Genomic DNA, 288358 nt, shown 5'->3' with positions numbered 1-288358 from the left:
TAAAGTTTTCTGTTCAATCACATTTGAACAGAAATGTATGTATATTTCTTTTAGGTTATAGTCCTCTCGGCTCCACGTCACGTATGGTGGTAATGTAGCTGTCTATTTTTATGAGGTACCCTGGAGGTGACTGATTAGCTAACGCTTTTTATGGCATTGTTTATTGTTATACAAAGATACTTGTTATTGTATCCCCTATACTAGACTTGTTTTCCCCCTACACTCCCAGTTTACATTATATTGGAATTCATAGGTTTCCTTTCTCCAGTGAGGAATACATTTCTATACTACACCGCCCTATAGCATGCAGTCATACATCAATATTGGACTATGGCGATCCCTCAATAGCTCCCCTATGATCCCCATACCATACTAACTCTCATACCCCCTCACAACTCTCCATTTCGCCTTCCTCAATAATAACTCTTTAAGACGCCAACTACAATATAACCACCGTAAATGTAGATCTTCACATACAGCTTTGTGACAATCAAAGTTACAATACTCTAACATAATTACATTGGCGCACATACTTAGATATGCTTTCCATGCACCTGATCCACTAAGATTTCCCCACACTGGGATTCACAATCCTATATTTTTCTTTTCTTTTTTTTAACAAATGATATTTTAGTATGTAAAATAAATACTCAAATAGTCACTCTTGTAAATCTCTACGCACCCAACACTAGACAAATACACTTCCTAAGGAAGGTTCTCCGACATTTGTCAGATGTCATGCAAGGAGAATTGATAGTAGCGGGAGATTTTAACCTCATTTGTAACCATGCCCTAGACAGAAGTGGCCCTAAGGTCTCCACACAGGATAGATCCATACACTCTCTTTCCAAAACCTTTCAAATGCTTATAAGCCAGTACGACTTATACAATGCATGGAGATCTTTCCATCCGCAAGAGAGAGACTATACCTTTTATTCTCCCCCACATAAGTCACATACCCGAATTGACTACTTCTTTATGACCTCTAAACTCCTAGATAAAATATTATACATTAAAATAACCCTGATTTCCTGGTCAGACCACAATGCTCTATCCCTGTTACTTAGCCCATACTTCACGCACACTACATCACCCTCATGGGGCCTTCGGGACTGGATGTTGACAGACCTCGCTATAAAGCTGGATATACAGGAAAAGATCTCCAGCTATCTAGATGTTGACGAAGATATGCAGACCACCACTGAGAACTTATGGGCCACACTTAAGGCTTTCCTACAGGGGGCACCTCATTGAGATAGACGTGACAAAGCGTAGAGAGACGGGCACCACCCTTTTCACACTTGTAATCCAATCCAGAAATATAAGGGAACAACTTAATAGCTCATATGCTAAACGATCAACTTTCGGTTTTAACTAAAAAGATACAGTATTTAGAGCTACTAAGAGCTCAGGCCACTTTTGAAAAATTTAAAAATATACATTATCATTTTGGTAATAAGGCCTCCTCATTATTAGCAAAGAATCTAAGACACTGCACAGCACAATCTAGGGTCCTATCTATTAAGAAGCACGGAGGCAACTCGTTTTATTCTCCCAGAGACATAGGTCGCGCATTTCAGGATTATTATCTTACACTTTACAACATAGAGACAGACTTAGACACCCTTCCTCCCCCCCAACGCCTGTCTCCAACTTCCTTAGCACACTACAGCTACCCACTCTGAGTTCTGAGATCACAGCTTCTCTAACAGCTCAACTATCGATAACAGAGGTACAAAGTGTAGTCAAATCTCTGAAACTTGGGAAAACTCAGATGGTTATACTGCCAGGTTCTATAAAACTTATCAAACTGTATTGATCCTTGTTCTTTGTAGAATGTTCCAAGAGGTGATGCAGAGCTCGGAGTATCTGGAAGCCACCGTGGTTACAATACTAAAACTCGGGAAAGAGCCGGAACAATGTAGTAGCTATCGACCCATCTCCCTTCTCAATGTAGACACTAAATTATACGCCAAACTACTTGCTAATAGACTCTCAAAGATCATCACTTCAATAGTACAAACTACTTGCTAATAGACTCTCAAAGATCATCACTTCAATAGTACATACTGATCAAGTAGGCTTTATCCCATGTAGGGAGAGCCCTGATGCTACTAGGCTACTAGATATACTAGTTTTGGCCTCTAGAGCGGGGGGTTCCTTCCTGGCCCTGTCTCTGGATGCAGAGAAGGCCTTTGATAGGGTCAGGTGGGACTACCTTTGGGAGACAATGAAAAACTTTAACTTCTCTATCCCTTTTATACGAGCAATACAGGCCTTATACTCCCTCCCCAAGGCTAAAATTAAGGGAGTTGGATTCCATTCTGAGCCTTTTACCATAACCAATGGCACGAGACAGGGTTGCCCTCTATCGCCTCTACTCTTTGCCTTAGCCATTGAGCCTCTGGCCCAAGCAATGAGAATTAATCCACTTGTAAGAGGCATTTCTTCAGAAAGCCACTCCCATAAAATATCCTTGTACGCAGACGACATCACCCTCTTTCTCACCTCCCCGATGATTTCCCTTCCAGAAGTGTTTAGGATTATTAAAACTTTTAACGAGATGAGCTTTTACAAACTCAACATAACTAAGACGGAGGCCCTCCCCATCAATATTCCAGCTCAGGAACTTAGTCTTTTACAGAGAACTTATAAATTCCAATGGAACATGAGTTCCATTAAAGTACTAGGAGTTCACCTAGCCCCAGATACTATAATCACTATTACTAAAAATTATACAGATAGACTTGAGAGATCTTTCGCTCAAGGGTGACTTGCATTACCCAACCTTATTACATATTACAATGCGGCTAGGCTCTCACACCTACTCAGTTGGAACAACAAAGACAAGCTGCCAGGTTGATACAATATAGAGGCCTCTCTACTACCTCCATGCCTTAGGCTCCCGGATCTTCTCTGGATCCCGTCCCATCACAGACAAGGTTTAGGTGACCTACATCCAATTATATTGGAAGTGTTTCATTTTTGACCAAGTATGCCATAACCCAACTATAGCTCCTCACCCAACTCCCAACCTCACCCTAGCTGCAGCTTTATTCTCTTTACCGGATGCGCACCCGGACCTTTGGCAGGACTTACAGATAATGTTAGTAACTGATTTCTATGACTCTAACATATGGATCCCCCACCTCCAGCTCTGTATTAAATTTCAAATACCTTCAAGACTCCGGTTCAAAGCTTTTTCGACTGAGTTCCTGGTTACGCTCATGGGGCTATCCTAAGCAAAATCTCAGAACTCCTTACTTATGGGAACACACATGGAACAAAGCCCACCTTATCAAACACCCCCTTTCCTTCCATTACAACCTACTTTCCAACACATGCACGCAACAAAAAATTTCCCAAAATTCCGCCTGGGAGAGGGAGATGGGTTTTATAACTGACACTAGTACCTGGCACAAGATAATCTTGATAACTAAAAAACACTTGCACTGTGCAACCCTCTTGGAACTGTTCTATAAACTCTTAGTAGGATGGCACCTAGTTCTGACAACCCTTCACAAAATATACAGTTCGCACTCTCCTATGTGCTGGAGACTTTGTGGTCACACGGGTACGCCTCTACACATCTGGTGGTCTTGCCCTAAAATACAGTCCCTCTGGAGGAAGCTCTTTATTACTCTTAACGCTCTCAATATTAAACCCCCTTATCTCCCGGAAGTCACTCCTCTTCATATGTAATGCCCCAATTTAGATGACCCTACAGAAGCACTGACAATATATATTTTCATGGCAACAAAGTTAGCTATAGCTAGAGCCTGGAAAAAGAAGAAACCACCGTCCTTTACACAAGTGCTAATCATCGTCAGACATATTAGGTTAATGGAACAATACTCACATAGGGTCTTAGATAAAACAGACTTCTATTTTAATGTATGGTCCCCATGGCTAGCAATTCACCCAGATTAGACCTTACAATGGGGACTATCCCAACTCAGAACCCCTCTCCCCCCTTAAAACCTCCCGTTCCCTTTCTCCCCCACCTCTGGGCCGATATCTGTGACTCTGAAATATATTTCCATCTCATAATTATCCCAGATAATACATGGAGGGCTGACCACTCTAGCCCACCATGTATCGCAGATATAACTACTATAAAAACACAATGTCAATACTCTTCCTTACAGAAAAATGAGACACCTTTCTCTGTTCTAGAACTTAATTTTATTTGAGAGTAAGTCTATATGCGATATTTAGAATGCTCTAGGTTTATTCCTTTATTCTTAATTGTATAATATTCTTTAGTTTAACCTCAAATTATAATGTATGCATACTCCCTCATGTGTTATGCTGTTATACTAGTTTTTGATTGTCTCAATAATAACATTTTTAATATAAAAAATGACCCCAAAATAAAGTGTGAGGTTCTTTTTTACAATTTTTTTTTTTTTTTTTTTTTTTTTTATTATTATAACTATGATGATGGATGTCGAGACTTCAGGAACTGTGAACAGATTGTATGGGGTTAGTGTTAGTTTTTTTTTTGTTTTGTTTTTTGGGTGGGCTTTTCTTTTAGATTAGGGATGGGCACCGTTAAAGAGCTGAATGCCCTTTTAAGGGCTCATACAAATGCCCCTTTAGGGGCAATAGGTAGCTTAGGTTTTTTTTAGACTTAGTTTTTTTATTTTGGGGAGTTGGTAGAGTGGGTTTTACCGTTGGGGGGACTTTGTATTTTTTACTAGGTAAAATAGCTGTTTAACTTAGGGCAATGCCCTACAAAAGGCCCTTTTAAGGACTATTGGTAGCTTATTGTAGGTTAGGGGGTGTTTTTATTTGGGGGGCTTTTTTTATTTTTATAGGGCTATTAGATTAGGTGTAATTGTTTTTATTTTTGATAATTGAGTTTTTTATTTTTCGTAATTTAGTGTTTATTATTTTTTGTAATGTTAGATTTTTTTTAAAAAAAATTGTAGTATTAGTTTTTTTTTTATTTTTAATTTAGGTTTTTAATTCATAGTTTATTTTATTTTATTGGAATAGTTATGTTAGGTTAATTTATATTTTAATGTTATTTTTTTTATTTCACAGGTAAGTTTGTATTTATTTTAAAATAGTTATATTGTAACTTTTAATTTAAAGCTAGGGGGTGTTAGGTTTAGGGGTTAATAGTCTAATTTAGTGTTTTGCGATGTGGGGGTCTGGCGGTTTAGGGGTTAATATGTTTATTTATTAGTTGCAATGTAGGGGGCCAGTGGTTTAGTGGTTAATCACTTTATTTAGTGTCAGTGATGTTGGGGCTGCGGATTAGCGGTTAAACACTTTATTTAGGTGTCGGCGATGTCGGGGTGGATGATTAGGGGTTAATAACTTTTATTAGTGTTGCAATGTCAGGGAACGGCAGAATTAGGGGTTAATAACTTTTATTTCTTTTTTGTGATGTTGGGGAGCTGTGAATTAGGGGTGTTTAGACTAGGGGTTTATGTTATGGTGTTAGGTTTAAAGATAACTTTCTTTTCCCCATAGACATCAATAAGTTTGTGTTATGGCGATCTCCATTCCGCGATCACAGATGTTAGATTTTTTCTAACACTTTCTCCCCATTGATGTCTATGGGGCAAAGCGTGCGTGAGCACTTAAGCTCCATACCGCACAAAAGCCAAGGGTTGAGTTTAACGCACCATAACGCACAGCACAAGGTTTTTCAGTAACTCGTAATGGTAGCGTTATGGGGAATGCAATAGCACAATTTATTGGCGTTATTTTTGTACCCTGTTTAGTGCAAAAATCGTAATCTAGGTAAATATTTATTAAAGAATAAGGTTATCTGTGAGTAAAAAGGGGTTTATCACGGGTGTTTGAGAGCATTGGGTTTGGCGCTTGTATTACAAGTTGAAAGTAAATGCGAACGTGTGAGCACAATCACAATTTACGCTAGAAAAAATTACATTTAAAAGTACAGTAACACTTATAATAACAATATCTAATAAAAAATATGTTTTTTAAAATATTGCACAAAGAAGTTATAAGGGCTCAAATATATGAAGTCCTAGGTGTTAAGGAAAAAAAGGCAGGCAAAGGATTCTAAATTAGAGATACATACATATGCATGCCTAAAAATGTGTGTGTGTATATATGTGTGTGTGTATATATATATATATATATATATATATATATCACAACATTTTTAAATAAGGGGAGGTGAAAAGTGAGTTTAAAATCCTCCACTAAATCCAAAATGTAGAGAAAATAACTCATTGTGTAAACCATTTACAAATCTAGACAAGTCAGAAGACTTGCTTTTGCCAGAAACTCTCTGATTACACTGTTTCCAATGCAGCAAAGGATTCTGGGTGAGATATGCAAATGAGGTTCACAATGACTCACTTTTTTACTTCTAGTCTGCTTTTTAAGGCAGACTTCCCTTTTCGCCATAGCATTGCCGCATTACACAGCTTCTAAGCTTAGCTATGGGTAGTACAGTGAATCACATTAATTAGTTATTTTCTCTACATTATATATATATATATATATATATATATATATATATATGTGTGTGTGTGTGTTTGTGTGTGTATGTGTTCATATATATTTATGTGTATATATGTATTTGCAGACATACTGTATATACACATTAATACATAAAGACATACATATAAATGCATTGGAGCCCTTTGCCGGTAAGTAGATGAAAACATGAAAAAGCATATTTATGCAATATTCATGTTTATAAATGTGTTAAACTGTTTACATTGGAATGTGAAATATTCATATTCATATTTTCATGTCGGGCTAGCACACTTGAGAACATGCCATGGGGTTTGCGTGCAAGTAGGGTGTTAGGGTTTGTTCCCACTTTTTTTGCTTCATTGACTTCTATGGGGGAATACATTAATGTGATTGCAATATTCGAAGTTCGGCTTTTTTGCAAAAACTTTTTACTTTTAACTTGAAATACGAGCGCTACTCAATGTGCTCAAAAACCCTAGCGATTAGTGATTGAGCCCCATCATGCCAGCATAAAATTGGTATTCAGATGGTTATTGCAATAGGTTCCTTTTGAACGCACAATTGCGTGATCCTATTTTAATGCCCGGTTATGAAGACTCCTGAACTGTTAGTGACAATCTTGACTGCGCGAGTGTGACTTAGAATCTATCATTTACAGAAAGAGATTGCTTCATGACATTTCTAGATGTGGAGTTCTGATGTGACTTTTCAGGATATCAGGTACACACATATACATCTGTATATTGCCCTATACACGTGTAAATGTGTGCCTAGACTACTGTATACAGTAGTGATGAATAGAGATTTAATGAATCAATACCATCTATGTTGATACACTTCTACAATTTCAGAGTGTTTTGCACTATATATCCTTTAGTGCAGTAAGATCCATTTATGTCTATCATAGACTTAAAAGATGCCTATTTGTTTATACATATTTACAGGAATCATAACAAATCCCTGTGATTTGCCTTTTTAATCAGGCATTACCAGTTTGTGGCGCTTCCCTTTGATCTGGCAACGGCACCCAGAATCTTACAAAGGTAGCTCCATTTCTAGATGACATTCTGGTACAGGCTACCTCAGTCCAAATGGCAAAGTAACAAGCAAAATTATTCAGTTCCTTTCTCAAAAAATCATTTTGATTGGTGGTAACTGTTTAGTCCCATAGTAAAAATAGGGCTTTTAATGAAGATCAGAAAACACAATTACAGGGGTGGGAAAGTGATTGCATTTAATTAAAAAGTGTCCTTTTCCAGTCAGAAAAAAAGCCAATATATTGTTAAAGCCATAGGGGCCTATCTATCAAGCTCCGAAAGGAGGTTGACGGCCCGTGTTTCTGGCGAGTCTTCAGGCTTGCCAGAAACAGCAGTTATGAAGCAGCGGTCACAAAGACTGCTGCTCCATAACTTGTCCGCCTGCTCTGAGCAGGCGGACAGACATCGCCGGAAATCAACCCGATCAAGTACGATCGGATTGATTGACACCCCCCTGCTGGCGGCCGATTGGCTGCAAGTCAGCAGGGGGCGGCGTTGCACCAGCAGCTCTTGTGAGCTGCTAGTGCAATGCTGAATACGGAGAGCGTATTGCTCTCCGTTTTCAGCGAGGTCTGGCGGACCTGATCCGCATTGTCAGATCAGGTCCGCCAGACCTTGTTAGATATAGGCCAAAGTATCTAAAAGCAGACCTAGTCCTTCTAGGGAAAGATTGTATTTGGACCTAGACTGGGTGCTCTTATTGCAGCACTGGAGGTAAGGGAGCTATACTGCTACAAGACAAAAAGGCTAAGGGCAGAGTCCGCTGGAAGTTATCGCTCCTTTTCACCAATCAGACAATAGTTTAATATCCGAACAAATGCAGCACAAAATTTAAATTAAACAAATGAATAATGACAAATTCATCAGAATTATTTTTTTTTTTTTAAATAGTTAAAAGAATAATCCAGTCCTCTTCTTCACAGAGCCCCAGCCACCCTAATGGGAGACTTAGCGCGGCAGCTCCCAGGGCCCAAACTAAAGGAGAAGATCCTCTAGTGCAGGCCCTGGGAGCCACGCCCTAATCGTGTCCCCAAGTGCTGTGAAAAAGGATTAGTGTGGCTCTCCAGCATGTTAAAGGTAAATATTTTACACTACTGGTGAAATGTTTCACCTGTAACAAAGGAAAATGTACATTGTTTAAAGAAAATGAATGTAAATGTTCCACAAATGGTCACTATTAATTTTGTTTAAAACAAGACAAACACCAAATAACACAGGCAATGAATATTATACAATATGAAGTGTTTTGAATATTCAGAACTAAAGATTCGGCCCAAATGAAAATGTTCTGCCGTGCACATGACTAGCTTTAATTATTAAGGTCTATTTAGTTGCTGGTATGACTCTGCCATAGCACATTACCACTCTTTCTACTAAAGCAGTTGCCACCTTGTGGGGTTTCAGGAACGAAATTTGTAGACTGCTACTTGGTCCTCCTCCTTGGTGGTCTTGTAGACTTCAAAGCTTTGGGTATAGGATCCCTCATTTTTGAGGCTCATGGACTCTCACAATTTTATGAAATTAAAAATAAATGCTTACCTGATAAATTCATTTCTTTCATGAACCACCCTTACTTTTTGTACAGTTGGAGGCAATACCGGTTTGCACTTCACTTACTCTGCATCATCGTTGCTGCTTTTCTGTTTTTCTCCGTTCTCTTGGCCATATGAATGACTGAGGGGTTACAGGAAAGTAGGAGGGAGAAAAAGCTCTGTTATGTTGGGTCTTTGTCTCCTCCTAGTGCACTGGAGTTTAATCCCTCATGGGCTCCACCCTTCATAAAAGAAAATAATTTATTAGGTAAGCATACATTTTGTTTTTATATCCATTCACTTTGCAACAACCAACTTTATTGTGACTTTTTATAAAGCTGTTGAAGAATTACTGGTTTGATCATTATTATCAATTATTAAAATAAGCTCTTTAGAGTAGCAGGGGTCATTTTAAATCTATAAGATTATCACTTAGTTATATATCACAGGTGGCGGTGGTAAAGGCGTTGTTTTCTATTACTTATTTTGTGTTATATATTTAAACCCCTCTTTTCCACTCTATTTCTCCTCTCCTCCTGGGTAAGGCAAAAGACAAATAGAAAATGCTCATCATGTTTGACACCTTTGTGTTAATTATGACTATGGTGTTAAGTATCCCCCTCAGCACTCCTTCCAGAACTGAATTGTCATTGTATCGATCAGCACTGTGAGATACAAATAAAATATAATAATTTGTTACATCAGTTGCAATAAATAATGAATATACAAAATAAGCAAGTAAATAAATATTCCATAATCTGTTACATATGAATACTGTGCCCTCTGGTGGTGGTGATGAAATGCAAGCTAATGTCCGAACTATTACAACATCATAATTAATGTGTACGGCAGAGTGTAGTCAATTCTGTAACTATTTCACATCCATGTGCTCATACAAAGCAAATAAAGGCACTCAGATATCAGATATGTTAAATATAAAAAGGTAAATAGTGAAAGCAACGGAGGATATGATGCTATAAGAGAAATGGACTAAACAGAAGGAAGATTATACAGATATGGGATAGCGAGACTGCTACAGAGAGAAGAAGTTAAAGGGTCAGTAAATGTAGAATTTTTAAACAGTGTTGTGCAGTATGTGAGCACCTAAATGTTGCATTTTTCTTTGCTGAATAAAGCCCTTGGCTGCCTTATCCAGTGCAGGAGCATGCTATGTGTGCGGTTGATCAGTACAGTAGGCAATTTATATTCTGTCCTTAACTGTCCGCAGCAGATGAAATGAGGTAAGACAAGGTGTCCGTGGGTTGCAAAATTTGTGTGGGCTTACAAGTGGTGTGCTAAAGTTAACTTGTATATTGTGTATTACAAGGTGAAAGTAAATGTGAAAAGTAAATTAGTTATAAGAATTAGTTTGTAATGGTTAGGATTGTCTATTTTTCTTTCTCAATGTCTATTTAATTAATATTATCCCCGTGCACCTGTTCCCTGATATACTCAGGGGATTGATCTAACCTAGAAATATTAATACTTATGCTGATAACAGTCATAATTATATATATATATATATATATATATATATATATATATATATATATATATGTGTGTGTTTAAATATATATTTTGAAAATATCATATATGTAGATTTTGTTTTTTTCTATGTGAAGAAATTGGAATGTGAAATATTTATAACTAACTTCGGATTTAGCACTGTAGGTCTAACACGGTGTTGGGTTAGCGTGTGAGCAATTTGTTTTTTTTTTTTGTTCAGCACATTCCATTGGAGTCTATGGGGAGAATAAGTTAACATGGTCTAAATATCTAAAGTCCTGAAGTTAGTGAGCATCGGGTTTCGCTCCCATGCAAACAGTTTATTTTCAACTTCTATTATGCTCGATAACCATCCTGCGTTTAAAGTTTGCAAAGGGCACCACTTTTGGCCCTTTGCTGATAAGAAAAAAACTTCCTACCCCTACATCAACCTTGGGGCCTATTTATCAAATGTCTGTTCGACATGATCCGATCAGTGGATCATGTCCGACAGACATCGCTGAATGTGGACAGCATTACACTCTCCGCATTCAGCATTGCACCAGCAATTCTTGTGAACTGCTGGTGCAATGCCGCCCCTGCAGATTTGCGGCCAATCGGCCACTAGCAGGGGGTGTCAATCAACCCGATCATATTCGATCGGGTTGATTTCTGGCAATCGCTGTCCGCCTCCTCAGAGCAGGTGGACACCACTGAAAATCCTGGGTGCACAGCACCTCCACAACTACCACTGTCCATAGGATAATAAAGGCATCATATAGTTTTCTGATCTATTACTACATCTAACCTGCTATGGTCAATGGATATGTGATTTATTAAAGGGGAAAAAAAAAGTACAGTAAAGACCGTAAATATAGTTTGCACTGCAGTCAACAATAGATTAGAATCCACATTAAACTTGTGCAAAGATATAGAGGCCCATTTATCAAGCTCTGAATGGCCCTTGAGGGCCCGTGTTTCTGGCGAGTCTTCAGACCCGCCAGAAACACAAGTTATGTAGCAGCGGTCTAAAGACCGCTGCTACATAACCCTGTCCTCCTGCTCTGATGAGGTGGACAGGAATCGCCACAATTCAACCTGATCGAGTACGATCGGGTTGATTGACACCTCCCTGCTGGTGGCCGATTGGCCGCGAGTCTGCAGGGGGCGGCGTTGCACCAGCAGCTCTTGTGAGCTGCTGGTGCAATGCTGAACACGGAGAGTGTATCACTCTCTGCATTCAGCGATGTGTTTTGGACCTGATCCGCACTGTCAGATCAGGTCCGACAGACATTTCATAAATAGGCCCCAAAGTATTACAGCTTTTTTCTCTTCCTTGAACACAGACTCACACCAAAAACTATTATTTGAAATAAAAACACTCTAGACAATGAGGGCACTTATGACTTTATGGCTATTGACTATTTCTTTTACTACTGACTATTAAATGCACATGTAGTAGTCTAATAAATATAGAGTCATGGGCCAAGTGGCAAACTCATTAAGGCATCAGAGTGAAAAATACATTAAAGTGCAAAAAGAAATGCTTTAATGAGTTAGAACATTTTGGACTAGATTACAAGTGGAGCGCTAATTTATTATTTCCAAAAGTGTCCCAACTGGCCTCATATTTAAGAGTCTTATAGTTTTTTATTTAAAAAAAAAGATGTAGCTTTTTTTTTTTTTATAAAAAACAACTGCACCAAGCAGTTTTAAGGGGTCAAAAGTGGCAGGTTTAGGGTGTTAGGAAATAAATGGCACTGAAAAGTGCCTTTACATTGCAGTCTATGGGGAAATATTTATTTATATATGCTTATATACATATATATGTATGTGTTAATATGTGTATATATACATATATAAACACATAAATATATATATATATATATATATGTATGTATATATGAATACACATATATATTTTACATTTGCTGCCAATCACTGCACAACTTACCCCCTTTGCTGTGCCATGTTCTCAGCCCATTGGAGCCTTTGGAAGCACGCTCTTGTGAGCACAATGCTTCCGTGCAATGAGAACGTGAGGTCACTGAGTGGAGTGCATATATCGCTTTCCTTCCACTTGTAATCTAGACCTTTATTATTGCACTGTTTCTTTTATATAACTTTGTGCTTAGCCCTTGCTAAGGGATCGAACATACAGTCAATGCTAACTCCAGAGCAGCAGTGCACTACTGGGACCCAGCTGAACACAACTGGCGAGCCAATGACAAGAGGCAAAGTTGTGTAGCCACCAATCACCAACTAGCTCCCTGTAGTGCATTGTTGCTGCTGATGATACATACATATTATTTTCAGCAAAGGATACAACAAGAACAATGTAAATTTGATTTTAGAAGGGAATTTAAAGGTGTTGTTAAAAAGACATGCTCTGTCGGAATGCAAGTTTAGTTTTGACATTCCAATCCCTTTCATAAGAGGGAGAAGAGCTATAGGTTGCAAGCAATGGAAGTCAAGAGAGAGAATTATGGAGTTACCAATAATGGCTTCACTAGCATTTCCAGTGACAGGCAGCTATGCTAGCTGAATGGTAATCAGCAGGGATTCGATTTATGGCCTCTGTACTGCCTTAATATTACAGATATAAAGAATGTGCTGAAATATTTATATTGCAGTGGAAACCTGCCTTATTCATAGATGATACTTTTATCCGTGCACTGCATTATACGCTTCATGCAAGAGCAGATAAAAATAGTTTCCCTGCACAAATAGTACTGTTAGTACATAACTCATATCTGTACCGGTCATGCACAATAATAGCTTTAGTACAAATACCAGATTAAAATAATAAGACAGAAAAGGGACGAACTCATCTACAATTGCAGACTATAAATTACTTTGTACTTTTGTCTTCTGTGTGACACCTTATAAACAGGATGAAGGCTCGCCAGAAACACGGGGCATCAAGCTCCATTCGGATCTTGATAAATATGCCCCTATGGCTGTATCTTTCCCCTGGTACTCTTGTCTTTTATTTTAAATATCTGCTCCCCTAACACTCTCATTCTTATTCTTAACCTCCATTTCCCTTGTGCTTTAGAGCTCTTAGTTTAACCTCTGCTCCCCATCTGTCTTGTTTTGTACCTTTTTCTCTGGCTTTCTTTCTCTCTTAGAATATCTATGATCTGCTGAGCATAAACAAACACTGCTATAACACCTATTTGTTCATTAATACAAATCAATTCATCATAGAGTGTATCCGATTAGAAACATAAAGTGCCTGAAAATAAGTGTTACAAAATCACACCAAGAAAAATAAACATAATTGTTAAATCATTTTTATATTGAAAATATTTACTAATATGTCATGTAGGGTCTATTCCAATCTATGTGCCACAAGGGTTATTTGGTGTTTTTAGTTTCTAGGTTGTTCCACTGTGCAGTATTTATACCAATCAGCGCATGACTATGTACAGTATTAGGTAATAGATGTAACTATAATAAAAAATACATGGTAACATTTTTAAAAGTAGAAAAACACTTTAAAAAGCAGGACATTGTATTCATTTGTGCAATCAGTTTATCCTTTACTATCACTTTAACATTTAGGAAACACGCTTGCTAAACAATTTATGTAAATGTTTGTAATTGTAAAATATATGCATGACAGTATCGCTGGATAGAATGAAAGGTGTCTCCAGGGGCTGGTTATAGACTTTCCAGGGGCCAGGGCACTCTAGAGGCATAGCTATTTTTCACCTAAAGGTTACACAATAAACACAGTTTAAAAATTACTCTAACAGTCCATGCTAACAAATGAAAAAAAAATGAAATAGAGAAATAAAGGGAAAAATAAAAATTAGACAATGTTATCAGCTTTTAAATGGACAGGACGATAAAAACAAAATCCTGGCTGCAACTCTAGAGCACTCCAGAATGCTTTCAACGACCCCCTTGGTTCACATCTGAGCGATTGCTGAGACACATTTAATTCTATCCAGCAAGATTATTTTACTATAATAAAACAGAGATGTGTGTTTGTACAATTACAAACCATTACTTAAACCATTTTGCAAGCTTGTTTCCAAAGTCGTACTCTTGTCATGAATTGCCTCACACAACTATAGATGTTCAATGAATTTAGAATATGATCTAAACTCTTCAGTAAGACCCCTCAGCAACCTCTTTAGCATCTATGAATCACTGTCCCTCAATTAAGAAAAGGAATTATCTTCTTTCAAATCAGGGGTTTTGTGTACTTCTAGGTAACAGGTGATTGCCAAAGGAAATAAAAGGACCATAAAATGTTTGAAAGAGAAGAGGACACTGTTTTGCATGGGGGGGGGGGGTTACACACCTATCAAAAATGTTGACAGGTAGAATAACATTGTGGGACAGGGATACCCCCTCTGCTGTCCCCTACAATATGTAGAGCTTCAGTACTACAGTACTGTGCTGCGCTGTGTTCCGCAACCCCCCCCCACACACACACACAATATATATATATTGGACACCTGTAAACCCTAAATAAGATAGAGACATCATTAAAGTAGCTTTCCACTAAACTCACATTAAACAAAAAGTAGCTTTATTGCACAAACACATACAACAAACAAAAAAATTATCCTAGTAATAACAATCACCTGTTGGCAAGCACTAACCTCATTTTATTCTGTTGTTTATATAAGGGTTCACCTATACTTGTTTCTTTGGGCTAATGAAAATAAAGGTATACAAGTAAATGGGAGAATGCGGCTATTATGAAAATAGGTTACATTTTGTAGAATTCTAAATAGAATGATTTGAGAAGCAATTGGTTTTTGTTTGGTTTTTATTTTAATTATTTTTTGCTGCCCAAAGCAAGTTTGAACAGGGGTTGGATACATTGTTAAAATGACTTAAAACCCCTCTCAGGATTTAAAAACATAATTTACTCTTACCTGATAAATCAATTTTTCTCTTGTTAAGTGTATCCAGTCCACGGATCATCCATTACTTGTGGGATATTCTCCTTCCCAACAGGAAGTTGCAAGAGGATCACCCACAGCAGAGCTGCTATATAGCTCCTCCCCTCACTGCCATATCCAGTCATTCTCTTGCAACTCTCAACAAAGATGGACGTAGTAAGAGGAGAGTGGTGTATTATAGTTTTTTAACTTCAATCAAAAGTTTGTTATTTTTAAATGGTACCGGAGTGTACTGTTTTCTCACAGGCAGCATTAGAAGAAGAATCTGCCTGTGATTTCTATGATCTTAGCAGAAGTAACTAAGATCCATTGCCGTTCTCACATATTCTGAGGAGTGAGGTAACTTCAGAGGGGGAATGGCGTTCAGGTTTTCCTGCAATAAGGTATGTGCAGTTAACATATTTCTAGGGATGGAATTTGCTAGAAAAATGCTGCTGATACCGGATTAATGTAAGTTAAGCCTAAATGCAGTGATTTAATAGCGACTGGTATCAGGCTTATTAACAGAGATACATACTCTTATAAAAGTGTAATATAAAACGTTTGCTGGCATGTTAATCGTTTTTATATATGTTTGGTGACAAAACTTATTGGGGCCTAGTTTTTCTCCGCCTGGCTGGCTTGATTTTTGCCTAGAAACAGTTTCCTGAGGCTTTCCACTGTTGTAATATGAGTGGGAGGGGCCTATTTTAGAGCTTTTCTGCGCAGCTGAAATTACAGACAGAGACACTCAGCTTCCTTCTGCATGATACAGGACATCTCTGAAGGGCTCAAAAGGCTTCAAAAGTCGTGTTTGAGGAGGGTAACAACCACAGTAGACCTGTGGCAGTTGTGACTGTGTTTAAAAACGTTTTTGTCATTTATTATTCCGTTTTTGGTATTAAGGGGTTAATCATCCATTTGCAAGTGGGTGCAATGCTCTGCTAACTTGTTACATACACTGTAAAAATTTTGTTAGTGTAACTGCCTTTTTTAACTGTTATTTCAAATTTTGTCAAAATTTGTTTCTCTTAAAGGCACAGTAACGTTTTTTATATTGCTTGTTAACTTGGTTTAAAGTGTTTCCCAAGCTTGCTAGTCTCATTGCTAGTCTGTACAAACATGTCTGACACAGAGGAAACTACTTCTTCATTATGTTTAAAAGCCATGGTGGAGCCCCATAGGAGAATGTGTACTAAATGTATTGATTTCACCTTAAACAGTAAAGATCAGTCTTTATCTATAAAAGAAATGTCACCAGAGGGGTCTGTCGAGGGGGAAGTTATGCCGACTAACTCTCCCCACGTGTCGGACCCTTCGCCTCCCGCTCAAGTGACGCACGCTAATATGGCGCCAAGTACATCAGGGACGCCCATAGCGATTACTTTGCAGGACATGGCTGCAATCATGAAAAATACCCTGTCACAGGTATTAGCCAGATTGCCTGAATTGAGAGGCAAGCGCAATAGCTCTGGGGTTAGACGAGATACAGATCACGTAGATGCTGTAAGAGCCATGTCTGATACTGAGTCACAATATGCAGAACCTGAGGACGGAGAGCTTCAGTCTGTGGGTGACGTCTCTAAATCGGGGAGACCTGATTCAGAGATTTCTAATTTTAAATTTAAGCTTGAGAACCTCCGTGTATTTCTTGGGGAGGTATTAGCTGCTCTGAATGACTGTGACACAATTGCAGTGCCAGAGAAATTGTGGAGACTGGATAAATACTATGCAGTACCGGTGAGTAATGATGTTTTTCCAATACCTAAAAGGCTTACAGAAATTATTAGTAAGGAGTGGGATAGACCCGGTGTGCCCTTTCCCCCTCCTCCTATATTTAGAAAAATGTTTCCAATAGATGCCACTACACGGGACTTATGGCAGACAGTCCCTAAGGTGGAGGGAGCAGTTTCTACTTTTGCAAAGCTTACCACTATCCCGGTTGAGGACAGTTGTGCTTTTTCAGATCCAATGGATAAAAAATTAGAGGGTTACCTTATGAAAATGTTTATTCAACAAGGTTTTATTTTACAGCCCCTTGCATGCATTGCGCCTGTCACTGCTGCGGCGGCGTTCTGGTTTGAGGCCCTGGAAGAGGCCATCCATACAGCTCCATTGACTGAAATTATTGACAAGCTTAGAACACTTAAGCTAGCTAACTCATTTGTTTCTGATGCCATTGTTCATTTGACTAAACTAACGGCTAAGAATTCCGGATTCGCCATCCAGGCGCGTAGGGCGCTATGGCTTAAATCCTGGTCAGCTGATGTGACTTCAAAGTCTAAATTACTCAACATTCCTTTCAAGGGGCAGACCTTATTCGGGCCTGGTTTGAAAGAAATTATTGCTGACATTACTGGAGGTAAGGGTCATACCCTTCCTCAGGACAGGGCCAAATCAAGGGCCACAAAGTCTAATTTTCGTGCCTTTCGAAATTTCAAGGCAGGTGCAGCATCAACTCCCTCTGCTTCAAAACAAGAGGGAACTTTTGCTCATTCCAAGCAGGCCTGGAAACCTAACCAGTCCTGGAACAAGGGCAAGCAGGCCAGAAAGCCTGCTGCTGCCTCCAAGACAGCATGAAGGAGCGGCCCCCTATCCGACAACGGATCTAGTAAGGGGCAGACTCTCTCTCTTCGCCCAGGCATGGGCAAGAGATGTTCAGGATCCCTGGGCGTTGGAGATCATATCTCAGGGATATCTTCTGGACTTCAAAGCTTCTCCTCCACAAGGGAGATTTCCCCTTTCAAGATTATCTGCAAATAGATAAAGAAAGAGGCATTCCTACGCTGCGTGCAAGACCTCCTTGTAATGGGAGTGATCCATCCAGTTCCGCGGACGGAACAAGGACAGGGGTTTTATTCAAATCTGTTTGTGGTTCCCAAAAAAGAGGGAACCTTCAGACCAATTTTGGATCTAAAGATCCTAAACAAATTCCTCAGAGTTCCATCATTCAAGATGGAAACTATTCGAACCATTTTACCCATGATCCAAGAGGGTCAGTACATGACCACAGTGGACTTAAAGGATGCCTACCTTCACATTCCGATTCACAAGAATCATCATCGGTTCCTGAGGTTTGCCTTTCTAGACAGGCATTACCAGTTTGTAGCTCTTCCATTCGGGTTGGCTACAGCCCCAAGGATTTTTACAAAGGTTCTGGGCTTACTTCTGGCGGTTCTAAGACCGCAAGGCATAGCGGTGGCTCCTTACCTAGACGACATCCTGATACAGGCGTCAAGCTTTCAAATTGCCAAGTCTCATACAGAGATAGTTCTGGCATTTCTGAGGTCGCATGGGTGGAAAGTGAACGAAGGAAAGAGTTCTCTATCTCCTCTCACAAGGGTTTCCTTCCTAGGGACTCTAATAGATTCTATAGAAATGAAAATTTACCTGACGGAGTCCAGGTTATCAAAACTTCTAAATGCTTGCCGTGTTCTTCACTCCATTCCGCGCCCCACGGTGGCTCAGTTTATGGAAGTAATCGGCTTAATGGTAGCGGCAATGGACATAGTACCATTTGCGCGCCTGCATCTCAGACCGCTGCAATTATGCATGCTCAGTCAGTGGAATGGGGATTACACAGATTTGTCCCCTCTACTAAATCTGGATCAGGAAACCAGAGATTCTCTTCTCTGGTGGTTATCTCGGGTCCATCTGTCCAAAGGTATGACCTTTCGCAGACCAGATTGGACCATTGTAACAACAGATGCCAGCCTTCTAGGTTGGGGTGCAGTCTGGAACTCCCTGAAGGCTCAGGGTTCATGGACTCAGGAGGAGAAACTCCTCCCAATAAATATTCTGGAGTTAAGAGCAATATTCAATGCTCTTCTAGCTTGGCCTCAGTTAGCAACACTGAGGTTCATCAGATTTCAGTCGGACAACATCACGACTGTGGCTTACATCAACCATCAAGGGGGAACCAGGAGTTCCCTAGCGATGTCAGAAGTCTCCAAGATAATTCGCTGGGCAGAGACTCACTCTTGCCACCTGTCAGCGATCCATATCCCAGGGGTAGAGAACTGGGAGGCGGATTTTCTAAGTCGTCAGACTTTTCATCCGGGGGAGTGGGAACTCCATCCGGAGGTGTTTGCTCAATTGGTTCTCCGTTGGGACAAACCAGAACTGGATCTCATGGCGTCTCGCCAGAACGCCAAGCTTCCTTGTTACGGATCCAGTTCCAGGGACCCAGAAGCGGCACTGATAGATGCTCTAACAGCGCCTTGGTTCTTCAACCTAGCTTATGTGTTTCCACCGTTTCCTCTGCTCCCTCGTCTGATTGCCAAAATCAAACAGGAGAGAGCATTGGTGATATTGATAGCGCCTGCGTGGCCACGCATGACCTGGTATGCAGACCTAGTGGACATGTCATCCTTTCCACCATGGACTCTGCCTCTGAGACAAGACCTTCTAATACAAGGTCCTTTCAATCATCCGAATCTACTTTCTTTGAGACTGACTGCATGGAGATTGAACGCTTGATCCTATCAAAGCGTGGCTTCTCCGAGTCGGTAATTGATACCTTAATACAGGCACGAAAGCCTGTCACCAGGAAAATTTACCACAAGATATGGCGTAAATATCTTCATTGGTGTGAATCCAAGAATTACTCATGGAGTAGGGTTAGGATTCCTAGGATATTGTCCTTCCTATAAGAGAGTTTGGACAAAGGATTATCAGCTAGTTCTTTAAAGGGACAGATCTCTGCTCTGTCTATTCTTTTACACAAGCGTCTGGCAGAAGTTCCAGACGTTCAGGCATTTTGTCAGGCTTTAGTTAGAATTAACACACAGAGAACGATGTAAAATCTAAAGCGCCAGTACAGGCAAAAATACCCAGAAAAAAGAGAGCATACAATTTTGATGTTTATATTAAAAAATAATTTATTCTTCAACAAATGTCACAATGAGAACCTAAAAATAAAAATATATATATAAAACATGGAATGGTAATCTCCTAGATAAAAATTACACCTTATACAAGAATTCAGACAGTAAAAAATGTGATTGGCCAATCTCTATTATAAAATGTGAGTCATCTACAAAAGCATTTTCACAGAGAAAAATCACACAAATATTGTAGGCTACTAATGTTAGCAACTAAAACAGTATGTATCACAATATCTAGCAATTTATATCTCAATATCTATCATAGAAATATCTACTAATAATCTAAGAAAATGTGCACTAAGTACATATATCAAAATAACTTCCGTTAAATAGAGCTATGTCAGCACGACAGTGAAATGTCCACAAAGGTACAAAGGTACAGATGAGTATGAATGATTTACTGGTATCCGTGATTCCTTTAGTGTAGCACAGTGTTTTTGGGTGTAAGTGCTCTGATGGATCCACTCGAAACTACAGGTACCTGTTTTAGTGATCCTTCTCAGTTCAGCTCTTAGAGTGGAATGAGCTGTCTTCTTTGTCCGATGTCACTTTGTAGAAGTAAATGCCTCCAGAATAAGACGAGCAATGAAACTGCTTCATCTGATCTTGAAGCCGTGCTGTAAACCCCAGCTACAAACACTGCTGTCTCTTTCTCAGTTCGCGCCTATACCGGTTAGGGCGCTGATTGGCTTAGTGGTATGGGAGTGTCTGGTTTGAGCTGTGGGGTGCCGGCTCTACAGCTGATCCTTTCCTTTCTTCCTCTTGATGCACAATAGGAGATCCGCAACGCGTTTCCGCTGAAATTACTTCAGCCTTTGTCAAGCTTGTATTATTTTTTAATATAAACATCAAAATCATATGCTCTATTTTTCCTGGGTATTTTTGCCTGTACTGGCGCTTTAGATTTTACATCATTCTCTGTGTGTCCTTTCCCCTGGGGATTTAGGAGAAATATCCCCTTAAATCCTAAAGCTTATATACCCTAACTTTTGCGCAGTCTGTATAACCTTTTTGTAGATTTAGTTAGAATTAAGCCTGTGTTTAAACCAGTTGCTCCTCCATGGAGCTTAAACTTGGTTCTTAAAGTTCTTCAAGAGTTTGAACCCCTTCATTCTATTGATATCAAACTTCTATCATGGAAAGTTCTTTTTCTGATGGCTATTTCCTCGGCTCGAAGAGTCTCGGAGTTATCTGCCTTACATTGTGATTCTCCTTATCTGATCTTCCATTCAGATAAGGTAGTCCTGCGTACAAAACCTGGGTTTTTACCTAAGGTGGTTTCTAACAAGAATATCAATCAGGAGATTGTTGTTCCATCATTATGTCCTAATCCTTCTTCAAAGAAGGAACGTCTTTTGCATAATCTAGACGTAGTCCGTGCCTTGAAGTTTTACTTACAGGCTACTAAAGATTTTCGTCAAACATCTAACCTGTTTGTTGTTTACTCTGGACAGAGGAGAGGTCAAAAGGCCTCGGCAACCTCTCTTTCTTTTTGGCTTTGGAGTATAATCCGTTTAGCCTATGAGACTGCTGGACAGCAGCCCCCTGAAAGGATTACAGCTCATTCTACTAGAGCTGTGGCTTCCACCTGGGCCTTTAAAAATGAGGCTTCTGTTGAACAGATTTGCAAGGCTGCGACTTGGTCTTCGCTTCATACCTTTTCCAAATTTTCCAAATTTGATACTTTTGCTTCTTTGGAGGCTGTTTTTGGGAGAAAGGTTCTACAGGCAGTGGTTCCTTCCGTTTAAGTTGCTGCCTTGTCCCTCCCATCATCCGTGTACTTTAGCTTTGGTATTGGTATCCCACAAGTAATGGATGATCCGTGGACTGGATACACTTAACAAGAGAAAACATAATTTATGCTTACCTGATAAATTTATTTCTCTTGTAGTGTATCCAGTCCATGGCCCACCATGTCCTTTTAAGGCAGGTCTAAATTTTAATTAAACTACAGTCACCACTGCACCCTATGGTTTCTCCTTTCTCGGCTTGTTTCGGTCAAATGACTGGATATGGCAGTGAGGGGAGGAGCTATATAGCAGCTCTGCTGTGGGTGATCCTCTTGCAACTTCCTGTTGGGAAGGAGAATATCCCACAAGTAATGGATGATCCGTGGACTGGATACACTACAAGAGAAATAAATTTATCAGGTAAGCATAAATTATGTTATTTCAGGGTGGTGAGAGTCCATGATCCATTACTTTGGGAATTACTCTTTCTTGCCACTAGGAGGAAGCAAAGATTCCTAAACCTCAAGAACTCTGTAAAATCCTTCCTACCTCACGGGCACCTCAGTCTAATGTATAGCCAAGCAAAAGTGGTAGGAAAAGAAATGAGAAAAAAAATTGGAGCAGGGGAAAAGATATGCGCAAGAAAAAAACAACACTAGAAAAAAGCAAGGGTGGGGTCTCTTGGACTTTCACCACCATGAAATAAATTAATTTATCAGGTAAGCATAAATTATGTTTTCTTTCATACAAGTGGTTTGATTCGATGATCCATTACTCCTGGGAACTAATACCCAAGCAGTTGATTCAACGAGTAATGAAACATAAAGGGTGGGATTTAAGAAACATCTTTTTTCATTGAAAAACTAAATCCACAACCCCAAAATAACCCAACAAAGGGCAAAACCATACAATGAAAAAATAACCAACAGGCAAAGAATCATCAAGAGACAACTGCCTGAATGACTTCCTACCAAAGGTCACCTCAGAAGAAGCAAAAAAAAACATTATGGTTGAATGTAGTAAACGTCTACAAAGAAGACCAAATGGCTGCCTTGCAAAGTTGGACAACCAAAGCCTCATTCCTAAAAGTCCAAGAAATGGCAACCAAACTAGCAGAATGAGCAATAATCAGTAAAGAGCACAAGTAAACTAGAAATTTGTCTGAAAACTATAGTAACATCAACATAATACTTCAACCCACTAAAAACATCCAAAATAAGCAAAATCTCTAGGAAGAATTTAGCGATTTGGACACAAAGAAGACCAAGCCAGAGCAGTTAAAATCACTGACCCTTCCTCTAATCTGATTTAGGCAACCACCCGGGAAAGAAGAACTAGAGGTGGAAAAAACATGTTAAAATAACCACAAAACTACAACTTAAGGATCCATAAACCATGCACAGTACATGCAAAGTTAGAGACTGAGCCGAGAGACCATCAGATCTAACTCTGGGAGACCCCAAGAACTGCTATCTGATTAAAGACATCCAGATGAAGAGACTGTTCCCCTGGATGCAAGGACTAAAGACTGAGAAAATCTTGTTCCCAGTTGTTCACTCCACGAATATGAACAGCAGAAAAAAACAGCTAGTGACTTCTGCCCAGGAAGGAATTAACAATACTTTCCTCATGACTAGGGAACTGAGAGTTCCCCCTAGAGGATTAAAATATGCTACTGCTGAAACATAGTCCATCTGAAATCGGAGATAAAACTCCCTTTCCAGCAGAGGCCAACTCTCAAGGACTCTGAAAATGCATGGAGTTTTAAAACATAAATAGGAAATCTTGCCCCTGAGGAAAACATAAAACCCCTTGCACTATCTGAGACCCCCAGATGACCACCCAACCTGAAAAAACTTGCATCTGTAGAAAATACAGATCAAGTAGAACAAACAAGCTGATGATTCAGTCATCAAGACAGACATTGGCTTGTTCTGAAATCTAGATGAATCCTTGAGATAGCAGAGAAACATCTTTACATCACTGCCAAAGCATACAACGCTAAAGAGGCCTCATGAGGAAGTAAACAAATGGAATAGCATTCAAAGTCGCAAACAAGAGACCTAACACCTCCCTGCAAAGAGCAACTGGGGGAAAAAGACAGAAGGTTTAAGTAAGCAGACAGAAGCTTCATTCTCTTACATCTGTCAAAGAAAAACTCATGGAAACTGAGTACATCTGAAACCTCAGAAACAACAACCTTAGTCTGAGGAACCAATGAACTATTTGGAAAAAAAATGTTTTATAACCATGTTGTTAAATACACAACAACAGCCTGCTGGTGAGAGAATCTGCTAAATAAAATGATGAAGTTTAAAGCAAAATATGGTCTATAAAAGGAAACATTACATAACCCTGAGTTCTGATTGCAGAAAAGGGTACCCAGGACCTTACAAAATATTCTTAGAGTATTACACAAACCAAACAGTAGAGCAACAAACTAGAAATGCTAGTCCAGAAAGGCAAACCTAGGAAATTGATAATGTTCATTGAGAATATAAATATGAAGATCAGCATCCAATAAATCTATTGTGGACATAAACTGACTTTGCAAAACAAGTCCAAATAGTCTCTATTAAGAAAGTAGGAACTCTGAGAAATCAATTCAGAGCATTTAGATCCAGAACTGGTCTGACAGCTCCCTCCTCTGGAAATTATGTCAGAGACAGCATCAGGGATAGGAAATACATCAGGGAATTTTACTATAGGTTTAATAAACAAGATTTAAACAGTTAATCTGCTTGCCTCCATTTCATTTAGGACCTAAACCTCTAAAGTAAACAAACTTTTTTTTTTTTTTAAAAGAGAACAAATATGCTCAATTTAAACAAATAAGTATATATTACAGATTCATGAACCAAACCTTTTCCTCTAAGGACATAGCAGCTTCATGACTAGAACCATTAACCTCATCAGGCTTAGAGCTAGTAGAAAGTAAATTCTTACCTGAACTTTTGCGTTTACTTGAAGGAAGCATGGCCACTGATATTTCAGACACAGAAGACTGCATAAAATCCTTAATTCTTGGAATCAGCAGGATTCTCCTGTAACAGATGGAGCAAGAGCAGCATTAGATAGGTCAGAATGCATTATAATATTAATACATTTGAGGGCGGAGACAGCACAAATGAGAGATGGCTGCACCCGAGTGAGCTCCGGAATACCAAGCAGGCTATATACCCTAAACCCAGCTTCTAAACCTCCATAGCAGCTGGCATGGGATGTTAGGCTATGGCTGAAGACACCGACCGCAATCAATTAAGTCCTTACTGGTCAAGGAGGAAAGAGGAGAAGATTGGAAAGAGCCATCTCTCATACACAGTGCGCGAATAAAGACATGGGGGCATATTTATCAAGCTCTGTATGGAGCCCCTTGTTTCAGGCTTGCCGGAAACAGAAGTTAGGAAGCAGCGGTCTAAAGACCGCTGCTCCATAACTTGTCCGTCTGCTCTGAGGCCGCGGACAGAAATCAACTCGATCGAACACGATTGGGTTGATTGACACTCCCTGCTAGCGGCCGCAAATCTGCAGGGGGTGGCATTGCACCAGCAGTTCACAAGAACTGCTGGTGCAATGATAAATACCGACAGCGTATGCTGTTGGCACTTATCGATGTGCGGCTGACATGATACACTACATCGTATCATGTCCACTCGCACATTAATAAATATGCCCCTAGGTGTACAGGTAGGCCGCATCTGTACACGGATCACTCACACTACTGGTTAGTAGTGACCCCATAGCAAAGCTGCAATGATCAGGGAATAAGCCCTATAACTATTAGCAGGGGCACTTAATAATAACCGGTTGAACATTTATACTGAAAAACAGATGTGGACCTGCACACACTGAAGCCTGGCATACTAAAAATATAAAGTGTGTCACACTCAATACTCAATACACAGCATTTCAATGTCGGCTCATATACTATCTTTATTATGCTTGTGGATCCAAACAGCATAAGATTCTATTATTTGAATCACATCTCAGGTACATATAAGGTCCACACAGAAAATTATAGGGGGCACTTTGCAAGATGAACATTTTCTAATAGTTCTAAAATATAACCGACTTTGCAAGCAGAACCACAGAATTCACAGATTGCATTATTATAACAGTATCTGTTGGGGATCTTGGGAGACAGTAATGAATTTTTCTAACATAAATTCATCCATTTGAAAGCTGCTTTAAATATTTTATTTTTCGATTTAAGAATATATTATAAACAATTATATATTCGCCATGTCTCCAAAGAAAGAAAACAAGGCGGACTGTTCAGCAAAAAAAAAAAGGCCTAGAACCTCCACAGACCCCTATTTTACCGGACACATAAATAAGATCAAGACATGAGTCACTATCATCAGAATCGGACTACCCCGCATCTGCCATATCTGTTTCTAAAGCTCCTTTGGACTTACTGCCTTCAAAAAAAGATTTCTCCACTTTAATCCAACAGGTAAAACAATGCACTAACAACACAACACTACTCAGCGCTAGGTATAGATGTTAAGCCTCAAATATTAAAAGACAAATAGATACTAAATCAGGTTATATATAATATAACTATTATATAAATGAGCATGCAGCTTTCATAAATTCTGCAAAATAGTCCTCCTTGAATAAATGTTTGTAATCAAAGTTCCATTAGCCAGACAGTACCTTTAGCTCACAAAATTGAGTAATTGGGCATTGCTCCTCTTGGTGAAATTGTTTTCAATTCTATTGTCAGCTTCCAAGCAGATCCTTGACCTTTTTCTTTTCCTCCTCTCTGCAGCTCCTTTTAAATCCCTTCTTTCTCAAGGGATTGTGGGATCCAGGATCCAGAATAGATTTTGACAGGAAAAACAAAAGCGCAAAAGAGAGAGAATTCAAGTGCAGTTATAACACAAAAATAGCGCAAAAAGTGATAAATCTACTCACCAGATGTATATTAAAAATTGCCTTTATTTATTTGCAAAGATAAAACACTTTGTTTCCGTGCACAGCACCCACAGACCACAGATGGCTGGTAACTGGAAGTTCTTAGAACAGCAAGTCTATGCTTGCGGCAGGGTTATCCAGACAGCCCGCCCTCAGTGTAACAGTTCTGTTTTCTGGTGCTCCTGACGGATATGAACCCCAACGCGTTTCCCCCGGTGTTCGCCGGGCTTTATCAAGGGGATATTCTCCAAAAAGTTGATATCGGGTTGTAGCAAACATTAGCTCCTTAAATACCCGTATGTGTTAAAACACTCCTCCCTAGAGAGGGGCTTGTTTAAAACACTCCTCCCTAGAGAGGGGCTTGTAAAACAATGCATTTGGGAGGAAATCTCAGAAATAAAGAAAGATCTTACAGAAGTGGGTCAGAGGGTGGAAAAATTGGAGGAAGACACAACTCATCAAAATGCAGCTATGGCAAGCTTTAACAATCAGTTATCTCAGCAAGAAAATACATCCAGCAGTTGGAAAATAAAATTGATGACCTGGAAAACAGGAGCCGACAACACAACATAAGGGGCATACCAGAAGCAGTCGCTCCACAAGAATTAGAAGTTCAAAGTCTATTTGCCTAGCTATCAGATGAAAATGAAGACACAACATTTGCATTGGATAAAATCCACTGGGCCTTGAGGGCTAAACCCCCCAAGGATCAACCAACCAGATTAACAGATTTACAACTTTTTGAAGCCCTGTCTCCAGGAACCCTTCAAAAACGAAGAGACCTGAGGCCTTTAACGAATAAATTATGTCAGCATAACATCCCTTATAGATGGGGATACCCATTCAACCTAGAAATACAATGGAGAGGTAAGAGAATTTTGTGTCATTCCCCAGAAGAAATTACCATCAACATGCAAGGACCTAAGAATAGACCCTCCTCCATCTTTGGATGGCAGCACCTCTGCCTCAACTAATAATCGACCTAAGACGAACCCACTCCCTCAAAGACCAGAATGGCAAAGAGTGTCTTCCAGACTAAATAATAAACCATCATCCAAGCAATCTCTCCACGACGATGAAGGACAAGAAGCCGCATAGAACATTCATAAGTATTTTGTTTTTTCTTGAGTTATATGAAGCATTGTGCTTTCTGTTACATCCAGTCTTAAGTTGGGACGGTTAAAAGACTAAAAAGTTACTTAGGGCAATTAAAGCCTACAAACATAACCTTGCCAGCATGGAATGTTTACAATTTTCTTGTTTAGTTACAGAAAATCTCAATATAATTCATCTGAATTGCCCCTTTAAAATTAACTCAAAAGCTCTGAAATATTTAGGAATCTATCTGACTTCCAACCTAGAAGAACTCTGCAGACTAAACTATGGAAAACTCTTAACTGAGTTTCAACACTTAACATCTAGGTGGCTGCCTAAAAATAATATTTCCTGGGTAGGAAGAATAGCAGCTACAAAAATGACTTCATTGTCTAAGGCTTTATATATTATGCAAGCCCTTCCTATAACCGGGGTCTCTAAAGATATACAAAAACTACAATTGGTAATAAATGCCTATATATGACAAAGGAAACACTCTAGACTATCTAAAAATACAATTTATGCCCCTAAAGAAAAACGAGGTTTAGGGGTCCCTAATTTGAGTTGCTATAAACTTGCAATTTATGCCCCTAAAGAAAAAGGAGGTTTAGGGATCCCTAATTTAAGTTGGTATAAACTTGCAATTTCAATGAGTAGGGTAGTGGACTGGTGCAGACATGGTAAGCATTAATACAAGAAGTGTATGTAAAAACAAAAGAAAGATAGTAAGGATAAGTAATCCTTACATAAAGATAGGGAATTCAGCACTCTCCAAAGCACACAGATAGTCCTAAACCCCTGTTTAGGGGTTTTAAAAAAAAATGGCTTTTTACTAAACAGTCTTTAAGACTCAGAGCTTTTCTGGCAGTCAATAGTGGACGATCCCCCACTTTCCCTGCAAGTTTTTTACCGGCAAGTAGAAAATGCCAGTTTTTTTCCAAAATGTAGCAAATTTTGTCCCAATGGCAGTTGTATTGTGTGATAAATCTAAGATTGGATTGTTCAACTACTTTATCACTTTTAGAGAACAAAATATCTTCTCTTTTGAGTTTTCAATGAACTTTTAACTACATTTTGAGAGTAACCTCTAGCCAGAAATCTCTCTTTCATTTTTGTGGCATGAAAATCAAAACTGGAATTAGTAGAACAGTTTCTGCGTAAACGCAGAAACTGTCCGTAGGGAATTCCCTTTTTCAAAGAGTAGGGATGGTTACTCTGTGCTTGAAGAAGACTATTGGTAGCAGTGGGCTTACGATAAATCTGTCTGTAAATATCTACCTTGTTTCTTAAACAAAATATCCAGGAACGGCAGCTTAAAAGAATCAGCTTCATAGGTTAACAAAATATTATAATCATTCCTATTCAGAGTTTTTACAAAAGTTTCCAAACTCAGAAGATCCCCCTTCCATAACATAAAGATATCGTCCACATAACAAAGCCACAACTGGACTGATTTTTCAACAATATCATTATGGGTACCAAAAACTTCAGATAGTTCCCAAATTCCTAGGTGAAGACAGGCATAAGTGGGGGCACAAGTAGCCCCCATTGCTGTACCTCGTATCTGTTTAAAAAACTTTCCATCAAAACAGAAAACATTGTTTCTCTTGTAAGGTGTATCCAGTCCACGGATCATCCATTACTTGTGGGATATTCTCATTCCCAACAGGAAGTTGCAAGAGGACACCCACAGCAGAGCTGTTATATAACTCCTCCCCTAACTGCCATATCCAGTCATTCTCTTGCAACTCTCAACACGCATGGAGGTAGTAAGAGAGAGTGGTAAAAAATAGTTAGTTTATTTTCTTCAATCAAAAGTTTGTTATTTTAAATGGTACCGGAGTTGTACTGTTTTATCTCAGGCAGAAGTAGAAGAAGAATTTGCCTGAGTTTTCTATGATCTTAGCAGGTTGTAACTAAGATCCATTGCTGTTCTCACATATGTCTGAGGAGTGAGGTAACTTCAGCGGGAGAATGGCGTGCAGTTTATTCTGCTAATGAGGTATGTGCAGTTATAATTTTTTCTAGGATTGGAAATGCTAGAAAATGCTGCTGATACCGAATTAATGTAAGTTAAGCCTGAATACAGTGATTTAATAACGACTGGTATCATGCTTACTCTCAGGGGTATTACCCTTATATAAATACAATATAAAACGTTTGCTGGCATGTTTAATCGTTTTTATATGTGTGTCTGGTGATAAAAATTATTGGTGCCTAATTTTTTCCACATGGCTGGCTTTATTTTTGCTTAGTAACAGTTTCCTGAGGCTTTCCACTGTTGTAGTATGAGTGGGAGGGGCCTATTTTAGCGCTTTTTTGCACATTTAAAATTACAGACTGAGACATCCAGTTTTCCTCAGAAGTCCCCTGAATGCTGCAGGACATCTCAAAAGGGCCTAAAGTCGTTAATTGGGGAAGGTAGGAGCCACAGTAGAGCTGTGGCAGTTGATTGTGACTGTTTAAAAACGGCTATGTCGTTTTTTTTATCCATTTTTTGAACTAAGGGGTTAATCATCCATTTGCAAGGGGGTGCAATGCTCTGTTAGCTTATTATACACACTGTAAAAATTTTGTTTGTGTAACTGCCTTTTTTCACAGTTTTTTCAAATTCTGACAAAATTTGTTTCTCTTAAAGGCACAGTACTGTTTTCTATATTTGCTTGTTAACTTGATTTAAAGTGTTTTCCAAGCTTGCTAGTCTCATTGCTAGTCTGTACAAACATGTCTGACATAGAGGAAACTCCTTGTTCATTATGTTTAAAAGCCATGGTGGAACCCCCCTCTTAGAATGTGTACCAAATGTACTGATTTCACTTTAAGCAATAAAGATCATATTATGTCTTTAAAAAATTTATTACCAGAGGATTCTGACGAGGGGGAAGTTATGCCGACTAACTCTCCCCACGTGTTAGATCCTTTGACTCCCGCTCAAGGGACATACGCTCAAATGGCGCCAAGTACATGTAGGGCGCCCATATCGATTACTTTACAAGACATGGCGGCAGTCATGGATAATACACTGTCAGCGGTATTAGCCAGACTACCTGAATTTAGAGGTAAGCGAGATAGCTCTGGGGTTAGACGAAATACAGAGCATACTGACGCTTTAAGAACCATGTCTGATACTGCCTCACAATATACAGAAGCTGAGGAAGGAGAGCTTCAGTCTGTGGGCGATATTTCTGACTCAGGAAAGATACCTGATTCTGATATTTCTACATTTAAATTTAAGCTTGAACACCTCCGCGTATTGCTAAAGGAGGTTTTAGCTGCTCTGAATGACTGTGACACAATTGCAGTGCCAGAGAAATTGTGTAGACTGGATAAATACTTTGCAGTGCCAGTGTGTACTGATGTTTTTCCAATACCTAAAAGGTTTACAGAAATTATTACTAAGGAATGGGATAGGCCAGGTGTGCCGTTCTCTCCACCTCCTATTTTTAGAAAAATGTTTCCTATAGATGCAACCACACGGGACTTATGGCAGACAGTCCCTAAGGTGGAGGAAGCAGTTTCTACTCTTGCAAAGCGTACTACTATCCCTGTCGAGGACAGTTGTGCTTTTTCAGATCCAATGGATAAAAAATTGGAAGGTTACCTTAAGAAAATGTTTATTCAACAAGGTTTTATCCTACAGCCCCTTGCACGCATTGCTCCTGTCACTGCTGCTGCGGCGTTCTGGTTTGAGTCTCTGGAAGAGGCTTTACAGGTAGCGACTCCATTGGATGACATACTTGGCAAACTTAGAGCACTTAAGATAGCCAATTCTTTTGTTTCTGATGCCATTGTTCATTTGACTAAACTAACGGCTAAGAATTCTGGTTTTGCTATACAGGCGCGTAGGGCGCTGTGGCTTAAATCATGGTCAGCTGACGTGACTTCAAAATATAAGCTGCTTAACATTCCCTTCAAGGGGCAGACCCTATTTGGGCCTGGTTTGAAGGAGATTATTGCTGATATCATTGGAGGAAAAGGTCATGCCCTTCCTCAGGACAGGTCCAAATCAAGGGCCAAACAGTCTAATTTTCGTACCTTTCGAAACTTCAAGGCAAATACGGCATCAACTTCCTCTAATGCAAATCAAGAGGGAACTTTTGCTCAGTCCAAGACGGTCTGGAGGCCAAACCAGACCTGGAACAAAGGTAAGCAGGCCAAAAAGCCTGCTGCTGCCTCTAAGACAGCATGAAGGAACGGCCCCCTATCCGGTAACGGATTTAGTAGGGGGCAGACTCTCACTCTTCGCTCAGGCGTGGGCAAGAGATGTTCAGGATCCCTGGGCGTTGGAGATTATATCCCAGGGATATCTTCTGGACTTCAAAGCTTCCCCCCCAAAAGGGAGATTTCACCTTTCACAATTATCTGCAAACCAGATAAAGAGAGAGGCATTCTTACACTGTGTACAAGACCTCCTAGTTATGGGAGTGATCCATCCAGTTCCAAAGGAGGAACAGAGACAGGGTTTTTACTCAAATCTGTTTGTGGTTGCCCAAAAAGAGGGAACCTTCAGACCAATTTTGGATCTAAAGATCTTAAACAAATTCCTCAGAGTTCCATCATTCAAGATGGAAACTATTCGTACCATCCTTTTGGATTAGCTACAGCCCCAAGAATCTTCACGATGGTTCTAGGGTCGCTTCTGGCGGTCCTAAGGCCACGGGGTATATCAGTGGCCCCTTATTTAGACGACATCCTGATACAGGCGTCAGTCTTCCAAATTGCCAAGTCTCATACGGACGTAGTACTGGCATTTCTGAGGTTGCATGGGTGGAAAGTGAACGAGGAAAAGAGTTCTCTATCCCCACTCACGAGAGTTTCCTTCCTAGGGACTCTGATAGATTCTATAGAAATGAAAGTTTACCTGACGGAGTTCAGGTTATCAAAGCTTCTAAATTCCTGCCGTGTTCTTCATTCCATTCTGCGCCCTTCGGTGGCTCAGTGCATGGAAGTAATCGGCTTAATGGTAGCGGCAATGGACATATAACTGTTTGCACGCTTACATCTCAGACCGCTGCAACTATGCATGCTCAGTCAGTGGAACGGGGATTACACAGATTTGTCCCCTCAACTAAATCTGGATCAAGAGACCAGGGATTCTCTTCTCTGGTGGCTATCTCAGGTCCATCTGTAACAACAGATGCCAGCCTTCTAGGTTGGGGTACAGTCTGGAACTCCCTGAAGGCTCAGGGATCGTGGACTCAGGAGGAGACATTTCTTCCAATAAATGTTCTGGAACTGAGAGCGATACTCAATGCTCTTCAGGCTTGGCCTCAGTTAGCAACTCTGAGGTACATCAGATTTCAGTCGGACAACATCAAGACTGTGGCTTACATCAATCATCAAGGGGGAACAAGAAGTTCCTTAGCGATGTTAGAAGTCTCAAGGATAATTCATTGGGCAGAGGTTCACTCTTGCCACCTATTAGCTATCCATATCCCAGGTGTAGAGAACTGGGAGGCGGATTTTCTAAGTCAACAGACTTTTCATCCGGGGGAGTGGGAACTCCATCCGGAGGTGTTTGCACAATTGATTAATCGTTGGGGCAAACCAGAACTGGATCTCATGGCGTCTCGACAGAACGCCATGCTTCCTTGTTACGGATCCAGGTCCAGGGATCCCAAGGCGAAGCTGATAGATGCTCTAGCAACGCCCTGGTCCTTCAACCTGGCTTAGGTGTTTCCACCGTTTCTTCTGCTCCCTCGACTGATTGCCAAGATCAAGCAGGAGTGAGCACCAGTGATTTTAATAGCGCCTGCGTGGCCACGCAGGACCTGATATGCAGATCTAGTGGACATGTCATCCTTTCCACCATGGACTCTGCCTCTGAGACAGGACCTTCTTCTTCAGGGTCCTTTCCACCATCCGAATCTAATTCCTCTGAGACTGACTGCATGGAGATTGAACGCTTGATTTTATCAAAGCGTGGCCTCTCCGAGTCAGTCATTGATACCTTAATACAGGCGCGAAAGCCTGTAACCAGGAAAATTTATCACAAGATATGGCTTAAATATCTTTATTGGTGTGAATCCAAGGGTTACTCATGGAGTAAAGTCAGGATTCCCTGGATATTATCCTTTCTCCAAGAAGGTTTGGAAAAAGGATTGTCAGCTAGTTCTTTAAAGGGACAGATTTCTGCCCTGTCTATTCTTTTGCACAAGCATCTGGCAGAGGTTCCAGACGTTCAGGCTTTTTGTCAGGCTTTAGTTAGAATCAAGCCTGTGTTTAAACCGGTTGCTCCGCCATGGAGCTTAAACTTGGTTTTTAAGGTTCTTCAAGGAATTCCTTTTGAACCTCTTCATTCCATAGATATCAAACTTTTATCTTGGAAGGTTCTTTTTTTTTTTTTGGTAGCTATTTCCTCGGTTCGTAGAGTCTCCGAGTTATCTGCCTTACAATGTGATTCTCCTTATCTGATTTACCATTTGCATAATGTAGTCCTGCGTACCAAACCTGGGTTTTTACCTAAGGTGGTATCTAACAGATTTGCAAGGCGGCGACTTGGTCTTCGCTTCATACTTTTTCAAAATTCTACAAATTTGATACTTTTGCTTCTTCGGAGGCTATTTTTGGGAGAAAGGTTTTACAGGCAGTGGTACCTTCCATTTAAGTACCTGCCTTGTCCCTCCCTTCATCCGTGTACTTTAGCTTTGGTATTGGTATCCCACAAGTAATGGATGATCCGTGGACTGGATACACCTTACAAGAGAAAACACAATTTATGCTTACCTGATAAATTTATTTCTCTTGTGGTGTATCCAGTCCACGGCCCGCCGTGTCATTTTAAGGCAGGTCATTTTTTCATTTAAACTAGAGTTACCACTGCACCCTATGGTTTCTCCTTTCTCTGCGTGTTTTCGGTCGAATGACTGGATATGGCAGTTAGGGGAGGAGCTATATAACAGCTCTGCTGTGGGTGTCCTCTTGCAATTTCCTGTTGGGAATGAGAATATCCCACAAGTAATGGATGATCCGTGGACTGGATACACCACAAGATAAATAAATTTATCGGGTAAGCATAAATTGTGTTTTTCAAGGACAAAATTCAAAAGTGAGATCACAAAATCAGTATGTTTATTGAAAGAAGGGCCACGAGTCTCAAGGACGGACCTACAAGCTGCAATTCCTACTTTATGAGGGATTGATGAATATAGCCATTCAACGTCTAAAGAGAACAAGATGACATCATCATCCACAATTAGATTATTAAGCTTCTGCAAGAGATCTGAAGTATCCCTGATATAGGTAGGAAAGTTGGAAGGAAAGGTTTCAGGAAAAAATCCACAAAATTACCTACATTTTCTGTCACCCCACCTATGCCAGAGACAATCGGGCGGCCTGGAGGTTTGTTTTTGTCCTTATGTAATTTAGGAAGACAATAAAAAGTAGGCAAATTCAGATTATGTGGAAACAGGTAATCAAATTCCTTTTTTGAAATCAAACCTTCATATTTTGCATCATTCAACAAAAACAATAATTTTGTCTGGGTTTCATCCAAAGATTTGCATCTCATCACTTCCTTTAAATAAAATTCCTCATCTAACAAGACTAGGTTACCCCCTTTGTCAGCTGCTTTAATGACAAATTCATACAAGAAGGTAGTGCAATTGGAATCCCAGCTATGAAATCTACCACATTTGGGGGGATTATGCTGGGCACCTTCGACATCCATATTGAATAGTAGCAGGCCATACCCCATTTTTAGTGAAACATGGTCCGATTGGATATCTATTAGAAACAAAATGCCAAAAATCTCCTCGTTTTATTCCCATTAACTACTCTGCTCCTGAACAGAGAATTTGAGACAGGTAGGGAATTGAACCTGCACGCACTACAAACTTCATGTATATTTCATCACTTAATCCCTATACATAATTTAACAGATAGAGACAAACTTTTCACTAGGGAAAAGGCACAGGAAATAGGTTACACACACTTTACCTCTTGGTTTAAAGGGACACTGAACCCAATTTTTTTTTCTTGATTCAGATAGAGCATGCAATTTTAAGCAACTTTCTAATTTACTCCTATTATCAATTTCTCTTCATTCTCTTGCTATTTTTATTTGAAAAAGAAGGTATCTAAGCATTTTGTTTGGTTCAGACCTCTGGACAACACTTTTTTATTGGTGGATAAATTTATCCACCAATCAGCAAGGACAACCCGGGCCATACTTCTATCTCTATGTCCATATCTATGTCTCTTTCCCATGCTCTGTATTGGCTATGCTTGGAAGGTTCCAGTGGGGATATCAGTAGGCTATAGTGATAGCTAATTTAATTTAATTTAGGTAATTGTATTTAATTTAGTTAATTTATTTAATTATATTGTAGTGTTAGGTGTTAGTGTAACTTAGGTAAGGTTTTATTTCACAGGTAAATTTGTCTTTATTTTAACTAGGTAGTTATTAAATAGTTAATAACTATTTAGTAACTATTCTACCTAGTTAAAATAAATACAAACTTGCCTGTAAAATAAAAATAAACCCTAAGCTAGCTACAATGTAACTATTAGTTATATTGTAGCTAGTTTAGAGTTTATTATATAAGTAAGTATTTAGTTTTAAATAGGAATAATTTAGTTAATGATAGGAATATTTATTTAGATTTATTTAAATTATATTTAAGTTAGTGTTTGTTAGGTGTAGGGTTAGACTTAGGTTTAGGGGTTAATAACTTTAATATAGTGGTGGCGACGTTGGGGGTGGCAGATTATTGGTTAATAAATGTAGGTAGGTGGCAGCGATGTTAGGGACGGCAGATTAGGGGTTAATAATATTTGCGAGGCGGGAGTGTGGCGGTTTAGGGGTTAATATGTTTATTATAGTGGCAGCGACGTTGGGGGCATCAGATTATGGGTTAAAAAGTATAGGTAGGTTGCAGCGACATTGGGGGTGGCAGATTAGGGGTTAATAAATATAATCTAGGTGTCGGCGATGTTGGGGGCAGCAGATTAGGGGTTTATAAGTATAATGTAGGTGGCGGCGGTGTCCGGAGCGGCAGATATGGGGTTAATAATATAATGTAGGTGGCGGTGATGTCGGGGGCGGCAGATTAGGGGTTAATAAGTGTAAGATTAGGGGTGTTTAGATTCGGGTTCATGTTAGGGTGTTAGGTGTAGACATAACTTTTAGTTCCCCATAGGAATCAATGGGGCTGCGTTAAGGAGTTTTACGCTGATTTTTTTGAAGGTGTTAGACTTTGTTTCAGCCGGCTCTCCACATTGATTCCTATGGGGAAATTGTGCACAAGCACGTACGACCAGCTCACCGCTGACTTAAGCAGCGTTGGTATTGGAGTGCGGTAATGAGCAAAATTTTACTCAACGCTCACTTCTTGTCTTTTAACGACGGGTTTGTGAAAACTTGTAATACCAGCGCTGTAGGTAAGTGAGCGGTGAGAAAAAACTGCTCATTAGCACCGCATAGCTCCTAACGCAAAACTCGTAATCTAGGTGTAAGTAATTAATCCTGTAAAAAATAGGAATACTATGTTAGAACAGAGTCTCTTCGTAAGGATACCTTATTGAATAAAAATGCATGTAGTCCCAGTTCAAAACTCATTGAATGTTCAGTGTTAGACTAAAAATCCCCTATACACGCCAATTATCGCCAAACAATGAGCTTCAGAGCACCAAGGTTTTGAGAGACATCCGTGCAATACAGCTAAATACACATAAAGTAAGTAGTCTCCAAAAGGAGCGATATCAGAAGTTGCAGTTGAAAAACGAATCAAAAGAATAATATCTCCGGTGCCACAACTCTTATTCAATAATGAGAAGTATAAATCTTTAATTGAGCAACATTTGTTGTTTTATATGTGTCCGCTAAAACATATATGCCTATATTACGAGTCTCGTGTTAGCCTTAAAAAGCAGCGTTAAGAGGCCCCAAGGCTGCTTTTTAACGCCCGCTGGTATCACGAGTCTGGCAGGTGAAGGTGTACTACTCAAATTTTTTTTTCGCAACTCGAGCATAACGCAAATCCATTTACGTAAATTGCGCATCCTATATTTTTAATGGGATTTGCCTAACGCCGGTATTACGAGATTTTGAAAAAGTGAGCGGTAGACCCTCTCTTGTCAAGACTCCTACCGCATTTAAAAGTCAGTACTTACGAGTTTTACAGGCTAACGCCGTAACATAAAACTCTTAACTAAAGTGCTAAAAAGTACACTAACACCCATAAGCTACATCGCCGCCACTTCAATAAATATATTAACCCCTAAACCGCCGCACTTCCGCCTCGCAAACATTAGTTACATTTTATTAACCCCTAATCTGCCGTCCCTAACCTCGCCACCACCTACCTACATTTATTGACCCCTAATCTGCCGTCCCAAAGTTGCCGCAACTATATTAAAGGGACAGTCAACACTTCCGTTAACATTATTTGATATTGAAAAATAAAAACCAAAGATCTGCCTGCACTATACCCCTTCTGCCTTGCCGCCTTGGATTGGATCCTGATTTGCTGATTTGCTGATCATTTGAAGAAGAAGGCAGCTACGTAACGGTGGGGGGAGTTCGGCTGACATATTTACCTGGTATTAGAGAAGTTAGCAACGGTGATTAGTACAGAAGCAAGGCAGCAAGGCAGAAGGGGTATAGTGCAGGCGGATCTTCGGTTTTTATTTTTCAATATCAAATAATGTTAACGGAAGTGTTGACTGTCCCTTTAAATGTATTAACCCCTAAATCTAAGTCTAACCCTAACCCTAAGACCCCCTAACTTAAATATAATTTAAAATAATCTAAATAAAATTAATACAATTAACTAAATTATTCATATTTAAAACTAAATACTTACCTATAAAATAAACCCTAAGCTAGCTACAATATAACTAATAGTTACATTGTAGCTAGCTTAGGTTTTATTTTTATTTTACAGGCAACTTTGTATTTATTTTAACTAGGTACAATAGTTATTAAATAATAATTAACTATTTAATAACTTCCTAGTTAAAATAAATACAAATATACCTGTAAAATAAATCCTAACCTAAGTTACAATTACACCTAACACTACACTGTTATTAAATAAATTACCTAAATTAACTACAATTAATTACAATTAAATTAAATAAACTAAATTACAAAAAAAACAGTAAATTTCAGAAAAAATAAAATAATTACAATTTTTTAAAACTAATTACACCTAATCTGATCCCCTAATAAAATAAAAAAGCCCCCCAAAATAATAAAAATCCCTACCCTATACTAAATTACAAATAGCTTTTTGCAGGGCATTGCCCCAAAGTAATCAGCTCTTTTACCTGTAAAAAAAAAGACAATACCCCCCCCAACATTACAACCCACAACCCACACACCCAACCCTACTCTAAAACCCACCCAAACCTAACACTACCCCTTTGAAGATCACCCTACCTTGAGACGTCTTCACCCAACCGGGCAGAAGTGGTCCTCCAGACGGTCCGAAGTCTTCATCCTATCCGGGCAGAAGAGGTCCTCCAGACAGCAAGAAGTCTTCATCCAGGCGGCATCTTCTATCTTCATCCATCCGGAGCGGAGCGGGTCCATCTTCAAGACATCTGACGTGGAGCATCCTCTTCTTCCGACGACTAACACTAAATGACGGTACCTTTAAGTAACGTCATCCAAGATGGCATCCCTTCAATTCCGATTGGCATCAGCCAATCGGAATTAAGGTAGAGAAAATCATATTGCTGATCCAATCAGCCAATAGGATTGAGCTTGCATTCTATTGGCTGATCCAATCAGCCAATAGAATTGAAGTTCAATCCTATTGGCTTTTATTTTTTCTGTAATTTACTGTTTGTTTGTTTTTCGTAATTTAGTTTATTTAATTTAATTGTAATTAATTGTAGTTAATTTAGGTAATTTATTTAAGGATTGTGTAGTGTTAGGTGTAATTGTAACTTAGGTTAGGATTAATTTTACAGGTATATTTGTATTTATTTTAACTAGAAAGTTATTAAATAGTTAATAACTATTTAATAACTATTCTACCTAGTTAAAATAAATACAAAGTTGCCTGTAAAATAAAAATAAACCCTAAGCTAGCTACAATGTAACTATTAGTTATATTGTAGCTAGCTTAGGGTTTATTTTATCGGTAAGTATTTAGTTTTAAATAGGAATAATTTATTTAATAATAGTATTTTTATTTAGATTTATTTAAATTATATTTAAGTTAGGGTTAGACTTAGGTTTAGGGGTTAATAACTTTATTATAGTGGCAGCGACGTTGGGGGCGGCAGATTAGGGGTTAATAATTGAAGGTAGGTTGCAACAACATTGGGGGCGGCAGAATAGGGGTTAATAACTATAATGTAGGTGTTGGCGATGTTGGGGGCGACAGATTAGGGGTTCATAAGTATAATGTAGGTGGCGGTGGTGTCCGGAGCGGCAGATTAGGGGTTAATAATATAATGTAGGTTGTGGCGATGTTGGGGGTGGCAGATTAGGGGTTAATAAGTGTAATATTAGGGGTGTTTAGACTCGGGGTTCAAGTTAGGGTGTTAGGTGTAGACATAAAATGTATTTTACGATAGGAATCAATGGGGCTGCGTTAGGAGCTGAACGCTGCTTTTTTGCAGGTGTTAGACTTTTTTTCAGCCGAATCAGCCCCATTGATTTCTATGAGGAAATCGTGCACAAGCACGTTTAGCCTGCTCACCGCTACCATAAGCAGCGCTGGTATTGAGGTGAGATGTGGATCTAAATTTTGCTAAATGTTGCCGGGTTTAAAAAAACCTGTAATACCAGCGCTGTCTGTAGGTTAGCGGTGAGCTGAAACCGCTCGTTAGCCCCGATAGCCTTACCGACATAAAGTCGTAATCTAGCCGATTGTTTTATATGCATATGTAAAAAGTCTTATATGTTGCGTAGTACATTAATTTGTATTGCATTATGCTTCACACTTAGGTTTATGCACTAGACTCAATTCCCAAAGGCTTGAGAAGGTATAATACAGAACTTAATAAGAGTTATATTACATCACAATCATTTCCTCTGTTTTTACCCTACCAGGGTTTTCCCTGGTGCTTTTAAAGGTGCACAGGTGCTTAGTCTATTAGCTATGATTACGGCCTGAAGGCTGAAACATGTTAGTTGACTTCTTTGATTGCGGATGTTCATTTTTGTGCTCCATGGATCTTTTAACATATTTTTTGAATAAAGACTTTATATTTTACGATTAATCCGTATCTGCATTTACTTCTACTGTGATTATATATATATATATATATATATATATATATATGAATATTTTGTCATCTTAAATACCTTTTTGAGATTACTAATACTATTTCTCTTGTTAAGTGTATCCAGTCCACGGATCATCCATTACTTGTGGGATATTCTCCTTCCCAACAGGAAGTTGCAAGAGGATGACCCACAGCAGAGCTGCTATATAGCTCCTCGCCTCACTGTCATATCCAGTCATTATCTTGCAACTCTCAACTAAGATGGAGGTCGTAAGAGGACTGTGGTGTTTTATACTTAGTTTATTTCTTCAATCAAAAGTTTGTTATTTTTAAATGGTACCGGAGTGTACTGTTTATCTCAGGCAGTATTTAGAAGAAGAATCTGCCTGCGTTTTCTATGATCTTAGCAGATGTAACTAAGATCCTTTGCTGTTCTCACATATTCTGAGGAGTGAGGTAACTTCAGAGGGGGAATAGCTGGCAGGTTTTCCTGCAATAAGGTATGTGCAGTTAAAATATTTTTCTAGGGATGGAATTTGCTAGAAAATGCTGCTGATACCGAAGTAATGTAAGTAAAGCCTTAAATGCAGTGATAGCGACTGGTATCAGGCTTATTAATAGAGATACATACTCTTATAAAAGTGTATTTTAAAACGTTTGCTGGCATGTTTAATCGTTTTTTACATATGTTTGGTGATAAAACTTATTGGGGCCTAGTTTTTTCCACATGGCTGGCTTGAATTTTGCCTAGAAACAGTTCCCTGAGGCTTTCCACTGTTGTAATATGAGTGGGAGGGGCCTATTTTAGCGCTTTTTTGCGCACGAAAAATTACAGACACAGACTTCCAGCGTCTTCCTGCATGATCCAGGACTTCTCTGAAGGGCTCAAAAGGCTTCAAAAGTCGTATTGAGGGAGGTAAAAAGCCACAGTAGAGCTGTGGCAGTTGTTGTGACTGTTTAAAAAAAAAAAAAAAAAAATGTTTTTGTCATTTGTTATTCCGTTTTTGGTATTAAGGGGTTAATCATCCATTTGCAAGTGGGTGCAATGCTCTGCTAACTTATTACATACACTGTAAACATTTCGTTAGTGTAACTGCATTTTTTTACTGTTATTTCACAATTCGGGAAAATTTGTGTTTCTTAAAGGCACAGTAACGTTTTTTTATATTGCTTGTAAACTTGTTTTAAAGTGTTTTCCAAGCTTGCTAGTCTCATTGCTAGTCTGTTTAAACATGTCTGACACAGAGGAACCTACTTGTTCATTATGTTTGAAAGCCATGGTGGAGCCCCATAGGAGAATGTGTACTAAATGTATTGATTTCACCTTAAACAGTAAAGTTCAGTCTTTATCTATAAAAGAATTATCACCAGAGGGTTATGTGGAGGGGGAAGTTATGCCGACTAACTCTCCCCACGTGTCAGACCCTTCGCCTCCCGCTCAGGGGACGCACGCTAATATGGCGCCAATTACATCAGGGACGCCCATAGCGATTACCTTGCAGGACATGGCTGCAATCATGAATAATACCCTGTCAGAGGTATTATCTAGATTGCCTGCATTAAGAGGCAAGCGCGATAGCTCTGGGGTTAGGAGAGATACAGAGCGTGCAAATGCTGTTAGAGCCATGTCTGATACTGCGTCACAATATGCAGAACATGAGGACGGAGAGCTTCAGTCTGTGGGTGACATCTCTGACTCGGGGAAACCTGATTCAGAGATTTCTAATTTTAAATTTAAGCTTGAGAACCTCAGTGTATTGCTTGGGGAGGTATTAGCTGCTCTGAATGACTGTAACACAGTTGCCATTCCAGAGAAATTGTGTAGGCTGGATAGATACTATGCGGTGCCGGTGTGTACTGACGTTTTTCCTATACCTAAAAGGCTTACAGAAATTATTAGCAAGGAGTGGGATAGACCCGGTGTGCCTTTTTCCCCACCTCCTATATTTAGAAAAATGTTTTCAATAGACGCCACTACACGGGACTTATGGCAGACGGTCCCTAAGGTGGAGGGAGCAGTTTCTACTTTAGCAAAGCGTACCACTATCCCAGTTGAGGACAGTTGTGCTTTTTCAGATCCAATGGATAAAAAATTGGAGGGTTACCTTAAGAAAATGTTTATTCAACAAGGTTTTATTTTGCAGCCCCTTGCATGCATTGCGCCTGTCACGGCTGCGGCGGCATTCTGGTTTGAGGCCCTGGAATAGGCCATCCAGACAGCTCCATTGAATGAAATTATTGACAAGCTTAGAACGCTTAAGCTAGCTAACTCATTTGTTTCTGATGCCATTGTTCATTTGACTAAACTAACGGCTAAGAATTCTGGAATAGCCATCCAGGGCGCTATGGCTTAAATCCTGGTCAGCTGACGTGACTTCAAAGTCTAAATTACTCAACATTCCTTTCAAGGGGCAGACCCTATTCGAGCCTGGCTTGAAGGAAATTATTGCTGACATTACTGGAGGCAAGGGTCATACCCTTCCGCAGGACAGGGCCAAATCAAAGGCCAAAAAGTCTAATTTTCGTGCCTTTCGAAATTTCAAGGCAGGAGCAGCATCAACTTCCTCCGCTTCAAAACAAGAGGGAACTGTTGCTCATTCCAGACAGGCCTGGAAACCTAACCAGTCCTGGAACAAGGGCAAGCAGGCCAGAAAGCCTGCTGCTGCCCCCAAGACAGCATGAAGGAACGGCCCCCTATCCGGAAACGGATCTAGTGGGGGGCAGACTTTCTCTCTTCGCCCAGGCGTGGGCAAGAGATGTTCAGGATCCCTGGGTGTTGGAGATCATATCTCAGGGATATCTTCTGGACTTCAAAGCTTCTCCTCCACAAGGGAGATTTCATCTTTCAAGGTTATCAGCAAACCAGATAAAGAAAGAGGCATTCCTAAGCTGTGTGCAAGACCTCCTAGTAATGGGAGTGATCCATCCAGTTCCGCGGACGGAACAAGGACAGGGATTTTATTCAAATCTGTTTGTGGTTCCCAAGAAAGAGGGAACCTTCAGACCAATATTGTATCTAAAGATCTTAAACAAATTCCTCAGAGTTCCATCATTCAAAATGGAAACTATTCGGACCATCCTACCCATGATCCAAGAGGGTCAGTACATGACCACAGTGGACTTAAAGGATGCCTACCTTCACATACAGATTCACATAGATCATCATTGGTTCCTATGGTTTGCCTTTCTAGACAGGCATTACCAATTTGTAGCTCTTCCCTTCGGGGTTAGCTACTGCCCCGAGAATTTTTACAAAGGTTCTGGGCTTACTTCTGGCGGTTCTAAGACCGCGAGGCATAGCGGTGGCTCCGTATCTAGACGACATCCTGATACAGGCGTCAAGCTTTCAAATTGCCAAGTCTCATACAGAGATAGTTCTGGCATTTCTGAGGTCGCATGGGTGGAAAGTGAACGTGGAAAAGAGTTCTCTATCACCACTCACAAGAGTCTCCTTCCTAGGGACTCTTATAGATTCTGTAGAGATGAAAATTTACCTGACGGAGCCCAGGTTATCAAAACTTCTAAATGCTTGCTGTGTCCTTCATTCCATTCCACGCCCGTCAGTGGCTCAGTGCATGGAAGTAATCGGCTTAATGGTAGCGGCAATGGACATAGTGCCATTTGCGCGCCTGCATCTCAGACCGCTGCAATTATGCATGCTAAGTCAGTGGAATGGGGATTACTCAGATTTGTCCCCTCTACTAAATCTGGATCAAGAGACCAGAGATTATCTTCTCTGGTGGCTTTCTCGGGTCCATCTGTCCAAGGGTATGACCTTTCGCAGGCCAGATTGGACGATTGTAACAACATATGCCAGCCTTCTAGGTTGGGGCGCAGTCTGGAACTCCCTGAAGGCTCAGGGATTGTGGACTCAGGAGGAGAAACTCCTCCCAATAAATATTCTGGAGTTAAGAGCAATATTCAATGCTCTTCTAGCTTGGCCTCAGTTAGCAACACTGAGGTTCATCAGATTTCAGTCGGACAACATCACGACTGTTGCTTACGTCAACCATCAAGGGGGAACCAGGAGTTCCCTAGCGATGTTAGAAGTCTCAAAGATAATTCGCTGGGCAGAGTCTCACTCTTGCCACCTGTCAGCGATCCACATCCCAGGCGTAGAGAACTGGGAGGCGGATTTTCTAAGTCGTCAGACTTTTCATCCGGGGGAGTGGGAACTCCATTGGGAGGTGTTTGCTCAACTGGTCCATTGTTGGGGCAAACTAGAACTGGATCTCATGGCGTCTCGCCAGAACGCCAAGCTTCCTTGTTACGGATCCAGGTCCAGGGTCTCGGGAGCAACGCTGATAGATGCTCTAGCAGCTCCTTGGTTCTTCAACCTGGCCTATGTGTTTCCACCGTTTCCTCTGCTCCCTCGACTGATTGCCAAAATCAAACAGGAGAGAGCATCAGTGATTCTGATAGCGCCTGCGTGGCCACGCAGGACCTGGTATGCAGACCTAGTGGACATGTCATCTCATGTTCTGCGTACCAAACCTGGGTTTTTACCTAAGGTGGTTTCTAACAGGAATATCAATCAAGAGATTGTTGTTCCATCATTGTGTCCTAATCCTTCTTCAAAGAAGGAACGTCTTTTACATAATCTGGACGTAGTCCGTGCCTTGAAGTTCTACTTACAGGCTACTAAAGATTTTCGTCAAACATCTGCCCTGCTTGTCATTTACTCTGGACAGAGGAGAGGTCAAAAAGCTTCGGCAACCTCTCTCTCCTTTTGGCTTCGGAGCATAATACGCTTAGCCTATGAGACTGCTAGACAGCAGCCCCCTGAAAGGATTACAGCTCATTCTACTAGAGCTGTGGCTTCCACCTGGGACATTAAAAATGAGGCCTCTGTTGAACAGATTTGCAAGGCTGCGACTTGGTCTTCGCTTCACACCTTTTCAAAATTTTACAAATTTGACACTTTTGCTTCTTCGGAGGCTGTTTTTGGGAGAAAGGTTCTACAGGCAGTGGTTCCTTCCGTTTAAGTTCCTGCCTTGTCCCTCCCATCATCCGTGTACTTTAGATTTGGTATTGGTATCCCACAAGTAATGGATGATCCGTGGACTGGATACACTTAACAAGAGAAAACATAATTTATGCTTACCTGATAAATTTATTTCTCTTGTAGTGTATCCAGTCCACGGCCCGCCCTGTCCTTTTAAGGCAGGTCTAAATTTTAATTAAACTACAGTCACCACTGCACCCTATGGTTTCTCCTTTCTCGTCTTGTTTCGGTCGAATGACTGGATATGACAGTGAGGGGAGGAGCTATATAGCAGCTCTGCTGTCAGATAGGTCTAAATAGCGCCAAGACACTCATAGCCCGCAAATGGAAGTCAGCCAGCGTCCCCACAGGGCAGGAGTGGGCTCACTACACCTCTGAACTTGTGTCAGCCGAGGAGTACTCTTATTACAGCAGGGGCAACGAGGCCTCCTTCCATGAAGTCCAGTTCTATTGGGAGTCTCTGTTAGGTAGTTTTATGGCAAATGCAAAGTCCCCCCCCACACAAACCGACTAGACCTTTCCCCCCCCCCTCCCCTCTTCCCTCCTCCCCCCCCTTCTCCTATTTCCCCCATTGTATACTTAAAATATATTGGCTGCAGGAATCAATGAGGCACTGTTTATATATGTTAATCACTATATACTGTTTACTAATGTCATGTATGTAGATTTGGATAGTCCACTGATAGAATAAACCTAGGCACGGGGGTAATGCCCAGGGGTGTCTCTCCTCTCACCTTGACTCGCCCGGCGGGAGTGGTTTTCATTTTAAGCCTGGTCCACATCAGAGAGTAAGTGATGGACAATAATTATGGACTTCACAATGGACACTCCTACTTGTTGGGGCCGTGGGTTTTTGAGTTTTGTTATCATTGGGCAGTGCGCCACCCTGTACAGTTTCCAAATCTCTAATAAAGGTTTTTCAAAAAAAAAAAAAAATAGCAGCTCTGCTGTGGGTGATCCTCTTGTAACTTCCTGTTGGGAAGGAGAATATCCCACAAGTAATGCATGATCCGTGGACTGGATACACTACAAGAGAAATACATTTATCAGGTAAGCATAAATTATGTTTTTCTTATGCCATTGATTGATGATATGCAGTAGTCCCCCTATCATCAATGGCCACTTCTTATATAGATCTTTTACTGAGTCTCTGCAATGTGATCCTTCCCATTATTGGGGGGGTCTCTTATACTTAACAGCTCAGCAATCCTTGTAGGTATATAGTAGTGTAGACTAGTTAGTAAATAGTTATTAACTATTTACTAACTACCTAGTTAAAATAAATACAAACTTACCTGTGAAATAAAACCTAACCTGCCTTACACTACAGCCTAACATTACAAAATTGAAAAAACTACCATTACAAAAATACTAAAATTACAAAAAATAACAAATGAAATTATCCAAAATAATAAAAATTATTCCTATTCTAATACCCTGATACCCTAATAAACTGTCAAGGGCCCTTAAAAGAGCCTTTTGTCGGGCATTGCCCTAAAGAAATCAGCTATTTTCCTAGAAAAGAAAAACAAACACCCTCTAACAGTAGACAAAACCTCCATTCCCCAAACCAACAAAATAAAAATAAAGTAAAACCTAATCTACCCTTTGCCCTGAAGGTCATTCAGCTCTTTTGCTGCCCATTTAAAACAAAATGGCTATTCTAAAAAAAAAACACCCCAAAACGAAAAAAAAAAACACTACACAAAATAGCAAACAAATTATCCAAAATAATAACAATTATTCCTATTCTAATACCCATTTAAAAATAAATAAATAAAAGCAACCTAATCTATAATAAACATTGCCCTAAAGAAATCAGCTCTTTTTAAAAAAAAAAAAAAATACAAAGTCCCATTAACATTACAAACCCCTACCCCCAAAACCCACAAAATAAAAAAAAACTATCTAAAAAACCTAATCTACCCATTGCCCTGAAAAGGGCATTTGCATGGGCATTGCCCTTAAAAGGGCATTCAGCTATTTTAAGAACTGCCCAACCCCTAATCTAAAAATAAAACCCACCCAAAAAAAAAATAAAAAAAACCTAACACTAACCCCTCTTTAGGTTCTCACAGTTGCTGAAGTCCCACTTGAACGATCTTCATCCCGGCGGCTCCATCTTCATCCAGGCAGCTCCATCTATCACGAGACCGGCATCTTCTTCATCCCTGCGGAGGTTTTTTTTTTAAGGTTTTTTTGGGTGGGTTGCTTTTTTTTAGATTAGGGGTTGGGCAGTTCTTAAAAGAGCTGAATGCCCTTTTAAAGGCAATGTCCATACAAATGCCCTTTTCAGGGCAATGGGTAGATTAGGTTTTACAAATAGCCCTTAAAAGGTCCTTTTAAAGGCTATTGGTAGTTTATTATAGATTAGGTTTCTTTTTTTTTTTTCTTTTTTTTTTTTAAATGAGTATTAAAATAGGAATAATTTTTATTATTTTGGATAATTCGTTTGTTATTTTGTGTAATGTATTTTTTTTATTTTGGGGTGGGTTTTTTTTTAGAATAGCCATTTTTTATTTTCAATGGGCAGCAAAAGAGCTGAATGCCTTTTTAAAGGGCAATGTCCATACAAATGTCCTTTTCAGGGCAATGGGTAGATTTGGTTTTACTTTATTTTTATTTTGTGGGTTTGGGAGGTGGGGGTTTGTATACTGTTAGGGGGTGTTTGTTTTTCTTTTGTAGGAAAAGAGCTGATTTCTTAAGGGCAATGCCCTACAAAAGGCCCTTTTCTAAACAGGGTATAAGAATAGGAATAATTTGTATTATTTTGGATAATTTTGTTTGTTATTTTTTTGTAATGGTAGTTTTTTTTAATTTTTGTAATTTTAATGTTTTTTATTTTTGTAATGCTAGGTTTTAGTGTAAGGCAGCTTAGGTTTTATTTCACAGGTAAGTTTGTATTTATTTTAACTAGGTAGTTAGTAAATAGTTAATAACTATTTACTAACTAGTCTACCTAGTTAAAATAAATACAAACTTACCTGTGAAATAAAAATAAAACCTAAGCTAGCTACAATGTAACTATTAGTTATATTGCAGCAAGCTTAGGGTTTATTTCACAGATAAGTTTGTATTTAGTTTATTATTTAGTTAATGATTGTAAGTTTAATTTAGCTCTATTTTAATTATGTTAAAGTTAGGGGGTGTTAGGTTTAGGGTTAGGGTTACGGTTAGGTTTAGGGCTAGGTTTAGAGTTAGCTTTAGTGGTTAATAGTTTAATTTAATTTGTTTTGATGTGGGGGTCTGGTGGTTTAGGGGTTAATGGGTTTATTTAGTGGTAGTGATGTGGGAGGCCAGAGGTTAAGGTTTTAATAACTTTATATAGTGGCGTCAATGTCAGGGAGCGGTGGAATAGTGGTTAATATCTTTATTATAGTCTGGGCGATGTTGGGGTGCGGGGGAATAGGGGTTAATAAATTTAGTATAGTGGCGGTGATATCGAGAGCCGAAGGTTAGGGGTTAATAGATTTATTTTGGTGGCGGCAATATCGGGAGCGGCAGATTACAGGTTAATAACATTATTTAGGTGTCGGCGATGTCGGGGGCAGCGGATTAGGGGTGTTTAGACGTGGAGTTTATGTTAGGGTGTTAGGTTTAAACATTTTTTTTCCCCATAGACATCAATGGGGCTGCATTACGGAGCTTTTCATTCCATGCTTCAGGTGTTAGTTTTTTGTTAAAAAAAAATAGGGGTTAATAGATTTATTTTGGTGGCGGCAATATCGGGAGCGGCAGATTAGGGGTTAATAACATTATTTAGGTGTCGGCAATGGCGGAGGCAGCGGATTAGGGGTGTTTAGACGTGGAGTTTATGTTAGGGTGTTAGGTTTAAACATAACTTTTTTCCCCATAGACATCAATGGGGCTGCATTACGGAGCTTTTCATTCCACGCTTCAAGTGTTAGTTTTTTTGTTAACACTCTCCCCCCATTGATGTCTATGGGGAAAGCATGCACGAGCACGTCAAATCAGCGCTTCTATATTGTATGGTATGGAGCTCAACGCAACCATATTGCACGCACAAGCCAGCTTTTCTAAAACTTGTAAAGGCAGTGCTATGGAGGGTGTTTGTTAAATACCCTCTATAATGCAAAACTTGTAATCTAGGTGACTGTTAGCTCATTGAAAATTTTACTTTTGAAGTGGATGGCGGAATTTGAATTTAATATCTATAGTAAAAAGTAAGTTATAGCACATCTTTATTACAACTGATGAATTACACTCCATCTAAATTATCACTAACACATTTTAAAAAGGGGAGAGTTTACCATCACTTTAAAGACAAAATGACCTATTAATAAAAAATGGAGATAAGGGAGCCATTTAGCAATATTTTAGCTCTGTGTAGTAATATCAAACAAGAGGTGCAGACCCTATATAAGTATTGCAAACTATTATAAATAGGGAGAAAATAAGAAGAAGTAGTCCTTATAAAAAGATAGGGAATTCAGCACTCTCATATACACATTTAAAGAGACAGATATATAAATATCTCAAGGTATCAAGCTAAGTATTAAGATAAATAGAGCTAAGTGTGGAGCCAGGTGGAAACCCAGAATAAAGACTTGACAACTAGCATGCTTGCAAGGCACTCATAATTTTATTATTTACAAAAAGCAACAAAGTTCTTAGTAATGGTCATGTGACCATAAAGGTAATTTGAAACAAAATGTAATAAAAGATATGAGCTAAAAAGCTAAGTGAGACGTCTCATAGGAAAATAAAGTGGCTAAATATGATAGTGACAATGCAACACCTCTATTAGAGGACAACCCCAAAAGAAAGAGTAATATGAGGGTAATGTTGTCATAATAATATAATGAGGATCTATGCAGTTCACTTAAACATTGAGCCAGAATAATACAATCACAAGAATATTTTAGAATGCATATTTTTCAATTTGGAGTGAAATATAAACACAGGAAAAAGCTTTGCACAATCATATGAAGCATACAACTATACCAAGTCTTAAAACACAACACCAACATCAGAGGACAGTCCCAAAGTTAAGGGTCAATACTGTCATGATATAAATATAGGATTTATGTGTTTTAAATATGGGTATTGTATAGTAAATTTTGCATAACTTATGACAAACAGGATATTAGTAAAGCAACATGAACACATCACAATTTAAAGAAAGTCCTTCCAAATCTGTTGAAAACAGGCATCCACTTGTACTGCGGGAGGAAAAAATGAAGTAAGTTTCCACTGCCTGTAAAGAACAACACAGTCATAACATGCACTCACAGTCTTTGCGATGTAAATCAAGAACAGAATCCTTGGTAAGAAGCTGCAAATCCGGTGAATGTTCCTGTGTTGCACAAGATGCAAAAACAAAGTAATAAATCACTCCAGCAAGCTGCAACTCTTTGAGGTGTAGTAGGAATTTCCAAAAGACAGGTGTCTCATCAAAGCAATCAGCTGTTACAACTGCCTACACGTGTTTCATCCCAATGAGTAGCAGGGACTCCTCAGGGCTAACTTCATCAACCTAAACTCTGCCTTTTATAGGCCATATTGGGAGTTTCAAAAACCAAAAAGTGTGTATATACAAAGTGACATTTCATATATAAAATCTATTTACAAAATAATAATATTAATTCAAAAATAAAAAACATGGTGCTCAGATGCGCATGCAATTCGTTAAAATATAACTAACAGCCGAACTGAGAAAAATGAGAGCTCCCCCAACGATGCATTGGACACAAAGGGGGGTAGTTATCAAGCTGTCAACCTCAAATACGCTGGAATTCCACAGCGTATTTGTGGCGAGGCTGATTCGCCTTAGTTATCAAAGGCTAGAGACCGGCAAAAGTAGAATTTTGTGACGTAAGCTTCGATCCGCCGGACTCAGTCCGACACAGATCGATTATTACGTCACTCCAGATGTTCCGCACACAATTGCGGCACAATCTGACTACTTTTGCTAGTTATCAAAAAACTAGCAGGTACGCTTGGCACTATTCCGGCCCAGCGATCTCAATCTGATTGGCTGATTCAATCAGCCAATCAGATTTTTCCTACCTTAACCCCTTAATGACCACAGCACTTTTCCATTTTCTGTCCGTTTGGGACCAAGGCTATTTTTACATTTTTGCGGTGTTTGTGTTTAGTTGTAATTTTCTTCTTACTCATTTACTGTACCCACACATATTATATACCGTTTTTCTCGCCACTAAATGGACTTTCTAAAGATACCATTATTTTCATCATATCTTATAATTTACTATAAAAAAATATATAAAATATGAGGAAAAATTGAAAAAAACACACTTTTTCTAACTTTGACCCCCAAAATCTGTTACATATTTACAACCACCAAAAAACACCCATGCTAAATAGTTTCTAAATTTTGTCCTGAGTTTAGAAATACCCAATGTTTAAATGTTCTTTGCTTTTTTTGCAAGTTATAGGGCCATAAATACAAGTAGCACTTTGCTATTTCCAAACCACTTTTTTCCAAAATTAGCGCTAGTTACATTAGAACACTAATATCTTTCAGGAATCCCTGAATATCCCTTGACATGTACATATTTTTTTTTAGTAGACATCCCAAAGTATTGATCTAGGCCAATTTTGGTATATTTCATACCACCATTTCACCGCCAAATGCGATCAAATACAAAAAATTGTTCACTTTTTTCACAAATTTTTTCACAAACTTTCGGTTTCTCACTGAAATTATTTACAAACAACTTGTGCAATTATGGCATAAATGGTTGTAAATTCTTCTCTGGGATCCCCTTTGTTCAGAAATAGCAGACATATATGGCTTTGGCGTTGCTTTTTGGTAATTAAAAGGCCGCTAAATGCCACTGCGCACCACAAGTGTATTATGCCCAGCAGTTAAGGGGTTAATTAGGGAGCTTTTAGGGAGCTTGTAGGGTTAATTTTAGCTTTAGTGTAGTGTAGTAGACAACCCCAAGTATTGATCTAGGCATATTTTGGTATATTTCATGCCACCATTTCACCGCCAAATGCGATCAAATTAAAAAAAACTTAAAATTTTTCACAATTTTAGGTTTCTCACTGAAATCATTTACAAACAGCTTGTGCAATTATGGCACAAATGGTTGTAAATCCTTCTCTGGGATCCCCTTTGTTCAGAAATAGCAGCCATATATGGCTTTGGCATTGCTTTCTGGTAATTAGAAGGCCGCTAAATCCTGCTGCGCCTCACACGTGTATTATGGCTAGCAATGAAGGGGTTAATTAGGGAGTTTGTAGGGAGCTTGCAGGGTTAATTTTAGCTTTAGTGTAGAGATCAGCCTCCCATCTGACACATCCCACCCCCTGATCCCTCCCAAACAGCTCCCTTCCCTCCCCCACCCCACAATTGTCCCGCCATCTTAAGTACTGGCAGAAAGTCTGCCAGTACTAACATAAAAGGGTTTTTTAAAAAAAAAAAAAAAATTTTTTTTTTAGCATATTTACATATGCTACTGTGTAGGATCCCCTCTTAGCCCCCAACCTCCCTGATCCCCCCAAAACCGCTCTCTAACCCTCCCCTCTGCCTTATTGGGGGCCATCTTGGGTACTGGCAGCTGTCTGCCAGTACCCAGTTTGCAAAAAAAAAGTGCTTTTTTTGGTTTGTTTGTTTTTTTTTCTGTAGTGTAGCTTCCCCCCCACACAGACAAACCCCCACCACCTTGCTGATCGTTTTTTTGTTTTACTTTTTAGGCATTTATTAACATTTTTTATTGTAGCATTTTCTGTAATGTAGCGGTTCCCACCCGCTCCCTCCCCGTGCACGCGCCCACCCCCGCCCTCCCGTGCGCGCCCTCCGGCCATCCCCGCCCACGATCCCGCCCCCCTCCACATCACCAGGGCCATCGACGGCCGCCACCTGCCTCCCGGTCCGTCTCCCACCCACCAACGCAGTGAGCCACCGATCTCCGGTGCAGAGAGGGCCACAGAGTGGCTCTCTCTGCACCGGATGGCTTAAAAAGGTTATTGCAGGATGCCTCCATATCGAGGCATCACTGCAATAACCGGAAAGCAGCTGGAAGCGAGCAGGATCGCTTCCAGCTGGTTTCCACACCGAGGACGTGCAGGGTACGTCCTCAGGCGTTAACTGCCTTTTTTTTTTGAGGACGTACCCTGCACGTCCTCGGTCGTTAAGGGGTTAATTCCGATTGGCTGATAGAATCTTATCAGCCAATCGGAATTGAAGGGACGCCATCTTGGATGACGTCCCTTAAAGGAGCCTTCATTCGTCGGTAGTCCGTTGGGAAAGAAGGATGTTCCGCGTCGGCGGGATGAAGATGGATCCTGAAGAGAGAAGATTGAAGACCCCGCTTGGAAGATGACATCGCCCGGATAGAAGACTTCTTCAGCGCCGCTTGGAAGATGACATCGCCCGGATGGAAGACTTCTTCAGCGCCGCCTGGAGGATCACTTCATCGGATGGAAGACTTCTTCAGCGCCGCTTGGAGGATCACTTCTGCCGCTCCGGATCTCCTCTTCAGTTCCATCGGTGGCTCGGCTGAGTGAAGACGACTCAAGGTAGGATGATCTTCAGGGGATTAGTGTTAGGTTATTTTAAGGGGGGTTTGGGTTAGATTAGGGGTATGTGGGTGGTGGGTTTTAATGTTGGGGGGGGTTGTATTTTTCTTTTACAGACAAAAGAGCAGTTTTCTTTGGGGCATGCCCCACAAAAGGCCCTTTTAAGGGCTGGTAAGGTAAAAGAGCTTTGAACTTTTTTAATGTAGAATAGGATAGGGAATTTTTTTTATTTTGGGGGGCTTTGTTATTTTATTAGGGGACTTAGATTAGGTGTAATTAGCTTAAAATTGTTGTAATATTTTTAAAATGTTTGTAACTTATTTTTTTTATTTTTTGTAACTTAGCTTTTTTATTTTTTGTACTTTATTTAGTTTATGTAATTGTATTTAATTGTAGTTATTTGTAGTTAATTTATTTAATTTATTTAATGATAGTGTAGTGTTAGGTTTAATTGTAACTTAGGTTAGGATTTATTTTACAGGTTATTTTGTATTTCTTTTAGCTAGGTAGTTATTAAATAGTTAATAACTATTTAATAACTATTCTAACTAGCTAAAATAAATACAAAGTTACCTGTAAAATAAATATAAATCCTAAAATAGCTACAATGTAATTATTAATTACATTGTAGCTATCTTAGGGTTTATTTTACAGGTAAGTATTTAGTTTTAAATAGGATTAATTTATTTAATGATAGTGTAGTGTTAGGTGTAATTGTAACTTAGGTTAGTTTTTATTTTACAGGTAAATTTCTCATTATTTTAGCTAGGTAGCTATTAAATAGTTATTAACTATTTAATAGCTATTGTACCTAGTTAAAATAAATTGAAAGTTACCTATAAAATAAAAATAAATCCTAAGATAGCTACAATATAATTATTATTTATGTTGTAGATATATTAGGGTTTATTTTAAAGGTAAGTATTTAGTTTTAAATAGGATTAATTTATTTAATAATAGAAATATTATTTAGATTTATTTAATTAATATTTAAGTTAGGGGGGGTGTTAGGGTTAGTGTTAGACTTAGGTTTAGGGGTTAATAAATTTATTACAGTGGCGGCGGTGTAGTGGGGGGCAGGATAGGGGTTAATAAATGTATTATAGGTGGCGACGGTGTAGGGGGGGCAGATTAGGGGTTAATAAGTTTAAGATAGGTTGCGGCAGGGTCCGGGAGCAGCGGTTTAGGGGTTAAACTATTTATTTAGTTGAGGCGAGGTGCGGGATCAGCAGGATAGGGGTTAATAACTTTATTATAGATGGCGGTGGTATCGGGGGGGCAGGATAGGGGTTACTAGGTATAATGTAGGTTGCGGCGGTGTATGGGAGCGGCGGTTTAGGGGTTAATACATTTATAAGAGTTGCGGCGGGGTCTAGGAGCGGCGGTTTAGGGGTTAGTAACTTTATTGAGTTCCGGGGGGCTCCGGGGGCGCCGGTATAGGGGGTAGAACAGTGTAGTTTAGTGTGGGTGCTTAGTGACAGGCTAGCAATAAAGCTGTAAAAAAGCCGAAGAGCAGCAAGATCGGATGAGTGATAACTATCACAGTCCGCTGCTCATCGCCCCGTACTTGGTGCGCGGCTTTTTGACAGATTTATTGATAAGTTTGGTGAATTTTTTCAGGTCCGCGGCGTCGAAGGTAGGCGAGCTTAGGCGGGCGTATTGAACCTGCGAAGGCAGGAAAGTTGACACGTTGATAACTACCCCCATAGGGAGGGTCAGAAAGTTACACCTAACAAGACAGTTTGTTATTTTTCTAATTCCTATAAAAGCTAAATTATAAGGAAAGGGATAAAGTATTCTAAGTCAGAAATTAAGTGTTAATTTGCAGCTTCTTACCAAGGATTCTGTTCTTGATTTACATCGCAAAGGCTGTGAGTGCATGCTATGACTGTGTTGTTCTTTACAGGCAGTGGAAACTTACTTCATTTTTTCCTCCCGCAATACAAGTGGATGCCTGTTTACAACAGATTTGGAAGGACTTTCTTTAAATTGTGATGTGTTCATGTTAAATGCTGCTGCTTTACTAATATCCTGTTTGTCATAACTTATGCAAAATTTACTATACAATACCCATATTTAAAACACATAGATCCTATATTTATATCATGACAGTATTGACCCTTAACTTTGGGACTGTCCTCTGATGTTGGTGTTGTGTTTTAAGACTTGGTATAGTTGCATGCTGCATATGATTGTGCAAAGCTTTTTCCTGTGTTTATATTTCACTCCAAATTGAAAAATATGCATTCTAAAGTATTCTTGTGATTGTATTATTCTGGCTCAATGTTTAAGTGAACTGCATAGATCCTCATTATATTATTATGACAACATTACCCTCATATTACTCTTTCTTTTGGGGTTGTCCTCTAATAGAGGTGTTGCATTGTCACTATTATATTTAGCCACTTTATTTTCCTATGAGACGTCTCACTTAGCTTTTTAGCTCATATCTTTTATTACATTTTGTTTCAAATTACCTTTATGGTCACATGACCTTTACTAAGAACTTTGTTGCTTTTTGTAAATAATAAAATTATGAGTGCCTTGCAAGCATGCTAGTTGTCAAGTCTTTATTCTGGGTTTCCACCTGGCTCCACACTTAGCTCTATTTATCTTAATACTTAGGTTGATACCTTGAGATATTTATATCTCTGTCTCTTTAAATGTGTATATGAGAGTGTTGAATTCCCTATCTTTTTATAAGGACTACTTCTCCTTATTTGCTCCTATTTATAATAGTTTGCAATAAATGACCTACTGTTGTGAGAATGCATCCACTGCATGTCACATGTTTTTCTTCTGTTAAGTGTGATCAGTCCACGGGTCATCATTACTTCTGGGATATTACTCCTCCCCAACAGGAAGTGCAAGAGGATTCACCCAGCAGAGCTGCATATAGCTCCTCCCCTCTACGTCACTCCCAGTCATTCTCTTGCACCCAACGACTAGATAGGATGTGTGAGAGGACTATGGTGATTATACTTAGTTTTATATCTTCAATCAAAAGTTTGTTATTTTAAAATAGCACCGGAGTGTGTTATTACCTCTCTGGCAGAGTTTGAAGAAGAATCTACCAGAGTTTTGCTATGATTTTAGCCGGAGTAGTTAAGATCATATTGCTGTTCTCGGCCATCTGAGGAGTGAGGTAAACTTCAGATCAGGGGACAGCGGGCAGATGAATCTGCATAGAGGTATGTAGCAGTTTTTATTTTCTGACAATGGAATTGATGAGAAAATCCTGCCATACCGATATAATGTCATGTATGTATACTTTACACTTCAGTATTCTGGGGAATGGTACTTCACTAGAATTACACTGTAAGAAATACATAAAGCTGTTTAATAACTAGAGATTATGTTTAACGTTTTTGCTGGAATGTAAAATCGTTTTCATTTGCTGAGGTACTGTGTGAATAAATGTTTGGGCACTATTTTTCCACTTGGCAGTTGCTTAATCTGTTTTTCTGACAGTTTCTGTTCTCCCTCACTGCTGTGTGTGAGGGGGAGGGGCCGTTTTTTTGGCGCTTTTACTATGCATCAAATATTTCAGTCAGCAACTCATTGTATTCCCTGCATGATCCGGTTCATCTCTACAGAGCTCAGGGGTCTTCAAAACTTATTTTGAGGGAGGTAATTTCTCTCAGCAGAGCTGTGAGAATTATAGTTTGACTTAGATAAAAAACGTTTATTCTGTAATTTGTTTCCTGCTTTCAGAATTTGTTATCTTTGCTAATGGGATTAAACCTTTGCTAAAGTTGTGTTGTTTACAAGGATTGAGGCTATAACTGTTTCAATTTATTAATTTTCAACTGTCATAGATCTTCTGTGCTTCTTAAAGGCACAGTACGTTTTAATATTATTCTAATTGAATTGTATTTCCAAGTTGCAAGTTTATTTGCTAGTGTGTTAAACATGTCTGATTCAGAGGATGATACCTGTGTCATTTGTTGCAATGCCAAAGTGGAGCCCAATAGAAATTTATGTACTAACTGTATTGATGCTACTTTAAATAAAAGTCAATCTGTACAAATTGAACAAATTTCACCAAACAACGAGGGGAGAGTTATGCCGACTAACTCGCCTCACGTGTCAGTACCTACATCTCCCGCTCAGAGGGAGGTGCGTGATATTGTAGCGCCGAGTACATCTGGGCGGCCATTACAAATCACATTACAGGATATGGCTACTGTTATGACTGAGGTTTTGGCTAAATTACCAGAACTAAGAGGTAAGCGTGATCACTCTGGGGTGAGAACAGAGTGCGCTGATAATATTAGGGCCATGTCAGACACTGCGTCACAGGTGGCAGAACATGAGGACGGAGAACTTCATTCTGTGGGTGACGGTTCTGATCCAAACAGACTGGATTCAGATATTTCAAATTTTAAATTTAAACTGGAAAACCTCCGTGTATTACTAGGGGAGGTGTTAGCGGCTCTGAATGATTGTAACACAGTTGCAATACCAGAGAAAATGTGTAGGTTGGATAAATATTTTGCGGTACCGACGAGTACTGAGGTTTTTCCTATACCTAAGAGACTTACTGAAATTGTTACTAAGGAGTGGGATAGACCCGGTGTGCCGTTCTCACCCCCTCCGATATTTAGAAAAATGTTTCCAATAGACGCCACCACAAGGGACTTATGGCAAACGGTCCCTAAGGTGGAGGGAGCAGTTTCTACCTTAGCTAAGCGTACCACTATCCCGGTGGAGGATAGCTGTGCTTTTTCAGATCCAATGGATAAAAAGTTAGAGGGTTACCTTAAGAAAATGTTTGTTCAACAAGGTTTTATATTGCAACCCCTTGCATGCATTGCGCCGATCACGGCTGCAGCGGCATTCTGGATTGAGTCTCTGGAAGAGAACATTGGTTCAGCTACTCTGGACGACATTACGGACAGGCTTAGAGTCCTTAAACTAGCTAATTCATTCATTTCGGAGGCCGTAGTACATCTTACTAAACTTACGGCGAAGAATTCAGGATTCGCCATTCAGGCACGCAGGGCGCTGTGGCTAAAATCCTGGTCAGCTGATGTTACTTCTAAGTCTAAATTGCTTAATATACCTTTCAAAGGGCAGACCTTATTCGGGCCCGGGTTGAAAGAGATTATCGCTGACATTACAGGAGGTAAAGGCCATGCCCTGCCTCAGGACAAAGCCAAAGCCAAGACTAGACAGTCTAATTTTCGTTCCTTTCGTAATTTCAAAGCAGGAGCAGCATCAACTTCCTCTGCACCAAAACAGGAAGGAGCTGTTGCTCGCTACAGACAAGGCTGGAAACCTAACCAGTCCTGGAACAAGGGCAAGCAGACCAGGAAACCTGCTGCTGCCCCTAAAACAGCATGAATTGAGGGCCCCCGATCCGGGATCGGATCTAGTGGGGGGCAGACTTTCTCTCTTCGCCCAGGCTTGGGCAAGAGATGTTCAGGATCCCTGGGCGCTAGAGATAATATCTCAGGGATACCTTCTGGACTTCAAATACTCTCCTCCAAGAGAGAGATTTCATCTGTCAAGATTGTCAACAATCCAGACAAAGAAAGAGGCGTTTCTACGCTGCGTACAAGAGCTCTTGTTAATGGGAGTAATCCATCCAGTTCCACTATCGGAACAGGGACAGGGGTTTTACTCAAATCTGTTTGTGGTTCCCAAAAAAGAGGGAACTTTCAGACCAATCCTGGACTTAAAGATCCTAAACAAATTCCTAAGAGTTCCATCGTTCAAGATGGAGACTATTCGGACAATTTTACCTATGATCCAAGAGGGTCAATACATGACCACTGTAGATTTAAAAGATGCTTACCTTCACATACCGATTCACAAAGATCATTATCGGTACCTAAGGTTTGCCTTCCTAGACAGGCATTACCAGTTTGTGGCTCTTCCATTCGGATTGGCTACAGCTCCAAGAATCTTCACAAAGGTTCTGGGTGCTCTTCTGGCGGTACTAAGACCGCGGGGAATCTCGGTAGCTCCATACCTAGACGACATTCTGATACAAGCTTCAAGCTTTCAAACTGCCAAGTCTCATACAGAGTTAGTGCTGGCATTTCTAAGGTCACATGGATGGAAGGTGAAGAAAAGAAAAGTTCACTCGTTCCACTCACAAGAGTTCCCTTCCTGGGGACTCTTATAGATTCTGTAGAAATGAAGATTTACCTGACAGAGGACAGGCTAACAAGACTTCAAAGTGCTTGCCGCACCCTTCATTCCATTCAACACCCGTCAGTGGCTCAATGCATGGAGGTAATCGGCTTAATGGTAACGGCAATGGACATAGTACCCTTTGCACGCTTACACCTCAGACCACTGCAACTGTGCATGCTAAGTCAGTGGAATGGGGATTACTCAGATTTATCCCCTTCTCTGAATCTGGATCAAGAGACCAGAAATTCTCTTCTATGGTGGCTTTCTCGGCCACATCTGTCCAGGGGGATGCCATTCAGCAGACCAGACTGGACAATTGTAACAACAGACGCCAGCCTTCTAGGTTGGGGTGCCGTCTGGAATTCTCTGAAGGCTCAGGGACAATGGAGTCAGGAGGAGAGTCTCCTGCCAATAAACATTCTGGAATTGAGAGCAGTTCTCAATGCCCTCCTGGCTTGGCCCCAGTTGACAACTCGGGGGTTCATCAGGTTTCAGTCGGACAACATCACGACTGTAGCTTACATCAACCATCAGGGAGGGACAAGAAGCTCCCTAGCTATGATGGAAGTATCAAAGATAATTTGCTGGGCAGAGTCTCACTCTTGCCACCTGTCAGCAATCCACATCCCGGGAGTGGAGAACTGGGAGGCGGATTTCTTAAGTCGTCAGACTTTTCATCCGGGGGAGTGGGAACTTCATCCGGAGGTCTTTGCCCAAATACTTCGACGTTGGGGCAAACCAGAGATAGATCTCATGGCGTCTCGACAGAACGCCAAGCTTCCTCGTTACGGGTCCAGATCCAGGGATCCAGGAGCAGTCCTGATAGATGCTCTGACAGCACCTTGGGACTTCAGGATGGCTTACGTGTTTCCACCCTTCCCGTTGCTTCCTCGATTGATTGCCAGAATCAAACAAGAGAGAGCATCAGTGATTCTAATAGCACCTGCGTGGCCACGCAGGACTTGGTATGCAGACCTGGTGGACATGTCATCCTGTCCACCTTGGTCTCTACCTCTGAAACAGGACCTTCTGATACAGGGTCCCTTCAAACATCAAAATCTAACTTCTCTGAAGCTGACTGCTTGGAAATTGAACGCTTGATTTTATCAAGACGTGGATTTTCTGAGTCAGTTATTGATACCTTAATACAGGCTAGGAAACCTGTTACCAGAAAGATTTACCATAAGATATGGCGTAAATACCTATATTGGTGTGAATCCAAAGGTTACTCTTGGAGTAAGGTTAGGATTCCTAGGATATTGTCTTTTCTACAAGAAGGTTTAGAAAAGGGTTTATCTGCTAGTTCATTAAAGGGACAGATCTCAGCTCTGTCCATTCTGTTACACAAACGTCTGTCAGAAGTTCCTGACGTCCAGGCTTTTTGTCAGGCTTTGGCCAGAATTAAGCCTGTGTTTAAAACTGTTGCTCCACCATGGAGTTTAAACCTTGTTCTTAATGTTTTACAGGGCGTTCCGTTTGAACCCCTTCATTCCATTGATATAAAGTTGTTATCTTGGAAAGTTCTATTTTTAATGGCTATTTCCTCGGCTCGAAGAGTCTCTGAATTATCAGCCTTACATTGTGATTCTCCTTATTTGATTTTTCATTCGGATAAGGTAGTCCTGCGTACTAAACCTGGGTTCTTACCTAAGGTAGTTACTAACAGGAATATCAATCAAGAGATTGTTGTTCCTTCTTTATGCCCAAATCCTTCTTCAAAGAAGGAACGTCTACTGCACAACCTGGATGTAGTCCGTGCTCTAAAATTTTACTTACAGGCAACTAAGGAATTTCGACAAACGTCTTCTCTGTTTGTCATTTACTCTGGGCAGAGGAGAGGTCAAAAAGCTTCCGCTACCTCTCTTTCTTTTTGGCTTCGTAGCATAATTCGTTTAGCTTATGAGACTGCTGGACAGCAGCCTCCTGAAAGAATTACAGCTCATTCTACTAGAGCTGTGGCTTCCACTTGGGCCTTCAAGAATGAGGCCTCTGTTGAACAGATTTGCAAGGCTGCAACTTGGTCTTCGCTTCATACTTTTTCCAAATTTTACAAATTTGACACTTTTGCTTCATCGGAGGCTATTTTTGGGAGAAAGGTTCTTCAGGCAGTGGTTCCTTCTGTATAAAGAGCCTGCCTATCCCTCCCGTCATCTGTGTACTTTTGCTTTGGTATTGGTATCCCAGAAGTAATGATGACCCGTGGACTGATCACACTTAACAGAAGAAAACATAATTTATGCTTACCTGATAAATTCTTTTCTTCTGTAGTGTGATCAGTCCACGGCCCGCCCTGTTTTTAAGGCAGGTAAATATTTTTTAATTTATACTCCAGTCACCACTTCACCCTTGGCTTTTCCTTTCTCGTTGGTCCTTGGTCGAATGACTGGGAGTGACGTAGAGGGGAGGAGCTATATGCAGCTCTGCTGGGTGAATCCTCTTGCACTTCCTGTTGGGGAGGAGTAATATCCCAGAAGTAATGATGACCCGTGGACTGATCACACTACAGAAGAAAAGAATTTTTCAGGTAAGCATAAATTATGTTTTTCTATGGGTACCCTTTTTATTGCTAAAGGAGATATTTTCACCAAGGTACAACACTGATATATCTGTTGATAAAATAATTTAAATCATTATTCATTTCTTTTTGACTTCCGGTACTTTGGGGAAGGTCCCACCATATATATTTCTAGTTCCTTACTAATCTGGAATATTTTTATATAGATTTGTTTTTGTATTCAATCAATTGATCAGTGTGAGTTTTACCCATTACAGGAGCAGAGTCAAACTCACACCAGGTCAGATTTGAATAAATAAAGGTTTTTAAAGCTTAGAACTTTTCAAGCAATCTCTTACTTTGCCAAATATTAATACCATTCCTAAATAATGTCTAATGTTGTCCAAGCTTTTCAAGCTGAAAGTGTTTCTTTATTGTAAATCTTGTCATTTTCATGACAGCGTGAGTTCTCTGAGGTTAATTAGTGTTGTTTGATTTGCAGCAGGAATACACTTTCGCTCTACCAACCTGCTGCGTAACCAAAATGCTCTGAAAAGCTTCCCTTAGGTGCCAAAAGAGCACAGCAGAAATTAGTTTACAAGGTGAAAAGTATTCACCTCACTTGTTTAAAGGGACAATATAATCAGTGTTGTTAGTAATTAGTTTGAATACCAGTTCCTTTCTCCAAACACTGATCAGTCCATTGTAAATAAGTTGTACAAGTGTAGATAAGAAAATATCTTCTGTTGTCTCATTAATGGCCTAGGGACTGCTATTGTTATTTCAAATCAATTGAACAGTAGTGCTTCTTACACATCTCAGCGCACTGCTGCCTCTGATCCATAGTAATGTGGTTCTGATGCCCTAGGCCCTTCTTTCTCAACCTGTGGTGCATAGCTTTAGTAAGGAGTACACAGTGATTTGCCCTTTCATTATTTTTTGTTCTGATGCAGTTAAGGTAATTATTCAATGTATCACAGAAATCAGTGATTCTCAGTGCTACCCTCAAGCAACCCTAACAGGATAGATTCAAATTCCTTCCATGGCTGGTCAGCACTCACTTACTGTGACTGACTTACCTGTGCTCAGTTAGGATAAGCCTTTCAGCATGGCCAGCTATATTTCGGGATTGAAGTTGAGAAATACTGTTCTCCACAGAAAATGTTGCCAGTGGAGTGGGGCAATGTAATACATTGCAACATTATACATTTGTCTGATATTAATATATGATACACAGATTTGTTACACAATAGCTGATTTTAGCTTAATATTAGCTTAAAGGGACATGAGGGGACAGGGGGTGCAGAGGTCGCAAACTGGGACCGGGCCCCCAAGGGTGGGGGCCCAACTTTATTTTTTTTTTTTTTTTTAAAAAACAGTTTCAATAAAAAATGTTGACCTGCCACTGCCTGCACTGATATCATGTGAGTGTGATGCTTCACTAGTGTCTCTGTCTCTGACAACAGGGGTTAGTGTTTCTGTTTTACCCATTGGTGTTTATGTGTGTGTATGTATGTGACTGTGTGTGTATTTATGCATGTATGTGTGTGCGTGTATTTATGCATGTATGTGTGTGTGTGTGTGTATGTATGTGACTGTGTGTGTATTTATACATGTATGTGTGTATGTATGTATGTATGTATGTGTGTGACTGTGTGTGTATTTATGCATGTATGTGTGTGTGTATGTATGTGACTGTGTGTGTATTTATGCATGCATGTGTGTGTGTGTGTGTATTTATGTGACTGTGTGTGTATTTATGCATGTGTGTGTGTGTGTATGTGTGTGACTGTGTGTGTATTTATGCATGTATGTGTGTGTGTATGTATGTGACTGTGTGTGTATTTATGCATGAATGTGTGTGTGTGTGTGTATTTATGTGACTGTGTGTGTATTTATGCATGTGTGTGTGTGTGTGTGTGTATGTATGTGACTGTGTGTGTATTTATGCATGTATGTGTGTGTTCTCTTCTTAGATTCTTGCACCTGGGCCCTGTGGTTCTAGTTATGCTTTGCATGAAACCCAACATTCATTCAGCGATGTCCGCCAGACATTGATAAATTGTTCCCTGTGTATTTACTGTAAATATTTCACATTCAAATGTTGTCCACATATGTATTCATAAATAGATATTCCTATATACATCTGCATATATCTATACCTATAATATATTTTATATATATATATATATATATATATATATATATATATATATATATATATATATAAGCCAATGTATGCTTACCTGATAAATGTATTTCTTTTTTGACACAATGAGTCCACGGATCATCTTAATTACTAATGGGATATGCACCCCCTGGTCAGCAGGAGGCGGCAAAGAGCACCACAGCAAAGCTGTTAAATAGCTCCTCCCTTCCCTCCCACTCCAGTCATTCGACCGAAGTTAAGGATAGAAAGGAAAAACCAAAGGTGTAGAGGTGTCTGAAGTTTACAATAACCGACAACCTGTCTTACAAGAACAGCACGGGCCGTGGACTCATTGTGTCAAAAAAAAAATACATTTATCAGGTAAGCATATATTTTTTTTTTTTATGACACGATGAGTCCACGGATCATCTTAATTACTAATGGGATTCAATACCCAAGCTAGAGATGATACTGGAGGGACAAGACAGGGAACCTAAATGGAAGGTACCACTGCTTGAAGAACCTTTCTCCCAAAAGCGGCCTCAGCCGAGGCAAAAGTGTAAAATTTGTAGAATTTTGAAAAATTGTGAAGAGAAGACCAAGTTGCAGCCTTGCAAATCTGTTCCACAGAAGCTTCATTTTTGAATGCCCATGAGGAAGCTACAGCGCTCATGGAATGAGCCGTAACTCTCTCAGGAGGCTGCTGTCCAGCAGTCTCATATGCAAAACGTATGATACTCTTCAGCCAGAAAGAAAGAGAAGTAGCCGTAGTTTTCTGTCCCTTAAGTTTTCCTGAGAAAATCACAAAGAAGAAGACTGACGAATGTCCTTAGTCGCCTGCAGGTAAAACTTTAAAGCACGGACCACGTCCAAATTGTGCAGAAGTCGTTCTTTCTGAGAAGACGGATTAGGACACATAAATAAATCCTAATTTAGTCCATAAAACTACCTTATCTGAATGGAAAATAAGATAAGGAGACTCATTCTGCAATGCCGAGAGCTCTGACACTCTCCGAGCAGAAGAAATAGCAACAAGAAATAAAACTTTCCAAAGATAACAACTTAATATCTAAGGAATGCATGGGCTCAAATGGAGCCCCTTGAAGAACTTTGAGAACTAAATTAAGACTTCATGGAGGAGTAACTGGTTTGAACACAGGCCTGATCCTGACCAAGGCCTGAAAAAATGATTGGACATCTGGGACATCCGCCAGATGTTTGTGTAACAAAATAGATAAGGCCGAGATTTGACCTTTAAGGGAACTTGTCGATAATCCCTTCTCCAAACCCTCTTGGAGAAAAGACAAAATTCTAGGAATCCTAACTCTACTCCAGGAGTAGCCCTTGGATTCGCACCAATAGAGAAATTTACGCCAAATCTTATGGTAAATCTTTCTAGGTACAGGCTTACGAGCCTGAATCATGGTCTCTATGACCGAGTCAGAAAACCCCCGCTTGGATAAAATTAAGCGTTCAATCTCCAAGCAGTCAGCTTCAGAAAAACTAGATTTTGGTGAAGAAAGGGCCCTGAATTAGAAGGTCCTTCCTCAACGGAAGTCTCCAAGGTGGCAGAGATACCATGTCCACCAGATCTGCATACTAAATCCTGCGAGGCCAAGCCGGTGCTATGAGGATCACCTATGCCCTCTCCTGTTTGATTTGAGCAATGACCCAAGGAAGAAGAGCAAACGGAGGAAATAGGTATGCTAGACTGAAGGTCCATGAGACCGCCAGAGCATGTATCAGCTCCGCCTGGGGGTCCCTAATCCTAGACCCGTATCTCGGGAGCTTGGCATTCTGTCTGGATGCCATGAGATCCAATTCCTGCTGACCCCACTTGAGAATCAGGGTTGAAAACACTTCTGGATGGATTTCCCACTCCCCCAGATGAAAAGTCTGCCTGCTTAGGAAATCTGCCTCCCAGTTGTCCACCCCTGGGATGTTGATCGCCGACAGACAGCAAGAGTGGACTTCCACCCACTGGATTATTTTGGCTACCTCGGTCATCGCTAAGGAACTCCTCGTTCCTCCCTGATGATTGATGTAAGCCACTGAAATTATATTGTCTGACTGGAACCTGCTAAACTGGACCGAGGCTAACTGGGGCCAGGCCAGAAGAGCATTGAAGATCGCTCTCAGTTCTAGAATGTTTATAGGAAGAACAGACTCTGACTGAGTCCAAACTCCCTGAGCTTTTAGGGAGCCCCAGACTGCTCCCCACCCTAGAAGGCTGTTGTCTGTTGTCATAATCACCCAAGATGGTCTGCGAAAGCAGGTTCCCTGGGAGAGGTGATCCAGAGACAACCACCATTGAAGAGAATCCCTTGTCTCCTGCTCCAGTAGTATTCGAGGAGACAAGTCCGCATAATCTCCGTTCCATCGCCTGAGCATGCTTAACTGCAGAGGTCTGAGGTGGAACCGAGCAAACGGGATGATGTCCATTGCCGCCACCATCAGCCCGATTACCTCCATGCACTGAGCCACTGACGGCCGAGGAGTGGACTGAAGGATTAGGCAAATATCGATAATCTTTGATTTCCTGACTTCTGTCAGAAAAATATTCATAGACAGGGAATCTATTATGGTTCCTAAGAAAGTTACCCTTGTATTTGGAACAAAGGAACTCTTTTCCAAATTAACCTTCCACCCGTTAGATCGCAGGAAGGATAGGTGCCTGGACTAGGATGTCGTCCAGATAGGGCGCCACTGCAATGCCCCGTGACTGAAGCACCGCCAACAGCGATCCCAGAACCTTTGTGAAAATTCTGGGAGCTGTGTCAAGACCGAAAAAAATAGCCACTAACTGGAAGTGTTTGTCCAGGAAGGCAAACCTTAGGAACTTCTGATGATCCCTGTGAATAGGAACATGTAGGTATGCATCCTTTAAATCCACTGTTGTCATAAATTGACCCTCCTGGATCTCATGCACGATTTCCCCATAGGAATCAACGATGAGAGCAGGCTGAAAAAAAGTCTAACACCTGCAAAAAAGCAGCGTAAAACTCACTAACGCAGCCCCATTGATTCCTATGGGGAAATCAAATTTATGTCTACACCTAACACCCTAACATGAACCCCAAGTCTAAACACCCCTAATCTTACACTTATTAACCCCTAATCTGTCGCCCCCCTGACGTCGCCGCCACCTACACTATACTTATTAACCCCTAATCTGCTGCCCCCGACATCGCCGACACCTACATTATACTTATCAACCCCTAATCTGCTGCCCCCAACATCGCCGACACTATTCTAAATGTATTAACCCCTAAACCTAAGTATAACCCTAACCCCCCCTAACTTAAATATAATTTAAATAAATCTAAATAAAATTCATATCATTAACTAAATTATCCCTATTTAAAACTAAATACTTACCTATAAAATAAACCCTAAGCTAGCTACAATATAACTAATAGTTACATTGTAGCTAGCTTAGGTTTCATTTTTATTTCACAGGCAAGTTTGTATTTATTTTAACTAGGTAGAATAGTTACTAAATAGTTATTAACTATTTAATAAACTACCTAGCTAAAATAAAGACAAATTGACCTGTAAAATAAAACCTAACATAAGTTACACTAACACCTAACACTACACTATAATTAAATTATTTCTCTAAATTAAATACAATTAAAATGAGAAGACTATACAAAAAGTATAGGAATAGAGTGCGCCAAAAAAAGGGAATAAAATAATTAGATGTGTAAATATGAATTAAAAACAATGAGAATTTGAGGATAAATAGTTAACACTATAAAAAAGTGAGAAAAGATTACAAGGTGATTTTGAATGTGGTACTGGGTGTGACCATCTGTGATATAAAAGTGTTTTTCTATGCTAGGAAGCAAATTAATTGAAACATAAACGTGTCAATCAAATGGATTGCAACCGACAAATAAAAAAAGAAGAATTTCCTAAAATAAGATGATAATACAAAAAGAGTGTAGTCACAATGTGTTGGTGACCAAAAAGAGTATGGAATCAATGTGTTAGTGACCAAAAGAAAAAATTGGTATCTATGTGTTGATGACACGAGTACAAAACATATGCAATAACAAACATACGATAAAAAAACAATATTGCAATCAAAAATTAATAAACATAAGTGAATATAACATTGATAAAAATACAAAAGTCCATAAAATAGTGGTCTAATGAAATCCGTGCAAGGAAAGATAATTTTGTCCAACAGTGAAGGTCCGTTTTAATAAAACGATAAAAAGCAGGCTGCTTTTCTTGGAACTGAATGGTGGATTAGTGAATCTACAGGATGGAAACAAAAAGAAAGCGCCTCATGGTGGGGGAAACTCTGAAACGTTGTATGGCACAGTGGCAGTAAACAAGTGAAAATATACTCACAAGTAAATTGGCACTCTTATTGAAAGTAGTGCGAATAAGCAGGCTGACGTTTTCAGCAGTCAGTACGCTGAGGTGGAAATGATACAGTGTATCGCAGGTACAGCCGTGGGCTCTCCACAATCAATAGCCAAGGATTCCTAAGTCTGCAGATAGTTGGGTGCAGATGGCTTCTGATTGGTACAGCAAGCTCCGTAAATTCTGCAAACAGTTAGTAATGTATCGGAAGCAATAAAGATTTCCTTCCCAAAGCTAGGACAAGAATCTGCAAGAGCATTCAAATAAGATCAAATAGTATTTATTTTGAGCTTAAAACGCGTTTCTCGGCCGTAAGCTCCTGGCCATTTCATCAGGTTAATATTAGTTATATTGTAGCTATTTTAAGGTTTATTTTACAGGTAAGTATTTAGTTTTAAATAGGAATGATTTAGTTAATGATAGTAATTTTTATTTAGATTTATTTTAATTATATTTAAGTTAGGGGGGTTAGGGTTAGGGTTAGACTTAGATTTAGGGGTTAATAACTTTAGTATAGTGGCGGCGACATTGGGGGCAGCAGATTAGGGGTTATTAAATGTAGGTAGGTGTCGGCGATGTTAGGGACGGCATATTAGGGGTTAATAATATTTAACTAATGTTTGTGAGGCGAGAGTGCGGCGGTTTAGGGGTTAATATATTTATTATAGTGGCGCTGAGGTCCGGTTTGGCAGATTAGGGGTTAAAAATTTTATTTTAGTGTTTGCGTTGCAGGAGGGCCTCAGTTTAGTGGTTAATAGGTAGTTTATGGGTGATAGTGTACTTTTTAGCACTTTAGTTAAGAGTTTTATGCTACGGCTGACTTTAAAATGCGGTACCAGTCTTACCAGGAGAGGGTCTACTGCTCACTTTTTGGCAGACTCATAATACCGGCGCTATGCAAGTCCCATTGAAAAAAGAGGATACACAATTTACGTAAGTGGATTTGCGGTATTGCCAAGTCCGGACAAAAAAGTGAGCGGTACACCTGTACCTGCAAGACTCGTAATACCAGCGGACGTTAAAAAGCAGCGTTAGGACCGGCCAATGCTGCTTTTTAAGCCTAACGCAAAACTCGTAATCTAGGTGTATGTCTTTTAAGGTAACTCCAGCGGGAGCAGGGCACTGCTTGTGAGGGCAGTAAAAAATTGGGACGCTTGGGGAAAAAGCTGCGGCATATATTGAACCTCGTCACTCTTGGACAGCATCCACTTTCGAAAAATTTTGCTCAGAATTTTTTTTTCCCTATAATTTAAAGTCCTCTCAATACATGAGGGACAGAAAGGGGATAGGTGGTTCCACATTTGCATCAAAACACAAGGAGCAAGTGACATCTTGCAAGGCTCCTTGGTCCATACTATTCACAAAGAGTAAATTAATAAATAAAAAACATCAAAAATTAATTAAAATTTTTGCAATGAAAAAATGTTACTGTGTCTTTAAATTTAAACAGGTAACTTTTTTACCCAACTATGTCAATTTTGAAAATAACACAATTTGAACACTACAGACACCTTTACACCTCAGCAAACCTGCTGAGGTGCCTATCTGACTGCTAAACAGGAGTCAACTAGGGATGGGCGAATGTTTCGCAACATTCGAAAAACGGCACGAATTTTAACACATTCGTTCGTTCGAATCGAATTTCGAATGTTTACATAACATTCTAACATTCGATTTTCGAATATTCGGTTTCGAATTTTACGATTACATTCGAAAATATTAGAATTCGAAAAATTCGAATTTAGATTGTAATAGTATTTCTAATGCTTTTTCTTTAAATGTAATATTCGAATTATGCAATATTCGAATTCGAAAAATTTGAATTTAGATTGTAATAGTATTTCTAATTCTTTTTCTTTAAATGTAATATTCGAATTATGCAATATTCGAATTCGAAAAATTCGAATTTAGATTGTAATAGTATTTCTAATGCTTTTTCTTTAAATGTAATATTCGAATTATGCAATACGTGTATTCGAATTCGAAAAATTCGAATTTAGATTGTAATAGTATTTCTAATGCTTTTTCTTTAAATGTAATATTCGAATTATGCAATATTCGAATTCGAAAAATTCGAATTTAGATTGTAATAGTATTTCTAATGCTTTTTCTTTAAATGTAATATTCGAATTATGCAATATTCGAATTCGAAAAATTCGAATTTAGATTGTAATAGTATTTCTAATGCTTTTTCTTTAAATGTAATATTCGAATTATGCAATACGTGTATTCGAATTCGAAAAATTCGAATTTAGATTGTAATAGTATTTCTAATGCTTTTAAATGTAATATTCGAATTATGCAATATTCAAATTCGAAAAATTCGAATTTATATTCAAATTCGAAAAATTCGAATTTATATTCGAATTAGAAAAATTCGAATTTCGAATGTAGACATTCGATATCATTATAAACATTCGAATTCGAAAGTGACATTCGAAAACTGTAAATAACATTCGATTTTCGAATTTTTAAGAATATTCGTTCTTATCGACATTCGAATTTAGAATTCGAATTTCGGTAATAACATTCGTTCTACATTCGAAATTCGAAAATTTGCACATTCGCCCATCCCTAGAGTCAACGTCCCTTTTCTTGTGGTGCAGGAACGATCCGGACCTCAGCAATAAGAATAGTGCCAACAGATAATGCTAGCAACGCCTGCTTTACAGGAAACCATGCGTTTCTAGTGATACGCTACTGAACTGAAGCTCTGCTGTCTCTGATACGGAAGAATTGTCCGAGACTAATGCGCAATAAAAGTGGCGCGCAAAACCAGTAAGGACCGCCCATTGTGGGCGTTACTATATGCACGTCATATATATATATATATATATATATATATAAAGAACAGAAAAATGGGGAGAGGGACCAACAAGTTATTTTTAATCAATTTTTTAGTATGTGCAGACCCTGAAAAACACATGTATAAACTCAAAAGAAAAAAGGAAGAAAAAAAGGTTACACTTATGTAGCCTCTTAATAAAGCCAGGGATTTCAGCACTCAAAAATTCTGATTATTTATATATAGTAAATAATACAGTCGTACAAATTTTTTTCAAGCAATCAAATAGTTTATTTCGGTTGCTTCCACTCAGGTGCAAAAACAGCTGGGTCCTCTAAACGAAACCACATCCATAGTGATTACAAAGTATATTTATTTTCCATATACAGTTTACAATAAACTCATGTATAGTGTATTAGATTCATACATCTTAAAAGTTAGAAGTAAAAAAGCTGGCCAGCTCACACTCAGTTTACAAAGGACAGACACCAAATGAACGCTAAATTGCAACACCCCTGCCAGAGGGTAGCCCTGTACTCTCACAGGAATCTGCAACCATGGTATAAAAATAGGATCCATGCAAAAGCGTTATAGCATTGAATCAATGGCAACACCTTTCTCAGAGGATAACCCAATATAAGTAATTGGAAATCTGTTATCGTGAGATAAATCGCCTGAGGATCTATGCCAGAGATCAAAATAGCAATATTGCAAAAACAGTATAACTTGACGATAATAAATCGACACAATTTACACACTATACTAAATGAACAACACCTCAACCAGAGGGTAGCACCACTCAAAAAGGAAGGTACTCACTACCAGGGCGATCATGTAGGATCTATGTTCAGATTGTAGTAGTTGCGTAATTACAGCCAGACATGTGCAGGATTAGTAGTAACAAAATTGCAGTTTACACACTAGAGCCAGAACTTTGTATCAATAGCAAGTTTCCCACAAGACTCCACACAGTGCTGGTAAATACATCAGTTCAGTTTTCAATTCAGCACTTATTTTTACTTTATAGTGCGTATTTCCAGAAAAGAAATCTTGTGGTAAAAAGTTGCGAACACGTTAGTCCGTTGATACGTTACTGTATACTTTAATCCTTGGGGGAATTCTCCACTTCAGGAACCATCAGCAAGAACTTATCTGGCAAAGAATGTTGCTCCGGTTGGCTGCACAAAACAAACGTCCATGTAAACTGGAGAGCTGGTTCTCAGCTTGAGATACTGACGTCACACGCCAATGGCCGTTTCACCCCCCACGTGACCAAACGTCATAGGGGCTTCCTCAGGGCGTACATTACGGGTCTCCATGTGTGGTCCTTTTAAACTCTGCTTCTGTCTGCCAAATATACTTACATAGCTTCTAATAAGATTGGGATAAACATCTCGCAATAATATGAGCTTATATTTGTGCTGCAAAAACAAATATACTTCTATCTGCTAAATATACTTACATAGTTCAAATAAAATTGGGATTAACATCTCACAATAATATTGACTTATATTTATGCTGCAAATTTTTTTTTATTTTTTTTTTGCTTTAAAAAATGCCTTTAAATGAAATGGGATCTTAGTCACACAATATGATCATATTCTGCTAAGCCAGTCACCACTTACAAGGTGTCCCATAAAGACTGGCCCTACACTAACCTGTTTCCACACTGCAGCAAGTCATGTCTACACAGTGTGAAGCTTTCTAGCTTATTCAGTATATTTATCTGGAACACACCTGGGCTGGGTGGCGTGCATTAACCAAAGGGGAGGGATTAGGTCAGCTCTCTATTTAAGAGATACAACAAAGGGGTTTTTTGGTTACGCACACCACAAAAGGACTGTTTAATCTTAACACACATATTGTGGGAGTGCTACCAAAGTGACCAAAACAATTACAAAACAACAAAAAATATTGGTGCACATCCAACCACTTAAGTCCACTCTTTCATGGCATATTTGTATATGCTTCTGTCTGCCAAATATACTTACATAGCTTCTAATAAGATTGGGATAAACGTCTCGCAATAATATGAGCTTATATTTGTGCTGCAAAAACAAATATACTTCTATCTGCTAAATATACTTACATAGTTCAAATAAAATTGGGATTAACATCTCGCAATAATATTGACTTATATTTATGCTGCAAAAAAATAATAATAATTTTTTGCAGCATAAATATAAGTCAATATTATTGCGAGATGTTAATCCCAATTTTATTTGAACTATGTAAGTTATTACATATTTCTGATTGGTGAAATACTTATTGTGTGATTACTTAAAAAGCAGTACCAAGAAAAACTGCTAACCAAAAGTAATACATTTATTTACACATTCAAATTAAAAAATGACAAATTTTATTGCCAATGTTTTAGATTACTATGTTATACATCGATAATAGCCCAGTGAGGATAAGATAAGCAGTGGGACTAATTCCTAGGTATCGAACCAAACTGGAAAAGATTAGTAAGGAAAAAATACAGATACTTTAGATTTTTACAGCGTCTTAAAGGAGTAATGCTACAAAAAACAGGGCAAAATCTAGTTTCTCATTTAATCCTCTTGGAGACAGCGTTTTTAATCTATATATCCACGCTACTTCCTTTCTAAGTAGCAGATTATCGATATCTCCACCTCTACCATATAGGGAGCATTTTTCAATCCCAATTACTTTTAAACCTTCAGTTGAACAATTATGGTACATTTTGAAATGTAGTGCTATATTGCTATTTATAGTTCCCTCTTTAGCGTTAACAATATCATTACAATGTTCTGTTATTCAATCTTTAAGAACTCTCTTTGTTTTACCTGTGTAAAAGAGTGGACATGGACAGTACAGAATATATATATATATATAGCTATAAGTATATATTTGTGCAAAATACCACCAGATATATATAGAAATATGTACTTTGGAAGTGAAATATTCATATTTTCATGTCTGGTTAGCGCATATGTGATCGGGGTTTGCGTGCGAGTAGGTTGTTCTTTTTTTAATTTTTTTTTTGCTCCATTGACTTGTGGGGGAATATGTTAATATGCACATGATATTTTAACTTTGGCTTTTTGCTGACTTCTAGCGAACGGAATCATTAAATACTGCTCCACTTGTAATCAGGCCCTAAATAGGTCCTGGGGAGAACACAGGGAAAGTCCCAGTTAAAGTTTATATCAGATGTGCCAGATATAGGGTCACAGTGTGCAAGAATCACCACAAAGATGCTCCAGGTAAAGTGCTCTGTGCCCAAGTATTCCACAATGAAATGAGCCTGATAAGCTGTGTATTAGACTTGGGCAGCCAAGAAAATGTCATTTCGGACAAAATGTTATTAACAAATATTTGTTGGCTGCACTATTCAGTATTTGTTTAGTTTAAAACTAAATAAATACTGAATTTTAGTAAAACACATTTGTTTTTGTTAACATAAATGTAAATGTTCAAAGATACAGATGAAAAGTTAACCTGTAGCAACGTTTTGCAAGCTGGAGAGTACGCTAATCCGATCCTCTTCTTGCTAGAACCCCGGCTGCACTAACAGCAGGGCTTAAAGCACCAGGGACCTGCACTCTACAGTGTATGTGATGAAGTTAGATTCAGAAATGTGGTAACATGAATATTACTTCCCTCATAATTATGTTTTTTTTTTTTGTTTGTTTTTCTAATGTGACATATTATTAATGAAATGTATATGTGAGATAAATTTGCTGCATTTTCATTTAATAAAATTGCACTAAAGCTTAGGAGCCAGCCTTTTTGGTTCACCGCCTAAGTAGCACTTGCTGATTGGTGTCTTAATGTACCACCAATAAGCAAGCACTATCTAGGGTGCTGAACCTAAAATGGGCCGGCTCCTAAGCTTTACATTCCTGCTTTTAAAATAAAGATTGCAAGAGAACAAAGAAAAATTGATAATAGGAGTAATTAGAAAGTTGCTTAAAATTGCCTGCTCTGTCTGAATCATTAAAAAAAAATGGGTTTAGTATACCTTTAAATGTAAATACAGTTGGGGTACTCATGGCAAAAATGAATAACTGTTTTATACCTATAAGGGTACTTGCTACAAAAAGATCAAGAAACACTGCCATAGTCAACATAAAATTCCATAAATACAGACTCTCTTTCAATACAAAGGCCTGGGGGGATACAGTCTCTAAATGGCTAAAGAACATGGAAGTCAACTTTTATTATTTAGATGGAGTGTCAAATGCAAATACAGATATTCACATATAAATACATAAATATGTATGTACACACACACACACACACACACACACACACACACACATATATATATATATATATATATATATATATAGAAGTGTAAGTAGAATGTAACCACTCAGGGAACCTGAGTAGAAGCAAGCGATACTCTTATGAATGCGCTAGTCAGATATTGGAAGGAAGTGTAAGACAGCTATTGGGAGTAAACACTTGACTAAGGAGAAATCCTAGTTAAGTGAGAGAGAACATAGAACACAGGGTTAACAGCGCTTACAAGTCCTAATATATCAGCAGTTAAGTATGCAAAGAATGAGTCTCTGGTGAGAGGTTAAGTCCTTAGGTGGTATGTAGTAATATAGATCCTAGTGTTGTAGAGATATACAAAATACCCTTACCAAAAGTTACCCCAATCTGATGAGGTAAGTTTGCCGCACTGGAGGGTATATTAGGTGATGAGTTGATTCTGGAGATTGGTTAGTGCTTCCTTTAATTTTGTCTGCCTCTTGGAGTATAAGGGGATGTAGTTCCTTCTGTAAAGGTCTCCCAAAACTTTCTATGCAGGTATGCTTGTTGCCTCTTGGAGTTTTTCTGATCTTGGTATGAACTTTCTTGTCCATAGGTGTACCCAGAAAAACAGAAAATCATAGATAGTGTAATACCATTTTTATTTATATTAAAACTTCAAAATAAGCATACATTAAACTCACATTTTCTGACCTCAAGCATTATGAGGTATATTAACAGCACATAAGGTTAAAGGTGGTCTCTTGTCAGATTCACCAGATGTTATATCTTGTGCAGTTCAGAAGTGTGTAGTGAGTCAAGTCCAATGTATTAGTCTCATCAGGCAAACAGTTTAAACAATTTGTTGCGATAAAAGCAATAAGTAAAAGACAAGGTTTAAAAAAGTTGATGAAATAAATAAAAGTAAGTCTATAGATACCCTGACGCGTTTCAAAGGTTCACTGTTATCCTTCCTCTTCAGAGGGGTTGATAATTATGTTCCGTTAGCGTCTCTATTTAACGTGTTGGGTGGCGGCACGCCCTCAGTTTTTGATTGGCTGTCGGAGGTCATGTGACCTGACGTAATGATGTCAGGCGTATTATCCGTAATGATAATTATAATGTAACGTGTAGCGCATGACATATATATATATATATATATATATATATATATATATATATATATATACATAGTAACATAGTAAGGTAAGGTTGAAAAAAGACTGAAGTCCATCGAGTTCAACCTATACAAATCTAAAATATTTACAAAAAGCTCCAGTTAAGCTTAAATAACCCCACTAAAAGGTGACTCATTTAATACTAGCAATCATATCCATGAATTTTGTTTATATACAGAAATGTATCCAGACTATTTTTAAATGTATCTAGGGTATTGATATTCACTACCTCCTTTGGTAATGAGTTCCACAATTTTATTGCTCTTACAGTGAAAAAACGTTTCCGTTGCAGGAGATTAAATATCCTTTCCTCCAACCTTAAATTGTGACCTCTTGTCAGAAACAATTTTTTAGGAATAAACAGAGCTTCTGCCATCTCTGAATATGGGCCTTGAATATATTTATATAAAGTAATCATGTCACCTCTCAAGCGCCTTTTTTCTAAAGAAAACAGACTCAGTTTGGCTAGCCTCTCCTCATAGGTTACTTTCTCCAGTCCCCTTATTAGCTTTGTGACCCTTCTCTGAACTTTTTCTAGTTCTGCAATATCTTTTTTTGCGATCGGTCCCCAGAACTGCACTCCATACTCAAGGTGAGGTCTTACCAGGGCTTTATATAGTGACAGAATTATGCTTTCCTCCCTTGAATCAATGCCTCTTTTAATACATGCTAGTATCTTATTAGCCTTTGAAGCCGCTGCCCTGCATTGTGCACCCATCTTTAGCTTGTTATCTATTACTACTCCCAAATCCCTTTCCTCCTCTGTTTGGCTAAGTCTTGTCCCATTTAAAAAATATGTTGGCTGCTTATTTTTACTTCCAAAATGTAGAACCTTGCATTTTTCCGTATTACAGTATATACATACATATAAATATTTAGACATGTATATGTATATATCTCTATGGCTTTGGCTGCCATTTTTTTATAACACCTGAGATCTCATTCCTTTGAGCCCTTATAACTTTTTAGTGCAAATTAGTTTTAACAATTTTTCTTAGCTGGTGTTATGAGTTAACTGTACTTTGTAATGTATTTTTGATGTTTTGTGACATTTTTTTGTTTTGCAAAACAGTTAACCAGAGCTCTGAGAACGCGATAATCATTCTAGTGTAAATTATAATTGCGCTCAAGCGATCGTGTTTACTTTCAACTCGTAATACCAGCAGTAAGACCGACGCGCAAACACCCGCGATAATCCACTTTTTGCTCTTGCATAACTATTAGCGATCCACTCGTAATCTGACCCTATATGCTGCCTTATACTGCTCATTTTTTATGTATTCACAGAAAGGAATTACGTTTTATCAAAGGATAACAAGATAAATAGGTCAAATTAATTAAAAATTGTAAACTGGAGAGTTTTGTTTTTATTAAATAAAAAGAGCTAGATTTTAGCATTTTAATTTTTGCGGAAAAAGTCAAAATGTGAAAATTATGATCGCGAACAAGCATTCTCCCATAGAAGGCAATGGAGAAAAAAGTTGAAATAATATTCCTAATAGCTCTAACTCAACATGAAAATATGAATTTTTAATTTTCCAATATTCTTTATGAAACGCGATCTGTTCTATTTATTCATTAATAAATATTTCTACATATTTCTAATGTTTTAAACAAAAAAAAAAAAAAAATATATATATATATATATATATATATATATATTTAAAACATGGAAGGGAACTGCACACCAAGACCGGACCAGGTACACATCATGTGACTCAGCAACATCCAGCCCTGGGTGCTAAATAGCACTCCAAAAAAGCTGTGATGTCACCAGAGCCACAGGCAGTTAACCCCAGTCCGGAATGGGTGCAAGAAACAAGGGGGATTACAAACAAAAAGTAATACAACACATAGAAACACCCAGCACTCACCAGCTAGCTCACAGCTAAGATAAAATCACAACTGGAAAGGTTAGTCACCGCATCTTGCCAAATGGGAAAGCTCAGGCACCACGTCAAGGTCCTTTCCATTGCCTGAGTCCCTAACACAGCCACACCATCATGCAAGCTCACAAAGCCAAACAGACTGAGAACAAAGAAGGGGTGCACAGGTGGATGTAATCACCCAGAGAAAATACAAAACATGGAAGGGAACTGCACTCCATATATATATATATATATATATATATATCAGGGGTGCCCAATAGGTAGATCGGGATCTACCAGTAGATCCCGAAGGCGCTGCTGGGAGATCACGGCCGAAGTGATCAAAATGATGTGGTCAAGTTATGCAATCTTAACACTGGGGCGTGAGTAGAGTATGGTTGCTAGGGATACCGCTTTATCTACCGCAGTGTGAAGGGGCAGGTCATTAAACAATCTTGAGGTACATCGATTTCAACCAATCAATGTAGATGATTTTTGAATGACAACACAATTGGTCTATCAAAAGCATTGTTGAGTGAGTACTCTCCCAGTGGATATGGTGGTATAGTATATTTAGGAAGGGTAAGCGTCAATAGAAAGAAAAAGTAAAGGCAGAGGCTGCTGTGCTATGCTAAAGGAACATGTCTGATTGACGTCTGGCAAATGAACATGTTGGCCCATTAAGAAATGGTCGGCATGGCTCGCTATTAACATTTATTTATGTAGTCCTTACTGGGTCATATTAGGCCAAAACCGCGGCACAAAGTAAAGGGGGTCAGTGGCAGTAATTTGAATGCAGTGTTTTGTAACATGGCACAAGGAGTTGCTCCTGTTAATCCGAATTAATGTCAGTGTTAATTTTGTCAGCAGGATTAATCTGTTGTATCTTTATGCTTTAGCTTTTTGAAGCCTGATTCCTCTCAGAGCACAACAAATGTCAGAGGGATGTAAATGGAGTATCACCTATTGAATGCAATGATTTCCCTAACAGAGGTCTATTTCATAGGTTCTCTGTTATCGGTCATAGAGATTCATCTCCTACCTCCCTTTTCAGATCGACGATATACTCTCATATACAATTACCTCTACTGATAACTGTTTCAGTACTGGTCTGGCTATCTGCTATATGTGGATGGGTGTCTTTTCGGTAAGTATGTTTTTTATTACTTAAGACACCCCAGCTATGGTCTGGCACTTTATGCATTTATATAAAGTTCTAAATATTTGTATTGTACTTATATCTGCCATGAGTCAGGTTCATGTATTTCCTTGTGCAGACTGTCAGTTTCATATTTGGGAAATTAAACATATTAAGAAATATTTTTTTCTTACCTGGGGTTTAGTCAATCATCAGGGTGGGACTCACAGTCCCCAAGCAATGAAAGAAGTATATCGGATACTTGCTTGGGCGGAATCCAGCTCGTGTCTAATCTCTGCGGTGCATATCCCAGGTGTAGACAATTGGGAGGCGGATTATCTCAGCCGTTAGACTTTATATCCAGGGGAGTGATCTCTCCATCCAGATGTGTTTTCTCAGATTGTTCAGATGTGGGGTCTTCTAGAGATAGATCTCATGGCCTCTCATCTAAACAAGAAACTTCCCAGATACCTGTCCAGGTCCAGGGATGTTCAGGCGGAAGCAGTGGATGCGCTGACACTTCCTTGGTGTTATCATCCTGCTTACATTTTTCCGCCTTTAGTTCTTCTTCCAAGAGTGATATCCAAAATCATCATGGAACAATTGTTTGTGTTGCTGGTGGCTCCAGCGTGGCCACACAGGTTTTGGTATGCGGATCTTGTTCGGATGTCCAGTTGCCAACCTTGGCCACTTCCGTTAAGGCCGGACCTTCTGTCTCAAGGTCCGTTTTTCCATCAGGATCTCAAATCATTAAATTTGAAGGTATGGAAATTGAACGCTTAGTACTAAGTCATAGAGGTTTCTCTGACTCAGTAATAATACTATGTTACAAGCTCATAAATCCGTCTCTAGGAAGATTTATTATCGAGTTTGGAAGACCTACATTTCCTGGTGTTCTTCTCATAAATTTTCTTGGCATTCTTTCAGAATTCCTAGAATTCTACAGTTTCTTCAGGATGGTTTGGATAAGGGTTTGTCTGTAAGTTCCTTGAAGGGACAAATCTCTGCCCTTTCTGTTTTATTTCATAGAAAGATTGCTAAACTTCCTGCTATTCACTGTTTTGTACAGGCTTTAGTTCGTATTAAGCCTGTCATTAAATCAATTTCTCCACCTTGGAGTCTTAATTTGGTTTTGAAGGCGTTACAGGCTCCTCCATTTGAGCCTATGCATTCTTTGGACATTAAACTGCTTTCTTGGAAAGTGTTGTTACTTTTGGCAATCTCTTCTGTTAGAAGAGTTTCTGAGCTATCTGCTCTTTCTTGTGAATCTCCTTTTCTGATTTTTCATCAGGATAAGGCAGTTTTGCAGACTTCCTTTAAATGTTTGCCTAAAGTTGTGAATTCTAACAACTTTAGTAGATAAATTGTTGTCCCTTCCTTGTGTCCTAATCCTAAGAATTTTTATGGAAAGATCCTTACATTCTTTGGATGTGGTAAGAGCTTTGAAATATTATGTTGAAGCTACTAAAGATTTCAAGAAGACTTCTAGTCTATTTGTTATATTTTCGGGTCCTAGGAAAGGTCAGAAGGCTTCTGCTATTTCCTTTGCTTCTTGGTTAAAGCTTTTGATTCATTCAGCTTATTTGGAGTCGGGTAAGACCCCGCCTCAGAGAATTACAGCTCATTCTACTAGATCAGTCTCCACTTTGTGGGCTTTTAAGAATGAAGCTTCAGTTGATCAGATTTGCAAAGCAGCAACTTGGTCTTCTTTGCATACATTTACTAAATTCTACCGTTTTGATGTATTTTGATGTATAGTTTTTGGTAGAAAAGTTCTTCAGGCAGCTGTTTCAGTTTGATTCTTCTGCTGATGTTTTAAGTTTTTCTTGTCATTAAAGAATAAACTTATTATTTGGGTTGTGGATTATTTTTTCAGTGGAAAATGGCTGTTTTTTATTTTATCCCTCCCTCTCTAGTGACTCTTGCGTGGAGTTCCACATCTTGGGTATTGATATCCCATATGTCACTAGCTCATGGACTCTTGCCAATTACATGAAAGAAAACATAATTTATGTAAGAACTTACCTGATAAATTCATTTCTTTCATATTGGCGAGAGTTCATGAGGCCCACCCTTTTTATGGTGGTTATAATTTTTTTGTGTAAAGCACAATTATTTCCAAATTCCTTTGTTGATGCTTTTTTCTCCTTTCTTTATCAACCCACTACTTGGCTATTCGTTAAACTGAATTGTGGGTGTGGTGAGGGGTATATTTATAGGCATTTTGAGGTTTGGGAAACTTTGCCCCTCCTGGTAGGATTGTATATCCCATACGTCACTAGCTCATGGACTCTTGCCAATATGAAAGAAATGAATTTATCAGGAAAGTTCTTACATAAATTATGTTTTTTTTTCATAATTCAGATATAGAACATGCAATTTTAAACAACTTTCTGATTTACTCCTATTATCAATTTTTCTTCATTCTCTTGGTATCTTTATTTGAAAAAGTAGGAATGTTAGCTTAGGAGCAGGCCCATGTTTAGTGGGTAGATCTTGTTGAGCTGGTCATTTGAAAAGTAGATCCCAACACAAAAAAGTGTGGGCACCCCTGATATAGATGATTATATATAAGTATAGACTTATACAGATATATATATAGGAATATCTATTTATAAATACATAGAACATTTTACATAGAATGTAAAAAATTTACAGTAAATACATAGTTAAACATATATAGCCCTTTTTGCCTGCCTTTTTTTTCAAACACCCGAGATCTCATATCTTTGAGATTTATAACTGTTGTGTACAATATTTTTTGAGAATGATATTTATTAGACAGTGTTAATATGAGTGCAACTATACTATGTAATGTATTTTGAAGTGTTTTGTGCAACTTTTTAATTTAGCAAAACAGTTAACCACAGCTCTGAAATCACGGTAAGAATTCTAGCTTAAATCACGATTGCACTTGCGCACTGGTTTTCAAACTTGCCCTCAGGCCTCCCTAACAGGTCACATTGTGAGGATATCTGAACTGGAGCACAGGTGAAATAATCAGCTGATTAGTAACCATGGTTATTTTACCTGCTCTCACCCAAGGTAATCCTGAAAACCTGGCCTGTTGGGGAGGCCTGAGGACAGGTTTGAAAACCAGTGCACCATTGCAATCGCGATTTTGCTCAACTTGTAATATCAGCGCAATTAAAAAGGAGAGCAAATGATCGTGAAAACCCTCAGGAAATCGTTGTAATCCAGCCCTAAAGGTTTACATTTGACTTGTATGTCCCTTTTATAACTGCAAAGGCAGAGAATGGAAAATATTCAAAGGGGTAGATTTATTATTGGTTGAGCGGACATGATTCATTGTAGCGAATCATGTCCGCTTGACCTCGCTAAATGCAGACAGCATATGCTGTCAGCATTTAACATTGCACAAGCATTTCTAGTGAAATGCTTGTGCAATGCCGCCCCCTGCTCATTCGCAGCCAATCGGCCACTAGCAGGGGGTGTCAATCATCCTGATCGTATTGTATCGGTATGATTTCAGTCCGCCAGCTAAAAGGTGGTGGAGAAGTTAATAAGCAGTGTGGTCTTACGACCTGAAACAATGGGCGTAGAAGGCAGCATCCGCTACTTAATAAATCTACCCCAAAATATGAATGGAAATGATGCATTAAAGTGTAGGCATCACAACATAGTACACAGATTTCTATGTCAGAATAATAAAATACTGAGAACACATTTCCCAACATAAATAAACTAACGCCTAGATTTAGAGTTCTGCGTTAGCCGTCCAAACCAGCGTTAGGGGGTCCTAATGCTGGTTTCTACCGCCCGCTGGTATTTAGAGTCAGTCAGGAAAGGGTCTAACGCTCACTTTCCAGCCATGACTTTTCCATACCGCAGATCCCCCTATGCCAATTGCGTATCCTATCTTTTCAATGGGATCTTTCTAACGCCGGTATTTAGAGTCTTGGCTGAAGTGAGCGTTAGAAATCTAACGACAAGACTCCAGCCGCAGAGAAAAGCCAGGAGTTAAGAGCTTTCTGGGCTAACGCCGGTTCATAAAGCTCTTAACTACTGTGCTCTAAAGTACACTAACACCCATAAACTACCTATGTACCCCTAAACCGAGGCTCCCCCCACATCGCTGCCACTCTATTAAATTTTTTTAACCCCTAATCTGCCGACCGCACACCGCCGCCACCTACGTTATCCCTATGTACCCCTAATCTGCTGCCCCTAACATCGCCGACCCCTACATAATATTTATTAACCCCTAATCTGCCCCCCCCCAACATCGCCCCTACCTACCTACAATTATTAACCCCTAATCTGCCGACCGGACCTCACCGCTACTATAATAAATGTATTAACCCCTAATCCGCCTCACTCCCGCCTCAAAAACCCTATAATAAATAGTATTAACCCCTAATCTGCCCTCCCTAACATTGCCGACACCTAACTTCAAGTATTAACCCCAAATTTGCCGACCGGACCTCGCCGCTACTCTAATAAATGTATTAACCCCTGAAGCTAAGTCTAACCCTAACACTAACAACCCCCTAAGTTAAATATAATTTTATTCTAACTAAATAAAATAATTCTTATTAAATAAATTATTCCTATTTAAAGCTAAATACTTACCTGTAAAATAAACCCTAATATAGCTACAATATAACTAATAATTACAGTGTAGCTATTTTAGGATTTATATTTATTTTACAGGCAACTTTTTATTTATTTTAACCAGGTACAATAGCTATTAAATAGTTATTAACTATTTAATAGCTACCTAGTTAAAATAATTACAAAATTACCTGTAAAATAAATCCTAACCTAAGTTACAATTAAACCTAACACTACCTATCAATAAATTAATTAAATAAACTATCTACAATTATCTACAATTAAATCAACTAAACTAAATTACAAAAAACAAACAAACACTAAATTACAAAAAAACAAACAAACACTAAATTACAAAAAATAAAAAAAGATTACAAGAATTTTAAACTAATTACACCTACTCTAAGCCCCCTAAAAAATAACAAAGCCCCCCAAAATAAAAAAATGCCCTACCCTATTCTAAAATAAAAATTAAACAGCTCTTTTACCTTACCAGCCCTTAAAAGGGCCTTTTTCGGGGCATGCCCCAAAGAAAACAGCTCTTTTGCATTTAAATAAACATACAATACCCCCCCAATATTACAACCCACCACCCACATACCCCTAATCTAACCCAAACCCCCCTTAAATAAACCTAACACTAAGCCCCTGAAGATCTCCCTACCTTGTCTTCACCACGCCGGGTATCACCGATCCATCCAGAAGAGGGTCCGAAGTCTTCATCCTATCCGGCAAGAAGAGCTCCTCCAGAGGGTCCAAAGTCTTCATCCTATCCGGGCAGAAGAGGACATGCGGACCGGCAGACATCTTCATCCAGGCGGCATCTTCTATCTTCTTCCATCCGGCGCGGAGCGGGACCATCTTCAAGCAGCCAACGCTAAATAGGAATAATTTATTTAATAAGAATTATTTTATTTTGTTAGAATAAAATTATATTTAACTTAGGGGGGTGTTAGTGTTAGGGTTAGACTTAGCTTTAGGGGTTAATACATTTATTAGAGTACTGGCGAGGTCCGGTCGGCAGATTAGGGGTTAATACTTGAAGTTAGGTGTCGGCGATGTTAGGGAGGGCAGATTAGGGGTTAATACTATTTATTATAGGGTTTTTGAGGCGGGAGTGAGGCGGATTAGGGGTTAATACATTTATTATAGTAGCGGTGAGGTCCGGTCGGCAGATTAGGGGTTAATAATTGTAGGTAGGTGACGGCGACGTTGGGGGCGGCAGATATGGGGTTAATAAATATAATATAGGGGTCGGCGGTGTTAGGGGCAGCAGATTAGGGGTACATAGGGATAACATAGGTGGCGGCAGTGTACGGAGCGGCAGATTAGGGGTTAAAAAAAATATGCAGGGGTCAGCGATAGCGGAGGCGGCAGATTAGGGGTTAATAAGTGTAAGGTTAGGGGTGTTTAGACTCGGGGTACATGTTAGGGTGTTAGGTGCAGACTTAGAGAGTGTTTCCCCATAGGAAACAATGGGGCTGCGTTAGGAGCTGAACGCTGCTTTTTTGCAAGTGTTAGGTTTTTTTTCAGCTCAAACTGCCCCATTGTTTCCTATGGGGGAATCGTGCACGAGCACGTTTTTGAAGCTGGCCGCGTCCGTAAGCACCGCTGGTATTTAGAGTTGAAGTGGCGGTAAATATGCTATACGCTCCTTTTTTGGAGCCTAACGCAGCCCTTCAGAGAACTCTAAATACCAGCAGTATTTAACCCCTTAATGACCACAGCACTTTTCCATTTTCTGTCCGTTTGGGACCGAGGCTATTTTTACATTTTTGCGGTGTTTGTGTTTAGCTGTAATTTTCCTGTTACTCATTTACTGTACCCACACATATTATATACCGTTTTTCTCGCCATTAAATGGACTTTCTAAAGATACCATTATTTTCATCATATCTTATAATTTACTATAAAAAAATTATAAAATATGAGGAAAAATTGAAAAAAAATACACTTTTTCTAACTTTGACCCCCAAAATCTGTTACATATCTACAACCACCAAAAAACACCCATGCTAAATAGTTTCTAAATTTTGTCCTGAGTTTAGAAATACCCAATATTTACATGTTCTTTGCTTTTTTTGCAAGTTATAGGGCCATAAATACAAGTAGCACTTTGCTATTTCCAAACCTTTTTTTTTTTTTTTAAATTAGCGCTAGTTACATTAGAACACTGATATCTTTCAGGAATCTCTGAATATCCATTGACATGTATATATTTTTTTTTTAGTAGACAACCCAAAGTATTGATATAGGCCCATTTTGGTATATTTCATGCCACCATTTCACCGCCAAATGCGATCAAATAAAAAAAATTGTTCACTTTTTCACAAATTTTTTCACAAACTTTAGGTTTCTCACTGAAATTATTTACAAACAGCTTGTGCAATTATGGCACAAATGGTTGTAAATTCTTCTCTGGGATCCCCTTTGTTCAGAAATAGCAGACTTATATGGCTTTGGTGTTGCTTTTTGGTAATTAGAATGCCACTAAATGCCACTGCGCACCACACGTGTATTATGCCCAGCAGTGAAGGGGTTAATTAGGGAGCATGTAGGGAGCTTTTCGGGGTAATTTTAGCTTTAGTGTAGTGTAGTAGACAACCCCAAGTATTGATCTAGGCCCATTTTGGTATATTTCATGCCACCATTTCACCGCCAAATGTGATCAAATAAAAAAAAAAACTTTAAATTGTTTCACAATTTTAGGTTTCTCACTGAAATAATTTACAAACAGCTTGTGCAGTTATGGCACACATGGTTGTAAATGCTTCTCTGGGATCCCCTTTGTTCAGAAATAGCAGACATATATGGCTTTGGCGTTGCTTTTTGGTATTTAGAAGGCCGCTGTGCATCACACGTGTATTATGGCTAGCAGTGAAGGGGTTAATTAGGTAGCTTGTAGGGAGCTTGCAGGGTTAATATCACATTTAGTGTAGAGCTCAGCCTCCCACCTGAAACATCAGACCCCCTGATCCCTCCCAAACAGCTCTCTTCCCTCCCCCACCCCACAATTGTCCCCGCCATCTTAAGTACTGGCAGAAATTCTGCCAGTACTAAAATAAAAGCTATATTTGTTTTTTGTGTGTGTTTTTTTTAAAGCATATTTACATATGCTGCTGTGTACTATCCCCCCTTAGCCCCCAACCTCACTGATCCCCCCCAAACAGCTCTATAACCCTCCCACTCTAACTTAATCTGCGCCATCTTGGGTACTGGCAACTGTCTGCCAGTACCCAGTTTAGAAGAAAACATGTTTTTTTTTTAATTTTTATTAAACTTTTCTGTAGTGTAGCTTCCCCCCACACAAAACCAACCCCCACCCCTCCACAATCTCTTTTTGTGCTTTTGATTTGATTTTGATCTTGCAAGATTTGGGCATTTTTTACTAAAAATATTTTCCGTAGTGTAGCGGTTCCCACCTGCTCCCGCCCCGTGCACGCACCCGCCCGCCACCCTCCGTGCACGTGCGCGCGCCCGTGCGCGCCCTCTAACGGTCCCGCCCCCGATCCCGCCCCCCTTGACGTCACAGGGCACACCGATGGCCGCCCACCCACCTCCCAAGTCGGCTCCCACCCACCAACGATACCGGCCATCGATGTCCGGTGCAGAGAGGGCCACAGAGTGGCTCTCTCTGCATTGGATGGCCATGTAAGGTTATTGCAGGATGCCTCCATATCGAGGCATCACTGCAATAACCGGAAAGCAGCTGGAAGCAAGCAGGATCGCTTCCAGCTGCTTTCCACACCGAGGACGTGCAGGGTACGTCCTCAGGCGTTAACTGCCTTTTTTTTGAGGACGTACCCTGCACGTCCTCAGTCATTAAGGGGTTAAAAGGTGCGGGGGGGAAAAAGCACGCATAGCTAACGCACCCCTTTGGCCGCAGAACTCTAAATCTAGCCGTAAGATAATTGTATTATTTTAAATGCACCTGCATTTACTTTTTCACTTTATTCTCAATATACGCAACACGTGATAGTTCCTTTAATGTTTCAGACATGTTTTGATCTTGCATCAATAATTCAGTTTAAAGCTGAAGCTGTTTTAAATAAAAAAAGATGGAATTGTTAGACACAGCATGCACACATGATATTTCATTTAAATGTTAAAAGAAAATGTATTCATAGATTTAAGTATACATTTTATTATTTTTCCATTGATACCAAAAATATTTAAACTGGCATATTAATAATATTATTACTAAAAACAATAATAAATATTGCACAATTGCATTAAAAAGTTTGTGAACTATTTTGAATTTCCTGGTTTTCTGAATTAATTACTTATAAAATGTAGTCTGATCCTTATCTAAGTCACAATTATTGACAAACACAATTTGACAAAACTAATAAAACAAAAACAGTTGTACTTTTAAAATGTGTATCAAAGACCCTGAATAATCAGTCGCAGTGCAGGTTTTGCTGATTTGAACAGCCAATAGAATTTCAGTAGCTCTCATCCTATTGGCTGATTTGAATTTCCAAAATCAAATGTGCCAATAGGAATACAAGGGACACCATTTTGAATTATAACATTGAAGAAAAAGAGATAGCTCTCGATAAGTATACGTATCACAGATGAGACTCGTAGCGGTATATGTAGTTATACTATTGATGTATAAGACATTACAAACTTTCTCAAAACTTCCACCCTATTATAGCATAGTCTTTATATTCACCTTGCCAATTCATGCAAGTTAGGCGTAACTGAAAAGGAACAGTCTTTATAACCGCTAAAACTGAGATATACTCAGCGTCTCACCTTTCCGGTTTGTCGAGTTGCTGCTCCTCCAGGCAGTCCCACCGTATATCTGATGCTGTGGATGTTCACCTGTGCCGTGTTGTATGCCCTATGGGAATCCTTATGAACAATCCAAAGACAAAAACAAACTTCACCCAGACCGGCTCCAACGTAGATAGGTAAAACAGCAAAACTTTATTTTGAAAAATCGTTAAAAGGATAGCTCACAGACCATTGGCAAAGATACGCCATTTAAAAGCAAAGAACACTATAACCTCGGCCCTGCTGACGTCACTGACGTGTTTCAGGTAAACCCCGTAATCATAGCTGACGTGCAGGTGCCGAGGTCTGCTATTTAAAGCAATACAATCAGGTGTGCTCATAATGGAATTAGTGCTTTCAAAAAATGGATCATAAAAAGATTTTCAAGTATAGGCACACTTGAAAATCTTTTTATGATCCATTTTTTGAAAGTACTAATTCCATTATGAGCACACCCGATTGTATTGCTTTAAATAGCAGACCTCGGCACCTGCACGTCAGCTATGATTACGGGGTTTACCTGAAACGCGTCAGTGACGTCAGCAGGGCCAAGGTTATAGTGTTCTTTGCTTTTAAATGGCGTATCCTTGCCAATGGTCTGTGAGCTATCCTTTTAACGATTTTTCAAAATAAAGTTTTGCTGTTTTACCTATCTACGTTGGAGCCGGTCTGGGTGAAGTTTGTTTTTGTCTTTACCATTTTGAATTGCATACTTTGCATTGAAGAGTCAGTATATGGTGGCGACCGTGTGAAGAGGGTGCTCTGCAACGGATGTCTTCAGGATGGACCCACTCCAAGCCGCCGGGATGAAGATAGAAGATGCCGCCTGGATGAAGATGGAGCCGCCAGGATGAAGATGGAGCCGCCGTGTCAGTATATGGCCGGGTTATAATACAATATATTTTAATAATTATTCTTTAAAATAAACCCCCAATAAAATGCATATACAAAACAATAAAATTAATGTAAATTACTTAATTCTTTATATTAGTTAAAATTTATAGACACATTGAATTATATTTATAGAAAACCAGATTATGAATCAGACTATACAAGTGTTTATGCTGTTACAATATTCTATACAAAGATCATAAAAATTACCTTATTCACAATAATCTCACAAATCAGAGTTGCATTTAAATATCACAATGAGATACCAGAATATTCTGTTATTAACCAATAACTCTAGCTCAATGCTCAATATGGATTACCCACTTACTATGCTTAATTAATAACTACCAGGGATATAATCACAATAACCAGTTTGTGTACAGTTCTGAAAGAGTTCACTATAATAACTGACTTATAAATCTGGAGTATAAAACCCTGACTAATAAATAAATTACGGCTAGATTACGAGTTTTGCGGTAAGAGCTGCTCGGTACTAACTTGCAATTTATTGTCACCGCTCACTTACCTACAGCGCTGCTATTACAGGTTTACAAAAACCTGGCGTTAGCAGGCAAGAAGTGAGCGTAGAGCAAAATTGAGCTCCATACCGCACTCCAATACCAGTGCTGCGGTGAGCTGTGGTAAGCTGGTTTTACGTGCTTGTGCACGATTTCCCCATAGACATCAATTGGGAGAGCCGGCTGAAAAAAAAGCCTAACACCTGCAATAAAGGAGCGTAAAGCTCCGTAACGCAGCCCCATTGATTCCTATGGGGAAACAAAAGTTATTTTTACACCTAACACCCTAACATAAACCCCAAGCCTAAACACCCCTAATCTGCCGCCCCCGAAATCGCCGACACCTACATTATACTTATTAACCCCTAATCTCCCGCCCCCAATGTCGCTGCAACTTACCTACACTTATTAACCCCTATTCTGCCGCCCCCAACGTCGCCGCCACTATACGAAATTTATTAACCCTAAGTCTAACCCTAACACCCACTAACTTTAATGTAATTAAAATAAATCTAAATAAAACCTACTATTAATAACTAAATAATTCCTATTTAAAACTAAATACTTAACTGTAAAATAAACCCTAAGCTAGCTACAATATAACTAATAGTTTCATTGTAGCTTGCTTAGGGTTTATTTTTATTTTACAGGCAAGTTTGTATTTATTTTAACTAGGTAGAATAGTTATTAAATAGTTATTAACTATTTACTAACTACCTAGCTAAAATAAATACAAATTTACCTGTAAAATAAAACCTAACCTGTCTTACACTAACACCTAACCTTACACTACAATTAAATCAATTACATAAATTAAATACAATTAACTAAATTACAAAAACCCACTAAATTACACAAAATAAAAAATGAAATTATCAGATATTTAAACTAATTACACCTAATCTAATAGCCCTTTTCGAAATAAAAAAGCCCCCCCCCCCCAAATAAAAAAACCCTAGCCTAAACTAAACTACAAATAGCCCTTAAAAGGGCCTTTTGTGGGACATTGCCCCAAAGAAATCAGCTCTTTTACCTGTAAAAAAATACAAACAACCCCCAACAGTAAAACCCACCACCCACACAACCAACCCCCCAAATAAAAGGGCATTTAGCTCTTTTTCCGCCCAAACCCTAATCTAAAAATAAAACCCACCCAATAAACCCTTAAAAAAAAGCCTAACTCTAACCCCTGAAGATCCACTTACAGTTTTTGAGGACCCGACATCCATCCTCAACGAAGCCGGCAGAAGTCCTCAACGATGTGGCAGAAGTCTTCATCCAACCGGGCAGAAGTCTTCATCCAGACGGCATCTACTGTACTATCTTCATCCTTCCGGCGCGGAGGGGGTCCATCTTTAAGACATTCGTTGAGGATGGATGTTGGGTCTTCAAAAACTGTAAGTGGATCTTCGGGGGTTAGTGTTAGGCTTTTTTAAGGGTTTATTGGGTGTGTTTTATTTTTAGATTAGGGTTTGGGCGGAAAAAGAGCTAAATGCCCTTTTAAGGGCAATGCCCGTCCAAATGCCCTTTTCAGGGGAATGGGGAGATTAGGTTTTGGTTGTGTGGGTGCTGGGTTTTACTATTGGGGAGTTGTTTGTATTTTTTTTTACAGGTAAAAGAGCTGATTTATTTGGGGCAATGCCCCGCAAAAGGCCCTTTTAAGGGCTATTGGTAGTTTAGTTTAGGCTAGGGTTTTTTTTATTTTTTTTGGGGGGGTGGGGGTTATTTTGGTAGGGCTATTAGGTTAGGTGTAATTAGTTTAAATATCTGATAATTTATTTTTTTTATTTTGTGTAATTTAGGGTTTGTTTTTGTACTTTAGTTAATTGTATTTAATTTATGTAATTGATTTAATTGTGGTGTAAGGTTAGGTGTTAGTGTAAGACAGGTTATAGACGAGAGAGTCTCTTCCGTGATGGCTGTCTAAGAACATCTGTCTCAGGGAACATGCTTTCTGAGACCCTAATGGGTGATTGCGACCACGGACGCCAGCCTAATGGGCTGGGGAGCAGTCTGGCAATCATTGAAGGGGGGGGGACTTTGGTCTCTGGAGGAATCTGCTCTCCCCATAAACATATTGGAGTTGAGAGGGATCTTCAATGCCTTGATGACTTGGCCTCAACTGGACGTAGCCCGGTTTATCAGGTTTCAGTCGGACAACATAACCTCAGTGGCTTACATCAACCACCAGGGAGGGACTCAGAGTCCCTTAGCCATGAAGGAGGTGGCTCTGATCATTCAGTGGGCGGAAGCTCGCAATTGCTGTCTATCTGCCATCCACATTCCAGGAGTGGACATTTCCTGAGAAGACAGACATTTTATCCCGGGGAGTGGGAACTCCATCTGGAGGTGTTCTCCAGCTTAACCCTCAAATGGGGGGTGTCAGAGTTAGATCTGATGGTGTCTCTGCAAAATGCCAAGCTTCCAAGGTACGGTTCAAGGTCAAGAGATCCACAGGCCGCTCTGATAGATGGTCTGGCGGTTCCGTGGGATTTCAAAATAGCATTCCTGTTTCCACTGTTTGCTCTCCTGCCGCGAGTCATTGCTCGTATCAAACAGGAAAGAGCATCAGTGATTCTAATAGCTCCTGCATGGCCTCGTAGGATTTGGTATGCTGATTTAGTGGAGATGTCTTCTCTTCCTCCATGGAGACTTCCTCTAAGGAAGGACTGTCTACTTCAGGGTCCCTTCCTTCACCCAAATCTAATTTCCCTGAAGCTGACTGTTTAGAGATTGAACACTTAGTTCTGTCTAAGCGTGAGTTTTCTGATTTGGTCATTGAGACCATGATTCAGGCTCGCAAGCTTGCTACTAGAAAGATTTACCATAAGATATAGCGTAAATATCTTTATTGGTGTGAATCCAAGGGCTACTCTTGGAGTAGGGTCAGGATTCCAAGGATTTTGTTTTTTCTCCAGGAAGGTCTGGAGAAGGGTTTGTCTGTCAGTACTCTAAAGGGTCAGATTTCTACTTTGTCTATTTTGCTGCACAAGCATCTGGCTGACGTGCCAGATGTGCAATCTTTTTGTCAGGCCTTGGTTACAATCAGGCCTGTGTTTAAGCCTATGATTAAGCGCCACTAGGGGGAGTGAAACGCGTCAGGCCATTTGTTACTCCTTGACTGTCTGTATGTCTGCATGTCTGTACTCTTTTTGGTGCTTTTTGCCTCCTGGATTTTTTCTGGATGCTAATAAAGTGTTTTTTTTTTTTTCATTTTAAACCCCGAGTAGCGCCTGCCTATCTTTTCTTTTTCTTTTTGGCGCCTGTGTTTAAGTCTGTTGCTCCACCTTGGAGCCTTAATCTGATTCTTAAAATTCTGCAGCAGGCTCCGTTTGAGCCACTGCATTCCATAGGTTTTGTTTCGAACTGCTATTTTTTCTGCTCGGAGAGTCTCTGAACTCCCAGCTTTAGTGCGATTCCCCTTATCTCATTTTTCATGCAGATAAGGCAGTTCTTTGTACTAAGCTGGGCTTCCTTTCTAAGGTTGTTTCGGATAGAAATATAAATTAGGAAATTGTTGTTCCTTCTTTCTGTCCTAATCCTTCTTCTCATAACGAGTGTTTGTTGCACAGCCTGGATGTTGTGCGTGCTCTTAAATTCTACTTGCAGGTGACAAAGGATTTTCGCCAGTCTTCTTCACTGTTTGTTTGTTTTTTCTGGGAAACATAAAGGTCAGAAAGCTTTTGCTACTTCTTTATCTCTTTGGTTGAGAAGTATAATTTGTCTGGTGTATGAGTCTGCTGGTCAGCAGCCTCCTGAGAGAATCACAGCTCATTCCACTAGGGCTGTCTCTTCTTCTTGGGCTTTCAAAAATGAAGCTTCTGTGGAACAGATTTGCAATGCTTCAAATTGGTCCTCTTTGCATACTTTAGCTTCGGCTGAGGCCTCTTTTAGGAGAAATGTTCTTCAAGCAGTGATGCCTTCTGTTTAGGTCCACCTGTCTTGTCCCTCCCTAGTCCTTCCTGTCCTTTAGCTTAGGTATTGGTTACCAACAGTAATTGAGGACGCCGTAGACTCACCATATCTTAGGAAAGAAAACAAAATTTATGCTTACCTGATCAATTTCTTTCTTTCCGGATATGGTGAGTCCACGGCCCTGCCATGCATTTTAAAGACTTTTTTTTTACTAAACTTCAGGCACCTCTACACCTTGTATTATTCCTTTTCTCCATTTTCCTTCGGTCGAATGACTGGGGATTGTGGGAAGGGGAGTGACACAGTTTTCCTGTGGTGCTCTTTGCCTCCTCCTGCTGGCCAAGAGTGATATTCCCAACAGTAATTGAGGACGCCGTGGACTCACCATATCCGGAAAGAAAGAAATGTATCAGATAAGCATAAATTTTGTTTTTTTTAAACTACAATTAAACATCCATGTAATTATGTATCTCTTAAATCTTTTAAGTAAAAATGAGTGCGAACTCCAGCATTACTAGATATCTGCAGCATACAATATATTTGTTTCCTTAGTGGTTAAAAAATAAAAATAAAATAACAGACGGTTATTAATATTAATGCACACTGCATTCTGGACTTACTGAAAACACAGATTGTTGAAAACAAATGTGAAAGTTTTTGATTAGATCTGTTAAATGTTAATTCTGCCAGAAGACTGAGATTAAGACAAAATATTGGACATATGTAGAGTAATAACTCATACAAATATAAGATGTCTTTACAATACCTCCTAAATTATTGGTGTCAACTTATTTAATTATTCTTTCCACAGTATGATGGGTTTATCATTTCAGGGGATATTAAAATGTATTGCACCCATAAAGAGTTAGATTACAAGTGGAGTGTTAATTTATTGCGCGCATGCAAACGGGAAATTTGCCCGTTTGTGGGCGTGCGATAAATAACCAGCCATTACAAATTAGCGATCAGAAAATTAACCAGAGATCAGATCTCTTCAAAATAAAGGGTCTTTTAGTTGTTAATGAAAAAAATGTAGTGTTTTTTTTTTTTTTTTTAATAAAAAACTACTGCACTAGTCAGTTTTTAGGGGTTAAAAGTGGCATGTGTGAGGTGTTTAAAAAAACGACCCTGAAAAGTGCCTTTACATAGCTGTCTATGGGAACTGTGTGTTCCCTGAATATATATGTATATATTTATATACATATTTATGTGTTAATATGTGTATATACACATACAGTATTAACACATAAATATATATTTATATATTCATATACATATATATTTAAAATTGCTGCCCATCGCTGCGTGACTTACCTCCTTCGCTGCGCTGTGAGACACGGCATGAGAACAAGGCTCTCATTGAAGCTTCCATGCAATGCGAACATGAAGACGCGTTCACATTGCGGACCACTTCAGAGACCAGCAAACAATTACGTGCACTGGTATTACGAGTGGAGTGCAAATATCGCACTCACAAAAGTGCAATTTTGTGCTCCACTCATCTGGCCCAAAATCGTTTATTAATAAAAATATAACAATATTGTCATATACTGTACATGTTTGTGTTTTTGGTTTTTTGTTTGCTGTAATATTTCTCAGAAGGATAGGCATCCCTTTTAAAATGGTTTCAAGGCATATATTTTTGCCGCCAAATGTCTTCTTATCATTCATTTTTATCCATCCTCTTTGGCTCTCCATTTTTTCTTTTTATAAACCCGTGCCATGGGATTGATGTCTAATCACAGTGTGCCTGATCACTTCATTCAACTTAATGTAGCTCGCTCATGCAGTGGGTAAACTGTCAGCTGTTACCCTCATGGAATGTAGCTACATTTTAACAAAGGATACTAAGGGAACATTTGATACTAAAAGCAAATTCAAATAAAACTGTGATCTTTTTAAGTCATGAAAGATCAACTTGTGCTTCAATATCACTGTAAGTTCTTTTAAAATATTTAGGACCAGTGAAGCACTATTGATTGCACAGGGTGTGCAAACTTTAGCACAACCTCACCCAAAACTAGTTCACAACCAGTGAATGTTAGCGCAGCTAACAATTTTTTATATGAATGCCCTACACTTTTAATGCAGGCTCTAAACATTGCTCAAGTTACAGTTGGGGAGTTATGTGTTGTTCGCAAATTTAGCGTGTCTGGAGACCTGGAGTAATAAGGGTCACAATAAAAGTATATAAAAAACACTTTAAACATATTAAAATAAAGTATGTCGTATGTCCCTCATATTTATACATATTAAGGCATTTTAAGGCATATGGTATATTACATGGTGTTGGACTGGGAATGGCTCAAAAGTGTGTGTGTGTGTATTTGTATGATTTTATGTATATATGTGTATATGTGTATGCATATGTAAGTATATGCACACATACAGTACATACATACACATAAATATTTACACACACATATATATATATATACATAAATTATAACTCTGAATTAAAAATGATTTACAATACTTATTTTTCTATATTTTAACTTAAAAAGTAATACATAACATACCTTAACAGAACTCCTGTCAGCTTTAGCCCACATGCAGAATTTATGTGCCTTAATAGAAATTCTTCATATGTGCTAAAGCTGACAGGTGTTGTGTTAATTTGTGCTATAAATTATTTTACTGTAAAGCATTCAAAATTATTCTTAAAATAATAATTAATTATTAACAAAAATTTGAATTATAAAAATACTATAATTATTTATTTCAAATTAACTCTATATTGATAATTATTTTTTCTGTATTTTAAAGTAAAAATAATAATAATGCAGCCTAATAAAACTCCTTTAGTGCTTTAGTGCACTTGAAGAATTTATAATAAGGTAAGAAAGGTAAATAAGAAGGTTCTGCATCTGCACTAAAGCTGACAGGAGTTCTATTAAGGTTCATTGTGTATTATTTGACTTTAAAAAAAATTGAAAAAAATATTCTTAAAAATACTTGATAATTAAAATGATTTATAAAATAAAATTATAATTATTTATTTCAAAATTATTAGAATTAGAGGGTGCGTTATTTTGCCACCTGCTTCCTTTTAACACACACGATAAAGGGAGTTGTGTTTTTTAGCGCTCCAGGAGTCATTTTCACTTACCACTTACATTTGTTTAGGTGTATATATATATATATATATATATATATATATCAATAAAATGTGTTGCACAGGAAATTAGCACATCTAGGCAAATATCCCTGCTTGCTTTTACCCAGTAAAACTCCATATACACTGTTACCAATGCACAAGAGGATTCTGGGTAAGATATGCAAATTAGATATGCAACATCTCAGATTTTTTGCTTCATACTGTGTTAACACACAGCGATTCCCTAATAGGGAGATTGCAGCAAATACAGAAATTGCTACTAGACAGCATGTTTCATTGTTGTTAGAACTCATCGGTAGTAGATACATTTCTGATTGCTGCTTAGGAAAGCTAATTTCAGGGTTAAATCAAAATTTATTAAATTTATGGTGGAGATAAGTCTGAGATTATCTCCATGAGGCCTAATTATCAACGTGTCTACTTACCTGCCTTCGCCGGCCCAATACGCCCGCCTAAGCTCGCCTACCATCGCCGCCGCGGACCTGAATAATCTCGCCAAAGTTATCAAAAAAGCTGTCAAAAAGCTGCGCACCAAGTACGGGGTGATGAGCAGTGGACTGTGATAGTTAGCACTCATCCGATCTCGCTGCTCTTCGGCTTTTCTACAGCTTTATTGATAAGCTGTCACTAAGCACCCACACTAAACTACACTGTTCTACCCCCTATACCGGCTCCCCCGGAGCCCCCCGCAAGTAAATAAATGTATTAACCCCTAAACCGCCGCTCCTAGACCCCGCCGCAACTATAATAAATGTATTAACCCCTAAACCGCCGCTCCCGGAGCCCACCGCCACTTACATTATACCTAGTAACCCCTATCCTGCCCCCCCTATACTGCCGCCACCTATAATAAATTTATTAACCCCTATCCTTCCCCCCCTACACCGCCGCCACTAAAATAAAATTATTAACCCCTAAACCTAAGTCTAACCCTAACCCTAACACCCCCCTAACTTAAATATTAATTAAATACATATAAATATTATAACTCTTATTAACTAAATTAATCCTATTTAAAACTAAATACTTACTACCCACACTAAACTACACTGTTCTACCCCCTATACTGGTGCCCCCGGAGCCCCCCGCAACTATAATAAATGTATTAACCCCTATCCTGCCGATCCTGGACCCCGCCGCAACTAAATAAATTGTTTAACCCCTAAACCGCCACTCCCGGACCCCGCCGCCACCTATATTAAACTTATTAACCCCTAATCGGCCCCCCCACACCGTCGCCACCTATAATAAATTTATTAACCCCTATCCTGCCCCTATTCCTAGTTTAAATAGGAATAATTTATTTAATGATAGTGTAGTGTTAGGTGTAATTGTAACTTAGGTTAGGATTTATTTTACAGGTAAATTTGTCTTTATTTTAACTAGGTAGCTATTAAATAGTTAATAACTATTTAATAGCTATTGTACCTAGTTAAAATAAATTGAAATTTGCCTGTAAAATAAAAATAAATCCTAAAATAGCTGAAGATGGCTCCGCTCCGCTCCGGATGGATGAAGATTGAAGACGCCGCCTGGATGATGACTTCAATCGGATGGAAGACTTCTTCAGTGCCCCTTGGATGATGACTTTGGCCGCTGCGGATGTCCTCTTCTGTTCCATCGGTGGTCGGCTGGCTGAAGACGGCTAAAGGTAGGATGATCTTCAGGGGGGTAGTGTTAGGTTTATTTAAGGGGGGTTTGGGTTAGAGTAGGGGTGTGTGGGTGGTGGGTTTTAATGTTGGGGGGGTTGTATTTTTTTTTTTTTACAGGCAAAAGAGCTGAATACTTTGGGGCATGCCCCGCAAAAGGCCCTTTTAAGGGCTGGTAAGGTAATAGAGATGTTAACTTTCATAATTTAGAATAGGGTAGGGCCTTTTTTTTATTTTGTGGGCCTTTGTTATTTTATTAGGGGGCTTAGATTACGTTTAATAGCTTAAAATTGTTGTAATATTTTAAAATGTTTGTAACTTTTTATTTTTTTATTTTTTGTAACTTAGTTTTTTTTATTTTTTGTACTTTAGTTAGTTTATTTAATTGTATTTAATTGTAGTTATTTGTAGATAATTTATTTAATTTATTTAATGATAGTGTAGTGTTAATTGTAACTTAGGTTAGGATTTATTTTACAGGTAATTTTGTATTTCTTTTAGCTAGGTAGTTATTAAATAGTTAATAACTATTTAATAACTATTCTAACTAGCTAAAATAAATACAAAGTTACCTGTAAAATAAATATAAATCCTAAAATAGCTACAATGTAATTATTATTTACATTGTAGCTATCTTAGGGTTTATTTTACAGGTAAATATTTAGTTTTAAATAGGAATAATTTAGTTAATGATAGTGTAGTGTTAGGTGTAATTGTAACTTAGGTTAGGATTTATTTTACAGGTAAATTTGTCTTTATTTTAACTAGGTAGCTATTAAATAGTTAATAACTATTTAATAGCTATTGTACCTAGTCTAATAAATTGAAATTTGCCTGTAAAATAAAAATAAATCCTAAAATAGCTACAATATAGCTTTTTATAGTTTTAAATAGGATTAATTTAGTTAATAAGAATAATATTTATTTAGATGTATTTAATTAATATTTAAGTTAGGGGGGTGTTAGGGTTAGGGTTAGACTTAGGTTTAGGGGTTAATAATTTTACTATAGTGGCGACGGTGCAGGGGGGGCAGGATAGGGGTTAATACATTTATTATAGGTGGCGACGGTGTAGGGGGGCAGGATAGGGGTTAATAAATTTATCATAGGTGGCGACGGTGTAGGGGGGGCAGGATAGGGGTTAATAAATTTATTATAGGTGGCGACGGTGTAGGAGGGGGCAGATTAAGGGTTAATAAGTTTAATATAGGTGGCGGCGGGGTCCGGGAGCGGCGGTTTAGGGGTTAAACAATTTAGTTGCGGCGGGGTCCAGGATCGGCAGGATAGGGGTTAATAAATTTATTATAGGTGGCGACGGTATAGGGGGGGCAGGATAGGGGTTACTAGGTATAATGCAGGTGGCGGTGGGCTCCGGGAGCGGCGGTTTAGGGGTAAATACATTTATTATAGTTGCGGCGGGGTCTAGGAGCGGCGGTTTAGGGGTTAATAAGTTTATTAGAGTGGCGGTGGGCTCCGGGAGCGGCGGTTTAGGGGGTAATAACTTTATTTAGTTGCAGCGGTGTAGGGGGGGACAGATTAGGGGTGTTTAGACTCGGGGTACATGTTAGGGTGTTAGGTGCAGACATCTCCCATAGGAATCAATGGGATATCGGGCGGCAGCGAACATGAACTTTCGCTATGGTCAGACTCCCATTGATTCCTATGGGATCCGCCGCCTCCAGGGCGGCGGATTGAAAACCAGGTACGCTGGGCCGGAAAGGTGCAGAGCGTACCTGCTAGTCATTTGATAACTAGCAAAAGTAGTCAGATTGTGCCGAACTTGTGTGCGGAACATCTGGAGTGACGTAAGAATCGATCTGTGTCGGACTGAGTCGGGCGGATCGAAGCTTACGTCACAAAATTCTACTTTTGCCGGGCAGCAGGGCTTGATAACTAAGGCAAATCAGCCTCGCCACAAATACGCTGTGGAATTCCAGCGTATTTGAGGTTGACAGCTTGATAACTAGGGGCCCATATCTCAAGTAAATCAATAAAATTAGCTTTACCTATGCAGCAAGCAGAAATGTATCTACTACCGATGAGTTCTAACAAGAATGAAACAGGCTGTCTAGTAGCAATTTCTAGAGATGTTGCATATCTAATTTGCATATCTTACCCAGAATCCTCTTGTGCATTGGTAGCAGTGTATATGGAGTTTTACTGGGTAAAAGCAAGCGGGGATACTTGCTAGATGTGCTAATTTCCTGTGCAACAATTTTTTTTTAGTTACTTTTGAGACATGGAGGGTTTTAATCTCAGACGTTTATCTCCACCATAAATTTTAGCAACAACATACTAAAATCTGGATTTGCACAGATTTTAGTGTGTTGCTGTTTCACAAGTATAAATTTGGCTCTGAAAATAACCGAATGGCACAAAGGTTTGCCTTCTTCCACATTTGCAATTATCCAAAACCTCAGAATGCACACGTCTTGTTCCTACCCCACCTTTCTTGACAAAATCTCAACTTGTGTTGTGTGGTGTTTTAATTTACCTAGTTATGTGTTGCCAAATTTACTACCTCACTTCAAGTAGTTCTATTGACTAGAAGACAGAATAAATAAACATAGAAACTTAAGCCATATTAAAAAAAAAAATCCTACCATTTCCAGGAGGCTTTCAAGTTTTGTGCAGCCAGGGCCACAATTGAAGTGGTGGAGCTGCTTGTGTTTCTTGGGCAGGCTGTATGGGTGATGGGTGGAGTTAGGGTATTTTATGGGTGGGGCTGGGGCAGTTTTCTCTCTGCAAACCAGGACATTTTCAATAAAGGATAAGCAGCGGGAGGAACAACAGGGCATATCCCCCAACCTGTGACAGTTCTGCAATATATGGGACGGTTGGGAGCTCTGCATTATGAGAAGAAGATACACCTTGAATTTGACATTTTTGTTCTAATCTATATTCAGATCAGATGGAGAGAGCTATTGACAATGCTATATATATATATATATATATATATATATATATATATATATATATATATATATATATTATTTTTTTTTTCTGTTAGTTTTAAAAGCAAAACAATCAGATTTAACTAAACTTATTTTCATGGAAAACATTTTCTTAAGTAGAGTTCTTTCATGTGCATAATAAGGATTTATTTAATAACATCACTTTAAATCTTTTGCGTGTCAATGTGAATGATTCTGAAAAAGCCTTTATGTTTTAATTAAAGTACACTGTCAGAAAAATGTGCAAAAATTGTACCTTTAGGGGTACAACAGCTTGTCACTGGGGCAGTCCCCTCAAAGGTACACAAGCTGTACCCTTTAACATGGGTACAAATTGGTACCCTTGTAGATTGTACCTTTTAAAGGCAAATATCTACCTTTGGTGACTAGATTGGACCTCAGTGCACATCTGGCTTTTTAAAGGTACTGCCCCAGTGACAAGCCCTTTGTTCCTCATAATGGCAAATTTGTACTCAACACAGCATATTACAAATGCTGTTCCATTAAATGTATTATATAACATTCATATGCATTCATTTAGTGTAGTGTGTACTTTGTCATTTACAGGCCCATTTATCAAGCTCCGTACGGAGCTTGAAGGGCCGTGTTTCTGGCGAGTCTTCAGACTCGCCAGAAACACAAGTTATGAAGCAGCGGTCTAAAGACCGCTGCTCCATAACCCTGTCCGCCTGCTCTGAACAGGCGGACAGGAATCGCCGGACATCAACCCGATCGAATACGATCGGGTTGATTGACAGCTCCCTGCTGGCGGCCGATTGGCCGCGAGTCAGCAGGGGGCGGCGTTGCACCAGCAGCTCTTGTGAGCTGCTGGTGCAATATTAAATGCGGAGAGCTTATTGATCTCCGCATTTAGCGAGGTCTTGCGGACCTGATCCGCAGTGTCGGATCAGGTCCGCAAGCCCTTTGATAAATGGGCCTGCTAGTGTGTACTTTGTCAGACAGTATTACAGTTTTAAAAATTTGGATACTGTAGCCATATAGCAAATCCAAAAAATTCTACATAACTACCTGAAAGAACCAGGCTAAACAACCAGTTCCAAAAAGAGCTACTCAACATGTTTTATATCACTCTGTACTAATTTAGGGTGACATGCCATATAAAACATAAATATACAGAAAACATATAGAAAACAACATAATAACAACATAATAATAAAATATAACTATAACAGGGAGGGATAAACGATAAAACTCACAACTATACATTGAATTGTCACTCTATGCAAATGCATCTATTTCCCCAGTACACATTTTGGTGATGAACCTTCTACCGATAGATGGAGTTGTGTTACACATGTCAAGTAACTTTCAACCAATAGATGGCGCTATGGCGTGTTACACAATGTCCATGTGTGTGACTGGGGAATGGTTACAATTTTTTTATTTTTTTTATTTTTTATTTTAGTTAATACATTTGCTTTATGTTTAAGAGTTAATATTTTGATGCTCTAAATATAAACATTAAAATGTTAAGGGCTTGTTTGCTATTTAGAACCAGCAGCACAGTATCATTGAATATATGGGTTATTAAGTATATTTGCTTTGCCCGCTTCTTGCATATTACCAACAACAATTGAACATAATTATTTTGCTGTACAACATGTATGTTGCATTCATTTTGGGTGACTGCCAGTTATGTGAATATGAATAATTGAGGTGTACAAATTTTATGGACTTGCAGGGTTTGGCAGCCTTGAACCACCCATCCCCCTCAACTTTTTAGTAACACAAGTGATACTTTTTTGGGGGATTAAATGGTACAGACATGGACCCTTTGACAGTTGGAAACATATTTGTACCTTATTTACCACTAAATGGTACATATTAGTTCCTTAAGGTGTAATTATGATCCTTTGATTGTACAACCATAGCAGTTGTACCCTAAGTGTTCAAAAACGGACCCCAACCGTACCCTTTTTTCTGAAAATGTATCTGTTTTCTCCGGGTGCTGGAGAAGCATAAATTAGGTCTCCCAATAGTACTGAAAATGGAAACTGGCACGTGAGAATGAAATATAATAATAACAGTGTTTATTATGAGCTTATTGCAATAACACAAATCAGTAATCAGCTTGTAAATGTATCACAACTAAGCAGTTGCAATATAGTAACACAAGACAGGGATTAAACCCTCCAAAGCTGCACATAGCTCCCAACTGTCCCGTTTCGTGCAGGACAGTCACAAATCTTGCAGTCTACCCTGCAGTCCCGCAGACATAGCTCACAGTCCCGACTTGCCCCTCCTTTCCTTGCTGGGACACTAGAGGGACATAAAACTCTGAGACTAAAATAACTACATATTTACACTAAGGGGCCGATTTACCATTGTGCGGACGGACATGTCAGCCGCACATCAGTCGGCATTTATCATTGCACAAGCATTTCTAGTGAAATGCTTGTGCAATGACGCCCCCTGCAGATTCACAGCCAATCAGCCGCTAGCAGGGAGTGTCAATCAACCCGATTATATTTGATCTGGCTGATTACTGTCCGCCGCCTCAGAGGTGGTGGATGACGAGTTAAGGAGCAGCGGTCTTAAGACCGCTGCTTCTTAACTCCTGTTTCTGGCGAGCTTAAAGGCTTGCATGGAAACTGCTGCATTAAGATGCATATGGGGCATCCAGCCCATAAAAATAACAATTATGTCTGAATTTCAGAATCTCATTGCATGAACTGTACTCAATCTGAGGAATGAAAACGAACACCTCAGTGTTAATGTAAATAAGAGTAAATTTAAAAAAAAAAAAGTTAACTTAGCCACTATATTTTTGTAATTTATTTATACATAAAACTTTAAGTACATACAATTTTCTTAGCTTATTTCTATTGAGGCTGCAAAATTAGAACAGCAGATACATTCATCAGTCTTTTCAAACAGCAGAAGCAGATCAAATTACAAAAAAACAGAATGAAACAAAGGGGCGAATTATCAAGCTCCGAATGGAGCTTGATGCTCCTGTTTCCGCGCAAGCCTTCAGGCTTGCCGGAAACAGTAGTTATGAAGCAGCGGTCTAAAGACCGCTGCTCCATAACTTGTCCTCTGCCTCTGAGGCTGCTGTCTTCAATCCGCCCGATCCTATACGATCGGCTGATTGACACCCCCTGCTAGCTGCCAAAGACTCCATCCTGCTGGGTACAAGATTTGATCTATTTCTGAAAGACAATTACTTCTGAGCATAAGCTCCCTTCAATTTTATCTGCTAACTTAGTCTGATGCTAGAAAGAGTTTAATTTAAACAGAAAATATATAACATAGCAGACTTGCTGAACAACAAAACCTCTTGTATTGCTATATAGAGAAAAAGAAAATATTTAACAACTATATAAAATGTTTTGGGTACTCACATCAAACATGAAAATGAAGGTAATAACCCAAATATATACCAAAAAGAATTGTGGAGAAACATGAGGTCTATCATAAGGGTAATATAACCATTAGTAGATTGGTAATGTTGAGGTTTCAAATATATATATGAATTAAATGAGGGAAAAATTGAAAATAGTGTCATGGAACCTGAAAACAGGGGGAATCCATTAGGGAATCCAGCCATTTCCAATTCTGGGCTATGTATACATGTGTCACAGCTAGAATATATATAATAAGCCACTTAGAGATGTCTAGTATCCTGACATCTATGACATTGAGAAGGGCTGATTTTGGAGACACATCTGTATGGATACCCAGAGAAGCCAGCAAAAACAAAACATCTTACCATGGAGTTACTACTTTTGCGCAAGACCACCAAATATGAAGATCAGATCCTAATTCTCCACACAATCTCCAGCACTGAGAAGAACACATAGGGTAAATAACTTCACTAGTGTTCTATGCCATTTTAACAGAATTTTAAGATAAAATTCCAATATTGTTACACAGTGGAAAATATTTTTGTAAGATTACCAGCTTTATCTAGGTCTCTTTCAGAGAGCTTGCCTCCCATTTCTCTACCCCAAGCCCGTATTTGTCATGGGACTCCCTTAGAATAGTGAGACATCAGATTATCATAATGTGTTGTTAATGGCTTGTAAAGTCTGTTAACACTGGTGCATCTTGTCTCCTAACTGGTAGGTTCCCTTAGGGCTGGTCTCTGTAATCCCCAAGATCTCAAAAGACTAAGAACTTTGAGACACTCAAAGTGGAAGGGACATGGGCAAATCTAGAAATCACAGAGTTAGTCGAAGGCAGAGAATTCTGAGAGTACACATCCACTACTCCTGTTAAGTCCATAGCTGTCCAAGTATCTGTGCGCATATTTGGAAGCTCATAGAATGAGCCTTTCGGGTTGATGAATAGGAGACGGATGTGGAGCAACCTCAGAGTAATTTTGAAGTTTACTCCAATATATATATATATTATTAGACCCCGAAATGTTTAAGGTGGTCAATTGACCAGGAAAATTTATGGAGTCACTGTAATAACAGTAACTGTTCTTGAGAGATATTAATAGTAAAAGCCTCAGTCTGTGTCAAATTAAATTCATAGTAACTAAGTCTACCGAAATAGTCTATTAATCTAAAAACAGATGTCATAAGAGAATCCAGAAGCAAAGTGACATTTATAAGTCTCCTAGTGTTATCAGGGCCCTGGAGCCCTTCAGTGAACCCAACTTGGTGATATGCACTATGGAAGAAAAAGGGATCAATCGGTTAGCTATGAGCTAATACAGCTTGTTATAAACATTAATCAAAGAAATGGCACTATAGCTACTACAATTAGAAGTATCCTTGCATGTCTTAGGAATAGCAAGGATAGACGTAAGAAACAACCTCCATCTCTTATCTCATTATACATATACTTAGAGCCAGATTACGAGTGGAGCGCTAACAGTTGAGTGCAAGCGATAAGGGTTTTAACGCGGGTGTTTGCACTCGTTGGGATAACAGCTGTCATTACAAGTTGAAAGTAAACAATTTATGTTAGAATGATTACCGCATCCTCAGAGCTCTGGTTAACTGTTTCGCAAAAAAAAGTTGCACAAAACACTGCAAAAATACATTACAAATTATAGTTACACTCATAATAACAAAATCTGTATTTAGAAACAGCAGCTGCTGGACAATGTAGGTGCCGTTGCAGACTGTGGATTCTGCTCAATCCCCTTTCCAATAGATAATATATCAGTGTCCACAGGTGCTGTGGACACTGATGTATTACACTCATAAAAACACTATCTAATAAAAATTATTATTAAAAAATATTGCACGTAAAAAGTTACAAGGGTTTAAAGATATGAGGTCTCAGGTGTAAGGGGAAAAAAGGCAGGCACAGAGCTTTAACTTTGAGATACAAACATATATAGGCTTAAAAGAAGTCCCACTTTGACTGGAATTGTCCCTGTCTGGAGGCGCTGTCCCTGTGTCCCACCCGGTTGTTTATTCTGTCCCAGTAGGGTTGCCACCTCCGGGTTTTAGACTGCCTGAAACCCAAACACGTTATTCAAAATGACCGGACTGTGAGTATGTGGCTGTGACTCTCCAGCATAGTTGGATGCTGGTACTTTGTTACATACAGCTCTGCTTAGCTTAACGTTTGTGTCCTTAAAAGTTCACATTTAGTAATACAGCCTGAGTGAGAAGCATAGGGTTTTTTAATATTGTAGTACTACTTGGTTTATTTTTCTAGAAATGTAACACCCCCCCTGACCCCTGGTGACATCACCGGTGATACACCTTTAGTGGAAACATGCTGGTATGACTAGGAAGTGCAGACAGGCAGGATTTTTGGCTTGGATCTTGCTTTACTTCATGAAGAATAGGATTTTGGCTGTAATCTTCCTGCATTATGGTATAGCGTAGCTTCTTAAACAGCTTTAGCGGGTACGTGTTTCTTTTTGACTTTTTAATTCAATGTTGTATTTATGCCTTATCAGTATCCGGTTCTGTTTCTTAATTAGACACATAAAACACATATTGCACTGCAGATATTAAATTGTGTGATGTATACGCTTTTCACTATTTTATGAAATTGATAATTATGCTTGATATTTGGCATTATTAAGAATCTGAGATTTAGATGAATGATTTGCTCATGTTGTGTATGGGTTGCCATGACAACGTAATGGTGCCTTTTTCACTAGGGGGTAGTGCTAGGGTCTATTTAAACTGCAGACATTTATGCAATATTCATTTTTAATAAAGGTTTTAACTATGTATTTACTGTAAATATTTCATATTCCTATTTAGTATGATATTCCTATGTATATATGTATATATATATACCTATATATAATCATGTGTGTGTATATATTTATATATTTATATATATATTTATATATATGTGTGTATATATATATATATATATATATATATATATATGTGTGTGGGTGTGTGTGCGTGTGTGTGTTATGGGTAAACCTACCCAAGCGGCTGTAGGTAAAGCCCGATGTAATGTAAATCTCCTATTTTTTTCTCTTTTTTTGCCTCTGTCTGGGGGGTTCAAGGAAAGCACCCCACCGATCCTCTGGCATCCACCCCAAGTGAACCTTGGTGATTGAGGTTTACAAGGGGGGCTTTGCTCTCCTATAAAGCCCCCAGGCCGAGGCAAAAAAGATAGTGAAGATGTGTGAATCACAGTGCATCGTATATATATGTTTGATGTGGTGATTTGATGCACTCTGAGAAGATACATATATACCCCAGCTCATCCTCTAGGGGGAGACAAGGCTTTCTTCTTAAAACCCCAAAACTTGTTTGGTTCTACCATCAAACATTTTCTTTTTGTGAACAATAGAAATTACACGGTACAATTATTGAGTAGTAAAGTAAGTTAATTTCTTCTGTTATGTGTGATCAGTCCACGGGTCATCATTACTTCTGGGATATAACTCCTCCCCAACAGGAAATGCAAGAGGATTCACCCAGCAGAGCTGCATATAGCTCCTCCCCTCTACGTCAGTCCCAGTCATTCTCTTGCACCCAACGACTAGATAGGATGTGTGAGAGGACTATGGTGATTATACTTAGTTTTTATGACTTCAATCAAAAGTTTGTTATTTTAAAATAGCACCGGAGCGTGTTATTACTTCTCTGGCAGAGTTTGAGGAAGAATCTGACAGAGATTTTTTACTATGATTTTAACCGGAGTCGTTAAGATCATATTGCTGTTCTCGACCATCTGAGGGAGGTAAAGGCTTCAGATCAGGGGACAGCGGGCAGATGAATCTGCATTGAGGTATGTGGCAGTTTTTATTTTCTGAATGGAATTGATGAGAAAAGCCTGCCATACCGTTAAAATGACATGTATGTATACACTTCAGTATTCTGGGGATGGTATTTCACCGGAACTACTGTGTTAAAGGTCACTAATCCTTTTAATAACTATTCTCATGTTAAACGTTTTTGCTGGAATGTAGAATCGTTTACATTGCTGAGGTACTGTGTGAATAAATGTTTGGGCATTATTTTCCACTTGGCAGTTTTTTGCTTTAATTGTGACAGTTTCGTTTCTCTTCACTGCTGTGTGGGAGAGGGAGGGGCCGTTTTTGGCGCTCTTTGCTACGCATCAAAAAATTCCAGTCAGCTACTTTTATATTTCCTGCATGATCCGGTTCATCTCTGACAGATCTCAGGGGTCTTCAAACTTCTTTGAAGGGAGGTAAATTCTCTCAGCAGAGCTGTGAGAATTCTTATAGTGACTGTGTATAAAAAACGTTGTTTTGTTTTCTTATGTACAAATTTAATTAGTGCTGTTTTTTTTTACTAATGGGAACAAACCTTTGCTAAAAGTTGTGTTGTTTTAAAATTTGATGCAATAACTGTTTTTCAGTTCATTATTTCAACTGTCATTTAATCGTTAGTACCTCTTTGAGGCACAGTACGTTTTTTGCTAAAAAAGATTATAACCAAGTTGTAAGTTTTTTTGCTAGTGTGTTAAACATGTCTGACTCAGAGGAAGATATCTGTGTCATTTGTTCCAATGCCAAGGTGGAGCCCAATAGAAATTTATGTACTAACTGTATTGATGCTACTTTAAATAAAAGTCAATCTGTACAATGTGAACAAATTTCACCAAACAGCGAGGGGAGAGTTATGCCGACTAACTCGCCTCACGCGACAGTACCTGCATCTCCCGCCCGGGAGGTGCGTGATATTTTGGCGCCTAGTACATCTGGGCGGCCATTACAGATAACATTACAAGATATGGCTACTGTTATGACTGAAGTTTTGTCTAAATTACCTGAACTAAGAGGCAAGCGTGATCACTCTGGGGTGAGAACAGAGTGCGCTGACAATGCTAGGGCCATGTCTGATACTGCGTCACAGCTCGCAGAGCATGAGGACGGAGAGCTTCATTCTGTGGGTGACGGTTCTGATCCAAACAGATTGGACTCAGATATTTCAAATTTTAAATTTAAATTGGAGAACCTCCGTGTACTACTAGGGGAGGTCTTAGCAGCTCTCAACGATTGTAACACTGTTGCAATACCAGAGAAACTGTGTAGGTTGGATAAATACTTTGCGGTACCGGCGAGTACTGACGTTTTTCCTATACCTAAGAGACTAACTGAAATTGTTACTAAGGAGTGGGATAGACCCGGTGTGCCGTTCTCACCCCCTCCAATATTTAGAAAGATGTTTCCAATAGACGCCACCACTCGGGACTTATGGCAAACGGTCCCCAAGGTGGAGGGAGCAGTTTCTACTTTAGCTAAGCGTACCACTATCCCGGTGGAGGATAGCTGTGCTTTCTCAGATCCAATGGATAAAAAATTAGAGGGTTACCTTAAGAAAATGTTTGTTCAACAAGGTTTTATATTACAACCCCTTGCATGTATCGCGCCGATTACGGCTGCGGCAGCATTTTGGATTGAGTCGCTTGAAGAGAACCTTAGTTCCTCTACGCTAGACGACATTACGGACAGGCTTAGAGTCCTTAAACTAGCTAATTCTTTCATTTCGGAGGCCGTAGTACATTTAACCAAACTTACGGCTAAGAACTCAGGATTCGCCATACAGGCACGCAGGGCACTGTGGCTAAAATCCTGGTCAGCTGATGTTACTTCTAAGTCCAAATTACTTAATATACCTTTCAAGGGGCAGTCCTTATTCGGGCCCGGTTTGAAAGAAATTATCGCTGACATTACGGGAGGTAAGGGCCACGCCCTACCTCAAGACAAGGCCAAAGCTAAGGCTAGACAGTCTAATTTTCGTCCCTTTCGGAATTTCAAAACAGGAGCAGCATCAACCTCCACTGCACCAAAACAGGAAGGAGCTGTTGCTCGTTACAGGCAAGGCTGGAAGCCTAACCAGTCCTGGAACAAAAGCAAGCAGGCCAGGAAACCTGCTTCTGCCCCAAAGACAGCATGAACCGAGAGCCCCCGATCCGGGACCGGATCTAGTAGGGGGCAGACTCTCTCTCTTCGCCCAGGCCTGGGCAAGAGATGTTCAGGATCCCTGGGCACTAGAGATCATATCTCAGGGATACCTTCTAGACTTCAAATTATCTCCCCCAAGAGGGAGATTTCATCTGTCAAGGTTGTCAACAAACCAGATAAAGAAAGAAGCGTTTCTACGCTGCGTACAAGATCTGTTAACAATGGGAGTGATCCATCCGGTTCCGTGGTCGGAACAAGGACAAGGGTTCTACTCAAACCTGTTTGTGGTTCCCAAAAAAGAGGGAACTTTCAGGCCAATCTTAGATTTAAAGACTCTAAACAAATTCCTAAGAGTTCCATCGTTCAAAATGGAAACTATTCGGACAATCTTACCCATGATCCAAGAGGGTCAGTACATGACCACAGTGGATTTAAAGGATGCTTACCTTCACATACCGATCCACAAAGATCATCACCGGTATCTAAGGTTTGCCTTCTTAGACAGGCACTACCAGTTTGTAGCTCTTCCATTCGGATTGGCTACGGCTCCAAGAATCTTCACAAAGGTTCTGGGTGCCCTTCTAGCGGTACTAAGACCGCGAGGGATTTCGGTAGCTCCGTACCTAGACGACATTCTAATACAAGCTTCAAGCTTTCAAACTGCCAAGTCTCATACAGAGTTAGTTCTGGCATTTCTAAGGTCGCATGGATGGAAAGTGAACGAAAAGAAGAGTTCTCTCTTTCCTCTCACAAGAGTTCCATTCTTGGGGACTCTTATAGATTCTGTAGAAATGAAGATTTACCTGACAGAAGACAGGTTAACAAAACTTCAAAATGCATGCCGCGTCCTTCATTCCATTCAACACCCGTCAGTAGCTCAATGCATGGAGGTGATCGGCTTAATGGTAGCGGCAATGGACATAGTACCTTTTGCACGCCTACACCTCAGACCGCTGCAATTATGCATGCTAAGTCAGTGGAATGGGGATTACTCAGATTTGTCCCCTACTCTGAATCTGAATCAAGAGACCAGAAATTCTCTTCTATGGTGGCTTCATCGGCCACACCTGTCCAGGGGAATGCCATTCAGCAGGCCAGACTGGACAATTGTAACAACAGACGCCAGCCTACTAGGTTGGGGCGCTGTCTGGAATTCTCTGAAGGCTCAGGGACTATGGAATCAGGAGGAGAGTCTCCTTCCAATAAACATTCTGGAATTGAGAGCAGTTCTCAATGCCCTTCTGGCTTGGCCCCAGTTAATAACTCGGGGGTTCATCAGGTTTCAGTCGGACAACATCACGACTGTAGCTTACATCAACCATCAGGGAGGGACAAGAAGCTCCCTAGCAATGATGGAAGTATCAAAGATAATTCGCTGGGCAGAGTTTCACTCTTGCCACCTGTCAGCAATCCACATCCCGGGAGTGGAGAACTGGGAGGCGGATTTCTTGAGTCGCCAGACTCTTCATCCGGGGGAGTGGGAACTTCATCCGGAGGTCTTTGCCCAAATACTTCGACGTTGGGGCAAACCAGAGATAGATCTCATGGCGTCTCGCCAGAACGCCAAACTTCCTCGCTACGGGTCCAGATCCAGGGATCCGGGAGCAGTTCTGATAGATGCTTTGACAGCACCTTGGAACTTCAGGATGGCTTATGTGTTTCCACCCTTCCCGCTGCTTCCTCGATTGATTGCCAAAATCAAACAGGAGAGAGCATCAGTAATTCTAATAGCACCTGCTTGGCCACGCAGGACTTGGTATGCAGATCTAGTGGACATGTCATCCTGTCCGCCTTGGTCTCTACCTCTAAGACAGGACCTTCTGATACAGGGTCCATTCAAACATCAAAATCTAACTTCTCTGAAGCTGACTGCTTGGAAATTGAACGCTTGATTTTATCAAAACGTGGTTTTTCTGAGTCGGTTATTGATACCCTGATTCAGGCTAGGAAGCCTGTTACCAGAAGGATTTACCATAAAATATGGCGGAAATACCTATACTGGTGCGAATCCAAAGGTTACTCCTGGAGTAAGGTTAGGATCGCTAGGATATTGTCTTTTCTACAAGAAGGTTTAGAAAAGGGTTTATCAGCTAGTTCATTAAAGGGACAGATTTCAGCTCTGTCCATCTTGTTACACAGACGTCTGTCAGAAAATCCAGACGTCCAGTCCTTTTGTCAGGCTTTAGCTAGGATCAAGCCTGTGTTTAAAGCTGTTGCTCCACCATGGAGTTTAAACTTAGTTCTTAACGTTTTACAGGGTGTTCCGTTTGAACCCCTTCATTCCATTGATATAAAAATGTTATCTTGGAAAGTTCTGTTTTTAATGGCTATTTCCTCGGCTCGAAGAGTCTCTGAGTTATCAGCCTTACATTGTGATTCCCCTTATCTGATTTTTCACTCAGACAAGGTAGTTCTGCGTACTAAACCTGGGTTCTTACCTAAGGTAGTCACTAACAGGAACATCAATCAAGAGATTGTTGTCCCATCCTTGTGTCCAAATCCTTCTTCAAAGAAGGAACGTCTTTTACACAATCTGGATGTAGTTCGTGCCCTCAAGTTCTACTTGCAGGCAACTAAAGATTTTCGCCAAACTTCTTCCTTGTTTGTCGTTTACTCTGGACAGAGGAGAGGTCAAAAAGCTTCTGCTACCTCTCTCTCTTTTTGGCTTCGTAGCATAATACGTTTAGCCTATGAGACTGCTGGACAGCAGCCTCCTGAAAGAATTACAGCTCACTCCACTAGAGCTGTGGCTTCCACTTGGGCCTTTAAGAATGAGGCCTCTGTTGAACAGATTTGCAAGGCTGCAACTTGGTCTTCGCTTCATACTTTTTCCAAATTTTACAAATTTGACACTTTTGCTTCTTCGGAGGCTATTTTTGGGAGAAAGGTTCTTCAGGCAGTGGTTCCTTCTGTATAATGAGCCTGCCTATCCCTCCCGTCATCCGTGTACTTTTGCTTTGGTATTGGTATCCCAGAAGTAATGATGACCCGTGGACTGATCACACATAACAGAAGAAAACATAATTTATGCTTACCTGATAAATTCCTTTCTTCTGTTGTGTGATCAGTCCACGGCCCGCCCTGTTTTAAGGCAGGTAAATATCTTTTAAATTATACTCCAGTCACCACTTCACCCTTGGTTACTCCTTTCTCGTTGTTTCTTGGTCGAATGACTGGGACTGACGTAGAGGGGAGGAGCTATATGCAGCTCTGCTGGGTGAATCCTCTTGCATTTCCTGTTGGGGAGGAGTTATATCCCAGAAGTAATGATGACCCGTGGACTGATCACACAACAGAAGAAAGGAATTTATCAGGTAAGCATAAATTATGTTTTTAATAATTTATAAAAATGTTTTTTTGTTTGGTTTATCTATGTATAATGTTATTTTCTACTCTTATTATAATCTTATTCATGCACAATTTACAAAGTAGCTGCTTTACAGGAGCAAACTTTGCTCTCCTTAGAGCAATAATTTTGTTGGTGTCTCACCACCCACCCCAATAAAGGTATGACACAGAAAAAGGGTAGTGATATATTCTAAATAGTGTCACACCACATTGTGAGCTCAATTACAAGTGGCGCACTAACAGTTACGTATGAGCAATAAGGGGTTTATCGCAGCTCTTTGCACACGTCAGGTTTTTCCGGTCATATTACAAGTTAAGTGTAAACGCAATTGCTTGAGTACAATTAAAGTTAACGCTCATCGAGTTAGCACAACCTCAAACCCCTGTTAACTGTTTCGCAAAATAAAAAGGTGTCACAAAACAGATAAAAAATGCATTACAAAGAACAGTTACTGGAACCAGTATATGCTGCACATAGCAGAATATGTTCTAAGCATTTATAAATAGATATTCCTAAATATATATGTATATACAGTATATATATATATATATATATATATATATATATATATTACCGATATATAATCATCTATATGAATATGTTCTAAGCATTTATAAATAGATATTCCTAAATATATATGTATATACAGTATATATATATATATATATTCAAGAAATATACGGAGGGGACACAATTGCTTAGAGCTAAAAGATTTGGACAAAACAATGTTGCCAAATACTAACCGTAGAAATATACATCAATGAATGTGGTGCAGACCCTTTAAAAATGTGTAATGGGCTAAGAGAGAGAAAAATCCTGGAAAGTATTCCTGGATAAAAGACAGGGAATTCAGCACTCTTTTTTATGAAATTTATTAGCTCTTACAATAGGTATTGTATCAGTACTCTGCTATGGCCGCCAAAGAGAGAGGGCGGTCACTTACACTCCATGTACCTAGACTCCCAATTACAGTTGCTAAAAAAGCAGTAGTGCAAACTATACATGTGTGTAGATATTAACAGTAATATTAAACAACATTACAACCTGACCAGTCAGGTATCTGTAAAGGTACCTTGTAAAGAAAAATTACATATAGCACAAGTATATGGCATACCTCAAGCGTCAATAAGTGTCAAAAAGCAAGTTATGCAAAGATATGTACATATGCATATAGTGTATGCTATAGGAACAGCGCCCTGACTACTACACCCTGCTGCGTACGGCACCTCTAGTAGGAGGCTATATGCCAGGCAGGTTAATACGTATGGGATCTAAGTAGTCACTGGGATCGTGTCCCTAAACAATATGTACAGAGCAGCAGAAAAGTTTCAGGCATGAGTAAAACGGCAAAAGTGCAGTAATAGCAATAATAGCAATGCTAGCAAACAGTCCTTAATGATGAGTATGGGCGGTCGTATGTAGGACTTAGATATTAGTTGAAATCAAACATTCAAGCTGTAGCGATACTCCGCCATGAAAAGGAAAGCAAGATGCAGAAAAACACAAAGCCAGCTTGTCAGTAAATGTGTAAGTTCATTTGCATCAAACATCCACTACTTGCAGTTGTTGTAACAGAAAACCAGGTAAGCCCCCTCGACAGGGTAGCTAGGTGTGCATATCAAAATGCTTGCCAAACTTGTCTAGGCAACAGTCTAAGAATTATACGACCTTTATCCAGAAGGTTGGATTTCCAATTCTTGCCACTGTTTGCTTAGAGCCGTCTCTACATGGAGTGTAAGTGATCGCCCTCTCTCTTTGGCGGCCATAGCAGAGTACTGATACAATACCTATTGTAAGAGCTAATAAATTTCATTAAAAAGAGTGCTGAATTCCCTGTCTTTTATCCAGGAATACTTTCCAGGATTTTTCTCTCTCTTAACCCATTATATATATATATATATATATATATATATATTACCGATATATAATCATCTATATATATATATATATATATATATGTGTGTGTGTGTGTGTGTGTGTGTGTGTGTGTCCATGTAAAAAGTTGTGACAGCACCACAGTAGTTTTAGGTGAGAATTTCTTTATTCATTAAGAGGATAAAAAATGTCCCTATACCATATTCAGGTTCATCACTAGTGATGATCTTTATATGTTCAGGGCTTCTTGTTCTTTTCGTCCTTCCTATGAAGATTTTATTGCAGCTACAGGTGAGTTGGTATGTGACAAATTGAGATTTGCAATTCATGAAGCTCTCTATTTCATATTTGTTGTTCTTCCCATCTATAATCCATCTGTTTCCTTCCTTGTTCCTGCTAACGTTGTCACAACATACACAGTTTTTTCTATTGCATTTGTAAAACCCTTTTGTTTTTGTTGTTAGCCAGTTGTCCTGTCTTGGGGTTTTGTTTTTTTTGTCTTTAATTTAATTGGTGCCAGTGTTTTCTTAAAATTTGTATTTTTCTTATAAGTTTTTTTCTGGTAATATCTCTCCTAACAGCGGGTCCCTTTTTAGGAGGTGCCAGTGTTTGTTAAGTATCTTTTAAATGTCTTTGGCTCCGCTATTGTATGTAGTTATAAACCTTGGTATCTGGTTTGAGGGAAGAGTTATTGTTTCATCCTTCTTATTCCCCACATTTTCCCCTTGTTTTTTGAGCAGTTTTGTTTAATCCGCTGGAATTGACGATATGGGATATTGTCTAGCCAATTCTTGTGATGGTTACTAGTGGCATGTAAGTAGCCGTTGGTGTCTGTTTCCTTGGTATAGATTTTTGTTTCTATCCTATTATTTTCAATGAAGATTAGAAACATCCAAGAAATTGATTTCTCTCTTGTTCCAAGTGTTTGTAAACTTAAGGTTCCAGTCGTTCTGGTTTAGAGAGTTGACAAATTCGTTAAAGTGGTGTTCATCTTCCTTCCAAATGATTATAATATCATCGATATACATACACAGGTACATACACACACATAGGTCATAGTGCTCATTTTATTTATAATTGCCAATTGTACCCTAAACTAAAAAGGAAAAGTTGTGAATCCCAATTTTAGTGAGTAAATTTAAAATTATTGCGGATTATATTGTCCTTGTGAGGTATCTTGTTTCACAATTGTGTCTCTCTGTTGCAAAGCTGACGAGGTTGCCTTGTATTTTTTTTTTTTAAAGTCTTTTTTTGCATATGTTAGCGTAGACTGTTTTCTGTTTTTATTATTTTGTTCTGGATCATTTTTCGTTTGTTCTATGCACATAGAGGTGAAATATTAGATAGATGATGCTCTATTAATTACAGTGGCAACTTAAAATGATGGTAAATCTGAGCATTTAAAAAAAAATATTAGGATTTACCATCACTAAAAATAATGTGAGGTTATTGATCATTTAGTAAGAAAAAGGGTGCTAAACTCACCCTGTCTGTTGCTAAAGTCAGAGCCTCCGGCCGCACACGGCACAGTGCTCTTCTTCAATAAGGTGACGCTTCCACCTCTAAACCAATAGTTGTGTGTGTCATCTGACAGTGTTCTGTATGCTAGCATGGCTATTGGTTTAGAGGTGGAAGTGTCACCTCATTGTAGAAGAGCACTGTGCCGTGAGTTTTTAAAACGCTTGGATTTACCATTACTTTAATTGCAAATCACAGATTTGACAAGGGGCAATTACAAACTTCTTTGAATTGCAGTTTTTAAGATCTGTAATGATAACAATTCCTAACCTGACTTTACCTAGGTGTTTAACTAATTCATGGGGTAGATAAATAGGCTGAGTAATGCAAAAATGGAATAATGACTAATTAGAACATGTGTTTTTCATATCATAATGTGTCATTTTTAAATTACATTAAAGGGGCATTCCAGTCAAAATTTAAATACAAATAGATTAATTACATCTTTGAATAGAAACATATTTCCAATACAAATGTATTGGCAAAAATGCTTCTAGTAAAAGTTATCACTGTTTTAGTGTTAGGGGCCCATTTATCAAAGGGCTTGCGGACCTGATCCGACACTGCGGATCAGGTCCGCAAGACCTCGCTAAATGCAGAGAGCAATACGCTCTCCACATTTAACATTGCACCAGCAGCTCACAAGAGCTGCTGGTGCAACGCCGCCCCCTGCTGACTCGCGGCCAATCGGCCGCCAGCAGGGAGCTGTCAATCAACCCGATCGTATTCGATCGGGTTGATTTCCGGCGGTTCCTGTCCGCCTGCTCAGAGCAGGCGGACAGGGTTATGAAGCAGCGGTCTTTAGACCGCTGCTTCATAACTTGTGTTTCTGGCGAGTCTGAAGACTCGCCAGAAACACGGCCCTTCAAGCTCCATACGGAGCTTGATAAATGGGCCTGTTAGTATTTTTCTATGCACGTGCACATGAAGCATGGCTAGATATTGTTACTGTACCCACATTTTAAATAATGCAGCTGTTAAGATCATCAGTGGGGCTTGTATCATGTCAGCAATTAACAAATTGAGTAATTTCCAGATGGTACAATCACCTTAGGCTCTTTGAGCAAGTGCCGTTTTAAAATGCTGGTGCACTGTGCATACTTAAATACACTTTTGAAACAGCTATAGCTTTTATTAGAAGCATTTGTGCTAATGCATGTATATTACAAAATTGCTTCTGTTCAATACCGAAATGCACCCATGTGGTTTTCAATTTAGGCTGGAATATCCCTTTAAGCACCTCTTGCTTTGCCCCACGCTGTCTAGAAGGACAAAAATCTAATTCTGTAAATTTTCAAATGTTGCAAATCAAATAACAAATTTAGGCAAATTTCATCATTTTGATAAACCTGCCTACATATGTTACTTTTGGCACAAAATCAAGATGTGTTTAATGTTCCTTTAATAGTTCTTTACCAGACTTTAAATGATGTATGAGCTTTATGGATACAAACCAGCTCTAGCCTGAATGATGCTGTGCATACAGAGCAATGACAGAGCTTCGGTTTTATATAGCAGTTTGCAAAGCAGGCGATTAGAACGTCTGGACAAATGGCTGCTTTGGAATGAGTCCCTAATTAATCAGAACTCTGAGCTGGAAATAAAGACTGCTGAAAATCGGATGCCAGTATGACGGATCTAACACATGATGAATAGTTTCACATAAAGCAGCTAATTCTCTGTATTTTTGAGCAGACAATATATTTAGGAAATACCTGGATATAGGAAGGCAGAGATCCAAGCACAGAGATTATCCTGCTGCAGGAGAGTAGATTGTAAAACTGCATTTGGATCTATTCCCTCTTAAGACATCAAATGGAAGCTTTGTTTCTGACATAAACCTTAAAGGCTAAATTACTGAACTGAAACTCTAAAACACATTATATGAGTTCTGCAATGCTTCACTTGTTTCTTCAATAGAGAAACCTGGAGTGTGGGATCAAAGTAAATTAATGAAAAGACAGTCCCTGCAATGGTGGCTCTAGGGATGGACTAGTTGGGTGCAATACATTCCAGTTCCTTACTATAGCACCCCAGACCTTAAAGGAAATGTTCCAGCTGTTTTAAAGGGATGCTAAAGATTGCTGGGAAAAACTACCGCAATATGGTTACCTATCACCATGCTGTTGTTTTTCCTCCTGTGTCTGCAGCTCTCCTCAAAATATATTTAGCAAATTATTAAAATGCTGGATGATAAAACTCTGCATTTGTATACTGAGTGTCATTAACTTAGAGCACATATAGAAATTATATAGATCAATGCAGCTGCTGCTAAAATATCTGTCAATGTCACTGCTCTGTGAATACACACTGTGTCATAGAAATTTACGGCTAGATTACGAGTTTTGCGGTATGAGTGAAAATGCAGCGTTAGGGGTTATAACGTTGCTTTTTCACTACCGCTGCTATTACGAGTCTTGTCAGAAAAGCTGTACCGCACACTTTTTTGGCCGTACCGCAAATTAACTCACGCAATTTGCGTAAAGTCTTTTTTCAGTGGGACTTCCATAGCGCCGATATTACAAGCATTTTCTGGGAGGCCAAAAAGTGAGTGGTACAGCCTATCCCACAAGATTTGTAACGCAAGTCAATAGTTATGAGTTTTATGCTACAAGGCTGTAGCATAAAACTCATAACTAAAGTGCTAAAAAGTACACTAACACTCATAAACTACCTATTAACCCCTAAACTGAGGCCCCCCGCATCGCAAACACTAAAATAAAATTATTAACCCCTAATCTGCCGCTCCCAACATCACCACCACTATAATAAACATATTAGCCCCTAAACCGCCACACTCCCACATCGCAAACACTAGTTAAATATTATTAACCCCTAATCTGCTGCCCCTAATGTCGCCGCCACCTACCTACATTTAATAACCCCTAATCTGCCGCCCCCAACGTCGCCGCCACTATACTAAATTTAATAACCCCCTAAACCTAACCCTAACTCTAATACCCCCTAACTTAAATATAATTCAAATAAATCAAAATAAAAATTCCTATCATTAACTAAATAATTTCTATTTAAAACTAAATTCTTACCTATAAAATAAACCGTAAGGTAGCTACAATATAACTAATAGTTATATTGTATCTAGCTTAGGGTTTATTTTTATTTTACAGGCAAGTTTGTATTTATTTTAACTAGGTAGATTAGTTAGTGAATAGTGATTAACTATTTACTAGCTACCTAGCTTAAATAAATACAAATTTACCTGTAAAATAAAACCTGAGTTACACTAACACCTAACATTACACTAGAATTAAATAAATTACATAAATGAAATAGAATTACCTAAATTACAAAAAAAAAAAAATAAACACTAAATTACACGAAATAAAAAACAAATTATCAGATATTTAAACTAATTACACCTAATCTAATAGCCCTATCAAAATAAAAAAGTCCCCAAAATAAAAAAAAACCTAGCCTAAACTAAACTACCAATAGCCCTTAAAAGGGCCTTTTGCGGGGGAATTGCCCCAAAGAAATCAGCTCTTTTACCTGTAAAATAAAATACAAACAACCCCCCAACAGTAAAACCCACCACCCACACAACCAACCCACCCAAATAAAAACCTAACTAAAAAACCTAAGCTCCCCATTGCCCTGAAAAGAGCATTTGTATGGGCATTGCCCTTTAAAAGGCATTTAGCTCTTTTTCGTTACCCAAACCCTAAACTAAAAATAAAACCCACCTAATAAACCCTTAAAAAAAACTAACACTAACCCCCGAAGATCCACTTACAGTTTTGAAGACCGGGCATCCATCCTCAACGAAGCCGGGAGAAGTCTTCATCCAAGCCAGCAGAAGTGGTCCTCCAGACGGGCAGAAGTCTTTATCCAGTCGGCATCTTCTATCTTAATCCTTCTGACGCGAAGTGGCTTCATCTTCAAGACATCCGGTGCGGATCATCCTCTTCTTATGACGTCTTCTTCAACAATGAATGTTCCTTTAAATGACATCATCCAAGATTGCATCCCTTGAATTCTGATTGGCTGATAGAATTCTATCAGCCAATCGGAATTAAAGGTGAAACAATACTATTGGCTGACACAATCAGCCAATTGGATTGAGCTCGCATTCTATTGGCCGTTCCAATCAGCCAATAGAATGCAAGCTCAATCCTATTGGCTGATTGCATCAGCCAATAGGGTTTTTTCACCTTTAATTCCGATTGGCTGATAGAATTCCATCAGTTAATCGGAATTCAAGGGACGCCATCTTGGATGACGTAATTTAAAGGAACATTCATTGTTGAAGAAGACGTCATAAGAAGAGGATGCTCCGCGCCGGATGTCTTGAAGATGGAGTGGCTCCGCGTCGGAAGGATGAAGATAGAAGATGCCGTCTGGATGAAGACTTCTGCCCGTCTGGAGGACCACTTCTGCCGGCTTGGATGAAGACTTCTCCCGGCTTCGTTGAGGACTTCTTGCCGCTTGGATAAAGACTTCTCCCGGCTTAGTTGAGGATGGATGTCCGGTCTTCAAAACTGTAAGTGGATCGACGGGGGTTAGTGTTAGTTTGTTGGTTTTATTTTTAGTTTAGGGTTTGGGTAACGAAAAAGAGCTAAATACCTTTTAAAGGGCAATGCCCATACAAATGCCCTTTTCAGGGCAATGGGGAGCTTAGGTTTTTTTTAGTTAGGTTTTTATTTGGGGGGTTGGTTGTGTGGGTGGTGGGTTCTTTGGGGCAATACCCCACAAAAGGCCCTTTTAAGGGCTATTGGTAGTTTAGTTTAGGCTAGGGTTTTTTTTTTATTTTGTGGGGGATTTTTTTTTTTTGTGTGTGTAATTTAGTGTTTTGTTTTTTTTGTAATTTAGGTAATTGTATTTAATTTATGTAATTTATTTAATTGTAGTATAAGGTTAGGTGTTAGTCTAACTGAGGTAAGGTTTTATTTTACAGGTAAATGTGTATTTATTTTAGCTAGGTAGCTAGTAAATAGTTAATAACTATTTACTAACTTGTCTACCTAGTTAAAATGAATACAAACTTGCCTGTAAAATTAAAATAAACTCTAAGCTAGATACAATGTAACTATTAGTTATATTATAGCTTGCTTAGGGTTTATTTTATAGGTAAGTATTTAGTTTTAAATAGGAATTATTTAGTTAATGATAGGAATATTTATTTAGATTTATTTGAATTATATTTAAGTTAGGGGGTGTTAGGGTTAGGGTTAGACTTAGGTTTAGGGGGTTAATAAATTTAGTATAGTGGCGGTGACGTTGGGGGCAGCAGATTAGGGGTTAATAAATGTAGGTAGGTGGTGGCGACATTGGGGGAGGGGGATTAGGGGTTAATAAGTGTAGGTAGGTTGTGGCTAAATTGGGGGCAGGAGATTAGGGGTTAATAACATTATGTAGGTGTCGGCGATGCTGGGGGCAGCAGATTAGGGGTTAATAAATATAATGTAGATGTCGGCGATGTTGTGGGCAGCAGATTAGGGGTTCATAAGTATAATGTAGGTGTCAGCGATGTCGGGAGTGGCAAATTAGGAGTTAATAAATATAATGTAGGTGTCGGCGATGACGGGGGCTGCAGATTAGGAGTGTTTAGACTCAGGGTTCATGTTAGGGTGTTAGGTGTAAACATAAATTTAGTTTCCCCATAGGAATCAATGGGGCTGCGTTACGGAGCTTTGCAGGTGTTAGAGATTTTTTCAGCCGGCTCTCCCCATTGATGTCTATGGGGAAATTGTGCACAAGCACGTAAAAACCAGCTCACCACGGCTTTCAGCAGCACTGGTATTGGAGTGCGGTATGGAGCTTTTGCTCTACGCTCATTTCTTGCCTAATAATGCCGGGTTTATGAAAACCTGTAATACCAGCGCTGTAGGGAAGTGAGCGGTGACAATAACGTGCAAGTTATTACCGCACCCCTCTTACCGCAAAACTCGTAATCTAGCCGATAGATATTTACCATAGGAACAACAAGTCTGCCCAATATTTCCCAATATTTACGATAGCCTTATGCTTATCCCAGGCATTTTTTAAGTCCCCCACAGTGTTTGTCACTACCATCTCTTATGGAAATTTATCCGATCACCAGTTCTGTAAAGAAGTGCTTCTATACTTGAAAGGTACTATAATTTCAAACAGAGAGCTATGCGTTGGACAGGAATCGAACCTGGGTCAACCACTTGGAAGGCTGCTATGTTGACCACGTTATCACCTTTCTGTGCTCTACAAGGACAAAGAGAGACATAAAGATGGGTGAAGGGAAAGTTAAAAATAATAAATGTAGTAAGTCTACTTGACATTTAGATTTTTTGGCCAGCATTCCAATCTTTTACACAACGTTTTTCATCTAACCCCCTGTATATATACAGTATATATATATATATATATATATATATATATATATATATATATATATATATATATATATAGGTATATATAGGTATACCTCACTTTACAGCGCTTCGCTAATACAGCGCTTTGTGGAGCTGAAGTTCAGCCTCCAAGGATTTTGAAACAGTGCTGTAATCATCGTGAGATTGCGGGAAAAGTGACTGGCACCATTTTGTTATGCTTAGTTCACTCTGTTTACAGCATTGCAGTGCAATCTGTGTCTCAGTGCTATAGTCTGCAAATTTTACTACAGTCATTGTCACTATTTTACAGGTACAGTATTTATTTAATACTAATTGAATACTGTGCTGTGCTAGTGTTAAACTAAATGCAGCACTATTGCACACCTAATATAAGTTAGTTCAAACATGTTTTCAAATTTTTAAACACACTGGTAAGTGAAAAGAAAGCTCAAACTGTCTTGTTTCACTTTAAGGCGGTTTTCACTTTACAGCGGGGCTCCGGTCCCTAACCCGCTGTATGAGCGGGGTATACCTGTATATATTAATTCAAGGCCCATATACATAGCTGGCAGAAAAACTGTTTATAACAAGGCAGCGGTTTGCGACACAATATAAGGCTAGAGGAAATGAGATTTAATCTCCAGCAACGTAAACATTTTGTGCACGAACGATAAGAGCTATCAAATTGAGGAACATCTTGCCTAAGGAGGTAGCAACTGCCAATACCTTAGATAAATTTTAAAATGGCTTAGTTATATTTCTGGCTAAAAACAGAATTCATTGATATGATTGCTTGTGTTAATGGGTCAGTTTTCTAGTTGTTTAACCCCTTAGTGACCACAACACTTTTACATTCCTGCTGTGTTTGTGTTTAGCTATAATTTTCCTCTTACTGATTTACTGTACCCACACATATTATATACCATTTTTCTCCCCATTAAATGGACTTTCTAAAGATACCATTATTTTCATAATATCTTATAATGTACTATATTTTGTTTTTATAAAATATGATGAAAAAATGAGAAAAAAAAACACACTTTTTCTAACTTTGACCCCCAGAATCTGTTACACATCTACAACCACCAAAAAACACCCATGCTAAATAGTTTCTAAATTTGGTCCTGAGTTTAGAAATACCCAATGTTTAGATGTTCTTTGCTTTTTTTTGCAAGTTATAGGGCAATAAATAAAAGTAGCACTTTGCAATTTCCAAACCATTTTCCCCCAAAAAATTAGCAATAGTTATATTGTAACGCTGATATCTGTCAGGAATCCCTGAATATCCCTTGACAAGTATATATTTTTTTTAGTAGACAACCCAAAGTATTGATCTATGCCCATTTTGGTATATTTCATGCCACCATTTCACCGCCAAATGCGATCAAATAAAAAAAATAGTTAAAGGGACATAAAACCCAAAATTTTTCATTCATGATTCAGACAGAGAATACAATTTTAAACATCTTTCAAATTTACTTCTATTATTTAATTTACTTCCTTCTCTTGTTATCCTTTGCTGAAAGGTTTATCTAGGCAAGCTCAGGAGCAGCAGAGAACCTAGGTTCTAGCTGTTGATTGGTGGATGCATATATATACTGATTGTCATTGGCTCACCCATGTTTTCAGTTAGAAAGCAGTAGTGCGTTGCTGCTCCTTCAACAAATTATACAAAGAGAATGAAACAAATTAGATAATATAAGTAAATTAGAAAGTTATTTAAAATTGTTTTCTCTATCTGAATCATGAAAGAATTTTTTGGGGTTTCATGTCACTTTAACTTTTTCACTAACTTTTTTACAAACTTTAGGTTTCTCACTGAAATTATTTACAAACAGGTTGTGCAATTATGGCACAAATGGTTGTAAATGCTTCTCTGGGCTCCCCTTTGTTAAGAAATAGCAGACATTTATGGCTTTGGCATTACTTTTTGGTAATTAGAAGGCCGTTAAATGCCGCTGCGCACCACACTTGTATTATGCCCAGCAGTGAGGGGGTTAATTAGGTAGCTTGTAGGGTTAATTTTAGCTTAAGTATAGTGTAGTAGACAACCCAAAGTATTGATCTAGACCCATTTTGGTATATTTCATGTCACTATTTCACTGCCAAATGCGATCAAATAATAAAATCGTAAACTTTTTCACAAACTTTAGGTTTCTCACTTAAATGATTTACAAACAGCTTGTGCAATTATGGCACAATGGTTGTAAATGCTTCTCTGGGATCCCCTTTGTTCAGAAATAGCAGACATATTTGGCTTTGGCATTGCTTTTTGGTAATTAGAAAGCCGCTAAATGCTGCTACGCACCACACTTGCATTATGCCCAGCAGTGAAGTTGTTAATTAGGTAATTAATTTTAGCTTTAGTGTAGGGATCAGCCTCCCACCTGACACATCCCACCCCCTGATCCCTCCCTGACTCCCCTCAAACAGCTCTCTTCCCTCCCCCACCTCACAATTGTCACTGCCATCTTAAGTACTGGCAGAAAGTCTGCCAGTACTAAAATAAAAGGCATTTTTTTTTTACATAATTTTTCTGCAGTGTTGGATCCCCCCTTAGCCCCCAACCTCCCTGATCCCCCCCCCCCCCAAACAGCTCTCTAACCCTCCCCCCTCTCCCTATATGCCGCCATCTTGGGTACTGGCAGCTGTCTGCCAGTACCCAGTTTGCTGAAAAATTGTATGTTTTATTTTTTTTTATCTAAAAATCATTTTTCTTTAGTGTACCTGCCTCCCCTCAATTCCCTCCCCACTCCCCCTCCCAGATCCTTTTCCCTTTCAACATTTATTCCCTCCTCCCTCTCCCTACTTCCCATACATTACTTTGAATATCAATTTAGCGTGCGCACGCGCATGTGCCCCCGCACAAGACACATGACACATGAATCGGAACCTACCAGCGATGGGCCGCTCACACCCCTCCCTGCTATGGCTCCCACCCACCGCTCCCTGCTGACACGCGTCCAATCGGCCGCCAGAAGGGGGGTGTTAATCAACCCGATCGTACTCAATCGGGTTGATTTCCGGCGATGTCTGTCTGCCTGCTCAGAAATCAACCCGATCAAGTACGATCGGGTTGATTAAGACCCCCCTGCTGTCGGACGATTGGCCGCGAGTCTGCAGGGGGCGGCGTTGCACCAGCAACTCTTGTGAGCTGCTGGTGCAATGCTGAATACGGAGAGCGTATTTCTGTCCGTATTCAGCGAAGTCTGTCGGACCTGATCCACAGTGTCGGATCAGGTCCGCCAGACTTTGGTAACTATGGGCCATTGTCTCAAATGTCAGACATCTCAAAGTTCACATTAAAGCCTAGTTCCTCTTGGTCTAAGTCCAAACAGACCAAAAAGCCTGACCCCTCTTCCAAATCTGGATAAAGGTGCAGCACCCAATCCAGATGCAGTTCTGGGGGGGGGGGCAGGTTTATCATTTTTCAGGAGGCTTGGAAGAAGTCAGTTCAGGACCCTTGGGTAGTGAATATTATTTCCCTGGGGTATAGGCTTTTTGGTCTCACCCTCTTTGAGGAAGATAATTTCTGTCTCATATTCCAAAGGATCAATTAAAGGCCAGAGCTTTCTTAGCATGTGAAACCAACCTAGAAACTATGGGATTTATTACTATAGTATAAATTTGTGGCCCTTCCCTTTTGGTCTATCAAAGGTTCTCTGAGCTTTTTTGTTCATAGTGAGGGGGATTGCTATAGCTCCCTACCTAGATGAGATTCTAATACAGATGGTTCAAGAACATATACACAAAGTTCTTCAGTTCCTTCGCAGTCACGGTTGGAAAATCAACCTCCCGAAGAGCTTTCTAATTCCTCAAACAAAGGCTTCTTTTCTGGGTTTCATTATAGATCAGTGTTCTTCCTTCACTGCTTCAGTGCATGTACTAAGTAGGTCTCATGGTAGATGCCATACCTTTTAACAGATTCCATTTAGTCCTCTACAACTGGGAATATTGCAACAGCAGAACAGAGATTTCAAAGATCTGTCTCAGCAGGTCTCTTTTAGACTTCAAGACAAGTTGATCCCTAACTTGGCGGCATATGCACCAATCATGTGTTCAGGGAGCCTCCTTTCTCCATCCAACTTGGGTGGCCATCACCACTGATGCCAGTGCGTCGGCTTTGGGTGCAGTCTGGGGTTCCTGGAGAATGCTGGGAGTTTGGTTTTCTTGGGAGCCAAGGTTACCAATCAACAGCCTAGAACTCTGCTCAATCTTCAGGACACTCCAGAATTGGCCCTTACTAAGAAAGGAGTAATTACAGACTTTTCAATCAGAAAATGTCACTGCAGTGGCTTACTTCAATCACCAAAGCACCTTAGTGATGAAAGAAATAGCATATATGATGACTTGGACAGAACGGCATCATTGCATTATCTCAGCAATCCACATCCCAGGTGTAGACAACTGGGTAGTTGACTTTCTCAGTCGTTAATACCTTCTCCCCAGCGAAGGGTCCCTGACTGAGGTATTTGGCCAGATTGAGAGTAATTGGGGCACGCCAAACATAGACCTCATGGCCTCATGCTTGAATTACAAGCTACCCAAGTATTATTAGAGATCCACAAGCGATTCTAATAAATGCTCTACTGATTCCTTGGACGTTGAATCTTTCTGACTTTTTTACTATCCAATGTAATAGCTGGGTAAAACAAGAAAGGGCCTCAGTCATTCTGATTGCTCCAGCATGGCCTTTCTAGAATTCATATGCAGACCTAAATCAAATGTCCTCCAGCCAGGTTTGGCATTTTCCTCTCAAGAAGAACCTTCCCTTTCAAGTTCCTTTCTTTCATAAAGACCTAATCTTGTCTTAAAGGGGTTTCTTGGGTCAAGTGATAACCACTTTACTTAAGGCCTGAAAGCCTGTTACAAGGCTCATTTATCACATAGTCTGGAAAGTGTTCATTTTCTAGTGTGAATATTACTGGTCTTCTATCACAAAATGATTTCTAAGCTACCTGACATTTAATCTTTTATTCAAGCTTTAATCAGGATAAGAGCGGCTATCATAACAGATTATCCTCTGTGGAGCCTTAACCAGTTTTAAGAGTTTTTGATGCTTATCCTTTAGAACCTATGCATGGTCTGGGTATTCAATTGTCTTGTAAAGTTATTTTTCTCTTGGCCATTTCCTCTGCCAAGAGGATAACATCAATCAAGAAATTGTGCTTTTCTCTCTCTATCCAGCTCATAAATGCTAAAAATTATTGTTTTATAGCTTTGATATGGGCAAGGCCTTGACATTTTACCTTCAGACCACAAAATCTCTGGTGCCCACAAGTGAAAAAGAGCTACAACAATTACCTTAGCAGCTGGGCTAAAGCTTTGATTCGCAAAGCAAATTCTACTCATTCTACTAGGAAAGCAGTTGTCACCTCTTGGGCTTTCAGAATAAAGCTTTCATTGAATAGATTTGTAAGGGATCTACTTGATCATCTTTGCACACTTTTACCAAATGTTATAATTTTGACACTTTTGCACTTCTGCAGGCCACTATACATGTTTAGCACTTTTACCTGCCTTAACTGTTTTTTTCCTGCCCTATTTATGGTCTTCCTTTTGGCTTCAAAGCGTGGGTATAGGATCCTTCATGTGACAGCTCATGGACTCTGACCATTGTAAGAAAGAAAACAACATTTAGGGTTACCTGATAAATTTGTTTCTTTCATGATGGTGAGAGTCCACAAGATCAGTCCATGTTTTCTATAGAGTTGGCAGCAGTACCAGTTTGCACTTCACTTACCCTGGTTTATCTTTCCTACTTTTCCAATTGGGAAAAGTAAAAGGGATTAAAATTATGTAATGTTGGGTGTTTTGCCTCCTCCTAGTGGACTGGACTTTAATCCCACATAGTTGTGGACTCTCACCATCGTGAAGAAATTAATATATCAGGTAAACATAAATGTAGTTTATTTTAGTTCATAAAAATAGTGTTGCATATGCAGTACTAATATGAATAATAATCAATGGCTTATAGATTCAACAACAATATCCCACATGTGCAAAGATTTTAAATTCTTCAAAGAATTAGACACAAATTCTGCAATTATTATGAGTGTAGCTATTGGCATCAGACTGGCTATACAAGGGGAAGAAGAAGTATTCCTGCAAAGACATTGAATACAAACATACAAGATGCAGTTTACCTTCCTAAGCACATAGTTTCAGCTTTAATGAAACATGGGAACAACTCAAACTTAATTATATGAAATGTAGGATTTAAAAGGGTAATTGCTCACTGAGACCTCATGATGATTTCTTTTGCTACTCAATAATGATTTTGCAAGAGGGATAACATCCGGGATTAGTATTGCTGGACCATGCTAAAATTAGCTTGCAAATTGATATTACAAGTCCATGGTAAAACACATTTACCAGAAAAGGTTTAGAGAGGTGAACGTCCCTTTAGTGTGCACTATTCTTTCAATGGAGATCTCAGACGCTCTAACTATCGCTGATATACAAGTTGAAAAGTTATGGGTAACACTTAAAGAATTGCTTCCTTATCTTATATGTGTCTGGAAAACCAAAGCACTAATACATTGAAAATGATCATTTTATTACTTAACTATTCTGCATTCCATGAATGTAATTTCTTCTGCTGGCTGTGTTTACTTACGGCTAGATTACGAGTCTTGTGTTAGGGTTAAAAAGCAGCGTTGAGAGGTCCCAACGCTGCTTTTTAACGCCCGCTGGTATTACGAGTCTTGAAGGTACAGGTGTACCGCTAATTTTTTTTCCTCGAGTTGAACATACCGCAAATCCGCTTTTGTCAATTGCGTATCCCATATTTTCAATAGGACTTGCATAACGCCGGTATTACTCTTGTCAAGACTTGTACCGCATTTAAAAGTCAGCTAACGCCATAACATAAAACTCTTAACTAAAGTGCTAAGAAGTACACTAACACCCATAAACTACCTATTAACCCCTAAACCGAGCCCCCCCCCACACACATCCCAAACACTTAAATAAAATTTTAACCCCTAATCTGCTGACCGAACATCGCCGCCACTTTAATAAATATATTAACCCCTAAACCGCCACACTCCCGCCACGCAAACACTAGTTAAATTTTATTAACCCCTAATCTGTCCCTAACATCACTGACACCTACCTACATTTATTAACCCCTAATCTGCCGTCCCTAACATCGCAGACACCTACCTACATTTATTAACCCCTAATCTGCCGTCCCCAACGTCGCCGCAACTATATTAAATGTATTAACCCCTAAGTCTAACCCTAACACCCCCCTAAATAAAATATAATTTAAATAAATCTAAATAAAATTACTACAAATAAATAAATTATTCCTATTTAAAACTAAATACTTACCTGTAAAATAAACCCTAAGCTAGCTACAATATAACTAATAGTTACATTGTAGCTAGCTTAGGGTTTATGTTTATTTTAGAGGTAACTTTGTATTTATTTTAACTAGGTACAATAGTTGTTAAATAGTTATTAACTATTTAATAACTACCTAGCTAAAATAAAGACAAATTTACCTTTAAAATAAAACCTAGCCTAAGTTACAATTACACCTAACACTACACTATAATTAAATTAATTCCCTACACTAACTACAATTAAATACAATTAAATACAATTATCTAAATTACGAAAAAACAAACACTAAATTACAGAAAATAATAAAATAATTACAATTTTTTTAAACTAATTACACCTAATCTAATCCCCCTAATAAAATAAAAAAGCCCCCCAAAATAATAAAAATCCCTACTTTACACTAAATTACAAATAGCCCTTAAAAGGGCTTTTTGCGGGGCATTGCCCCAAAGTAATCAGCTCTTTTACCTGTAAAAAAAAATACAATACCCCCCCAACATTATAACAAACCACCCACACAACCACCCCTACTCTAAAACCCACCCAATCCCCCCTTAATAAAACCTAACACTAACCCCTTGAAGATCACCCTACCTTGAGACGTTTTCACCCAACCGGACAGAAGTGGTCCTCCCGACGGGCAGAAGTCTTCATCCAAGCTGGGAAGAAGAGGTCCTCCAGACAGGCAGAAGTCTTCATCCAGACGGCATCTTCTATCTTCATCCATCTGGAGCGGGTCCATCTTCAAGCCATCCGACGCGGAGCATCCTCTTCTGTCTTGATCCGACGACCAAATGACGGTACCTTTAAGTGATGTCATTCAAGATGGCGTCCCTTCAATTCTGATTGGCTGATAGAATTCTATCAGCCAATCGGAATTAAGGTAGAAAAAATCATATTGGCTGATCCAATCAGCCAATAGAATGCAAGCTCAATCCTATTGGCTGATTGGATCAGCCAATGTGATTGAACTTCAATCCTATTGGCTGATTGGATCAGCCAATAGGACTTTTTCTACCTTAATTCCGATTGGCTGATAGAATCGGTAGATAGAATCAGCCAATCGGAATTGAAGGGATGCCATCTTGGATGACATCACTTAAAGGTACCGTCATTTAGTCGTCGGATTAAGACAGAAGAGGATGCTCCACGTTGGATGTCTTGAAGATGGACCCGCTCCGCTCCGGATGGATGAAGATAGAAGATGCCGCCTGGATGAAGACTTCTGCCCGTCTGGAGGACCTCTTCTTCCCGGCTTCTTCCTGGCTTGGATGAAGACTTCTGCCCGTTTGGAGGACAACTTCTTCCCGGTTGGGTGAAGATGTCTCAAGGTAGGGTGATCTTCAAGGGGTTAGAGTAGGGTTGGTTGTGTGGGTGGTGGGTTGCAATGTTGGGGGGGCATTGTATTTTTTTTTACAGGTAAAAGAGCTGATTAATTTGGGGCAATGCCCCGCAAAAGGCCCTTTTAAGGGCTATTTGTAATTTAGTATAGGGTAGGAATTTTTATTATTTTGGGGGCTTTTTTATTTTATTAGGGGGATTAGATTAGGTGTAATTAATTTAAAAAAATTGTAATTATTTTATTATTTTCTATAATTTAGTGTTTGTTTGTTTTCGTAATTTAGATAATTGTATGTAATTGTAGTTAGTTTAGGGAATTAATTTAATTGTAGTGTAGTGTTAGGTTTAATTGTAACTTAGGTTAGGTTTTATTTTACAGGTAAATTTGTCTTTATTTTAGCTAGGTAGTTATTAAATAGTTAATAACTATTTAATAACTATTGTACCTAGTTAAAATAAATACAAACTTGCCTGTAAAATAAAAATAAACCCTAAGCTAGCTACAATGTAACTATTAGTTTTATTGTAGCTAGCTTAGGGTTTATTTTATAGGTAAGTATTTAGTTTTAAATAGGAATTATTTATTTAATTGTAGCAATTTTATTTAGATTTATTTAAATTATATTTAAGTTAGGGGGTGTTAGTGTTAGGGTTAGACTTAGGTAGGGGTTAATAAATAGTATGTAGGGTTTGGCGATGTTGGGGGCAGCAGATTAGGTGAAAAAGGGGGAGTGGGGTAAGTGCGCTAAAAAAAGCTGAAGGTATCAAAAAAAGTTTAATTGCTAACAGTGTAAATATTTGGAGAAATGTTTATGTTTAACTATATTTAAACAATGTGAAAAATAAATTGTGATTTGCAAAAAATAAAAATAAATTAAATAGTACAAAGGTTGTTCTTTGTATTAAAATTGGGAGTGGATTTCAAATCTCTAAGTGATATCATAAAAAAGTAACTAAGGTAATGTGCGAAAATGTATCATTAGTAATGTTTTAAATTTGTTACAAGTGAGAAATTCCTTATATAAGGTAATTATATACTAAAAAGTAAGAATAGATTATCGATAGTAGTATATTAAGATTATGTTATTCTATGGGTCCAGAACTGAAAAATAGCAGGTTCCCAGGGACCTCTCAAATAGTCCCAAAATAGTAAATGCACACAGATGTAAAGAATCTAACAAATTTATTATTAAAAAAAAAAAAAGTTTTCCAATATGGCAGTTATAAAGGGGACGTCTCCCCAAATGCACAGCCTAAAATTTCTCTAAAACCATTAAAAATCTAAAAAACTGAAATAAAACAATCTCTGTAATTGTCAGTAAATATTCAGAAACCAATATCATATAGGCACGATAGAATTTTGTATTATGAACTCTCGTAATGACTATTACGATAGATTCGTTATCCAAAGTGAATTTTTTATTTCACCTAAGGATTATGAGTGGACAGTACATAGTCTCTATGCAAGTTCCGTAAAAATATGTTGACACGCAGAGGTATGCTATCTTGGGGTGATTACACACTCCCTACGGTTGTGGTTAAGACAGAATTTTTAAAGCTTACTTTATCTGAATCCTTGAAGAGCTTCTGGAGCCTGTGTCCACCGGCTATCTTTCAGTCGAGTCAGCACGCCGCATGGATCTTGGCGTCTGACGTCACCGGTAAAATCTCCGGTTGTCAAAAAAAGGATTTTTTCTCAGCTGGAGTGTATATTATATCCAAATATGATTTGGGAAATAAGTTCTTTGTCGGTCAGTAGAGATTATACCCTGCACCTAGTGCCAATGCACGCAGGGAAAAGTTAGACTCCGATATTGATGAATCAGAACGTAGCAGAATAACCCGGGTTACCTCAGATATTGATTAAAAGTTGATTTGGGAATCAGATGTCATCATCTGTAATAGGCACAGTCACTTAGATTGACGCGTTTCACTCACCAGGGAGCTTTATCAAGATGCAGGTGACTGGCAAAAGGTGTTCTTAAGTAGGCTGTAGATGATTCTGATTGGTCCTTTCTCGGATACTTTTTTATAAAGGTGGAATTACAGGTATTTTCTTCATACGGGTATCGTATTCCTTATACATGCTCAGAGATTTAAGGTGGAAGTCTTTAGACTCAGAAAAAGGCTTTGAAACTTTTTAATGTAGTTCTTTTTGGTGGTGCTTAAGTCATTTTCCTTACCGGTTTCCTATTGTTAATTTACATTATACATTGAAGATCAAGTTTTAATTCATATAACTAATGTTATCCCTCCTATAAGGGCATAACATCTGTTTATGAAAATCTATTATTTAGAAAATTTACATCTGTTTTGCATAAGGTATAGATATATATTCTCAGATTGTTTTTTATGGTTTGTTTGATAGATTGAGGTTATTTTCATACCTTCTGTTAATTCTATTATAATTCTAAAAGAAAAGGTGAGAGGTCTAATTCAGAGTTCAGGCCTTTGGGGTATAGAGTATCATATTTATAGATCAGTTCGGCCTCCTTTATCAACAATTTCTTCTCTATATTCCCACCTCTCCAATGTTTATGTAATTTCTTTATGGCCCAATATTTTAAGTGTTTAGTATTGCCTTTATGGACTGTTTTAAAGTGTTTGTATAAGTGGGTATCATCCTTACCATTTTTGATATTACAGATGTGTTCTCTTATGCGGTCCCTTACCATTCTTGTGGTTTCTCCAAAGTAAAAAAGATTACAGGAGCACTTTAAGATATAAATTATATTTTTATTAGTGCATCTTATGATATCTTGGATAATGAGGGGTTTTGTGACCTTATTAATTTCAATATTCTTCATTTTGCTACTGTGACTGCAGGCCTTGCATGAATAGCAGGGAAAAAATCCCATAATGTCTTTACCTGTTAGGTCTTTTTGTTTAAAAGTAATTTTCTTTGTTTTTTTCAGTTCACTAGGGGCTAAGAGTGTCTTTAAATTGGCAACTTTTTTGAATATAAATACGGGGTTATCAGAGATTTTTTCACCTAATACATCGTCTTCTTTAAGAAGATGCCAGTGTTTTTTTATTGCTTTTTTTATAATATTCTGGTCAATACTATAATCTGTTATAAACTGAATCTTTATTTTCTCGGTATTATTTACCCTAGGTCTTTCTTTATACATTAGTAGAGACTCCCTATCTGTATTTTTTGCTCTTTCTATGGCTTTCTCTGTGATATCGTTTTGGTAACCCCTAGCTTTGAATATTTCTAATAGGATCTCAGACTGCTGTTCAAAGTCTACTATCCTGGAGCAGTTCTTCCTAATACGTAGGTATTGCCCTATTGGGATACTCTTTTTCCATACGTCCAGGTGGCAGCTGTTTGCGTGTATATAATTGCTGCAGTCAACCTTTTTAAAATGAGTTTTTGTTTCCAATTTATTTTCCACCCTCATAATCTCTAGATCTAGAAATACTATTGAGTCTTTACTGTAGTTAGATGTAAAGTTAAGACCCCAAGTGTTGTTATTCATTTCATTAAACATGGTTTGTAGTTCCTGTTCTGTCCCCCTCCATATTATCAGAAGGTCATCGATGTACCTTTTATAGAGCACAAGGTTTGCACCATAGCTATCAAAGAACTGGGATTCCCATGCACCCATGAACAGATTGGCATAGCTAGGTGCAAACCTTGTGCCCATCGCCGTGCCCTCTACTTGGAGATAAAATTTCTCGTTGAAAGAGAAGTAATTGTTTTCTAGTATATATTTGATACTTTTCAAAATAAAGGACCTATGTTGGTCTGTCATAAGTGGGTCAGAGCTGAGAAACATATTTACAGCTTTAATGCCCTTTGAGTGGTTAATCACTGTGTACAGCGATGTAACATTGCATGTTACCAGGTACATCCCTTCTTCCCAAATTATAGATTTAAGCGTATTTAATACTTGTGTGGAGTCTTTAAGGTATGAGTTTAAGCTCTTTACGTGTTTTTGCAGGAAGTTGTCAACATATTTGGATAAGTTAGCAGATAGTGATTCTATTCCAGAAATGATTGGTCTCCCTGGGGGGTTGACCAAACATTTATGAATCTTTGGCAGGAAATAGAATATGGTTATACGGGGATGTTTGGGTGTCAAGAATTCAAGTTCTTTTTCATTTAATATCCCTGATGCACTGCCCTCTTTAAGAATTTTATTTAGCGTTTTATTGAATTTTTCGGTTGGATTAAAATCTAGTTTTTTATAGGTCTTAGTATCGTTCAGAAGTCTATCTGCCTCTTTTATGTATTTACTAGTATCCATAAGGACAATCCCTCCGCCCTTATCCGCGGGTTTGATGGTTATATCACTGTTTTTTTGAAGATTATCAATTATTCCTTTTTCTTTGGCATTTAGATTATATTTCTTTTTCTTTTGAAGATTGGATTTTTGTATGTCTTTACATACCAATTTTTCAAATGTGTCAAGATAACTACCCTTAGCCTGAACTGGGTTAAATTTTGATTTGACCTTAAAATCTGTATGCTGAATGTTGTCTAGAACCGGTCTATTGGTTATTTGTCTTTCAATGGGACATTTAAGGAAAAATCTTTTTATTGTTAGGTTCCTCACAAACTTTTTGATGTGGATATGTGTGTTAAATTTATTTAGTCTTTTAGTTGGTGCAAACGATAGACCTAAACTTAGGACTTTTTCTTCTTCTGTTTTTAGTTTGATACTACTTAGATTGAAAATTCCCTGTCTAGTCTCTATCTCCACCTTTTTGCCTCGTTTAGAAGCTCCTCCTCCTCTCTTTCCTCTAAATTTCTTTTTCTCCTGGTATTTGATTCGCTTTCGTGTCTTATCAGATCTCTTGAGTTGCCCTCCCCTAGAGGGCTTCTCTCTAAAAAACTGGCTCATCATTTTTTTGTTGTTCCCCCTCACGGGGTCTTTGGTCTCTAAGTGTTTCAAATCGGTTATGTGTCGGGACCCTCCAAGTATCATTCTGTCTTTCTGTCCATCTATTAGTTCTTCTTGGGTATTCCCAATTATTATGTCTATTTTGATGACTTCTGTCTGGATTCTGTCTATGCATGTTGTGTCTAAATTCTGAATAAAAGTGGTCTCTGTTTTGATACCTCGGGTATCTTGGTCTATCAAATTGGGCATAGTGATCGTTATTGTTATATCTTGGTCTATCATATTGGGCATTATGATCATTATTATTATATTGGAAATTGCGATTATTACTGTAGTACCTCTCATAATTTTGGTAATCATTATAAGGATGAAAATTTCTATTATTTTCAGGATTAGTGTAGTATTGTGTTTGGGGGTCTCTTATAGTTCTATTCATGTAATTGTTGTCTCGTCTTATATCTTGGCGATCATGTCTCAGGGGGGTTTCATTCGTATTTTCCTCTCTATTTATTTGCATACTGTCATTTATGTCCCTTTCCATTTTTCCCCATTTTGATCTTAGAAGGTCCTTATTTAAATTTGCTAATTTATCAATAATTACTTTTTGCCTTTCTTTGAATTCGTTACTACTTTTTTTGTCTTTCAGTTTATCTTTAATTTCCAGAATATTTTTCTCAATAGTAATTAGAGTTTCCTTCCTAGATCTTTTTAGAATGTCTATTAGAGTGTTTGATGCTTTCTTTAGAGTGTCAGTCCACTCAGTCTGTAGTGTATCTGAAAGTGGAAATGTGCAATTTTTATTAAGGCGAAGCCCTCTTGGGATAATGTCCTTAGTGGTGTATCTATTTAAAAAGACTAATTCCATCTTTTGTTTCAGTTCTTTGATCATATTTTGTTCTAAACTCTGCATTAGATCAGATATTTTATCAGATGTACATGTGTTAGTTATTGGAATATTGTCATCTCTCATATCCGAGAAAATTTGATCCCTAAAATCAAAAATATCTTCCATATTGGAAGTGTCTACCTGCAGCTGCTACTAGGTGAAGGAAAAGTTTTTGTGATCTGTGGGGTGACAGTAGAGCGCTGGCACAAGGAGATACCACACACTTACAAAATGAGAAGATCCTTCGTTCTTCTCAGTATTGTTTAAGTGAAAAAGGGGGAGTGGGGTAAGTGCGCTAAAAAAAGCTGAAGGTATCAAAAAAAGTTTAATTGCTAACAGTGTAAATATTTGGAGAAATGTTTATGTTTAACTATATTTAAACAGTGTGAAAAATAAATTGTGATTTGCAAAAAATAAAAATTAATTAAATAGTACAAAAGTTGTTCTTTGTATTAAAATTGGGAGTGGATTTCAAATCTCTAAGTGATATCATAAAAAAGTAACTAAGGTAATGTGCGAAAATGTATCATTAGTAATGTTTTAAATTTGTTACAAGTGAGAAATTCCTTAAACAATACTGAGAAGAACGAAGGATCTTCTCATTTTGTAAGTGTGTGGTATCTCCTTGTACCAGCGCTCTACTGTCACCCCACAGATCACAAAAACTTTTCCTTCACCTAGTAGCAGCTGCAGGTAGACACTTCCAATATGGAAGATATTTTTGATTTTAGGGATCAAATTTTCTCGGATATGAGAGATGACAATATTCCAATAACTAACACATGTACATCTGATAAAATATCTGATCTAATGCAGAGTTTAGAACAAAATATGATCAAAGAACTGAAACAAAAGATGGAATTAGTCTTTTTAAATAGATACACCACTAAGGACATTATCCCAAGAGGGCTTCGCCTTAATAAAAATTGCACATTTCCACTTTCAGATACACTACAGACTGAGTGGACTGACACTCTAAAGAAAGCATCAAACACTCTAATAGACATTCTAAAAAGATCTAGGAAGGAAACTCTAATTACTATTGAGAAAAATATTCTGGAAATTAAAGATAAACTGAAAGACAAAAAAAGTAGTAACGAATTCAAAGAAAGGCAAAAAGTAATTATTGATAAATTAGCAAATTTAAATAAGGACCTTCTAAGATCAAAATGGGGAAAAATGGAAAGGGACATAAATGACAGTATGCAAATAAATAGAGAGGAAAATACGAATGAAACCCCCCTGAGACATGATCGCCAAGATATAAGACGAGACAACAATTACATGAATAGAACTATAAGAGACCCCCAAACACAATACTACACTAATCCTGAAAATAATAGAAATTTTCATCCTTATAATGATTACCAAAATTATGAGAGGTACTACAGTAATAATCGCAATTTCCAATATAATAATAATGATCATAATGCCCAATATGATAGACCAAGATACAACAATAACGATCACTATGCCCAATTTGATAGACCAAGATACCCAAGGTATCAAAACAGAGACCACTTTTATTCAGAATTTAGACACAACATGCATAGACAGAATCCAGACAGAAGTCATCAAAATAGACATAATAATTGGGAATACCCAAGAAGACCTAATAGATGGACAGAAAGACAGAATGATACTTGGAGGGTCCCGACACATAACCGATTTGAAACACTTAGAGACCAAAGACCCCGTGAGGGGGAACAACAAAAAAATGATGAGCCAGTTTTTTTAGAGAGAAGCCCTCTAGGGGAGGGCAACTCAAGAGATCTGATAAGACACGAAAGCGAATCAAATACCAGGAGAAAAAGAAATTTAGAGGAAAGAGAGGAGGAGGAGCTTCTAAACGAGGCAAAAAGGTGGAGATAGAGACTAGACAGGGAATTTTCAATCTAAGTAGTATTAAACTAAAAACAGAAGAAGAAAAAGTCCTAAGTTTAGGTCTATCGTTTGCACCAACTAAAAGACTAAATAAATTTAACACACATATCCACATCAAAAAGTTTGTGAGGAACCTAACAATAAAAAGATTTTTCCTTAAATGTCCCATTGAAAGACAAATAACCAATAGACCGGTTCTAGACAACATTCAGCATACAGATTTTAAGGTCAAATCAAAATTTAACCCAGTTCAGGCTAAGGGTAGTTATCTTGACACATTTGAAAAATTGGTATGTAAAGACATACAAAAATCCAATCTTCAAAAGAAAAAGAAATATAATCTAAATGCCAAAGAAAAAGGAATAATTGATAATCTTCAAAAAAACAGTGATATAACCATCAAACCCGCGGATAAGGGCGGAGGGATTGTCCTTATGGATACTAGTAAATACATAAAAGAGGCAGATAGACTTCTGAACGATACTAAGACCTATAAAAAACTAGATTTTAATCCAACCGAAAAATTCAATAAAACGCTAAATAAAATTCTTAAAGAGGGCAGTGCATCAGGGATATTAAATGAAAAAGAACTTGAATTCTTGACACCCAAACATCCCCGTATACCCATATTCTATTTCCTGCCAAAGATTCATAAATGTTTGGTCAACCCCCCAGGGAGACCAATCATTTCTGGAATAGAATCACTATCTGCTAACTTATCCAAATATGTTGACAACTTCCTGCAAAAACACGTAAAGAGCTTAAACTCATACCTTAAAGACTCCACACAAGTATTAAATACGCTTAAATCTATAATTTGGGAAGAAGGGATGTACCTGGTAACATGCGATGTTACATCGCTGTACACAGTGATTAACCACTCAAAGGGCATTAAAGCTGTAGATATGTTTCTCAGCTCTGACCCACTTATGACAGACCAACATAGGTCCTTTATTTTGAAAAGTATCAAATATAATAATTACTTCTCTTTCAACGAGAAATTTTATCTCCAAGTAGAGGGCACGGCGATGGGCACAAGGTTTGCACCTAGCTATGCCAATCTGTTCATGGGTGCATGGGAATCCCAGTTCTTTGATAGCTATGGTGCAAACCTTGTGCTCTATAAAAGGTACATCGATGACCTTCTGATAATATGGAGGGGGACAGAACAGGAACTACAAACCATGTTTAATGAAATGAATAACAACACTTGGGGTCTTAACTTTACATCTAACTACAGTAAAGACTCAATAGTATTTCTAGATCTAGAGATTATGAGGGTGGAAAATAAATTGGAAACAAAAACTCATTTTAAAAAGGTTGACTGCAGCAATTATATACACGCAAACAGCTGCCACCTGGACGTATGGAAAAAGAGTATCCCAATAGGGCAATACCTACGTATTAGGAAGAACTGCTCCAGGATAGTAGACTTTGAACAGCAGTCTGAGATCCTATTAGAAATATTCAAAGCTAGGGGTTACCAAAACGATATCACAGAGAAAGCCATAGAAAGAGCAAAAAATACAGATAGGGAGTCTCTACTAATGTATAAAGAAAGACCTAGGGTAAATAATACCGAGAAAATAAAGATTCAGTTTATAACAGATTATAGTATTGACCAGAATATTATAAAAAAAGCAATAAAAAAACACTGGCATCTTCTTAAAGAAGACGATGTATTAGGTGAAAAAATCTCTGATAACCCCGTATTTATATTCAAAAAAGTTGCCAATTTAAAGACACTCTTAGCCCCTAGTGAACTGAAAAAAACAAAGAAAATTACTTTTAAACAAAAAGACCTAACAGGTAAAGACATTATGGGATTTTTTCCCTGCTATTCATGCAAGGCCTGCAGTCACAGTAGCAAAATGAAGAATATTGAAATTAATAAGGTCACAAAACCCCTCATTATCCAAGATATCATAAGATGCACTAATAAAAATATAATTTATATCTTAAAGTGCTCCTGTAATCTTTTTTACTTTGGAGAAACCACAAGAATGGTAAGGGACCGCATAAGAGAACACATCTGTAATATCAAAAATGGTAAGGATGATACCCACTTATACAAACACTTTAAAACAGTCCATAAAGGCAATACTAAACACTTAAAATATTGGGCCATAAAGAAATTACATAAACATTGGAGAGGTGGGAATATAGAGAAGAAATTGTTGATAAAGGAGGCCGAACTGATCTATAAATATGATACTCTATACCCCAAAGGCCTGAACTCTGAATTAGACCTCTCACCTTTTCTTTTAGAATTATAATAGAATTAACAGAAGGTATGAAAATAACCTCAATCTATCAAACAAACCATAAAAAACAATCTGAGAATATATATCTATACCTTATGCAAAACAGATGTAAATTTTCTAAATAATAGATTTTCATAAACAGCTGTTATGCCCTTATAGGAGGGATAGCATTAGTTATATGAATTAAAACTTGATCTTCAATGTATAATGTAAATTAACAATAGGAAACCGGTAAGGAAAATGACTTAAGCACCACCAAAAAGAACTACATTAAAAAGTTTCAAAGCCTTTTTCTGAGTCTAAAGACTTCCACCTTAAATCTCTGAGCATGTATAAGGAATATGATACCCGTATGAAGAAAATACCTGTAATTCCACCTTTATAAAAAAGTATCCGAGAAAGGACCAATCAGAATCATCTACAGCCTACTTAAGAACACCTTTTGCCAGTCACCTGCATCTTGATAAAGCTCCCTGGTGAGTGAAACGCGTCGATCTAAGTGACTGTGCCTATTACAGATGATGACATCTGATTCCCAAATCAACTTTTAATCAATATCTGAGGTAACCCGGGTTATTCTGCTACGTTCTGATTCATCAATATCGGAGTCTAACTTTTCCCTTCGTGCATTGGCACTAGGTGCAGGGTATAATCTCTACTGACCGACAAAGAACTTATTTCCCAAATCATATTTGGATATAATATACACTCCAGCTGAGAAAAAATCCTTTTTTTGACAACCGGAGATTTTACCGGTGACGTCAGACGCCAAGATCCATGCGGCGTGCTGACTCGACTGAAAGATAGCCGGTGGACACAGGCTCCAGAAGCTCTTCAAGGATTCAGATAAAGTAAGCTTTAAAAATTCTGTCTTAACCACAACCGTAGGGAGTGTGTAATCACCCCAAGATAGCATACCTCTGCGTGTCAACATATTTTTACGGAATTTGCATAGAGACTATGTACTGTCCACTCATAATCCTTAGGTGAAATAAAAAATTCACTTTGGATAACGAATCTATCGTAATAGTCATTACGAGAGTTCATAATACGAAATTCTATCGTGCCTATATGATATTGGTTTCTGAATATTTACTGACAATTACAGAGATTGTTTTATTTCAGTTTTTTAGATTTTTAATGGTTTTAGAGAAATTTTAGGCTGTGCATTTGGGGAGACGTCCCCTTTATAACTGCTATATTGGAAAACTTTTTTTTTTAATAATAAATTTGTTAGATTCTTTACATCTGTGTGCATTTACTATTTTGGGACTATTTGAGAGGTCCCTGGGAACCTGCTATTTTTCAGTTCTGGACCCATAGAATAACATAATCTTAATATACTACTATCGATAATCTATTCTTACTTTTTAGTATATAATTACCTTATATAAGGAATTTCTCACTTGTAACAAATTTAAAACATTACTAATGATACATTTTCGCACATTACCTTAGTTACTTTTTTATGATATCACTTAGAGATTTGAAATCCACTCCCAATTTTAATACAAAGAACACCCTTTGTACTATTTAATTTATTTTTATTTTTTGCAAATCACAATTTATTTTTCACATTGTTTAAATATAGTTAAACATAAACATTTCTCCAAATATTTATACTGTTAGCAATTAAACTTTTTTTGATACCTTCAGCTTTTTTTAGCGCACTTACCCCACTCCCCCTTTTTCACTTAAACAATACTGAGAAGAACGAAGGATCTTCTCATTTTGTAAGTGTGTGGTATCTCCTTGTACCAGCGCTCTACTGTCACCCCACAGATCACGGCAGCAGATTAGGGGTTCATAAGTATAATGTAGGTGGCGGCGATGTCGAGGGTGGCAGATTAGGGGTTAATAAGTGTAAGATTAGGGGCGTTTAGACTCGGGGTTCATGTTAGGGTGTTAGGTGTAGACATAAATTTGATTTCCCCATAGGAATCAATGTGGCTGTGTTAGGAGCTGAACGCTGCTTTTTTGCAGGTGTTAGGGTTTTTTTCAGCCGAATCTGCCCCATTGATTCCTATGGGGAAATCGTGCACAAGCACGTTTTGCCAGCTCACCGCTACCGTAAGCAGCGCTGGTATTGAGGTGAGATATGGAGCTAAATTTTGCTCTTCGCTCACTTTTCTGTGGTTAACGCTGGGTTTGTAAAAACCCGTAATACCAGCGTTGTTTACCTTACCGACAAAAACTCGTAATCTAGCCGTTAGGCTTTTCAATAGCATAGCCTCCAGTATAGAAAGTTTCAGTATAGGTTGGGATATCACAGGCTAAACCAGCTATTTCAAGTGCCAAAAGAGAAGTGAAGGAGCTACTTGTAAACAATGGTATATGACAAGCAGCTCAAAGCTGTATGTATGTGTGTATATATATATATATATATATATATATATATATATATACAGGGAGTGCAGAATTATTAGGCAAATGAGTATTTTGACCACATCATCCTCTTTATGCATGTTGTCTTACTCCAAGCTGTATAGGCTCGAAAGCCTACTACCAATTAAGCATATTAGGTGATGTGCATCTCTGTAATGAGAAGGGGTGTGGTCTAATGACATCAACACCCTATATCAGGTGTGCATAATTATTAGGCAACTTCCTTTCCTTTGGCAAAATGGGTCAAAAGAAGGACTTGACAGGCTCAGAAAAGTAAAAAAATAGTGAGATATCTTGCAGAGGGATGCAGCACTCTTAAAATTGCAAAGCTTCTGAAGCGTGATCATCGAACAATCAAGCGTTTCATTCAAAATAGTCAACAGGGTCGCAAGAAGCGTGTGGAAAAACCAAGGCGCAAAATAACTGCCCATGAACTGAGAAAAGTCAAGCGTGCAGCTGCCAAGATGCCACTTGCCACCAGTTTGGCCATATTTCAGAGCTGCAACATCACTGGAGTGCCCAAAAGCACAAGGTGTGCAATACTCAGAGACATGGCCAAGGTAAGAAAGGCTGAAAGACGACCACCACTGAACAAGACACACAAGCTGAAACGTCAAGACTGGGCCAAGAAATATCTCAAGACTGATTTTTCTAAGGTTTTATGGACTGATGAAATGAGAATGAGTCTTGATGGGCAAGATGGATGGGCCCGTGGCTGGATTGGTAAAGGGCAGAGAGCTCCAGTCCGACTCAGACGCCAGCAAGGTGGAGGTGGAGTACTGGTTTGGGCTGGTATCATCAAAGATGAGCTTGTGGGGCCTTTTCGGGTTGAGGATGGAGTCAAGCTCAACTCCCAGTCCTACTGCCAGTTTCTGGAAGACACCTTCTTCAATCAGTGGCACAGGAAGAAGTCTGCATCCTTCAAGAAAAACATGATTTTCATGCAGGACAATGCTCCATCACACGCGTCCAAGTACTCCACAGCGTGGCTGGCAAGAAAGGGTATAAAAGAAGAAAATCTAATGACATGGCCTCCTTGTTCACCTGATCTGAACCCCATTGAGAACCTGTGGTCCATCATCAAATGTGAGATTTACAAGGAGGGAAAACAGTACACCTCTCTGAACAGTGTCTGGGAGGCTGTGGTTGCTGCTGCACGCAATGTTGATGGTGAACAGATCCAAACACTGACAGAATCCATGGATGGCAGGCTTTTGAGTGTCCTTGCAAAGAAAGGTGGCTATATTGGTCACTGATTTGTTTTTGTTTTGTTTTTGAATGTCAGAAATGTATATTTGTGAATGTTGAGATGTTATATTGGTTTCACTGGTAAAAATAAATAATTGAAATGGGTATATATTTGTTTTTTGTTAAGTTGCCTAATAATTATGCACAGTAATAGTCACCTGCACACACAGATATCCCCCTAAAATAGCTATAACTAAAAACAAACTAAAAACTACTTCCAAAACTATTCAGCTTTGATATTAATGAGTTTTTTGGGTTCATTGAGAACATGGTTGTTGTTCAATAATAAAATGAATCCTCAAAAATACAACTTGCCTAATAATTCTGCACTCCCTGTATATATATATATATATATATATATATATATATATATATATATATATATATATATATATATATATATACAGTATATATAGATTTACACACATACTGTATATATGTGTGTGTATGTATATATATATATATATATATATATATATATACAGTATATATAGATATACACACATACTTTATATATGTGTGTGTATGTACTGTATATATATATTGTGCATTGGAAACATTGCATATTAAGAATTTCTGGGGGAAAGCAAGCGGGGATACTTGCTTAGATGTACTAGTTTCTTATGCAAATATTTACATTGATTTAATTTTGAGACATGGAGGATTTTAATTTCAGTTTTTTATCTCCCCCCCCATAATTTTAATGAATTTTGGTTTAACCATGAAAATAGCTTTTCCAATGCAGCAATCAGAAATCTATCTCCTACTGATGAGTTCTAAAAAGAACGAAACAGGCTTGTCTAGTGAGTGATTTCTATTTTGCTGTCATATTCCTGTTTAAAAGGATTGCTGTGTTAAAACAGTATTTTTGAAGCAAAAAAACTGAGAATTTGCATACCTAATTCGCATATCTTACCTATAATTCTATTGTGCATTGGAAACATTGCATATTAAGAATTTCTGGGGGAAAGCAAGCGGGGATACTTGCTTAGATGTACTAGTTTCTTATGCAAATATTTACATTGATTTAATTTTGAGACATGGAGGATTTTAATTTCAGTTTTTTATCTCCCCCCCCATATTTTTAATGAATATATATATATATATATATTGAAAATAACTAATTGTGTATTTCATTAACAAATCTAGACAAGCCAGAAGGCTTGCTTTTCCCACAGAAAACCAATGCAGCAAAAGATTGTGGGTAAGATATGCAATTGAGGTTCACAATGACTCACTTTTTTACTTCAAGCCTGCTGTTAGGCAGACTTCCCTTTACGCCATAGCATTGCTGTATACACAGCTTTTAAGCTTAGCTAGGTTTAGTACAGTGATTCTGAATCATTGTACTATGTACTAACCCTAGCTAAGTTTAAAAGCTGGCTTTTCTAGATGTGTTAATAAACTACACAAGTTATTTTCACTATATATTTTGCTTAGTGGAGGATTTTAAACTCACTTTTCACCTCCCCATAATTTTAAATGTTGCTGTGTGTGTATATATATATATATATATATATATATATATATATATATATATATATGCATTTTTGGATGTGTGTATGTATACATGTCTATATATATATATATATATATATATATATATATATATATATATATATATATACTGTATGTGTATTTTGGTGTTTATATGTGTAAATATGTATAATAGACTGATAGAAGTAAATTTGAGAGATGTTTAAAATTGTATGTTCTATCCAAATCAGCAAAGAAAATTTTGGGGTTTCCTTTCCCTTTAATCTTGTAATCCAAGCGCAACCATTGGAGTGCTATTGATTTACCTTGAGTGCAGTTAGCGCCCAAGAGCAATAAAAAATATATTGCAATTATAATCTAGGCCAAGACCTTCTAACATTTAAAATATTTTAATCAGGTGTTCACAGGATTGTTTGTCGTTTCTACTTTGAAAGCCATAATTTATTGTTAAATCTATTGTGGATTATTTCTTGGTGGTTGACATGTTGATTTTTTTCAATGTTACAGTTTTCGCTCATATTAAAGGGACACTGAACCCAATTTTTTTTCTTTTGTGATTCAGATAGAGCAGCAATTGTAAGCAACTTTCTAATTTACTCCTTTTATCAAATTTTCTTCATTCTCTTGGTATGTTTATTTGAAAAGCAAGAATGTAAGTTTAGATGCTGGCCCATTTTTGGTGAACAACCTGGGTTGTCCTTGCTGATTGGACAGCACCAATAAACAAGTGCTGTCCATGGTTCTGACCCAAACATTTGCTGGTTCCTTAGCTTAGATGCCTTCTTTTTCAAATAAAGATAGCAAGAGAAAGAAGAAAAATTGATAATAGAAGTAAATTAGAAAATTGCTGCTCTATCTGAATCATGAAAGAAAACATTGTGTTCAGTGTCCCTTTAAGGTCAGATATTCGCAAACAAAATAATTTCCTGATCTAATAAAAAATAAAATTATGCTTTAAAAAGTATGAAACCTATACATGCAATGAATTATTTGGGCATTTGAATTATTTGGGGGGACATCCTAAAACATTTAATGTGAAAATGGCTTAATGTAGCTTAATGAGTAAAAAAGTGGCCAAATGTTAATCAATTGCTGCATAATTTTGCACAACCCAAGATTTTCACTATCCAAGCCTATCCTAGAAGTTTCATGGATTTTGGAATTCCACAAGGCAAATGAGTGACATTAAGCTTGTTTTTTGGGGAGCTTAATGTGGCTTAACGTACAAAATTGAACTTAGATGTTAACCAATTTCCACCAAACTTACCACAATACATTAATCTATGGATTCAAACATATTCTGAAAATTTCAGAACATTTGATAAAACATACCAAAAGTTATTCACATTTAACATTTTTTTTACAATCCTAAAACATTTAATGTGAGCAGCTTAATGTAAAAAGAGCTTAATGTACCAAAATTCACCTAAACATCGATCAATTGCCTTGAAACTTGGCACAAACTCAGTTTGTCACTTTCCAAACATATCCTAGAAGTTTCATGGTATTTGGCTTCCCACAAGGCAAATGAGTGACATTAAGCTTGTTTTTTGGGGAGCTTAATGTGGCTTAACGTACAAAATTGAATTTAGATCTTAACCAATTTCCCCCAAACTTCTCACAATATATTAATCTATCTATTCAAACATATTCTGAAAATTTCAGGAAATTTGATAAAACATACCAAAAGTTATTCGCATTTAACAATTTTTTTACAATCCTAAAACATTTAATGTGAGCAGCTTAATGTAAAAAGAGCTTACTGTACCAAAATTCACCAAAACTTCAATCAATTGCCTTGAAACTTGGCACAAACTCAGTTTTTCACTTTCCAAACCTATCCTAGAAGTTTCATGGATTTTGATGTCCCACAAGGCAAATGAGTGACATTAAGCTTGTTTTTTGGGGAGCTTAATGTTGCTTAATGAGTAAAAAAGTGGCCAAATGTTAATCAATTGCTGCATAATTTTGCACAACCCAAGATTTTCACTATCCAAGCCTATCCTAGAAGTTTCATGGATTTTGGAATTCCACAAGGGAAATGAGTGACATTAAGCTTGTTTTTTGGGGAGCTTAATGTGGCTTAAAGTACAAAATTGAACTTAGATGTTAACTAATTTCCACCAAACTTACCACAATACATTAATCTATTGATTCAAACATATTCTGAAAATGTCAGAACATTTGATAAAACATACCAAAAGTTATTCACATTCAACTATTTTTTTACAATCCTAAAACATTTAATGTGAGCAGCTTAATGTAAAAAGAGCTTAATGTACCAAATTTCACCTAAACATCGATCAATTGCCTTGAAACTTGGCACAAACTCAGTTTGTCACTTTCCAAACCTATCCTAGAAGTCTCATGGTATTTGGTTTCCCACAAGGCAAATGAGTGACATTAAGCTTGTTTTTTGGGGAGCTTAAAGTGGCTTAACGTACAAAATTGAACTTAGATCTTAACCAATTTCCCCCAAACTTCTCACAATATATTAATCTATCTATTCAAACATATTCTGAAAATTTCAGGAAATTTGATAAAACATACCAAAAGTTATTCGCATTTAACAATGTTTTTACAATCCTAAAACGTTTAATGTGAGCAGCTTAATGTACCAAAATTCACCAAAACTTCAATCAATTGCCTTGAAACTTGGCACAAACTCAGTTTTTCACTTTCCAAACCTATCCTAGAAGTTTCATGGATTTTGGTGTCCCACAAGGCAAATCAGTGACATTAAGCTTGCTTTTTGGGGAGCTTAATGTGGCTTAACGTACAAAATTTAACTTAGATGTTAACCAATTTCCCCCAAACGTCCCACAATACATTCATTAATCTATCTATTCAAACTTATTCTAAAATTTTCAGGACATTTGATAAAACATACCAAAAGTTATTTACATTTAACAGTTTTTTTACAATCGTAAAACATATGGGGGCTTATTTATCAAAGCGTCAATCTCGGTGCGTTCGCAGGCGTCAATATGCTCGCCAGACATTGCTGCCGCGGATCCACATATAATGCTCTTATTTATAAAAAAACACATCAAAAACACATGCGTCAAGTATGGTGCGATGAGCATCGGACTGTTGTTAACTAACAGTCATCAATGTTGCAGTTATTCAGGTTTTTCCTGAGAGAAGCGCTCAACCTGAGAACGAGCAATAGCATAATAGCTTGTTCTATGGCTAGTTACCACCCAAGAAGCAGCCTCTTTTTGCCCAACATGTGCCTTTCACAGAGAAGAACTTTCCTGAAGCATATCAGTCTGATCCTGACTTCACAGTACAGCCCAGCCCCGAAATACCAGACAATCCCTCTCTGAACGAGAGATACAGCAAAACCCCCTCTCTGAACGAGAGATACAGCAAAATTCAAGAGAAGGAAGAAATACACTAAAAATAGCATGACAGTAAAGAGGTGATTTTAATTTCTTCTGTATCTGAATCATGACAGTTTAATGTTAGGTGGGCTATCCTTTTGAGCTATCAGTTTAAGATTATATTGAATCAAACATCATTCAAATTTTTAAAATCATTGTCTAAAATATTACATTGTGTGTACTAATGTCAGCATCAATGTTTATCTTTAATACTAATTACACATATACATACTTTCAAAGTATAATACACAATGTAACAGATAGCACTTACAAGTTCTGATGGGTGATCAATGACACAAGTATCGAGCAATTTTATTCGTTAGTGATACTATACAATGTATATTTAAATTTGATTAGCTGATGTCATAAATCATGTGATTATGCATATCCCTATCAAAAGTGGTGGAAAAAAAATGTGTGGGTTGTCTAGGAGTATTGCGTCATATTTGGTGCGAAAAGTGTTGCATCAAATTTGGTGCGAAGTGGTGAGTGGGACTTGTATTACATGCCTTAAACATGGTGTATATAGATTTATCCAAAAAATAGGACAAAAATAGATTTATTTAATTTGTATCTCTATATCTACTAGTGCACCAAGTTTGGAGCAATAATATTGTCCTCTTGTTTTGTAATAATAGACAAAGATGTAACATAATCCATAAGTAGTAATGTATTTCATTTTTATCCCTATATCTACTAGTGCATCAAAATTGAAGCATTACTTTGCACCAAATTTGTAGCAATAATATTGTTTGATTTAGAAAGAGTATAGAATTTTAATAAAGTTTATAATTTACTTTTATTATCTAATATGCTTTATCGTCTTGCAGCATCGAACATAACCTTCCTGTGTTTTCAGACTCCAATTGATTTCTATGGCATCCGCGGCCTCAAGGGTAGCGGTTTGAACGATCGGTATGCTGCGCTGGAATAGACGCAAGTGTACCTGTTAAATGTTTGGTAAATTGGAAAAAGGGTCTTATAGTCATACAGAGTCGAATGTGTATTCGAAACATCTGGGATGACGCAAGCATCAATCTGCGTCAGATTGAGATTGAGGGAGGGTATATTATGTCACACATTTCAACATTTAACGATTTTGACACTTTGATAATTACAGCAGATTCCATTTGCATCAGATATGACGTGAGATTCTAGCGGATTCCATCGTATTATCAGTTGAAGCTTTGATAAATTGGCCCCTAAATGTTTTAGGATTGTAAAAAAATGGTTTAATGTAAATAACTTTTGGTATATTTTATCAAATGTCCTAAATTTTTCAGAATATATTTGAATAGATAGATTAATGTATTGTGAGCAGTTTGGGGGAAATTGGTTAACATCTAAGTTCAATTTTGTACGTTAAGCCACATTAAGCTCCCCCCAAAATCAAGCTTAATATCACTTATTTGCCTTGTGGGAAAAAAAATCCATGAAACTTCTTGGATAGGTTTTAAAAGTGAAAAACTGAGTTTGTGCCAAGTTTCAAGGCAATTGATTGATGTTTAGGCAAATTTTGGTACATTAAGCTCTTTTTTGCGTTAAGCCATTCACATGAAGGGGCCTATTTATTATGTGTCTGTCTGACATGATCCGATCAGCGGATCATGTCCGACAGACATCGCTGAATGCGGAGAGCAATACGCTCTCCACATTCAGCATTGCACCAGGGGGCTGTCAATCAACCTGATCGTATTCGATTGGGTTGAAATGCGGCGGTCTGTCCGCTTCCTCAGAGCAGGCGGACAGGTTATGGAGCAGGGGTCTTTAGACCGCTGCTTCATAACTGGTGTTTCTGGCAAGCCTAAAGGCTCGACAGAAACATGGGCCCTCAAGCTCCATACGGAGCTTAATAAATGGGCCTCAAAATGTTTTAGGATTGTTAAAAACATATTTAAATGTGAATAACTTTTGTTATGTTTTATCAAATGTCCTTACATTTTCAGAATATGTTTAAACAGATAGATTAATGTATTATGGGAAGTTTGAGGGAAATTGGTTAACATCTAAGTTCAATTTTGTACGTTAAGCCACATTAAGCTCCCCAAAAAACAAGCTTAATGTCACTCATTTGCCTTGTGGGACATCAAATACCATGAAACTTCTAGGATAAGCTTGGATAGTGGAAATCTTGGGTTGTGCAAAATTATGCAGCAATTGATTAACATTTGGCCACTTTTTTACTCATTAAGCCACATTAAGCTCCCCAAAAAACAAGCTTAATGTCACTCATTTGCCTTGTGGGACAACAATATCCATGAAACTTCTAGGATACGTTTGAAAAGTGAAAAACTGATTTTGTGCCAAGTTTCAAGGCAATTGATTGAAGTTTTGGTGAATTTTGGTACATTAAGCTCTTTTTACATTAAGCTGCTCACATTAAATGTTTTAGGATTGTAAAAAAATTGTTAAATGTGAATAACGTTTTGTATGTTTTATCAAATTTCCTGAAATTTTCAGAATATGTTTGAATAGATAGATTAATGTATTGTGAGAAGTTTGTGGGAAATTGGTTAAGATCTAAGTTCAATTTTGTACGTTAAGCCACATTAAGCTCCCCAAAAAACAAACTTAATGTCACTCATTTGCCTTGTGGGAAACCAAATACCATGAAACTTCTAGGATAGGTTTGGAAAGTGACAAACTGAGTTTGTGCCAAGTTTCAAGGCAATTTATTGATGTTTAGGTGAATTTTGGTACATTAAGCTCTTTTTACATTAAGCTGCTCACATTAAATGTTTTAGGATTGTAAAAAAATTGTTAAATGTGAATAACGTTTTGTATGTTTTATCAAATTTCCTGAAATTTTCAGAATATGTTTGAATAGATAGATTAATGTATTGTGAGAAGTTTGTGGGAAATTGGTTAAGATCTAAGTTCAATTTTGTACGTTAAGCCACATTAAGCTCCCCAAAAAACAAGCTTAATGTCACTCATTCGCCTTGTGGAAAACCAAAATCCATGAAACTTCTAGGATAGGCTTGGATAGTGGAAATCTTGGGTTGTGCAAAATTATGCAGCAATTGATTAACATTTGGCCACTTTTTTACTCATTAAGCCACGTTAAGCTCCCCAAAAAATAAGCTTAATGTCACTCATTTGCCTTGTGGGACACCAAAATCCATGAAACTTCTAGGATAGGTTCGGAAAGTGAAAAACTGAGTTTGTGCCAAGTTTCAAGGCAATTGGTTGAAGTTTTGGTGAATTTTGGTACATTAAGCTCTTTTTACATTAAGCTGCTCACATTAAATGTTTTAGGATTGTAAAAAAATTGTTAAATGCGAATAACTTTTGGTATGTTTTATCAAATTTCCTGAAATTTTCAGAATATGTTTGAATAGATAGAATAATATATTGTGAGAAGTTTAGGGGAAATTGGTTAAGATCTAAGTTCAATTTTGTACGTTAAGCCACATTAAGCTCCCCAAAAAACAAGCTTAATGTCACTCATTTGCCTTGTGGGAAACCAAATACCATGAAACTTCTAGGATAGGTTTGGATAGTGGAAATCTTGGGTTGTGCAAAATTATGCAGCAATTGATTAACATTTGGCCACTTTTTTACTCATTAAGCCACGTTAAGCTCCCCAAAAAATAAGCTTAATGTCACTCATTTGCCTTGTGGGACACCAAAATCCATGAAACCTCTAGGATAGGTTTGGAAAGTGACAAACTGAGTTTGTGCCAAGTTTCAAGGCAATTGATCGATGTTTAGGTGAATTTTGGTACATTAAGCTATTTTTACATTAAGCTGCTCACATTAAATGTTTTAGGATTGTAAAAAAATTGTTAAATGTGAATAACTTTTGGTATGTTTTATCAAATGTTCTGACATTTTCAGAATATGTTTGAATAGATAGATTAATGTATTGTGGTAAGTTTGGTGGAAATTGGTTAACATCTAAGTTCAATTTTGTACGTTAAGCCACATTAAGCACCCCAAAAAACAAGCTTAATGTCACTCATTTCCCTTGTGGAATTCCAAAATCCATGAAACTTCTAGGATAGGCTTGGATAGTGAAAATCTTGGGTTGTGCAAAATTATGCAGCAATTGATTAACATTTGGCCACTTATTTACTCATTAAGCCACATTAAGCTCCCCAAAAAACAAGCTTAATGTCACTCATTTGCCTTGTGGGACACCAAAATCCATGAAACTTCTAGGATAGGTTCGGAAAGTGAAAAACTGAGTTTGTGCCAAGTTTCAAGGCAATTGGTTGAAGTTTTGGTGAATTTTGGTACATTAAGCTCTTTTTACATTAAGCTGCTCACATTAAATGTTTTAGGATTGTAAAAAAATTGTTAAATGCAAATAACTTTTGGTATGTTTTATCAAATTTCCTGAAATTTTCAGAACATGTTTGAATAGATAGAATAATATATTGTGAGAAGTTTGGGGAAAATTGGTTAAGATCTAAGTTCAATTTTGTACGTTAAGCAACATTAAGCTCCCCAAAAAACAAGCTTAATGTCACTTATTCGCCTTGTGGAAAACCAAAATCCATGAAACTTCTAGGATAGGCTTGGATAGTGGAAATCTTGGGTTGTGCAAAATTATGCAGCAATTGATTAACATTTGGCCACTTTTTTACTCATTAAGCCACGTTAAGCTCCCCAAAAAATAAGCTTAATGTCACTCATTTGCCTTGTGGGACACCAAAATCCATGAAACTTCTAGGATAGGTTCGGAAAGTGAAAAACTGAGTTTGTGCCAAGTTTCAAGGCAATTGGTTGAAGTTTTGGTGAATTTTGGTACATTAAGCTCTTTTTACATTAAGCTGCTCACATTAAATGTTTTAGGATTGTAAAAAAATTGTTAAATGCGAATAACTTTTGGTATGTTTTATCAAATGTCCTGAAATTTTCAGAATATGTTTGAATAGATAGAATAATATATTGTGAGAAGTTTAGGGGAAATTGGTTAAGATCTAAGTTCAATTTTGTACGTTAAGCCACATTAAGCTCCCCAAAAAACAAGCTTAATGTCACTCATTTGCCTTGTGGGAAACCAAATACCATGAAACTTCTAGGATAGGTTTGGAAAGTGACAAACTGAGTTTGTGCCAAGTTTCAAGGCAATTGATCGATGTTTAGGTGCATTTTGGTACATTAAGCTATTTTTACATTAAGCTGCTCACATTAAATGTTTTAGGATTGTAAAAAAATTGTTAAATGTGAATAACTTTTGGTATGTTTTATCAAATGTTCTGACATTTTCAGAATATGTTTGAATAGATAGATTAATGTATTGTGGTAAGTTTGGTGGAAATTGGTTAACATCTAAGTTCAATTTTGTACGTTAAGCCACATTAAGCACCCCAAAAAACAAGCTTAATGTCACTTATTTCCCTTGTGGAACTCCAAAATCCATGAAACTTCTAGGATAGGTTTGGAAAGTGAAAAACTGAGTTTGTGCCAAGTTTCAAGGCAATTGATTGAAGTTTTGGTGAATTTTGGTACATTAAGCTCTTTTTACATCATTAAGCTGCTCACATTAAACGTTTTAGGATTGTAAAAACATTGTTAAATGCGAATAACTTTTGGTATGTTTTATCAAATTTCCTGAAATTTTCAGAATATGTTTGAATAGATAGATTAATATATTGTGAGAAGTTTGGGGGAAATTGGTTAAGATCTAAGTTCAATTTTGTACGTTAAGCCACTTTAAGCTCCCCAAAAAACAAGCTTAATGTCACTCATTTGCCTTGTGGGAAACCAAATACCATGAGACTTCTAGGATAGGTTTGGAAAGTGACAAACTGAGTTTGTGCCAAGTTTCAAGGCAATTGATCGATGTTTAGGTGAAATTTGGTACATTAAGCTCTTTTTACATTAAGCTGCTCACATTAAATGTTTTAGGATTGTAAAAAAATAGTTGAATGTGAATAACTTTTGGTATGTTTTATCAAATGTTCTGACATTTTCAGAATATGTTTGAATCAATAGATTAATGTATTGTGGTAAGTTTGGTGGAAATTGGTTAACATCTAAGTTCAATTTTGTACTTTAAGCCACATTAAGCTCCCCAAAAAACAAGCTTAATGTCACTCATTTCCCTTGTGGAATTCCAAAATCCATGAAACTTCTAGGATAGGCTTGGATAGTGAAAATCTTGGGTTGTGCAAAATTATGCAGCAATTGATTAACATTTGGCCACTTTTTTACTCATTAAGCAACATTAAGCTCCCCAAAAAACAAGCTTAATGTCACTCATTTGCCTTGTGGGACATCAAAATCCATGAAACTTCTAGGATAGGTTTGGAAAGTGAAAAACTGAGTTTGAGCCAAGTTTCAAGGCAATTGATTGAAGTTTTGGTGAATTTTGGTACATTAAGCTCTTTTTACATTAAGCTGCTCACATTAAATGTTTTAGGATTGTAAAAAAATTGTTAAATGCGAATAACTTTTGGTATGTTTTATCAAATTTCCTGAAATTTTCAGAATATGTTTGAATAGATAGATTAATATATTGTGAGAAGTTTGGGGGAAATTGGTTAAGATCTAAATTCAATTTTGTACGTTAAGCCACATTAAGCTCCCCAAAAAACAAGCTTAATGTCACTCATTTGCCTTGTGGGAAGCCAAATACCATGAAACTTCTAGGATATGTTTGGAAAGTGACAAACTGAGTTTGTGCCAAGTTTCAAGGCAATTGATCGATGTTTAGGTGAATTTTGGTACATTAAGCTCTTTTTACATTAAGCTGCTCACATTAAATGTTTTAGGATTGTAAAAAAAATGTTAAATGTGAATAACTTTTGGTATGTTTTATCAAATGTTCTGAAATTTTCAGAATATGTTTGAATCCATAGATTAATGTATTGTGGTAAGTTTGGTGGAAATTGGTTAACATCTAAGTTCAATTTTGTACGTTAAGCCACATTAAGCTCCCCAAAAAACAAGCTTAATGTCACTCATTTGCCTTGTGGAATTCCAAAATCCATGAAACTTCTAGGATAGGCTTGGATAGTGAAAATCTTGGGTTGTGCAAAATTATGCAGCAATTGATTAACATTTGGCCACTTTTTTACTCATTAAGCTACATTAAGCCATTTTCACATTAAATGTTTTAGGATGTCCCTTATTTGGGCAACACATGAATTCAAATCAATGGCTTCTTGAAAATAAAAATACTTTACTGATATTAAAGGGACATGAAACTCATTTTTTTTTCTTTCATGATTCAGGTAGAGCTTTTAAACACCTGTTCAATTTATTTCTATTATCTTTATATGTTTTGCTAGATTACGAGTTGTGCGTTAGGGTATAAAAGCAGCGTTAAGAGGTCCTAACACTGCTTTTTTACGCCCGCTGCTATTACGAGTCTTGAAGGTTTAGGGTCACTGCACACTTTTTTGGCCTTACCGCAAACCGACTTATGTAAAATTTGTAAAGTCTATTTTCAATGGGACTTCCATAGCGCCGGTATTATGAGTCTGTCCTGGGAGGCCAAAAAGTGAGCAGTACACCCTACCCCGTCAAGAGTCCTAACGCATTTAAAAGTCAGTAGTTAAGAGTTTTATGGTACAATGCCGTAACATAAAACTCATAACTAAAGTGCTAAAAAGTACACTAACACCCATAAACTACCTATTAACCCCTAAACTGAGGCCCTCCCGCATCGCAAACACTATAATAAATTTTTAACCACTAATCTGCCACTCCGGACATCGCCGCAACTATAATAAACATATTAACCCCTAAACCGCCGCACTCCTGCCTCACAAATATTAGTTAAATATTATTAACCCCTAATCTGCCATCCCTAACATCGCCACCACCTACCTACATTTATTAACCCCTAATCTGCCGCCCCCAACGTTGCCGCCACTATATTAAATCTATTAACTCCTAAACCTAAGCCTAACCCTAACACCCCCTAACTTAAATATAATTTAAATACATCTAAATAAAAATTACTATAATTAACTAAAGTATTCCTATTTAAAACTAAATACTTACCTATAAAATAAACCCTAAGCTGGCTACAATATAACTAAGAGTTGCATTGTAGCTAGCTTGGGGTTTATTTTTATTTTACAGGCAAGTTTGTATTTATTTTAACTAGGTAGAATAGTTATTAAATATTTATTAACTATTTAATAACTACCTAGCTAAAATAAATACAAAAGTACCTGTAAAATAAAACCTAACCAAAGTTACAATAACACCTAACACTACACTATAATTAAATAAATTAACTAAATTAAATACAATTACCTAAATTCAATTAAATTAAATTAGCTAAAGTACAAAAAAAAGAAAAAACACTAAATTACAGAAATTAATAAACAAATTACAGATATTTGAACTAATTACACCTAATCTAATAGCCCTATCAAAATAAAAAAGCCCCCCCCCCCAAAAAAAAATAAAAAAAAAACCTAGCCTAAACTAAACTACCAATAGCCCTTAAAAGGGCCTTTTGTGGGGCATTATATATATATATATATATATATATATATATATATATATATATATATACAAGCAAAATACAGACCGCACTCCAGTCTCCACAGCTCTGACCCTGGGTGCACCAAACAGGCATACACAATAAGAAAATATAGAGCACTCCATGGGACTTCTACCTATATACACTTTACTATTGTGAACGTTTTCGGACACACTGTCTGTCCTCAGACAAATACATTTGTCTGAGTACAAATGTATACTTGTATGTCTATATGAATGTATGTTAAAATAGATATATACTTTATATAAAAAAAAAAAAAAATTCTATGTGAAGACCATAGGAATACCAAGATTTTCCATTTAAAACACATTAAAATAGTTTTAAAATTGAATAAAAAATATAATATTTTGCATGTTTCAAGGTATTTAACCGGAAAGGGCTCAAAAGTGTATATGTGAATACATGTAGGTATGTGTATATATATATATATATATATATATATATATATATATATTTATATATATATATATTGTATATACAGTATGTGCATTTATGTGTTTATATGTGTGTGTATATATATATATATATATATATATATATATATATACACATATATATATATATATATATATATGTATGTATATATGTATGTGTGCACATACATATTTACCCATATATATATATATGTGTGTATAAAACATAACTTTTATTATTCATTATAATAAAAGAATAATATTAAAAAAATATTAAAAATCCTAACCGGATATAAGATTTATTTAGTACTCCCCAAGAACCAAATTATATCCCCAATATGTAGTAAATCTGAGTGCAGTTATAGAGCAATTTGCAACGGTTGTCTAATTGTACACACACCAATGAATCAAAAGTTCCCTCCATAAACTAATAGGACACAGTCCTCCGTAATTAAAGGGACACTAAACCCCAAATTTTTTCTTTACTGATTCAGAGAAAGCATGCAATTTTAAGCAACTTTCCAGTTTATTCCTATTATTATTTTTTCTTCGTTCTCTTGCTATCTTTATTTAAAAATCAGGAATGTAAATCTTAGGAGCCAGCCCATTTTTGGTTCCGAACCTGGGTTATGCTTGCTTATTAGTGGTAAAATGTAGCCACCAATAAGCAAGCGCTATCCAGGGTGCTGAACCTAAAATGGGCCGGCTCCTAAGGTTTACATTCCAGCTTTTTTAAATAAAGATAGCAAGATAATGAAAAAAAATTGATAATAGGAGTAAATTAGAAAGTTGCTTAAAATTGCCTGCTCTATCTGAATCAGTAATGAAAAAAAATGTGGGTTTAGTGTCCCTTTAACTTCTAAACTTTCAGTAGGTAAAAGTACAATTATTAAAACTGTTCAGGCATTTGCATCCAATCTCTGCAAAAAATTAACTTAGATACTCACATACCTCTCCATATCTATATAACATAATAAATTAGTACAGAAAACAGGTCAGAAAAATGGCCTAAAAAAGTACTGCCCCATAAAACTCTGTTTAGCTTCTACCAATAAGGATTTCTTCCTATAATTAAAAGATTATTTGGCTATAACTCGACTTGGGTAAACAGAAAATCTAATATATTTTGGATAATTGTTTGTCACCTAAATGTTTCTATAGTGAAAATACATGTTTTCTTAATTTGACTCTTTCTTCTCTTTAATTTTTTATTTTACCCACAGGCCTCTAGTTAAATATAGATATTGATTCTGACATGAACTCAAATGTGAGGCACACTCATTAAATGTGAAAAGCTTCTAGCACAGCTTGAAGCAAGCATGCTCTAACCTCTTAATTGTTTCTTAGCTTTTAGTTTTCAACTTACCATAGCGGAATATGGAAAGCTGCCTTTTTAGAATATATGTAGTAATAAAATGTAATTAAATAAATATATTACTATCTGGGCTTGCTTCCATTGAGCCGTAATTCTGTTTGCGTGCACTCACAAACCGATAAATATGCTGTCGGAAGCAATATCGTTTATTGACTGCTTCCAACCGCCCGTTATAACCCAATTTCGGCAACCGGACTCCGGCTACCGAAAACATTATTGTGTCCCATACAAAGTATAGGAAGCCTCTAATCTACTGTCGGAGGCTGCCGATACACTAACAAAAATAACACCCAGCTCAACTAGTTGTAAAACAGGAAAAAGGTGCTCTTTGAGACCGTTTCTCTTGCAAGGTGTATCCAGTCCACGGATTCATCCTTTACTTGTGGGATATTCTCATTCCCTACATGAAGTGACAAAGAGAGCACACAGCAAAGCTGTCCATATAGCTCCCCTCTAGCTCCACCCCCCAGTCATTCTCTTTGCCGGCTCTAAGCACTAGGGTCTCTCTACGGGATGGTAAAGTGAATGTGGTGTTAGAATTGTAGTTTTATTATCTTCAATCCAAAGTTTGTTATTTTAAATGGTACCGGTTTGTACTATTTACTCTCTAGCAGAAAAGTGATGAAGATTTCTGCTGAGAGGAAAATGATTTTAGCATGTTGTAACTAAAATCCACTGCTGTTCCCACACAGGACTGAGGAGTACCAGAAAACTTCAGTTGGGGGGAACGGTTTGCAGGGTAATCTGCAATGAGGTATGTTTAGTCATTTATTTCTAGACAAGACTGAGATAATGCTAGAAGAGACTGACAATATCCCCATGAGGGGAGGGTAAGCTATGTTCACAGACTTAGTAAGGAATTGAATGCTTACATAACAGGGCTAATTATGCTGGTTGACACTGATTCAGGGCAATCGATTGTTTATTTAAGAATAATATCGTTTGTAGACACTTTGAAAGTCCTTTTGGGGTTCTTTCTGCGTTTATTACCCACATGGCTGGTTTTTAGTCACTTAAGAGTGATTTACTAGGCCTCACAACTCCAGAGTAGAGTGGGAGGGGCCTGATAGAAGCTATATTCGCCCAAATCTGCTTCCCTAAGGGCAGGTAGGGCCACAGCAAGGCTGTGGCAAGGTGCTGTACTATTTTTAACCGGGTGCTGGCTTTAGGCTGCTCCGGTTTGGGCATTAAGGGGTTAATCGTTTTGAAATTTGTGGTGCAATCTTATTAAGGCTTTAGGTACATACTGTGAAAATTTCAGGAGAATTGCTGCATTTTTCACTGTTTTGTAAAATTGTGTGCTCTTTTTTTTTTTTTTTTTTTTTTAATTAAATTTTTATTGAGGTTTTTAGCAAGTACAATAAATGAAAAATATACATAAATCAAAATCAAGTAGAGACACAACCAGACATATTACATTACGTTAAACATATAAAGATTATTTTCAGTACCTATATGTTGACGTATCTGAAAAACAAAGTACTCCAAAATAATTAACTTTAGTAAACATGTTAATGAAACCTCATTTTATATAAACTGTAATTTCCTCCATAGCTACATAGAGCCACTCATGGGCTCGGTAAAGTTTGAATGACACAGGGGAGGAGAAAAAAAATGATACAAGCTGTCACTCTTGGACCTTTGAAATAATAAAATGTTAAAACTTGGCAGAGCAAAGGCTACATTTCTGGCAGCACAATATTATAGGTAGAATATCTCCCTACTACTGCCTATATTTAGTGCTTAGTTAGGGTGCTAGGAGCGAATACATCTTTATAAGCAAGCAGGGACAATTATCTTAATTTTAAATATAACTAACGTAGTTTCACCGATCTTAGCAGTGGGTTGGGCATAATGAAATCAGCATAAAGAATAATATATATCTGATGACTCTTAGATTAGCTTATTGAGACAGAGGAATACATATGCAGTGACGTACAGTCAGGTCAACTTTGTTCTGGTGTATTATATATAAACTGTTTCTATGCTGCCTCGGCCGTAGGCAACATGACTTAACATTAAACCTAGATTAGCCTAAAAGTGTTATGAGAGTAGAGAAATACACCGTCCAAGACAAACCTGCCTTTTTAGTAGTTATCAACCAAACTGGAAACCTCAATTAAATGAACATAAGCCAGCAATACCGGCAAACCCAAGCATAAAACCCAGCAGTACAAGTTATCAAATAGTGATTAGCATAGTTATTATATACTCCATGTGAATTCACGCTATGCCTATTATGGTGCAAGTATAATAATCTACTTACTGAGAATCTGCACCTGCTTAAGACTAGACTTGTAGTAATTGAATACTGCTACATATACATCTAGCCTAAGTGAACTAGCAGGGTATTAGCACAAAAGTGGTCAGCATTGGAGATGTTACAAGCTATGAGGATAACCATACTGACTTAAATGTGTCCCCAAGATATACAAGGGAAGGGTGTAGCTAGTGGATAAGGAACAGCAGCCTCTCTAGACGCATGGCATTCATGACACCCCTCTACTGTAAATTCTTATAGTCTTGTATGTTTTAGACAAAATATAAATATTGGGCTAAACAAAGTAAATTATGTTATGGCCAGTCTGGCCAACTATCATCAGACAACAATTTCAGAGTTAGAAAAATCTTCAATAAACAGGGGTGACCCTCTAATTTCGAACATTGTCCTCATATGCAAAGTCACTGGGATGGCAGGAGGGTGATGTGGATCTACAAACTAGCATAGGGATGTCCTTAAAGCATAAAGTCCAGTACACTCCGGGTTACTCGTACAAAGTCTCAGTAGGTAACCTTATGGGAGACACCGTTAAGTAGGGGGTCAGACTATCTATTACAGGAACTACAGTATGGTGGTAAAATCAATGTTCCAAAGCAACAACCCACCACTGCATTGAAAGAGTTTAACCCACTCCAGTCCTGTCTCTCGCTGTGAGGTACGGTCTATTCCTGGACCTGAGTGAGGAGTGTGCATCCCCTAAGAGTATGCCATGTGAGGAATAGTAAATGGTAAGTCCCAGGCCAACCGAGCGTGATCTTAAAGACCCAGGTTGCGCCCAAGTAGGCCCAGAGTTCACTATAGAAGAGGCACAAGCTGTCGGGTATGTGTATTGAGCCAGCATGTCGCAGAGCTTAGTAGAGCGTTGCATTGGCTTCTTTTCTTTGTTTTGCCTACTCACAGTTCTTCCAGGGATCTCCAGGCCCCTCCGTCTCAGTCCCGAAGCACCTCTTTCCTCCTCCAGGGACCCTGAGCAGTTTCCAAGACTGCAGGCTCGGCCCAGTATGAGCCGCTTTACTAAGAGCTGTCTCCGGACCCCAGGGCCATCGCTCCGAACAGTCTCAGCGCCGACCCGTTGTCTACCGCATCTGCAGAGTCCGGTGCCAGGGGTGTTAAGCTTTCTCCAACCGCTAGGCCAGTTGTGATTGCAGGAGACCCATTGTCCTGCCTGTTTGTAGGGACAAGGTGTATTAGAGGCCGCTCAGTAGGTTTTTGCTCCGACGGAGCTGCTGCATGCATCCGGTTCTCCCCAGCGGCTGTGCGTATCTGCGACAGTGTCCTAAAGCTGTGTGTAATAAGATCCGATAGGTCCCGGTAGTGCTTGTCCAGTAGATTAGCTATTATGTCTGCAAGGTGTCACTCCTCCAGTGCCATATTTCTGTTAGTAAGGCAGATAGTAGAAAAGCGGATAGTGGAAAGTTTAGTAGTATATCCTCAGAAGAATATGTGCTGCCAGGTGATGAAGGGAAAGGACAGCTTTCAAAGCTGCTATACCCGGATAACTGGGGGGGTTAGGCATAGGCCAGGCCCGCTTCAAGGCCTCCACTGCATACCTCGCCGTTCCAGTATTTCAGAGCAGAAGGTGGCGACCCACTTCAGATCAAATCATTCAGCATATGTTGCTATTTTAGAATAAGTGCATTTTAATCCTAGATGGAGCCATAGTTAAGCGATATACAGCGGATAGATATGCTCAACTCCTCAGCTACTGAAATAAGCGACCATCATGGACGCCGCCCACTCTATCCCTATTGTGTGCTCTTTTTATCTCTTAAAGGCACAGTAACGGTTTTTTTTCAAATTGTGTTTTTTATTTGATTAAAGTGATTTCCAAGCCTGCTTGTATATATTACTAGTTTATTAAACATGTCTGACACTAAGGAAAATCCTTGTTCAATGTGTTTAGAAGCCATGGTGGAACCCCCTCTCAGAATGTGTCCCACTTGTACTGATATGTCTATACATTTTAAAGATCATATTGTTGCACTTAAAAATGTGGCCCAAGATGATTCTCAGACTGAAGGTAACGAGGGTAGCCCGTCTGCCTCTCCCCAAGTGTCACAACCAGTTATGCCCGCGCAAGCGACGCCTAGTACCTCTAGTCCGTCTAACTCTTTTACATTACAAGACTTAGCGGCAGTCATGGATAATTCTCTTACAGCCTTCTTATCTAAACTGCCTGTATTACCCGCAAAGCGTGATAGCTCCGATTTAAGAACAGATTATGAGCATTCTGACGCTTTGGTAGCCGTATCCGATATACCCTCACAACGCTCTGAAGTGGGAGGGAGGGATTTGATGTCTGAGGGAGAAGTCTCTGATTCAGGAAGGGTTCCTCCTCAGACAGATTCAGATACATTGGCTTTTAAATTTAAACTAGAACACCTCCGTGTTTTGCTTAGGGAGGTATTAGCTACTCTGGATGACTGCGACCCTTTGGTGATCCCAGAGAAATTGTGTAAAATGGACAAGTACCTAGAGGTTCCTGTTTACACGGATACGTTTCCGGTCCCTAAGAGGATTGTGGATATCGTTACTAGGGAGTGGGATAGACCAGGTGTTCCCTTTGCTCCCCCTCCTGTTTTTAAGAAAATGTTCCCCATACCTGACCCTGTGCGGGACTCGTGGCAGATGGTCCCTAAGGTGGAGGGGGCTATTTCTACACTTGCTAAACGCACAACCATACCAATTGAAGACAGTTGTGCTTTTAAAGACCCTATGGATAAGAAGTTAGAGGGTTTACTTAAGAAAATTTTTGTTCAACAAGGTTTTCTTCTCCAACCTATTGCCTGCATTATTCCTGTAACTACTGCAGCTGCTTTCTGGTTTGAGGCGCTGGAAGACTCGCTCCAGACGGAGACCTCATATGAGAATATTATGGATAGAATTAAGGCTCTAAAGATAGCTAATTCCTTTATCACTGACACTGCTTTCCAAATAGCTAAGTAAGCGGCAAAAAATTCAGGTTTCGCCATTTTGGCTAAAGTCCTGGTCGGCCGATGTGTCGTCTAAATTCAAGCTTTTGAACATTCCTTTCAAAGGAAAGACCCTCTTCGGGCCTGAATTAAAAGAGATTATTTCAGATATCACCGGGGGAAAAGGCCATGCTCTCCCTCAGGACAAGCCCTTTAAGACAAAGAACAAAGCTAATTTTCGTTCCTTTCGCAATTTCAGGAACGGCCCGCTTCATCCTCTCCGGCTGCAAAGCAAGAGGGTAACGCTTCACAGCCCAAGGCAACCTGGAAACCTTACCAGGGCTGGAATAAGGGTAAACAGGCCAAAAAGCCTGCAGCTGCCACCAAGACAGCATGAAGGGGTAGCCCCCGATCCAGGACCGGATCTAGTAGGGGGCAGACTCTCTCTCTTTGCTCAGGCCTGGGCAAGAGATGTACACGATCCTTGGGCATTAGAGATTGTAGCCCAGGGATACCTTCTAGAATTCAAGGACTCTCCTCCAAGGGGAAGGTTCCACATTTCTCGTCTGTCTACAGATCAGACAAAGAAAGAGGCGTTTTTACGCTGTGTAGAAGATCTACTTACAATGGGAGTGATCCACCCAGTTCCAATTGCAGAACAAGGACTGGGGTTTTACTCAAACCTGTTTGTGGTTCCCAAAAAAGAAGGAACTTTCAGACCAATCCTGGATCTCAAAATTCTAAACAAATTCCTCAGAGTCCCATCATTCAAGATGGAGACCATTCGGACAATCTTACCAATGATCCAGGAGGGTCAATGTATGACTACCGTGGATCTAAAGGATGCGTATCTGCATATTCCTATCCACAAAGATCATCACCAGTTTCTCAGGTTCGCCTTTCTGGACAAGCATTATCAGTTTGTGGCTCTTCCTTTCGGGTTTGCCACTGCTCCCAGAATTTTCACAAAGGTGCTAGGGTCCCTCCTGGCGGTGCTAAGACCGCGGGGCATAGCAGTGGCACCTTACTTAGATGACATCTTAATTCAGGCGTCGACTTTCCAAAGAACCAAGTCTCACACGGAGATCGTATTGGCCTTTCTGAGGTCTCACGGGTGGAAGGTGAACGTAAAAAAGAGTTCTCTCTCCCCCCTCACAAGAGTTCTATTCCTAGGAACCCTGATAGACTCGGTAGAAATGAAAATATTTCTGACAGAGGTCAGAAAGTTAAAACTGTTAACTACTTGCCGAGCTCTTCATTCCATTCCTCGACCATCTGTAGCTCAGTGCATGGAGACAATCGGACTAATGGTAGCGGCAATGGACATAGTCCCTTTTGCTCGGATAACCTCAGACAACTGCAACTATGCATGCTCAAACAGTGGAATGGGGATTATGCAGATTTGTCTCCTCAAATTCAGTTGGACCAGGAGACCAGAGATTCTCTTCTCTGGTGGTTGTCTCAGGATCACCTGTCTCAGGGAATATGTTTCCGCAGACCAGAGTGGATCATTGTAACGTCCGATGCCAGTCTGTTAGGCTGGGGTGCGGTCTGGGACTCCCTAAAAGCTCAGGGCTTATGGTCTCGGGAAGAAACTCTTCTCCCGATAAACATTCTGGAACTGAGGGCGATATTCAACGCTCTTCAGACATGGCCTCAACTAGCTGCGGCCAAATTCATCAGATTTCAGTCAGACAACATCACGACTGTAGCTTACGTCAGTCATCAGGGAGGAACAAAGAGTTCCCTAGCGATGACGGAAGTAACTAAAATAATCAGGTGGGCGGAGGATCACTCCTGCCATCTCTCAGCAATTCACATCCCAGGAGTAGACAACTGGGAGGCGGATTTTCGAAGTCGTCAGACATTTCACCCGGGGAAGTGGGAACTCCACCCCGGAGGTATTTGCCCAGCTGACTCAGCTATGGGGCACTCCAGAGTTGGATCTGATGGCGTCCCGTCAGAACGCCAAACTTCCTCTCTACAGTTCCAGGTCCCGGGACCCCAAGGCGGTATTGATAGATGCTCTAGCAGCGCCTTGGCCCTTCAATCTGGCTTATGTTTTTCCACCGTTTCCTCTCCTCCCTCGTCTGGTCGCCAGAATCAAGCAGGAAAAGGCTTCAGTGATTCTGATAGCGCCTGCGTGGCCACGCAGGACTTGGTATGCAGACCTAGTGGACATGTCATCTGTCCCACCATGGACACTGCCAATGAGGCAGGATCTTCTAATACAGGGTCCGTTCAAGCATCCAAATATAGTTTCTCTACGTCTGACTGCTTGGACATTGAATGCTTAATTCTATCAAAGCGTGGTTTCTCTGAGTCAGTTATAGATACTCTGATTCAGGCTAGAAAGCCTGTCACCAGGAAAATCTACCATAAGATATGGCGGAAATATCTTTGTTGGTGTGAATCCAAGGGTTACTCATGGAGTAAGATTAGGATTCCCACGATATTGTCCTTTCTCCAAGAAGGATTGGAGAAAGGATTGTCAGCTAGTTCCTTAAAAGGACAAATATCTGCTCTGTCTATCCTTTTACACAAGCGTCTGGCAGATGTACCAGACGTTCAAGCGTTTGCTCAGGCTTTAATCAGAATCAAGCCTGTCTATAAACCTGTGGCTCCGCCATGGAGTCTAAATCTAGTTCTTTCAGTTCTTCAAGGGGTTCCGTTTGAACTTTTACATTCCATAGATATTAAGTTGTTATCTTGGAAAGTTTTGTTTTTGGTAGCTATCTCTTCTGCTCGAAGAGTTTCAGAATTATCTGCCTTACAGTGTGATTCACCTTACCTGGTGTTCCACGCAGATAAGGTAGTTTTGCGTACCAAGCCTGGTTTTCTTCCTAAAGTTGTTTCTAACAAGAATATTAACCAGGAAATAGTTGTTCCTTCTCTGTGTCCTAATCCATCTTCAAAGAAGGAATGTCTACTACACAATATTGATGTAGTTCGTGCTTTAAAGTTCTATTTACAAGCAACTAAGGATTTCAGACAAACATCTTCCTTGTTTGTTATCTATTCTGGTAAGAGGAGAGGTCAGAAAGTGACTGCTACCTCTCTTTCCTTTTGGCTGAAAAGCATCATCCGTTTGGCCTATGAGACTGCGGGCCAGCAGCCTCCTGAAAGAATTACTGCTCATTCTACCAGAGCAGTGGCTTCCACATGGGCTTTCAAAAATGAGGCTTCTGTTGAACAGATTTGTAAGGCAGCGACTTGGTCTTCACTGCATACTTTTGCCAAATTTTAGAAATTCGATACTTTTACTTCTTCGAAGGCTATTTTTGGGAGAAAGATTTTGCAAGCAGTGGTGCCTTCCTTTTAAGGTACCTGTCTTGTTCCCTCCCTTCATCCGTGTCCTAAAGCTTTGGTATTGGTATCCCACAAGTAAAGCATGAATCCGTGGACTGGATACACCTTGCAAGAGAAAACAGAAGTTATGCTTACCTGATAAATTACTTTCTCTTGCGGTGTATCCAGTCCACGGCCCGCCCGGGCATTTAAGTCAGGTAAAAATATTTTGTTTAAACTACAGTCACCACTGCATCCTTTTTCTTCCTAACCTTTGGTCTAATGACTGGGGGGTGGAGCTAGAGGGGGAGCTATATGGACAGCTTTGCTGTGTGCTCTCTTTGCCACTTCCTGTAGGGAATGAGAATATCCCACAAGTAAAGGATGAATCCGTGGACTGGATACACCGCAAGAGAAAGTAATTTATCAGGTAAGCATAAATTCTGTTTTTCCCATTGAAATATAACCTGACACTTCAAAACCCTTCTATCCGCCATCCCCCCCACATCGCAATTTATAATAAATCTATTAACCTCTAAACCACCATGCCCCACAACGCAAACTACCTATTAAATCTATTAACCCCTAATCCACAATGCCCCCACAACACAAACTATCTATTTAAATGTAACCGCTAATCCGCCATCCCCCACAACGCAATCTAGCTATTTAAATTAATAACCCCTAATCCTCCAATAACCCACATCGCAATTAACCTAATAAATCTACTAACCCTAAACCACCAATAACCCACATCACAATTAACTAACCACTAAACCCCCTAACCTAACACCCCCTAAATTAACCCCATTACATAAATTAAAGTAATCCTAAATTGCAATTAAAATAAAAAACCTAACAATCATTTAAAAATAAAAAACTAAGTTTAAGCTACAATTACAGAAAATAAAAAAGTCTAACATTACATAAAATAATAAACAAAATGATAAAAAATAAAAAATAAACCTAATCCCTATGAAAATAACCCCCCCCCCAAAATAAAAACACCCCCTAATATAATGCTAAACTACCAATAGCCCTTAAAAGCCCTAACAGATCTTTTCCTTAAAAAAAATACTAAGTCCCCGCTCAAACAGTAAAACCCCCCCACCCACCAAACCCTCCAAAATAAAAACCTAACACTAAAAAATCCTAAACTACCCATTGCCCCTAAAGGGGCATTTGTATGGGCATTGCCCTTAAAAGGGCATTCAGCTCTTTGAAGACTGCCCAGAAATCCCTAATCTAAAATAATTTTTTTTTTTTTTTTTAAAAAAAGCCTAACTCTAACCCCCAGATAGATACTCATGGTTCCTGAAGTTCGGCAGTGAAGTATTCTTCCAAGCGGCGACTGGTAACTGAAGTCCGGTGGTGAAGTCTTCTTCCAAGCGGCGACCTCTTCTATCTTCATCCTGGACCGCGGAACTGAAGACCGGCGACCGCGGAACCATGGAGTGTGGAGGATCCTCTTCGTACGATTGCCTCTGTACACTGAAAAGTGAATTTAAGGTACGCAATTAAATATGGCATCCCTTGCATTCCTATTGGCTGATTTGATTCTTCAAATTCAAATCAGCCAATAGATTGAGAGCTACTGAAATCCTATTGGCTGATTAGAATAGCTTTGGTTGCTAATTTATTAATAGTTCCGTTTTGGTTTTGATGACGGATATAGGGATTTTACGTGTCGAGTTTATTTTTGGGAAGCGGGTTAGACTTTTAGGGGAGTTTGACATTTTTTTTATTTTCTTAGACGCAGGCAGTTTCTAACGTGCCGTAAGTCACTGGCGACTCCAGAAATTTGTATTTACGCTCATTTATGGACATTGCTAGTTTATCCGACTTACGGCACTTTATGAACTGCCAGCGCTGTATATGTGATACCCCGATGTGCGAGGTGAAATTACGGGCGGCGCGAGTTTCAGCATAATTCTGCATAATTCTGTCGCTATATCAATCCCTTGTAAGACCGCACCTTGAGTATGGAGTTGAGTACTGGGGACCAATTTTTAAAAAAAGGACATTACAGAGATAGAAAGAGACATTGCAAGCTGATTTAATCTCCAGCAATGTAAACATTTTTTTAAATATGGTAAGAGCAAACAAATGATGGAACTCATTACCTTAGGAGGTAGTGAATGCCAATACTTTAGGTAAATTTAAAATGGTGGCTTAGATACATTTCTGGCTAGAAACAGAATTCAGGGATATGATTGCTTGTGTTAAATGGATCAGCTTTCTAATTATATTAATGAAAGTTTAATTTGCAGATTCTTATTGTAAATTATGTAGGATCTGTGTAGGTTGAACTTGATGGACGTTTCCCCTGCTTTTGAAACTTATTTAATATAATAAAGTCCGGAAAATATCCTTTCTGGGGCAGACAAGGCCTGTGCCTAGGGCAGCAGTTTGAAAGGATTAGAAAGTTTCCTCCCCACTACCTAATTTTTATTAGTACTAAAAAAAAAAAGTTATTGTAGTTGTCTTCATTTTGCCTCACCCTTACCGAGCATGCACACATGTAGAGGGGCAATTTTATAGGAAGGTGCAACATTGTGTGGGCAATTATATGAAATGAATGTGGGAGTCAGTGGATTCACAGCGTAGCTGTAACTTCTCTGTGATGCTGCCAGACAGAGGAGCATGCTATATTGCAGTCCTGTAGTATTTTAAATATTTAAAGGGACATGAAACCCTAAAGTATTATTTCATGATTCATATTGAGAAAATCATTTTAAAAATGTTTCTAATCTACTTTTATTACCAAATTTGATTCATTATCTTGTTATTCTTTGCTGAAGAGATATCTAAATAGCTATTATGCACGTCTGGAGTAGTACATGACAGGAAATGATGCCATCTAGTGGTCTTCCTAATGTATAACATTATTGCAAAACTGCTGCCATATAGTATTGCAGACACGTGCACACTCCTGGACTTACCTTCCTGCTTTTCAACAAAGGATAACAAGAAAATAAAGATAATTTGATAATAGAAGCATTTTGGAAAGGTTTTTTTTTATGTTCTATCTGAATCATGAAATAAATAAATTGAGTTGTGTGTCCCTTTAAGTGTAGGAGGGGAACACCAGTAGCAGAGCAGTGGGAAATACACAATGCTGATTGGACTAAAGTAAAATAAGATAGAGCAGAGCACAAAGGGGAAATGGAAACAAAAGGGAAAAGAATACAAAACTGAGTGAGGCAGGAAAAGAAGCAGTTTGCATATGCCGTGCCAGAGGGTCTTTCAATGTTCTTTGCATCTTGTGTTTCTTAGTCACTGTATTGTGAGATGGACAAGGGTCCTTTATTGCCCTTTGTGTGCACTGCCAGATATAGTAATGGTCGCTATATTTTAACAGGAAAGGGGTTAATCGCTGTTCATGTTTAAGGGCTATATTAAATGAACAGTCAAGTTAAAAAAAACAAAAAAACTTTCATAATTCAAATAGGGCATTTAATTTAAAACACTTTTCCCATTTACTTTTATCACCAATTTTGCTTTGTTGTCTTGGTATTCTTATTCAAAGCTAAACTTAGGTTCATATGCTAATTTCTTAGACCTTGAAGGCCCCCTCTAATCTGAATGCATTTTGATCGTTTTTCACCACTAGAGGGCATTAGTTCATGTGTTTCATATAGATAACATTGAGCTAATGCACATGGAGTTACCTAGGAGACAGCAATGATTGGCTAAAATGCAAGTCTGTCAAAAGAACTGAAATATGGGGCCAGTTTGCTGAGGCTTAGATACAAGGTTATTACAGAGGTAAAATTTGTATTATAATAACTGTGTTGGTTATGCAAAACTTGGGAATGGGTAATAAAGGGATTATCTATCTTTTTAAACAACAAAAATTCTGGTTTGACTGTCCCTTTAAGATGGTATGATGTGTGTGAAGAGGACAGTACAATAATTGATGCCAAGATGGCCCAATATTCAACAGTACAAGATAGTAGATAGGAAGAATATTCTTCAACTTAAATTGTATTAGCAAAAAATACTAAACTCTGTGATGCATTTTTATATCAAAGATTTGTTTAAAAGTAAAAAAGGGAATTGAGCATAGTGGTTCTATAATGTATGTGATGTTTCCTGTGTCTAGTCTATATTGCACGACTGGGTTTCTTTTAAATCACTGTTTAGCTGGGTACCATGTGGCATAGTGCACACCAGGTAACAAACTGTTGTTTCTGAGCTTCTTCTAGTCTCAAAATCTGTGATCGGGTGTAGTAGACACTTTTTAACTAAACAATGGCACTAGCAACTAACTGTCATAGTGCATGCTGGCATTGTAAGCTTGTGTTACCAACGTTTGTACTTTATTGATGTCACTGCGGAGACAATCATAGTAAATCCCAAAAAGGTTAGCCTGATATACTCATGTATACGTATATCAATGACTTTATTACGCAATCTTTTTATGCAGAAAACCAGAATACACAGCAGGCAAGAAAATCTCACTGACTGTATATTTCTCCAACATTGGTGTGTCCGGTCCACGGCGTCATCCTTACTTGTGGGAATATTCTCTTCCCCAACAGGAAATGGCAAAGAGCACAGCAAAAGCTGCCCATATAGCCCCTCCTCTGGCTCCGCCCCCCCAGTCATTCTCTTTGCCGCTCTGAACAAGTAGCATCTCCACGGAGATGGTGAAGAGTATGTGGTGTTAGTTGTAGTTTTTTTATTCTTCTATCAAGAGTTTGTTATTTTAAAATAGTGCCGGTTTGTACTATTTACTCTAAAACAGAAAAGGATGAAGAGTTCTGTTTAAAAGAGGAGTATGATTTTAGCAGCAGTAACTAAAATCAATTGCTGTTCCCACGCAGGACTGTTGAGCCCAGAGAACTTCAGTTGGGGGGAACAGTTTGCAGACTTTTCTGCTCAAGGTATGACTAGTCCATTTTCTAACAAGACAGACGGCTAGATTTAGAGTTTTGTCGGTAACGACCCGCGTACCTAACGCTGGCTTTTTTCTGGCCGCACCTTTAAAATAACTCTGGTATTGAGAGTCCACAGAATGGCTGCGTTAGGCTCCAAAAAAGGAGCGTAGAGCATATTTAACGCAACTTCAACTCTCGATACCAGAGTTGCTTACGGACGCGGCCAGCCTCAAAAACGTGCTCGTGCATGATTCCCCCATAGGAAACAATGGGGCTGTTTGAGCTGAAAAAAAACCTAACACCTGCAAAAAAGCCGCGTTCAGCTCCTAACGCAGCCCCATTGTTTCCTATGAGGAAACACTTCCTACGTCTGCACCTAACACTCTAACATGTACCCCGAGTCTAAACACCCCTAACCTTACATTTATTAACCCCTATTCTGCCGCCCCCGCTATCGCTGACCCCTGTATATTATTTTTAACCCCCAATCTGCCGCTCCGCAAACCGCCGCTACTTACATTATCTCTATGTACCCCTAATCTGCTGCCCCTAACACCGCCGACCCCTATATTATATTTATTAACCCCTAATCTGCTCCCCACAACGTCGCCTCCACCTGCCTACACTTATTAACCCCCTAATCTGCCGAGCGGACCGCACCGCTATTATTATAAAGTTATTAACCCCTAATCCGCCTCACTAACCCTATAATAAATAGTATTAACCCCTAATCTGCCCTCCCTAACATCGCCGACACCTAACTTCAAACATTAACCCCTAATCTGCCCTACTGGAGCTCACCGCTATTCTAATAAATGTATTAACCCCTAAAGCTAAGTCTAACCCTAACACTAACACCCCCCTAAATTAAATATAATTTTAATCTAACTAAATTAATTAACTCTTATTAAATAAATTATTCCTATTTAAAGCTAAATACTTACCTGTAAAATAAATCCTAATATAGCTACAATATAAATTATATTTATATTATAGCTATTTTAGGATTAATATTTATTTTACAGGCAACTTTGTATTTATTTTAACCAGGTACAATAGCTATTAAATAGTTAAGAACTATTTAATAGCTAAAATAGTTAAAATAATTACAAATTTACCTGTAAAATAAATCCTAACCTAAGTTACAATTAAACCTAACACTACACTATCAATAAATTAATTAAATAAACTACCTACAATTACCTACAATTAACCTAACACTACACTATCAATAAATTAATTAAATACAATTCCTACAAATAAATACAATTAAATAAACTAGCTAAAGTACAAAAAATAAAAAAGAACTAAGTTACAAAAAATAAAAAAATATTTACAAACATAAGAAAAATATTACAACAATTTTAAACAAAGCCCCCCAAAATTAAAAAATGCCCTACCCTATTCTAAATTACTAAAGTTCAAAGCTCTTTTACCTTACCAGCCCTGAACAGGGCCCTTTTGTGGGGCATGCCCCAAGAAGTTCAGCTCTTTTGCCTGTAAAAAAAAAAATACAATACCCAAGCCCCCCAACATTACAACCCACCACCCACATACCCCTAATCTAACCCAAACCCCCTTAAATAAACCTAACACTAAGCCCCTGAAGATCTTCCTACCTTGTCTTCACCTCACCGGGTTCACCGATCTGTCCAGAAGAGCTCCTCCGATGTCCTGATCCAAGCCCAAGCGGGGGGCTGAAGAGGTCCATGATCCAGCTGAAGTCTTCATCCAAGCGGGGCAGAAGAGGTCTTCCATGTGATTGAAGTCTTCATCCAAGCGGCATCCATCCAGAGCGGAGCGGCAGCATCCTGAAGACCTCCGACGCGGAACATCCATCCTGGCCGACGACTGAACGACGAATGACGGTTCCTTTAAATGACGTCATCCAAGATGGCGTCCCTCGAATTCCGATTGGCTGATAGGATTCTATCAGCCAATCGGAATTAAGGTAGGAATATACTGATTGGCTGATGGAGTCAGCCAATCAGAATCAAGTTCAATCCGATTGGCTGATCCGATCAGCCAATCAGATTGAGCTCGCATTCTATTGGCTGATCGGAACAGCCAATAGAATGCAAGCTCAATCTGATTGGCTGATTGGATCAGCCAATCGGATTGAACTTGATTCTGATTGGCTGATTCCATCAGCCAATCAGAATATTCCTACCTTAATTCCGATTGGCTGATAGAATCCTATCAGCCAATCGGAATTCGAGGGACGCCATCTTGGATGACGTCATTTAAAGGAACCGTCATTCGTCGTTCAGTCGTCGGCCAGGATGGATGTTCCGCGTCGGAGGTCTTCAGGATGCTGCCGCTCCGCTCCGGATGGATGCCGCTTGGATGAAGACTTCAATCGGATGGAAGACCTCTTCTGCCCCGCTTGGATGAAGACTTCACCCGGATCATGGACCTCTTCAGCCCCCCGCTTGGGTTTGGATCAGGACATCGGAGGAGCTCTTCTGGACAGATCGGTGAACACGGTGAGGTGAAGACAAGGTAGAAAGATCTTCAGGGGCTTAGTGTTAGGTTTAAGGGGGGTTTGGGTTAGATTAGGGGTATGTGGGTGGTGGGTTGTAATGTTGGGGGGCTTGGGTATTGTATGTTTTTTTTTTACAGGCAAAAGAGCTGAACTTCTTGGGGCATGCCCCGCAAAGGGCCCTGTTCAGGGCTGGTAAGGTAAAAGAGCTTTGAACTTTAGTAATTTAGAATAGGGTAGGGCATTTTTTTATTTTGGGGGGCTTTGTTATTTTATTAGGGGGCTTAGAGTAGGTGTAATTAGTTTAAAATTGTTGTAATATTTTTCTTATGTTTGTAAATATTTTTTTATTTTTTGTAACTTAGTTCTTTTTTATTTTTTTGTACTTTAGCTAGTTTATTTAATTGTATTTATTTGTAGGAATTGTATTTAATTAATTTATTGATAGTGTAGTGTTAGGTTAATTGTAGGTAATTGTAGGTAGTTTATTTAATTAATTTATTGATAGTGTAGTGTTAGGTTTAATTGTAACTTAGGTTAGGATTTATTTTACAGGTTTGCTATAATATAATTATAATTTATATTGTAGCTATATTAGGATTTATTTTACAGGTAAGTATTTAGCTTTAAATAGGAATAATTTATTTAATAAGAGATAATTAATTTCGTTTTATTTAAATTATATTTAACTTAGGGGGGTGTTAGTGTTAGGGTTAGACTTAGCTTTAGGGGTTAATACATTTATTAGAATAGAGGTGAGCTCCAGTCGGCAGATTAGGGGTTAATGTTTGAAGTTAGGTGTCGGCGATGTTAGGGAGGGCAGATTAGGGGTTAATAATATTTATTATAGGGTTAGTGAGGCGGATTAGGGGTTAATAACTTTATAATAATAGCGGTGCGGTCCGCTCGGCAGATTAGGGGTTAATAAGTGTAGGCAGGTGGAGGCGACGTTGTGGGGGGCAGATTAGGGGTTAATAAATATAATATAGGGGTCGGCGGTGTTAGGGGCAGCAGATTAGGGGTACATAGGGATAATGTAAGTAGCGGCGGTTTACGGAGCGGCAGATTAGGGGTTAATAATAATATGCAGGGGTCAGCGATAGCGGGGGCGGCAGAATAGGGGTTAATAAGTGTAAGGTTAGGGGTGTTTAGACTCGGGGGTACATGTTAGAGTGTTAGGTGCAGACGTAGGAAGTGTTTCCGCATAGCAAACAATGGGGCTGCGTTAGGAGCTGAACGCAGCTTTTTTGCAGGTGTTAGGTTTTTTTTCAGCTCAAACAGCTCCATTGTTTCCTATGGGGGAATCGTGCACGAGCACGTTTTTGAGGCTGGCCGCTTGCATAAGCAACTCTGGTATCGAGAGTTGAAGCTGCGTTAAATATGCTCTACGCTCCTTTTTTGGAGCCTAACGCAGCCTTTATGTGGACTCTCAATACCAGAGTTATTTTTATGGTGCGGCCAGGAAAAAAGCCGGCGTTAGCTACGCGGGGTCCTTACCGACAAAACTCTAAATCTAGCCGATAGGGATTACATCCCCTCCATGCTTCCAACATACCTCACATGTTTGAGGTTAAACAAGGTGAGCACATTTAAATCTCACGTTTAGTTTTTGATTGCCTAGTACTGACATACTGAACCATAATTTGGTTTTGTTTTTGTTTTTCTCCATTCTATGTGCGCTAAACTCTGAAACTCAACTCCATACCTTTTTCCTTCACATTCCATTTGATGATAGTGTAATATTCAGAAACTAGCTGCCATTGAAATATATCAGGAGGAACTAATTGGAGCAAAATAACCATTTGCAACATACACAGCGCAGATCAAGAAACACCCAAGCAACACTATAAATATATATATATATATATATATATATATATATATATATATATATATATATATATATATATATATAGGCAAAAAGAGTCAGTTGCACTCTCACAAACAGTTCTCCAAGGGCCAGGGTGCTAGAGTAGTTGAAATGTAGCAAAACAGGAAACAGCACTCTCTGGACTTAAGTAAAAAACAAGTAGTTTATTCAGTAACGTTTCGGGGAATGCTCCCCTTCATCAGACCAACAACATACAAGTGAGACAAACATTTAAGCATACACAAACCCCTCCCCCTAGTGCAAAAAAACGCCAAAAATGGTTGCCATAGCAACCAAGCAACCAGTTCAAAGTAAATACATTTACCAATGCAACAATGACATCAAAGAAACCAGATCATTATGGTTAATTAACATCAGGTCAATTAGCAAATCAACACATCATCCTACCACATAATACACCTGCTGTATATTAGTACTTCTAATACCCCAGTGGCAGTGTGTCCTTTTAAAGAGACATATCACAATATTATTAGCTAAGTACAGGAACACAAGAATGTGTAGAAAAAAGGGGTTGAAAAAACGTTTAGTTAAACATCGGCACCTCATCATATTGAAATGCAATTCACGTAATGCACTTATAGTAAATGCCTAACTCATAATACCCGTACTACATAGTCAAGGGTCATGTGTACCATAAATGCTATAGAAGCAAATAGCAGCAAACTCGTTATACAGATACCTCAAACGATGTGACCGTATTACATGCACAAAGTGTAGCACGACCTATGTAATCACCCTGTTCAGCATCGGACCAACCTCGCGCTGAATCTAGCACAGTTACCTAGCTGGAGCATTGGGGGCTGGACTGCGCCGGGTTTCCACGCATGCGCATATACCTTGTTGTTCCGCTAGTAACTGTGCTAGATTCAGCGCGAGGTTGGTCCGATGCTGAACAGGGTGATTACATAGGTCGTGCTACACTTTGTGCATGTAATACGGTCACATCGTTTGAGGTATCTGTATAACGAGTTTGCTGCTATTTGCTTCTATAGCATTTATGGTACACATGACCCTTGACTATGTAGTACGGGTATTATGAGTTAGGCATTTACTATAAGTGCATTACGTGAATTGCATTTCAATATGATGAGGTGCCGATGTTTAACTAAACGTTTTTTCAACCCCTTTTTTCTACACATTCTTGTGTTCCTGTACTTAGCTAATAATATTGTGATATGTCTCTTTAAAAGGACACACTGCCACTGGGGTATTAGAAGTACTAATATACAGCAGGTGTATTATGTGGTAGGATGATGTGTTGATTTGCTAATTGACCTGATGCTAATTAACCATAATGATCTGGTTTCTTTGATGTCATTGTTGCATTGGTAAATGTATTTACTTTGAACTGGTTGCTTGGTTGCTATGGCAACCATTTTTGGCAGTTTTTTGCACTAGGGGGAGGGGTTTGTGTATGCTTAAATGTTTGTCTCACTTGTATGTTGTTGGTCTGATGAAGGGGAGCATTCCCCGAAACGTTACTGAATAAACTACTTGTTTTTTACTTAAGTCCAGAGAGTGCTGTTTCCTGTTTTGCTACATTTCAACTACTCTAGCACCCTGGCCCTTGGAGAACTGTTTGTGAGAGTGCAACTGACTCTTTTTGCTTGGATACCCTCCTGATGCACCCACCAGCAAGTGACACATCAGATCCCTCACTCTGTTGTACTACCGGACTTGTGTTTTAACATTGTATCATCACCACGGTGTGGGTATTCACTGGGGACTAATTGGTACTACTAAAGCAACAATGGAGCACATTGAACCCACGCAGGCCACAGCCACTATTCCAGCTGATGTGGAGGGTGCAGAGACACTATCCATGAGTGACTTGGATGCAGCAAGGATACTGTTTGACACCTTACTACCTGAAGATCCAGCGGAAAATGCTGTGACTGTGTACAATCAACTCATCAAATTGAAGAAAAAAGAGGTGGATCTTAAACTTCATGGCATTTACCTTTCTGAGTACCATAGGAAGAGACTCATACCTAGAGGCTTTAGAATCAACAATGTGCCCACCATAGGCAGACAGAACTCTGACTTCTGCAGGAAATGGGTAGCGATATTGAATAAATGTTCCCTTGATTTGATCTTGCTAGTGGTCGAGGAAGTCAGATGTCAGATGCAAAAAGCAAAGGATGATATCAGCATTTTGGAGGAAGTTAAAGGCCAGATCCTGATGCAGGACAAATCAGAGAACTGGATGGACAAGATTAACACACAACTACGGGAATACAACAATGCCTTAATTGCCTTCAAAAACAAAAAACTTGGTTATGTTATGGAGGATTATAAGGATAAAAAGGTTTACCGATGGACACTTGGACCGGTTGAAAGAGCCCAGTACCAGCCAAGAAGACAAAGAAGGTTTAGAACATATGCACACCGACAACTGAACACGGTGGATTCAAGTTCTGGCTCTGACACGGATTACTCGGGTGACCGGCCACAGGAGAATGAGAACCAGCACAGCACTCAGCCTTTTTTAGGCATTACCACCCGCTCCAGGGGAAGGGGCGAAGACCGCATACACGCAGGGGCGGATTTTGGAAGAAGACCCCCACTACCCCGCCAGGAGGAGGAGGATGTAACGGTCAATCTTAGCCAGCATGTCCTGAATGACAACGAAAGGGCGGGTACTTATGAAGGGCCTCTCCTTTGTACCCACAACTAAGGCTGATGACTTCACTACTTATATTGACAGTATGCGTTTCCAGAGGCAGCTGAAATTGGGTGACTTTTTCCAGGGAAAGGGATTGGAAGAAAACAGACACCCCTTTAAGAAACCAAGTACATTTGAACCACCCACGACGAATCCAAGTATTAGAACTTATACTCGCCTTATCCAACAAAGATTGGGACAGAGGGAGCAAGGCCTAACTAGAAATAATATGACAACAACTGACTGGGAAGCTGTTCAATCCCTTAGAAATGACTCTACCATTGTCATACGCCCAGCGGACAAGGGTGGTGCGGTTGTTCTGCAGGATTATCAAGATTATAAGACTGAAATAGATAAACAACTGGCGGATGTCTCAACCTACAAAGCCTTACCTTGTGACCCCACGATTACCTATAAAGCACGGATTGACTCAGTTATTGAACATGCAGCACAAATGAACTGGATAGACCCTACCACCAAGGAATGGCTAACCACTAACAACCCAGTCAGGCCAATTCTCTATACACTCCCCAAGATACACAAACAATTGGTACATCCACCTGGACGCCCCATTGTCTCAGCACGGGGGTCACTCCTACAACCCCTGGCTAAATATGTTGACTCTATGCTACAACCACTGGTTGTAAACATGGGCTCATACTTAAGAGACTCCACCACACTCATTGCATATCTCACTGACATATCTGACATAGAACCAGGAGACGTGCTTGCCAGTCTTGACGTCACAAGCCTCTATACTATTATACCGCACGAAATGGGGATGGAGATAATTACCAACTGCCTTGAAAGATGCCCATATGTGGGTCCCCCTACCAGCTTTATTATTGAACTTCTATCTCTATGTCTTAAGCTGAACTACTTTAAATTCGAAAGGAGATTTTATCTTCAGCTCATGGGAACGGCCATGGGCTCGAATATGGCACCTGCTTTTGCAAACTTATTCATGGAACATATGGAGGAAAAGGTGTTCAAGGTATATGACAATCAACAAGTACGCTTTTACAAGCGCTACAATTGATGATATCGTTGTGGTCTGGAGAGGCACGATTGAGTCCTTTGGCGATGTGGGTCAAATCCCTGAACACAATAGGGGGACAGGTTCAATTGAAGGAAGTGTCCAGCTACAATGAAGTGGATTTCCTGGATCTAAGAATTTATAAGATAAACAACAGATTGGGTACCACCTTATTTAAAAAGTTCTACCGACAGAAACACACTGCTACATGCTTCTAGTTACCATCCAAGATCACTCATAAAAGCCATCCCTAAGGCACAGCTGCTGAGAGTCATCCGCAATAACACATCAGAGGAAAACCGTGAGGCACAACTGAAAGAAATGGAATCACGGTTTTACAGCAGAGGATACAATGGTAACACTATAAAGGAAGCAAGGGCCCAGTTGAGCATGAAAATGCCAAAAAGAGACCAACAGAAGAGGATGAATTTTGTCACTGCATACACCCCTAGCACGAGAACACTAGGAGTTACTTTAAAAGAGAAATGGGATATTGTCCAGACTGATCCATCATTACCATACCACGACTATGGACCACCCAGAATTGGATATAAGAGGGGAAGAAACCTAAAAGACATCTTAATGAACACTGATCCAACTGATAGCTACAGCAAGGTCAAGACAAACACCAAAAGGGGCTCCTACAAGTGCCCGAGTTGTGTAACGTGTAACGCCATGCTGCAATGCAAGCAATTCAAACATCCACACAATAACACGAGCTACAAGATCAAGCATTTCCTTACGTGTACCACAAAATTTGTGGTGTACATGCTGAATTGCAACTGTGGCCTATTCTATATAGGTAAGACGTCAGATGACATTAAGAAAAGGATGGCTAATCACAGGAGTGCCATCCGGACGGCAATTGAGAAAGGCAAGAGTGACCAACCTGTGGCCAGACATTTTATGGAGAAGGGTCACTCTGTGGCGGACCTGAGATTTAAACTCATCGATCATGTACCCCCAATGCCTAGGGGAGGTGACAGGGACACCCGTCTCCTACAGAAGGAGGCCGAGTGGATTTTCAAACTGGACACTATACACCCCAGAGGTTTGAACATGGGGTTAGACTGGCATTGTTTTTTATGAACTAAGCTGTGTACGCTTCTAAGGTATCTGGTTGTATCTGTCTAAGGGGATTAATTTAGTTTGTACAGTATCTGATACTATGTTTGCATTCTTTTATCCACAGTGGGTTCATGAAGTCTGGTTGCTGATTGGCTGTGGGCTCTGCCCATATTTATCCTCCAGGAGGGGTGCCCAATGGGTGTACCCTTATTTAGGTTGTTTCTGTTATGTACATTAGTGGATGTTACTTTTGATGCACACCGTAGTGTTGACACATCACTAAGTGCTGGTGCTACTAACCTTGCACTACTGAACCCTGTTAGCACTAGTATTTTCTGTATCTAGGGGGATGGGACCTGCCTGTACTATGTATTTATTCACATTAGTTTAGGGGTCTCTTTTCCTTTATAGCGATCCTTATAATTCTGGGCCACCGGGCTCTAGCAAACCTGTAATCACAGCATCAGCCTGAAACATACTGTGACCGACATATCTTTTGACTTTGGACCCCTGCCCCCCTATCTCATAGCAAAACTGTCACTCACACAGGGATAGGGGCTTGTCCCAGACGGCCTATCAGGGACCTTGCCTTACACAGTAATAATTGACTGGGCATGGCTTACACACATGCGCACACTTATAGACATCCTTTTTGTGACCCTGTAAAATTGCCTATGCACGGACAATAGGTGCCTTGACCGCAAGACCGGTGCTGACAGGTTAGAAATGACAGACGCATATACCCTTCTCATCGTGTATGTCAGACTGAACTAGCTGGGTTACGAGACCTAAGTGGGTGACTCCTGATATCTGGGTATTAGGGGTGTTGTACTATCTACTGCATATCCTGCTGCATTTATTACGTTCAGCACCCGGACCCTTCCTTCCCTTAGTAGTACCTTGGGGCCCTCTTACCATGCCATTTTAATAACTCTGTTTGTCCTGTGTGGGGGCTTGTCCTTTCTATCCTATTGGGTACCTAGCTGGAGCATTGGGGGCTGGACTGCGCCGGGTTTCCACGCATGCGCATATCCCTTGTTGTTCCGCTAGTAACTGTGCTAGATTCAGCGCGAGGTTGGTCCGATGCTGAACAGGGTGATTACATAGGTCGTGCTACACTTTGTGCATGTAATACGGTCACATCGTTTGAGGTATCTGTATAACGAGTTTGCTGCTATTTGCTTCTATAGCATTTATGGTACACATGACCCTTGACTATGTAGTACGGGTATTATGAGTTAGGCATTTACTATAAGTGCATTACGTGAATTGCATTTCAATATGATGAGGTGCCGATGTTTAACTAAACGTTTTTTCAACCCCTTTTTTCTACACATTCTTGTGTTCCTGTACTTAGCTAATAATATTGTGATATGTCTCTTTAAAAGGACACACTGCCACTGGGGTATTAGAAGTACTAATATACAGCAGGTGTATTATGTGGTAGGATGATGTGTTGATTTGCTAATTGACCTGATGCTAATTAACCATAATGATCTGGTTTCTTTGATGTCATTGTTGCATTGGTAAATGTATTTACTTTGAACTGGTTGCTTGGTTGCTATGGCAACCATTTTTGGCGTTTTTTTTGCACTAGGGGGAGGGGTTTGTGTATGCTTAAATGTTTGTCTCACTTGTATGTTGTTGGTCTGATGAAGGGGAGCATTCCCCGAAACGTTACTGAATAAACTACTTGTTTTTTACTTAAGTCCAGAGAGTGCTGTTTCCTGTTTTGCTATATATATATATATATATATATATATAATAATATGTTGCGCAAAGCCCATGACGTATTTTCCTTGAAAAATGTACATGAAAAATGCAAATATTTCATATTGCGAAAATGTTTTCGCAACGGAAATATGTTCTATTTATTTCTAAATTAATATTTTTCTATATATTTGATGTTATTTGGACTGATACATCTATTTATTGCGAGATATGCATATGAATATATATATATATATATATATATATATATATATATATATATATATGTCTAGATATCTCGAGATCTATATGCGGATTTTGCATTGAAAATACATCTGAGATATTGTTTAATGTGCATAAGATTGTAATGTAAAATATTTTCATTATCTTCATTGTTAAGCATATGTCTATACTTATAAATCCATGTTACTCTATGTATGTGTATGTATGTCAATGTAAAATCCCTGTGTTGGCTTTTTTTTTTCTAAAATCCGAGATCTTGTATCTTTGAAACCTTATAACTTTTGTGCGCAATATTTTTTTTAAATATTTTTTATTGGACAATGTTAATATGAATGTAACTGTACTTTGTAATGTATTTTTGAAGTGTTTCGTGAAACTATTATGTTGCAGAAAACTGTTAACTACAGCTTTTTAAGTGCGGAAAGGATTGTTGCAAAGGCGAATGTGCATGCGCAATCGCAATTTTTCAAGACTTGTAAATACCTGCGCAATGGAAACTGATTGTGAAAAGACCACATTGCGCTACTTGTAAATCTTGCTGACTGTGTTTAGCTAAAGCAAAAATTTGCATATCTTACCCAGGGTTCTCTGGTGTACTTTTTAATCACCCTAAGTGAAATTAATACTACATTTGCCCTGAAAATGAGCTTCACTTTCCTGCAGAATAATCAGATTTTCTGCTCATTTGAGCATAGATCATTAAGTTGAAAGGTAAAGTTATTCTGTAGATCTGCTTTTTCTTATAGGGTGGCAGTACTATTCTATTGTCAGGTTCATGCACTTAGAAAGATAGGAACTTCTAGATATTTTGTGTTCCTTTCTATCTCAGTGAATCTCTGTAGAAGTATTTATCTGCTGTTTCCAGTGACAGCAGAGAAATATAGGCGAATATGTTTTCACCCTTGTTGACATGCAGTGGTGGGCATTTGTTTGCTTGTGATGTTTTGCCTGGGGATTCCTCCAAGGAGCTGTTTCTGTGTGGCCTCCAGAAATAGCATTGTCTTGTGCTTATCGGCAAGTACCACTGCTCAACAGCTCTTTAAACAAATGATGTACAGGGTAGGCCCTTAATGTAGAATATATATACTCTCCAGCACCTTTGTATCAAACGGATGACATTATTAAGGGATAACACCCGAAACGTTGTTGTTCTATGTTTGTTTGGAGTAGATGTAAATAAATATACATATTTTATTCTGGAGTGCTGCCATCTGTTTCCTTTTTCTACACCTTAAAGGGTTAATGACCATGACTGGTTTTGTCACCTGGTGATGCAAGACCAGGTTGGCTCCTACAAATAAGGCAAGTGGTTGGCTGCTATTCTATTACAAGGCAACAGAAGTGTCTTCTAATCACAAGTTTTTTTGTGTCCCTTTATTAACTAGATACAAATTCTCTGTTCTAGCATCATTCCACCAACATATTTATTAAATCTTACAGGTTACTTTATTTTGATTATTTTGACGCACACACTTACACATGTGCACATTCATATCTACACTAACCCATGTGCGCACAGACACACGCACACACTTACACATGTGCACATTCATATCTACACTAACCCATGTGTGCACAGACACACACAGTTACACATGTGCACATTCATATCTACACTAACCCATGTGCGCACAAACATACACACACAGTTACACATATGCACATTCATATCTACACTAACCCATGCGCGCACAGACACACACACTTACACATGTGCACATTCATATCTACACTAACCCATGTGTTCACAGACATACTATACACACACAGTTACACATGCACATTCATATCTACACTAACCCATGTGCGCACAGACACACACACACACACACACTTACACATGTGCACATTCATATCTACACTAACCCATGTGTGCACAGACATACACACACAGTTACACATGTGCACATTCATATCTACACTAACCCATGCGCGCACAGACACACACACACACAGTTACACATGTGCACATTCATATCTACACTAACCCGTGTGCGCACAGACATACACACACAGTTATACATGTGCACATTCATATCTACACTAACCCATGCGCGCACAGACACACACAGTTACACATGTGCACATTCATATCTACACTAACCCATGCGCGCACAGACACACACACACAGTTACACATGTGCACATTCATATCTACACTAACCCATGTGCGCACAGACACACACACACACACAGTTAGACATGTGCACATTCATATCTACACTAACCCATGTGAGCACAAACATACACAGTCACACAGTTACACATGTGCACATTCATATCTACATGTGTGCACAGACACACACACACACAGTTACACATTCGCACATTCATATCTACACTTAACAATGTGCGCTCACACACACACACACAGTTACACATGCGCACATTCATATCTACATCTGCGCACAGACACACACAGTTACACATGCGCACCTTCATTTCTACACTTACCCATGTGCGCACAGACACACACACACACACAGTTACACATGTGCACATTCATATCTACAAGCGCGCACAGACACACACAGTTACACATGTGCACATTCATATCTACACTAACCCATGTGTGCACAGACATACACACACAGTTACACATGTGCACATTTATATCTACACTAACCCATGCGCACACAGACACACACAGTTACACATGTGCACATTCATATCTACATTAACCCATGTGCGCACAGACATACACACACAGTTATACATGTGCACATTCATATCTACACTAACCCATGCGCGCACAGACACACACACAGTTACACATGTGCACATTCATATCTACACTAACCCATGAGCGCACAGACACACACAGTTACACATGTGCACATTCATATCTACACTAACCCATGTGCGCACAGACACACACAGTTACACATGTGCACATTCATATCTACATGTGTGCACAGACACACACACACACAGTTACACATTTGCACATTCATATCTACACTTAACCATGTGCGCTCACACACACACACAGTTACACATGCGCACATTCATATCTACATCTGCGCACAGACACACACAGTTTCACATGCGCACCTTCATATCTACACTTACCCATGTGCGCACAGACACACACACACAGTTACACATGTGCACATTCATATCTACATGCGCGCACAGACACACACACACACAGTTACACATGTGCACATTCATATCTACATGTGCGTACAGACACACACACAGTTACACATGTGCACATTCATATCTAGACTTACCCATGTGCGCACAGACACACACACACACACAGTTACACATGCGCAAATTCATATCTACTTGTGCATACACACACACACACACAGTTACACATGCGCACATTCAAATCTACATGTGCGTACAGACACACACACACACAAAGTTACACATGTGCACATTCATATCTAGACTTGTCCATGTGCGCACAGACACACACACACACAGTTACACATGCGCAAATTCATATCTACTTGTGCATACAGGCACACACACACAGTTACACATGTGCACATTAATATCTAGACTTTCCCATGTGCGCACAGATACACACACACACACACAGTTACACATGCGCAAATTCATATTTACATGTGCGCACAGACACATATACACACAGTTAAACATGCACACATTCATATATACACTTACCCATGTGCACACAGACACACACAGTTACACATGCGCACATTCATATATACACTTACCCATGTGCACACAGACACACACAGTTACACATGCGCACATTCATATATACACTTACCCATGTGCGTACATATACACACACACACACACAGTTACACATGCGCACATTCATATCTACACTTAACCATGTGCGCACAGACACACACACAAAGTTACACATGCGCACATTGATATCTACATACGCGCACAGACACACACACACAGTTACACATGTGCACATTCATATCTACACTTACCCATGTGCGCACAGACAAACACACACAGTTACACATGCGCACATTGATATCTACATACGCGCACAGACACACACACACAGTTACACATGCGCACATTCATATCTACATCTGCGCACAGACACACACAGTTACACATGCGCACCTTCATATCTACACTTACCCATGTGCGCACAGACACACACACACACACACAGTTACACATGCGCAAATTCATATCTACATGTGCGTACAGACACACACACACAGTTACACATGTGCACATTCATATCTAGACTTACCCATGTGCGCACAGACAAACACACACACAGTTACACATGCGCAAATTCATATCTACATGAGCGCACAGACGCACACACAGTTACACATGCGCACATTCATATCTACATCTGCGCACAAACACACACAGTTACACATGTGCACATTCATATCTATACTTACCCATGTGTGCACAGAGACACACACACACAGTTACACACGCGCACATTCATATCTACATGAGCGCACAGACGCACACACAGTTACACATGTGCACATTCATATCTACACTTACCCATGTGCGTACAGACACACACACACACAGTTACACATGTGCACATTCATATCTAGACTTACCCATGTGCGCACAGACACACACACACAGTTACACATGCGCAAATTCATATCTACATGAGCGCACAGACGCACACACAGTTACACATGAGCACATTCATATCTACATCTGCGCACAAACACACACAGTTACACACATTCATATCTACACTTACCCATGTGCACACAGACACACACAGTTACACATGCGCACATTCATATATACACTTACCCATGTGAGTACATACACACACACACACACAGTTACACATGCGCACATTCATATCTACACTTAACCATGTGCGCACAGACACACACACAAAGTTACACATGCGCACATTCATATCTATACAGGGAGTGCAGAATTATTAGGCAAGTTGTATTTTTGAGGATTAATTTTATTATTGAACAACAACCATGTTCTCAATGAACCCAAAAAACTCATTAATATCAAAGCTGAATAGTTTTGGAAGTAGTTTTTAGTTTGTTTTTAGTTATAGCTATTTTAGGGGGATATCTGTGTGTGCAGGTGACTATTACTGTGCATAATTATTAGGCAACTTAACAAAAAACAAATATATACCCATTTCAATTATTTATTTTTACCAGTGAAACCAATATAACATCTCAACATTCACAAATATACATTTCTGACATTCAAAAACAAAACAAAAACAAATCAGTGACCAATATAGCCACCTTTCTTTGCAAGTACACTCAAAAGCCTGCCATCCATGGATTCTGTCAGTGTTTTGATCTGTTCACCATCAACATTGCGTGCAGCAGCAACCACAGCCTCCCAGACACTGTTCAGAGAGGTGTACTGTTTTCCCTCCTTGTAAATCTCACATTTGATGATGGACCACAGGTTCTCAATGGGGTTCAGATCAGGTGAACAAGGAGGCCATGTCATTAGATTTTCTTCTTTTATACCCTTTCTTGCCAGCCACGCTGTGGAGTACTTGGACGCGTGTGATGGAGCATTGTCCTGCATGAAAATCATGTTTTTCTTGAAGGATGCAGACTTCTTCCTGTACCACTGCTTGAAGAAGGTGTCTTCCAGAAACTGGCAGTAGGACTGGGAGTTGAGCTTGACTCCATCCTCAACCCGAAAAGGCCCCACAAGCTCATCTTTGATGATACCAGCCCAAACCAGTACTCCACCTCCACCTTGCTGGCGTCTGAGTCGGACTGGGGCTCTCTGCCCTTTACCAATCCAGCCACGGGCCCATCCATCTGGCCCATCAAGACTCACTCTCATTTCATCAGTCCATAAAACCTTTGAAAAATCAGTCTTGAGATATTTCTTGGCCCAGTCTTGACGTTTCAGCTTGTGTGTCTTGTTCAGTGGTGGTCGTCTTTCAGCCTTTCTTACCTTGGCCATGTCTCTGAGTATTGCACACCTTGTGCTTTTGTGCACTCCAGTGAAGTTGCAGCTCTGAAATATGGCCAAACTGGTGGCAAGTGGCATCTTGGCAGCTGCACGCTTGACTTTTCTCAGTTCATGGGCAGTTATTTTGCGCCTTGGTTTTTCCACACGCTTCTTGCGACCCTGTTGACTATTTTGAATGAAACGCTTGATTGTTCGATGATCACGCTTCAGAAGCTTTGCAATTTTAAGAGTGCTGCATCCCTCTGCAAGATATCTCACTATTTTTTACTTTTCTGAGCCTGTCAAGTCCTTCTTTTGACCCATTTTGCCAAAGGAAAGGAAGTTGCCTAATAATTATGCACACCTGATATAGGGTGTTGATGTCATTAGACCACACCCCTTCTCATTACAGAGATGCACATCACCTAATATGCTTAATTGGTAGTAGGCTTTCGAGCCTATACAGCTTGGAGTAAGACAACATGCATAAAGAGGATGATGTGGTCAAAATACTAATTTGCCTAATAATTCTGCACTCCCTGTATACGCGCACAGACACACATACACACAGTTACACATGTGCACATTCATATCTACACTTACCCATGTACGCACAGACAAACACACACAGTTACACATGTGCACATTGATATCTACATGCGCGCACAGACACACACACACACAGTTACACATGTGCACATTCATATCTACACTTAACCATGTGCGCTCACACACACACACAGTTACACATGTGCACATCTATATATATATATGTGTGTGTGTACAGACACACACACAGTTAGACATGCACACATTCATATCTACACTTACCCATGTGCGCACACACACACACACACACACACACATGTGCTCATTCATATCTACATGTGTGCACAGACACACACAGTTACACATGCACACATTCATATCTACACTTACCTATGTGCGCTCAGATACACACACAAAGTTACAGATGTGCCTACAGACATATACAGTTCTAAATGCATGCAGAAGAGAGTAGTTATCATCTCTCCGACAGGTTTTCAATTAAATTATCTTTTGTTGGTGCCATACAATATATTGAGAGTATTGTTTGGCTTGAGATCATCGAAAAATATCTTCCTATATGGAACTTTCTGGCACATCCTGGATGATGGCTCCTATTCAGGGGCAGTTGTATGCTTTATAATTGGGCGTGCTAACTAACCTTATCAAAAATCTGGCTCTCATTGATAACAGGGCCAGACTGGGAACATATACACAGGTACTGTATATGTATGTGTATGTATATATATATACATATAAACCAAATACCAGATATAGATTCTGCACCTGAATTCTTTCAGTCCGAACAACAAGTTTGGAATTTGCTGCGTAAGGTGAGAGTAAAAGGAGCACATATGAATTGGATCACAGCTGACCTCATTCAAACGTACCAGTTTCTGGATTAATTGTGGTCAAAGTTCAAGCATACTGGCTCTATGAACGATCACTGTGTATGTAGACATTGGTGAAATATATGCACTAAACAAACAAAATTGGCCAAGGCCCAATATTTCTGTGAAAATCTGAACAATAACATATCAAACCCTAGAAAGTTTTGGAAAATCATAAATAACTTACACACTCCCCCAATCCACTCCCAACCCTCCACTGTCAAAGTGGACAACCAAACCCGGCAACTTCCCTTAGAAGTAGCAAATGCCTTTTAACAATTATTTTGTCGGTTGCTCCACCACCCTGATTGAAAAACTAATAAATGACACACATCCTGAAACTACAAATGTGGATCAGGCCCCACTAAATCCGCAAAGACCCAATATATATAGAATTTCAATTTTTACTAATAGCTTTGTAGAGGCAAATTCTTTTTACCTGGCAATTACCACTTCTGGAACCTCAGAATTCTTGTTTGCAACAATAAAGCTTGAAGGATTCATAAATCTCTGCTGTGGAATTTGTCTGAGTTAAGCTACTCTGCTGGATTCTACTAAACTGTAAGTTGGATTGCATGTTTAACTTTACATTATAAGGCAGTCATCTTGCAAATCAGTAAATGAAAACAGAATAGTAAAAAGAATACCTTCAGAGTTATTAAATTTCAATAGAAAGACTCATGTTTGGTAAACTGTACACAGCTCAGTGTGTAACTAAGGACTTTATATAATATAAATGAGAAGCTGCATTGCTTGCTGCACACAGCTCAGTAAATGTTTCTGCATTTAACAAGGAAGATTTCATTAAACATCTGCACTGTCTCACACAAGATATCTGCAACAGAAAAGTGTACACTGAACTTTGTATAAACTGTCAGTTTCCTCAGAGAAATTTATGACTGCAGTTAAAATAGCTCTAATCTAGTTACTTAAAATGTCTGAAAAAGAACTTGCAATACAAGATACACTGTCACAGGAGAAAGAGCAGAGCATTAGACCACAGCGTACAATAAAACCCACTGAGAAAGTCATACAAAGTTATCAAGCTGAGAAAGATGAATTAGTGGATGCATTGGATCAAATGTGGGAGAAGCTTAGAAAATGTGTATCTTTAGCAAATGAAACTATTAATGACAAAGAACAGTTAAACAAGATTGCTGACAGACTTAATGCTTGTTATGAAAATTATGAAAGGTTGTCACGCAAATATTTTAATCTGCTATCAAAAACTAATGTTGAGGAAACTGTGCAAATTCAAACCCAGTTTAATGAATCTAATCTACAGCGCAAGAAACTAGTGCAAAGCACATTAGCAACAGTTGAAAGCAGGATTGCAGACTTGCTAGAATCCAGATCACAGCGTGCTGCCTCAACAATTCGCTCTGCTAAATCTAGAAGTACTTCCTCTTCATCTATAAGCTCCGCCATTATCAAAGCACGTGCAGAAGCAGAAGCTGCAATGGTGCGCGCATCTTTTAGCAAAAAAGAAGCAACACTGAAAATGGAGGCAGCAAAACAGGAGAAGGAAAAAGAATTAGAAGCAGCGAAAAAAGAAACAGATTTAGAAATACTGCAAAATGAAAAAGAAGTAGCTGTTGCCATGGCAAGATTAAAGGTACTTGAGGCAGCCAATACAGAAGAGCTCCTAGAATATTCTGTCAGTCTGGTGGGATCAGACTACCCAGAGAAGAGAACATGTGATTATGTTCTTAACCAGAGTGGAAAACACTACAACTCCTTTGAAGAGGAAGAAGGAGGCAATGCTCATAAAGACAGAGGTTGGAATGATGTGCACCCTACCACAAATGATTTACATCTCAATAGCGATCCAATTGCTCCAGCCAGAACAGATGCAATTCAGCGGATAAGCAGCTCAGGTGTCAATGCACAAATCACACAACCTCTTGTAAACAAACAAGTATGGGGTCCATCTCAGCCACCTCCATTAAGATCAGTGAAAGAAAAGGCTTCAGCTGGATTAAATGTATCCACGAACCCATACTATCCCTCAGCATTCAATTCCTATTACCCAAGTGATCTTCAGGCACCTCCAGTAACAAAGACTGAAAGGTTAGAGATGTCTGAGTTTGCAAGGTATATGATTCGACGTGAGCTTACTAATACAAGTCTTACAAAATTTGATGATCTGCCAGAGAACTACAGGTCTTGGAAGTCTACATTCAAGACTGCTGTTGAAGATTTAGGTATATCTGCTAGAGAAGAACTTGATCTGCTGGTAAAGTGGTTAGGTGCTGAATCTGCAGAACGTGTCAAGAGGCTCAGAGCTGTCCATGTAGACAACCCAGTTGCAGGTTTAAAAATGATTTGGGAACGTTTGGATCAGACTTATGGTAGTCCAGAAGTAATTGAAAATGCCCTTTTAAAGAAAATACAAATATTTCCAAAAGTCACAGTTAGGGACAATCGCAAGCTACAAGAGTTAAGTGATCTTCTGCTGGAACTAGAAGCAGCTAAAGCAGATCCATGTCTATCAGGACTGTGTTATCTTGATACTGCACAAGGTGTAAATCCAATTGTGGCGAAGTTACCTCATGCTCTTCAAGATAAATGGGCAACACAAGGATCAAGATACAAGCAAGAGAATAATGTATCATTCCCTCCCTTTTCCTTTTTCAGTAAGTTCATCCAAGACATAGCAAAAACAAGAAATGATCCAAGTTTCTCTTTAACCGAATTAAATCAGTGGGCGGTGACTTCTCCAGAACATGAGAAAGAAACTTCAAGATTCAAGAACTCAAAGAAATCAGTATTTGTCCAAAAGACAGATGTAGCACCTTCCAGACAGGAAATGCAAAGTGAGAAATTAAAGAATTTAATTCAAGAATGCCCATTGCACAAGAAGCCTCACCCACTTAAGAAATGTCGTAGCTTTAGAGAAAAACCTTTGCAAGAACGCATAGAGCTTCTTAAAAATTATGGACTATGCTTCAGGTGCTGTGCTTCAACAGATCATCTTTCTAGAAACTGTAAAGCCAATATTAGATGTTCAGAATGCAATAGTGACAGACATGTGTTTGCTCTCCACCCAGAGTCTTCAAGTTCCCTTCCACTTGAAAGTATTGCCCCTGCTGAAAAGCATGGCGGGGAGAAAGCAGAAGAGACAACAAACAAAACATCTGTTGCTTCAAAATGTACTGAAATATGCGGTGAAGGACTTAGTGGAAGGTCCTGCTCTAAAATATGTCTTGTTAAAGTGTATCCTAAGGGAGAGCCTGATAAATCAGTAAGAATGTATGCAATTCTGGATGATCAAAGCAATCGATCACTGGCTAGAACTGAATTCTTCAACATATTCAACGTAAATGGTAATCCTTCATCTTACACCCTTGGTACATGTGCAGGTCAGTTTGAAACAAAAGGAAGAAGAGCTAGTGATTTCATAATAGCTTCTATTACAGATGGTATACAGTTGCCTTTACCTACACTTATTGAATGCAATCAAATTCCAGATAACAGGGATGAGATTCCTACGCCAGAAATAGCACATTACCATCCTCACATGAAACACATAGCTAGTTGCATACCAGCTCTAGAGAAGAATGCCCAGATATTGCTTTTACTTGGTAGAGACATTCTAAGAATACACAAGGTACGCCAGCAATGTAATGGACCTCATAATTCTCCATACGCTCAGAGACTTGACCTTGGCTGGGTAATAGTTGGAGATGCCTGTATAGGAAAGATCTACAGAACAGATATTACTAACTCCTTGAAAACTAATGTGTTAATTAATGGACGTCCATCTTACTTTGAGCCATGCCCAAATCACTACCATGTAAAGGAGAAACCTGGAATCTATGAACATTCATACTATGCCAGTCAAGATGATATAGTTACTCCCTTACCAGATGATGACAACATTGGAAGTACAGTGTTCCACACAACACAGCATGACAATAAACTAGCTCCTTCTATCGAAGATAAAGAATTTCTCAAGTTAATGGACAAAAAGTTTTACAAGGATGACTCAAACAGTTATGTAGCCCCTCTGCCATTTCGCAATCCAAGACAAAGGTTACCCAACAACAGAGTTCAAGCACTTTCTAGACTTTCTTCCTTACAACGTACTCTAAAGAAAGATCCGAAGATAAAAGAACACTTTGTATCATTTATGCAGAAGATATTTGAAAATAAGCATGCAGAGCCAGCTCCTCCACTAAAAGAAGGTGAAGAATGTTGGTATCTTCCTTCATTTGGCGTCTATCATCCACGCAAACCAGGTCAAATAAGGGTTGTGTTTGATTCAAGTGCACAGTATGAAGGCATGTCACTCAATAGTGTTCTTCTTACTGGACCTAACCTTACTAACAGTCTCTTAGGAGTATTGATCAGGTTCAGGAAAGAACCTGTAGCATTCATGGCTGACATACAACAGATGTTCTATTGTTTCATTGTTAGAGAAGACAATAGGAATTACCTCAGGTTTTTGTGGCATCACAACAATGATACTAGTGCTGAGATAATAGATTATCGCATGAGAGTGCATGTCTTCGGCAACAGTCCATCACCTGCAGTGGCAATATATGGACTAAGAAGAACAGCTCAAGAAGGTGAAATGGAATATGGAACAGATGCCAGACAATATGTAGAAAGAGACTTTTATGTGGATGATGGAATCAAGTCTGTACCGACAGATGAAGAAGCCATTGATCTGCTTAAAAGAACACAAAAGATGCTATCTGTAGCAAACCTAAGGCTTCATAAAATAGTCTCAAACAGCAGCAAGGTGTTTAAAGCCTTTCCTCCAGCAGACCATGCAACGGATCTCAAAGACTTAGATCTAGGTACAGATACACCACCAGTACAACGAAGTATTGGTCTACATTGGAACATATCAACTGATGAATTTGTTTTCAAAGTTTCTACTGATGAAAAGCCATACACTAGACGTGGTGTTTTATCAATTATTAACAGTCTTTATGACCCACTGGGGTTTGTAGCTCCAGTGACTATACCAGGAAAGTCTCTGCTTAGACAGCTTTCATCTGAGTCAAAATCCTGGGATACTTTACTACCTACAGAGAAACATCAGACCTGGGAAAAGTGGAAGGATTCTTTGAAGGCTCTTGAAAAGCTCTGTATTCCACGGTGTTATGCTTTTACATCTCTATCAACAGCTACAGAGATCTACATCTTCTCAGATGCATCTACAGAAGCTAATGCAGCTGTGGCCTACCTAAAAGTGACTGACATTGAAGAAAAACCACATGAAGGATTTATCAGCAACCGAGTAGAACACATCAGGAGATCTACAAAACCAGAGCAATGGTATTACGTACCTACTAACCAAAATACTGCAGATCTTGCAACCAGGTCATTAACTTCAGCACAATTCATGAAATTGACATGGTTGACAGGACCCGCATTCTTGTTAAACGTTACAGATACAACATCAACCAGTACTACATTTGAGTTTGTGGTACCTGTTAAAGAGAACCATCTTCAAGCTACTACACTTCTTACCAGTGTACCTGGTCTTGGATTACAGAAGTTGTACTTCTTCTATTTCACATGGACGGTGATTATAAACATAGACACTGGTTGACAAAAGGATTACAATAGAGAGATGACTACAGGGGACAGTGCCAGCCCTGCTTCTCTTCAAGAATTATCATGTTAAAACAACATGGACTTATGTTTGCAATTGCATTTTGTATATTTTTCTCTCATTCTTTGTCTTGCAGGTCTCATGGACAAAGAGACTTCAATCAACATTTTTATGTTTATTGTTTATTGTTTGATTTATATGGTGGTATCTACAGATACCAGACGGGGAGTGTTCTGTCCATATATTCATATGTACATCTTTAAATGCTATTTTAGTTCTTGTGCTCCCTCTAGTGTTATGTTTTATTATTGTATTCAATTTAATGTATATTCTCTGTTCTACCTCTGACCTTTTTGAGGTCACTTCCTGCCTCCATTTTGTTTCACTTGTGTGTGTAAATTAGTTTCACTTTCAATGTGTAAGTTTGCTAGAACTCTGCTAATAGCTTTGTAGAGGCAAATTCTTTTTACCTGGCAATTACCACTTCTGGAACCTCAGAATTCTTGTTTGCAACAATAAAGCTTGAAGGATTCATAAATCTCTGCTGTGGAATTTGTCTGAGTTAAGCTACTCTGCTGGATTCTACTAAACTGTAAGTTGGATTGCATGTTTAACTTTACATTATAAGGCAGTCATCTTGCAAATCAGTAAATGAAAACAGAATAAGTGTCGTTGTAAGACTGCAAGAGTAGTGCCTATCCATAAAAGTGGTAAGATAAGCTTGGTTTCTAATTATTGCCCAATATCATTGCTCCCAGTATTTTCAAAAATCTTAGAAAAGTGCGTCCATATGCAACTATGTGAGTATTACCAACAATCTAACTATCTGACCCCTAAACAATCAGGTTTTCGCTCAAACCACTCCACTACAACTGCCCTCCTAAAAGTTTCCAACGACATCCAAACTGGCATGGAACAAGGAGACCTAACTGGATCTATTTTCCTTGATTTTGCAAAGGCCTTTGACACAGTAGACCACGACATACTACTGCTCAAACTAAAAAACTCAGGTATTGGTGATCATCCGCTAACCTGGTTTCGATCATATATATCCGATCGATCACAATATGTCTCTATTTCTGACAGCAACTCCTTCCCTCTCCCAGTCACGCGTGGTGTTCCCCAAGGTTCCATTCTCTGCCCCCTACTATTCACATTTTTTATAAATGATCTGCCAAATGTCTGCAAATCCTCAACTGTACACATGTATGCAGACGACACAGTAATCTATCCAAGCAAATCCAATTTGCCGCAGTTCGAGGCAGTGCTCCAAGACCAGTTCACAGAGGTAGAAAAGTGGATCTCAAAAAACAAACTATTCCTAAACACTGACAAAACTGTCACAATGATCTTTGGAACGGGACCTAAATTACACAAACTACAAAATTCTCATCTACGCATCAAAGCAGAATCAAATTGCACGCTGACCGCAGTCCACTCTTTCAAATACTTGGGTATGTTGTTAGACCCCAATCTATCTTTTGGCCTCCACATAGAAAAACTTGCATCTAAACTCTATCCAAAACTAGGTGCCCTGTACAGAAACAAATTCTGCCTAAGCCCTACAGTAAAGGAAAAGATTGTACAGCAAATGCTGATGCTGATAATTGATTATGGGGACGTAATATATGCACCTGCACCGCAAACTCACCTTAATAAACTTAATACATTGTATAACTCGTTCTGCCGCTTTGTGCTACAATGTAACTACAGGACCCACCATTGTGACATGCTAAAAGAACTAAACTGGCTGTCGCTGGAATCCAGACGCACCCTCCATCTTTCCTGCCTTGTGTTTAAGAGCCTTTCTGGGAAGCTCCCACCCTACCTGAGCAGAATGCTCTCCCCAGCTATTCCCACCTCCTCTAACCTCCGATCCAGTACCAGCACATTATTTAGCTTGCCTCAATACAAATAGAAAGCAGCTCGATCCTCCTTTCTTCTGTTAAGTGTGATCAGTCCACGGGTCATCATTACTTCTGGGATATTACTCCTCCCCAACAGGAAGTGCAAGAGGATTCACCCAGCAGAGCTGCATATAGCTCCTCCCCTCTACGTCACTCCCAGTCATTCTCTTGCACCCAACGACTAGATAGGATGTGTGAGAGGACTATGGTGATTATACTTAGTTTTATATCTTCAATCAAAAGTTTGTTATTTTAAAATAGCACCGGAGTGTGTTATTATCTCTCTGGCAGAGTTTGAAGAAGAATCTACCAGAGTTTTTGTTATGATTTTAGCCGGAGTAGTTAAGATCATATTGCTGTTTCTCGGCCATCTGAGGAGAGGTAAACTTCAGATCAGGGGACAGCGGGCAGATGAATCTGCATAGAGGTATGTAGCAGTTTTTATTTTCTGACAATGGAATTGATGAGAAAATCCTGCCATATCGATATAATGTCATGTATGTATACTTTACACTTCAGTATTCTGGGGAATGGTACTTCACTAGAATTACACTGTAAGAAATACATAAAGCTGTTTAATAACTAGAGATTATGTTTAACGTTTTTGCTGGAATGTAAAATCGTTTTCATTTACTGAGGTACTGAGTGAATAAATGTTTGGGCACTATTTTTCCACTTGGCAGTTGCTTAATCTGTTTTCTGACAGTTTCTGTTCTCCCTCACTGCTGTGTGTGAGGGGGAGGGGCCGTTTTTTGGCGCTTTTACTACGCATCAAATATTTCAGTCAGCAACTCATTGTATTCCCTGCATGATCCGGTTCATCTCTACAGAGCTCAGGGGTCTTCAAAACTTATTTTGAGGGAGGTAATTTCTCTCAGCAGAGCTGTGAGAATTATAGTTTGACTGAGATAAAAAACGTTTATTCTGTAATTTGTTTCCTGCTTTCAGAATTTGTTATCTTTGCTAATGGGATTAAACCTTTGCTAAAGTTGTGTTATTTACAAGGATTGAGGCTATAACTGTTTCAATTTATTAATTTTCAACTGTCATAGATCTTCTGTGCTTCTTAAAGGCACAGTATGTTTTAATATTATTCTAATTGAATTGTATTTCCAAGTTACAAGTTTATTTGCTAGTGTGTTAAACATGTCTGATTCAGAGGATGATACCTGTGTCATTTGTTGCAATGCCAAAGTGGAGCCCAATAGAAATTTATGTACTAACTGTATTGATGCTACTTTAAATAAAAGTCAATCTGTACAAATTGAACAAATTTCACCAAACAACGAGGGGAGAGTTATGCCGACTAACTCGCCTCACGTGTCAGTACCTACATCTCCCGCTCAGAGGGAGGTGCGTGATATTGTAGCGCCGAGTACATCTGGGCGGCCATTACAAATCACATTACAGGATATGGCTACTGTTATGACTGAGGTTTTGGCTAAATTACCAGAGCTAAGAGGTAAGCGTGATCACTCTGGGGTGAGAACAGAGTGCGCTGATAATATTAGGGCCATGTCAGACACTGCGTCACAGGTGGCAGAACATGAGGACGGAGAGCTTCATTCTGTGGGTGACGGTTCTGATCCAAACAGACTGGATTCAGATATTTCAAATTTTAAATTTAAACTGGAAAACCTCCGTGTATTACTAGGGGAGGTGTTAGCGGCTCTGAATGATTGTAACACAGTTGCAATACCAGAGAAAATGTGTAGGTTGGATAAATATTTTGCGGTACCGACGAGTACTGAGGTTTTTCCTATACCTAAGAGACTTACTGAAATTGTTACTAAGGAGTGGGATAGACCCGGTGTGCCGTTCTCACCCCCTCCGATATTTAGAAAAATGTTTCCAATAGACGCCACCACAAGGGACTTATGGCAAACGGTCCCTAAGGTGGAGGGAGCAGTTTCTACCTTAGCTAAGCGTACCACTATCCCGGTGGAGGATAGCTGTGCTTTTTCAGATCCAATGGATAAAAAATTAGAGGGTTACCTTAAGAAAATGTTTGTTCAACAAGGTTTTATATTGCAACCCCTTGCATGCATTGCGCCGATCACGGCTGCAGCGGCATTCTGGATTGAGTCTCTGGAAGAGAACATTGGTTCAGCTACTCTGGACGACATTACGGACAGGCTTAGAGTCCTTAAACTAGCTAATTCATTCATTTCGGAGGCCGTAGTACATCTTACTAAACTTACGGCAAAGAATTCAGGATTCGCCATTCAGGCACGCAGGGCGCTGTGGCTAAAATCCTGGTCAGCTGATGTTACTTCTAAGTCTAAATTGCTTTATATACCTTTCAAAGGGCAGACCTTATTCGGGCCCGGGTTGAAAGAGATTATCGCTGACATTACAGGAGGTAAAGGCCATGCCCTGCCTCAGGACAAAGCCAAAGCCAAGACTAGACAGTCTAATTTTCGTTCCTTTCGTAATTTCAAAGCAGGAGCAGCATCAACTTCCTCTGCACCAAAACAGGAAGGAGCTGTTGCTCGCTACAGACAAGGCTGGAAACCTAACCAGTCCTGGAACAAGGGCAAGCAGACTAGGAAACCTGCTGCTGCCCCTAAAACAGCATGAATTGAGGGCCCCCGATCCGGGATCGGATCTAGTGGGGGGCAGACTTTCTCTCTTCGCCCAGGCTTGGGCAAGAGATGTTCAGGATCCCTGGGCGCTAGAGATAATATCTCAGGGATACCTTCTGGACTTCAAATACTCTCCTCCAAGAGAGAGATTTCATCTGTCAAGATTGTCAACAATCCAGACAAAGAAAGAGGCGTTTCTACGCTGCGTACAAGAGCTCTTGTTAATGGGAGTAATCCATCCAGTTCCACGATCGGAACAGGGACAGGGGTTTTACTCAAATCTGTTTGTGGTTCCCAAAAAAGAGGGAACTTTCAGACCAATCCTGGACTTAAAGATCCTAAACAAATTCCTAAGAGTTCCATCGTTCAAGATGGAGACTATTCGGACAATTTTACCTATGATCCAAGAGGGTCAGTACATGACCACTGTAGATTTAAAAGATGCTTACCTTCACATACCGATTCACAAAGATCATTATCGGTACCTAAGGTTTGCCTTCCTAGACAGGCATTACCAGTTTGTGGCTCTTCCATTCGGATTGGCTACAGCTCCAAGAATCTTCACAAAGGTTCTGGGTGCTCTTCTGGCGGTACTAAGACCGCGGGGAATCTCTGTAGCTCCATACCTAGACGACATTCTGATACAAGCTTCAAGCTTTCAAACTGCCAAGTCTCATACAGAGTTAGTGCTGGCATTTCTAAGGTCACATGGATGGAAGGTGAACGAAAAGAAAAGTTCACTCGTTCCACTCACAAGAGTTCCCTTCCTGGGGACTCTTATAGATTCTGTAGAAATGAAGATTTACCTGACAGAGGACAGGCTAACAAGACTTCAAAGTGCTTGCCGCACCCTTCATTCCATTCAACACCCGTCAGTGGCTCAATGCATGGAGGTAATCGGCTTAATGGTAGCGGCAATGGACATAGTACCCTTTGCACGCTTACACCTCAGACCACTGCAACTGTGCATGCTAAGTCAGTGGAATGGGGATTACTCAGACTTATCCCCTTCTCTGAATCTGGATCAAGAGACCAGAAATTCTCTTCTATGGTGGCTTTCTCGGCCACATCTGTCCAGGGGGATGCCATTCAGCAGACCAGACTGGACACTTGTAACAACAGACGCCAGCCTTCTAGGTTGGGGTGCCGTCTGGAATTCTCTGAAGGCTCAGGGACAATGGAGTCAGGAGGAGAGTCTCCTGCCAATAAACATTCTGGAATTGAGAGCAGTTCTCAATGCCCTCCTGGCTTGGCCCCAGTTGACAACTCGGGGGTTCATCAGGTTTCAGTCGGACAACATCACGACTGTAGCTTACATCAACCATCAGGGAGGGACAAGAAGCTCCCTAGCTATGATGGAAGTATCAAAGATAATTCGCTGGGCAGAGTCTCACTCTTGCCACCTGTCAGCAATCCACATCCCGGGAGTGGAGAACTGGGAGGCGGATTTCTTAAGTCGTCAGACTTTTCATCCGGGGGAGTGGGAACTTCATCCGGAGGTCTTTGCCCAAATACTTCGACGTTGGGGCAAACCAGAGATAGATCTCATGGCGTCTCGACAGAACGCCAAGCTTCCTCGTTACGGGTCCAGATCCAGGGATCCAGGAGCAGTCCTGATAGATGCTCTGACAGCACCTTGGGACTTCAGGATGGCTTACGTGTTTCCACCCTTCCCGTTACTTCCTCGATTGATTGCCAGAATCAAACAAGAGAGAGCATCAGTGATTCTAATAGCACCTGCGTGGCCACGCAGGACTTGGTATGCAGACCTGGTGGACATGTCATCCTGTCCACCTTGGTCTCTACCTCTGAAACAGGACCTTCTGATACAGGGTCCCTTCAAACATCAAAATCTAACTTCTCTGAAGCTGACTGCTTGGAAATTGAACGCTTGATTTTATCAAGACGTGGGTTTTCTGAGTCAGTTATTGATACCTTAATACAGGCTAGGAAACCTGTTACCAGAAAGATTTACCATAAGATATGGCGTAAATACCTATATTGGTGTGAATCCAAAGGTTACTCTTGGAGTAAGGTTAGGATTCCTAGGATATTGTCTTTTCTACAAGAAGGTTTAGAAAAGGGTTTATCTGCTAGTTCATTAAAGGGACAGATCTCAGCTCTGTCCATTCTGTTACACAAACGTCTGTCAGAAGTTCCTGATGTCCAGGCTTTTTGTCAGGCTTTGGCCAGGATTAAGCCTGTGTTTAAAACTGTTGCTCCACCATGGAGTTTAAACCTTGTTCTTAATGTTTTACAGGGTGTTCCGTTTGAACCCCTTCATTCCATTGATATAAAGTTGTTATCTTGGAAAGTTCTATTTTTAATGGCTATTTCCTCGGCTCGAAGAGTCTCTGAATTATCAGCCTTACATTGTGATTCTCCTTATTTGATTTTTCATTCGGATAAGGTAGTCCTGCGTACTAAACCTGGGTTCTTACCTAAGGTAGTTACTAACAGGAATATCAATCAAGAGATTGTTGTTCCTTCTTTATGCCCAAATCCTTCTTCAAAGAAGGAACGTCTACTGCACAACCTGGATGTAGTCCGTGCTCTAAAATTTTACTTACAGGCAACTAAGGAATTTCGACAAACGTCTTCTCTGTTTGTCATTTACTCTGGGCAGAGGAGAGGTCAAAAAGCTTCCGCTACCTCTCTTTCTTTTTGGCTTCGTAGCATAATTCGTTTAGCTTATGAGACTGCTGGACAGCAGCCTCCTGAAAGAATTACAGCTCATTCTACTAGAGCTGTGGCTTCCACTTGGGCCTTCAAGAATGAGGCCTCTGTTGAACAGATTTGCAAGGCTGCAACTTGGTCTTCGCTTCATACTTTTTCCAAATTTTACAAATTTGACACTTTTGCTTCATCGGAGGCTATTTTTTGGAGAAAGGTTCTTCAGGCAGTGGTTCCTTCTGTATAAAGAGCCTGCCTATCCCTCCCGTCATCCGTGTACTTTTGCTTTGGTATTGGTATCCCAGAAGTAATGATGACCCGTGGACTGATCACACTTAACAGAAGAAAACATAATTTATGCTTACCTGATAAATTCCTTTCTTCTGTAGTGTGATCAGTCCACGGCCCGCCCTGTTTTTAAGGCAGGTAAATATTTTTTAATTTATACTCCAGTCACCACTTCACCCTTGGCTTTTCCTTTCTCGTTGGTCCTTGGTCGAATGACTGGGAGTGACGTAGAGGGGAGGAGCTATATGCAGCTCTGCTGGGTGAATCCTCTTGCACTTCCTGTTGGGGAGGAGTAATATCCCAGAAGTAATGATGACCCGTGGACTGATCACACTACTCCTACAGAGCACCACAATTATGGAACGAACTCCCGCACACTTTCAAACCTTCCCCAAGCCTAATATCCTTTAAGAGATCCCTCTCTACATATCTCAAAACAGAATGCACCTGACATGCTTGATTAAATATTTCCTACCTGTTCTATGTTAAATTTTGCATATATTGTGTATTATTATTGTTTCTGTATTTTTATTGTACCCTATTGTAACAATGCAATGTTTTGTGGACCCAGGACATACTTGAAAACGAGAAAAATCTCAATGTATTCTTTCTGGTAAAATATTTTATAAATTATTTATATATATTTTTATATATATGTATATATATATATATATATATATATATATATATACAGTATATATATATATATTAGTTATTCATTTTTAAGTCATTATCATAAATGATAATCTTGAGATAATCTTGATTTATGAAGCAGATACTGGATAATTATGTTTATTGTTATAGTAAGATTAAGGGGTGGATTTTGCAATGGATCCAATTGTATCTTCAACAAGATTCTGGAGTTGTATAAGCTATAACTTTTCTTGAAATTTCATTTTCAGCAGCCTTCATTTATTAATTGCTTCAATGTTTTTGTAAACATCAAATGCATGGGCCACTCAAATTTATTGTGTCCAGATTGTTAAACCTTTTAATTTGACCACTCTTGATTTATTAATATATACAGTATTTATATATGAATTCGAAAAAATAAAGGGTTGGTCTTTAAATTGTTCCAGGACTGCTTTTTATTCCCAGTCTGGCCCTGGGTAACATTGTCTCTGAGTGAGGACTGAGTTATATTTGGCAGCAGCAGTAGTCATTCAGATTTCTGGCTGGTTTTAAATGTAGGGCTTTTGATGGTTGAAGCAGACTACCATAATGATTGGGGGTGGTGTAGCACACTAAAGAGCCATCAATACTTCCACTGTCCTTCATCTTTAAAAATAGAAAAGCCAATTAAATGTTATTCCAGTTGCTGTCTCTCCCGAAGGTGGCTCAATGAATGTTTCAAAGCCCTTTTATTCAAAATTGCTCAATAAAACACTTCTTTCTATTTTAGAGTTTACTGAATCTCTTCATTTTTTTTCTTCTAATAAATATTTTGTTCTTCAAACTGTATCACACTTCAAAAGCCTCCAGAGATTCATTCCCAGTCTAGTTATGTACCAGCAAGTAGGCTTTGCACATACATTGCACCTGGCATTAGTGCACAAAGCATTTCTCAGACGCAGGTTTCCATCAATGAGTAATTTGCCTTTTTGGCTGTCTGCCTGGTTCCTGCAATTCAGAATCCTTACAGTACCTCTATAATTGAGCTATTTCACTCCATTTATGACATATTCTTCAAATGAAGCAAACGCACGTATGCAACAGTACATCTATTCTAAAGACTACATGAAGTTTGAATGAACTTTTTGTTTTTGATTGTTCCTAAACAAAAAAAAATCAGAGCTTGCATTACTGCATTGAAATCATTTTTATCTCTTTTTAATTAAATGCTCGCTTTTGTTTTGTGCAAAACATATTGCCGCAGTGAAATACTACGCTTGGGTTCATCTAAATATTTAAATTCAATCTGAGTCAACAGCCATCTCAAAATCCAAAAATATTTCATTTTTATTGCAACAGAAAAATAGTGGCCAGGACATGCAAAAATAGCATATACTACAGTGTGCTCACTTAAAGGGACATGAAGCATATACTACTGTGGGCTCACTTAAAGGGACATGAAACCCCAAATTTTATTTCATGATTTAGGTAAAACATACAATTTTAAACAACTTTCCAGTTTACTTCTATTATCAAATTTGTTGGTATCATTTGTTGAAGGAGCAGCAATGCACTACTGGTTTCTAACTCAACACATGGGTGAGCCAATGTCAATCAGTATATATATATATATTTATGCAGCCACCAATCAACAGCTAGAACCCAGGTTCTTTGCTGCTCCTGAGCTTACCTAGATACACTATTTAGCAAAGGATAACAAGGAAGAAAGCAAATTAAATAATAAAAGTAAATTGGAATGTTGTTTAAAAGTGTATGCTCTGGGGGGCGGAGCTAACAGCTGGGGCTACTAGACGCACTTCTCTAGAGCTCCTAGGCCTAAACTAAAAGAAGTATATATTTTCAGCAAAAGATTAAACTACTTTCGCACAAGATTAGCTGCTATCTAGTCTTTAACCGAAGGACATCCTGCCTGAGTCATATTGGGTAACTAACTTTAAGAATATCGGTTCCTTCTGGATGAAAACGCCACGCCACGGGCGGTGAGTTATCTAGGCGCACCCTCCCTACTTCCGACTCTCGTTTTGATACTCTACCACACGGGACCTAGAGCTTTCTGTAATATGGAGGAAGGTCATGAGCTACTATTTGCCTTATTGCAGGACCTGGACCGGCAGATGGCAAGCTGTTTCCAAGACCTCACAGACACGCTGGAACTGGCAATGAGGGGAGTGACCAGCAACGCGCGACCTAATAAGGAGCCAGGATACAGGCAGTCAGAAACAACTCAGGAGCGCCCAGACATGAAGTTTTCTCAACCTCCCCTATCGAGCATCTACAATGCAGATTCAGGAGTTGTTCCGTTAAACTACTATAACCCATTGCACTCAGATCACCTTATCACCGCACTGAACATTGATGCAATTTCGGAATGGTCCCCGCAGAATGTGGAGCTATGTCAGGCACCTGTCTCCAAACCATGTCTCCTGACCAGAGATGTACGTTGTTTTAACTTGGCGCTAGACCAAGAAGAGTTCACCGGCTTCCACAAAGAAGCAACTACTCTGAACGTCGCAGCACAACTGGAACAGATCCCGCAGAATATGGAGACCCGACAACTGCCTGAGTCCAAATCATGCCTCGCAGCAATAGTGGTGAATCCTTGGCTATCGACTTTCGATTCGATCGTTCTAGCGGAGGTCTGGTACACACATTTTTATCATTTATACAAGCTTCGAGCTGGATGCCTAACTTTTTCCTGATGTTGTACCCTATTTGCGCAGTTGTGATGCAGGCTTGTTCTTGCCCTCACGCAGATAAGGAGCCCTCATATCTCAAATTCTTAAACACTGGTTCTTACAGACTGGGCCTTGGATAGACTTATGTTATTATCCTTCATGCGTGGAAGTTCCGTACTGCTCTACAGGACTTTTCTATGTATGCCCTCATGGGGATTGCGACACTTCTTTTTGTTTCAAAGTTTGTTACGATCTCCTATCTGCATAGAGACTATTCTTACTGGTGTTATAGAGACACTTCTTGATATGTTGCACTATGCTGGTGTGAGCTGGAGGACTTGTGCTTGGACATTAAAACCTACAAGTCATGTTGTGTATGTGAGGATATAGAAAGCCCCATCATTAAATAGACATAGTCACCTCATTTAATATACAATACTGAGTGGTATCCAACTAAAAGCTAATAGAGTATCCCACTTATCCTTTTGCCTACTGAGATGTGTCTGAGATAATATTACTACCAAAATGCTAATTTAAACATACAAATACTTTATTTAGCACTCCCCTTCTAGAATATATACCAATTGCTTATCTCCTTACGCTTTGCTCGGATGCATAAACTGGGACAATACTTAAGTTTTACAGGTGAGGCACTTTAACTCATATAGATGTCTCACAGGACCCTTGAGTTCCGGATGGCTAAAGCGCATACCCATTATAGATATTCATACATATATCCCCAGGTGTCCCTTATTTATCTGTGTTGGGGGTGGTGCCGGCGGTTGTGCTAGCGCTATATATCCTATTATGTTGAATAGTATAGACATGGCATAGAATCCAATTACCTCTCCCATTTTTACAGCATGTATTTAGCTCTTTATCCTCATACGTACCTTTAAAAGCTTAGGCTATTAGGCCATCAGATTATTCATGGGACTTTTCAGTTGCTCCCTAAATAGAAGTCGACTGGTCTCTATTATAGTGTCACACTACATGAGTGGCTCCTATGTTTCATTATTAGTGATTTTAGCTAGGGAATACTATTGATAAACATCAATACTGTTTTATCTCTTAAGCATATACTTGCAATCTCAAGTCCGGATGTGGTGTATAGGATAATAGACTTGTGCTTATTTTTGTGGAGATAGGTTCATAATGCTGTTTCATAGGCCTTTTTAATATTAGATATGACACTGCAGAGTTATATTTCTGTTCATGATGTATGGGCTAACACTGCCACAGTATTCCTATATAGATGCCCCTCATGGTTCACGCAAGTGCTGTTATGTTTCAGTGATGAAGTTCTGCTGTACTTTAACAATGTGAAGTGAAAATCTCTCCGTATGAGGCAGGAGATTACCAAGTAATTGCATAGATATTCTGTCTTTTTATACATATCCCTGTTTCACCGTTCTTATTGTTTTTGCAATGTGTTTTTAACATGGTTAAACCCAGTATATTCCCCTAGTCTTCTGTCCCACAGTTCACCATCCTTACTACAAATTTTTCGCTAAGTCCTGATGAAGACCTTTTCTATTTACTAATACCCAAGCGGTATCCCACATGCATTTCTAGCTACCAGGTGCCCTGTAGCCTACACTAGCATTTTATCCCACAACTAGTGTTTTAATAATAACCTTAGAGTTCCCGCCACATTCTTTTATTGCCCATATATATATATGGCTCCGCCCCTCCACCCTCTACCCTCCACCCTCTCCCTTATTTACATAGCGGTGCTTTCCCGCTGAAATTTCCATCCCCCATACTTTATACTCACTCCATTTCTTTTTTGAAGCTCATAAAGAGCTACTCAACTGACCATCAGTTATCCTTTATATACATAGGCCATATTGCCTAAACGTGTGTTCCCAACTGGTCAGTCACTTATGCTATTATATTGCAAAATCGAGGTTACATTAGCCTATCTACTGTGTATTGAAATATTTTGTTCAACTTTGTTTGTATCTCTCTCTGTCAACAAAAGGCGTTATATGCTTCATGTTTGTTATGCAAAACCTCAATAAAAAATAATTAAAAATAACTCTGCCTGGGCAGAAGCTAAACCACAATGTTGTCTTTTTTATAGGGAATCAGAAGTAACTTGAGTTATCAAACATGCTGAATGCTGCTATATAGACACTTATCCCACATATAATGAATCTTGGTATATAATAACATTCAACAATTGATAAGAACCCAAGACCATTTTTTTTTCTGAAGTGTAAGCTTTAATAGAATATTATTATGTATATGCCTGGCATTCTTGAATTCACCTATCCCTACCACCTGTAATGGCAGATTATTTCATGAACCAGCCACTTATTCTGTAAAGATTAAAGAAGTGCGTCCACAAATTAGTTCTGAACCCTCATACTTTAGATTATGAATCCTTGTCCTGGTGTTGCATTTTTATATATTTTTTTAAACTCGGCTTCATTAAATTCCTTAAAATACTTAAATGTTTCTTTCATATCACCTTTTAACCTTCTTGCCTCTATGCTATAGATATTAAAGTTATGAAATAATTTCTTGTAAACTTTTAGTAGACCACCTTGGAACAGTTTATAGTTTTTTGTTTTCTCCTACATTGGTGTGTCCGGTCCACGGCTTCATCCTTACTTGTGGGATATTCTCTTCCCCTACAGGAAATGGCAAAGAGAGCACACATGAGCACACAGCAAAAGCTGTCCATATAGCACCCCCTCTGGCTCCGCCCCCCAGTCATTCTCTTTGCCGCTCTGAACAAGTAGCATCTCCACGGGGATGGTAAAGAGTATGTGGTGTTAGTTGTAGTTTTATTTCTTCTATCAAGAGTTTGTTATTTTAAAATAGTGCCGGTTTGTACTATTTACTCTACAACAGAAAGTGATGAAGAGTTCTGTTAAAAGAGGAGTATGATTTTAGCACCAGTAACTAAAATCCATTGCTGTTCCCACGCAGGACTGTTGAAACCAGAGAACTTCAGTTGGGGGGAACAGTTTGCAGACTTTTCTGCTCCAGGTATGACCAGTCTCTTTTCTAACAAGACATAGTAATGCTAGAAGACTGTCAGTTTTCCCTTATGGGATCGGTAAGCCATTTTCTTAGACTCATAACAGAATTAAGGCTTATAAAATGGGCTCTATGCTGGTTGACACTATTGTGGGCTAAATCGATTGGTTTATATCATATTTATATGACATTTGGAGTGTTTTGTGAATTTGGAAACACTTTTGGGAACGTTTTATTACGCCTGGCAGTTGTTTAGATAATCTAGTCAGGAAGGCCCCTTCACTCTGGTATGCAGAGGGAGGAGGCCTCATTTTCGCGCCTCAGTTGCGCAGTTACTTCTAGAGGCAGTGCATGCAGCTTCAGGGCCGGATTGGGCAGGCGGGATACCGGGAAAAATCCCGGTGGGCCGCCGGCCGACAGCTCAGCTGGGCTGGCCTAGCCCTGGCTGCTGCTGTTGTCTGTGTATAAAAATATTTCTGCAATTGCAGCTTTGCTGAGCCTGATTTCAATATAATTGTGGTCCTGTTACAGTGTAGTAATTTTTTTTTATTAAACTTTATTATTTGTTTCATAATTTAACCCCCTCACCGCTGGCCCGCTACCTCTGCAAGTTAAACTGGCCAGTGCTGCGGCCGCTGGTGCTAACTAACCCCCTAAGGCCGTCACCCACCTTACTATAAAACCAGCCAGCCTGTCATCTTTACAGTGACTGAGTCTGTGTCTGTCACAGTGACAGTCTCACACAGTCACAGGCTCAGTATGTCTGAGGCAGGCCAGCGAAGGAGGACTCAGGAGGATTCAGGTCAGGAATCCTCATATGCGGACCGGGTCAGGTGGGGCGGGCCGGCGGTTGTGATGTCACAACAAGTTGACTCACCGCACCACTTGACATAGTGGAGGGAGCGGGAGCCTCAGCCTGGGAGCAGCAGCGTGCCAGCGTCTGCGTCGCAGCGTCAGTGAGTGAGCACTGAGCTCAAGCAGGCCATGTGGGGGCACATGTGACACACTGCTATCGAGTGGCCCAGTGCAGTGGACAGTGGGAGTCAGAGCCAGAGCCAGCAGGGAGGGACAACACAGCAGCACTGTACTGAAGTTGCTGCAACTTTGGTCAGCACCCGGCATTGGCACATTTGGAAGAAGGCAGCAGAGCAGAGACTGAGAGGCAGGCAGCCAGCAGGGCAGGCACATCATCTTTATTCGGTAAGGGTTCAAGACAAGTCACATTTGTTTGCAGTATATATATATTTTTTTATATTATTATTGTGATGAATGTTTTGTGAAGTTGACTTTTAAACAGATTGTGATGATAGTATAGTGACTGAGACTGAGTGTGAAAGTCCAGAACTGTAGAAGACTGTGTCAAAAATTAAAAAATATGGCAGACTGTTTTATATAAGCATCATGGCATCAGACATCTACACTTACACAACACTTCATGCAGATATATTCATTATGGTGGAGATATATTTATTCATAGTGTTTTTACTTGGAGCATTAAAAAAAACACTATGAATAAATATATCTCCACCATAGTTGCTATTATCTAATCCCAGAAAGGTTATCTGAATTGTTTGCTGGATTTTCTAAATGGGTAGATGTTGCAGAGATAATAGTATGTATGTAACCCCAATCTATTACTCCAGTCAATATTGTAGCCAGCTACTGTCTGGCTAAGCAAATAGTTTAGAGCACTAATATATTACTAAATTTGATACAGCAATCAAATATGTTTTAAGTAGTATACATATTTTTTTTTAATTGATATTATTTTTAGACTATGCATCTATTTTAATTGGCATATTAAATAATCCTATACTCTGAAAGTTTTAGTTTTGAGGGGTCATGTGGTGTGTGTATGTTTTGCACCTGCATGTATGTGTATGTGGTGTGTGTCGGTTTGTATGTGTATGTTTGTGTCTGCATGTATGTGTGTGTTGTGGTATGCATGTGTATATAGTGTGTCTGCATGTGTATGTTGTGTGTCTGCATGTATGTGTACGCTGTGTATGTGATGTGTCTGCAAGTATGTGTAAGTATATCTGCAAGTATTTCATTTGTGTATAAACTGCCTGCTTAACTCAATGTTTTTATTTTATATTATATATATATATATATATCTATATGAGTTGAAGGGAAAACCAGCTAGAGCATAGTTGGCTGGCTTGGAGGGGGCGTGGCTAGGGTGGAGGGGGCGGGGTTGGGCTGGTCTATACAAATTTCCAGGGCTGGTCTAATTTCCTAGTCCGGCCCTGTGCAGCTTCATGTGAGACGGTCCTGTGGCTGAAAAACGGACTCAGGAAGGCTTATTTCTGTGGTGAATAACCCCTAAGGAAGGTAAAAGCCGCAGCAAAGTCTGTGGCAGGGACTGTAGTGTGTTTAAACCGGTAAATTGAACAATTAGCTCCGGTTTACTCATTTAAGGGTTTAGAGACTTGATATTTGGTGTGCAATACCAAAGCATTAAGACACTGGGGTGTAAATTTTGTAAAGATCGGATATTTCCTTCATAGTTTTTCAAACATTCAGAATTAAAGTGTGCTCTTTTTATTATTTAAAGAGACAGTAACGGTTTTGTTTAAAAACGTTTTTATTGCATTAATAGCCTGCCAAAATCTGTCTAACATGTCTGTACCTTCAGATAGCATATGTTCTGTGTGTATGGAGACCAAGGTGGTTCCCCCTTTAAATGTATGTGCAAATTGTGCCATGGCGTCCAAACAAAGTAAGGACAGTACTGTCACATTTAATAAGGTTGCCCAAGATGATTCTTCAAATGAAGGTATTGGGGATAGCTCATCATCCTCTCCTTCTGTGTCAACACCAGTTTTGCCCGCGCAGACGATACCTAGTACATCTAGCGCGCCAATGCTTGTTACTATGCAGCAATTAACTGCAGTAATGGATAATTCTATAGCAAATCTTTTATCCAAACTGCCAGCATTTCCCAGAAAGCGTGATTGCTCAATTTTAAATACAGAGGATGAGCAAGTTGGCGCTGACGATAATTTATCTGTTATAACCTCACATCAATCTGAATTGGCAGTGAGGGAGGGTCTGTCTGAGGGAGAAATTTCTGATTCAGGAAAAGTTTCTCAGCAGGCAGAACCTGATATCGTGGCATTTAAATTTAAGTTAGAACATCTCCGCGCCCTGCTTAAGGAGGTGCTAACTACTCTTGATGATTGTGACTCTTTGGTGATTCCAGAGAAGTTGTGCAAAATGGACAAATTCTTAGAGATCCCTGTGCGCGCTGATGCCTTTCCGATACCCAAGAGGGTGGCGGACATAGTGACTAAGGAGTGGGAGAAGCCAGGTATACCTTTTGTTCCACCTCCTATATTTAAGAAAATGTTCCCCATTGTCGACCCCAGAAGGGACACATGGCAAACGGTCCCTAAGGTTGAGGGGGCAGTTTCAACGTTAGCCAAGCGCACAACTATTCCTATTGAGGACAGTTGCGCTTTCAAAGATCCTATGGATAAAAAATTGGAAGGATTGCTTAAAAAGATATTTGTTCAGCAAGGTTTCCTTCTTCAACCAATTTCGTGCATTATTCCTGTCACCACGGCGGCGTCTTTTTGGTTCGAAGAACTAGAAAATTCGCTCCAAAAGGAGACTCCATATGATGAAGTCATGGACAGAATTCACGCACTAAAGTTGGCTAATTCCTTTATTTTGGATGCCGCTTTTCAATTGGCTAAATTAGCGGCGAAAAATTCAGGTTTTGCAATAGTGGCGCGCAGAGCGCTTTGGCTAAAATCTTGGTCGGCGGATGTGTCGTCCAAAACAAAATTGCTTAATATTCCTTTCAAAGGTAAGACCCTTTTCGGGCCGGAATTGAAGGAGATTATTTCAGACATCACTGGGGGAAAGGGCCATGCCCTCCCACAGGATAGGCCTTTCAAGGCTAAGAACAAATCTAATTTTCGTTCCTTTCGCAATTTCAGGAACGGACCGACTCCTAACTCTGCAGCCTCTAGACAAGAGGGTAACGCTTCCCAGCCTAAACCAGCATGGAAACCATTGCAAGGCTGGAACAAGGGTAAACAGGCCAAGAAGCCTGCTGCTGCTACCAAGACAGCATGAAGGGGTAGCCCCCGATCCGGGACCGGATCTAGTAGGGGGCAGACTTTCTCTCTTTGCTCAGGCTTGGGCAAGAGATGTTCCGGATCCCTGGGCACTAGAAATAGTCTCTCAGGGGTATCTTCTAGAGTTCAAGGAACTTCCTCCAAGGGGAAGGTTCCACATGTCTCGCTTATCTTCAGACCAGATAAAGAGACAGGCATTCTTACATTGCGTAGGAGACCTATTAAAGATGGGAGTGATACACCCAGTTCCAACAGCAGAACAAGGTCTGGGTTTTTACTCAAACCTGTTTGTAGTTCCCAAAAAAGAGGGAACTTTCAGGCCAATTCTGGATTTAAAAATTCTAAACAAATTCCTCAGAGTTCCATCATTCAAAATGGAAACCATTCGGACGATTTTACCAACAATCCAGGAGGGTCAATATATGACTACCGTGGACTTAAAGGATGGGTACCTGCATATTCCTATCCACAAAGATCATCATCAGTTCCTGAGGTTCGCATTTCTGGACAAACATTACCAGTTCATGGCTCTTCCATTCGGTTTAGCCACTGCTCCCAGAATTTTCACAAAGGTGCTAGGGTCCCTTCTAGCGGTTCTAAGGCCGAGGGGCATTGCTGTAGCACCTTACCTAGACGACATTCTAATACAAGCGTCGTCCCTTTCCAAAGCAAGGGCTCATACAGACATTGTTTTAGCCTTTCTCAGGTCTCACGGGTGGAAGGTGAACGTAGAAAAGAGTTCCCTGTCCCCGTCCACAAGGGTTCCTTTTCTGGGAACAATAATAGATTCTGTAGAAATGAAGATTTTTCTGACAGAGGTCAGAAAGTTAAAGCTTCTAAACGCTTGTCAAGTTCTTCAATCTATTCCTCAGCCTCCCATAGCTCAGTGCATGGAGGTAATAGGATTAATGGTTGCAGCAATGGACGTGGTTCCTTTTGCTCAAATTCATCTAAGACCATTACAACTGTGCATGCTCAAACAGTGGAATGGGGATTATGCAGACTTGTCTCCCCAGATTCAAGTAGACCAGGTAACCAGAGACTCACTCCGCTGGTGGTTGACTCAGGATCACCTGGCTCAGGGAATGAGTTTCCGCAGACCAGAGTTGGTCATTGTCACGACCGATGCCAGTCTCTTAGGCTGGGGCGCGGTCTGGGACTCCCTGAAAGCTCAGGGTCTATGGTCTCGCGAAGAGTCTCTTATCCCGATAAACATTTTGGAACTGAGAGCGATATTCAATGCGCTCCTGGCTTGGCCTCAACTAGCGAAGGCCAGATTAATAAGATTTCAGTCGGACAACATGACGACTGTAGCGTACATCAATCATCAGGGGGGAACAAAGAGTTCCTTGGCGATGAGAGAGGTATCCAAGATTATCAAATGGGCGGAGGATCACTCCTGCCATCTATCTGCAATTCACATCCCAGGAGTAGACAACTGGGAGGCGGATTAATTGAGTCGTCAGACTTTCCATCCGGGGGAGTGGGAACTCCACCCGGAGGTCTTTGCCCAGGTAACTCAACTATGGGGCATTCCAGATATGGATCTGATGGTGTCTCGTCAGAACTCCAAGGTTCATCGCTACGGGTCCAGATCAAGGGATCCCAAGGCGACACTAGTGGATGCATTGGTGGCGCCTTGGTCGTTCAATCTAGCTTATGTGTTTCCACCGTTCCCTCTCCTTCCCAGGCTTGTAGCCAGGATCAAACAAGAGAAGTCCTTGGTGATTCTAATAGCTCCTGCATGGCCACACAGGACTTGGTATGCAGACCTGGTGAATATGTCATCGGCTCCACCATGGAAGCTACCTTTGAGACAGGATCTTCTAGTACAAGGTCCATTTGAACATCCAAATCTAGTCTCTCTGCAACTGACTGCTTGGAAATTGAACGCTAGATTCTATCTAAGCGTGGGTTTTCAGATTCAGTTATAGATACTCTGGTTCAAGCCAGAAAACCTGTGACTAGGAAAATTTACCATAAGATATGGCAAAAATATATCTGTTGGTGCGAATCCAAGGGATTCTCCTGGAGTAAAATTAAAATTCCTAGGATACTTTCCTTTCTCCAAGAGGGTCTGGATAAAGGTTTGTCAGCTAGTTCTCTAAAAGGACAGATATCTGCTCTGTCTGTTTTGTTGCACAAACGTCTGGCAGCCGTGCCAGATGTACAGGCGTTTGTACAGGCCTTAGTCAGAATCAAGCCTGTCTACAGACCTATGACTCCTCCATGGAGTCTAAACTTAGTTCTTTCAGTTCTTCAAGGGGTTCCGTTTGAACCCTTACATTCCATAGATATTAAGTTACTATCTTGGAAAGTTCTGTTTTTGGTTGCTATTTCTTCTGCCAGAAGAGTTTCTGAATTGTCTGCTTTGCAGTGTACTTCACCCTATCTGGTATTCCATACTGATAAGGTAGTTTTACGTACCAAGCCTGGTTTTCTTCCAAAAGTGGTTTCCAACAGGAATATTAACCAGGAAATAGTTGTTCCTTCTCAGTGTCCGAATCCAGTTTCAAAGAAGGAACGTTTGTTACACAACCTAGATGTGGTCCGTGCTTTAAAATTCTATTTAGAAGCAACAAAGGATTTCAGACAGTCATCATCCTTGTTTGACGTTTATTCTGGTAAGAGGAGAGGGCAGAAAGCTACTGCTACCTCTCTTTCCTTTTGGCTGTAAATCATTATCCGATTGGCTTATGAGACTGCCGGACGGCAGCCTCCTGAACGAATTACAGCTCACTCTACTAGAGCTGTGGCTTCCACATGGGCCTTCAAGAACGAGGCTTCTGTTGATCAGATCTGTAAGACAGCGACTTGGTCTTCTCTGCATACTTTTGCCAAATTTTACAAATTCGATACTTATGCTTCTTCGGAGGCTGTTTTTGGGAGAAAGGTTTTGCAAGCTGTGGTGCCTTCCGTTTAGGTAACCTGACTTGTTCCCTCCCTTCATCCGTGTCCTAAAGCTTTGGTATTGGTTCCCACAAGTAAGGATGAAGCCGTGGACCGGACACACCAATGTAGGAGAAAACAGAATTTATGTTTACCTGATAAATTTCTTTCTCCTACCGTGTGTCCGGTCCACGGCCCGCCCTGGCTTTTAGTCAGGTTTAAAATTTTTATTTCTGTACACTACAGTCACCACGGCACCCTATAGTTTCTCCTTTTTCTCCTAACCGTCGGTCGAATGACTGGGGGGCGGAGCCAGAGGGGGGGCTATATGGACAGCTTTTGCTGTGTGCTCTCTTTGCCATTTCCTATAGGGGAAGAGAATATCCCACAAGTAAGGATGAAGCCGTGTACCGGACACACCGTAGGAGAAAGAAATTTATCAGGTAAACATAAATTCTGTTTTTGTTATCCTTATAAAGATACTGGGGCATATCTATCAAGCTCCGAATGGAGCTTGATGCCCCATGTTTCTGGCGAGCCTGCAGGCTCGCCAGAAACAGCAGTTGTGAAGCAGCGGTCACAAAGACCGCTGCTCCATAACTTGTCTGCCTGCTCTAAGCAGGCGGACAGACATCGCCGGAAATCAACCCGATCGAGTACGATCGGGTTGATTGACACCCCCCTGCTGGCGGCCTATTGGCCGCGAGTCTGCAGGGGGCGGCGTTGCACCAGCAGCTCTTGTGAGCTGCTGGTGCAATGCTGAATATGGCGAGCGTATTGCTTGCTGTATTCAGCGAGGTCTGTCGGACCTGATCCGCACTGTTGGATCAGGTCCGACAGACCTTGATAAACAGGGGCCACTGTCTCCAGAACTGTATGCAACATCCAAGATGAGCTCTATAACAAATGCCACTCTTTTGCTGTTAATAACTCTTCTGATAAAGGCAAGAAATCTGCTAGCTTTCATGCTACTACATTTTTGTATCCCAAATGCATAGTTTTCCCCTTTATCATGCTAAAGTTTAGATCCCACTCATTTGTCCAGTCTTCCAGTTTTTTTTTTTAACCACTACTTATTTGATCCGAAACCTCCTATAACATTAAATCAATTTCAGATGTCTATATCAACATTCACCTAGAGCCTGCAATCCATATTACTCATGAATATGTTAAAAAAAAACAGCACAAGAAATTACACACCCGAATGAATTGACTCCAATAATCAACACACTCTTAAAGGGACATTAAACTGCTGAGCACAATAACAAAGGGATAGTAATTACTCACACACATTTCATCCTGCCCCTTCATTAAAGGTGCTATTCTTTTTTTTAATTTAATATAGACTATACACTAAAGTTTGGGGGCAATTGGGGCACTTTTTGAAAATTAACGAGAGATTTGATCTCTGGTTCATTTTCAGAGCGGTAATTTCTACCATGAGCTTGTGGTAGCAATAACCAACCACTTGTAATAGCTGGTTATTTAACTCAAGCCCGTAAACTGCACATTTCAACGCTGTTTTTTTTTTTCTAACACCCTACACCCCCCAACTTTAACCCTTAAAAATTGCATTTGTTTTTTTAATAATGCCAACACCACACCTAAATTGGGGGGCAATTGGGGCACATTTAGAAAAATTAGCCAGAGATTTGATTTCTGGTTAATTTTCGGAGCATTAATTGCTACCACAAGCTTGCAGTAGCAATAACCAGCCACTTCTAATGGCTGGTTATTGTGCGCACGTAAACGGGTGAATTTGCCCATTTATGGGCACATAATAAATTAGCTTTCCACTTGTAATCTAGCCCTAAATGTTTAAAAAAAAGCACTAAACAATAATATAGAGCAATGAAGCCACAGCAAACAATGTTAAAGCTCCTGCTCTGTATCATGCACCCTGACCTGTAGCACATTATACAGTTGTCAGAAATGTAACAGCCTCATTGTAAATGCACACTGCTCATGTCACAGCATGTGAGAATACCTGCGCTCCAAGATGGCAGCCCCAGCACAAAGAGGTGGAGTTTCGCAAACTAACAACTTTTTAGGGGTTAAAATAGGAACACAGCTTTAAAGGGAGCTGCAGCAACAGGAGGAAAAACAATAGCATAGTAATTAGTTACCATTCTAGAGTAGTTGTGCCCAGCAGTTTAATGTCGCTTTAAGCCTATCGTAATTCTACACCTTAAAGGAACATGATGCCCAATTGTTGAATCAGTTGAAAGTAATGCAGCATATATTTTTATATAAGCTGACTAGAAAATATAACCTGAACATCTCTGTGTAAAAAAAGGAAGATATTTTGGAGTAGATTTATTAAGCAGCTGCTGCTGCTTTCTACCCCCATCGTTTCAGGTCCACCAGAAACGGAAGTTAAGAAGCAGCGGTTGCAAGACTCCTTAACTTTTCTTCCACCTTTTAGGTGGCAGACTGCAATCATCCTGATACAATACGATCGGGATGATTGACGCCCCCTGCTAGCGGCCGATTTGCCGCAAGTGTGCAGAGGGCGGCATTGCACAATCATTTCACAAGAAATGCTTGTGCAATGTTAAATACTGACAGCGTTTGCTGTCGGCATTTAGCGAGGTCGATGGGACATGATTCGCTACAGCAAATTATGTCCGCTCGACCTTTAATAAATCTACCCCTTAATTGTAACAATTTCCTCAGCCAAATTTTCCCATTGTAAAGGAACTTTAAGCAGTCAATCAGGATGCTAGTCCCGGGCCTTGAAAGGGAGTGTGCATCTGGAATGTTATTTCCCTTCTCAGTTTGAGGGAATTTACTATGAAATCTCGCCATACTTCAGTGAAATCAAAGTACAGCAAAGTGTTGCATCAGCACTGATAAAGCTGATTGGCTACTTTTTTTCCCCAAAATACAGCTGACAGTAGCTGAAGGATAACTGTTTACAGAGCACTTACTATTTTAAGCTGAAGAAATGTTGAGCTAAAATTAATTTATTACATATAGATTTCTTCTGTTAAGTGTGATCAGTCCACGGGTCATCATTACTTCTGGGATATTACTCCTCCCCAACAGGAAGTGCAAGAGGATTCACCCAGCAGAGTTGCATATAGCCCCTCCCCTCTACGTCACCCCCAGTCATTCTCTTGCACCCAACGACTAGATAGGATGTGTGAGAGGACTATGGTGGTTTTATTTAGTTTATTTCTTCAATCAAAAGTTTGTTATTTTTTTAATAGCACCGGAGTGTGTTATTCCTTCTCTGGTAGAGTTTGAAGAAGAATCTACCAGAGTTTTTACTATGATTTTAGCCGGAGTTGTTAAGATCATATTGCTGTTTCTCGGCCATCTGAGGAGAGGTAAACTTCAGATCAGGGGACAGCGGGCAGTTTATTCTGCAAAGAGGTATGTAGCAGTTTTTATTTTCTAACAATGGTATTGATGAGAAAATCCTGCCATACCGACATAATATCATGTATGTATAATTTACATTTTAGTATTCTGGGGAATGGTACTTCACTGGAATTACACTATGTATATAAGACTTAGCCTAATTGCAATGCAACAGGCTTTTTAATAACTCTTAATTTATGTTAAACGTTTTTGCTGGAATGTAAAATTGTTTTCATTTTCTGAGGTACTGGGTGAATAAAATGTTTGGGCACTATTTTTCCACTTGGCAGTTGCTGGATCTAATTATGACAGTTTTTGATCTCTCTCACTGTTGTGTGTGAGGGGGTGGGACCTTTTTTGGCGCTTTTGCTACGCATCAAAAATTTCAGTCACAAGCTCATTGTTTTTTCCTGCATGTTCCGGTTTATCTCTACAGAACCCAGGGATCTTCAAAGCTAATTTGAGGGAAGTAATCTAACAGAGCTGTAAGATTGTAGTTGACTGTGATAAAAAACGTTTATTCTTTAGCTTTTTTATGCCTCAGGGTTAGTTATTCCTTGCTACTGGGTACAAGCCTTTGCTAAATTGCGTTTTGTTTTACAAAGCTTATTGATTTCATCTGTTATATATATTCAGTGCTTCTTAAGCACAGTTCGTTTTTTTTTTTTTTTTTTTTTTTTTTCATTGTATTTTACTTGTATAGTATTTCCAAATTGCAAGTTTATTTGCTAGTTTGTTAAACATGTCTGATTCAGAAGATGAGACCTGTACTATTTGTACTAACGCCAAGGTGAAGCCCAATAGAAATTTATGTACTAACTGTATTGATGCTACATTAAATAAAAGTCAATCTGTACAAATTGAACAAATTTCACCAAACAACGAGGGGAGAGTTATGCCGACTAACTCGCCTCACGTGACAGTACCTGCATCTCCCGCTCGGGACGTGCGCGATATGGCGGCGCCAAGTACATCTGGGCGGCCATTACAAATAACATTACAAGATATGGCTACTGTTATGACTGAGGTTTTGGCTAAATTACCAGAACTAAGGGGCAAGCGTGATCACTCTGGGGTGAGAACAGAGTGCGCTGATAATGTTAGGGCCATGTCAGATACTGCGTCGCAGCTTGCAGAACATGAGGACGGAGAGCTTCATTCTGCTGCTGACGGTTCTGATCCAAACAGATTGGATTCAGATATTTCAAATTTTAAATTTAAGCTGGAAAACCTCCGTGTTTTACTAGGGGAGGTGTTAGCGGCCCTGAATGATTGTAACACAGTTGCAATACCAGAGAAAATGTGTAGGTTGGATAAATATTTTGCTGTACCAACAAGTACTGACGTTTTTCCTATACCTAAGAGACTAACTGAAAGGAGTGGGATAGACCCGGTGTGCCGTTCTCACCCCCTCCGATATTTAGAAAGATGTTTCCAATAGACACCACCACACGGGATTTATGGCAAACGGTCCCTAAGGTGGAGGGAGCAGTTTCTACTTTAGCTAAACGTACCACTATCCCGGTAGAGGATAGCTGTGCCTTTTCAGATCCAATGGATAAAAAATTAGAGGGTTACCTTAAGAAAATGTTTGTTCAACAAGGTTTTATATTGCAACCCCTTGCATGCATTGCGCCGATCACGGCTGCAGCGGCATTCTGGATTGAGTCTCTAGAAGAGAATCTTAGTTCAGCTACGCTGGACGACATTTCAGACAGGCTTAGAGTACTTAAGCTATCTAATTCATTCATTTCGGAAGCCGTAGTACATTTAATTAAACTTACGGCTAAGAATTCCGGATTCGCCATTCAGGCGCGCAGAGCACTGTGGCTAAAATCCTGGTCAGCTGATGTAACTTCTAAGTCCAAATTACTTAATATACCTTTCAAGGGACAGACCTTATTTGGGCCTGGTTTGAAAGAAATTATCGCTGACATTACAGGAGGTAAGGGCCACGCCCTACCTCAAGACAAAGCCAAACCTAAGGCTAGACAGTCTAATTTTCGTTCCTTTCGGAATTTCAAAGCAGGAGCAGCATCAACTTCCACTACTCCAAAACAAGAAGGATCTGGTGCTCGCTACAGACAAGGCTGGAGACCTAACCAGTCCTGGAACAAGGGCAAGCAGGCCAGGAAGCCTGCAGCTGCCACTAAAACAGCATGAATTGAGGGCCCCCGATCCGGGATCGGATCTAGTGGGGGGCAGACTTTCTCTCTTCGCCCAGGCTTGGGCAAGAGATGTCCAGGATCCCTGGGCGCTAGAGATAATATCTCAGGGATACCTTCTGGACTTCAAACACTCTCCTCCAAGAGAGAGATTTCATCTGTCAAGGTTGTCGACAAACCAAACAAAGAAAGAAGCGTTTCTACGCTGCATACAAGAACTATTGTTAATGGGAGTAATCCATCCAGTTCCACGGTCGGAACAGGGACAAGGGTTTTACTCAAATCTGTTTGTGGTTCCCAAAAAAGAGGGAACTTTCAGACAAATCCTGGATTTAAAGATCCTAAACAAATTCCTAAGAGTTCCATCATTCAAAATGGAGACTATCCGGACAATTTTACCCATGATCCAAGTAGGTCAGTACATGACCACAGTGGACTTAAAGGACGCTTACCTTCACATACCGATTCACAAAGATCATTACCGGTATCTAAGATTTGCCTTTCTAGACAGGCATTACCAGTTTGTAGCTCTTCCATTCTGATTGGCTACAGCTCCAAGAATCTTCACAAAGGTTCTAGGTGCTCTTCTGGCGGTACTAAGACCGCGGGGAATTTCGGTAGCTCCTTACCTAGACGACATTCTGATACAAGCTTCAAGCTTTCAAACTGCCAAGTCTCATACAGAGTTAGTACTGGCATTTCTAAGGTCACATGGATGGAAGGTGAACGAAAAGAAAAGTTCACTCGTTCCACTCACAAGAGTTCCCTTCCTGGGGTCTCTTATAGATTCTGTAGAAATGAAGATTTACCTGACAGAGGACAGGTTAACAAGACTTCAAAGTGCTTGCCGCACCCTTCATTCCATTCAACACCCATCGGTGGCTCAATGCATGGAGGTAATCGGCTTAATGGTAGCGGCAATGGACGTAGTGCCATTTGCTCGCTTACACCTCAGACCACTGCAATTGTGCATGCTAAGTCAGTGGAATGGGGATTACTCAGACTTGTCCCCTTCTCTGAATCTGGATCAAGAGACCAGAAATTCTCTTCTATGGTGGCTTTCTCAGCCACATCTGTCCAGGGGGATGCCATTCAGCAGACCAGACTGGACAATTGTAACAACAGACGCCAGCCTTCTAGGTTGGGGTGCCGTCTGGAATTCTCTGAAGGCTCAGGGACAATGGAGTCAGGAGGAGAGTCTCCTGCCAATAAACATTCTGGAATTGAGAGCAGTTCTCAATGCCCTCCTGGCTTGGCCCCAGTTGACAACTCGGGAGTTCATCAGGTTTCAGTCGGACAACATCACGACTGTAGCTTACATCAACCATCAGGGAGGGACAAGAAGCTCCCTAGCAATGATGGAAGTATCAAAGATAATTCGCTGGGCAGAGTCTCACTCTTGCCACCTGTCAGCAATCCACATCCCGGGAGTGGAGAACTGGGAGGCGGATTTCTTAAGTCGTCAGACTTTTCATCCGGGGGAGTGGGAACTTCATCCGGAGGTCTTTGCCCAAATACTTCGACGTTGGGGCAAACCAGAGATAGATCTCATGGCGTCTCGACAGAACGCCAAGCTTCCTCGTTACGGGTCCAGATCCAGGGATCCAGGAGCAGTCCTAATAGATGCCCTGACAGCACCTTGGGACTTCAGGATGGCTTATGTGTTTCCACCCTTCCCGATGCTTCCTCGATTGATTGCCAGAATCAAACAGGAGAGAGCATCAGTGATTCTGATAGCACCTGCATGGCCACGCAGGACTTGGTATGCAGACCTGGTGGACATGTCATCCTGTCCACCTTGGTCTCTACCTCTGAAACAGGACCTCCTGATACAGGGTCCTTTCAAACATCAAAATCTAACTTCTCTGAAGCTGACTGCTTGGAAATTGAACGTTTGATTTTATCAAGACGTGGGTTTTCTGAGTCAGTTATTGACACCTTAATACAGGCTAGGAAGCCTGTTACCAGAAAGATTTACCATAAGATATGGCGTAAATACCTATATTGGTGTGAATCCAAAGGTTACTCTTGGAGTAAGGTTAGGATTCCTAGGATATTGTCTTTTCTACAAGAAGGTTTAGAAAAGGGTTTATCTGCTAGTTCATTAAAGGGACAGATCTCAGCTCTGTCTATTCTGTTACACAAACGTCTGTCAGAAGTGCCAGACGTTCAGGCTTTTTGTCAGGCTCTAGCGAGGATTAAGCCTGTGTTTAAGACTGTTGCTCCACCATGGAGTTTAAATCTTGTTCTTAACGTTTTACAGGGCGTTCCGTTTGAAACCCTCCATTCCATTGATATAAAGTTGTTATCTTGGAAAGTTCTATTTTTAATGGCTATTTCCTCGGCTCGAAGAGTCTCTGAGTTATCAGCCTTACATTGTGATTCTCCTTATTTGATTTTTCATTCGGATAAGGTAGTTCTGCGTACTAAACCTGGGTTCTTACCCAAGGTAGTCACTAACAGGAATATCAATCAAGAGATTGTTGTTCCTTCTTTGTGTCCAAATCCTTCTTCGAAGAGGGAACGCTTACTACACAATCTGGACGTAGTTCGTGCCCTAAAATTTTACTTGCAGGCAACTAAGGATTTTCGACAAACGTCTTCTCTGTTTGTCGTGTACTCTGGTCAGAGGAGAGGTCAAAAGGCTTCGGCAACCTCTCTTTCCTTTTGGCTTCGTAGTATAATACGTTTAGCTTATGAGACTGCTGGACAGCAGCCTCCTGAAAGAATTACAGCTCATTCTACTAGAGCTGTGGCTTCCACTTGGGCCTTCAAGAATGAGGCCTCTGTTGAACAGATTTGCAAGGCTGCAACTTGGTCTTCGCTTCATACTTTTTCCAAATTTTACAAATTTGACACATTTGCTTCCTCGGAGGCTATTTTTGGGAGAAAGGTTCTTCAGGCAGTGGTTCCTTCTGTATAAAAGAGCCTGCCTTTCCCTCCCGTCATCCGTGTACTTTTGCTTTGGTATTGGTATCCCAGAAGTAATGATGACCCGTGGACTGATCACACTTAACAGAAGAAAACATAATTTATGCTTACCTGATAAATTCCTTTCTTCTGTAGTGTGATCAGTCCACGGCCCGCCCTGTTTTTAAGGCAGGAAATTATTTTTAAATTATACTCCAGTCACCACTACACCCTTGGTTCCTCCTTTCTCGTTGGTCCTTGGTCGAATGACTGGGGGTGACGTAGAGGGGAGGGGCTATATGCAACTCTGCTGGGTGAATCCTCTTGCACTTCCTGTTGGGGAGGAGTAATATCCCAGAAGTAATGATGACCCGTGGACTGATCACACTACAGAAGAAAGGAATTTATCAGGTAAGCATAAATTATGTTTTTCAGGTGATATTTTTAGACATCATTTTACAACTATGCAGCATCACTTTCAACTGCTTCAACATTTGGGTTTCATGTCCCTTTAATCCTTTTGTATCTAGTATAAGGCAATGCAGCTTGTTATCAAAGTTCCCTTTTGTCTGAGCAGTCTGTGCAATAATTGTGGTCTGTGCAATTTATTGCCAAGTAATTAAAGTGTGTGTGCACTGTAATCTTAAAGACTGTGACACACTGCAAGCGATGCAGCACGAGGCGAAGCAGCTGCTTCGCTTTGCGTCACATCGCTTCTGAAGTTCAGATATTTCATCTCTGAGCGCTCAGCTATGTGACCTGATGCCGCAGAGTGCTCAGAGATGAAAAGGCAGGACACACTGAGCATGCACAGCCGCATCTACACGCTGCGCACCTTTCCACTTGCAGTGTGTCACAGCCTTAAGTGAAGTCAAACTTGAAAATTCTGTAAAGGTAGTAAACAACTTTCTCATGGAGCGTCAATTGTCTGATACGTTACTATATTTAACCCCTTAACAACCGTCGATGTACAGGTACGCACTACAAAGAACGCAATACTGTTACCGACTGCCGGGCCCCAGATTGATCAAATAGTCTAGTGGTCGGTGCAGCAGGAAGGCGGGGTTGGACTCTTTGCCCCTCTTACTGCCACACCCAGAACCAGCTTCTTCCATCAGCTCCTACAGCAGCTCTCTTCTAAGGTATCTTGAAAGAGGTGCAAAGCCAAAACGCGTAGATCACCTGACCTGACATGCTGAAAGTGTTTGTACCTGTCTGCAAGCATCATTATCCAGATCTTGTAAGGAATCACTCTAAGGGTTATATACCCGCACACAGGAAAAGGAGTTCTAAATAACAGATGACTATCGTCTAATCCATACCACAAGAAAAGATATGGAGGAACATCAGAGTGTTGTGACATAGCTTACACTCCTACTCACTACAAACTATCTGCTAACATTTCTGCCATACAATAGAGAAAAAAAGTTACGGAACTCAAGGACAACCATTATCAAGAAGACACACAGTGGGTATACATACATACCAGGATTACCGTCAGTGACGGGCATACTAGGCCGGAACCTTCAGAGTTTGCCAACACTACATCCGGATTATTCATCTCTTTACCGGTGTCAATACCAGTTTCAACTATGGAGGATAAGCTTCACCTTTAAACAAGGGATTTGAGCAATAGAGGTTTGTATTCACATCCACCCTCTGTTTGAATCGTTAACAGACCAGTCAATACTAGACGTTACCCTTTACTTTGGAAATACGGAAAGACTGTTCCATATCTTAAATTATTAACATTTCAACATATGAGATGGTACCAACTTTCATTTTATCTGTCCAAATAGAACTAATGGATTAAAAACACAAGCCTATCATTAGCTGCAGGCAGTTAAGTACAGAGACAAGAAGGATGTATACCTTCTTACCACCATCCACGCAGAGAGGACTGTGGAGGTCTCTGTACATGGCAGAGCTGAGAGCATAATGAAGCCAGTGTGCATCAAGGCTTATAACCGGCATATGGCTGGGGTTGATCTGGCAGATCAGCTGCTGCAGCCCTACCTAATTATGTGGAAGACAAGGGCCTGGTACAAAAAGGTTGCAATTAATTTAATGCAGATTGCAACCCACAACGCTTTTTTGTTGTTCAAAAAAAGCAAACCCTGGAATGAAACAGACTTTTTTTACAGTTTCAGCTCCAGATCATTTCAGGGATTTTGTACCAAGGTGCACCTGATCCCCGGGCGGTGATGGGAGAGAGCAGAGTTGGGGCTACCCATTTTATTTTTAAAATCCCCCCTACTGCCACAAAGCAGAAACTTAAAAAAATGCAGAGTCTGTACCAAGAGGGGGTAGAGAAAGGACACCATATATTATGGTCCTGATTTCCCCTTGACAGTCTGGACTCTGTATTGGGGAATGCTTCAAGCAGTATCATACAATGGTCCATTTTTTTTTATATTTTTTTTAAATTTGCCGGGGGTCACAGTTAGAGTTTTTTTTTTTTTTTTGTTTGTTTGTTTTTTTTACTTTTACTGTGCCAGATTTTTACATTTCACTACTCTATTTTTTATAAGTTCTAAAATTGTCAAACCTATGCATGGGGGAAGAAATACTCTCACTTAATAACTAAAATCACAAGTCATAAAATTGTAACAGAGCCTTCTCAAAATCCTGGCAAACCTATGCATGGGGGGCATAGGTGTACTCAGGGTGCCTTGCAGAAAACAACCTGGAGTGTTTTTTTGCAATAACTTACAACAGGCTCTCCTAAATCATAGTCAAAAAACAATGTGTGTGTAAAAATGAAAATTGAATAATTACCACTATACACTTTCTCCAATTTTTTTTGGCTTAAAAGGGTTACATCAAAGGCATCAAGGCACACCATATACAATACCTTGGGGTGTCAACATTTCAAATATATACACTTTCATGGCAATAAATAAAATTGGGGTATGCGATAGGCCACAAAGTAAAGATAGTCCTATCAGAAGAAATAGGCTCACTTTTAACTAAAATTGGAAGTAATAAAATTGTAACAGAACCTTCCCAAAATCCCGGCAAACCTATGCATCGGGGGCATGGGTGTAATCAGGGTGCCTTGCAGAAAACAACCTGGAGTATTTTCTTGCAATAACTTACAACAGGCTCTCTAAATCATAGTCAAAAAGCAATGTGTGTGTGTAAAAATAAAAAAATAACACCACACACTTTCTCCAATTTTTTTGGTTAAAACAGTTGCATCAAAGGCATCAAAACACCCCATATACAATACCTTGGGGTCTCAACTTCTGAAATATATGCACGTTCATGGCGAGCAAATGAATTGGGGTATGTAAAAAGGCCCCCCTAAAGAAGATAGTCAAAGAATATATGTTAGATTTGAAAAAAATCACAAACACATGTCAGAAGTTTGGCATTGCAAACCCCCAAACAACCCAACAAACGTATGCATAGGTGGTATCAATGTACTCTGGAGATCTTGCTGAACAAATATTGTGGTGTTCTTTGGCAGTAACACATAACAAGAACTGAGAATCCATGCCTAAAGTACAATGTGTGTGAAAAATAACAAAAAAAATGACTACCCAAAACTTGACAAAGACTGGGGGTTGAATTAGTGCATGGGAAGTGTTAAAATACCAGCATTTCAAATACCCAAGGGGGTCTACTTTTCAAAAATATATGGTTTGATGGGGGTAAATTACAATGGCAAGCTTCAGAAATGTCCCAAATAGGACATGGGTGCATGATGACAGATGTGAAAATTCCAAGTTAAAAATCTGGAATGTGCCCCCTAAAATTAAGGCCGTTTAACCCCCTGAGAACCCAACAAACCTATTCATGGGTGGTATCACTGTACTCAGAAGATGTTGGTGAACACATATTGAGGTTGTTTTTTGGCTGTAACACATAACAGTAACTGAGAATCCATGCCTAAAGTACAATGTGTGTGAAAAATAACACAAAAAAATTACTACCCAAATGTTTGACAAAGACTGGTGGTTGAAAAAGTGCATGGAAAGTGTTAAAATACCAGCATTTCAAATACCCTAGGGGGTCCACTTTCCAAAAATATATGATTTGATGGGGGGTAAAATACATTGGCCAGCTTCAGAAATGTCCCAAATTGGACATGGGTGCATTATGACCAATGTAAAAATTCCAAGTTGGAAAACTGTAATGTGCCCCCTAAAAATAAGGTATTTTAGCCCCATGAGAACCCGACAAACCTATGGGTGGTATCACTGTACTTAGGAGATGTTTCTGAACACATATTGGGGTGTTATTTGGCAGTAATCCTTAACGTTCTCAGTAAATATATTCTTTAATTGCTATTTTGTCTTCGGCATAGATTGGTGATAAAATGGTTGCATGAAAAGAGTCAAAATACCCCAAGTTTAATACCTTAGGTTATCTTCTTTTAAAAATATATACATGTGAAGGGTTATTCAGGGATTCCTGACAGATATCAGTGTTCCAATGTAACTATCACTAATTTTGAAAAAAAAAAAAAAAAAGTTTGGAAATAGCAAAGTGCTACTTGTATTTATTGCCCTATAACTTGCACACAAAAAAAAGCAAAGAACGTGTAAACATTTGGTATTTATAAACTCAGGACAAAATTTAGAAACTATTTAGCATATGTGTTTTTTGGTGGTTCTAGATGTGTAACAGATTTTGGGGGTCAAAGTTAGAAAAGGTGTGTTTTTTCCATTTTTTCATCATATTTTATAAAAAAAATTATAGTAAATTATAAGATATGATGAAAATAATGGTATCTTTAGAAAGTCAATTTAATGGCAAGAAAAACTGTATACAATATGTGTGGGTACTAGGGTTGCCACAGTCCCGGTCTGAGGCTCTGTGTCCCGTGTCCCGGAACTAGCCTCAAATGCCCCGGGCTAAGCGCTCCCCTGGCACAGCAGTGACTCGAGCACAGACTTTACAAAAAATAAGCTGGCCAGAGGAGCGCTTAGCCCATGGTTCCTGACCGGGTAGGTGGAGTCTGCAGGAGAGACGGTCCCGTGACAGGGCAGGGCATGACCCCTCAAACAAACACACGCATAGTCCACTGTCCAGCCCAAGCATTCCATTTCCAGCTGCTGCCTGTGCACAAGTAACTGGGATTCTCGTTCCTCTGCTGTATAATACTCACAGAGTTGGTGCTGTAATTATCTAACTGTGTGAAATGGGGTTTTTAGCCGAATCTGGTTGACAGAATATCTGGGTGACTGAGACTCTTAGTGATAAAGAATCTGTGTAACAGAGATAGTAGGTACTGGAAGCTTGAGTAAAGGAGACAGTCGGTCAGATTCACTAAATAGCTTTCCAGCCTCTAAAGCCTCACTAAACCTCCAGCTTCTCTCTTTTATTATTCTATGCCACTACAATGGAGGGTTACATAAGCTTCCCTGCTGTGTCATATTATATATATATATATATAATAGAACAAAAGGCTTGCGTCAGCACTGTTTTCTTAAAAGGTTTCCATTCTTTATTTAAGTAACAAACAGATTAAAACAGCAACGTTTCGAGTCACACAGACCCTTAGTCATGCTATGGATTATGGGAAATCACCACCTTTTATATCACCTGTATGCTAATTAGCTTTAATTAACCACATTGGTTCTCATATCTACTGGGAGACTATTACCCCCTACAGGTCAGGTTTCAAGGCAATACTTATATATATATATATATATATATATATATATAGAAAGCCTTTCTTCTCTATTTACAATTCATATATTATATAGTCTTGGAATATCTTCTTATAAGTGGGATAACCCTAAGATTATACAACTATAAAAAATATAAAGAAAATATCTAAAATATTATAAAAACAAGTGAAGATCATAATCTTTGTTTAGACCATTCGGATAGAGTGTTTTTAAAGGGACAGTCTACACCAAAATGTTTCTTATTTAAAAAGATAGATAATCCCTTTATTACCCATTCCCCGTTTTTGCATAACCAACACAGTTATATTAATACACTTTTTACCTCTGTGATTACCTTGTATCTAAGCCTTTGCAGACAGCCTCCTTATCGAATGTGCCTTTGACAGACATGCAGTGTAGTCAATCAGTGAAGACTCCTAAATAACTTCACGGGAGTGAGCACAATGTTATCTATATGACACATGTGAACTAGCACAGTCTAACTGTGAAAAACTTTCAAAATGCTCTGAGCTAGGAGGCGGTTTTCAACTGTTTAGAAATCAGTTTGAGCCTAGCTAGGTTTAGCTTTTCAAAAATACCACCAAGGGAACAAAGCAAATTTGATGATAAAAGTATATTGGAAAGTTGTTTAAAATTGCATGCCCTATCTGAATCATGAAAGTTTAGTTTTGACTTTACTGTCCCTTTAAGTGTTGAATCCACCATACCTCCCTCTTTTTTAAAAGTAACTCTCTGTTACCACCTCTCCTTTGTTTGGGTATATGGTCGATTATCTGGAATCTCAGCTGGCTAACAGAATGTCCTGCAGTAAGAAAATGGGATGACACTAGCAGTTTCATATCTTTACATCTGATTGATGATTTGTGGGCACATATCATATCCTTCACAGGGTTAATTGTCTCTCCCACATAGTCCTGCCCACATGGGCATTTAAGGATATACACTACATAATCTGTATTGCACGTATAGAGGCCCTTGATTTCTCACTTTTTGTTATCATTAATTTGTGCAATAAATTTCCCTTTAATCATAGAGTTACATTGAGCACAATTTAAACAAGGGTATGACCCTCTATTGGCTGTGGTTAGATAATTTATTGTTTCTTTTTTGTTAGTCCCCACATCTGATTTTACCACTAAGTCTCTGATGTTTTTAACCCTTTTATAGGAATTAATAGGGGGTTTACAAAATTCCTCAATATTAGGGTTAAACTTGCTCAATAAGTACCAATGTTTTCTTATAATTTTTGAGATATCATCACTGAATTGATTAAACACTGAGGAAAATACTAGTTGTTTCTTATCAATCTGTCTTTAATCCCTTTGTCTACTGTCCACAAGATTCTTTTGATCATTTATTGTCTCATTAATTGTCTCATTAATTTTAGATTTTACCATTTGTTCACTTTTGGCAATAACAGATTGGGGATAACCTCTATCAAGAAATTTCTTTCCCATTTGCTTAAGTCTTACTTCTTGTAAATTTCTTTCTTTTACATTTCGCATAGTTCTAAAGAACTGGCTTTTGGGAATGGCATTAAACACTCTTTCTGGGTGGTAACTTTCAAAGTGTAACAGTGTATTTCGATCTGTATATTTACAGTATAGATCTGTTACTAAATGGCCCTCTTTTTTATATACCAAAGTGTCAAGATAACTCACATGTTCTTGGGAACAATTAATGGTAAACTGCAGACTATTGGTACTACTATTAAGATCTTCAACAAATTCTTGAAGGGACTCCAATGTGCCCCTCCACACGCCAAATATATCATCTATATAACGCAGCCATATTTTACAGTTTACTTGATAGTTACTATTTGTGTAAACAAACCTGTAGTATTAGTATTGCTCAAAATTGTATCCAATATTTTTACATCTTTGTGAAATACATAGCTATATATGGTATTGTATATTTTTAATTAGCAAAATCACTTTGGGCGAGATTACGAATGGAGCGCAAAGTGGTGCTCCTGCTAGAGAGGTATCTGCACTCGAAGTAATTTAACTTTGCATGTCCGCTGCCCTCATATTACAGGTTGAAAGTAATGTTTTTGTACACGCTCGCTCCCCGACACGTGTTAAGCCCTGTCCTGGAGATGTTGAGATCGCCAAATCGCACTTTCCCCATGGGGGCCGATTTATGAAAGTGTGAGCGGACATGATACAATGTAGCGTATCATGTCCGCCGCACATTGATAAATGCCGACAGCATATTCTGTATGCATTTATCATTGCACAAGCAGTTCTTGTGAACTGCTTGTGCAATGCCGCCCCCTGCAGATTTGCGGCCAATCGGCCACTAGCAGGGGGTGTCAATCAGCCCGATCGTATAGGATCGGGCAGATTGATGTCTGCAGCCTTAGAGCAGGCGGACAAGTTAGACCGCTGCTTCATAACTGCTGTTTCCGGCGAGTCTGAAGGCTCGAGCGGAAACAGTTGCATCAAGCTCTATTCAGCCCCATGGGCTTCAATTGAGCAGAATTTTAAATAAAAAAAACAAACACTCACAGTTGCGCGCTAACCTAACTGGGCTCTTTAGACAGGAAGATTTCAATAAATATATACATAAATATTTTTTTTATAATTATGTGTATATATGTATGTAAATACATATATACACACATATAAATACATATGTATACTTTAATAAATAAAATGATTTATACACATGTTCCTATGGATCTTTATGCAAAAACACTTTTTGCCTGTTTTTTTTTCTTCTTATGCCTTACATCTCATATTTTTAAGCCCTTAAAATTTTTTCAAGCAATTTTTTTTACAATTATTTTTTATCATATAGCGTGAATATGGTTGTAACTATACTTTTACATGTATTTCTGATATGTTTTGTGCCACTTTTTTTACTTACATGTCAGTTAACCAGAGCTTTTCTTCTAGACTGGCTATCCCGACACGCTTTAAATGCGATTGCGCTTGTCGATTAGGCGCTTGTCGATTAGTTTAGGAAAATGAGATTTAATACTGGAAAATGCAAGGTTCTACATTTTGGAAGTAAAAATAAGCAGGTAATGTATTAATTAAATGGGATTAGACTCAGCCAAACAGAGAAGGAAAGGGATTTGAGAGTAGTAATAGATAACAATCTAAAGATGGGCACACAACAGGAAGAGAGAGAGCTCAGCACATGTGAGAAGCCGGTAAGGGAGCGGAGCGGCCGGACTGCTTTTTGATCATATGATAGATTACAAGACAGAGGCTCAGCTGAAGCTGCTCCGCCTCCACTCCAAAAGGCAATTGGTATTAGAGGCTACAGGGTACAGCAGGTGAGGAAGCGAGTGGTTGGTCAGCAGAGGCTATACTGCAATGTGATCAGGGAGCAAGTCAGGACTAACTCGGCATTAGGCAATTAGCACTGCGGGGACGTCAAGTCACATGAGCACACTCAGTACTGCACATTGTGCAGTCTACCCCACCTCCTCCTCTCTGCCCGAGCGCGGCACTGACAGCCTCTCCCACAATTCACAGCCTTACGCAGGCAGAAGGCAGGTAAATTAAAAATTACAGTAAGAGGGACAGGATCGCTGGTCTACGTAGGGGGGCTTCTGACTTAAGTAATTTATGTCTTCTTTAATGTCTGCTTTTCAAACTGCTCCCAGCCTCACTCCGGCCTAGATTTAGAGTTCGGCGGTAAAAGGGCTGTTAACGCTCCGCGGGCTTTTTTCTGGCCGCACCATAAATTTAACTCTGGTATCGAGAGTTAAAACAAATGCTGCGTTAGGCTCCAAAAAAGGAGCGTAGGGCATTTTTACCGCAAATGCAACTCTCGATACCAGAGTTGCTTACGGACGCGGCCGGCCTCAAAAACGTGCTCGTGCACGATTCTCCCATAGGAAACAATGGGGCTGTTTGAGCTGAAAAAAAACCTAACACCTGCAAAAAAGCAGCGTTCAGCTCCTAACGCAGCCCCATTGTTTCCTATGGGGAAACACTTCCTACGTCTGCACCTAACACCCTAACATGTACCCCGAGTCTAAACACCCCTAACCTTACACTTATTAACCCCTAATCTGCCGCCCCCGCTATCGCTGACCCCTGCATTACAGTTTTAACCCCTAATCTTCCGCTCCGTAAACCGCCGCAACCTACGTTATCCCTATGTACCCCTAATCTGCTGCCCTAACATCGCCGACCCCTATGTTATATTTATTAACCCCTAATCTGCCCCCCACAACGTCGCCGACACCTGCCTACACTTATTAACCCCTAATCTGCCGAGCGGACCTGAGCGCTACTATAATAAAGTTATTAACCCCTAATCCGTCTCACTAACCCTATCATAAATAGTATTAACCCCTAATCTGCCCTCCCTAACATCGCCGACACCTACCTTCAATTATTAACCCCTAATCTTCCGATCGGAGCTCACCGCTATTCTAATAAATGTATTAACCCCTAAAGCTAAGTCTAACCCTAACACTAACACCCCCCTAACTTAAATATAATTTTAATCTAACGAAATAAATTAACTCTTATTAAATAAATTAATCCTATTTAAAGCTAAATACTTACCTGTAAAATAAATCCTAATATAGCTACAATATAAATTATAATTATATTATAGCTATTTTAGGATTAATATTTATTTTACAGGCAACTTGGTATTTATTTTAACTAGGTACAATAGCTATTAAATAGTTAAGAACTATTTAATAGTTACCTAGTTAAAATAATAACAAATTTACCTGTAAAATAAATCCTAACCTAAGATATAATTAAACCTAACACTACCCTATCAATAAAATAATTAAATAAACTACCTACAATTAACCTAACACTACACTATCAATAAATAAATTAAACACAATTGCTACAAATAAATACAATTAAATAAACTAGCTAAAGTACAAAAAATAAAAAAGAACTAAGTTACAGAAAATAAAAAAATATTTACAAACATAAGAAAAATATTACAACAATTTTAAACTAATTACACCTACTCTAAGCCCCCTAATAAAATAACAAAGCCCCCCAAAATAATAAATTCCCTACCCTATTCTAAATTAAAAAAGTTACAAGCTCTTTTACCTTACCAGCCCTGAACAGGGCCCTTTGCGGGGCATGCCCCAAGAAGTTCAGCTCTTTTGCCTGTAAAAGAAAACATACAATACCCCCCCCCCCAACATTACAACCCACCACCCACATACCCCTAATCTAACCCAAACCACCCTTAAATAAACCTAACACTAAGCCCCTGAAGATCTTCCTACCTTGTCTTCACCATACCAGGTTCACCGATCCGTCCTGGCTCCGATATCTTCATCCAACCCAAGCGGGGGCTAGACATCCACTGAAGAAGTCCAGAAGAGGGTCCAAAGTCTTCCTCCTATCCGGCAAGAAGAGGACATCCGGACCGGCAAACATCTTCTCCAAGCGGCATCTTCTATCTTCTTCCATCCGGTGCGGAGCGGGTCCATCTTGAAGCAGGCGACGCGGATCCATCCTCTTCTTCCGATGTCTCCCGACGAATGACGGTTCCTTTAAGGGACGTCATCCAAGATGGCGTCCCTCGAATTCCGATTGGCTGATAGGATTCTATCAGCCAATCGGAATTAAGGTAGGAATTTTCTGATTGGCTGATGGAATCAGCCAATCAGAATCAAGTTCAATCCGATTGGCTGATCCAATCAGCCAATCAGATTGAGCTCGCATTCTATTGGCTGTTCCGATCAATAAATATAATATAGGGGTCGGTGGTGTTAGGGGTAGCAGATTAGGGGTACATAGGGATAACGTAGGTGGCGGCGCTTTGCGGTCGGAAGATTAGGGGTTAATTATTTTAAGTAGCTGGCGGCGATGTTGTGGGGGGCAGATTAGGGGTTAATAAATGTAATATAGGGGTCGGCGGGGTTAGGGGCAGCAGATTAGGGGTACATAAGTATAACGTAGGTGGCGGTCGGAAGATTAGGGGTTAAAATTTTTAATCGAGTGGCGGCGATGTGGGGGGACCTCGGTTTAGGGGTACATAGGTAGTTTATGGGTGTTAGTGTACTTTAGGGTACAGTAGTTAAGACCTTTATAAACCGGCGTTAGCCAGAAAGCTCTTAACTCCTGCTATTTTCAGGCGGCTGGAATCTTGTCGTTAGAGCTCTAACGCTCACTGCAGAAACGACTCTAAATACCAGCGTTAGAAAGATCCCATTGAAAAGATAGGCTACGCAAATGGCGTAGGGGGATCTGCGGTATGGAAAAGTCGCGGCTGTAAAGTGAGCGTTAGACCCTTTAATCACTGACTCCAAATACCAGCGGGCGGCCAAAACCAGCGTTAGGAGCCTCTAACGCTGGTTTTGACGGCTACCGCCGAACTCTAAATCTAGGCCTCCCTTTGATGATCACACCCAACGAATCCTGCAGCTTCCAGGGTGAACTTAAACAGTACAATATAATTCCAAAATATCAAGGCACTCTCCGGTATTAAAGTCATCAAATATCTTTAATGTGACGTTTCGGGGTTTTAACCTCTTCTTCCGACCATAAAAAACATATATTATTTGGGGGTAAGTCTGTATTATGCCTTGATATTTGGGAAATATATATGTTTGTGTGTATGTGTGTGTATTACAAACATTTAATAATTATACACACACATATATATGTATTTGTGTATATATGTAAACAAGCATATAAATATTACACACACACACACATATATATATGATGACGTCAGACGCCGATTTCACACACGGAGAACTGGCGGCATGTGATGTACTCAAACAGTATTTAGGTGGTGGTCTGGGGTAAGTTATCTGTGAAGCTTTTAATATTTATTTTTGTCACATTTGATAAAGGTACAATGATGTACCGAAACGTCATGGTAATATAATTGTTTTAATGGATTGATTAAAGGATTACATTTTAAAAGACCAGTAAGTGCCTGTGTTCTTGGAGAGGATACGGATTTGGTTTGCAATGCACCTTGGCAGTTGAATTGGTGTAAGATTGTGCTGTCCTCTATCTGGACAATATATATATATATATATATATTCAAAATTCTCACCCTTGCATACAAAGCTCTCACCAATGTCGCTCCGCTCTACCTATCCTCTCTAATACACAAGTATACTCCAGCCCACCCACTAAGATCCAACAATGACCTGCTCCTTGCATCCGCGACCATCACCTCTTCTCATACTAGACTGCAGGACTTCTGTTGTGAAGCACCTACCCTCTGGAACACTCTCCCTCGTGCTGTCAGGCTTTGCCCTAATCTTTCTTCCTTTAAATGCTCCCTGAAGACTTTTCTGTTCAGAGAAGCCTACCACTCAACTCAATAATAAATTAATTTCACTTACCTAACAACATTTCCCTCATCTTACTCTGCATTAACACCTTTCTCAATCTTGCAGTCCTCACCACCTGCTTGTCAACCTCCAACCCTTCTAGATTGTAAATTCCCACAGTAAATTTTGTCCTGTCTCTTACAAGTTTTATATCATTGTTTTATTGAAATGAATTGTATCCATGGACAGCGCTGCGGAATATGTTGGCGCTTCATAAATAAAGACCTCATATTGAATATGGAGTGTAGTTCTGGTACCAACATCAAAAAAAGGCATTGCAGACTTAGAAAAAGTTTAGAGAAGGTACACAAAGCTAATAAGGGGAATGGAGAATTTAGCTATGAGGAGAAATGAGCCAAACTGGGCCTGTTTTCTTTAGAAAAAAGGCACTTGAGAGGTGACATGATTACTTTATATAAATAAATTCAAGGCCAATATACAGAGATGGCAGAAGCTCTGTTTTTTTCCAAGAAAATTGTTTGTGACAAGAGGTCATAATTTAAGGCTGGAGGAAAGGAGATTTAATTGTCTGCAACATAAACATTTTTTTCACTGTAAGAGCAATAAAATTGTGGAACTAATTACCTGAGGAGGCAGTAAATGCCAATACCATGGGTCGACAAATCTGTTTAATATTTAGGAGCCAGTATAAATATTTGTGAGCTAGACATACTTTTAGGATACATACCGTGGAGTTTTTATATAGATGTATGGAGAATAACCCAAAATGTAAGGAGCCAGGGGTAAACTTTTAGGAGCCCTGGCTCCTGAGTTTGTCGAGCCCTGCCTTAGATAGATTTAAAAATGGTTTAGATTAATTTCTGGCTAGACACAGAATCCAGGGATATGATTGCTTGTTTTAAATTGGTCACCTTTTTAATGGGATTAATTTAATCTCAACTGTAGCTTTTTGTAAGTATATTAGATTTGTATAGGTTGAACTTGATGGACTTTTGTCTTTTTTGAACCTCATCTACTATGTTACTATGTTACATATATGCAGACACATTCACACACATACAGACATACATACACACATACAAATGAATACATACATACAGTACATACTCATACATATACACACACTCATACCTACACACACATTCATACATATACATTCACACATGCATATATGACACACACACAAACGTACACTCACTCACACTTATACATACAAACACTCCCACAAAAATATACACACTCAAACATATACATACATAAACACACACAAGCACACACACACACTCATACAGACAAACATTCATACATACATACACACTCATACATATATACAGACACACATTCACACACATAAATACATACAACCACATGCACACACTCATACATACACACACATCCATACACATACAGTGCCCTCCACTAATATTGGCACCTTTAGTAAATATGAGCAAAGAAGGCTGTGAAAATTTTTCTTTATTGTTTAACCTTTTAATATTTTGCTCAAAAAATAAACATAAATACTCTGCTCTCATGGAATGTCAAACAATACAGGTTTATTAAAAAAACAAAAAATTGGGGTGTGTCTCTGGGCAGCACCTTGAATGGTTGCAATATTGGTAGCTCCGTGTGGATCACTGTTAATCTGCCTTTTATCAGTGAATTGAATAAACATCCAGTTATAATATTCTAATATACAGAATCTAAGAGGATTTGAAACATATACTTTTGTCAAGTACTCCACCTTTGCAAGCCAATCCAGAGCGTTGAGACCTACCTACAGAGAGGTTCTCAACACCCCCCCCCCCCCCCCCCAGTAATGCTACAGGCCGGGTAAGCAGTGCACAGACACTGCAAAAAAATAACTTAATTTATCATCTATAACACTTATGTCTATTTTACACCTTACTTTTACTACGGGATAAATAAGAGAGAGAATTAAGGCACTTTCTCGCCACACACGCACCTACAAAAAAAATGGTGCCCTGTGACGCTATGTTACTTGAGGCTGTGACCCACTTGTTAGATGAACATCATGAGAAGATATTGCAGACCTGGTCTGCTGAAATGGATAGCCTGTGAGTGCTAACAAAGCGCATTGGACATCGACTCATGGCACCAGGAAATCCCAACGGAAATCTAATAAAGATGCCAGTACCCGAGTGCACCTCCCAAATTCATCTGATCCTTCGCCACAGATTCGGTCCCCAGATGGGACAGCACAGAACTGTCATCCGAGTATACCAGAAGGTAACGCTTCAGATGTGGCTGACTTATCGGATTACTCACCAGGATTGAGAGCATCCACAATAGACTCCCCCATGAGGGGACCGAATACGGGGAGACTCGCGAGTGATGCCAGAATGGAAATGCATGGCGCTGCTCCCAGCCTAAAGGCGGCTTACCATATGCAGAATTTGAGAGATAAGCGGAGGTTGTTTTCGGAGCTCTCGCCAGACCCGCTGTCAAAGGTGCCTCTCTGGGATCCCTAGCATCATCCAGTTTTGCAGGCCGTAGTCACCGTATCCAGAGTCTTACGAAGAGCGGTATATCTCCTATACACGGACACTGCAGCATTATTGGACAAGGGTATATACGACAGTGCGGATCAGGTCCGCAAGACCTCGCTTAATGCAGAGAGAAATGCGCTCTCCGCATTTAACATTGCACCAGCAGCTCACAAGAGCTGCTGGTGCAACGCCGCCCCCTGCTGACTCGCGGCCAGAAGGTGTCAATCAACCCGATCGTACTCGATCGGGTTGATTTCCGGCGATTCCTGTCCGCATCATCAGAGCAGGCGGAGAGGGTTATGGAGCAGCGGTCTTTAGACCGCTGCTTCATAACTGGTGTTTCTGGCGAGCCTGAAGACTCGCCAGAAACACGGGCCCACAAGCTCCTTATGGAGCTTGATAAATGGGCCCATATGTGTGGCACAATTATTATCACCCTTTTAGTCAATACATGCTGCTATCTCCCTTTGCCAAGAAAACAACTCCTATAATGCCTGATGAGGTTTGAAAATACATAGCATGGGATCTGAGATCATTCCTTCATACAGAATCTCTCCAGATCCTTAAAAATGTGAGGGTGATGCTGGTGGACTCGCCTCTTCAGTTCACCCCACATTTTTTCTATGTGGTTCCTTTCTTGGGTTTGAGATGGCCATGGCAGGACATTGATTTTGTGGTCAGTAAATCATTTTTGTGTTGATTTTGACATATGTTTTGGATCATTATCCTGCTGGAAGATCCAACCATGGACCATTTTAAGCTTTTTGACAGAGGCAGTCGGGTGTTCATTTAATATTCATTGATATCGATGATGCCATGTATCCTACCAAAACTGTCCAGGTCCTCTGACAGAAAAACAGCCCCAAAACATTAAAGAGTCAGCACCATATTTAACCATGGGCATGTGGTACTTTTCCATATGGCTACCACTCTGTGTGTGCCGAACCCTCCTTTGGTGTTTATTGGTGTTTATTGCCAAAAAGCTCTATTTTGGTTTTATCTGACCATAGAACCTATTCACATTTGAAGTTCCAGAAGTATCTGGCAAACTGAAGATGCTTCAGTTTTTTTGTTTTATTTGGATGAGCGTAGAGGCTTTTTTCTTGAAAACCTTCCAAACTATTTTTGGTGATGTAAGTGATTTCGGATTGTAGTTTTGGAGACTTCCTGACCCCAAGACGCAACTAACTTCTGTAGTTCTCCAGATGAGATCCTTGGAGATATTTTGGGCACTCAAACCATCCTCTTCACAGCGCGTTGAGACAATATAGACACACGTCCTCTTCCAGGTTTATTCAAAACATTTCCAGTTCACTGGAACTTCTTAATTATTGCCCTTATGGTGGAATTGGGCATTTTCTATGCTTTTTGTTATTTTCTTATACCCACTTCCCCTTTTGTGTAGCTCAACAACCTTTTGACACACATCACAGCGATATTTCTTGGTCTTACCCATTGTGATGAATGACTAAGGGAATTTGTGTTACCTCATATTTATACCACTGGGAAACAGGAAGCCATGGTTGAACAATTTCCTCTTCCTAGTCACCCAGGTGTACTAAAAGATTTAAACTATCAATGGGAATATAGTTCAAATATATTTTTCTCATATGAATTCATAGGGGTACCAATAATTGTGCCACACATATATTTAACAAACTTTTTTTTCTAAACAAAAGACCAAAAGGTTAAACAATAAAGACACAGCCTTCTTTGCTCATAATTACCAAAAGTGCCAATATTATTGTAGGGCACTGTACATACACACTCATACCTACACACACATTCATACATATACATTCACACATGCATAGATGCACACTAAAACATATGCACACAAACACATACATATATTCACACACACACATACATATACTCTCACACACACATTCATACATATACATTCACACATGCATAGATGCACACTAAAACATATGCACACACACACACACATACATATACTCTCACACACACATTAACAAATGAACTTCACTTACCTAACAATGGCCCTCATCTATCTCCTCACTAATATAATTCTCACCTTTGCAGTCCCCACTTTCTGTTTCTCATCCTCCTACCCATCTAGATTGTAAGTTCCCACAGGAAATAGGGCCCTCAATTCCCTCTGTAATTTTTTGTATTGTTTCGCCGTTATACTTTAATCCTTGTACCCATGGGCAGCGCTGCAGAATCTGTTGGCGCTTTATAAATAAAGAATAATAATAATAGATACATACACTCACACAAGTAAATATAAACTCACACACTCATACATATATTTATGCTCACATACTTATGCACACAAATACATATTCACACACACACTAGGGTTTCCAACCCTCCCTTATTTCCTGGGATCTCACTTATTTGCCCAAGCTTTTTTACAGTCTCCAACCCAGGCTCCCTTATTTATCTGCTCTTAGAAAATGTGTCTCCCTTATTTTTTACAACATGTAAACGCTTCTTTTTTCAAATATGTAATACTGTAGTCTTGTACTCTTATTAAGTTAATAATGTTGATGTCTTTAATCCCACTGTGTCTAAAATAAAATAGAATTCACAGATTTGCAGAAAATTGTTGAATGTATTAAGCTAGACTTTGTGAATGAGGATGAATTGTATGTCCTCTAAAAGGCAAAACTAAAACATTCCTATTACTGGTTCATATATCAAAATGTTTGGTTTAGTGTTTGACAAATCAGCCAATCGTTATACGAGGGACCCCACCTGCTCTCTTGTCTCCCTTTACTTCATTTCTGCAGAGCAGCAGAGGAGACAACAAAGCTGTATTTTATACAGTAAGGGCAGGCAGTAGAGGAGACAACACAGCTTTATTTCATACAGTAAGGGCAGGCAGCAGAGGAGACAACATAGCTCTATTCCATAAGTGCAGACAGCAGAGGAGACAACACAGTTTTATTTCATACAGTAAGTGCAGGCAGCAGAGGAGACATCACAGCTTTATTTCATACAGTAAGGGCAGGCAGCAGAGGAGACAACATAGCTCTATTCCATAAGTGCAGACAGCAGAGGAGACAACACAGTTTTATTTTATACAGTAAGGGCAGGCAGCAGAGGAGACAACATAGCTCTATTCCATAAGTGCAGACAGCAGAGGAGACAACACAGTTTTATTTCATACAGTAAGTGCAGGCAGCAGAGGAGACAACACAGCTTTATTTCATGCAGTAAGGGCAGGCAGCAGAGGAGACAACATAGCTCTATTCCATAAGTGCAGACAGCAGAGGAGACAACACAGTTTTATTTTATAAGTGCAGGCAGCAGAGGAGACAACACAGCTTTATTTTATAAGTGCAGGCAGCAGAGGAGTCAACACAGCTTTATTTTATATGTGCAGGCAGCAGAGGAGACAACACGGCTTTATTTTATAAGTGCAGGCAGCAGAGGAGACAACACAACTTTATTTTATAAGTGCAGGCAGCAGAGGAGACAACATAGCTCTATTCCATAAGTGCAGACAGCAGAGGAGACAACACAGTTTTATTTTATAAGTGCAGGCAGCAGAGAAGACAACACAGCTTTATTTTATAAGTGCAGGCAGCAGAGGAGACAACACAGCTTTATTTTATAAGTGCAGGAAGCAGAGGAGACAACTCAGCTTTATTTTATAAGTGCAGGCAGCAGAGGAGACATCACAGCTTTATTTTATAAGTGCAGGAAGCAGAGGAGATAACACAGCTTTATTTTATAAGTGCAGGCAGCAGAGGAGACAACACAGCTTTATTTCTCTTGTTAAGTGTATCCAGTCCACGGATCATCCATTACTTGTGGGATATTCTCCTTCCCAACAGGAAGTTGCAAGAGGATCACCCACAGCAGAGCTGCTATATAGCTCCTCCCCTAACTGTCATATCCAGTCATTCTCTTGCAAGCCTCGACCAAGATGGAGGTCGTAAGAGGAGTATGGTGCCGGAGTGTACTGTTTATCTCAGGCAGTATTTAGAAGAAGAATCTGCCTGCGTTTTCTATGATCTTAGCAGAGTAACTAAGATCCATGGCTGTTCTCACATATTCTGAGGAGTGAGGTAACTTCAGAGAGGGAATGGCGTGCAGGTTTTCCTGCAATAAGGTATGTGCAGTTAATATTTTTCTAGGGATGGAATTTGCTAGAAAATGCTGCTGATACCGAACTAATGTAAGTAAAGCCTTAAATGCAGTTATAGCGACTGGTATCAGGCTTATTAATAGAGATATATACTCTTATAAAAATGTAATATAAAACGTTTGCTGGCATGTTTAATCGTTTTTATATGTATTTGGTGATAAAACTTATTGGGGCCTAGTTTTTTTCCACATGGCTGGCTTGAATTTTGCCTAGTAACAGTTTCCTTAGGCTTTCCACTGTTGTAATATGAGTGGGAGGGGCCTTTTTTAGTGCTTTTCTGTGCAGCTAAAAATACTGACAGAGACATTCAGCTTCCCTCTGCATGATCCAGGACATCTCTGGATGGCTCAAAAGGCTTCAAAGTCGTTTTTGAGGGAGGTAAAAAGCCACAGTAGAGCTGTGGCAGTTGTGACTGTTTAAAAAAAAACAAAAAAAAAAAAAACGTTTTTTTTTTTTTTATTATTCAGTTTTGGGTATTAAGGGGTTAATCATCCATTTGCAAGTGGGTGCAATGCTCTGCTAACTTGTTACATACACTGTAAAAATTTTGTTAGTGTAACTGCCTTTTTTCACTGTTATTTCAAATTTTGACAAAATTTGTGTTTCTTAAAGGTGCAGTAACGTTTTTTATATTGCTTGTAAACTTGTTTAAAGTGTTTTCCAAGCTTGCTAGTCTCATTGCTAGTCTGTTTAAACATGTCTGACACAGAGGAAACTACTTGTTCATTATGTTTGAAAGCCATGGTGGAGCCCCATAGGAGAATGTGTACTAAATGTATTGATTTCACCTTAAACAGTAAAGATCAGTCTTTAACTATAAAAGAAATATCACCAGAAGATTCTGACGAGGGGGAAGTTATGCCGACTAACTCTCCCCACGTGTCAGACCCTTCGCCTCCCGCTCAGGGGATGCACGCTAATATGGCGCCAATTATATCAGGGACGCCCATAGTGATTACCTTGCAGGACATGGCTGCAATCATGAATAATACCCTGTCAGAGGTATTATCCAGGTTGCCTGAATTAAGAGGCAAGCGCGATTGCTCTGGGGTTAGGAGAAATACAGAGCGCGCAGGTGCTGTAAGGGCCATGTCTGATACTGCGTCACAATATGCAGATCATGAGGACGGAGAGCTTCAGTCTGTGGGTGACATCTCTGATTCGGGGAAACCTGATTCAGAGATTTCTAATTTTAAATTTAAGCTTGAGAACCTCCGTGTGTTGCTTGGGGAGGTATTAGCTGCTCTGAATGACTGTAACACAGTTGCAGTACCAGAGAAATTGTGTAGGCTGGATAAATACTATGCGGTACCGGTGTGTACTGATGTTTTTCCTATACCTAAAAGGCTTACAGAAATTATTAGCAAGGATTGGGATAGACCGGGGGTGCCTTTTTCCCCACCTCCTATATTTAGAAAAATGTTTCCAATAGACGCCACTACACGGGACTTATGGCAGACGGTCCCTAAGGTGGAGGGAGCAGTTTCTACTTTAAAAAAGCGTACTACTATCCGGGTTGAGGACAGTTGTGCTTTTTCAGATCCAATGGATAAAAAATTGGAGGGTTACCTTAAGAAAATGTTTATTCAACAAGGTTTTATTTTACAGCCCCTTGCATGCATTGCGCCTGTCACGGCCGCGGCGGCATTCTGGTTTGAGGCCCTGGAATAGGCCATCCATACAGCTCCATTGACTGAAATTATTGACAAGCTTAGAACACTTAAGCTAGCTAACTCATTTGTTTCTGATGCCATTGTTCATTTGACTAAACTAACGGCTAAGGATTCCGGATTCGCCATCCAAGCGCGTAGGGCGCTATGGCTTAAATCCTGGTCAGCTGATGTGACTTCGAAGTCTAAATTACTCAACATTCCTTTCAAGGGGCAGACCTTATTCGGGCCTGCTTTGAAGGAAATTATTGCTGACATTACTGGAGGTAAGGGTCACACCCTTCCTCAGGACAGAGCCAAAGCAAAGGCCAAACAGTCTAATTTTTGTGCCTTTCGAAATTTCAAGGCAGGTGCAGCATCAACTTCCTCTGCTTCAAAACAAGAGGGAACTTTTGCTCAATCTAAGCAGGCCTGGAAACCTAACCAGTCCTGGAACAAAGGCAAGCAGGCCAGAAAGCCTGCTGCTGCCTCTAAGACAGCATGAAGGAACGGCCCCCTATCCGGCGACGGATCTAGTAGGGGGCAGACTTTCTCTCTTCGCCAGGTGTGGGCAAGAGATGTTCAGGATCCCTGGGCGTTGGAGATCATATCTCAGGGATATCTTCTGGACTTCAAAGCTTCCCCTCCACAAGGGAGATTTCATCTTTCAAGGCTATCTGCAAATCAGATAAAGAAAGAGGCATTCCTACGCTGTGTGCAAGACCTCCTAGTTATGGGAGTGATCCATCCAGTTCCGCGGACGGAACAAGGACAGGGTTTTTATTCAAATCTGTTTGTGGTTCCCAAAAAAGAGGGAACCTTCAGACCAATTTTGGATCTAAAGATCTTGAACAAATTCCTCAGAGTTCCATCTTTCAAAATGGAAACTATTCGGACCATCCTACCCATGATCCAAGAAGGTCAGTACATGACCACAGTGGACTTAAAGGATGCCTACCTTCACATACCGATTCACAAAGATCATCATCGGTTTCTAAAGTTTGCCTTTCTAGACAGGCATTACCAATTTGTAGCTCTTCCCTTCGGGTTGGCTACAGCCCCGAGAATCTTTACAAAGGTTCTGGGCTCACTTCTGGCGGTTCTAAGACCGCGAGGCATAGCGGTGGCTCCGTATCTAGACGACATCCTGATACAGGCGTCAAGCTTTCAAGTTGCCAAGTCTCATACAGAGATAGTTCTGGCATTTCTGAGGTCGCACGGGTGGAAAGTGAACGAGGAAAAGAGTTCTCTATCCCCACTCACAAGAGTCTCCTTCTTAGGGACTCTTATAGATTCTGTAGAAATGAAAATTTCCCTGACGGAGTCCAGGTTATCAAAACTTCTAAATGCTTGCCGTGTTCTTCACTCCATTCCGCGCCCTTCGGTAGCTCAGTGTATGGAGGTATGGAGGCTTAATGGTAGCGGCAATGGACATAGTGCCATTTGCGCGCCTTCATCTCAGACCGCTGCAATTATGCATGCTGAGTCAGTGGAATGGGGATCACACAGATTTGTCCCCTCTGCTAAATCTGGATCAAGAGACCAGAGATTCTCTTCTCTGGTGGTTGTTTCGGGTATACCTGTCCAAGGGTATGACCTTTCGCAGGCCAGATTGGACAATTGTAACAACAGATGCCAGCCTTCTAGGTTGGGGTGCAGTCTGGAATTCCCTGAAGGCACAGGGATCGTGGACTCAGGAGGAGAAACTCTTTCCAATAAATATTCTGGAGTTAAGAGCGATATTCAATGCTCTTCTGGCTTGGCCTCAGTTAGCAACACTGAGGTTCATCAGATTTCAGTCGGACAACATCACGACTGTGGCTTAAATCAACCATCAAGGGGGAACCAGGAGTTCCCTAGCGATGTTAGAAGTCTCAAAAATAATTCGCTGGGCAGAGTACCACTCTTGCCACCTGTCAGCAATCCATATCCCAGGCGTGGAGAACTGGGAGGTGGATTTTCTAAGTCGTCAGACTTTCCATCTGGGGGAGTGGGAACTCCATCCGGAGGTGTTTGCTCAGTTGATTCATCGTTGGGGCAAACCAGAGTTGGATCTCATGGCGTCTCGCCAGAACGCCAAGCTTCCTTGTTACGGATCCAGGTCCAGGGACCCAGAAGCGACGCTGATAGATGCGCTAGCAGCGCCTTGGTTCTTCAACCTGGCTTATGTGTTTCCACCGTTTCCTCTGCTCCCTCGACTGATTGCCAAAATCAAACAGGAGAGAGCATCGGTGATTCTGATAGCACCTGCGTGGCCACGCAGGACTTGGTATGCAGACCTAGTGGACATGTCATCCTTTCCACCATGGACTCTGCCTCTAAGACAGTACCTTCTGATACAAGGTCCTTTCAATCATTCAAATCTAATTTCTCTGAGACTGACTGCATGGAGATTGAACGCTTGATTCTATCAAAGCGTGGCTTCTCCGAGTCAGTCATTGATACTTTAATACAGGCACGAAAGTCTGTTACCAGGAAAATCTACCACAAGATATGGAGAAAATATCTTTATTGGTGTGAATCCAAGACTTACTCATGGAGTAAAGTTAGGATTCCTAGAATATTGTCTTTTCTCCAAGAGGGCTTGGACAAAGGATTATCAGCTAGTTCCTTAAAGGGACAGATTTCTGCTCTGTCTATTCTTTTGCACAAGCGTCTGGCAGAGGTTCCAGATGTCCAGGCATTTTGCCAGGCTTTGGTTAGATTTAAGCCTGTGTTTAAACCTGTTGCTCCCCCGTGGAGCTTAAACTTGGTTCTTAAGGTTCTTCAAGGAGTTCCGTTTGAACCCCTTCATTCCATTGATATTAAACTTTTATCTTGGAAAGTTCTGTTTTTGATGGCTATTTTCTCGGCTCGGAGAGTCTCTGAGCTATCTGCCTTACAATGTGATTCTCCCTATCTGATTTTTCATGCAGATAAGGTAGTTCTGCGTACCAAACCTGGGTTTTTACCTAAGGTGGTTTCTAACAAGAATATCAATCAAGAGATTGTTGTTCCATCGTTGTGCCCTAATCCTTCTTCAAAGAAGGAACGTCTTTTACATAATCTGGACGTAGTCTGTGCCTTGAAGTTTTACTTACAAGCTACTAAGGATTTTTGTCAAACATCTTTCCTGTTTGTCGTTTACTCTGGACAGAAGAGAGGTCAAAAAGCTTCGGCAACCTCTCTTTCCTTTTGGCTTCGGAGGGTAATAAGCCTAGCCTATGAGACTGCTGGACAGCAGCCCCCTGAAAGGATTACAGCTCATTCTACTAGAGCTGTGGCTTCCACCTGGGCCTTCAAAAATGAGGCCTCTGTTGAACAGATTTGCAAGGCTGCGACTTGGTCTTTGCTTCACACTTTTTCAAAATTTTACAAATTTGATACTTTTGCTTCTTCGGAGGCTGTGTTTGGGAGAAAGGTTCTTCAGGCAGTGGTTCCTTCCGCTTAATCCTGCCTTGTCCCTCCCATCATCCGTGTACTTTAGCTTTGGTATTGGTATCCCACAAGTAATGGATGATCCGTGGACTGGATACACTTAACAAGAGAAAACATAATTTATGCTTACCTGATAAATTTATTTCTCTTGTAGTGTATCCAGTCCACGGCCCGCCCTGTCCTTTTAAGGCAGGTCTAAATTTTAATTAAACTACAGTCACCACTGCACCCTATGGTTTCTCCTTTCTCTGTTTGTTTTCGGTCGAATGACTGGATATGACAGTTAGGGGAGGAGCTATATAGCAGCTCTGCTGTGGGTGATCCTCTTGCAACTTCCTGTTGGGAAGGAGAATATCCCACAAGTAATGGATGATCCGTGGACTGGATACACTACAAGAGAAATACATTTATCAGGTAAGCATAAATTATGTTTTTATAAGTGCAGGCAGCAGAGGAGACAACACAGCTTTATTTTATAAGTGCAGGCAGGAGATGAGACAACACAACTTTATTTTATAAACACAGGCAGCAGAGGAGACAACACAACTTTATTTTATAAGTGCAGGCAGCAGAGGAGATAACACAACTTTATTTTATAAGTGCAGGCAGCAGAGGACACAACACAGCTTTATTTTATAAGTGCAGGAAGCAGAGGAGACAACACAGCTTTATTTTATAAGTGCAGGCAGCAGAGGAGACAACAAAGCTTTATTTTATAAGTGCAGGCAGCAGAGGAGATAACACAACTTTATTTTATAAGTGCAGGCAGCAGAGGAGACAGCACGGCTTTATTTTATAAGGGCAGGCAGCAGAGGAGACAACACAGCTTTATTTTATAAGTGCAGGCAGGAGATGAGACAACACAACTTTATTTTATAAGTGCAGGCAGCAGAGGAGACAACACGGCTTTATTTTATAAGTGCAGGCAGCAGAGGAGACAACACGGCTTTATTTTATAAGTGCAGGCAGGAGATTAGACAACACATCTTTATTTTATAAGTGCAGGCAGGAGATTAGACAACACAGCTTTATTTTATAAGTGCAGGCAGGAGATTAGACAACACATCTTTATTTTATAAATGCAGGCAGGAGATTAGACAACACAGCTTTATTTTATAAGTGCAGGCAGGAGATTAGACAACACATCTTTATTTTATAAGTGCAGGCAGGAGATTAGACAACACAACTTTATTTTATAAGTGCAGGCAGGAGATTAGACAACACATCTTTATTTTATAAGTGCAGGCAGGAGATTAGACAACACATCTTTATTTTATAAGTGCAGGCAGGAGATTAGACAACACATCTTTATTTTATAAGTGCAGGCAGGAGATTAGACAACACATCTTTATTTTATATGTGCAGGCAGGAGATTAGATAACACAACTTTATTTTATAAATGCAGGCAGGAGATTAGACAACACATTTTTATTTTATAAGTGCAGGCAGGAGATTAGACAACACATCTTTATTTTATAAGTGCAGGCAGGAGATTAGACAACATATCTTTATTTTATAAGTGCAGGCAGGAGATTAGACAACACAACTTTATTTTATAAATGCAGGCAGGAGATTAGACAACACATCTTTATTTTATAAGTGCAGGCAGGATATTAGACAACACATCTTTATTTTATAAGTGCAGGCAGGAGATTAGACAACACATCTTTATTTTATAAGTGCAGGCAGGAGATTAGACAACACAGCTTTATTTTATAAGTGCAGGCAGGAGATTAGACAACACAGCTTTATTTTATAAGTGCAGGCAGGAGATTAGACAACACATCTTTATTTTATAAGTGCAGGCAGGAGATTAGACAACACAGCTTTATTTTATAAGTGCAGGCAGGAGATTAGACAACACATCTTTATTTTATAAGTGCAGGCAGGAGATTAGACAACACAACTTTATTTTATAAGTGCAGGCAGGAGATTAGACAACACATCTTTATTTTATAAGTGCAGGCAGGAGATTAGACAACACAACTTTATTTTATAAGTGCAGGCAGGAGATTAGACAACACATCTTTATTTTATAAGTGCAGGCAGGAGATTAGACAACACATCTTTATTTTATAAGTGCAGGCAGGAGATTAGACAACACATCTTTATTTTATAAGTGCAGGCAGGAGATTAGACAACACATCTTTATTTTATAAGTGCAGGCAGGAGATGAGACAACACAGCTTTATTTTATAAGTGCAGGCAGCAGAGGAGACAACACAGCTTTATTTTATAAGTGCAGGCAGCAGAGGAGACAACACAGAAATATATCTGTTAAAAATAAAAAGACAATTTTATATGTGAAGAACATTGGAATGTGTTGTATTCATAACTACCTTCGGGTTTGGTCTAACACACTTTTGGGTTAGTGTGCAGGCAATAAATGTTTTTTTTTTTTTGGTTTTTTTAAAGTGTGCTCTATTAAAGTCTATGGGGAGAAGAAATTAACGGGGCGCTATCCGAAGTCCTGAAGTTTGTGCACATCGTATTTCACTTGCAGGCACACTTTTACTTTTAACTTGTAATATGAGAGCTAACCCGCCTGCTGTAAACTTTCAGCATGTTTTGCATTTGATCACAAGCACTAAATAGCGTACCAGCTATAATCTGCCCCACTGTCTTTCTGAGTAAACCTTAAAGGGACAGTCTACACCGGAATTTTTGTTGTTTTAAAAGATAGCTAATCCCTTTATTTCCCATTCCCCAGTTTTGCATAACCAACACAGTTATATTAATATACTTTTAACCTCTGTGATTATCTTGTATCTAAGCCTCTTCAAACTGCCCCCTTATTTCAGTTCTTTTGACAGGCTTGCAGTTTAGCCAATCAGTGCCTGCTCCCAGATAACTTCACGTGCACGAGCACAGTGTTATCTATATGAAATACATGAACTACCACCCTCTAGTGGTGAAAAACTGTTAAAATGCATTCTGAAAAGAGGTGGCCTTCAAGGTCTAAGAAATTAGCATATGAACCTCCTAGATTAAGCTTTCAACTAAGAATACCAAAAGAACAAAGCAAATTTGGTGATAAAAGTAAATTGGAAAAATTTTTAAAATTACATGCTCTATCTGAATCATGAACGTTTTTTTGGCCTAAACTGTCCCTTTAATATCCCCCTTCTGCTCTAACGCTCCAGGCAGCTGTTGTTTCTCACCAAGTGCAGAAGTATTGTGTATGTTATAAATACATTTGTATAGCAAAATGTGTTGGTACTTTTGAAGACTGTGCATCCCTCTATGCATATATGTGTATCAAATACTATTTATGTATATGTGTATCAAATACTATTTATGTATATGTGTATCAAATACTATTTATGTATATGTGTATCAAATACTATTTATGTATATGTGTATCAAACACTATTTATGTATATGTGTATCAAATACTATTTATGTATATGTGTATCAAATACTATTTATGTATATGTGTATCAAATACTATTTATGTATACAGTATGTGTATCAAATACTATTTATGTATATGTGTATCAAATACTATTTATGTATATGTGTATCAAATACTATTTATGTATATGTGTATCAAATACTATTTATGTATACAGTATGTGTATCAAATACTATTTATGTATATGTGTATCAAATACTATTTATGTATATGTGTATCAAATACTATTTATGTATATGTGTATCAAATACTATTTATGTATATGTGTATCAAATACTATTTATGTATATGTGTATAAAATACTATTTATGTATATGTGTATCAAATACTATTTATGTATATGTGTATCAAATACTATTTATGTATATGTGTATCAAATACTATTTATGTATATGTGTATCAAATACTATTTATGTATATGTGTATCAAATACTATTTATGTATATGTGTATCAAATACTATTTATGTATATGTGTATCAAATACTATTTATGTATATGTGTATCAAATACTATTTATGTATATGTGTATCAAACACTATTTATGTATATGTGTATCAAATACTATTTATGTATATGTGTATCAAATACTATTTATGTATACAGTATGTGTATCAAATACTATTTATGTATATGTGTATCAAATACTATTTATGTATATGTGTATCAAATACTATTTATGTATATGTGTATCAAATACTATTTATGTATACAGTATGTGTATCAAATACTATTTATGTATATGTGTATTAAATACTATTTATGTATATGTGTATCAAATACTATTTATGTATATGTGTATCAAATACTATTTATGTATATGTGTATCAAATACTATTTATGTATATGTGTATCAAATACTATTTATGTATATGTGTATCAAATACTATTTATGTATATGTGTATCAAATACTATTTATGTATATGTGTATCAAATACTATTTATGTATATGTGTATCAAATACTATTTATGTATATGTGTATCAAATAATATTTATGTATATGTGTATCAAATACTATTTATGTATATGTGTATCAAATACTATTTATGTATATGTGTATCAAACACTATTTATGTATATGTGTATCAAATACTATTTATGTATATGTGTATCAAATAATATTTATGTATATGTGTATCAAATACTATTTATGTATATGTGTATCAAATACTATTTATGTATATGTGTATCAAACACTATTTATGTATATGTGTATCAAATACTATTTATGTATATGTGTATCAAATACTATTTATGTATATGTGTATCAAATACTATTTATGTATATGTGTATCAAATACTATTTATGTATATGTGTATCAAACACTATTTATGTATATGTGTATTAAATACTATTTATGTATATGTGTATCAAATACTATTTATGTATATGTGTATCAAACACTATTTATGTATATGTGTATCAAACACTATTTAGGTATATGCGTATCAAACACTATTTATGTATATGTGTATCAAATACTATTTATGTATATGTGTATCAAATACTATTTATGTATATGTGTATCAAACACTATTTATGTATATGTGTATTAAATACTATTTATGTATATGTGTATCAAATACTATTTATGTATATGTGTATCAAATACTATTTATGTATATGTGTATCAAATACTATTTATGTATATGTGTATCAAATACTATTTATGTATATGTGTATCAAACACTATTTATGTATATGTGTATCAAACACTATTTATGTATATGCGTATCAAACACTATTTATGTATATGTGTATCAAATACTATTTATGTATATTTGTATCAAATACTATTTATGTATATGTGTATCAAATACTATTTATGTATATGTGTATCAAATACTATTTATGTATATGTGTATCAAATACTATTTATGTATATGCATTGTGTATCCAATACTATTTATGTATATGTGTTTCAAAAGTATACTGTTTCATTTTGTAACCAAGTTGATTTGAGAATATAAAGCATAACCTATCATTTAGTATTAGTATATACAGGGCAAACAATTACGCTAAATTTAGTTTAGTTATACATGGGGCAAACATACTCTAAACTGATGCTTGTTTTTTTATTTTTTATTTTAGCACTGCTCATGAATGTGGAAATATACAGGTTGCAGTACAAAGGTAGGTCAGCTTGAAAGATAAAACTGTTGTTTTTTTATTCCAAAATATCCTCCTTGTGGTACTATTAACTAAATAGTCAAGGCATTATGTACTAAATGCTATACAGTAGTTCATTAATCAGCTACCATATTTTCTTCTGTTATGTGTGATCAGTCCACGGGTCATCATTACTTCTGGGATATAACTCCTCCCCAACAGGAAATGCAAGAGGATTCACCCAGCAGAGCTGCATATAGCTCCTCCCCTCTACGTCAGTCCCAGTCATTCTCTTGCACCCAACGACTAGATAGGATGTGTGAGAGGACTATGGTGATTATACTTAGTTTTTATGACTTCAATCAAAAGTTTGTTATTTTACAATAGCACCGGAGCGTGTTATTACTTCTCTGGCAGAGTTTGAGGAAGAATCTGCCAGAGTTTTTTACTATGATTTTAACCGGAGTTGTTAAGATCATATTGCTGTTCTCGGCCATCTGAGGGAGGTAAAGGCTTCAGATCAGGGGACAGCGGGCAGATGAATCTGCATTGAGGTATGTAGCAGTTTTTATTTTCTGAATGGAATTGATGAGAAAATCCTGCCATACCGTTAAAATGACATGTATGTATACACTTCAGTATTCTGGGGATGGTATTTCACCGGAACTACTCTGTTAAAGGTCACTAATCCTTTTAATAACTATTTATCATGTTAAACGTTTTTGCTGGAATGTAGAATCGTTTACATTGCTGAGGTACTGTGTGAATAAATATTTGGGCATTATTTTCCACTTGGCAGCCTTTTTTTTTTTTTTTGCTTTTATTTGTGACAGTTTCGTTTCTCTTCACTGCTGTGTGGGAGAGGGAGGGGCCGTTTTTGGCGCTCTTTGCTACGCATCAAAAATTTCCAGTCAGTTACTTTTATATTTCCTGCATGATCCGGTTCATCTCTGACAGATCTCAGGGGGCTTCAAACTTCTTTGAAGGGAGGTAAATTCTCTCAGCAGAGCTGTGAGAATTCTTATAGTGACTGTGAATAAAAACGTTGCTTTGTATTTTTTATGTCAAATTTAATTATTGTTATTTTACTAATGGGAACAAACCTTTGCTAAAAGTTGTGTTGTTTTAAAGTTTGATGCTATAACTGTTTTGCAGTTCATTATTTCAACTGTCATTTAATCGTTTAGTACCTCTTTGAGGCACAGTACGTTTTTGCTAAAAAAGATTATAACCAAGTTGTAGGTTTTTTTGCTAGTGTGTTAAACATGTCTGACTCAGAGGAAGATATCTGTGTCATTTGTTCCAATGCCAAGGTGGAGCCCAATAGAAATTTATGTACTAACTGTATTGATGCTACTTTAAATAAAAGTCAATCTGTACAATGTGAACAAATTTCACCAAACAGCGAGGGGAGAGTTATGCCGACTAACTCGCCTCACGCGGCAGTACCTGCATCTCCCGCCCGGGAGGTGCGTGATATTATGGCGCCTAGTACATCTGGGCGGCCATTACAGATAACATTACAAGATATGGCTACTGTTATGACTGAAGTTTTGTCTAAATTACCAGAACTCAGAGGCAAGCGTGATCACTCTGGGGTGAGAACAGAGTGCGCTGACAATACTAGGGCCATGTCTGATACTGCGTCACAGCTCGCAGAGCATGAGGACGGAGAGCTTCATTCTGTGGGTGACGGTTCTGATCCAAACAGATTGGATTCAGATATTTCAAATTTTAAATTTAAATTGGAAAACCTCCGTGTATTACTAGGGGAGGTCTTAGCAGCTCTTAATGATTGTAACACCGTTGCAATACCAGAGAAACTGTGTAGGTTGGATAAATACTTTGCGGTACCGGCGAGTACTGACGTTTTTCCTATACCTAAGAGACTAACTGAAATTGTTACTAAGGAGTGGGATAGACCCGGTGTGCCGTTCTCACCCCCTCCAATATTTAGAAAGATGTTTCCAATAGACGCCACCACTCGGGACTTATGGCAAACGGTCCCTAAGGTGGAGGGAGCAGTTTCTACTTTAGCTAAGCGTACCACTATCCCGGTGGAGGATAGCTGTGCTTTTTCAGATCCAATGGATAAAAAATTAGAGGGTTACCTTAAGAAAATGTTTGTTCAACAAGGTTTTATATTGCAACCCCTTGCATGTATCGCGCCGATTACGGCTGCGGCAGCATTTTGGATTGAGTCTCTGGAAGAGAACCTTAGTTCATCTACGCTAGACGACATTACGGACAGGCTTAGAGTCCTTAAACTAGCTAATTCTTTCATTTCGGAGGCCGTAGTACATTTAACCAAACTTACGGCTAAGAACTCAGGATTCGCCATACAGGCACGTAGGGCGCTGTGGCTAAAATCCTGGTCAGCCGATGTTACTTCTAAGTCCAAGTTACTTAATATACCTTTCAAGGGGCAGTCTTTATTTGGGCCCGGTTTGAAAGAAATTATCGCTGACATTACAGGAGGTAAGGGCCACGCCCTACCTCAAGACAAAGCCAAAGCTAAGGCTAGACAGTCTAATTTTCGTCCCTTTCGGAATTTCAAAACAGGAGCAGCATCAACCTCCACTGCACCAAAACAGGAGGGAGCTGTTGCTCGTTACAGGCAAGGCTGGAAGCCTAACCAGTCCTGGAACAAGAGCAAGCAGGCCAGGAAACCTGCTGCTGCCCCAAAGACAGCATGAATCGAGAGCCCCCGATCCGGGACCGGATCTAGTGGGGGGCAGACTTTCTCTCTTCGCCCAGGCCTGGGCAAGAGATGTTCAGGATCCCTGGGCACTAGAGATCATATCTCAGGGATACCGTCTAGACTTCAAATTATCTCCCCCAAGAGGGAGATTTCATCTGTCAAGGTTGTCAACAAACCAGATAAAGAAAGAGGCGTTTCTACGCTGTGTACAAGATCTGTTATTAATGGGAGTGATCCATCCGGTTCCGCGGTCGGAACAAGGACAAGGGTTCTACTCAAACCTGTTTGTGGTTCCCAAAAAAGAGGGAACTTTCAGGCCTATCTTAGATTTAAAGATTCTAAACAAATTCCTAAGAGTTCCATCCTTCAAAATGGAAACTATTCGGACAATCTTACCCATGATCCAAAAGGGTCAGTACATGACCACAGTGGATTTAAAAGATGCTTACCTTCACATACCGATCCACAAAGATCATCACCGGTATCTAAGGTTTGCCTTCTTAGACAGGCACTACCAGTTTGTAGCTCTTCCATTCGGACTGGCTACGGCTCCAAGAATCTTCACAAAGGTTCTGGGTGCCCTTCTGGCGGTACTAAGACCGCGAGGGATTTCGGTAGCTCCGTACCTAGACGACATTCTAATACAAGCTTCAAGCTTTCAGACTGCCAAGTCTCATACAGAGTTAGTTCTGGCATTTCTAAGGTCGCATGGATGGAAAGTGAACGAAAAGAAGAGTTCTCTTTTTCCTCTCACAAGAGTTCCATTCTTGGGGACTCTTATAGATTCTGTAGAAATGAAGATTTACCTGACAGAAGACAGGTTAACAAAGCTTCAAAATGCATGCCGTGTCCTTCATTCCATTCAACACCCGTCAGTAGCTCAATGCATGGAGGTGATCGGCTTAATGGTAGCGGCAATGGACATAGTACCTTTTGCACGCCTACACCTCAGACCGCTGCAATTGTGCATGCTAAGTCAGTGGAATGGGGATTACTCAGATTTGTCCCCTACTCTGAATCTGAATCAAGAGACCAGAAATTCTCTTCTATGGTGGCTTTATCGGCCACACCTGTCCAGGGGGATGCCATTCAGCAGGCCAGATTGGACAATTGTAACAACAGACGCCAGCCTACTAGGTTGGGGCGCTGTCTGGAATTCTCTGAAGGCTCAGGGACTATGGAATCAGGAGGAGAGTCTCCTTCCAATAAACATTCTGGAATTGAGAGCAGTTCTCAATGCCCTTCTGGCTTGGCCCCAATTAACAACTCGGGGGTTCATCAGGTTTCAGTCGGACAACATCACGACTGTAGCTTACATCAACCATCAGGGAGGGACAAGAAGCTCCCTAGCAATGATGGAAGTATCAAAGATAATTCGCTGGGCAGAGTCTCACTCTTGCCACCTGTCAGCAATCCACATCCCGGGAGTGGAGAACTGGGAGGCGGATTTCTTGAGTCGCCAGACTTTTCATCCGGGGGAGTGGGAACTTCATCCGGAGGTCTTTGCCCAAATACTTCGACGTTGGGGCAAACCAGAGATAGATCTCATGGCGTCTCGCCAGAACGCCAAACTTCCTCGCTACGGGTCCAGATCCAGGGATCCGGGAGCGGTTCTGATAGATGCTTTGACAGCACCTTGGAACTTCGGGATGGCTTATGTGTTTCCACCCTTCCCGCTGCTTCCTCGATTGATTGCCAAAATCAAACAGGAGAGAGCATCAGTGATTCTAATAGCGCCTGCATGGCCACGCAGGACTTGGTATGCAGATCTAGTGGACATGTCATCCTGTCCGCCTTGGTCTCTACCTCTAAGACAGGACCTTCTGATACAGGGTCCATTCAAACATCAAAATCTAACTTCTCTGAAGCTGACTGCTTGGAAATTGAACGCTTGATTTTATCAAAACGTGGTTTTTCTGAGTCGGTTATTGATACCCTGATACAGGCTAGGAAGCCTGTTACCAGAAGGATGTACCATAAAATATGGCGTAAATACCTATACTGGTGCGAATCCAAAGGTTACTCCTGGAGTAAGGTTAGGATCGCTAGGATATTATCCTTTCTACAAGAAGGTTTAGAAAAGGGTTTATCAGCTAGTTCATTAAAGGGACAGATTTCAGCTCTGTCCATCTTGTTACACAGGCGTCTGTCAGAAAATCCAGACGTCCAGGCTTTTTGTCAGGCTTTAGCTAGGATCAAACCTGTGTTTAAAGCTGTTGCTCCGCCATGGAGTTTAAACTTAGTTCTTAACGTTTTACAAGGTGTTCCGTTTGAACCCCTTCATTCCATTGATATAAAATTGTTATCTTGGAAAGTTCTGTTTTTAATGGCTATTTCCTCGGCTCGAAGAGTCTCTGAGTTATCAGCCTTACATTGTGATTCTCCTTATCTGATTTTTCACTCAGACAAGGTAGTTCTGCGTACTAAACCTGGGTTCTTACCTAAGGTAGTCACTAACAGGAATATCAATCAAGAGATTGTTGTTCCATCCTTGTGTCCAAATCCTTCTTCAAAGAAGGAACGTCTTCTACACAATCTGGATGTAGTTCGTGCCCTCAAGTTCTACTTGCAGGCAACTAAAGATTTTCGCCAAACTTCTTCCCTGTTTGTCGTTTATTCTGGACAGAGGAGAGGTCAAAAAGCTTCTGCCACCTCTCTCTCTTTTTGGCTTCGTAGCATAATACGTTTAGCCTATGAGACTGCTGGACAGCAGCCTCCTGAAAGAATTACAGCCCACTCCACTAGAGCTGTGGCTTCCACTTGGGCCTTTAAGAATGAGGCCTCTGTTGAACAGATTTGCAAGGCTGCAACTTGGTCTTCGCTTCATACTTTTTCCAAATTTTACAAATTTGACACTTTTGCTTCTTCGGAGGCTATTTTTGGGAGAAAGGTTCTTCAGGCAGTGGTTCCTTCTGTATAATGAGCCTGCCTATCCCTCCCGTCATCCGTGTACTTTTGCTTTGGTATTGGTATCCCAGAAGTAATGATGACCCGTGGACTGATCACACATAACAGAAGAAAACATAATTTATGCTTACCTGATAAATTCCTTTCTTCTGTTGTGTGATCAGTCCACGGCCCGCCCTGTTTTAAGGCAGGTAAATATTTTTTAAATTATACTCCAGTCACCACTTCACCCTTGGTTACTCCTTTCTCGTTGATTCTTGGTCGAATGACTGGGACTGACGTAGAGGGGAGGAGCTATATGCAGCTCTGCTGGGTGAATCCTCTTGCATTTCCTGTTGGGGAGGAGTTATATCCCAGAAGTAATGATGACCCGTGGACTGATCACACAACAGAAGAAAGGAATTTATCAGGTAAGCATAAATTATGTTTTTTAATAAAAAAAATTTCTGTGGGCAAAAGAAACAATGCCACCTGCATATTACATAAGCCATAAACATATACATCAATGGTATACAATTGCATACAACAAAATATAAAGCATAACTCAGTAACTAATTAGGACTGATTTTAAATAATAATTTTTTTTTTTGTAATTAGATTTTAACAGCCTAAATAAGGTTTGTTATCACAGGGCCTTAATGTATTTATTTTTATTTATTGTTTCATTGATCTGAACCTTAAAAAAGCCAATGATATAAACTACTGGTTAGCTGGTAATCTGGTGCCAATACAATAATGTATATACCCTTGTCCAGAAGGACAACATAATAGCTCTCTTAAAGCTGAAAGTGTGTAACAACTTAAGAAATATGTGAGTATTGAATTTTGAGATAATGATGTATTGGATTTAAGTGCATTTTCAGTGATGGATGTTAAAACAAAACATATCTATAAGATTCTTAATTAGAAACATTATTTGTATAACATCAGATTCCCATATAATGCATTTTATTGATTTGTAAATATATACATGTTAACAAATGTCTGTGCTACGTCACCAGCAAATGACAAAGTTTCATAGGGAGCATTTGGATATATTTGTTATTCCAGCTCATGTTTTCTTTCAAAACACAATAACTCAGTTTGTTTTTGACAAAATTTAGTTTAATCCATGGGGCCTATCTATCAAGCTCCGGATAGAGCTTGAGGCCCAGTGTTTCTGGCGAGCCTACAGGCTCGCTAGAAGTAGCAGTTATGAAGCAGCGGTCTAAACCTCTGAGCAGGCGGACAGACATCGCCCCAATTCAACCCGATCAAGTACAATCGGGTTGATTGACTCCCCTTGCTGGCGGCCCATTGGCCGCGAGTCTGCAGGGGGCGACGTTGCACCAGCAGCTCTTGTGAGCTGATGGTGCAATGCTGAATACAGAGAGTGTATTGCTCTCCGTATTCAGCGAGATCTGGCGGACCTGATCCGCACTGTCGCATCAGGTCCGCCAGACTTTGTTAAATAGGGGCCATAGAATCTTCAGAGTTAAAAGATTGTTTTACAGCTCTCACCTTTTATGAAAATAAAAAAATGCTTGTTATATTCATACTGTTTTTGATTGACCCTGAAGACCCTTTAAATATATGTCTACCCCTGTCTAATAACTGGTATAGATGTTCTGGGAACTAAACCTTGCTTCGTGCCATGGCAATAAATGAACCTTAGGCATAAAAAAAGTAAAATACATTAGAGTATTTTCATTCTGAGTTCCATTCTGGTTGTTTCTAGTATTTATTACAGAAAATGATTAAAATCAGATTAGAAGGCAGGGCATCCATTGAATGACAAATTGTCACCAAAATATTTCTATCCAATCAAAATTCTATTTACATAATATATATGAAGTTCAAGATCACAAAGGAAAATGTTTAATGTCTACAGTAGGAAACTAATCTCTACGAACATTGGTATCATTTTATATTTTAATGCTTATTAGTTGTATTTGTTTACATGTGGAGTACTACAATGAATCTACAAGTTCCTCCAGGTACAAATTATTATCCTTTAAATTAAAATTATAGTATTGCTGTGACCCTGCCAGAGAGCTTCAGTTCAGGTAACGGTGTCTTGCTTTACTACTTAAAGGAATATTAAAGGGACATCCAACACCTTATGCTTTAGTGTAACAATATATACTTATCCCACACTCCCTAAAGAAACCAAAAAGCAATTTCTGTAAGCTCAACTTTCCCAATGCTGCAAACCAAACAATTAGGTTAGCACTTTGCAATATTTTGAAAATCTAGGTAGCAGAAATGCTTGGTTTTTTTTTTTTTGGCCTATTTTACTGTTGCATTTAAAACAGGGTATTTCAATATGTATTAGAGTTTTTATTAATGTACTGAAGAATAAACATGCTTTGTTCTTATTTTTGTGGGCTATATTGTTACTATCCAACAATTACTGAGTTTCATGCATATGAGGGTATGCAAGTCAGTGAGTTTCAATCAGTTTATTACTACTCAAGCTGTGCTTCATTATTCTGTGAGTGCTGTGTATGTGGCCATTGAGAATTGATTTTTTTTATTTGTTTCTGCCTAGTAGATCACTATTGATTTTTTTTTCTTTTTTTGTAATGATCTTGGCTTAATGAAGCTAATTTTTTCCATCGTAGATGTTGTGACTGTTTTGGGATGTTTGAGACTGTAGTTAGATAAAGTGGATGGAAAGTACTGGCGCTAAAGCTGGGGAGTATCAAATAATCAGGGCCATTTCTAGGGGCGGGCAGACCAGGCAGTGGCCCGGGGAGCAGTGGGGAGCACTTTATTTTTTTAATTTTTTTTATTGTGTTAAAGTGGCAGTGCTTGCTTGCTTGAAAAACTACTGGCACAGCAAAGGTTAAAATACACAGATCACAAGCATATACTATACAGAGACATGCACACACAGGTAGTTATAGACAGAGACATGCACTCACAGACAGTAATCATAATCAAATCCGATCTTACTGCAAGTTGAAATAATGTTGCCATCCACAACTTAACTAAACGGTCGGTACATGTGAATAAAGGTTTCTAATATATTGTAGCTTATACACACAGGATTATAAGATATTGATTTTGTACAGTATCAATAATATCTTAGTTTTTAATTGTTAACATTATGAGTTATCATTAATATTCAACCCATATGCTTAGGAGGGATAAGTGTAGCAGAATCTATAGGATGGCATATTTATTACATATTTATTATTAGATTTATGTGCAAAATCAAGTGAAAAACTGAAGCAGAGAAAATTACTGAAGTGACATATCAGATCATAAGTAGTACTAGTACAATAAGACTAGTCCTCAGACATAATATGGTGATAATACCTTAAATAGAGCATGATAAATGTGAACAATGTGTGTCTTATATGTATATAAAAAGTTATTAAAATCGTTCATGCCATTGGGTTTCACTGAGTTCAGTAAATAGATCTATTTACACTCCAACTTCAGTAGTGTATTTTCTATGTTACCTCTTCTTATCGCTAGGGATACTTTTTGGATGACTGTATACTGTAATCCTGTAGTTGTACTATTGTGATGTAATTGGAAATGTTTGGCTACAGATGTAATTTTCTTGCCTCTATTTACATCTCTTTTGGCATTTTTGATGTTATTGGCATGTTCAAGGATGCGTACCCTGACCTCTCTTGTAGTCATCCCAACATAAGCCATCTTACATGAACAGAAAAGTACATAAATAACTCCTATAGTTCTACAGGAGAAGTGAGATGTTAGTTTGTATATCTTGCCAGTTCTTTCTGTTATTGTTTTGGTTTTCCATACATATTTGCATGCTGTACATGTACTGCAGGGATACATTTCTGGATCTGTATCCTTTTTCTTTACAGATCATACATAGTGACTAGATACTAATTTGTCTCTTAGGTTAGTGGGTCTCCTGTATCCTACTGAAATTCTTTCCCCAATTGTAGAATTAAGAGTAGGATCATTCTGTAATATTTTCCAATGATCATTGATTATTTTAGTCACTTGTGACATCTGGGGGTTGTACATAGTTATTAGTCTTGGATAAGATTCATTTGAGGTTTTGTCTTTCGGCACCAATAATTTATCTCTTGCAATTTCTAGTGCCTTATATTTTGCTCTTTTGATAGATTTCTTGCTGTATCCTCGTGTAATTAATCTCTGCATTAGAGCAGCACTTTCTGTATGTATATTTTTTTCAGTTGCGGCGTAGGTGCAATAATTTGCCATAGGGTATAGCCTTCAATGTGCTAGGTGGATGGGCAATGGAATTCTGTAACAGTGTGTTTGTTGCTGTTTCTTTACGATAGATACTGGTATTGATGAGTCCATCTTCATTCTTGAATATAGTCAGATCTAGGAAACAGATTTTCTGTTGACTTGTTAAATAGTTCAATCTTATATTTTTGTTGTTGTTGTTTAGTTCGTTCATAAATTTTTCTAGTTCACTGAATGTTCCTTCCCAGACAAACAGGACATCATCAATATACATTACCCATAATGGTATATGGTCAGTATATATTTTTAATTCATCAGAGAATACACAAAAAAGATCCCAGTGCCCAAGAAATAAATAAGCAAAAGTTGGTGCGCAGGCCGTACCCATCGCGGTAACTTGTGTTTGCAAATAGTATTTGTTTTTAAATGTAAAGTAATTATGAGTCAGGATAAAGTGTAGTAGTTTGATTATAAATTCATTATGTGCCCTGTTGTCACAGGTGCTAGTGGACAAAAAATATTTGATGGCTTCAATTTCATCATTGTGTCTGATATTAGTATACAGGGATTCTACATCAGCTGTTACCAACCACATTTCATCTGTTAGTTTGATATTATGTAAAATCTGGAGTACCTCCATGGTGTCACGTACATAGGAGGGTAAAGCTGTTAAATACTCTCTCAATCGTAGATCTACAAATTTACTGGCATTTTCTGTCACATTTTAATTTCCGGAGACAATTGGTGTGCCTGGTGGTACCTTGGAGTCTTTGTGTACTTTGGGTAGAAAGTACATAGTGGCAATTTTAGGATTTTCCTTTGTCAAGTACTTTTTTTCCGAATTGGAAATTATATTTCCTTCCCATGCTTTTTTAACCAGATTATTATACTGAGTTAAATATGAACTCTGAGAGTTAAAGATAAGCTGTTTGTAACAAGTGGAATTAGATAATATTTTGGTGGCTTCATCAATATACATTTGGTGAGGCCAGAGGACCACATTTCCGCCCTTGTCCGATAGTTTTATAATAACGTCATGCCTGGATTCAATGTCTTTTAATGCCTGGAATTCAGATGGTGTCAAATTATGTTTTGTATTGTAGACCGGCAGTTGTTCAATCTTTTGGCAGACCATTTTGCAAAAAATTGGTATCTCAGGGTGACATGGATAAAGGGGGAGCATAAGTAGATTTAGGTCTCAAGTTAGATTTCCAAACATCGGCACTTGATGATGTTGTATTGGATTGAACATCTACATCATCATCATCTGTAGAATATTTACAGTTACCAAATCTTCTGTATCCAAAATATTAGGATTGTAAGCATATATTTTTTTCAATAATAATTTTCTAGAGAATAGATGGATATCTTTAATTAATTCAAATTTGTTCAGTGAATTGACTGAACAAAAAGACAAACCTCTAGAAAGTACTGAAATATGTGCAGAATTTAGTATATGGTCAGATAAATTGATTATTCTCAGTTGTTCATCCTTGTCTTGGAGAAGGGACTTAGTTTCCTCCTCCTTGTGGACTGTCTGACTGGACCTGAAAACTTTCGTTTGTTCCCTCTGGAATTGTGGGATACTGTCAAATTGGTCTGCGTAGTGGGTGGAGTCACGTTGTGAGGAGCAATCGATAAAAAAGAGGAGGAAGCAGAGGTGGATTGTACTGTGCTGTACGTTTTAGGTCTAACTGATGGGGTATTACTGGCATTTTCAGTGGATTCATTAACAATGCTACTATCAGATTCAATGTCAGAGATATCTGATTCGCTTTCGGCGCTACTTTGTGCTTTTTGGACCAGATACCTATTGGTTCTACGCCTGAATGTCGTGTTATTGCACCAGCGATATACTTTTTCATTCTGATAGTCTTAAATATCTCTTTGTAATTTCTGTTTCTTGGTAGCTATTAGTTCTATCTCAAGTTTATCTAATTCTTTCTGATATTTGTCGTACTTTGTTTTGTATTCGATTTTATCATCGAATTTAGATAATTGAGCATTATACTCTTCAATTTATGTATCTAAATTTCGGCTAGATTATGAATTTTGCATTATGAGTTAAAAAGCAGTGTTATGGGTTATAATGCTGCTTTTTCACTCCCGCTGGTATTACGAGTCTTGCAGGTTTGGGGCACTGCACACTTTTTTGGCCGTACCACAAATTAACTTACGCAATTTGCGTAAAGTCTTTTTTCAATGGGACTTCCATAGCACCGGTATTACAAGCTTTTTCTGGGAGGCCAAAAAGTGAGCGGTACAGCCTATCCCGTAAGATTCGTAACGCAATCTAAAGTCAGTAGTTATGAGTTTTACGCTGCAAATCTGTAGCATAAAACTCATAACTAAAGTTCTAAAAAGTACACTAACACCCATAAACTACCTATTAACCCCTAAACTGAGGCCCTCCCGCATCGCAAACACTAAAATAAAATTATTAACCCCTAATCTGCTGCTCCGGACATCGCCGCCACTATAATAAACACTAGTTAAATATTATTAACCCCTAATCTGCCACCCCAAACATCGCCTAACCCTAACCCTAACACCCCCTAACTTAAATATAAAATATTAATTAAATATTAATTAAAATATTAATATTAAAATAAATCTAAATAAAAATTATTATCATTACCTAAATTATTCCTATTTAAAACGAAATACTTAAGTGTAAAATAAACCCTTAGCTAGCTACACTATAACTAATAGTTACATTGTAGCTAGATTAGGGTTTATTTTTATTTACTAAATAGTTATTAACTATGTACTAACTACCTAGCTAAAATAAATACAAATTTACCTGTAAAATAAAACCTAACCTGAGTTACTCTACCACCTAACATTACACAACAATTAAATAAATTACATAAATTAAATACATTTACCTAAATTACAAAAAACAAACACTAAATTACACAAAATTAAAAAAAAGAAATGATCAGATATTTAAACTAATTACACCTAATCTAATAGCCCTATCAAAATAAAAAAGCCCCCCCCCAAATAAAAAAACCCTAGCCTAAACTACCAATAGCCCTTAAAAGGGCCTTTTGCGGGGCATTGCCCCAAAGAAATCATCTCTTTTACCTGAAGAATAAAAATACAAACAACCCCCAAACAGTACCACCCACACAACCAACCCCCCAAATAAAATCCTAACTAAAAAAACCTAAGCTCCCCATTGCCCTGAAAAGGGCATTTGTATGAGCATTGCCCTTAAAAGGGCATTTTGCTCTTTTTCAGCCCAAAAGCCCTAATCTGAAAATAAACCAACCTAAAAAAACCTTAAAAAAACCTAACACTAATCCCCGAAGATCCACTTACAGTTTTGAAGACCGGACATCCATCCTCAACGAAGCCGGGAGAAGTCTTCATCCAAGTGGCAAGAAGTCCTCAAGGAAGCCGGGAGAAGACTTCATCCAAGCTGGCAGAAGTGGTCCTCCAGACGGGCAGAAGTATTCATCCAGATGGCATCTTCTATCTTCATCCATCTGGCGCGGAGCGGCTCCATCTTCAAAACACCCGGCGCGGAGCATCCTCTTCTTCCGACGACTAACGACGAATGAAGGTTCCTTTAAATGACGTCATCCAAGATGGCGTCCATTGAATTCCGATTGGCTAATAGAATTCTATCAGCCAATCGGAGTTAAAGGTAAAAAAATCCGATTGTCTGATGCAATCAGCTAATAGGATTGAGCTTCACTCCTATTGGCTGATCCAATCAGCCAATAGGATTGAGCTCGCATTCTATTGGCTGTTCCAATCAGCCAAATAGAATGCGAGCTCAATCCTATTGGCTGTCTCGTGGAAAATCTAATAGAGTACACAACCAGAGCCACTGGAGTGGACGCAGAAGAGATTCCTTTGAGCCGCTGATGCGGACGATTTCTAAGGCCAGTCCCAAGGAAACATAGAAGAACATCACTCTTTTATGGATCACTGACTACTCTAATCTTAGAGTTAGTATCGACCATTTACTTTTCAGCTTCTGATTCTGTATATTGGACAGCTGGACTTAGTGATTCACAATACACTCATATAAACTGAGACTTATCTTAGCCCTTATATTTCGCATACGATCGTTTAGTTTTTTATAGCATCTGGACGTCCATTATTTTATCTAGTTTTTTAGCACTGCATTGTGTATTTTATTTCAATGGCACCGTAACTGATATTGTATGATATTTTATAATTTTATGCAGATACACCCAGTGATTTTACATTGTATTCATACAGTATTTTGATATTGAAGATTGTATATATATTTCTATTGTAATCTGCTTGTTCGAGCTCATCTTTAGTTATATATACTTATTATTTTTTCTGAAATACCCTGTATACATATATATATATATATATATATATATATATATATTATATATATTTTATCTATTATTTGATACTTAATTCATCTTTGAATATAATTTCTCCTATACCCCGGCTTTAGCGCCAGTACTGACCATCCACTTTGTCTTTCTCTGTATTTGAGGGCTTTTTTTTAGAGGGGGCCCCTGTGTACTTCGCAGTGGGGGGGGGGGGGGGGGGTAGCACCAGCGCTTCCACTTTATCCCAATTGAGACTGTAGTTAGAGCATTGTCTTGCTTAATGCAAAATGTACTATTTACAGTTAGAAAATAGTTGTTTTTCATGTTTCCCATGTATGTAAACTAGTCAAACTATAGATTGGCAAATTTATAATAAGCCTATAGGCCAACCAGAAAATATAGGTGCCAGACAGTGTTTTAGGAGCCAGGCAAGTACTTTTATATATAGCAAATAGAGCTCCCAACCATTACCATTTTATCCAACTAGACTCTCTAACCTATAACCAACCCTCATTCACAAAATGAGGCCACAAATCATCCAGCCAAGACCTTGGCCTTCTAACCTTACCCAAAACACACCCAGACTACACCCCTTGTGTATCTTGACTTTTTCTGTGGGCTGTACTGACTCCACCCTCCTGCATCCAAGTTATAGGGCTCATCAGTATGGAGAGGTCCGTCAAAAAATGTTTGAAACACAAAATTTAATTTGTAAGATATGTATCTCACTATGCAGGGTTTTGTTTGTAAAGGAGAGACATTACAATATAGGGTCTAAGAAAAAGTCTCAAAGATTTTGCATGATTTCTCTTCGTGCAGGCGAGCTTTTGAATATCAGGCCCATAGACATTAGCCAGGAACTGTTGAGAGGTATTTAATTAGGAACCAGCAGTGAACTTCTATAAAATGTGCTTCTCTGGCTTCTAGAATTCATCAAACTCTGAAGAAGAACATTTTATAAGGAATAAAATGTATGTTTATTAACACTACTTATTTCTATATGATTCTCCAAGGAATTGACAATTCTTTCAGGACATTTTTTTTTTTTTTATTTGTTATTTTTATTAAAGATTTTAACAATAACAATTTTCACTGGTCATCAATGTTACAAAGCTGTCACATGCAATTCAACAATATTTTGTAGGTAATATCTTTTGTATCAGCTTTCCTCACTTACCCCCTCCCATCCTGGGCAAACTTGAGTCTGATACCCATGTCTAGGTCCTTGTCATGGGCCTTTCTTGGGAGCTGGGTAGATTGGGTAATCTTCTGTTTCACCAAGTCGAAAATTGTGAGACCAGGAGGGGGGGTAGCATTTTAACTAATAAACCAGGGGGTGAAAGTTCAACTGTTGGTTCTGCAAACATTTGAATTCACTAAATTACTTTAAACTTTTGTTTAAACATTGTTTGTCTCTGCAAGGTAAGTTAAAGCCTGGTGCATCTCCTAGTCTACGTAAAGTATGTAAATGTGGTGTCGAGTCTTTGGTCTAATTAGTCGCATCTGGTGGTATCTAGGGGTTTATAGCTTATTGTCTCTAGTACGGGGAAAGTGTGGGATTGATCTTACTGTTTATGTGTTGGTAATGTTGTGTAAGGAGTCTTGCCAAATGAACTTAGCGTTTAGAAAAGTGTCCATCTTATTGCGGCAGAGATAGCCATATTGCTCTAGCGAAAACTGCTCTTCCACTTCCTCTAGCCACATCTGTTTAGAAATATACATAGGTTTTTTCCAGTGGCGAGCTATTAATTTCCTAGCACTATTGAGGCCTATCTGTAGTATTAGGAGTCTAAGACGGCAAGTTAATTTAGGTAGGTCGTTCAACAGGGCTATGTCTGGACTCAGTGTGAGATCTGGGGAGATACTCTGTCTAAAATGTGATTCCACTGAGTTCCAAAGTGGACAAATTCTAGGGCATTGCCACCACATATGTAATAGACTGCCGCGTCTACCACAGCCCCTCCAGCATGTGTCTGGTGTATTTGGGTATATACTATTTAGCCGTGATGGGGTTAGGTACCAGCGGAGAAGGATTTTAAAATTGAGTTCTAATATTACTGCTGATGTCGAGGATTTCTTAACTGAGCTAAAGATATTGACCCACCTATCATGGTCTATGTGGGTTGTCAAATCCGAGTTCCATTTGGTGGTGAAGGGAGGCAGTGTGTCAGCATTGTTTTTGAGAAGAAGCTTACGGGATAGAGAGAGTGTACCCCTCGGTATAAGGCCCCTATGACATAATTGTTCAAATGTTGTGAGCTTTCTTAGGAGGTCGGTTTTGAATGGAGAGGTATGTATGAAGTGGTGTAGTTGTGCGTATTTTAGCCAATGTGTAAATCTACCATCTGCTAAGTCAATTAGTTTATCCCTTTCCAAGAGTTTGCCTGCTTCAATGAAATTGAATAGTGGGATGGTGTAATCCCATTCAGTTAGTCTTTGGTAACCTTTATCTAACCCGCCTACCATCTCTACATTTAGCACAATGGGGAATAGGGGGGATCTGCTGGTGGAGATGTGTGGTTTAGTGGCAACTATGTGGTCCCAAGTCTTAAACAGGTGTCTATGTATATTTAGCTGTCGACATTGTGGTGGTCTGAGTTCGTTAGGTACCCAGCATAGGGCATGTACCAGTGGTGTTTTGAGTATGTGTGAGTCTAATGTGACCCAAGCCTTACTTTCTTGTTTTTTGTGCCAGTCCATGATCCTTTGGAGTGTCACTGCCTGATAATATTCTTCAATTTTGGGAAGGCCTAACCCGCCCTCTGTGGTTGGTCTGTACATTGTGTCTCTATTAATTCTCGGCTTACATTTCCCCCAGACAAACGAATTGATGCTATTTTGCAGTCGAGTCATGTACCACCGGGGGAGATGTATCGGTAGTGTCTGTAAGATGTAAGTGATTCTAGGGAGAGTGGTCATTTTCACGGCTTGTATGCGTCCCCACCAGGATAACGGCTTGTTGGTCCATGTCTTAAGATCTCTTTGTGTGCTGGTGAGCAGTGTGATATAGTTTCTGTCGAATAGTGTCGCTTGGTTAGGGGAGAGGTGGATTCCTAGGTACTTGATTGTGTCGGTTTTCAACTTTAGTGAGCATAATGTAGATAGGGACTGAAATTGAGCATCTGTAAGCGTGATGTTCAGAATTTCTGATTTTTGTTGATTTACAAGAAAGTTAGAGTAGTGTCCGAATCTGTCAAGCTCAGCTAGTATTTCTGGTATAGTCGTGTTGGGGTAGGAAACTGAGAATAGGAGGTCGTCTGCATAGGCTGCTATTTTGTAGTCTTGCTGTCCAAATGTTATACCCTTGATGTTTAGGTTCCTGCGAACATGTGAGGTTAAAACCTCTATCATTAAGATGAATAGGATTGGGGACAGAGGGCATCCTTGTCGTGTGCCGTTACGGATGGGGAGTGTGTCTGAAAGGGTGCCATTTACTTTGACTTTTGCATTTGGGTGAGAATATAAGCTAAAAATTCTATTGATAATTTTTGGGCCGAATCCTATATTTTTTAGAGTTTCTAATAAAAATTGCCAATTCGTTCGGTCAAATGCTTTTTCTGCATCTATAGCCATCAGCACCGATTCAATGTTACTGTGTTTAGCATGCTCTATGAGGGTCAGGGCTCTAAGGGTGTTATCTCTAGCTTCTCGTCCGGGGACAAAGCCCACCTGGTCTGTATGTATGATGTGTTGGAGTACCAGGCTCAATCGGTTAGCTATTATTTTTCCTAAGATCTTGATGTCTGTGTTGAGTAAGGATATGGGTCGGTAACTACCTGGGTCGTCCTGTGGCTTGTCTGGTTTCAAGATTACTGAAATGTAGGCCGCTAGAGAGTCAGCAGAAAGTTGTGTGCCTTCATCTATTGAGTTAAAAAGTTTAAGAAGGTGTGGGGCTAAGATTGAGCAATAGGTTTTATAATATTGGTTGGGGAGTCCGTCAGGTCCTGGGCTTTTGCCTGTGGGGAGTTCCTTAACGGCTCTCAGGATCTCTGTTAAAGTGATAGGTTCTTCTAAGCTTGTCGTTTGTGTCTGAGTAAGTTTATTTAGAGCTGCCGAGTCTATGTATGCTATCATGTCTTGTGTATGAGCTGGGGAAACGTCTGTGGGTAAGTTATACAATTGCTGGTAGAAGTCTTGGAAGTGGGCGGCTATGTCTTTACTATCTAGGATTGGATTCCCTTGTTTGGTTATGAGTTTGTGGATGTGTGTGAGGGCTTGCTGGTCTTTTAAAGTGTTAGTAAGAAGTTTGCCTGGTCTGTGTCCTTCATAGAAATACTTTTTTTTAAGCGATAATGCTTTTCTCTGGGCCTCCGAGTATAGTAAGGTGTTTAGTTCTTTTCTGATTGAGGTCAGTGCTAGAAGCGTAGGTCGGTCCGAAGGGGAGTGTTTATGCTGACTCTCCAATGTATGTAGTTTACTGGTCAGTGTGTTAAGGAGTGTATCGTATTGTTTTTTGATATATGCTTTTTGTTTGATACACTCCCCACGAAATACCGCTTTGTGAGCCTCCCATACACTGCGTGGTTGTGTCTCTGGAATAGCATTGTGACTAAAGTATTCGGTTAAGGTAGCTGTGAGTTTTTGAGTTGTGGGAGGGTGGTGCAGCAGGTAGGTGTCTAACCTCCACATGAAAGGGTGTATTGGGGAGTCAGGCCATTGCATTGTCATGGATATCATCGAGTGATCTGACCATGGTGTTGGTGTAATATCAGTGTCTGCTAACAAGGAGAGGCTGGATTGATCCAGGTATAAGTAATCAATCCTGGAATACATGGACCAGGGGTGTGAGTAGAAGGAGTAACTTCTTTGTGTCGGGTGTTGTATTCTCCATGTATCAACCAGTCTTAGATGTTTAATGCAGTTATACGTCGAATTGGGAGGGCGTGGAGATTTATTTGGGTTGGATGATGTGGTATCTAGTGCGGGGTCAATGGCTATATTCATATCCCCTCCCATTATTACTATACCTTTTCTAGAATTCCCTAACATTGAGGTGAGTTTTTTGTAAAATCTACTTTTATTTGTGTTAGGAGCGTAAACATTGATCAGGGTGATTGGTCTATTGTATATAAGTCCTATTAAAATAAGTGTTCGGCCTTCTTTATCAGTTATAGTACGGATCAGTTAAAAGGGTAGGGAGTTGTGTATGAGAATCCCCACTCCATTTTTCTTTTTTTCGTGGGAGTTAAAAAAACCCAGGGGGAAGTGTCTATTAGAGAACCTAGGTTCTTCTGCTCGGGGGAAGTGCGTTTCTTGAACAAATACTATGGAGCACTTTTGTTTGGTGAACCAGTTCAAAGCAACTGATCTTTTAGTGGGCGAGTTCAGGCCCTTGGTGTTTTGTGTAATTACTTTTATTTGTCTAGAGGTCATGTTTGTGTCATGTGGTGGATGTAGCTAAAATGTTAAATGGAAAGGTCTTACCAATGGCTGTTAGTCTATGCTGGAAGCGTAGTGGAATGATGCATTGTTTTGTGGGAGGCTGCGAGAGCCACCTAGGTAGAGTAACGTTGTCGCCTATAGGAGATGCACACCAGTGGGTTATATGATGCCTTGCAGAGATGCTATAATAACAAAAGAGAGAACATTGAAATACATAATAAAACATTTCAATAACAGCAGAGAAGGGAGCGAGGAAAAGAAAAGAGACAAAACAAGAGGAGGAGAAAGAAAAAAGAGGGGGAAAAACAGGTACAATCAAGCAACAATAACTTAGGCTATACACAGGATCAGGACCTCGATCCTTTAGTCCTGATAATAAACAATCGAGGGGAAGCAGTTACACCGCTATTCTCATGTCCCCTCTCAGGGCTAGGGTAGAGTTCTTGTGTAGAGGGAGTTCCGGATGTTTTAGTGGGAAACTCTGATAGTCCATCTCAGAGTAATAGGGTCTTGTCGAGGCCAATGGAGGTAAACCATCAAGGTGGGTCTGTAGTAGGGGTCAGTGATTTGTGGGGAGATATGTTAATCATTTTACGTTTTCTTATCACTGTAGTCCATTTTTGTCTCTGCAGTTTTGCGGGTGGAGGATTTGTAGTTAGATCGTTGTCTTCCAGTTCATCTGGTTGTGGTATTATTCTTGGTAGTGGGATGTGAAGTTGCGAACAGAAGGGATGTAAATCTTCTATATCTTTATAGACGAATTCTTTATTATCTCTGGTCACTCTAATTGCAAAAGGGAATCCCCAACGGTAGGGAATGTTGTGTTCTTGTAGGTGGGCAATGAGGAATTTGACATTTCTTCTTCTGGTAAGAGTAAGCGGACTGAGATCCGCAAAGATTTGTATGTTGTCGCCATCTTTGTTTATTGGTGCTTTCTTTCTGGCAGCTGTTAGTAGCTTTTCCTTGTCCTTGTAGTTGTGGCAACGGATTATGATGTCTCTTGGTGGTGCTTTTAGTGAGGGCTTAGGTTTTAATGCCCTGTGTGCTCTGTCTAGGGGTATGTCAGCTGTCTCATCACCCTCCAAAAGAAAAGCAAAGAGATCCTGTAGATATTGTCGGAGAGCGGCAGCTTGAATGTTTTCAGAGATACCTCTTATTCTTAGGTTTTGGCGCCTACCGCGATTGTCTAGGTCTTCTATTTGCATCTGCATTTGTTTCATTTCCTCTGTTTGGATTTGTAGCTGCATAGTGTGTAAATTTATAGGTTCAGATATTTCTTCTGCGTGTTCTTCTAATTGAAGCACTCTGTTCCCTAATTCTGTAACATCTTTTCTGACCTCTGCAAGGCCTTCCTTAATAAGATGGCTAACCTGACTCATGAAAGCTGCAAAGTCCTTTTTTGTTGGTAGGGATGTATTGTGTCTATGTCGTCTTCTTGTGTATTGTCATTTGAGCAAGGAGAGACAGGTGATATTACAGTGCTAGGTTCCACAGCTTTGAAGTATGTGTTCAATTTTGTAGATGATACTGCTGCTGTTTTGTTTGCCTTGTCTCCTTTAGTTAGGCGTTTGGATGTCATTGTGGTAGTTACTGCGCACTCTGGGCCAATGCGTATATTATTTGATGAGCTGCTTGTATTGTAGGCTTTGTAGATACAGTTTTTTAACGTCTGTCCGAAGGATGGGTATGTGTTTTCTGTAATTAGGCCTCCGTAGTGGCGCAATATATAAGAAAGGGTTTAGGGTTGGTTAAGGCCCCATTATTGCTATGTTTTCTTTTATGTCCTGAGATACTCACAGCCCTACGCTTCGTTGTATGGATGTTGCGGTCCAGCAGGAGACTAATCTCTGGTCATCTGTTCCAAAGGGACCTTTGTCTTGGTCTCTCTGCTTATATGGGTAAGGGAGATACTGTGGCCACGTGGGCATCCGTTAACGCGGCATCTATGAGCCGTTGTCTGTAAGTGAGCGCTGCACCGTGTGTTCTATAGTGTTAAGACGGGGATTTACTTTTCTCCGGTGCAGTCGCAGTGTCTGTACGTGTCCCACAGCTCTTACCCTTTGTGTTGCTGGAGCGAGTTACTTTGCAGGTCTAAGATGGCGCTTCACTGCGCTGCTATTCCCATCTCTAGGCAGCTTTCACTCTGTAGGTTGTGAGGCGTGGGTTTCTTGGCGGGCAGATCTTTGTTCCGTTGGCATTACTGCATATTTGTGTAATGGATCTGTCGCTTTTGAGTCTGGAATCTCCTGTTAATAAGCCCTTTGAGGGAGTACTGCACGGAGCATCACATAAGTGCGGCCATGCTGGTGGTTGGCTCGGCTCCGCCCCTCCTTTCAGGACATTTTAATTAAATAAATAAAGGCAGCCTATTGGATTTTTAGCTCCTGCTTCTTCTTTTTTTTGGAAGGGGGGACATGAAACGCAAGACATGCTAAAATTAGTTTTCATTATTCGTTTACAAAGCAAATAATACATTTTAAATAATTTGTCAGAATTTTGTTCATTAGGTAAATTAACTTAAAGAAATTGAAAAATGTGTTTCTTAATTCATTTAGGTTCCCTTATCTATTAAATGGAGAAACTAACGCCTAGATTACGAGTTTTTGTCGGTAAGGCTTGCGTTGCTAACGAGCCTTTTTTTCCCACCGCTCCCTTAAGACAACGCTGGTATTACAGGTTTTTTTAAACCTGGTGTTAGCCACAAAAGGTGAGCGTAGAGCAGAATTTAGCTCCACATCTCACCTCAAGTCAGCGGTGAGCTGGCTAAACGTGCTCGTGCACGATTTCCCCATAGGAAACAATGGGGCTGAGTTGGCTAAAAAAAAACTAACACCTGCAAAAAAGCAGCGTTCAGCTCCTAATGCAGCCCCATTGTTTCCTATGGGGAAATTAATTTTATGTCTGCACCTAACATCCTAACATGAACCCGAGTCTAAACACCCCTAATATTACACTTATTAACCCCTAATCTGCCGCCCCCGCTATCGCTGACACCTACATTATATTATTAACCCCTAATCTGCCGCTCCGGACACCGCCGCCACCTACATTATACTTATGAACCCCTGATCTACTGCCCCCAACATCGCCGCCACCTACATTATAGTTATTAACCCCTAGTCTGCCCCCCCCCAATGTCGCCACAACTATATTACATTTATTAACCCATAATCTGCCGCCGCCAACGTCGCCGCCACTATTATAAATGTATTAACCCCTAAACCTAAGTCTAACCCTAACACCCCCCTAACTTAAATATAATTTAAATACATCTAAATAAATTTACTAAAATTAAATAAATTATTCCTATTTAAAACTAAATGCTTACCGATAAAATAAACCCTAAGATAGCTACAATATAACTAATAGTTACATTGTAGCTATTTTAGGATTTATTTTTATTTTACAGGCAACTTTGTATTTATTTTAACTAGGTAGAATACTTATTAAATAGTTATTAACTATTTAATAACTACCTAGTTAAAATAAGTACAAAAGTACCTGTAAAATAAACCATAACCTAAGTTACAATTACACCTAACACTACACTATAATTAAACTAATTGCCTAAACTACCTACAATTAATTACAATTAAATTAAATAAACTAAATTACGAAAAAAACAAACACCAAATTACAGAAAAAAAAAGAATTACAAGAATTTTAAACTAATTACACCTAATCTAATCCCCCTAATAAAATAAAAAAGCCCACCAAAATAATAAAATTCCCTACCCTACACTAAATTACAAATAGCCCTTAAAAGGGCCTTTTGCGGGGCATTGCCCCAAAGTAATCAGCTCTTTCACCTGTAAAAAAAATACAATACCCCCCCAACATTAAAACCCACCACCCACACACCCAACCCTACTCTAAAACCCACCCAATCCCCCCTTAAATAAACCTAACACTACCCCCCTGAAGATCACCCTACCTTGAGCCGTCTTCAACCAGCCGGGCACAAGTGGTCCTCCAGAGGGGCAGAAGTCTTCATCCGATCCAGGCAGAAGAGGTCCTCCAAGCGACAGAAGTCTTCATCCAGACGGCATCTTCTATCTTCATCCATCCGGAGCGGGTCCATCTTCAATCCAGCCGACGCGGAGCCATCCTCTTCAAGCGAAGTCCAAGCGAAGAATGAAGGTTCCTTTAAATGACATCATTCAAGATGGCGTCCCTTGAATTCCGATTGGCTGATAGGATTCTATCAGACAATCGGAATTAAGGTAGGAAAAATCCTATTGGCTGATCCAATCAGCCAATTGGATTGAAGTTCAATCCTATTGGCTGATTGGATCAGCCAATAGGATTGAGCTTGCATTCTATTGGCTGTTCCAATCAGCCAATAGAATGCAAGCTCAATCCTATTGGCTGATTTGAGTTTTATGTTACGCGTTAGCCCATAAAACTCTTAACTACTGACTTTTAAATGCGGTAGGAGTCTTGACAGGAGAGGGTGTACCGCTCACTTCTTCCAAGACTCGTAATACCAGCGTTAGGCAAATCCCATTGAAAAGATAGGATACGCAATTGACGTAAGGGGATTTGCGGTATGCTCGAGTCGCGGAAGAAAAGTGAGCGGTACACCTGTACCTGCCAGACTTGTAATACCAGCGGGCGTTAAAAAGCAGAGTTGGGACCTCTCATCGCTGCTTTTTAAACCTAACGCAAGACTCGTAATATAGCAGTAAATGAACAAAATAATAATATTTGTATTTGTCCATTAGTTCAGTTAGTTGGAAAACATTAGTTCAAAGACTAAAAAAAAAATAATGTTTGGACACATCTATTATAAACATCTTGCATTAGTGGTTGTCCCACACTCTATAGTGAGACCAAAAAGCAAATTCTGTAACCTAGGTGTTCAGATGTTGCAAATCAGACTGCTGGTTTAGGCAATTTGCAGCATTTTTAAAACCTAGGTTAGAGAGTGTGGGGCAAACAGATTTTTTTTTTAGGTGTTTAATTGTCCCTTTAACCTTATAGCCTATAGCCTTGATCCAATTTCCTTTTTGTTCCCGAAGACCATACATTTAAATTAGTGACCATAATATCAGAAACTATTGCCTAGATTTAGAGTTTTGTCGGTAAAGACCCGCGTAGCTAGCGCTGCTTTTTTTTCCAGCGCACCCTTAAGACAACGCTGGTATTTAGAGTTGTCTGAGTGGCTGCGTTAGCCTCAGAAAAGGGAGCATTGAGCATAATTTACCTTCCCTTCAACTCTCAATACCAGCGTTGCTTACGGTAGCAGTGAGCTGGCTGAACGTGCTCGTGCACGATTTCCCCATAGGATACAATGGGGCTGAGCTGGCTGAAAAAAAACCTAACACCTGCAAAAAAGCAGCGTTCAGCTCCTAGCGCAGCCCCATTGTTTCCTATGGGGAAACACTTTCTAAGTCTGCACCTAACACCCTCACATGAACCCCGAGTCTAAACACCCCAAACCTTAAATTTATTAACATCTAATCTGCCGCCCCCGCTATCGCTGACACCTGCATTATACTATTAACCCCTAATCTGCCGATCCGGACACCGCCGCAACCTACATTATAGCTATGAACCCCTAATCTGCTGTCCCTAACATCGTCGACACCTATATTATATTTATCACCCTGTAATCTGCCCCCCCAACGTTGCCGCCACCTACCTACACTTATTAACCCCTAATCTGCCGACCGGACCTCGCCGCCACTATAATAAATGTATTAACCCCTAAATCGCCTCACTCCCGCCTCGCAAACACTATAATACATTTTATTAACCCCTAATCTGCCCTCCCTAACATCGCCGCCACCTACCTACAATTATTAACCCCTAATCTCACGCCCCCAATGTCGCCGCTACTATAATAAAGTTATTAACCCCTAAACCTAAGTCTAACCCTAACCCTAATACCCCCCTAACTTAAATATAATTTTAATTAAACAAAATAATATTCCTATAATTAAATAAATTATTCCTATTTAAAACTAAATACTTACCTATAAAATAAACCCTAAAATAGCTACAATATAACTAATAATTACATTGTAGCTATTTTAGGATTTATATTTATTTTAAAGGCAACTTTGTATTTATTTTAAATAGGTACAATAGCTATTAAATAGTTAATAACTATTTAATAGCTACCTAGTTAAAATAATTATAAAATTACCTGTGAAATAAATCCTAACCTAAGTTACAATTATACCTCACACTACACTATCATTAAATTAATTAAATAAATTACCTACAATTAGCTAAACTAAAATACAATTAAATAAACTAATCTAGAATACAAAAACAAACACTAAATTACAAAAAATAAAAAAAATATTACAAGAAGTTTAAACTAATTACACATAAGCCCCCTAATAAAATAAAAAAGACCCCAATATAAAAAATGCCCTACCCTATTCTAAATTACAAAAGTAATCAGCTCTTTTACCAGCCCGGAGGGGAGGAGCTAACAGGTGAAGGTGCGCTGTTGCTCCGTGTTGTATTCAGCTAGAAGGGAGCTACACCCTTCCCCCTCAACGTTATTGACCTTAGCCCAGGAAAGTGGCATGAGTCCGGGGTGATGGACTCATTGGACGGACGGTGGAAATATAACTTAAGCAAATCAGGAGACTGAACAATCCGGTGCCCCATATCTGACATCAAAGAAATACACGGCTAGTGAAGTGGGCTGTCCGGCAATACAATAAGAGGAACTTAGCAGTGGATGTCTACCTAAGACAAAGTGCTCACGAGTGTTTCTCTAAGGAAGACCACAGCCGAAGAGTTCAATATTATTAACTTACTTGCTCTGCTTACTGTGCTGACGAATACGCTGAAAATCACCGGCTTAAAGAGGGGAAGGTCTTACCTGTAAAACGGCTCACTTGGGTTTGAGCAGACACAGAAGCAGGTTGTTGGTGACTTGGGTGCCGGTGCTGGTGCCTTGTGAGTACTCCGTGTCTTATCCTGCAGCTTGGGGTGCAAGGCTTGTGGAGCGGCGGTCAGAGGGAGAGAGAGTCTTCGCCGCCCTACATCATCAGCTACTGCCGCTTTCCTGTTTGCAGTCCGGTGAAGACTCCAGTGTGTGGCGTGCCTCGTTCAAAGCAGAGGAGAAGCAGGTAACCAGCTCCCTGTTACTGGTGTAGAGAACGCTGAGGATAACTGCTAGAGGTACGGTAAGTCCACACTGGGAGTAATTGTGAAGTGGAGAGACATTGTCACCTGGAAATTGGCGGGTTGGATGTTTGTCTAGGAACAAGGTGGAAATCGTCTATGAATATTGGCTTTCTCTGTTTTCTCTCTCCCCCTCAATATTTAAATTGGAGACAATAGAAAAGCTGTAAAGGTTGAGGCTGGAAAAAGAACGGTATAAAGAGTGGGAGGAAGAATAAATAAAGAAAATTGTTGAAGGAGGGGGAAAAAAAGATCAGAGAGACTGAACTGTTCTTAAAGTTAAAATTTACAAGACTGTGACTTGATAAAGTAAAAACTCTGGCTATTGATATTGCAGTTGGTTTCAGGGCAGTTAACACTAATAACCAAAATCCTATACGGGATGTATTTGTTACAATGTCTATGATTGTTAAATAGAGGTCTAGTAAATAGCAAAGAAGTTATCTTGCAATTCTCTGTATAGATATAAGACCGGGTAAATGAGAATCTTATTTTGATATATCTGTTAGGTTCTAGATTAGTATTTGGCAAAGGAGGCTGTTGTCCCTGAAAAAGAGTATAATTGATAAAATTAGTGGTAAGGGGGAACTTACCTGAGCGAGCCTATTTTGTTTAAATGTAACTATCTACTTTAATTTAGCAAGCAGCCCTATACAGTTGACAGAGGCTGGTCTTATTTTCACTTAATGATCTATAAGTATTAAGCACTAAATCACTGTTTTTTTGTTTTTGTGTGTGTTATTAAAAAAAAAAAAAAGAAAGGAAAAAAGGGAAAAAAAAAAAAAGGTGGGGAAACGGGAGGCGGGGGGGATTTGGTACAAGTGGTATATATCACTCTCACTGTTTGGAAGTTCTATTTTTTTCACATAAATAATCCTCTTAGGAGGGGAATAAGGGGGACACTCACTTATATGGATAAGTTTTTGACACAGAAAAAAAATCAATCTCCAGTGATGTCAGCTAGAAATAGGGAAAAAAAACAAAGGGAATAGCGAAACAATGGTTGAGATAAATAATGAGAGTTTTAATCAGATAGACACTCTGACATTGATTAAAAACATTTCAGAGATTTTCATTCCTCAATTTGATCAGGTTAAGGCAGAAATTTCAGGGCTAGCCTCCGAAGTCAGGCAATTTTCTAAAAGATTATCTGAAGTGGAGCAAAGGGTCTCAGATATTGAAGATAACAGCAATATAAATGAGACTAAAATAATAAGAATGGAGAAAAGTATAAGGGAATTGCAGAGTAAAGCAGATGACTTAGAAAATAGAACCAGACGGAATAATTTGAAAGTAATAGGTCTTTCAGAGAAAACCCAATTTAAGGACCTAAATAAATTTATATCTACTATTCTTCCAGAGATGTTAGAGATCCCTGCTAATGAACTACCCTTTGTGATTGAGAGGAGTCATAGGATAGGCCCACTTAAAGAAGATAGAAGTAATGACAGACCGAGACCCATTATCGCCAAATTTCTTAACTTTCAAGATAAGTTAAAGATGCTCCACTATTACAGAAAAAAAAGAAAGTAATCATTGAGGATAGGAAAATTTTAATCTTCCAGGATTACTCCACAGAAGTCTCAAATAAACGCAGAGAGATGGCACCATTTTGTACCCAATTAATAGATAAAGGGGTGAATGCTACTTTAATATATCCTGCTAGGATTCGAATTCAGGAGGCAAAGGGAATAAAAATGTTAGAAAATATAAATGAAGCTGAATTATTCTTGAAAGGTACAAAATGAAATGAAGGAGTACAGGCTACAAGTTAGAATT

Source organism: Bombina bombina, chromosome 7, assembly GCF_027579735.1.
Source record: "Bombina bombina isolate aBomBom1 chromosome 7, aBomBom1.pri, whole genome shotgun sequence".
In the NCBI taxonomy this organism is placed as follows: domain Eukaryota; kingdom Metazoa; phylum Chordata; class Amphibia; order Anura; family Bombinatoridae; genus Bombina; species Bombina bombina.
The sequence above is the reverse complement of the archived record's forward strand: the minus strand, read 5'-3'. Positions refer to the sequence as shown.